This window comes from Musca vetustissima, unplaced genomic scaffold, assembly GCF_032173495.1.
Source record: "Musca vetustissima isolate MV318-11 ecotype Yass unplaced genomic scaffold, APGP_CSIRO_Mvet_v1 utg5400, whole genome shotgun sequence".
In the NCBI taxonomy this organism is placed as follows: domain Eukaryota; kingdom Metazoa; phylum Arthropoda; class Insecta; order Diptera; family Muscidae; genus Musca; species Musca vetustissima.
In genome coordinates, this window is record NW_026879863.1 from 40,839 (window position 1) to 288,258 (window position 247,420).

Here is a 247,420-nt window from a genome sequence, read left to right on the forward strand (position 1 = left end):
GTGACCAGCCTTCGGCCGGGTATTTAAGACTTTCTCCTATGGACAGATGACAACACCGGCTACGCGACAGAATCTTTTGTTAAATAGAACATTTTTATTTTTGGGTGACCGGCCTTCGGCCGGGGATTTAAGACTTTCTCTTATGGACAGATGCCAACACTGGATACACGACAGAAACTCCTTCTAAATAGAATATTTTTACCCAACCGGCCTTCCCGCCAAATTACTTTTATATGGCAGTTTAAATACCAAATTTAATACAATAACATTTTTATAGACAAATATATGTTTGATCTGGAATTTATTTAGCCAACAAATCTACTATGTTTTGAAAACCTTTTTTTTTATTTTTTACCACTGGCTACGCGACAACAATTTCAAAAAAAGGAATATTTTTTGTGTAGCCGGCCTTCGGCCGGGTATTTAAGACTGACTCCTATGTACAGATACCAACACCGGCTACGCGACAGAATTTTCTTGTTTTTGTTGGGTTCTAAAAAGGACAAATCTTTTGAATCCACAAGCAGATACAGCGAAGATGGTGGCCATTTTAAAAAGGGCAAATTGTTTTTTTTTTACGTTTTATTGTTTTCAATGATTTTGTTAAGCAAAATGGGGTGATTTTGGAGCCCCATATCTAGGGAAGTATACATTTCAAAAATTATGCTGTCGTAATGATAAAAATGTCCAAGTTTTCTGAGAGTTGGCCTTAAAGGAAATATAAGCCCATGTTTAGATGACTAAACTAGAAATTAAGCCTTCACAATATATTGTTTTCAATAATTCGAATATTAAAATGCATAAAGTGTTATTATACCAATTGGAGACTTTCGTTAAATCCCTCTATATTATATTGATGTAATTTTAAATAAAATTCGGTATTAATTTTGAACACAATAACAAAAATCTACAAATAAAACAGCACAAAGGAATTCCATGCAGGATGCTTCATAAGAAGGATGCTACAACAAAACATATGCTACGTAGCTATTTCATTCATATTTCAATTGTTGAGGTCACATCTAAAATGATGTCAAATCAAAAAAAAAAAAAAGAAATGATAACAAAACGCTTATCAATACAATAATTGCTGCTGGCATATTCAGAGGGGGATGCTTGTTTCTAATGTTTTTTGTTGTTATTGTTTTTTCCACATCATCAAAACATAAATTCTAGAAAGTTAGATGCTACATACGAATATAAAGAGCAGAGCGTATGTACGTATGTGACACACACAATATATGTTTTTCGACTTACCAGCTAATCCAAAGACCACAACGGCAGGTACATAGAAGACAATATTTGGAATGCTTTGTTGGAATGGCGAGGCGCTACCGGTTAAATCGACCATATTGGAATTTTTGGAAAAATGAAAACTAAAACACCTTTTTGCAAAAAACCGAAATTAAAAATTGGCTTCCTGAAAGCTGCTGTCGTTTTTTTCTAACTGAACGCGCACCAAGAGTGATTGGCACCTAAGCTTGAAGCTGTGAATGAAGTAGTTTTTTCTTCTGCGGGGAATGGAGAGTGAACACACATTAGTGATGGAATTTATGTTTAAACAAACCAATCGATATTTATCGATAGTTGCTACAAGACATGGAAAGGGGAATATTTAAATTGTGATTAGCGAAACGTAACGCAACGTAGAGAATGTTATTATTACTAATAGAGAAATTAAACGTATTATTAAAATTATAATATTGATTTAAAAAAATAACGATTAACGGTTCATCAAAGCCCAGAATAAACAAATGTAGCCAGAATCTTGAAATTTGAGATAAGGCTGGGTTTTTGGAAATTCGTACTAGAAATGAGCGGAAAGTATTAAATTTGGTACCATTTGTATTTTGCGAATCGGTGGATCTCTGGAACTCTAAAATTTGAATTGAGGGCCATTGATGGAGTGTAAGATAGATGTACCAAATTCGAACTATTAGTATCCGAAAAATACTAAAATGTACTAAGCATGTAGCATGTGAACCGATAGAGCTAAAAACTTGAAATTTGGAATGCGAATCAAGATTAAGAAGTAGGGTGAAAGTGTGTACAAAAAGTACTAATCGGCACTAAATTTGATAAAATTCGAATTTGTTGGAAGGAATGGAGCTGGAATTCTGATGTCAGTTTGTGTTGGGATGTGCTCGACATCCTTTTTTATTGCCTTTTGACTAGGATTAGGCTTCGGGTCAGAGGTCAGCTTCGCACATTTCCGACGCCTGGAGATTGGAGATTTTTGACCAAGCTGTCTGTTTCTGCAGGGAGCTCCTGTTCATCTGGAGCTCACGATGAAAGGCGTGCTGATAAGTTCTTCAGTCCCGGTCTGCCTTTGAAGCTTATTATTGGCAATTGCCGACATCTGTTGGAGTCAGACTTGAATTCGGTCGATCAACAGGGTCTACACTTTCTTTGTTGATGCTACAGCAATCCTCCTGTATAGACTTGGCCAGAATCGACGTAGTGCCCAGCTCATCATTAATTTAGTGGCAGTTAATGTTCCACACTTTGCTCTTGACAAAGCTGTCGAAGAAACATTTTTCGACTATCGCGGATATTCCTCCCCTCCCAGAATAAGTCCTGTAAAGAACATTTGCAAAAGCATTTTAAATGAAATTAGGTGCCAAGGATATTGTGCAAAATCTTACTGGATGCTTGTGATCTAACCAACGATTGCCGCTGGTACTGGGTTATTAACTCCCTACACCTTAACTTTATTTTTCTTATTCCTCTTCCCCATCTTATTTAATTACAATAAGGGCACTACCCCTCATTTTGTCCAAATAGAACCAGGACACAGTGCTTATATAATTAGTTTGACGTACCAAAACCCTGCAAAACATCATTTTTTGCCAATATTTTTACCAAAATTTGATTTATAGACCATATTTGAAGTTTGATTTTTTTTTTATATAATAATCAAAGGGTAAAAATCCTAAATGTGTATTTTAAAATTTCTGTTGCAGTCAGAATTGGTGTGTAGTGTTGAAATTGGAGGTAGTTTTAATTACTATAAGAGAAAATTCAAATGATTAAATTTTAATTATCATATTAGTTTTTTAATTCCCACATTCGCAGAGTGCTGTATTGGTTTTTATTAATTTCTTAAATTTTAGGAACTATTAAAAATAACAGTTGCCTGTTTGCTAATTATTTTAAAATAGAGCAATAATATATTACAACCCATCTAGGGATTTTAAAAAAATTATCAGAATAAAATATGAGCATATTTAAAAAAAAAATCTTTAACAAAATAATGCTACATTAAATGGGGGCGGGTTCTTTAGTTGTTATCATTAGAGTAATTACTTGTTCAATTATGAAAACTATTTATGTAATTTGTGATAAGATTCTGAATACGGATTGATGTTCCCACGAACAAAGCATAAACGATCGGAACAACCATATGACAAAAAAGAAAAAAAAATACCAGTTATCAATCCCAATCTTAAAATTAATAACAATAATTCACTTAATCAAATTGTATTGACATACAATTTGGTTTCCTTGGCTATCTCCATATCGATGAAAGTTCGCTGTAGATGATAAGATATACAGTTAAGGGTATAATTGTGTAAAACTGATGTTTAAAACGATTAAAAAATCAAATAATTTTTGTGAAATTTGTGATCGTACTTTCGAATTTTTATATTCGGAGACAAGGGTTATGTCTAAATCCGAACAGATTTTAAGGAAACTTAATATAGATTATTATAGACGCAATTCACTACGCCATGCTAAATTTAGTCTCAATCGGACATACCTTGGGAGTTTGGTGACCCAATTAAAGACAAAGCTGGCATTCTAAAGAAATTAAGTGCTAGATTTTCTGTACAGCTCCTACACAGCCTATGGATGGATCTTTTATTCCGTCATCCTTTCAAAAACTGTTTGATATATCATCCGATTGGGATGGAGAAGATTATATCCCTCTTTCAGAGTTGCGTATTCCTTCAAATTTCCTATTCCGAAATTGCATCAAATTTCCTATTCCGAAATTGAGGAATGGATCGTTGGACCTAATCTGGCGCCCACAGCACAAAATAAAGAACACACCGATGATGACCTAGCCGACGATGCTGATAAAGAAATCGACGACGTTTGGTACACAGTACAAAGAAAGCTACACCGGAGGCGACTATATCAGCATTTAATATTTACTTAGAATGGGCGAAGCAAAGCAATGTTTAGAGGATATTATGACGCTCCAGAGACACAGAAGCAGTGTGTTGCTGAAAAAGCAAGTTTGCAAAAAACAAACAAAAATACATATTAAATTTTTTCGGTTCCACGTAAAATGTGTACTTATTTTTTTGAATTGACATATTAAAAATAATAAACTTGAATGCTAAGCAGATATTTACGTAAAATTGTATGGAAAATAATAACTCGGTTCCTGCGACAACCTCGAAACGTTCCCCGGCCGAACCTGGTTTTCATAACGGGCAAGAATCGAGACACTATTGCATTTTTGTATTACTTTTTGCTCGCCACTGTTAAATATTTTCGTTTTGTCCATTACATTTGTTTTTTTTTTATTAATTTATTGCATTATTGAAAATACTCACCTACATACATATGCAGGGATCACTGATCCATATTAAGAACGTGCTTATTCAATTATTGTGGTATTAAAAAAAACATATTTAGTAAACTGAATTGAATTCCAAAATGAAATCCAATTCAGTCGTTTAACAATCGGTCGGTCGGGCATAAAAATTTATCTTATTAACGCAATGAGAAGAGAAAAAAAATAACAATAATTGATTTGTGATAACCTGAAAAGAATGCCACATAAAAATAAACGGCATATCGATCTTATTTAAGATAAGAAGAATAAAAAAGCATTTTTAAGAATTTTAGTTTTCAAATATTTCATTTATTAAATCATTTCACAAAGAAGTCAAATTAATTTGATTCGTATACTTAAAAAGAGATTGATTGATTGTTAATGGTTACGGAAAACAGTGAAACGAGTGATTGTATGGATATACGAAAAGAAATAAACACAAAATTATAGTTTAAAGAAAATAAATTATAAATAGAGTATATAAAGTGCACACTAATCTCGTTTTTTTTTTGTGACCATATAATATGACTGTAATATCATCCGGAAATGAGGTGAGTTAAATTGGAAATATTTGTTATTATACATATTAGATAAAAATAAAGGAAAGGTTTGGGCAGCGTTTTCGTTTATAAATAATTTAATTTGGCCTGTTTGTTTTTCGTTTTCGATTATTACAATATCTATAGAGGCATTTACAAATTAGCAAAAAAGAAAACATACTCTGTATTTACATTAAAATGTTTGGTTATTTCACAAAAGTTCATATTATAATTTATAAATACAAATACATATATAAAGCATTAAGTCTTGATTTTCTGGTTGTTGTAGGTTTTTGTTATATAGTCTCTATTACTGACACAAGTTATTATTTATTTTAAAATACCACAGATTGATCCACCAATTTATAGCCTTGCCCAGCAAAACTCTTGGGGGGATAACACACAAATAGACCCAATTGCATTAGGGATAGAATACAGCCCAAGAAATTTGGTATCTGAAATGGAAAAAAATGGGAGAAATTATTATCTTTTAATTAACCCTTTGTAGCCCAATGTTGCCCCCAGGCAACAAAATGTTTTAGAGCTAGTAAATATATATTATTTGGATTTCATATGTCAAGACCTGATTATGGACGACACATATCAAAAGAAAAATCAAACAACTTCAAAATTTTGGTAAAGTTATGAGCTTTTCAATATAGAGAAGAGGGTAAACTTGTGTACAGTACTAATTTGTGTATACAGTCCATATTATTTAAATCGCTTCGTATTCAAATTGTACGAGTTGTGCCATAATTTTTTTTTTTTTTTTGATTCTTGTAAAAATTAATATAGAGAATAATTTAAACTGACTGAAATAATATACTGTATCTCCCGAATGCAAGGAAACCGATAGTTAATTACCCAATTAAATTTATTTTACATTTAAATTCCTCAAATTCACTTACCTGTATAAATGTATCGGATATAATAACACCATATATGAGCCACTGTACCGATACTAAAAATGACATAATAATCAATGGAAAAGGCATACTTTCTGAGTTCTTAACTCGTATCACATGTAAGAGATTTGCCAGAGGTGCAGCAAAGAATGTTACCGTGACGATACAGCAAACAATGCCTTTGAAAAATTTAGAGATATTGATTATTAATTGTGAAAAGAAATTACAATTATTATTATTTTTTTTTCTTACCCATAAAATTTTGAGCATGCTGAATTTCTGGTATTGTATTTATATAGAATGCAATGCCACATAATGCTGTCAGCACAAACAGGAACATTTTTACATAGGCATTTTTATTTACAGTAAATACATAATAGATTAGTGTATAAATTAAAAATAATGTAACACCAATGCAATTAACCAATACCACTGTGTGTTCATTGCTTAGCATGCCATAGAGTACCCAATAGCTACAGCTGTAAGAAAATAGATATGGAAATAAAAATTAGATAGATTATTTCTCTGGAATTGAGTTAAATTTAGGTAGTAGTACTAGTAAATTTTATTGAATCAAATATTAAGAGGAAGTTGAGTTTTTTTTTCTCCAAAATTTTTACCACAGATAGGTTTCGTCTCCCAGATCATGAAAATATTCGACTAAGGTATATGTTCTTATCAAATAGTTGATCATCTGTGGAGAAGAAGTTGCTCTATAGAAATATACCCATTGTGGGGAAGGTACTCGAAGGAATGATTTTAATAAATTTTAGTACGAAGATATGTTATACAATGAGAATTAACATACTAAGTTACAGCCATTTTGAATGAAAAACGTTTCAAAAATTTCCAAAATACCGAATATTGGCGGATTTCGCTATATGGGGGCTACCCTGAAATTTGAGTACGGAGGTGTACTATACAATAAAAAACCAAAATACTAAATTACAGGCAATTTTGTTGAAAACCCTATTCAAAATCGCCAAATACGGAATATTGGAGGGTTCGGTTATATGGGGGGCTATCCTAAAACGTGGGTCAATATTAGTAATTTTTTGTATGGAGATGTGCTATACAATGAGAACAGAAAATAGCAAATTACATCCGGTTGAAAAAAGGTGTCCGAAATCGCCGAATTCCGAATATTGGGGGATACCGTTATATGGGGTCTAACCTGAAACGAGGGTCAAAATTAATAATTTTTTGGTACGGAGATGTTCTATACAATGAGAAACAAAAAAATTCTTTGTCAACAAATTCGGTTGAAAATGTGTCCAATGCCTAATAATGGGGGTTAAAACAAAACGTAGACCGATATATCCCATTTGCAGTACAAAACAGTATAGGAGTACTAGCAATGTCTGTGCAAAATTTCAAAGCTCTATCTTAAATATTGTGATCTCTATTGAGATTTTAACAGACGGACTTTATACTTTGTGGGGTCTACGGTGAATGTTTCGAGGTGTTCCCAACAAAACAAAATACCACCTTCAATTCCAAATAATGCAAATATTCATATTAGCTTCATATTATGAATACAATTTAAAATAAATTCATAATTAAATATACACAAATCCTTCAAGTGCCAGCTACTGGTACATTCACCATATATGTCTATATGGGGAAACCGAAATTCTTCCATTTGGAATTTTGTGTTTCATTCTTTTTTTCTTATTAACTCCTTTCCTTTCTGGCTCACGTCCACTAAAGTTAGAATGTTCAGAGCCATGTCTCCATGCGCAGCTAAGCTACAGATTTGACTTTCTCCATTGCTGGTGATTTATGTTTCTTGTTCATAGGTCGACTCGAACGTCTTTTAGGAATTTTACCACAATTTTCAAACTTTCTAAGCCTAGTGAATTTGTGAAGTCTTCAAGTGTGGAGAAATCACATAGATCCTGAAAGCATCTTCTTGTATTATTAAACTTACGACATCCAGAGATTATATATGCGTCCGTTTCGGCTTCTCCGCAGTCCTCCCATACGTTATCTGGTATCACATTAATTTTGGCTAAGGTGCTCTTGCAGAAACGGTGACGGATTCTATTGATTTGCTTTTGTGACAAAAAGGGTTCAAATTACAATTTTTAAACCAGTGTGTTCTTGTCAGTGAGTGAAAGGTTTTTAAAAAGAAGGTAGAAGGGAGTTACCATTGCTTGCTACTTGCACATAATCATAACCCCATTCAAAATGTTTCATTTTCAATACAAAGAATAATTCATTCAGCCAGTTTCAGATTGTCACAGCCGAAAATCAGCCATTCTAAAGAAAACTGCATTTGGTAATGTTGCAATTGATTTCCATGTAAACAATATTATGCGATTTTAAAATCATATTTTACCTCCAATACACTTAAATCAACACAGTCTACCTACAATGTAGTGTGGTGGCGATAGATAATATTGATCGAACGTTTGCTTACGTTGCAGACATGTCATACGATAGGTAGTCGCCGTAGTAGATGGTAATATGTAAGTTCATTGATTAATATATAAAAAACATAATTTAATCCACTTACGATAGGAAACCGCAGATAAATGGAAACCCCGAAGAATCTCCAGTACTTTTCTTGCTAATATATTTACGGCAGATGATGCTAAATTTTTCAAAAAAATAAAGACAAGACAAAACATTAATTTAAATTAAAAATAATGTAGTCGTACTTACGCTCCGGAAAGATACTGCAAAACCGTTGTTATAACGGATGTCAGCTCCAGTAGTGCAATAAAATTTTCCACACTTTTCATGACGTCTTCGTGTTTGTTTGCTCAGCCGGGCCGGATATTTTTGCCGCAATCTTTGTCGCTTGTTTATTCAAGGAATTATTGCAAATTGACTCAACTATTTCGGATTTGGTGATAGTATTTAAAATCTCATATTTTTTGTTGTTATTTAGGGGAATTTGTGGTTTGCTGTTTATCAATCTCTCCCTCTCTCAATCACAAATTAAGGTTTTAATTGTTTTATTACTACCTTTCCCTCTGAAATGATGATTATTGTAAACTTGTTTATCAGATATTGATTTCACATAATTGTTTTGTTAAACACAGCGGTTTTATCTTGCTTCTGGCACTTACCAATGGAAACAGTTTTCGTGTTGAATCAAGCAAAATTAAAAACGTTCCATTTGCTACGAATGGGGAGAGTAGAGAAAGTGGCCGATAAAAAAGGAACCCAAAGTGGAAAAGGGGAACATTTACGAATGAAGTGTGATGAACACCGTTTAAAAAGCGGTATTGTTGAGAAAGAGGACACGGTGAGACTTGCCGATTAGGGATACCGCAAGTCGGCGATAATGGCAGCACAATCGATAACAAATGTTGATTTCGATAATACTATGTTCTCACGGTCATTTGAACGAAGTTCAAATCGATTAACGTATATAAAATAACCCATTCATACGACACTATTCTTAAATTTCTTAAAATGTATTAAACTTTCGACTAATGGGTTAATCGAACCCTGCTGACAGTAGCAACACGTAATGCGAGAGAGAATTATCGGGAGAAAAGGAGAGAAAAGAAACGTTGAGGATCTGGAAGGAGTATTTTGCAAAGCTTCTGATATCAAATAGTGACGGTGAAGAAGATGCACCATAACCAATAAGAGATGGCGGTATAGAGTGTATACCACATAGCCAAGATTAGTTCCGAATAGCAATCAATCGGCTGAAGAATAATAAAGCAGCAGGTGCCCATGGGTTACCAGTCGAACTATTCAAGACTGGTTGTCAAATGCTGGTCTAAACCCAATGGTCAATGACATTATTGGATCATATCAATGCGACTTCAGACCTGAAAAATCCACCATTGACCAGATTTTCACTCTGCGCCAAATACGTAAAAGACCCATGGAAAACACATCGACACATTCCACCTATTCGTAGACTATAAAGCCGCATTCGACAGCCCTATCTGTTCAGAGGTGTTTCAAGTCATGTCTGCGTTCGGTATTCCTGTAAAATTAATATGACTATGCAAAATAACTTTAACTGGCACAAGGTCAGCAGTTAAAGTCGGAAAGGATCTCTCAGAGACTTTTAATACCGTACGGGGATTCAGACAAGGTGACAGTTTGTCGTGTGACCTTTTTAACATCCTGCTGGAAAAGGTCAGAGATGCAAATATGTACACCAAACACCACATGTTCCTCGCCTATGCCGACGATATCGACATAATGGGTCGAATATTGCGAGCGGTAACAGCCACCTTTGAACAAATTGAGAAGGAGCCTGCAAAAATGGGACTGGCAGTAAATAGCGAGAAGACCACTCTGATGGTATCAACTCGCAAGACGTCCAACTGTGGAACTTGAGAACTACAGCTTCGAGATAGTCCAAGATTTTATATAACTTGGTACCGCGAGAAGATCACTCTGATGGTATCAACTCGCAAGACGTCTAGTAGAATCGGACCAACTGTGGAACTTTAGAACTACAGCTTCGAGATAGTCCAAGGTTTTATATAACATGGTACCGCCATAAACAAAACTAATGAGGATAGTGTTGCCAACAGATGCTACTCCTGCCAGACCAAACTCACTCTCTACAAGACACTGATACTATTCGTGTTGTTATATAGGGATCTGAAGCATGGGTACTTTACGCAAGCAGACGAGGCAGCTCTTGGAGTGTTTGAGGGAAAATTTCTCCGGAAGATCTATGCGCCGATCAGCGTTGGCGATGAATATCGAATGAACCACGAGCTTTACCACCTATACACGGACATCGACATAGTTTGCCGTATCAAGTTGCAGCGACTAAGGTGGCGAATGTATGAGGATGCCTTTTCTCAAAAGGCATATTAAAGCGAGCCTACTGATGGTTCTAGAAGAAGGGGAAGGCCACGGATTCGAAGAAATGATAAATTATGGTATTTCATATTGGAAAAACTGCGCAAAAGAAAGTTGCGCCTTTTGATTGCGCATCGATTGCACATCGTAATACTTTATCCTATATATATATATATATATATATTTTATAACGTGATACCCGTTATAGCGACTGTATACAAAGTACCGAGAAACGTTTTTTTCCTTTGATATCGTTTATAACGACACATCGCTTATAGCGAGAACCTTGACCTTCGTTGTAAGCAATTTTGACTCTATATATCCGCTGAATATTTCGTACACATATTTATATACCCTAGTGTACTTATGAAGAAGAAAACGAACGTTTTCATTTGAGAATGGTAGTCCATCTAAATATTGCTGGTGCCGCATGTTATGGCTGTACTAAAAAATTAACCGACGTATTTCGTTTTTAACTCCAATATTATATATAAAATGTATTAAAAAATCGGTGATCCTTAAAAATGTTTTTTTTAATCTATGTTGCTAATAAACAACCTTTTTGCCCCCTCAACATTTTTTTTCTAAAAATATTCACGCTTGCTCTGGTTATTCTAAAATATTCATGATTGCTCCAAGAAATGTTATTCAAAACAACCTTCTGTGGATCCTTAAAAAATCTTGAAAACCTATTCTTAAAGAAATCCACGCTTCTGTGGATCCTTAAAAAATCTTGAAAACCTATTCTTAAAGAAATCCACGCTTCTGTGGATCCTTAAAAAAATCTTGAAAAACTATTCTTAAAGAAATCCACGCTTCTGTGGATCCTTAAAAAAATTTTGAAAAACTATTCTTAAAGAAATCCACGCTTCTGTGGATCCTTAAAAAATATCCTTTAAGAAATCCACGCTTCTGTGCATCCTTTAAAAATACCCTTTAAGAAAACCACGCCTCTGTGCATCCTTAAAAAATATCCTTTAAGAAAACCACGCTTCTGTGGATCCTTAAAAATATCCTTTAAGAAATCCACGCTTCTGTGGATCCTTAAAAAATATCCTTTAAGCAATCCAGGCTTCTGTGGATCCTTAAAAAATATCCTTTAAGAAATCCACACTTCTGTGCATCCTTGAAAAATATCCTTTAAGAAATCCACGCTTCTATGGGCTCTTAAAAAATAATCTGTAAAAAATCCACGTCTTAATTGCCCTTGAGAAAATATTATTTTCAAAATCAGAGCGTTGATAGTCCTTGAGAAAATATTCGTTAAAAAATCAAGGCCTTTCTCATGGACTATGAGAAAATAGTCGTTAAAATATCAAAGCCTTCATAGTCCTTGAGATAATACTCTTTAAAAAATCAGAGCCTTGATAGTTCTTGAGATAATATTCTCATAATCAGAGCCTTGAGAAAATATTCTTCAAAAAATCTGAGTCTTGATAGTCCTTTAGAAAATATTCTTTAAGAAAATCAGAGCCTTGATAGTCCTTTAGAAAATATTTAAAATATCCACGCTTTGATAGTCCTTGAGAAAATATTCTCCAAAAATTGTAGGTGCCTAAAAGTATGCTACATTTTTTGAGAACGGGTTATTTTTATTTATAAAATAGCAAATGTTTTTTTATTAAAAAATCTTACAACACATTCAAAAAATAATTATCAGTAGTGTTACAATAACAACAAATATATATTTTTAATTGATAATTTATATTTTATTTAATAATGATTGATCTAATATCATTGACCACAAATCACTGTACTTTTGGGAAGCTTTCCATAATGAAAAGTTCTACAATTGTATAGAACTTGTTTTCATATTTGCCAAACTGAGCAGCAGCCGCAGAACAGCTGTTCGCGGCGCTCATTTTGGGGGGCAGCACAAAATATAAATGAACGTCAAAGGAAAGTTTAGTCGACATTACGCTATGTAATTGCAATCATTTTCGTATTGTCTGTTCGCGAGCTTAGTGGTGGATCTCGTCGTGGCCGCCGTTGTCGTCGTCTCTCAAATCTATAAAAAGAAATATGATAAATACAATAAGGAAATCATTTTTTGCATAAACTTACCAACGCATATTTCCACCATTACCATCACATACAAATATAATAATAATGTCAAAGTGTAAATCAGAATCAGATTTGTTAAGTAAATTCTGAAAAATAAACACCTAACAAAAATATTAACTACCTACCGAGGGCAAGGCTAGCAGCCGGACTGAGTTTGTCGCTGAAAACAGCTGTTCGTTTGGTGGTCTCGTCGCGTTTCGTTTGTCTTCCTCGCAGCAAAAAAGAAATTGTAGAATACACGTGAAATTTTTCGGTCTTGTTTTTTTCTGTTCGTTTTGGTTCATTCACACCCTACATACCTACATACATCTTGCTTACGTTTTACAACAAAACAAAAACGCCGATAGACAAACAAAAATATACATACGTACAAATTATATACTACTCTACTATTTTCTGTTTATATAAATATATAGAAAATTGAAAATAAAAACAAAAACCAACAACAACAAAAATGGATCGCAATAGCATCGGCCATCACAACGAAGAGTCTCATCAATTGTATCCCAAAGGTGAAAAAATCGAAATATCTGTAAGAAATGACCATCGAAGCAACCGGGATATTCCTTCGACATCGACGAAAGTTACAAATTTGGAGGTTTGTATACGCTCCCCAAAGGAAGTTGGGTGAAAACCTGGGAACAACTCTAGTTTAGTAAAAACGATCAAATTTTTCTGAAATTTTTTCCAGAGGTAGGTATTTTTACCCTAATTATGGGGATATATTTTTTTCTTGGGGGACGCACCCGGTTACCCGGTTATTTGACCCGGAAGTTCGGGTACGGGTACCCGGTTATATCCGGTTCTACGGATCCGGTTAATATAATATGGGTATCATTTTAAAGGTTATAAAAATACCTTTCCATTGAGTGGTAATATGATGGGGTTATCTCAAACCATTTTGGGGATATAGTCAAAAAACTGGGTTTTGGGCCCCGATTTTTTTGAAAAACTCCCTAAAAGTCGAACTTGGGTCCATTATAGTCCCTCTCCAAACAGGACCCAAATGATAGCCCTTTCCAAAATGGTGCGATATGTGGCTGTATCTGTTGTGGATCAAAAGATATGGGCCTTAGAACCCTATAAAACAAGGAAAATCTTTCTACATGACAGAATCTCCTTTTAAATAGCATGGTGTTTTTTGGGTGACCGGCCTTCGGCCGGGGATTTAAGACTTTCTCCTATGGACAGATGCCAACACCGGCTAACGCGGCAGAAACTCCTTCTAAATAGAATATTTTTTTGTGTAGCCGGGTATTTAAGACTTTCTCCTATGGACAGATACCAACACCGGCTACGCGACAGAATCTCTTGTTAAATGGAATACTTTTTTGGGTGACCGGCCTTCGGCCGGGGATTTAAGACTTTCTCCTATGGACAGATGCCAACACCGGCTAACGCGGCAGAAAATCCTTCTAAATAGAATATTTTTTTGTGTAGCCGGCCTTCGGCCGGGGATTTTAGACTTTCTCCTATGGACAGCTACCAACACCGGCTACGCGACAGAATCTCTTGTTAAATGGAATATTTTTTTGGGTGACCGGCCTTCGGCCGGGGATTTAAGACTTTCTCCTATGGACAGATGCCAACACCGGCTAACGCGGCAGAAAATCCTTCTAAATAGAATATTTTTTGTGTAGCCGGCCTTCGGCCGGGGATTTAAGACTTTCTTCTATGGACAGGTACCAACACCGGCTACGCGACAGAATTTTCTTGTTTTTGTAGGGTTCTAAGGCCCATATCTTTTGATCCACAACAGATACAGCCACATATCGCACCATTTTGGAAAGGGCAAAATGTGGTCTATCATTTGAGTTTGGGTTAGAGAGGTACTATAATGGGCCCAAGTTCGACTTTTAGGGAGTTTTTCAAAAAAATCGGGGACCAAAACCCAGTTTTTGACTATATCTCCAAAATGGTTTGAGATAACCCCATCATATTACCACTCAATGAAAAGGTATTTTTATAACCTTTAAAATGATACCCATATTATATTAACCGGATCCGTAGAAACGGATATAACCGGGTACCCGTACCCGAACTTCCGGGTCAAATAACCGGGTAACCGGGTACGTCCCCCAAGAAAAAAATATATCCCCATAATTAGGGTAAAAATACCTACCTCTGAAAAAATTTTCAGAAAAATCTGATCGTTTTTACTAAACTAGAGTTAAGCCAAAACCTGTTTTGTAATTATTCTGCAGTCACGTTAGCTGTTAACATGTGTACTTATATAGTGGGCTTTTGTGGTGGGGTACTACATACTTTCTTCAGACAAGTTTTGTATTAACATACAAATTTGCAATATACGCGCACAATTGTACACGTTTTATTGTAGACATTAAGGTGGTACCCAAACAAAAAAAAAAGTGATTTAAAATATGTTTTTATATTTGACCCACATTTGTGCAGATATATTACTCTACTCCTAGGACGTTTGGTATTGGTATTCTACGCGAGTGGGTAGAAAATCTTTCTAGTAAAAATTATTGGAACAAATACACTATACAGACATCTCGCAGATCATTATTTTTTATTTTTTTTCCATAGGTAGTCCTTCTGATGTTGATTACAACTACATACATTTCTCAGTACTTCATGAGATATGGGGCTCCAAACCCCCACATTTTATTAAATATCTTTAAGAATACCACTCCGAAACGTTTGAAATTGTTACTGCATATAGTCCTTTTGGTGCTGATCACAACCACACACTTCATACTTCAGGAAATATGGGGTATACAAATTTGAATTGATACCGGGCGTTTAAGACTCTCACTTTCTGCTACGCGAGCAGAAATTTCTTTTAATTTGAAAAATTTTCAGAGTAGCCGGCCGGAATTTGAATTGATACCGGGCATTTATGACTCCACTTTTCTGCTACGCGAGGTGAATTTTCTTTTAATTTGAAATTTTTTCAGAGTAGCCGGCCGGGATTTAAAGTCTATTTCTTATGGACATGTGAAACATTGGGCTACGCGAGCAGAATTTTCTATAATATTATTATACCCTTCACCACATTGTGGTACAGGGTATTATGTCTTTGTGCATATGTTTGTAACAGGCAAAAGGAACTGAGATAGACACATGGTTTAGATATAGCTCCCATATATAGTTTCGTCCGATTTAAAGTAAATGGTGCGCCAAAGTCCTTATATATCATTCGATTTGCACGAAACTTGGCATAGAGTACTGAATTAGGTCCAGAATGACGTGTGCCAAGTTTCGAGGAAATTGGTTCAGATTTATATATAGCTGTCATATATATTTTCGTCCGATTTAAGGTAAATGGGTCTCCAAAGTCCCAATATATCTTTCGATTTGCACGAAGGTTGCCATAGGGTACTGAATTGGATCCGAAATGATGTGTTAAAATCGGTTCAGATTTAGATATAGCTCCAATATATATTTTCGTCCGATTTAATGTAAATTGTGCACTAAAGAACCAAAGATTGGCCGACCCGCACACATTTTGTACAATGTACTGAAGTTACTATAACCTTTCGTGTGTCAAGTATTCTTGAAATTGGTTCAGATTTACATATAGCCTCTATATACTTTCGTCCGATTTTAAGTAAATGGTGTACTAAAGACCCATAACTAGGCCGATTGGCAAAACGTACTGAAATTAATATAAATTAATATCGGCCAAGTTTCCTTGAAATCGGTTTAGATATAGATATAGAATAGCTTCCATATATAATATCGACCTATTTATGTTGATTGTAAACTATATAACCAATGGGTGCTTGATTGATATTACATTTTAAACAGTGAAGCATAAAAAGTGCAGTTTGCTTAAAGTCTATTTACAAAGTATGGAATAGATTGCAGAATGGCATGTGTAAGGATTGATGTTAGTCGGTTTAGTTTTATATAAAGATCGCATTTTTAAGTTCGTTCAATTTCATGTCAATGTTCCTTCAAAAAGACGCCATCTGTAAAGATACATATGTAGAATATCCCCAAAGTGGTGAAGGGTATCATATAGTCGGCCCAGTCCGACTTTACTACTTTCCTTACTGGTTTTTTTAAAGACGGCCGTATTAATTTTACAGGAATGTCGAACTCAGACATGGCTTTAAACATCTCTAAACGGATAGGGCTTTCGATTTGGCACAGAGTGAAAATCTGGTCAATGGTGGAGTTGACAGGCCTGAAGCCGCATTGGTATGGTCCAATAATGCCATGGAGTATTGGCTTCAGTCTTTCACTCAGAACGCTGGAAAGCACTCTATAGTTGGCACATATAGCCTTGTATCCATTTTTGTGCACGGAAGACAGGATGCTGAGGTTCCAATCATTGGATATTCATTCCTCTGGCCAAATTGTACTAATCAGCTGGTGCAAGATTCTAACCAGCATCTGACCGCCAGTCTTGAATAGTTCGGCTGGTAACCCATCGGCACCTTCTGATTTATTATTATTCAGCCGATTGATTGCTAATCTGGCTAGGTGGTATACACTCTATACCGTCATCTCTTATTGGTTCTGAGGTATCTTCTTCACCGCCACTATTTGATACCAAAAACTTTTCAGAATGCTCCTTCCAAACCTCTACACGCTGTCTGTATCTGCCACTAGGTTTCCTTCTTCATCTCTACAGGAGGATGTGCCTGTACCAAAGCATTCGGTTTGGTATTTTACTCGTTCTGACTCCTGTACATTTTGATTTGCTCACGGTCACGTTTTTCTTGTTTTTTCTTCTTTTTTATACCCTCAGCTTTATGGCTCATGACGGTATATACACTTTGATACGGTAAAAATTGTGCCTCATCGAAATATTGGTTTTAGACCCCATGTTTCTTTGGACCAAATCTGTTTCAGAAAATTTAGAGCCGATTTACACATGTCAGTTCGTTGTCTGTCTGGCTGGATGGTGCGCACGATAAATCTCGAAGGGAATAATCGATTTGATCCAAACTTTGCACATCATACTATTTATTTCAAACTTAGTTTAAGTTCGAAGAAGGGGAATATCGGTCCACTCCTTCTGGTACCTCCCCCATAAATGATCTAAATTTTCAATATTTATAAATCCAATATTAGGCGAATGGTGGAATGTCCAATTTGAACCAAGCTTTGCAATACCAAGTCCGAAGATGGGATCCATTGGTGCACTCCTTCTGGTACCTCCCCCACAAATGGTGAACATTTGCAATATTTATAAATCCAATATAAGGCCAATGGAAAGTCGCATTTGAACCAAATTTTCACAACCTATTATCTTTACCAAGTCCAGGTCATTTGCAATATTTATAAATCCAAAATCAGGCGATTGGAATGCCCGATTTGAACCAAACTTCACAACCTATTATCTTTACCAAGACTAGTACAAATCCGAAGATGGGATCGTTTATAAATGTAATATCAAGCGAAAGAAATGTCATATTTCAACCAAAACTTGCACAACCTATTATCTTTACCAAGTCCGAAGATGGTACCCAGTAGTCCACTCCTTCCGGTACCTCCTTCACAAATAGTCAATATTTCATAAAATTTTATGAACATTAAATGAACAATTTTATTTAAACAGAAATTTCAATAAATTTTTCCATCAGAAGTTAGAACATCCACGCGATCATTCGAAAACTGAATCGATTCTAAGTATATGTTTCAAGTCAATGGAAGCTACCAATTTTATATTGAAGCTCTCCATGTTATTCTTATTGTAACTGCTCTGACTTTAATTTAGTGTGCTGTTGGTTGCGAAATTAATTTAGATATAGATAATTCCAATTTCACATTACAATAACCTTTACATGGATATCAACTGTATTTGCCTGTTATGAATTATATTAGTTTACCACAATTTATTCTAGACATATTTTGAATATACTAGTCATATTTAATGTAACGAAAACACTACCTTCATATTTTGTAAAAAAAGTACAAGTTTCGTTTACTGCTCAGTACCCTCAAATTATTTTAAAAGTTCGGAAAAAATTAGATCGTATTACGTAGAATAAACCATTTTTAATTATATCTGATACGATTTTATATATAAGCCTAGCAAATACTATATATTCATATACCTGAAGTTCATTGACAAGGGCAAATTGTGCATGAAATAGAATGAATTGCATTATCATTATCCGGTTTCAGTGGTGCATAGCGGGCAATAAAATTCAGATTTGTTTGCTTTAACAAAATCCATATATGAGTGGACGCCAGTAGGCACAGTTTATAATAGACCTCTTATTTTTTAGACCTTTCAATGGTTGATTCACCATCATACTTTATAATATTTCGTAAAATACGATAAGTTATTTACTTTTTTTATAATACCATATGACCATATATGTATGTACACATACGTATAAAAGTTCATTATCATTACAGGTTTATTTCATTGCTGGTGCTGGCTGACTTAGATAATAATAAAAGAAATATAATTCTTTGATTACTCATTTATTGTTGACGTTTTTTGTTCATTCTTTTATATGGATATAACGATTGCTATTTATCGCTTATTATCATTTTGTAGAATGTGGGGCATTGGTATTTAAACTCAATGTTCCTAGTAGGTGTGTAATGTAAGTAGTGGAGAATTTAATCGTTTTTAATACGATCGCTCTCTCTGTTTGAGATCTACATTTATTTGAAATTTGATTGTAATCATTTTAATTGTTTTATAAATTTATTTCAATATTGCTCCATAAAGACGTGGTTTAATAATATCATTAGAAATATACCTCGGGTAGTAACAATTCGATTACACGCCAATAAAACAAGTAGCCTACCAAGATTGAGAGCTATTTGTTTCTATGTAGGAAAATTTTCAGTTAATAAAAATTTGTTCCGGAAAATAAATAGGGAAGTTCTGATAAACCTTTGGTGGACAAAAAAGCAGGTGGGCTTCTTAAAAATTTTAAAAATTATATATTTTTTTAAAGAAAAATAAAGTTGAGTGGTCTACATTGTGGCTATAAATACATTGTAGAACCACTTAGTATGCTAAATAACAATAAATTTCCTAGTTATTATCTTGAGAAAGTGCGCCAGGATAAATCTGTTGAATAAAACCGAGAAATGAATAGATTTATTCGATTTAGAAGATATATGAGGGCGTATGATTATTGTCAACACGTATACGCCCATGACATTTAATGTAGCATGGGCCGTATGAATAATGCCGTAACGTATACGCAATTCATATTTTTCAAATTAAAAAAAATTTTTTGGGTGATATTTTAATATTTAACCAAACCCTGTGTGTTGGGTAGATAGTAAAATTAATATGTGCATATCTTAGAGACAAATTGTCAGACGAGAAACCTCGGCCGATGAATAGATTAGTAGGATTTAGAAGAAGATAAAACTGTAGAGCTTCCACATAGGTTGGTGTGGTATGCATATATGGGATTGCAATCACTAGTTCTTCTCTTCTAACAGACGGAAAGGAGTCGAAGTAATGTTTGCATCCTTGAGAAAGCTTGACACCATACAGCAAATTCAATTTCACCACTTTTTTTTTAATTATAATGTGAATGTCCGTATGATTGTTATCGACAAGTATACGCCAATGAAATTTGATTTATCAGAGGTCGTATGAATATTGTCATAATGTATACGCAATTCATAAATAAGAGATTTTAAAACTTAAAAACTATTTTTTATTAGGTCGCATTTTAATGGATTTAATGTTGAAAAATAAGTTGTGAACGTAAAGACTAGAAAATCGGCAAGAATCAAACCCTCGATTTTGGATAGATAGTAAAATGTAATTTATATATCCTTCAGAAAAATTTTCAGACGAGAAACATCCGTCGGTGAATCTTTTAATGCAATTTAGAAGAAGATAAACGTGGTAAAGCTACCACATAGGTAATTGTGGTATACAAATATGGGATAAAACCCATTACCACATCGATTTCTACGTCAACAGATAATTTGCCGCATGCAAAGATCCGAACAGTCATTAGACCTTACTTTTATTCGAAAATAATAAATTGTAATATCGAAATATGATTAAATGGGTTCTTCAAAAACATGAAATTCTTGATCGGGGTAAAATTCTCAGACGATCTAGCCATGTCAGCCTGTTGTAATTACGCTATCTTCTAAAGGAAGATAGGCATAGCCCCCATATAAGGGTACCCTCATTTTTCGGTATTTTGGGGTTCTTGAGCGCATTCTTCAACCGAATTCGCTGAAATTTGGTGCATTGGGTACTAAATGTCTGCAAAAAAAATATATATAAATATAGGTCCACTTTTTCTGGTAGCCCCCATATAACTGCACCTCCTAATTGTCAATATTTCGGCGGTTTTGATCGCATTTTTCCACCGAAATGGCTGTAATTTAGTAGTTTGAGTTCTTATATAGGTCAATTTTTTTGGATAGCCCTAATATAAAGGATTTTTTCGGTATTTTGGGGTTCTTAAGTTCGACGCATTTCCAAGCAAAAAAAAAATATATATTTCAGAATCCCAATTTTTCATTTCATATTCGAAAGCATAACTAATGTTGAAATTTCCTCACGATCGGGAAAAATAAAGTGTGCTTACAAACTATTCTAGAAAGGTCGTAATGACTTTTTAATTAACATGTTTTTTGTTGGTTTCTTTAATATTCAATATTTCCATGTAGTTAATACGAAATAAATTAGATTAATAATATGATTTATATGTATATTTAAATTCAAAATGTCTGCGATCTTTTTTGATTTATTACTATTGCTAAAAATATAATTTAAGGAGACGACTGCTGCGGGGTTATTGTTCACTGATAACATTATACTCCATCATTAAAATGTCGTCAAATTCCTAAATATTGGAATTAATAAAAACAAAATACATATGTAGTTCTTTATATGTATATGTGTCGCTCAAAACGTGACTTATGCGATCTGCTGTTTAATATATAATTAATAAAAATTGTTTTTTTTTTCTTTTGCAGAAACCACGTTGGGGTAAACTCTTGACGTTGGTTGGTTATGCGGCAACATTTGGCTCAGCTGTACCCGTAGGTTATTGTATTGGTGTTATAAATAGTCCTGCAAATGTAAGTATAGCTTTGGGAATTTGTCTTGTGGTTCTTTGTTGAAATTTTTTTTTTCAAATTTTTCCAGTATGTTAAAGCCTGGTGTGCTCAAAGCCTTTTGGAACGTTACGATGCCAATATGACAACATCTGGTTTAGATCTATTATGGGCCTCAATTGTTTCGATATTTTTAGTTGGCGGTGCTGTCGGTTCGTTGGGCGGTGCATGGGCAGCCAATAAATTTGGAAGGTAAGAAAATTCTATAAGATCATCATGATTGCTTTTAGTTGGACGATAGAAGATTGAGCGAAATTTTAGAAGACTTGGTCTGGCAGCTTCAGCCAATCACAACCGAGAACATGAATAGTTGATCGCAGGTCTACGAAATAAACATAGTAGTTTGAGTTCTCAATAGGTATCAATTCTCTGCACAAAAAATTGTGAATATAGGTTCATTTTTTCGGATAACCCCTTTTATAAGGGTACCCTCCAATTTTCGGTATTTTGGGGTTCTTGAGCGCCTTTTCAATCGAATTCGCTGTAATTTGGTATTTTGTAGTTGTATTTGATAACAAATCTCCCTACCAAAAATTAATAATATTAGCCCCTTTTTTGGGGTAGTCCCCATATAACCCCTTTTTTATACCCTTCACGACACTGTGGTACAGGGTATTATGTCTTTGTACATATGTTTGTAAACAGGCAAAAGCAAACGAGATAGACACATGGTTCCTTTTGAGAATATGCATATAATCACTTTCTGAGTCGATTTATGCATGTCCGTCCGTCCGTCTGTCTGTCGATGTTAAATTGTAAACAAAGTATAGGTCGCATTTATAATCCGAATTGGATGAAAATTCGCATAGGTCACTTATTTGGCCCAAGGACGAACCCTATTGAAATTGGGAAATAGCTCCCATATATATATTTTCATCCCATTTAAGGTAATTGGTGTACCAAAGTCCCTATATATCATTTGATTTGCACGAAATTTGGCATAGCGTACTGAATTGAGTCTAGAATGTATTGAGCTAAGATTCGTGAAAATCGGTTCCGATTTAGATATAGCTCCCACATATATATTATCGTCCGATTTTAGGTAAATGGTGTACCAAAGTCCCTATATATATTTCGATTTGCACGAAATTTGGCTTGGCGTACTGAGTTGAGTCTAGAATGATGTGTGATATGTTTCGTGAAAATCGGTTCAGATTTAGATATAGCTCCCATTATATTTTCGTCCGATTTTAGGTAAATGGAGTACCAAACTCCCTATATACATTTCGATTTGCTGGAAATTTGGCATGTCGTTCTAAAATGAGTCTAGAATGATGTGGCTAAGTGTCGTGAAAATCGGTTCCGATTTGGATATAGCTCCCACATATATTTTCGACCGATTTAATGTAAATGTTGCACAAAAGTCCCTATATATCTTTTGATTTGCACGAAATTTGGCATGGCGTACTGAGTTGAGTCTAGAATGATGTGTGCTATGTTTCGTGAAAATCGGTTCAGATTTAAATATGGCTCCAATTTATATTTTAGTCCGATTTTAGGTAAATGGGGTACCAAGCTCCCTATATACATTTCGATTTGCACGAAATTTGGCATGTCGTTCTAAATTGAGTCTAGAATGATGTGTGCTAAGTTTCGTGAAAATCGGTTCCGATTTAGATATAGCTCCCACATATATATTTTCGTCCGATTTTAGGTAAATGGTGTACCAAAGTCCCTATATATATTTCGATTTGCACGAAATTTGGCATAGCGTACTGAATTGAGTCTAGAATGATGTGTGCTATGTTTCGTGAAAATCTGTTCAGATTTAGATATTGCTCCCATTTATATTTTCGTCCGATTTTAGGTAAATGGTGTACCAAAATCCCTATATATATTTCGATTTGTACGAAATTTGGCATGTCTTTTAAATTGAGTCTAGAATCATGTGTGCTAAGTTTCGTGAAAATTGATTCTGATTTGGATATAGCTCCCATATATACTTTCGTCCGATTTAATGTAAATGTTGCACAAAAGTCCCTATATATCTTTCGATTTGCACGAAATTTGGCATAGCGTACTGATCGGTTCCGATTTAGATATAGCTCCCACATATATATTTTCGTCCAATTTAATGTAAATGGTGTACCAAAGTCCCTGTACATCTTTCGATTCGCACGAAATTTGCCATAGCGTAATGAATTGACTTTAGAATGATGTGTGCTAAGTTTCGTAAAAATCGTTTTTTTTACCTTCTCACGGCAATGTTTTTAATATATGAGTCTTTAATATTTAACTTTAATTCGTCCGAGAGCATAATATTTCTCCACTAAGTCGGAGAAATTGCAAAAGGCAATTTGGCTTTCCGATTCTTTTCAGAAATTAAAGAACTTTTTTGATAGTTTCCGGGCATGTACGCCTGTTGAACTCTTAAATGGGTATTTTTTTACTACTTTGACAATTTGTTGATCAGTACGAACTGATGGTCTGTGATACATTTTTTTCACAATCAATTATCAATTATTATTTTACTTGATAATTATTTGTTTTTCAAATCTTATAATAAGATTTAAAACAAAACAAAAAACTATTTTGCTGACGTCAAAATAGAAATATTTACAAAATAATGCAAAATTCGTAATATTTTTCTTCTTGCGCTACACATAGTGCAAACAGAAACATTCCTTTATTTGCATTACGATCGCATTTAATCGCTTTGATCTAACAGCGAATAATGCCCACTAATGTGTCACCTTCTGTGGCACCCTTATCGCCTTCGTTATACTATGTAACAACAATGCAAAAATGATTACTCAAGAATTTTTTTTACGTAAAATTTGTAATTTTCCATTTCATTGGCCGTTAATTAATTTATATGTATATTTTTATAATTTGTTTTTAACTTTTTGTGTGCGTTTTTTTACAGAAAGGGATGCTTTCTTATCAGCGGCTTTCTGTTTGCCATCGGTGCCATTATGTTCTTCTTTTGTCGCATGGCAAATTCTGTGGAAATGTTGATATTGGGTCGCCTTTTGGTCGGTTTGGCATCCGGTTTAACAACAGCCACGCTACCAATGTATCTAACCGAAATTGCTCCCTTGGCTTGGGTTGGCACGCTTGGCGTTTTTTGTGCTGTGGGTGTAACCGGTGGTGTTGTTGTCGGTCAAGTTTTCAGTTTACGTGATATTTTCGGAACAGCAGAATTATGGCATTATGCATTTAGTTTTTATATTGTCCTAATATGCATATGCTATTTACCCGCATATATGTTCCCCGAAAGTCCTAAATTTTTGTATATCGTGAAGGGTGATCGTGAGGGAGCACGCCGTGAATTGACACGTTTACGTGGTAAAGATGCTGTCGATATAATTAATCATGAAATCGAAGAAATGGAATTGGAAGCCAATGCCAAGGTGCAAACAAGAAGTTTTGGCTCCGTCCTAAAGGATCCTGCCTTGTTGTTGCCCTTGATAATTGTCTGCTGTTTCCATGGTGGTCAACAGTTGTCGGGTATTAATGCGGTAGGTGTAAAGAAAATTACTATTTTAATTGGCTTTAATTAAGTATTTTTTATATGTTTATTTAGATTTTCTATTATTCTGTGTCAATATTTGAAAAAGCTGGTCTTTCGACAACCGATGCAGAATGGGCGAATTTGGGTAAGTTTTGCGTATACTTTTGATTATTTTTCTAGCAAACTATAGCTTTTTCGGATCTTCCTTTGTGAGAAATGTAGATCATATGGCTTATTTGGTCTTTAATTAGAAAAAAATGTATGCTCTTCTTAGAGAACACAGTTTTATAATCCATAAGAATAAAATATAGTCTTCTATGTTACGACTGTCCTCTTAAAATAAGACTTTTCTGTCCTTTTATAACAAGACCTTCAATAAAAATAATGTTTGCCTTTCTTTCTGGTCTTTAATTGGAATACGTTTTTTATCTTCTATGGTTTAGTTGTCCATAAGAAGATTATTTGATTATCTATTAAAACATGTCTGCTCTTCTTAACACAGTTTTATTATCTATAAGAATAAAACCTAGTATTCTATATTACGACCTACTGACCTCTTAAAAGTCGATTTCATTTTATAATGAATGATTATTAGAATATATTTCAAAGGAAGACATATGTGAATGTAATTAATACGTAGTCGATGAACGTTTAGATTTACATGAATGCCACACTGAGAACTTCCACATGGTGTATCTCTATGACACCAGTGGGACAATTTCATGAGGTGGCGGAAATCTTTCGCGTCTATCGAAACTATCATAGCCTTAGTTGTACAGGCTTGCCCCACCAAGGCATGGCGGTATACATAACACATGCCCAGCATGTGCACTAGAACCTCACGACTCACGACTGTCCAGCTAAACATTCTCTTCTCTGTCTCCAAATTCTCTGTGGTTGGGAAGTTTCCATTATGCCCTTCTATAAGAAATTTTTTTATTGTAACATAACCTTCTGAATAAGAATAATTTGGTCCTGTCTTCTTATCTTTAATTAGACGAAGTTCTCATTCAGGTCTTTCATACAAGAATGCTCTGATCTTCCATTTCCATATGAAGACCTTATGGTTATTCAAAAGGAAACCTTATCGACCACGACCCTCGGGCTTTGTATAAGAAGGTCATAAGTCATTGTATAAAATATCTTTCCGGTCTTCTATGAGGATACCTTCTTCTACCCTTCTAGGAGAATACCTTCTATTCCTTTATAAGAATACCTCCTTTTATAAAAATACGCTCTTGCCTTGGCTAAAAATCCTATCTAGCTTAATTTGGCGTACTATAAGTAGAACTTATATCTTCTAGAGACATGAAGCCCTCTTGGTCTTCTATAAGAACATCTCTTCTGATTTTCTATATGAATAATTTAGGTCATGTCTTCTTTTCTTTAATTAGGATAGTTTTTATTCTGATCTCCTATACCAGGACATTCTGGTCTTCCATATGATGACTTTCTGGTCTTTTATATGAATATTTTTAGGGACCATCTCAGGCGTGGATTTATTTAAGAATATTTTTTCAGGGACCATCTCAGGCATGGATTTATTTAAGAATGTTTTTTCAGGGACCATCTCAGGCGTGGATTTATTTAAGAATAGTTTTTCAGGGACCATCTCAGGCGTGGATTTATTTAAGAATAGTTTTTCAGGGACCATCTCAGGCGTGGATTTATTTAAGAATAGTTTTTCAGGGACCATCTCAGGCGTGGATTTATTTAAGATTAGTTTTTCAGGGACCATCTCAGGAGTGGATTTATTTAAGAATAGTTTTTCAAAGAATATTTTTTCAAAGATCATCTCAGGCGTGGATTTATTAAAGAATATTTTTTTAAAGACCATCTCAGGCGTGGATTTATGAAAGAATATTTTTTCAGGGACCATCTCAGGCGTGGATTTATTAAAGAATATTTTTTTCAAGGACCATATCAGGCGTGGATTTATGAAAGAATATTTTTTCAGGGACCATCTCAGGCGTGGATTTATGAAAGAATATTTTTTCAGGGACCATCTCAGGCGTGGATTTATGAAAGAATATTTTTTCAGGGACCATCTCAGGCGTGGATTTATGAAAGAATATTTTTTCAGGGACCATCTGAGGCGTGGATTTATTAAAGATAATTTTTTCAAGGCCATACTGAGGCGTGTATTTATTAAAGAATATTTTTTCAGGGACCATCTGAGGCGTGGATTTATTAAAGAATATTTTTCAAGGGCCAACTGAGGCGTGGATTTATGAAAGAATATTTTTTCAGGGACCATCTCAGGCGTGGATTTATTAAAGAATATTTTTTCAGGGACCATCTCAGGCGTGGATTTATTGAAGCATATTTTTCAAGGACCATCTCAGGCGTGGATTTATTAAAGAATATTTTTTCAGGGACCATCTCAGGCGTGGATTTATGAAAGAATATTTTTTCAGGGACCATCTCAGGCGTGGATTTATTAAAGAATATTTTTTTCAAGGACCATATCAGGCGTGGATTTATTAAAGAATATTTTTTCAGGGACCATCTCAGGCGTGGATTTATGAAAGAATATTTTTTCAGGGACCATCTCAGGCGTGGATTTATGAAACAATATTTTTTCCGGGACCATCTCAGGCGTGGATTTATGAAAGAATATTTTTTCAGGGACCATCTCAGGCGTGGATTTATGAAAGAATATTTTTTCAGGGACCATCTCAGGCGTGGATTTATGAAAGAATATTTTTTCAGGGACCATCTCAGGCGTGGATTTATGAAAGAATATTTTTTCAGGGACCATCTCAGGCGTGGATTTATGAAAGAATATTTTTTCAGGGACCATCTCAGGCGTGGATTTATGAAAGAATATTTTTTCAGGGACCATCTCAGGCGTGGATTTATTAAAGAATATTTTTTCAGGGACCATCTCAGGCGTGGATTTATGAAAGAATATTTTTTCAGGGACCATCTCAGGCGTCGATTTGTGAAAGAATATTTTTTTCAAGGACCATCTCAAGCGTGGATTTATGAAAGAATATTTTTTTCAGGGACCATCTCAAGCGTGGATTTATGAAAGAATATTTTTTCAGGGACCATCTCAGGCGTGGATTTATGAAAGAATATTTTTTCAGGGACCATCTCAGGCGTGGATTTTTTAAAGAATATTTCTTCAAGCACCATCTCACGCGTGGATTTATTAAAGAATATTTTTCAAGGACCATCTCAGGCGTGGATTTATTACAGAACAGTTGGTAGAAGGACCATCTCAGGCGTGGATTTATTACAGAATATTTGGTCGAAGGGCCAACTGAGGCGTGGATTTATTAAAGAATATTTTTCAAGGGCCAACTGAGGCGTAGATTTATTAAAGAATATTTTTTCAAGGACCATCTCCCTCTTTTTTTACGGAAAGATCTCATCATATGAAATGACCTCTGGAGACAAAATTTTGTTCTTCATTGTGTATTCTTCTTGTTGTTCATATTTTCAATTTCATTTTTAATAAATTATTTTTCCTTTGTTTTCAGGTGCTGGCTGCCTTAATTTAGCTACATCTTTCCTGGGTCCCCTGTTAATGGCCCGTGTTAATCGTCGTCCACTAATGATGTTCTCCAGTTCGATTTGTGCCGGTTTTCTATTCACCATAGCTTTTATTCTTTACTATATTGTGAGTCAAATTTGATATTTATTGATTTATAATGTAATTATGTTTATTATTGTTGTTTTTGTCTATCTATCTATTTATAGGAAAAGGCCAGTTGGTTCCCAATGGTTTGCATTGTCTGCATTATGGGCTATATATTCTTCTATCAATTTGGTTTGGGACCGATACCGTATTTTATTGGCACTGGTAAGTTGTTGTAATTTCAAATGTTTATAAGGCCATCGTTGGCATGGCAAATTGTAAGAAAATTAAATTATTATTCTTCACTCATTTCTTTTCTTTTCATCTTTCATGAGTGCTGATTGAAATTCTTTGATTTGAATGTTTTCTACTACTTTGATGTGAATTCTATATTTCAAGTAGTTTTATTGTTTTTTTTTTAGATTTCGATTTGATTCATAGATTTCAGTGCTCAGGTGGAAGGTCGAAGGTGGTTTCCTCTAAATACAATTTCATATTAGATTTTGTTTAAAAAAAGCGTCCTGTTCAAATGTTAGAAAAGCCCAAGTTTTCTTTACGGATTTTTAAGTTCTATTTCTTTTTAAAATAACCAAAATTGGCCAGCAAACTCCCAGTTGCCATATTGTTTTTGGATGCAGAGGATGCCCTTCAATAAGAAATAATCACAATAATTGGGTCCTTTCTTCTTTTCTTTTCTTTTATTTCTATTTTTCTGCTTTTCTATGAGAAGACTTGCTTCTATAAAAAGACAATCTGGCCTTATATGATAATACATCTAGCCTAGCCTATTTTGGCATACAATAAGTAGACCTTTTATCTTCTAGAAACAAGAAACCCTCTTGGTCTTCTATAAGCAAATCTCTTTTCACTTTCTATAAGAATAATTTAGGTCATATCTTCATATATGTGTTATTAGGGTATCAAATTGTTCGGTCCTGCTGTACTTTGATTTGTTTATTATTGTTTACATACATTCTGCAATTAATATTGACCAATTATTAATCATTCCTTATGTTACAACAATGAAATAGATTCCCCTCGCCCTTCTTTACCAGCGTGATAATTTCTTTTAATGCAATTTGTTTATTTAACCCAATCACCTTCTGGTTAATTTGTTTGCAACCAATACATATCGACAAGCTCAACTCTTTCTTTGCCATATTTCAATTTTTTTTCTTGTTGTGGAGGCAATGATGACAACATCGTTTTGTAAACAAAATATTATAGCTACGCCACCATACTCGCCGCTACGACATCATCACAATTCAATTAATACTTTTTTATATTTGTTTATACAAAAGTCATAAATTTTATTCATTCACGTGCTTCGTTTTTTGTTCATGTCTGCACTTCTTTGCTTATTCTCGTTTTAAAATCATGTGTCTGGCTGGCTGGTCGGCCGGCTGGCGCTAATGCTGACCAACCAACCCAGCAGCAGCAAGTGTTTATGTGTCAATTTCAATTGTATTCGTAATGGAATTGATTGTTCTGAGCTGGACGGACGGATGGACAGACAATTGAAATGCATTCAGAAATTTGATATGTGTGTGGGGAAAATGTATTGGAGGCGTTATGGCTCGTCGTTTGCTTTGGATTGTGAGAACGAACGCACAATTGCTAATTGCTTTGATTCACTTAAGGAAATTGTTTCAAGGTTAAGGTTACTGATTTCGAGGCAGAATTGTAATTTGTATTTTTTGCGCCTTTTATATCAATAGCTATTATTAGATCGCACAAATTGGGGTCATTGTACACGAGCATCAAATGTTTGAAGTCCAATTGAAAAGAGAACATGACGTTTTTTTATTTATTTATTAGTTCAGATTTATCAAAAGAGGAGGATCACATGTTCGTGTGAAAGCTTGATTGACCCAAAACAAGAGACGCAGTAACTCAATTAAATTAAAATGGTGTGGCATGAGGAGCCGCCTTTGGGTTTGTCAGAAAAAAGTACAGTCAAATAAATTTTCATTTGATTGCGCATTTTAGTTATTTCACGAATTGGCTAAAATGAGTCTTTTGATACTTTAAATTTCATATCTTTATAATTAATGAATTGAAATATAGGCGTGGATTTTTTAAAAGCAATAAATCTTCTTAAAGGGAAAAATGATCTTGTTCTTAGGGAAAAACATAAGGGTTTCTCAATATAACGGTCTTTTAATAAAAAACCCATGAGGTCTTCTCATAGTATGCTAAATGGTTTTCATATAGAAGACCAAGTGGTTTTCTTATAGGCGACCAAGACGTGGTCCATTACAAGGGTTCTTCTTGATCGCCTATAAAGAAGGCCCCTTGTAATGGACCACGAAGTTTTCTTATAGAAGATAAAAGGTATGCTTTTTATACCACAAAACTGGCCAAATAGAATTTTTATACAAGGTCAGAGTGTTTTTATAGAAGTAGATCTGTCATATAAAACCAGAAGGTATTTTCATAAAAGAATTTAAGGTAGTCTTCTAGAATGCTAAAAGAAGTTATGAATGTATGCCTTACAGCCTACTGCATCCACAGAGAAGCAAAGGTTTAGCTGGACAGTTGAATATATGCAACGAGTCGTGCGGCTCTAATCCACATGCTGGGCAAGTGTTTGTATAGCGTGAAGGAAAAAAATTCAAGAACTCTCAAAAGGCTTCATTTGGTCTTTTATAAAAAGACCTTTGAAGATCTATTAGAATAACTCTAGCCCATATCTGAAAATATTTCTTGGTCTTCTATGATAAGATTTGATGGTTTCTATGGAAGACCTCTTGAAAAAACTCTTGATAATCTATGAAAGGCTAGGACACAAGGTGTCTTCATTTTGTCAAAAAGTACAGCCAGCATTTTCTTTGACTGCCCATTTTTTATACCCTCCACCAAATTTCTTTAGGCATTCCTTTTGCAACACATCGAAATATTCACCGGATACCCCATAAATAATATATATTCTTCATCAGAATAAAAATCTATGTTGAGTTATGCGAGTACGACTGTCCGTATGTCTGTTGAAATCTCGATAGAGATCGCAGTAAAGCTTTGAAATTTTACACGGCATTGCTATTCCTCCTAGGATGGTTGCTATTGCAAATGGGGTATAACCGTACCCTCAAATATTCGGTATAATGGGGATTTTTGATCAGTTTTTCAACCAAATTGGCTTTAAGACATTTCCACACACGTAGCTGAAGGACTCAACCAGAACAGGCCGTGTAACAGGACAGTTATGGTGGCGCTGGACCTATCAAATTTTTTCCTTTTTTTTATTTTGTACTACCGGTCCAGTCCGACTTTACTCCTAACTGGTTTAACCGTATATAGAGTTTTGGAAGGCTAAAAGCTCCGCTTCTTTTTCGGTATTAAAAAATTGTAAACGATTTTTCTCATGGCAGTATAGATTGATCCCATAAATGTCCTCCCCACGTGGTGGAGGATATAAAAAGTCGAACTTAACGACTTTTTTACTTGTTAGGGACTATGCAAGTCTTAAGGCAGAACTTTTTAAATGTTTCCCAAGAAGTATAAAATGGTCTTCACTCGAAGACCAGAGTTCCATTGTTTTAATTCGGAAATAAGATAAATAATAATATAAAAAAGATAATATAAACGAGTAATGAAAGCCCAAAGTCGGACGGAGCGACTGTATACCCTTCACCACTTTGGATACATACAAGACATGCGAATTTATACAATACCCTGTAGATAGAACTGACGTAGGACCATTGAAATGGAATCGAGCGAAACTAAATGTGTGATCTACATAGATATTTGAACCAATTAAAAAACCCATGCGCATACCATTCTGAAATCTATGAAATATTGCATGTCAATCGGATTCTTTTGTGTACATGCATAAATCGACTCAGAAAGAGATAGTATGCATATTCTCAAAAAGAACCTGGGTCTATCTCGATTCTTTTTGTCTGAAACATATGCACAAAGACATAATGTGTGGTGAAGGGTATAAAAAGATATATGTGTGGTGAAGGATATAAAAAGGCAATAATAATGTTTTAAACAACTAGCAAGTCCATATGTTGAATTTTTATTTTTGGTTTTTTCTCTGTTGTTAGAGAATCTAAATGATTTCCTTTTTATCGCCTCTTTTATTGGCATTTTTATATTTCCCATTATTCTTAAGCAAACATCTCCATTATCATTGACACATTCTGTTGACAAATACTGCTTGCAAACGTCGTTTTCTTAATGCATTTTTAATATTTCTGTATTTTTTTAGAACTCTTCGAAGTGGCACCACGTTCCGTTGCCATGTCCATGGGTAGCTTATCCTCGTGGGCGTGTAATTTCATCATTGGTATGGCCTTTCCATCGTTGCAAAATGCCTGGGGTGCATTCGTATTTTTGCCGTTTTCCGTCACCTGTGCACTGCTATTTCTGCTAACGAAATTCTATTTACCCGAAACACGTGGCAGAGATCCGTCCGAAGTAGCACCACTCGTATCGAAAGGATTTAGATCAAAAGTTAAATAAATTTTTAAATTTTTCTGATTTTTTGATTTCAAAAGCTATATTTAAATTTTAAATGTTTAAAATTTTGTTTTATGTGGCTAGGAGACAATATGTGGTTTAAAATTTAAACTATAAAACAACACAAACATACATACACACACTTTTAGATTATATAATTGAACAAAATATTTCAAATTATCAATTATCTACACAAAAAATGTCGTGTTCATTGGCAAATTGTGCATGTAAACATCTCAAGGATTAGATTATAAAAATAAAAAAACAAAACACTTTGACAGAAATTAAAAAAAAAAATTAAAAACAAAAGAGAAACGCATAAATTGTAAAAACTTTCTAGGCTTAATTTGAATTTATTTTGAAAAAAGACATCACGTTAATTTGTAAAGCATCAATTTTAAAAATGTGTTTCACATAAAATGTTTGTTTTTTTATTGTTTTCACATTCAATCATAATTTATTTGTATTTTTTGTTTAATTTTTTTAACATAATAACTGGTGTATATTTTAAAAACTTTTTCATTTTTATATTAAACAAATTTAGTACAATTTTAATTTATTTTTTAAATTTTACAAAATGTTCTCTATTAAGAAAAACAAAAACAAGAACAAAAGGTTCTATAAATAAATTGCCTAGGTATGAAGATAATGATGTATCCTACTTGTCATACAAGAATAGAATCTTCTATATTTAACTGTTGTCTTCAATAATAAATTTACTTAATAAATACATCAAATGTATAAAAATGTATTTAATTGATGTTTTAATTCATACAATTTACCTGTATAAAAAATCATATTTGCATGGATATTTGTTGGAAACTTTTTGGTTAAGATTGAAAGTTCTTTCCTGTTGGAAAAAATTAAAAATTCTTTTAATTTTCGTTGAATTAATTTGACGATGAAATGACATCTCGAATACCTTCAAGACAGCACTCACAGTCCAGAAGCATGTGGCCTTTCATTGTCACGGATTGTCCATTCAGCGACAGCTGTTCAAACCATCTGTTTTTCCCCCAGGTGAGCAAACCATGTCAGCCGATTTGCTCAATATCCTATTAATAATGGATGGCATCGAGCAGAACCCGGGCTCCACTTCCACCGAGATCGCATTCTGTTCAGTGTGTCACACTCGGATCACGCGCAGTCTTGTCTAGATGCAATGCAACCTATGTCTTAAATGGTGTCACCTAAGACATTGCTCTGGATTGGCTAGTCACAGAGACCGGTCAAATAACTTTATGGCGAGCTGCTGTGCACCCAAAAATTCTTCGCCTGCAGCTGCTCAACTTCCATCCTCCAGCAACGCCTCTGCAACACCCAACATTTGCTCGGTCTGGAATGAAATTATCAGGTGAAATACTACATCTGTCCGGTGCTTACTTACTTAGCTGGCTATGGTTCTCAAGTTCCACAGTTGGTCCGAGTCTACTGGACGTCAGCTTGGTCTTCTCGCTGTTTACTGTCAGACCCACTTTGGCAGACTCCTTTTCAATTTGTTCAAAGGTGGCTGTTACCGCCCGCAATGTTCGACCCATTATATCGATGTCATCGGCGTAGGCGAGTAACATGTGTTGTTTGGTGTACAGAGTGCCTCGTGCCACTTAAAGTTATCCTGCATAGCCGTATTAATTTTGCGGGAATGCCGAACGCAGACATGGCTTTAAACACCTCTGAACGGATAGAGCTTCTGTTGTGTCAATGTCATCACCGCCATGGATTTGATGATCTCCACAATTTTAAGTTATTGCAGTTAAACTGTAATGGGCAAAAGCTTCTAAAGCCCATGGTTCGGATGACATCTCTATGTTCATGCTAAAGCATCTCGGCCTAATAGCCTTGGATTATCTGGCAGCAATCCTATCGTATTCGGTAAACTCACTAGTAGTCCCAGAGATCTGGTAGGCTTGTTACCTGTGCTGGCTGATGCTTCAACAAAATGAACAAGGACCAAAAAGCCAGACAAGGTGGTACCGCCAGAATTTACGAAGGAGGACGTTGCAGATGTCCTATAGTTGAGAGGCAGTTTTCCAGTTGCCCAATATCAGCATGGAATCCGTAAGATGCACAGCACAAAATCAGTATTGAACGCCATTACCACACATATTAGCAGAGGACTTAACCAGAACAGGCCGTGAAACCGACCAGTTATAGTGGCACTTGTCCTATCGAAGGCCTTCGATACCGTCAACCATGCCAAGCTGTTCGAGGACATAGAGAAGAGAAATCTCCGAACTTTGGATGATCAGCTATATGTATGGATGCCAGCCGTATATGGAATATAGAAACCGGAATCTAAACTCCGCAGAACAGGGAGTTCCCCAAGTAGGGGTCATATCTCCGGAATTGTTTAAACTCTATCTCTCTGATATTTCACAATTACTAGGCGGCATAGAGATCATAATGTATGCGGATGATTGTACGATCATGGCGTCGGGTCCCATTATTGATGACATTTGCGAGAGGTTAAACTTCTACATAACTGATCACGTAATACTTCCATTTGAGGAATATGAAAATATACGCACGAAATCAACAGCTACCCTGTTCATCACATGGGCAATGAAGCTTCCACTGAACATAATGGTGGATGGATAATTGACTACCCCAAGATGCTGGAGGTAACTTTCGAAATCCTTTTCAAGTCGTCCGCGCCTGCCATTGCTTTATGCGATAAGCTGAGAAGTAGGAACAGGGTCCTTAAGTCGCGAATGTAAGTGATGCGCAATTGAAGAATATCCAGACCTGCCAGAATGCTGCCCTTAGAACTGTAACAGGGTGTTTTCTCATGACTTCCGTGGACCCTATTCTTGAGGAGACGAAGATCTTACCCGTTCATCAATTATACAGGGTGAGATAAAAAAGCTGCAACAAAGTCAAACGCCATAATGTTTACGTTTTTTTAAATTTGTATAATTAAAAGCAAATCATGTCGGAAATAGCATCAAGTTTTAGATTAAGTTTAGATTTGTTCGAATTGGTTGCCTTTGGCATGAATAATGGCCTTCAAACGGCCAATGAAACCGTCACATGCTGCCCAAATGTTGCTCGGCGGTATTTTGGCCCATTCCCGGCGAAGCGTGATCGACACTTTGGTATTTTTTAGTGCCAACCTTGCTTTCCAAAATACTCCAGACACAATAGTCCAACAGATTGGTATCCGGAGATTTTGGTGGCCAGTGTGCGCTGGAAATGAAGCGAGAAACTTCATTTTGTAACCAATCTTGGGTGGAGCGTGTTGAGTGCGATGATGCTGAGTCCAGTTAGAATATCCAAGGTCTGCGGCCAAAATGTTTGCATGCCCAAGGCCGTTTTACACCCTCCAGAATATTTTCGCGATAATATTCGGCATTTATTCTGATGGCAAGGTCGATTAATACGAGCGGAGAGCGACCACCGGCTGTTATGGCGGCCCACACCATCACCATGGCCGGCGCTTGAGTTTTGGTTGCCAACCGAAGGTGCACATTTCCAGCTGACTTCTTCGGCAAGTAAACACGATCATTTTGTTTGTTTACAAACTGCTGGACAGCGAATGTTTTTCATCAGAGAAAACCAAGTTCGGCAGTTCAACCAAGCGAAGCAACTCTTTATCTTTTTGAGTCTATTTTCTTTCTCCTGCGATGTATGTTCTTGCACTTTTTGGAATTTCAATGGCTTTACCCCGAGCTCATTTTTCAATATTTGCGAATGGAATATTGCGATATGTTCAGCTCACGAGCTATTTTTTGGCCACTGCGACGCGGGTTTCGATCAAATCGCTTCTTTACTTTTCGAACCATTTCTGTTGATGTTCTCTTCCGTCCACTTCCTTGACGTCGGGCTACGCTACCAGTATCACGTTAACGAACGATGGTATGAGACACAAAAGATTTATTCACATTTAACAGCTGTCGGTTGAGTGGCTTAGAAATGAAAGCAGTCTGAAGATGGTTGCAGTTTTTTCATCTCATCCTGTATGTTGTCGATGCAGTACTTGCCTGACAATCACCCCCAAAGACAACCGTGGAAATCACGGAAAAGAGACAAAGGTGTCCGGAGCAACAACTGCAGCCAAGTATAACGGAGTTATGTCATCGATCACCACCCATTAAAAAGTTGAGAAATGATTGTGAAATGTCACCATTCTTTAGGGTTGGTTGAACTGCCTGAACTTAATTGGATTGCGCTGCCATGCCAATTGAACTGAGTAAACATTTGAACGATGTGAACGACCTAGTTTACTTTTAAAAAATGATCTAGTTCGTGCGATCACTGAACTGAACGAGATTGGCCAAGACTAGTAGTCTTAGCTCAACTAAGATCTGGATGGGGCAACCGCTTCAATTCCTATTGGGCAAGAATTGATGGCTCGATATCTAACACATGATATGTGTTTGTGAATGAGGAGTTAAATTTATTGCCAATTTAATTGCTACTTGACAGACCCGAACTGTATTTGATCCAGACAAGACACATAGAGTGAATATAAATATAACTCGGATATTTCAGATCTGAATCCTTGTATGTGTTTCACCTTTAATAACTGTGTATAAAAATGTCTAGTATATATCCTGATTTATTATCCTTTTTTTACCACTGTGCTGGCCTCTGTCGCTCCGCCAGTGTGCAATTCCAGCAGATTTCTAAACGCAACAAGTGTTTCTTGTTTTGTTTGTGTCTATTTCTTGCGTCTTAGTTCTCTTCTCTTCTATTTTTTTTTTTTTTGGACCAACAAAATGTAATAGAATTACCAAATATTTTGGTATGTGTCTCTCTTCAAGACAGAGGCCAGGCGGCAGACAGTGCTCCGGAACGAAAAATTATGGGCACAACAATCTCCCACTGACGTCACAGTGGAAACGTCAGCGTGATGGTGGCGATGATGGCCATTATGGTGGCTGGTGGTGTTGATGATGCCAATGAGAATTATAACGTACCAAAATATTTATCTCCTCTCACACAAATCGTACGTCTGCTGCTCGCTCGGCCGGTCTGATCTGTTTTTCTGGGTGTTTGGCTGGTTGGAAGATGAGAAAAATCAAAGTGAACATTTAGTAGCGGTTATTCCGGTGAACGGTGAAAAACTAAAAAAGATTTTCCGGCGGCAAATGAAAACGAAACGAAAATTTAAAGAAAAACGACGTGAGTGCAGTGCCACGAAAAGAAGCCACAACAACAAATAAATAAAAGCAGAAGAAGGCCAACATTCGGTGACGATGAAAACACGGCGATCGAGTTAAAAATAAATATTCTTCATTAATTGTGATGTTTGTTGTTGTTGTTGTTATTGCTGTTGTTATGTTTCATGCGGAATAAAATTGTGTGATTGTTATTGTTGGTGTAACTTATAACGTGCTGGTGTTGTGATTTTTTTTAATATTTTTAATACTTTTGAAAAAAGAAACCCATTCACTTAAGTGAGTGATCATTTTATTTCCACCGACCATCATAAAATAATTACAAAAAGAATTAAAAAAAAAAATTAAAAATTATAATAAAAAATTATTTCGAATTCCAAAATAAAAAAAAATAATAATAAAAAAGTGAATAAATAAAAATACCAATAAAAAATAAAGTGCATAGCAGTTCTCCATTCCCAGTTTGTTGTTGTTGCTGTTGTGTTTTTTTTCTCTTGGCTTGGCGGAATATCCATTAAATACTACACACGGTAATTAAAAGAAAATTGTGTTGTTATGATTTCCCCCCAACAAGAACAACAAAAACAAACAAAAAAACGAGTAAAATGTTTTTCTAAATACACGATGATGAAATGGAAAACAGAATTGTTGTTTGTGTACTTCATGGTTGTTTTTGTTGGTGGCGTTCTTTTCTGGTGTTTTTGTTAAAGGCGTATTGTGTATATTTGGATTTGCATCCATCATACTTTTGTTTGTATGTCTGAATGTACTGCGAGTTGGCCATGTCTGGATCCATATATACATGTGGCGATTCTAATGTGGGGTATTCGTTCGTTTTTGATTCGGCCTGTATGACGTCTTTACTAAGACGACGCATTCTGTCTAACATTGTGCCAATATTGCACAATGGGATAGAAAACTCAAATAGCAGCAGATTTTTAAAATAACACCAAAAAGTACAATGCTCGAAAACCACCGTTATCTCAGTGAATTTCAATAAATAATTTTATTGCTGATTTTTGTTCTATGCTCTCCTAGTTTCATGTTAAAAATTGCCATCTATTAATAAAACATTAAGTTTTTGAAATGAACTTTAAGATTTTTAACAAAAAATCTCAGGCGTTATCTTGATTAAGGGGACCCCCCCCATTCTGGGGGTCAAAAATGTTCATGATTTAATTTGAATCTACACTAATTCATTCATTCATTTGAATCTACACTACAAAATTTCAAGTGAAAATCACAAGAACTTTTGAAGATATAACCCATTTATTGAGTCAGCATCAAGTGACTGAAGGGCTTCCCTACAAAATTTCAAGTGAAAATCTCAAAAACTCTTGAAGATATAGCCGATTTATTGTGTCAGCATCAAGTGACGGCTGAAGGGCGATTTTCCAAAAATATTTTTTTAAAGGTCCGCCATTTTGTTAATTTTAGAGCGAAGTCAATAATCCTAGTTCATACGATAGCCAGACATGTACTATTTCTTACACCTTTGGAATTTTCGGATTCCGATGTTCCAGTGAGGAGTTATCATGCCCGCCATCAAAAATAAGGACTTTTCTTTAATTCCAAATAACAACAAGACAACAACAAAATTTTTTTGTAAATTATTTTTCTTTTCTTTTAAATCGTCGAATATATATGTGGAAAGTTACAAACCTTAACAATCATTGGTATTGATTTACCAGCCCATTGAAAATCTTGAAAAATTAAAATCGAGAATGGGGGGGTTTCCCTCAAAATATGCACCTATACCGGAATATGTTGTTCCCATCCTTGATATCTAGGAAGAGAAACATTTCCGTCTAGGCACATATATAGCTCTACTAGAATTAAATATATATGAGGCCTAACCTTTAGAAGTCCTATTTATGAGTTAAAGCATTTTGAAGGATCCAACATATTTTATTGTATAGTAGTTAAAATTACGTTAAGTTCGACCTGGTGGACTTTTTATTTGCTCCATACAAGTCACATAAAATCGGTCAAAAAATTGCATGTAATCTTTATATGGGGGCTATGTCAGTATGACCGCAGGCACGGTCGTAATGTTTGGTTTATTGCTTTAACTAGCAATACCAACAACAACGTTAAGTGCATTCGTCACAAAGTAACGATACATAGCAGAGGGAAATGTATTGTAGTTGTCTGACCACGAAGTCAGGCGCCAACGAAACGAAGTTCTCATTGGGATCGTATCGCTGGTAACGTAAGAACTTCGAATTGTCATAAGAGACATTTGGGTTTGAAAGGTTTTTTGTAAAGAAGCTATAAATAGCTTCTGGGGAAAATATCCCCAGACTATAGTCTTCCCTGCCTAACCCCTCGGCGGACAATGCCATACATTCCCCACTAATAAATAGGTGTTTTTTTTAAACAACAAACTGGGATTCAGCCTGACTATTTTGCAAAAACAAAATACAAATGGTATCCCATATAACCCGCCAACACTACTCATATATTAAAACATTTTTTGAGAAGAAGTTGTGTTCCAATCATGAACCTGGAGTGTCAAATTATTACACCTACTTTGGTTGGAAATGCACATAGGATCATATTAATACCGAAAATGAGTCGGGACCTTTACATGGGAGCCGTGTCAAAACATTGGTCTATCTGGGCGCTATATCAAATCATGGTCCAACAGTGCAAAGTAGTACAAAGTAAAATAACAGTACAAAAGCAGTAAGGAAAGTAGTAAAGTCGGACGGAGCCGACTATATGATACCCTTCACCACTTTTGGTATATTCGACGGATGAATCCTAACAGACGTCGCATTTTTAAAGGACCAGTAAAATGAATGTGGATTCATAAACATGTCATTCTGCAACCTTTACTAAATTATTCATTTGGTCAGATATAGAAGCTATATCTAAATCTGAACCGATTTCAACGATTTCAGAAAACTTAACACACCTCATTCTAGACCCAATTCAGTACGCTGTGCTAAATTACATTCAAATCGAAAGAAAAATAGAGACTTTGGTGCATCATTCACATTAAATCGGACAAAAATATATAAGGGAACTATATCTAAATCTGAACCGATTTTCACGAAACTTAACACACATTAGCCTTGACTTAATTTAGTACGCCGTGCAAAAAGAAAGATATATAGGGGCTTTGGTGCACAATTTATATAAAATCGGACGAAAATATATATGGGAGCTATATCTAAATCTGAACCGATTTCAATTGGATTCGTCCTTGGGTCAAATAGATGAGCTGTGCCAAATTTCATCCAATTCGGATCATAAATGCGAACTGTACTTTGTTAACAATTTAACATGGACGGACGGAAATGCATAAATCGACATAGAATGTCTATGTCGTCTATGTGTCTATCTCGTTTCCTTTTGTTTGTTACAAACATATGCACAAAGACATAATACCCAGTATCACAGTGTGGTGAATGGTATAAAAATTGCGGGTGCGTCTTTTTTGAACACATGTTTCTACATGAAGAGAGTTGCCAGATCGAAACAAAATTTAACAAGTGTTCATATCAGAGATGGAACTGTCCAAAACACTTAACTTTTTTCTGTTTATACCGCGCTTTTTGTGCTAGGCTAAGAAGTTTCCGAACTGCCCTCGTAAGTATTCGAAATTTCACGAGGAGCGAGGAGGAGCTATAGAGATAATTTCGACATCACGTACTAAGGTGGCTCAGTTCGATCCCTATCGAGAACAATTAAAGTAGTCGGTGTACAACTGGAAAAATGTAGCCTACTATAACTATACACAAAATAGTTGACGGTTAGTCATTTTTGATTATGATCTCTGTATAATATCACCGGCAGCACCACAAGTTTTTTTACGAGAGATTTTAGACAGACAGTTCCAAGATAATCAGGCCTATCAGCAAGTTAAAAACACCTCCATACCGACGTTAATGCCTTATGAATATTGTACTCGGAGATCATATCCCGTATTTGTGTTGCACATATTGGGCACCAATACTTTCCGGTTTATTAACAGTCTGCCGTCTTCTTATAGAGGACTAGAAGAAGTATATAAGGTCTTCCTTTAATCATGGAACCATGGAAAAGCCATTGGACTTCTTCATTCTACAGAATTTCATAAAGAACCTTCTTCTCTACTTCTCATAGATCAGGCCTTTCTCTTATAAATGTCTATTAGGTCTACTAGAAATAAATAAAACAAGAGATATGTAAAGTCGGACGGGGCCGACCATATGAAAACCTACACAACTTCCACCAAACTCTAATTTCTGCGGTTCTATACTCAGAGCCTAAGCTAAATTTCGAGATATTTGTACTCTTTTGGCCGATTATAGGTCAACAGCTCCACGTTCTAACCCTGGCATATTTTCCAAATCTTGTTTTCCCGAGATGAATATTTAACCCATAAAATAAAAATGTGGTCACTTTAGGTTGTAGTTGATTTGACCTTCGGAATGTTGACCGATCATCATCTAAACAGCCGTTCTAAGTAATTGTTCAGATCCCCTTCACCGTGTAAAATATGTAATGTTCTGCGTATAATAATAGTCTCTAGAGCGACAAGAAAATCTGACAAAAATAAAAATTTTGGTTTACTCAACCCTAAGCACAACATCACCGAAAATTATCATGGCATCGTCATTGATCATAACCGGAACTTTATGTAAAATTTCAAAGCGATCAGCGCTACATTTCCGCCCTCTAGTGGGGTAATAGTAGTACTAAACAATTTCATAGCACATAGACACCTTCAAATATTTACGTATAACTCCCACATCCGAGTACATAGAACCATATAATTGGTATCAATTTAAAGGTCTGCCACGCCTCTTGGATATAATATCAACTTCTCGGGAATAAATATATTCGCCATAGAATACAAAATTTGTCATTTTTCACACAAAAGTCAGGGTCCATTTGACCTGCTAAATATTGACAGATCTTTATGAAAACAGTCATATTTATTCTTTGGCCCGATCCCCTTATCCATGTAAAAAATCGCGATGTTTGGGCCATAATTGCGGTCTCAGGAGCGACCAGAAAAACCGACAAAAATTAAGTATTTGGTCAATTTTATCCCCTAAACATTAACCGATCTTTACCAAAAACAATAGGGGTCTTCATTAGCCAGAACCCATCCTACATGCAAAATTTCGTGAAGGTTGGTGCATAACTGTGGCCTGTATTGTGTTTACAAATTATAATGGACAGACGGACGGACACACATGACTAGATCGACTCAGCTAGTCGAGATATGAAGATGGGTATACTTGAAGGTGGGTCTAGGACCAATATTTCGTGGCGTTACAAACTCTTGGGGCTGCACAAAGCTGTAATACCCTGACAACATAGTTGTGTAGGGTATAAATATGTTATTGGTGTTCTTGAAATATTTTTTTGTGTTTCTAGTACAATTTTGTTTCAAAAGAAAATTTTGCAACACAGTGAATTGTAAAACAAAAAAATTAAAAACATATGGTATCGATATTAGTGTGTCAGTGTCCGATCAGTCAGCCTATCTACTGAAGATATTTATTTTCGTAAAATTTGAAATTTTTTACTTTCGCTTTAAACATTATTTTGTTTTCTTCTTTATTTTGCCGTCTGTTAATTAAACAGAATTTATTTTTTGTGTCTTGTTCAAAATTTATCTAAACAATTGAAAGAATGAAAAAAAAAACAATCACGTCATATTGTCTTGTTTTATAAATGAAAAAAAAATATTTGTTCGGTTCAAATCAGTTCAGTCGATGTGATGTATAAGATACAGAGAGGGATAATGACGATGATGGCAAAAGATCTTCGGTTGGCCAATGGACGCAAATAGTACCGGCATTGGCCGATAATGATGCTATAATATGTATATATATGTATATACATATATACTCGTATACATACATATGTATGGTCTACACAAATAAACGGATTATAAAAATGTAATGGATCATAATCGTAAAAAAACGAAACGAAAACGATTTTAGAAAAACACATTTTAAAATATTCCACACAAATAAAATATTTAAAATTTTGAAAAAAAAGAAAAACACACACACAGAAATGCCAAAAAAAAAACACAACTGAAAATCCCAAGAAAAGCAATAATCCCACAATAACAAAAAATAAAACCAATGAAATAATAAGCGAATTTTTTTAGGTAATACATCTGGTTGTTACGGATTGTTGACAGACATGGTTTACCATAAGTTTTGGTTTTGTTCTAAATTTTGATTCATTTCAGTATTGTTATGCTGCGGCAGATGGCCCACTGGCCATCATTCGGACAGACAAAACCGCATATTTATATCGCCTTCATCATTTCGTTTTTTTATGGTTATTATTATCCACATTTATTTTGACACGAGGGAAATTTATTAAAATTTGGTAGTCATCTAATGACACATATTAACCAAAAATATATATGCAGATGTATTTGTATGTATATACATACATATATAAAACAATATCATAAATTTTGCAAGCATCAACTATTTTATGTTGTGGATTTTTATTATTCTTTATATCGGAACATAATTTGTGGTCCACAATGGTATTTTGGGGCAAGTGGAGGGAGGTATGGATGTGAGAAATTGGTCAAAGGTAAAACGTTTCCTTTAGTTTAAATTTTTCTTATCAGAATCTGAGTATTTAGTTAAAAAAAATATAAATGGAGGTGCAAGACAGTAGGAGGATTCCTGGTCAAAGGTAAAATGAATCGATTAGTTGAAATTTCTATAGTCAGAATCTAAGAGTTTAGTGAAAAAAATTTATATGGAGGTCCAAGTAGTTTATACCAAATCGAGTGAATAGCTCCTGACCTGCCATAGTAAAACAATAATCGTTTATTTTATTCAACGAAAATCCCTTCAACAGCATTTAACGATTAGGTAGAATTAGTATTATCTACATTTGAATTAATTAACGTCCTCTATTTTGATATGGCCATCTTTCCCCATTTAAAATTAGCTTTCACTCATTTGCTGAAAGGTTGTCCATTTTTTGATTCATTCCAATTGTTCCATATTTTTTTTTAACAAAATGTCGGACAAATATTCTGTCACTAGGATATCAACCAGTAATCAGAACGGAATAATATATTCTATTCTGCTCCACCGCTTATAATACAACCAGCATCGCCTTTTTTCGAAAATTTTTATTTTTATTACTATTGCGGAAGTTGCCACCTCTTGGCAACTGGTTATAGCGGTCCCTCAACTATATAGTACGATCGAAACTTCATTCGACATTTCTTCTTTGTCAGTATAGGATCCAAATCGGGCCCTTTCTTTTTATACCCTCCACCATAGTATGGAGGGTATATTAATTTTGTCATTCCGTTTGTAACTCATCGAAATATTCATTTATGACCCTATAAAGTATATATATTCTTGATCAGGGCAAAATTCTAAGACGATCTAGCAATGTCCGTCCGTCTGTTGTAATCACGCTATCTTCTGAAGGAATTGAGATAGGATGCTGAAATTTTGCATAGGGTTGTCTTTGTCTGCAGGCAGGTCAAGTTAGAAGATGGGATATATCGGTCCACGTTTAGACATAGCTCCCATATAACAGTACCCCCCAATTTTCGGTATTTTGAGTTTCTTGGCCGCGTTTTTCAACCGAATACGCTGAAATTTGGTACATTGGGTTCTTATTGGGTACTTTATAGGTCCACCTTTTCTGGTAGCCCCCATATAACGGTACCTCCTAATTTTCAGTATTTTGGGGGTTTTGATCGTATTTTTCCACCGAATTTGCTGTAATTTAGTATTTTGAGTTCTTAATAGGTACCAAATCTCTCCACAAAAAATTTTAAATATAGGTGAATTTTTTCGGATATCCCCCATATAAGGGTACCCCCCCAATTTTCAGTATTTTGGGGTTCTTGAGCGCGTTTTTCAACCGAATACGCTGAAATTTGGTACATTGGGTTCTTAATAAGTTCCAAATCTCTCCACAAAAAATTATGAATATAGGTCCATTTTTTCGGATAGCCCCCATATAAGGGTACCCCCAATTTTCGGTATTTGGGGGTTCTTGAGCGCATTTTTCAACCGAATTTGCTGCAATTCGGTAATTTGTAGTCGCATATGGTAACAAATCTCTCTACCAAAAATTATTAATATTCGCCCCCTTTTTGGGGTAGTCCCCATATATTAAGATAGTTATGTGATTTGTTCCGCGTTTTGAGTTTGGTTCTAAGACTCTTTTGTAATCATTTCACATGCGGAGGATAGAGAGATAAACAATTAGAACGCAAGGTACGATAATGAACTATAGCCCCATTTAGACCTAGCCCCTGATTGGAAGTTCCAAAATTTGAACTAAGCTTGGAAGAAATAATAAGATGGGCAAAGTTCGGATGAAATCTAAATTTTCTGAAACGGATTTGGTCCAAAGAAACATGGGGTCTAGAACCAATATTTCGATGAGGCACATTTTCACCATATTAAAGTGTATACACCCTCATTAGCCATAAGGCTGAGGGTATAATTATCCTTTAAAATTTTCTAAAATTTGTATTATGGTTTACATAATCCGCTTTTAGAAATGTTGGTATAGGTCCACTTTGTGGTATGTTCCCTATATTTTCATTTCTAGTACCTGTCAATATATCTATGGTGGAGGGCATCCAAAGTTCGGCCCGGCCGAAATTTCCGCTTTTTCACTTGTTTATATTAAAATAGTTATCTGATTTGTTCCGCGTTTTGAGTTTGGTTCTAAGACTCTTTTGTAATCATTTCACCTGCGGAGGATAGATAGATAAACAATTAGAACGTAAGGTTCGATAATGAACTATAGCCACATTTAGACCTAGCCACTGATTGGAGGTTCCAGAAGGAGTGGACCAACATTCCCCATCTTCGAATTTGAACTAAGCTTGGAAGAAATAATAAGATGGGCAAAGTTCGGATGAAATCTAAATTTTCTGAAACGGATTTGGTCCAAAGAAACATGGGGTCTAGAACAAATATTTCGATGAGGCACTTTTTCACCGTGTTAAAATGTATACACCCTCATTAGCCATAGGACTGAGGGTATAATTATCCATTAACATAATTTTTTTGAATTGTCGGTATAGGTCCCCTTTTTGGTATGTTCCCTATATTTTCATTTCTAGTAGCTGTCAATATATGTATGGTGGAGGGTATCCAAAGTTCGGCCCGGCCGAACTTACCGCTTTTTCACTTGTTTAGGATAACAAATGAAACATTAGCGGTTTCGCGGTTTGTAGTTCACCCATAACACCTTCGGAGGGTATCGAAATACAAACCTAAATGTTAGGGTACGAAATTGAGCTAAATCGGTTCACACTTGGGCATAGCCTCCACTTAATGATGCCTCGTCGATAAACAAAACTATATTGCAGTATTTTGAGGATTTAGACCATGGAATCATATGTCATGCAGACATATGATTCCAATTTTTCACAATTTTACTTTTGACAACATATAACTTTCAAAATTTAAATGAGAATATTACGTACTTACTTAGCTGGCTTGTGACAGAACTTACGTTTCATAAGCCAAGCTGAAAAAAAATTTCCAGGCGCGTCGGTTTTTTGCGCGGTTTTTCCTTGAAAGACCATGTTCGGGAATTTTATTTGCCACTTGGTCTTTCCATCTTATTCGTGGCCTTCCCCTTCAGCTGGTTCGCTTTTATATGCCTTTTGGACTGGGGCATCTTCATCCATGACCTAGCCAATGTAATCGCTGCAGCTCGATACGTCTGACAATGCCGATGTTCGAGAATAGATGGTACAACTCATGGTTCATTCGACGGTGATATTCACCGTCAGCGCAGATCGGCCTATTGATCTTTCGGAGAATTTTTCTCTCAAACACTCCAAAAGCTACCTCATCTGCTTGCGTAAGTACCCATGTTTTTGATCCATACAACAGCTCGGGTAGTATCAGCGTCTTGTAGAGTGTGAGTTTGGTCTGACGGGAGGTGGCCTTGTTTCTAAACTGCTTACTTAGACTATAGGAGCATCTGTTGGTCAAAACTATCCTCCAAATTTAAAAACTGATGTCATTAGTTTTATTTATGGCGGCACCAAGGTATATAAAATGTTTGTCTTGCGCTTGATACTATCAACATGGTCTTCTCGCCGTTTTAGGTTCGATTCATTATGCCGATGTCATCTGCGTAGGCGAGTAGCATGTGTTTTTTTTTTTGTGCAGAGTGTTATTTCCTTTGCGTTTCGTATGACCTTTTCCAGCAGGATGTTAAAAAGGTCACACGACAAACTGTCACCTTGTCTGAATCCTCATTCGGTATTAAAGGGCTCGGAGAGGTCATTTCCGACTTTAACTGCTGATTTTGTGCCAGTTAATGTTATCATGCATAGCCGTATTTATTTGCCGAACGCAGACATGGCTATAAACACCTTGAACGGATAGGGCTGTCGAATGCGATTTTATAGTCGATGAATAGGTGGAATGTGTCGATGTGTTTTTCGTGGGTCTTTTCCAGGTCGTTCACACAGCATGCTGGACACGTATGCTAAGGTTCATTGGGCATGCATTCGTCTAGCCAAATTGTACTAATCAGCTGATGCATTCTACTGGCCAGTATCTGACCACCAGTCTCAAAATAGTTCGGATGGTAACCCATCGGCACCTGCTGCTTTATTATTCTTCAGCCGATTGATTGCTATTCTAACCTCATCTTGGCTGGCTACACTCTATACCGTCATCTATTATTGGTTCTGGGGTATCCTCTTCCCGCTACTATTTGATACCAGAAGTTTTTCAAAATGCTTCTTCCAGATATCTGCCACCAAGTTTCCTTCTTTATCTATACAGGAGGATGCTTTTGTTTAAATGGCACAATAAATAGGTAGTCCATTTAGGGCAGCTGATGACTCGATTAACTGTCAAAGTGCGTTATTTCTACTCATGGCACAATGAATAGGTAGTCCATTTAGCGCTGCTGATGTCTTGAATAACTGTCAAAGTGGGTAATTTGTACTTGAATTCGATGTGCAGTGTTGCCAACGATTTGAAAAATTTTGACAGATAATCGCGACAAAAACAAAGGTTTTTGTTTTGATACGTAACCTTATTATTGCATCATGTTTTTACTTGAATTTGATGTGTAGTGTTGCCAACCATGTGAAATATTATGAGGAAAAATTTGACAGGAGAACAATTCGTAGTAGAATTATGATTGAAAAATTGTGATATCACTGAAATGTATAACAGCTGGCTGTCGATTTTATATCATGTTAATACTAGTTTAAACAGCTGGGATTTTGTAATTCGATTAAAAAATCGAGTCGATTTATAATACATAGTCTAAAATAATCTTAAACTACTTCACGATTAATTCATTATAAGTTGACCCACTGTCAAAAATTACCAATCTATCCAATGCTATAGTAGTATTATAAAAAATACTTAATATAATTGTGCAAATTCATAGAAATAACAATAATTCATTATTCCCCCTAATCTATCTAATCAATCTTCGTCAAAAGAAATTGTTTTAGGATTATTTGGGGGATTAACATAAAACAATGTGAATTCTTTCATATCGTACACATACATGAGAATGCTATTTCACATAGCATTTATTATAGAAAACACACTTTTGTGTTTGTTAAAAATACATTTCTGTTTGAAAATGTTATTTAAAGAAAAAAAATCACAAAAACGAAATTTGGACACAAACCTGTCGCATTTTATTATTTTAGACAGACATTGGACGACAGTTGATATTTGGCAATAGTAGGGATCGTGAAAACGTTAAATTAATTAGTATTGAATTTTCTTTCACAATTCATTATTGTTGTTTTTATTCAATTGTCAATGTTTGGGGGAATTTTAAAATAAACGTATGAACTTTTTTCAGAAACAGCATTGGATAAGAAATATTAAATAATACATACTCAATCAATATGCAACAAAAAAACACGGACGAACAATTAATTTTCGTATTGAAACGTACAAAATTAGATGAGCTGGTCGTCGGTTCCAGAAGTTCGGGCATTTGAATATCAGCTACCAAGATCGTATAATAATGTCACCCTAGCTAGCGAAATCAGCTGTTAATTCTTAAGTCTATTGACAAAAATTTATAATTTGTTTACGTTTTCATAAATGAAGCCAATTCACAATAATTTATTATGACACCAAACATGCTATTGATATCCAGCTGATCTCCTTAGGTAGTCCATTTAGCACAGCTGATAACTCGATGCAGGTTGCAACCATGATGCAATAATAAGGTGATGTATCATTTATGTGTTATTGTTCTATTGTCTGCATCTGTATTAATGTCATTTAGACCTATCCTAAAATTGAGAGGTCTGAATGTTCTTCCACTGCGTATCACTTAGATTCGCAAACCACACCGACGCCGCATATCATAACACTGACAAGCTTAAGGAGAAACACATAAGAGGACTTCAGGCATGGCATGTTAAGATAGCATTGTTTTATGTAAAATAATAGATGAAAACCCAAAATCAAGTTCGACTCTGAGGTTCCTTGGTAAATTGACATTGCATACAATGTCAACTTAACATGTCAAGCCTTAATTCTCCTGTGTATTGCTTTATTAGAAACTAGCATATGCCCGCAACTTCGTTAGCGAATGTAGGAAATATTTAATAATGTATTAACATATTATTTTATTTTTAGATAAAACTGCATATGTCTGAAAAAACAATCCACACATTAATATCGACCATAAAATAAATTTGAGTACCATTTAGTACCAAATTTCCTGAATCGAGCTCTAAAGGTTCACCCAGATCCAAATTTTAACAAATTTTCCATTTAACACACATTATTTCCATAAGTACCCTCCTCAAAGAACGATTCCAAATTCAAATTTCTGGATTCCAACTCTATTCACCCACAATTGAAATTGTACCGAATTTAGTAGTAGAATTTCCAAAACTTCCTACTTAACCCAAACCTGCACCCCGACAGTGATTTAAAATCCAAGTTTCAGGATTCCAACTTCATAGGTTCACCCACAATTCAAATTGTACCAAATTTAGTACACAGTAGTATGAATTTCCAAAAACCTCTTACTTACCCCAAACCCACACCACCACAGTGATCCAAAATTTAAGATTCAGGATTCCAATTCTATCGGTCCACCCACAATTCAATTTATACCAAATTTTGTACACAGCAGTGCCAAAATTCACCCACCCACTATTGGTTCACCCAAATTTATCAAATTTAGTACACAGTAGTACGAATTTCCAAAATTTCCTACTTAACCCAAACCAACACCGCACAGTGATCCTATATCTAAGTTTCAGGATTTAAAGTCTACCGGTTCATCCACAATTCATATTGTACCAAATTTGGTACACATTAGTTCAAATTTCCAAAACTTTCTACATACCCCAATCATACATCCCCACAGTGATCCTAAATCCATGTTTCAGGATTCAAACTCTATCGGTTCACCCACAATACAAATTGTACCAAATTTAGTACACAGTAGTACGAATTTAAACATTTCCAACTTAACCCAAACCAACACTCCCACAGTGATCCTAAATCCATGTTTCAGGATTCAAACTCTATCATTTCATTTCATCATTTCACAATTCAAATTGTACCAAATTTAGTACACTTTAGTACAAATTTCTAAAACTTCCTACATATCTCAATCTTACACCTCAACAGTGATCCTGGCTCCAAATTTCATGATTCTAGCTCTATTGGTTCACATAAAATTCAAATTGTACCAAATTTAGTACCATTTAGTGCCCATAAGTATTATTTTCGTAAACTGAATCCTGACCCCAATCCCACACCCCTACAGTGATCCTGACTCCAAATTTCATTGTTCCCGCTCTATAGGATCACCCAAATCCAAACTGTACCGATTATAGTACGAATTAGTACTTTTCGTACACATAAGTAACAAATTTCCAAAACTACGTTCATATCCGAATCATACACTCCGACGGTAATTTTAATTTCAAATTCCAGGATTCCAGCTCGATTTGTACCTCATAATCAAATTTGTACCAAATATAGTACATTTCGTACACATGAGTACACGCTTTCCAAACTCTCCTGATATCGACCCTAATTCTCAACCTTAATTTACATTCCAAATATCAAGTTTTTAACTCAATCCATTCAAATGCTACGAAATTGTACCAAATTTAGTACATTTCAGTACTTTTCCGATACTTATAGTTCGAATTTCCTTTGCTACATCTATTCTACACTCCATCAGTGACCCTAAATCCAAATTTCAGATTTCTAGTTCTACTGGTTCGCCAAATACAAATGATACCATATTTAGTACTTTTCGTACGGTTCTAGTACGAATTTCCAAAAACCCAGCCTTATCTGTCACCTTTGGACCAAGAGTGACACTCACCCAAAATTTGAAGATTCTAGCTTCAGCCATTTCTTCTGGGCGTTGATGAATCGTTAAATCAATCAATCAGTCAGTCAATCACTTTACTCTTTTATTAGTATAGATTAAATTTGTACCAAATATAGTACCATATAGCATTTTACGTGCACATGAGTAAGCGCATTCAAAACCACTTCCATAAATGTACCCTACTTCTCAACCTTAATTCACACTAAAAATTTAAAGTTTTTAACGCTATCCGTTCACATGCTACAGAATTGACCAAATTTAGTACATTTTCGTACTTTTCGGATAGTTTTAGTTCGAATTTCCAAAAACCCTTGGTACATCTATCCTACACTCCATCAACGACCACCAAACCAAATTTCAGAGTTCTAGCTCCACCGGTTCGCCAAATAGAAATGGTATCACATTTAGTACTTTTCGTACCGTTCTAGTACGAATTTCCAAAAACCCAGCCTTATCTGTCACATTGGGACCAAGAGTGACCCTCACCCAAAATTTCAAGATTCTAGCTTCAGCCGTTTCGTCTGGGCGTTGATGAATCGTTAAATCAGTCAGTCAATCACTTTACTCTTTTATTAGTATAGATTTAAGGTACTAATCTTGTCTGAGCACTCAATTAAATTTGGAATAACAATAGAGGATATAAAACGTAAAATCGAATCGGCCACTCCATGGTTCCCATAAGATAAGAATAATATCTGTATATACTATTAAAAGATTGTAACTGGCCTAAAAAATTGTAGACACATCAACCGCCGATGATGAGAGACAATGCATTTCATACCTATGGCTGTAAGACGAAATTACGAGTATAAAACCGAACAGTAAATATTGTAATATGTTTTTACGTTTACTATAAAATTGGAATTAGAAATGTATATATATTTGAAGTGTATTAGGCTTAATTTAAATGAAATATGACTTTTTCATTTAATTTGTTGAAAGTTTTAAACACTTTCTGCGTTAAATCTTACAACAACAAAGCTTTTAAAAATTAAACTTTTTCTGCGGCATCTGGTTGCCCATCATTATCATCATGATTTTAACAAAAATAATTTAGAGTGTATCTATCTTGACTTTAAGAGCAAGTTCTCTCAGCCTGGAGTCTTCTGTGGTCGTACGAAACTCGTCACGTGCAATAGCCAATAACTTTGGCCTTACTTCGGGTATTCGTCCATACTAGGATTAACAACTCTCTGAAGCAGTGATCGATTGAAGCCCTGCAAAGCAGCTTTCCCACGATTCAGGAAAGTACGGGCTTCAAATATTATAAAATTGGGTGGTCTCTTAAGGGATATGGATGCAGTCTGAACTGAGAGATATGACAGATTTGCCCGGTTGCGTCATTTATCAGACCTTGGATGACTTTATCAGATGGTGATGTCCGGCGAGATATAACAGTCTCCCATTATCCCTGTGGAGGCGGTCTCATTTATGGTGTTTCTACACGATATGTATTTTACATATGTGCTGTCACTTTTTTACATATGGAAATCGAACTCGTCATGTGAAACATACGGAAATTTCAATGTGTCAAAACGATATGCAATTACATATGTATTTTTTTCCGAATAGGACGCGCTCTATTTTCGTATGTGAAACATAAGGAAATCAGCTGTTTGAATGAAACACATTGTTGGAAGAAAATATTTCAATTGCAATTCAAAGAAAAGGATGAAAAGGCAACAATTACAAATTATTATTTCGTTTGTAGGTGTTTAATAAAAAAAATGATGTTGATTTAAGAAAAAATAAAAGTGTTTTTTTATTTATAGGTTATGTCATATGTAAAATACATATGCCAATTTGAACACAAAAATAAATGTTTTGTGTACACTGCTAATTTTGACACACATAAGGAATTACATATGGATGAAATAAGTGACAGCACATATGTAAAATACATATCGTGTAAAAACACCATTACTGTGCATCGAACAGCGCTGTGCCCATCTGGTCATTTCATAGAACGCAACGTCATAACTCTTGATGGACATTGAAATCCCCTAGTATCAGGCGATTATTACCAAATTTAAAAAGTTCAAAAAAGACCCAATAAATAAAAGCCACTCGTTAATTGTTCACATGGTAATTTTAACAAAAAGCGACACAGAATCATAGGTGTAGTTGTTTCTAAACATAGCCGAAGAAAATATTTACGATCCCATATGCTTTTACCGTTCGTCAATAAATGTTTAAAGCAGTAAGCTTTTAAATTTAAAAATAATCCCTTAATATTTATTTTATGATCTTCAACAAAAATAAAAACTAATCTATACATCTTAAGAATTGTGTAAAGGATTATGATTCATTTCAAAAACCATTTATTTTTTCATGATTTACTTTATTTTCTAAATGGGTCAATGGCACGTTTTCCAAAATCACTTTCCTTTAGCCGGTGTATTTTTTATCTTGGCTAAATTAAAAAAAAAAAAAATAATTGGCAATTATAAAGATTTATAGTTAGATGAAATGTATCATTTGCCATATGTTAGCTGCGGTGACGTGTTTTAAAAATTTAGAAATAGTTTTATAAAAACAACATGTGAATAATTTTATTATATCATTTTTGAAACGTTTGTATGTTAAAATAAAACAGGTAAATTTATTTTAAATAGTAAATACAAATGTGAACAGATCTTAGGTTTAAAGTTATTTTCTGTACCATGATGCAATAACAAGGTGATGTAGCAAAACAAAAACATTTGTTTTTTCTGGGCCATCTGTCAAATTTGTCTTTATACTTCACATGGTTGGCAACATTGCACATTGAATTCAAGTAGAAATTACGCACTTAGACAGTTAATCAAGTAATCAGCTGCGCTAAATGGACTACCTATTTATTGTGCCATGTTCTGTACTATCATTACGCAATAAATGACGCAGCTGATGACTCGATCAACTGCCAAAGTGCGTAATTTCTATTTGAATTCAATGTGCAATGTTGCCAACCATGTGAAATATTATAAGGAGAAATTTAACAGATGAGACAAAAACAAATGTTTTTGTTTTGATACCTTACTATTGCAGCATGTGTACAATGTACCCACAACAATGGTTCAATTTGAACCAACCGACATGATTTCGCCCAACCGACCGAAAGATGATTTCGTTGTCTTTAAAAATCTTTCAAATAAATGACGTTTGGTTAAATTTGGACAATTTCTGTGAGATTTATACCATAGACAGACTACAGCCTTAATTTGCATTAAAAATTCCTTAATTTGAATATTGAATATTTACCCCTGACAGACGAGAGTTTCTGCATTTACGAAACAGTTTTTTGCTTCAAAACAATTGTTTGTCTGTGTGTAGGATGACATTTTTTTACATTTGCTCCGATATTTTTCGGGATTTCATCTTTAGGAAATTGATACATGACATAAAGGAGGAATAGCAACTATGATTTTAGCAAACCAGCTCCCAATTTACAAAATGGTTAAAATTTCCCTTCATTTCTTATTTTTATTTTCAGAAATACAAATAAATTTGACAAGAAACAATTAATTTTCGACAGCATTGCCATATTGAAATTGCCTAATTCAGTATAAATTCAGTTTGATTTTGTGCATTAACAACACCTAAAAATGAGGATAATGTACAAGTTAATTTGAATTAAGGCTGTTAATGCAAATTAAGGCTGTCGTCTGTCTAGGCTATTAGAGATATTTGGAACTGACAGTTTTTATTTCAATGTGTAAACTCATTCTAACTTAGCTAGCTTGTGACAGAACATTTGATCCATAAGCCGAGCTTAAAAAAGATTTCCAGACGCGTCGGTTTTGTGCGCAGACCTTCCAAATTGAAAGTCCATGTTCCGAGATGTTGTCTTCCATTTGATCTTTCCATCGGATTCGTGGCCTTCTCACTCTGCGAGAGCCATCAGTTGGCTCGCTTTTATATGCCTCTTATACTGGGGACATCCTCATCCATTCTCACCACATGACCTAGCCAACGTAGTCGCTGCAGCTCGATACGTCTGACTATGTGGATGTCCGAGAATAGACGGTACAACTGATGGTTCATTCGACGGCGATATTCATCGTCGGCGCAGATCGGCCAATAGATCTTTCGGAGAATTTTTCTCTCAAACACTCCAAGAGCTGAAGCATAATACCTGCGCAAGCCTCTCATCATGCTTCAGATCCATGTAACAGCACGGGTAGTATCAGCGTCTCGTAGGGTGTGATTTTGGTCTGGCGAGAGATGGCCTTGTTTTCGAATTGCTTACTCAGATCATAGTAGAATCTGTTAGCCAACATTATTGTTCTCCTGCGATACCGAGGTATATAAAATCATTCACAACCTCGAAGTTGTAGTTTTTAAGTTCCACAGTTGGTCCGAGTCTACTGGACGCTTAGCCTTCTCTGCCAGACCTACATTGGCAGACTCCTTCTCAATTTTACTCAGATCATAGTAGCATCTGTTGGCCAACATTATTGTTCTCCTGCGATACCGAGGTACATAAAATCATTCACTACCTTGAAGCTGTAGTTTTCAAGTTCCACTGTTGGTCCGAGTCTATTGGACGCTTGTCTTCTCTGCCAGACCTACATTGGCAGACTCCTCAATTTTTTCAAAGGTGGCTGTTACCGCTCTCAATGTTCGACCCATTATGTCGATATCATCGGCGTAGGCGAGTAACATGTGTTGTTTGGTGTTCAGAGTGCCTTCCGTATGACCTTTTCTAGCAGGATGTTAGAAAGATCAAACGACCAACTGTCACCTTGTCTGAATCCTCGTTCGGCATTAAAGGGATCCTAGAGGCCCATTCCGACTTTAACTACTGACATTGTGTCAGTTATTGTTATCCTGCATATCCGTATTAATTTTGCAGGAATGCCGAAAGCAGACATGGCTTTAAACACCTCTAAACAGATAGGGCTGTCGAATGCGGCTTTATAGTCGACGAATAGGTGAAAATTGTCGATATGTTTTTCGTGGCTATTTTCCAGAAATGCCGAACGCAGACATGGCTTAAAACACCTCTAAACAGACAGGGCTGTCAAATGCGGCTTTATAGTCGACGAATAGGTGGAATGTGTCGATGTGTTTCTCGTGGGTCTTTTCCAGGATTTGGCGCAGTGTGAAAATCTGGTCTATGGTGGATTTGCCAGGTCTGAAGCCGCATTGTTCCAATAATGTAATTGACCATTGGCTTCAGTCGTTCTCACAGCACGCTGGATAGTACTTTATATGCGATAGAAAGGATATTAATCTCTCTATAGTTGGCACATATGGTTTTGTCTTCTTTTTTGTGGACGAAACACAGGATATTGAGGTTCCAAACATTGGGCATACATTCCTCTAGCCAAATTGTACTAATCAGTTGATGCAAGCTCCTGACCAGCATCTGACCATCGGTCTTGAATAGTTCATCTTGTAATCCATAGGCACCTGCTGTTTTATTACTCTTCAGCCGATTAATTGCTATTCTGACCTCATCTTGGCCATTTACTGCCAGACCCACATTTTTTTCAAAGGTGGCTATTACCGCTCTCAATGTTCGACCCATTATGGCGAGCAACATGTGTTGTTTGGTGTACAGAGTGCCTTCCGTATGACCTTTTCCAGCAGGATGTTAAAAATATCAAACGACCAACTGTCACCTTGTCTGAATCCTCGTTCGGTATTAAAGGGGTCCTAGAGGCCCATTCCGACTTGGAATGTGTCGATGTGTTTTTCGTGGATCTTTTCCAGGATTTGGTGCAATGCGAAAATGTTTATGGATTTGCCAAGCCTGAAGCCGCATTGGTCATTGACCATCGGTTTCAGTCGTTCACACAGCACGGTGGGTAGCACTTTATATGCGATTCCTCTATAATTGGCACATATCGTCTTGTCTCCTTTTTTTGTGGACGGGACACAGGATACTGAGGTTCCAGCCTTGGTTTGATTGCTATTCTGATCTCATTTTGGCTAGGTGGTATTCAAGCTATAACGTCATCTCTTATTGGTTCTGGGGTATCTTCTGCACCGTTACTATTTGATACCAGAAGTTTTTCAAAATTCTCCTTCCAGATCCACAGCACACTGTCTGTATCTGTCACCAGGGTTCCTTCTTCATCTCTACAGGAGGATATGCCTGCACCAAAGTTTTGGTTTGGTGTTTTACTCGTTGGTAGAATTTCCGTACTTCATTTTGACTTCTGTACACCTCGATTTTCTCACGCTCGCGTTTTTCTTGTTCTTTCTTCTTTTTTCTGAAAAATGCTTTTCTCTTCTCTCCTTTTCTCCCGATAATTCTCCATCGCATTACGTGTTGCTACTGTCTGCTGGTAGCAACACGCAGGTTGCTACGCTGGGTTTCTCACATCGGTAGCATTACGACACTCCTGATCGTACCATGGGTTTCTTGATGATGGTCTTTGGTACCCAAGTGTTGCTTTTGTAAGTAGTGGCAATTCTTTGCCATTTTTTTGTAGGGAGTGGCAATTCTTTGCCATTGTGCGCCTGGACAAGAAGTGCTTTCGTCAAGCAGGTGGGTAAGTTGAGCGGAGTAGGCCTCGGCTACCTGTTGTGTTTTCCAGATTTTCGACGTCGAGTTTACGTGTTGTGTTAGATCGCACCTTTGCGGCTATTCTAAGACGAGTGCGAACCTTGGCTGCTAAAAGGTAGTGGTCCGAATCGATATTCGCTTCTCGGATCGATCGAACGTCTAATACACTGGATGAATGCCTTCGGTCTATAACAACATGATCAATTTGATTTCTCGTTGTTTGATCAGGGGAAATCCAGGTGGGATTGTGTATATCGAGATGCTTGAACCTGGTGCTGCTAACTACCATGTTTTTGTTTTGCTGCTGCGAAGTCAATCAACCTCATGCCGTTGTCGGATGTTTCTTCGTAGAGGCTAAATTTTCCGACGGTGGGGCCAAAAATACTTTCCCTTCCGATTTTTGCATTAAAATTTCCTAGTCATGGCCAGGGCATCGGTCATATTAGGGATAAGTAAATAGACTTTCGACTAATCGATTTTTTGTATTGAAAAGTGTAAAAGTCGAAGTCGACTTTTGATCTTTGAAGAAATCGCAAAGTCGACTTTCAAAGATCGACTTTCGATCTTTTTCATAAATACTTGGTTTATTATCTCAAATCCCAAATTGTTAAAAAATTACACATTCTAGAATTTAATTTAATCTGTTGACAGCAATTAATTAAAATAGTTAAATTTTTAGTCGATTTTGCATTAGTTGGTAAAAATCGATTTTGAACAGTTTGGGCAAAATCGAAAGATCGAAAAGTCGACTTTTTAGTCAAAGGCAAAAATCGAAAAGTCTAAAAATCGACTTTTGCTCTCGATTACGTATCCCTAGGTCATATCGTGTTTTTAAGCGCTCGTAAAATATGTCTTTGGTCTGTTCATCTTTGTCTTCGGTCGGTGCATGGGCGCAAATAAGACTGATGTAGAAGAACTTCGCTTTTATACGGATTATAGCAATTCGCTCATCTACTGGAGTGAATCCGGAGACGAGGTCCTTAATTCTCCTGTTAGCGATAAATTCGCAGCCAAATTCATGTCTCGTTTCATGTCACCTATAATATTGGGCGTAATCGTCTGATTTACTTACGCCTGTTCCTTTTCCATAGCATTTCCTGTAAGGCAATAATATCGTTTTTGTACTTCTTAAGTACATCCGCCAAAGTGAAAACTTCGTCTGTTCTGTACAACGTGCACACATTCCAAGTGCAGATTCCCAGATCGTGGTCCTTTATATGTTTTGCGGGGGTCGTCAACATTATGGTGGTTTGGTTTTCTTTTTTTTAGCTTTTTCGTAGTAGGGGGTTTTCCGAGTGTGGGCAACTAACCCGACGCCTCAACCCATTTTTTATAGTTATTGTAGGTGAACTCGCGGCACATATCCCTTAAGTCCCTTCCCTTATGTATATACGTATAATAAAAATATTAAAATAATTATCTTCAATAATTTTCTTCAAGTGTATAGCTTGTATACATGTGTATATGCATGTATGTTGTTTCGCTTTGCCTCATAATAGGATTCTTCTTTTATTAGACCACATTCCACAAAGCGCTTCGATGCTATTTAAACATGTGGTAATTTAAATTGGCATATTGTGGTTATAAGTAAATAGAATTCTATTTTTTTATTTCTTCTGCTTCTAATTTTATCTTACCTTGTATGCCACAAAGAAAAAAAAAAAATGGCGCCCAACACACGTTTCTTTTCATCAAAACATAAATAAATATGAATGAAACAAAAGTAATGTGAAAATAGAATTTTCCGCTCAAAGCCAGATGAAAAATCAAAGGAAAATATCTCATAAATTTACAAGAACGCGATATATGTACATTGAGTTGTCTGTTGGCCGTTAATTAATGGCCACATAAAAGAACAAAAAACATTTTAAATCTATGGACTTTTTTCGAAGATCTGTTAAAAGATTAACAGATGAGAAATCCGCAAAAAAAGAAACAACACTTTAAATATATAATTTTGTTCGTCATAGAGGTGCGTATGATGGGGTGCGCTCGGTTTGAATGAATGGTGTCGTGATGATTCTATTGTCTCGTCATACCTCCATCCATAAAAGTGAATCATAAGCTGTTTGGACCACAGAAGAAGAACTAACATAATTTTTTGGCGTATGAATATATCGCGAAATGGTTCTCGTCAAAATTATTTTTGTTCTTGGAGCCTACAATGTGGGCGATTTTGATTTACTTTGGTCATCATCTGATCTTGACATTTAAAAGTGACAGCCGAAGTGTTTTTGGGCCCAAAAAATATATTATGTTGGACATTTTCCATGCCGCCTAGTTGGTAGAAGTGATGTCATGTTTGTTATTTTTTCTGAAAAGATTATGTTGGATATTTTCGCAGATTATCCAGTGTCACAGTTGACTTGTGATTAATGATGAATCGTGTATTATGAGAAATGTTTAATGTTGCAAAAAGTATATTATCGTGTTCGATGATACGATTAAGGTATTTATATCCTACACAACTAATGTATACAAACAGACCTGTACCAAAGTCCCCAACCTGTCGATAGCCACCCACACCGTTCCCGAAGCTTGCACAATGGGCAGCGTGACCCCCCTACTGAAACCAGGCAAGGATGCCACCAAAGGGGATTTCATTTGTGTCACCAGTAGCAAAGACTCTTGAGGTATTATACTCTCCAGCAGTAGGGAAAGCTAGCCAGTTGCGAATTATTAACATTGGCATTGCACGCAATTTCCACACAAATACGTCAAAGACAACCAGAAGCCAAGAGCTACTAAAACTGTTCTATGGTAAGGCCGGTTCCCTACTGCTGGAGAGTATAATACCTCAAGAGTCTATCAAAAGCATTTGATACCGTCCATCATGCCACACTGTTTAAGGACATCGAAAACACTTCGATCAAGTTTGAAACTTTGTATAATCAATTATCTGTGTGGACGACAGTCGTATAAGAAGTTCAAAATTCTCGGATCACATTCGAAAGCATGTTTAAATCGTCCGCGCAAATCACAGCTTACTTACGTAACTGGCTGTTACAGAACATTTGTTCCATAAGCCGAGCTTTAAAGATATTTCCAAGCGCGTCGGTCTTGTGCGCAGCTCTTCCAATTTCAAAGAACATGTTCCGAAATGTAGTTTCCACTTGATCTTTCCATCGAATTTGTAGCCTTCCCCTTCTACGTGAACCATCAGTTGGCTCGTTTTTATATGCCCATTGAGCTAGGGTATTCTCATTCCTTCTCACCACGTTATCGCTGCATCTCGATACGTCTGACTATGTCGATGTCCGAGAATAGATGGTACAACTCATTGTACATTCGACGGCGATATTCACCGCCAACGCAGATCGGCTCATATATCTTTCGGAGAATTTCTCTCAAGCACTCCAAGAGCTGCCTCATCTGCTTGCGCATGTACCCATGCTTCAGATCCATACAACATCTCGTGTAGTATCAACGACTTCAAGAGTGTGAATCGATTCTGGCAAGATGTGACCTTGTTCTTTAATTGCTTACATAGACCATTGTAGCATCTGTTGGCCAAAACTATCCTTCTCCGAATTTCAAATATCATTAGTTTTACTATGGCGGTACCAATGTATATAAAATCTTTAATTACCTCGAAGCTGTAGTTCCTTTGGCAGACTCCGTCTCAATTTGTTAAAAAGGTGACTGTTACTGCTAACAATGTTCGACCCATTATATCGATGTCATCGGCGTGAGCAAATAATATGTGTTGTTTGGTGTATAGAGTGACAGTTCTGTTCACCTTTGGCCCTCGTATGACCTTTTCCAACAGGATGTTAAAAACAAAATATCACCTTGTGAAAAACTAGGAATCTTACGCGGATATTGTCCGCGGATTGATAGCACGTATGTTTCTTATTCGCTGTGCATTTACACACTAATTTATTAATATTAAAAGTGTTTCTTAAGAACTAAATATTACAATATGACTTAACCTATCTTAGACTAGTGTATATAAGAGAGAGAGAGAGAGAGAGTGCATCTGCCATAACACATGGAGTGGACACACACATTTCTCTATCTCACATGTGGCAAGCACGCTACACATGCTTATCAGTCTGTAGTGAAGATTATTCCCGTAATCTCACCCAACCATACCACATGTGGCAATAGAAAACTCCTATCTTATTATTGTGTACAAATATTCGACCAAAATAATCTCTTATCTCAAGTGGACTGTAGACAAAAATAGATCCCTGTTTAACTAAATGTTCTCTCTTTTACACAAGAGACCCACAGCAAGACATTCACTATCTTTATTATTTAAAAACCATATTCGCTACGTGAACACCTTGTCTGAATCCTCGTTCGGTATGGAAGGGTTCCGAGAGATCCTTTCCGACTTTAACTGCTGACCTTGTGCCAGTTAAAGTTATCCTGCATACCTGTATTAATTACACAGGAATGCCGAATGCACATATGGCTTTAAACACCTAAGAGCGGATTGGGCTGTCGAATATGTTTTGTAGTTCACACAGTGCTCTAGTTAGCACTTTATATGCGATGGGAAGGAAATAAATCCTTCTATTGTTGGCATATATTGTCTTGTGCTGAGATTCCAATCATTGGACATTTTACTAATCAGTTGGTGCATGCTCCTGACCAGCGTCTGACCACCGGTCTTGAATAGTTCGGTTGGTAAACTATTGGCACCTGCTGCTTTTTATTCTTCAGCCGATTAATTGATACTCTGACCTCATCTTTGCTAGGTGGTATACAATCTATATCGCTATCTTTTATCGGTTCTGGGGTATTACCTTTACCGTTACTATTTGATACCAGAAGCTTTGCAAAATGCTCCTTCCAGATCCTCAACACGCTGCCTGTATCTGTCACCAAGTTTTCTTCTTCATCCCTACAGGAGGATGTGCCTGCACAAAAGCCTTCAATCTGGCGTTTTACTGATTGGTAACATTTTCAGGACTTCATTCTGACTCAGTACATCTTTATTTGCTCACGCTGGCGTTTTTTTTTTGTTCTTTCTACTTTTTTTTGAAAATATGTTTCTCCTCTCTCCTTTCCGAGTATGGACAACTAACCCGACGTCTCAACCCATTTTTATAGTTCTCACTATTTCAACGGTTGTTAAAAGTAGTTACCCCAGTTGACACCGCGGGAAGGTCTGAGTCCACAATTGAGATGAAAAAGGGGCCAAGCTAAGCCTGGGCTTTGTCATGTTAAAGCCAATCACCCACTACGTCATATAGAATTTATATATAATAATATAGATATTTGTTTTTGATATATATACTATCTATTTTAATTTAATTGTGCGAGAGCAAACCCTCTCAGGCAATTTTACTGAGTAATTTTTAGTCGAAAAGCGATCGTACAGAGTTATTGCTTCTTATTCAATTTTGATTTTGCACCTTGTTGTAATTTGTTTATTCAAATAAATCAGCAAAAAAACCAAGTCCAAGTACATCCACTAAACAATAATAAATAGTTTTGAAATATGCAATAAATTAGAAAATTTTTAACATAAAAATTTCAAATAATTTTCCGGTTTTGTTTATCAACAAACAATCTGAAAGAAAAACAAAATTTTGTGGTTTTTATGCAACATTCTATCATTGACCGCTGCTGTAGCTGTGGGTATTCCTCTGTTCCGAGGAAACTATTAACTAATTCATTCATCTGGTAAATGAAAACAACAACGATTCCCTAGAGGTGTTGGTGGTGTTATATAGACGCGTGTCAGTAGACACCCGCCAACATTCTTCCTCCATGGTCAATATTAATAAAAAAAACAGTTTAGGCCAGCAGCTAGGTAATGGATGAAATGTTCGACTGATGGATATATATCACAACATGTATCAATATACATACGTATGACTTCAATTAATCGGTAGCGATACAATTAAATTTTGTCCAGCCATAGGCTCTATGGGTGATGAGATCCATCACCAAAAAATTTGTATTTCATATTTATTTAAACACCTTTCTGGTTGAAAACGAACCATGGCGATTAAAGAATCGCCCGGTATGTTTATCTGGAGAGAAAAAAAGAATTCAAATAAACATTGAACGAATCCGAAACAGAGCAGAACAATGGTAGACGAATATCACCAGCGAAGCTTTCAAAGAGTAGGTGGTTTCATATAAATTGTATTCGAAAAGTGTTATGTACACCAACTGAGTGTGGAAAAGATCTACCTGGCCAGACTTCATTGTATATAAATTGCGACGCCGCCGCTGCTGCTGCCGCCACTGATGGGGGTAATAAAATATGCGAAATGTTTCGAAATTCACTTTTAATGAACTGTGATTTCTGCTAGGAAGTGACGAAGAAACACTCAAAACATTTTTAAGTAAATATTTGTGGTTTGTTGGATTTATTGCATTTAAATTGCGGGGATTTTGACATTGATCGGTTTTATAGAGCATTTGGAAAGAAAATAAACACTTTGCCAATTGGGCCACTTTGGCGGAAACAATCAGTCCACACTATTAGATGATTCAGCAAGAACTATGTCTCTAAAAACGACACGATTTAATTAAAAGCGTATGGAGATTATATAGCCGCCCTGCATTGATTTTCAGAATACTTAACATTTTATTTGAAAGTATTCAGTGTTTTTTTTTTTATTTAAAGTTGTCCTCTGAATGATGTCGAGTTTACTCCGAAGGTTTTCTGGCCACTATATCGCCATAAACATTGAAAGTTTTTACAGGTTAAATTCTATTTTCTGCATAAACTTGATTAAATCATGAGTTTTATCAGAACCATATTTGTTAATGAAATCCACCGTGGATGCAGAATTTAGGATACTCGGATGTAAATTTCTTCATGCGTAAAATTTTGGCGGCGAAATAATACATGATCAACATTTTCCTCCAAACTACATGTTTCACATAAGGCTGATGAGACCGCTTTCATTCTCTCTAGTGTAGCTTTACTGAAAGCATGATTTGTTAGGGTTCTATTGATTTGTTTCATCTCGCTTGGCTTGGCTGTGGTTTTATGGAACCAGGATCGCTTTACAGTGCCAGGAAAGTAGTGAGTGGGAGGAACTGGGCATGGCACGGTCTTTATATTCTAAAGACCACGCTGACGAGAGTGCCTGTGAAATCTGGGCAATTGCGTCGGAAATAGTCATATTCATTTCTAATTGTGTTCCAAATTATTCGGTCTTTTTTTGCCGCTTGATCTATTATTTCATTTAAAGCTATGCCCGCATGGCCCGGTGTATAGTGTAGTTCAACTTCAGCATTCAAATCATTAGACAACTGTATTAGTTTATCAATCAAAAAATTGCCTTTTACATTATTTTTTATTGCTAGAAGTCCGCTTAGACTATCCTTTAATATTGCAATTTTCGGAATATTATTATGTATTATTAATGGCATATTCTTACGTTTTTATTATAGCTATCAACTCAGACGACATGGAGCATATCTTATCTTCTCCATTCTGACACATTTGATTTGATGTAATTCCTCTGAAAAAATTATCAACGATCTTAATGTTGCCCTTAGTTGGACCTAACGGTGATGTGCGACCAACTGCTTCAATAATACTTTTAAATCTGATAAATGTCTTATAAATTCCGGTATTGATAGGAGAGATAAATGATTAAAAGTACTCCTTATGGGAGTTTAATTTGATTAAAAGTACTCCTTATGGAAGTTTAACCAATTCATTTGCAGTTGATAAGTAAAATCTATGTTTTGATGGAAGTTCTGATGGTATACGCATTCCACTGGGGTGGATGTTATTGTACCTAACACTTTTCTAAGTCATCGGTTTGTATACGTTTTTATCCTGTTGAGGGATCCTTTATCCGCGTTTAGCTTCAAAAAGGTCTTAACAAAGCTACAGGTCAGTACTTATTTGCTATTACAAATGAAATATTGGGGTCTTCGTTTTGTTACACTTTCAGTATTTTGAGAAGGGTCTTCGAACGAATTAGTTTGGATTAGGGAAGAAAATCGATTTTCGACTTATCTATATATCGACATTTTGTGTTGAAATTGACTTTCTATTTTCTTCATAAATGTTTGGTTTGTTATCACAAAGCCCAAATTAACCGTTATTTTATTTATTGACAGCAATTTGTATAAAAAGTCAAATTCTTAGTCGATTTTTCATTCGTCGGTAAAAAAGTCCGTCTGAACAGAGCATTTAGACACACTTAGATCTATCCAAGACGAACTTTCCGAGCTGATATCCGACGTATTGCACCTTACGAGTGACTTCAATGGTAGACAAACTTTCGTTGAGTTCCGTGTCCCTTAAGCCGGTTTCATATCACCTCTTCAATATGTATCTTGTGAAACTCCCCACTCCTCCACCAAATGTTCGTACGCCGACATGATCAAAGTTGTGCACCATTATGCGACGCGTATCGCCTTTGATTAAGCGGCTCATCAGGCATATTAACTATGTGGCTTGATATGTTCATAACTTGTATTGATGTTGTAGTTGATGTGAAATTGCATCTGCGAATTAAATTCAAATTTGTCAAAGTTTGACATTCGTCTTCACTCTAAAAGCAGTCCTTTTCAAATCTGTTATTTTGTTGTAGCTCTGTTATTTTGTTGTAGCCCTTCGACTCAGAACTCTAAGTGGTCTGGCAACATTTGAGTTGCTTGGGAACCTAGGTTCGAGTCATAGCAGTGCTCATGTGGAATAATTTGTATTTATTTGAAGTTTGAATGAATTTTAAGTGTGTTTTTTCTCTTTCCTTGAGGTGGTTTTCGACACTTAAGCCAAAAAGTGAAAGTTAGAAATAAAGTTGTAAAAGTTCTGACTTGTCAATCAAGCAACAACATGTTTTATGGACTAGACTGTTCCTGCTGACATGCTATTTATCGTGTCATCCCAACCATCTCTCAACCCCGCGACATATCTGTCCAGACTTCAGGTGCTATCGCGAAGGAATCCAAGCCGACATAACATCGGACGTCAACAAATCATCGATAGTGAACTCCATGAACGGCTACGAATCCAATCCAACTTCCTCCTGCAATTTCGGAAATTAAGAGACAAACTCGTGCCATTCTTGCACAATAATGGCCCATGTATAGTATAATTTTTAATTTATATGTAGAACGCATTTTGACAGCAAATCTCTCACGACACACATCACATATTCAAGTAACCATGAGAGTCTTCGAAAATCCGGACATTGGTAACACTTTCTCAGCACTGTTAATATAATGTACGAATTATTTTTTCTGTGCTCCTCTGTGCAAAGTTTGGAATGTCCGAATGTCAATGATCTGTCCTCCGATGAACAATTTTCTTGGGAATCGATCTTCTTCTCCTCGGCTGTCTCACTTTTGTTGGTGGGCATTTCTCACTGCCTTTTGTGGCTTCCCAATTTTAGCATTGGGCAGTTAGTGCACCTTACCCTAGATTTGATGGTCAACCTACCACAAGGAGATTCCCTTGTTCATTCTCCTCTCTATGGAAGCCTTCCCATTTCTTCACCAGCAGTGTCTTGTTCTTCAAACCAATAACTTCAAGCATGCGATCTGTTATTAAATCGCTGCGCAAACTCTAACGAAGATAGTTTCCTTCCGTAGTTGAGGAATGTCCCTTTTCCTAACCAGCTTGAGTTTGATAATCTCTCTGCGAAGACAAAACTATCCACTAGCTTTCTCAGGGCTTCTGTGCTAATTGGGATCCCAAATTGTGGCATTAGCTAGTCCCCATTGAACTCGCAGCTGCTTAGACGAGGTGATGTTCTCTCAGGGGATTCCTTTTTTAGTTTACCGGACGCACTATTTCGTCAATCACTGCGTAGCAGAGCTCGTCTCTATAGTCTTCCTGACAAAATTCGCATATAACGGTGGCTCCTAAACAGTTGTTGCTTTCATCTTCCTCTTTCGTATAGTTGGAATAGTCCTTTTGGGATTCTCGGTCTTTACGGAAGACCTCGTCTTCGTGATACTGACGTCAGCTTTGCCGCCCTCAGTCGTTGGCTACTCGTGAAAGTTTCCTTTAACTTTGGGTAAGCTCAGTTTAGGGCTCTTCTGGACACCTATCCTTTTTGCCACTTCCGAGGAAATGACAGACTACCGATTCTTTCTTGTTTTGAGCTTATACTGGCTCTCTTTTTCCATCTTATCAGCCTCTTCGCTACTCCGGCATTATAAGACGGATATGTTGTATTTACTTTCGTGTTCCGACCCAGAATATGAGAATATGCCAACATAACATGCCAATCCTGAATACTCGTATGATTTTCCAAGAATTAGGAAGAATCTGTTTGAATACATCCAGCCCAACTATCAACGACCTTTTATATTATTAATAAAAAATCATATGCAGAAATGAAGCCATGTGCTTTCAAATTATTATGCCACAGAACACTTTTCCGCTACTCAACATTCCATCCATTCCGACCATTGGGTCATGTGAAACTCATCTATAAAAGATAAAAAACCATTAGTTATTATTTTCCAAAACCAAAATGAAAAAAAAAACCGATCCACAGACAATATTAATATAGTTATCATCAATATTGTGAGTGATTCTATTGTTTGTTGTTATTATTGTTGTTGTTGTTTAGATACTTGTGTTTTCTTACATCTGGCAAAAGAAAATAGAAAATGATTTATTTCGATAATGATTTGCGATCCACAGGCAATCAAAAAAAAAAATACTACCATGGTCAAATGAATTTGAAAATACCGGTATTTATTTATTCTCTTTCACTCTCCTCAATGGAAAGAGAGAGAGAGAGAGGGAGAAAAAACAAAATAATAAAATGCCTACAAGTATGCTTTGTTTTACAGTCACAATTATTTGAATATAAAAATGGAAACGTTTATAACATTAACCATTGCTTAGGACTGAAAAGGCTTAAACGCAATGGAAATTAATTATTAGGAAATCGGATTTGAAGAGGGCAGCCGGAGAAATTGTGCCACCTCTATTGGCTTTAGCCATAAGTCTATAGACGATATACTTGTAGGCTCGGACGGACAATTGAATAAATGGTGTGTGTCGTGAGGGTTTTGCTGGCAGGAGTGGCAGCTGTTTAGGGTACAATGCGCTCTCGATACGAGTTAAGAACATTGCTGTATCCGGACCTTAAAATTGAACGAGATTGCCTAGGAAGAAGCCTTTCACTCTCCGAAATTGCAGAAAGATGTTATTGTAGGACTTTATTGCATCTGTAGCCATTTATAACTTCGAAGACCGCCAGTTGATGCACGGATTTCATGGCGTTCGCTATCGACAAGCTGTTGACGGCCCATGGAATGACGTCTTGGATGCCATCACAATAGCGCTTGAAGTCCTGGCTTGTTGCTCGACTGGCAGCATCCTTGTCTCTTCATGGAGGTGATCGACGATCGTCATCTGGACACAGCCGGTTGCAATTCAGAGTGCATTATTTTGAGTTGTTTACAAGGATATCCAATATAGAAAGAAGTCCAGACTGGGGCAGCATAATTCTGGATGAAACGCCCTATGGCCTTATATGTCGTTACCAACGTTTCTTTATCCTTGCTCCAGGAGGTGCCAGCCAAAGCTTTAAGAACTTTATTTTTATGTTCCAACTTCTGGTGTATGTAATTGGATTGTGAGAAGAAATGAAGGAGGTTATCGAAGACAACCCCAAGGTGGTACGTTCCCACGACAATCGGATCTACGCACTGGAACGACCCAAGTTCAACTCGGTCAGGGATTGTCAACTCAGCGACAGCAGTACCAAATGAAGTTGTTATTGTTGTATCAGGTCTAAACGTGCAAATTTAGTCTATAAAGAGGTGTAGTCATGCCAAATCTTATCGTAACTCCCTTGTTTTCAAATTCAGAAAGACTACAGCTTGTATGTATAGGCTTAATTAGGTGCAAAATATCGTATAAACCTACTTTATATGTTGGGCATTTGTTAGGTATCCTACCAAGTTGGTATAAAGTTTGTTGCCACATTCTCTTCTTAGATGTTCTAAAATTACTCCCGCTTGCTTGGCAGCTGCTTCTCCTGCTATGATTTACTATTATAGGATTCATTGTTCTACTTAATGGATGACCGCATCCGTATATCGATATACATATATTTAGAATATCACGCTCTCTCTCTAGACCTAGACCAGGATGGATAAAGTCTATCTCTTGAGGCTATGTCTATGGTGTTTTCGACGATAACAACCAAGCAGGCAATGTATCGATAAAATTTTATTGTGTCGATTGTCTCCTCATGAAGATGGTTCACTTGTGTCATAAGGAGACGCCCTGATGCAATTCTCAGGACGGCATTCGGTCGGGTCTGAATGTTATTCTATCGCGTTTCATTTACTTTCAAAAATCGAACTAAAGCCGCATAACAACCATTGGCCAGCTTATTGTCTTATATGATATCAACCTGGAATCTTTGACCTAAGTCACCAAGTACTTTCGACCAGCACTTTAAGGGACCTTGTTCCTACTTCTTATACTATCGCAAATAGCTATCGAACGTTACAATCAAAATCATGCTTTAATGTGGGATCGGAATTTTTTATTCCTCGATCATCTTTCCCTTGGTGAATAATTTGACTGTAGACTTAGTGACAGATATTTACATATTCTTCATTAGCTATGTAGATTTTTGTCCTCTCAAATTTATTATAAATATGTATTAAGACCCACACATAAATATGTATTACGGCTATAAAGTCGCATTCCACAGCCCAATCCGCTCAGAGGTATTTAAAGCCATGTCTGCGTTTGCATTCGTGCAAAATTAATAGGCTATGCAGGATAACTTTAACCTGCACAAGGTCAGCAGTTAAAATCGGAAAGGAGGGGTCCTTCAATACCGAACGAGGTTTCAGATAAAGTGACAGTTTGTAGTGTTACCTGTTTAAAAAGGTCATACGAGATGCAAATGTGAAGTGACACTCTGTACACCAAACTGCATATGTTATTCACCTACGCAGTCGACATCGACATAATGGATCAAATATTGTCGCGGTAACAGCCACCTTTCAACAAATTGAGAAGGAGTCTGCCAAAGTGGGACTGGCCCAAAATGACAATAAGACCCAGGTGATTATATCAACGCACAGGACGTCCAGTAGATTAGGAACAACTGTGGAACTTGAGTACTACAGCTTCGAGGTAGTGAATGATTTTATATACCTCGGTACCGCCAGAAGCAAAACTGATAACATCAGCTTTAAAATCCAGAGAAGAATAGTGTTGGCCTACCGATGCTACTATGGTCTGAGTAAGCAATTCAAAAGCAAGGCCACCTCTCGTAAGACCAAATTCACACTCTACAAGACGCTGATACTACCCGTGCTGTTGTATGGAAGCATGAGTACTTGAGGCAGCTCTTTGAGTGTTTGAAAGAAACATTTTCCGAAAGATCTATGGGCCGATCTGCGTCGATGTTGAATATCGTCGTCAAATGAACCATGAGCTGCACCATCTATTCTCGGACATCTACATAGTCAGTCGGGTCGAGCTGGATGAGGATGCCACATCTTAAAAGGCATATAAAAGCGAGCCAAATGATAGTTCAAGCAGAAGAAGAATACCAAGAATTCGATGGAAAGATCAAGTCAACATCCCGGCACATGGTCGAAAGCCTGTATGTGATGTCAGGTGCTGCGTATTTACCTGTTCAGAAGCCTTCGAGTGTATCGTATTACGACGTTTTTATTGCAATATTTCTGTATCTGATTCAACAGAATCGCTTCTCTCCTAAACACGGACTGCAGAAAAACGCCCTGGAGTTTCTTTTCAAATATATTTCCGGCCCAGACCTCATATAATGATACCGCTCGATTTTTTAGTATTATAAATCATAAGGTAGCATCTAATTATTTTCGGTAATTATAATAATTTGTATTATTTTTCATCACTTTCAGGTCTTTCCCACCCCGTCTAATGCTCCATATTGGCAAAGAGAATGTTCAGCGACAAGAAGACAGTCCAACATAAAAAATATTCTCCATATATCCTGGGAGATTTACATGTGAAAAATCTCCTAAAACCATTTACAAAATATCGTAGAAGATCTAAATAACAAGGAGCCAGGACGAGCTCGAACTTCCCTTAGCCAAGGAATTTTCATTTAGAACCTGCCAACACTTTATTTGCATTACAAAAATGTCATCTCGACGCAGTTCGGTACGGCGTAGAGAAAAACCACCATTCCAAAAATTTAAAGATCATTGCCGTAAATTTACGGCATTTATGTTTAGTAATGTCGGCATTATATTACTCGTTATATTCTATACAATCGGTGGGGCGTTTGTCTTTCAAGCCATCGAAATATTCGAATACGAAAGACAAATGACGATGCACAAGGAAGTGGTAAAGCTCGACTATACGAAAGACATATTGGATCGTTTGTGGATCGAGACAGCGACAAATATTAGTTTTTATGATCGTCATAAATATAAGGAGAGGTATGTAGGATTTCTAAAAAGCAAATTGATTAAAAAAATATATAAAAAAATTTATATTTTTCAGAATCAATGAAATTTTAATCGATTTCCAAAAGGCTGTTGTAAATCAAGAAAAAGAGGCTATAGATCCACACAAGCAATGGAGTTTTTCGGGTGCATTTTTATATTCTTTAACAGTGATAACAACAATTGGTAAGTTTTTTGTCCATAAAAATTAATTTTGTTATAGAAAAAAATCAATATGTGTTCGTATTTTAAGGTTATGGCAACATCTCACCTCGCTCAGATTGGGGCAAATTGGCCACAATCCTCTATGCCATTATTGGTATGCCCTTATTTTTGCTTTATCTCTCGAATATCGGTGATGTCTTGGCGAAATCATTTAAATGGATCTACTCCAAGGTATGTTTGTGTCGCATATGTCCCGGGGTGGCCAGAAGACGTATGCTGCGTGAAAGACGTAAACTAAGAGCTGAACTAATGTCAAGAGCTGTAAGTAGAACTTCAATTGAAACAGTGGAGATTTAAATAATCGGTAATTCTTTATCTGCAGTTAGCCGAAATGGAAGAGTCGCGTCACAGCAAATACACATCGAGCAGTAGTACAAGTGATAGTGCTTCCAGTTATTATTCCGAAGAATCGGAAAGTTCGTCAAGTTCTAGTCGCAGTCCACGTTATAATGATGGTGGTGGTAGCCAGGGCATAAGTCGCAGCCGTTTGGAGGCTTTAAATATATTAGATGAAGAAGACTTTTTGGAGATAGACAAGGAGATACGTGGTAGTACCGACGAAATTACCGTTCCTATAACCGTTTGTGTTCTCATAATGATAAGGTGAGTCGAAAAGAAATGATGAAGTATTAAAACGAAGTTCGGATGAGCCTAACTTGGTATACACTCCACCTTGAAAAAGACTTTCAATATGCCTAACAAATCGGATCGTTTTTTATCCATTAAGACATCGAAATACCAAATTGTAGAAAACCCAAAGTCAAACTTCGAACAGAGGCTGCCCCGACTACAGCTATGTGCAAGATATATTTATATTCCGAAATTCCAGTTCTGAATACTTTTGGTCCGGGAAGGGAATGAAGGAAACACTGGATTTTGGTTCTGTAGGGTTTGTCAGAACCGCATCCACCATAGATCCATATCGGTGAGATGCAATGGATGTAGAGAATGTGTACATTTCCTAGGTTGGTCTGGTCATCTCGGTGAGATGCAATGGGTGTAGAGAATGGGTGAATTTGCAATATTGCTCTGGACTAAACCAGATCCAGGAGTACTGCGAAAAGAATTACATACGAAAACTGTAGCTCGAAGCTTTGCAATGGTTACAACGTTGTGCGGATGGATCGTACCAAAGGCGGAGGTTGGGGACTTGCATTCTTATTACACCATTCTGTTCAGTACAGACCTATCTCACTTGAGCTGGACTCTAGTGACACATGCATTAAATGCATGGCAGTAGCAACCAAGTATGGAACTGCCGAGGTAGAGGTGCTACGTCATTTACCGGACATCAGTCCGCTTTTAAAAGGTAGTAACAGCCTTATACTAGGGGTTTTCAATGCTCACCATGAGTTGCGGCATTCTGTCCTAGGTTATGCCCAGAGGGGTATAGCGCTGGAAGAGCAAATCGATAGCTCCACGTTCGGCATGGTAAATGAGGATACCCAAACCAGAATAAGGGGATAGTGTAACAGTTCGCCAGACATCACAATTGTGGCACCGCGTCTGATAAATTACGTAACCTGATAAACTCTTCATTTCACTTGGCTCAGACCCCCTCTCCATAATCGTATCCATCAGCAGACCGCCCTATTTCATCATCTCTCAACGCCGCACTTTCCTTAACCAAAGAAAAGCCAACTGAAAAGGATTCAAAGAGTTAATTAACCAGCGCTTCAGGCAACTTTCCCTTTCTTCTCATGACACCATTGGACCATCTTCATGAGGAGACGAAGATCCTTCCCCTACGTCAGCATAGCAATATGCTTTCGTTGCAGTACCTGCTTGTGTGCTTCAGGGACAATCATCATAACCATAATATGGTGGTCAGAAAGGAACTGCACGAGAGAGAGGATCAACGTTGCCTATCAATTAGGTCTAAACACCTTTCATACTGATGCAGTTGCCACAGCGCTTAATGAATACAGAGTGAATACCGTCCTCGGAGCTCATCTTCCACCCATCGCAACTGAAGAACGTCAGTTGTCCAGGGAAACTCGAGTCAATGAATACTAGTGCTACGCAATGGAGAAGTATTCAAACCTGTCAGAACGCCCCCCTGAGAACTACAGAAAATGTTTCCTCTCGACACCAGTGGACCATCTTCATGAAAATACGAAGATCCTTCCCGTATGTCAGCAAAGCGAGATGCATTCGTTGCAATACCTGCTTGGTTGCTTCAGGGACAATCATCCTAACCATCATATCGTGGATAAAACTCCCCCACCCAGGCGTGCCAGGAAGGATCTGCATGATCAAGAGGAAAAGAGAGATCCAACGTTATATAGGAGAGCGTCTAGATCAAGTTGTCTATCAGGCAGGTCTAAATAGTATTCATACAGTCCTGAATACAGAGTGAATGTCGTCCTCGTAGCTCTCTTGCCACCCATTGCAGCTGAAGAACGTCAGCTGCTCAGACAAACTCGAGTCTGCGAATACTAGTGCTACGCAATGGAGAATAATTCAGAATTGCCAGAACGCCGCCCTCATGACACCAGTGGACCATCTTCTAGAGGAGACAAATCTCCTTCCCTTACATCAGCACAGCTATAAGCTCATTGCAGTATCTGTTTGTGTGTTTCAGGGACAATCATCCTAAAACTCTTCAAGTCGCTTTGTCTTGTGCGCATCTCATCTAATTTGAAAGGCCATGTTCCGAGATGTTGCCTTCTACTTGATCTTTCCATCGAATTCGTCGCCTTCCCCTTTCTGCGTGAACCATCACTTGGCTCGCTCTTATATGCATTTTTAGCTGAGTCATCCTCATACATTCTCACAACATGGCCTAGCCAACGTAGTCGCTGCAGCTCGATAGTCTGACAATGGCGATGTCCGCGAAAAGATGGCACAGCCCATGCTTCATTCAACGACGATATTCCCCGTCGGCGCAGATCGGCCCATAGATTTTCGGGAGAATTTTTCTCTCAAACATTCCAATAGCTGCCTGCTTCAGATCCATACAACAGCACGGTAGTATCACCGTCTAGTAGAGTAGAGAGGTGGCCTTGCATTTGAGTCGCTTACTCAGATCCTAGTAGCATCTGTTGGCCAACATATTCTTCTGAGGATTTCAAAATTTTGTTTATGGCGGTACCGAGATATATAAAATCGTTGGTCCAAGTCTACTGGACGTCTTGCGCGTTGATACCATCAACTTGGTCTTCTCGCTATTTATTAACAATCCCACTTTGGCAGACACCTTCTCAGTTAAATTTCCGATCGCATTGTTCGAACCATTTCGAATGTAGGAACTATAAAATACCGCGGCGATATATTTTTACCCCAAAAACCTAATCAAATGTATTCCTCAAGAACCCGGTTTGTAAACAATAATAAATATTTTTGTGCGCCTGAAGTTATGCTTTAAATTTTATCACTTCTACATGTTTTATATTGTGAATGATCATAAGATTTTACAAATATTTTTGGGTAGATTATCGTGGGATTGGTCCATTTTTTTAATGTATTATAAAGTTTTTTTCAATTAAAAAAAAAATTCAAAATTATTTTCCAAAAAATTCAAACTGATATATGTAGGAGAATAGGAGTTGTCTACAACAGAGATTCTTAGAGTACATGGGTACCTAATTTGCGATTTTGTAATACACTGCGTGTCATAACTATAGACGCACCTTTAATTCAATTGGTATGTTAGTTGACAAATAAAATGGACCCATTAAGTTATGGTTCACAATAAAACGACCAAAAACACGTATTATTCAATAAAAATAATTAATTTATTCATTATGGTTTCGCCGAATTCTGCACTTTCAAAATTACTGGTGTTGCATAACTATAGACGCACTTTTACAAAATTAGATAAATTTATTTTTTTTAAACTTAAATAAAATAAAATAATTTTAATCAATAAGGGAGGCTCTACCCTTATTTAAAATATGTTCAAAAATTCTATCCATCATACTGCCTATCAATTTTTTTCGGAATTTTTCATCGATTGACCGCCATTCATTTGTTTTAACTTAAAAGAAGTAACTTTGAGGTTAGAAACAGTTTGGAATTGGCGGTTTTCCGCATACACACGACGAGTCAAGATTCCACACATGTTCTCGATCGGATTCTGATTGGAAATTTTAATATTTTTTGATTTTAACCATACTTGAGTACGGCGACTTTTATGAACTGGCGCTTTGTCCTGCTGAAAACAGAGTCCTTCATTGTTGCTGCTTTCCCAAAATGGCAATAATTTGTCTTCCAAGACTTGATCTTACTCCATTGAATTCATCTGACAACTAGGAAATGTCAAATCAAGCTCTCCGTGGCTATAAAATGCTCCCAAGACCATTAAGGAACCGCCACCGAAATATCGTTTTAAGAAATATGGTGATTCCGTCTTGGTCTTGGGAGCATTTTATAGCCACGGAGAGCTTTATTTGACATTTCCTAGTTGTCAGATGAATTCAATGGAGTACGTTCAAGTCTTGGAAGACAAAATATTGCCATTTTGGGAAAACAGCAACAATGAAGGACTCGGTTTTCAGCAGGACAACGCGCCAGTTCATAAAAGTCGCCGTATAGTTATGCAACACCAGTAATTTTGAAAGTGCAGAATTCGGCGAAACCATAAAGAATAAATTAATTATTTTTATTGAATAATACGTGTTTTTGGTCGTTTTATTGTGAACCATAACTTAATGGGTCCATTTTATTTGTCAACTAACATACCGTCTGAATTAAAGGTGCGTCTATAGTTATGACACGCAGTGTAGGTTGGCTGTTGATGAAAGTTCTTTCCTGAAAATATTGATAGAAAAAAAAAACAAAAATTGTGTCACCTCTATTGGCTTTAGCCATAAGTCTATAGGCAATTGCCTTGTAGGCTCGGACGGACAATTGAATAGATGGCGTGTGTCGTGAGGGCTTTGCTGGCAGGAGGGGCACCTGTTTAGAGTTCCGGGGACAATGCGCTCTCGATACGAGTTGAGAACATTGTTTTCCAATTTGATTTTGATATACCATTTTCTCTTTCAGTTACATTCTATGGGGAGCGATACTATTTGCCCGCTGGGAACAATGGAAAATTCTTGATGGCAGCTATTTTTGTTTTATATCGTTGAGCAGTATTGGTTTTGGAGATTTAGTGCCGGGAGAAGGCCTAGTAAGTGTCACTATGTTATATTCATAAAACTCCTTTTAACTTCTATAATTTTTTCCTTGCAGATTACCGAAGACAAAGATACTGTGGGTGTTAGTTTTATAATGTGTGCCGTTTACTTGCTGCTGGGCATGGCATTGATTGCTATGTGTTTTAATTTAATGCAGGTATGGACTACTATATGAAAATATATATTTGAAAAAAAAAAATGATTTTAATTGCTATTGTTTTTTCTTCATCTAGGAACAAGTCATACACAACTTGCGTGCCTGTAAGCGTGCCTTTAAAACATGTTTCCGTTGCCGTTAGAATCTCGTATTTATTGTATTGTGTATAATGATTGAAACCGAGTAGACAACAATCAAATGTGTTCTAATTATTAGGATTACCAATTAATTTTTAAGATATTTTCTTATTTATTATTATTTTATAAATATAATACCAATTTTATTTCGATTTTAAGGAAATTTAAAATATGAATATATCTGAACTAAATTGCACGATTCTGAAAAGAAAACGAAACAAACTAAATCAAGTGACTTATTACAAACCTTTGGTATGTTTCCGTACTACTATTTTTTTTACTGCGATAACAAATTTTCCTTTGTGATATCGAAAAAATAGTAAAAGTTAAGAGATTCTGTGCTTTAAAAATATGTGAAAAATTCCATTTCAAATAAATTTCATATGTCAATTTGTTATGTCACGCGACTTTATTCATTTAGAATTTTTCAGAAACCGACTGCAAATGTATATATTTATTATTATTATTATTTTGAAATTATTATTTAAAAAAATAAACATGTTAATTGATTTATTAATATCAGTGTAATTTTAGTTTTAAAATTTAAGTTCATAATTTAAAATATTTGTAATGGTTAATAAAAGATATCGAAAAACAAATATTAAAAAAATAACTATTTTCCAAAAATAAATAACTATTTATATAATTTTAGTTTATAACTTGTAAGCGTTAAAGGTATTTTTTAATATGTAAATAGTATTACTACGATTTTTAAATATCAATTAAAAAAAATAAATTTATTTTTTATTATAAAAATTTCAATAAACTTTTTAAATGTTATTCTTTTATGTCTTTTGCTATTCCCATACAATGTTTTTTCACAAATTACTCCAATAGTGTCAAAAAACATTGTCCTTATCATTGTCCCCAATCAATATATCTCTAATATCCAAATTGCATGTCTAAAGTGTAACAAATTATAAACAATTAATTAACTAATCAACATCATCATCATCATCATCAAAAAATGGAATATTTTGATGCACTTGACTGTGGGTAATAGCTGGATTTCTATATAAATATGTGAAAATAATTTCCAACTCTTTATTCAACGTTTATTTGTAAAAGACTTAAGACAAAGGAGTTTTTATATAACTCAAAAAATGCACCAATTATTGAAAGTGTTTTGTTTTATTGTGTCATTAATCCTGTACCTATTACCTACGAGTAATGGCCAAAATTGTGAAGAACATTCTACGGTTACCCAAGAGGTATGTCTGAAAGGGATTTCGTTATGAGCCTGCAAACATCCGAGTATATAAATATAATTCAACGAACATTACATTATCTCTAAAACTTAAAAAAAGTGGAACTACATTGAAAATTTAATGACTTTACAATAGAACTCAATAAATAATATTTAAAAGTTTTATGGGACAGAAATAACCATAAATGTTAGATGCTGTGGATCTTAACATAATGGTATTAAAAAAGTGAACAAGAAAATATAAAAAATGAAGACATGACATTATGGTTAGCCATATAGATCCTGAAAATTAAACAAGCTATATGTAAATCTCGATTTTAAGGAAAAGGGAAAACGAAACGGGAAAAGATAGCACAACGTGAAAAATACGGGGTTAATGTAAGTTTTTAATAGTTCATCTATTACCATTTTTTGATATTTGTAGGAGAATAGGTGTTTGCGACGACGTGTCGTTGTACGCTTTCCTTGTAAAGGTTAGGAGCTTTTTTGTAGAATCCGGCTCGAACGGAGCAATGTTTGCGTTGATACAAAATATGTAAATAAAGAAATAAAAAGATAATTGTTTAAGAATTTTTTACCAAACGTAGATTTGGTTTATATTTTATTGAATTGTTCGTGGAACAGTTAATATTACCTTTGCTACAGGGTTTGATGCTTTTTGGTCGTGAACCAAAGAACGAGAGTTATTAAAAGCTAAGATGTCACAAAGCGGCGCTTTGACATAGTTACTCATTAGATATTGCTACTACCTTTTGTCTTTAGTTCGAAATACTCAAAGACGTATATAAAGGTAGTGAACAAGATATAACGATGGGTGCACAATTTACTTTAATTCAAAAGGAATTATTTCAAAATAATCAACAGAGATTCTTAGAGTACATGGGTACCTAATTTGCGATTGTTGTAATAGGTTGGCTGTTGATGAAAGTTCTTTCCTGAAAATATTGATAGAAATATATTAATTAATTATTAGGAAATCGGATTTGAAGAGGGTAGCCGGAGAAATTGCGTCACCCCGATTGGCTTTAGCCATAAGTCTATAGGCAATTGACTTGTAGGCTCGGACGGACAATTGAATATATGGTGTGTGTCGTGAGGGCTTTGCTGACAGGAGGGGCACCTGTTTAGGGTTCCGGAGACAATGCACTCTCGATACGAGTTGAGAACATTGCTGTATCCGGACCATAGTTGTGCCAGTATTGAACGGGTTTGCTTAGGACGAAGCCTCTCACTCTCCGAAACTGCAGGAAGATGTTGTTGTAGGACTTTATTGCATCTGTAGCCATTTATGGATTCGGAGACCGCCAGTTGATGCTCGGATTTCATAACGTTCGCTATCGACAGTCTGTTGACGTCCGATGGAATGACGTCTTGGATGCCATTACGATAGCGTCTGGCTGATGTGTCGCGGAGGCGGATCTGCCATCACTGTGTGATGATTGGGATGACACGGTAGATAGCATGCCAGCAGGAACTGTCTAGTCAACAACACATTATGTTGCTTGACTGACAGCATCCTGGTCTCCTCATGGAGGTGATCGACGCTCGTCATCTGGACACAACCGTTTGCAATATTTTGAGTTGTTTCCAAGGGTCTCCATTGTGTGTCACTAAGGAAAGAAGTCCAGACTGGGGCAGCATAATTCAGGATGGAACACCCTATGGCCTTATATGTCGTTACCAACGTTTCTTTATCCTAGCCCCAGGAGGTGCCAGTAAAAGTTTTCAGAAATTTATTCCTAGCTTTCACTTTCTGGTTGATGACCACCCCAAGGATTTTCGGATTATGGACGGTGGGGATGCGCCTACCTTCAACGGAAATCTCAAGTTCTAGATCGACTTCTCGCGTCCAGGAATTTAAAAGTTACACAGTAGACTTTGCAGTGGATAATTTTAGATTGCGCTCCTGGAAGAAGTTTGTAATGGTGTCTAAATAGTTGGAAATTCTTGTCGTCGCTGAACCGTCGTTGTGCTATATGATTCCCAGAAATGGTGTTGGTGGGTAGTAAGAACGAAATGCTTTTTCAAATGCGACGGATGAAAGAAGAGAAATCGGGCGGTAGTATTCCCCATTAATAGCGGATTTATCAGGTTTTAGAATTGGAATAATCCAACTTTCCAAATGTCAGGAATTACCAACTGTAACATCGATAACTCGAGAACTTTGGTCAGATTTGGCCAGCCCTATTCTCAAGCTTCTTTAACATAAACATGGCTACTGTACCTAGATCTTTGGTCAGATTTGGCCCAGCCCTATTCTCAAGCTTCTTTAACATGAACATGGAAATGCCTACTGTACCAAGGACTTTGAATGGCTTAGATTTTGAGATAATTGCCTCTACGCCCCCACACCAAAATACATGTACCAATCGATCACACGTATTGGGACGTGATCACCTCATTGGATGAGGAACAGAGCCCATCTAAAACTCCGGGGTCAGGCACCTTGTTTTAATGCAACTCCATACCGAGAGAACCTCTGTTGTCATAATTTGGTGACATGGCCGTCATTCTATTTAAAGGAGTTCAGAATTATCCACCCACTCAATCGAATACCGCCAATCAACGTCAATGTTTTTTTGCAGTCCCATAAGAGGTGGTGGAATTGCCTGAAAGGGAATGACTATCAACTTACAACCTTCCCCAATTGAATCAGTGCCATTAAATTTTTTTTTTTTTTTTTTTTTTTTTTGGGAAATATACAAGTTCCTTATTTGTATAGTTAATCCCTTTCTATAAGTTGAATTAGAAAACCGCTGGTACGTCAGTGTCAACCAATGATATTCACTTGTGCAGCCATTGGGATCAGCTCGCTCAATGATTACTACTCATTTCATTTACGATCTCTGGGATCTTTGCTCCAAGACAAGGTTTAGAATACGTAAATATATATGTATAGTTCCTGCATCCAGTCTCCATTCTACTAATTTTTCACACAAAGTCTTGGTTCTATATTATTTATATATCTTTTTTCTCATTTTCAGCTTTATTTCATTAGCTACATACTAACTTATGAATCATTATTGTAATTAGTTACAGACTTTTCTATCATGCTGTACTGGGCGGCCACTCTATTTATCGGAAAAGTGTGTTGACAAGATGATGGAGACGAATAAATTTTCACCAAATGTAAGTGGAATCACATATAAACTATTTAAATGTATTTATTTATAAATCCGAAACTACTTTCAGTGCTTAATGGATTGCATGTACACTGATTATGAAATCTATGATGGTCTGGAAACGATTAACTTGGAGGCAGCTAAAAAGTTATTAGATGAACAAATTGCTAATGAAGATTTCAATGCGGTATATATGATGGCATTTGAAAGATGTGGTCAATTTGGTAAGCTAATTTTTGGAATTCATTATACGCTAACACAACTATGGCGAAGTGGAAGGCCACAAATTTATGTAACTGGGATTTTATAAATTTTTCATCGTCTAAGAATTTGTTAAACTTCATATTATTACAAAAGACCCACACTGTATTTATCATATTAGAGGATATATATACGAGAACAATTGTGACAAAATTTGGCTCAGATTAATAACTCCGCCGAACTTCAAGTTACAGTGAAAATAGTTTGTAATAACGGTCAAGGGACCGGCGAAATTGATCGCTATAAGTGATATGTCGTAACAAGCGATATCAAATAAACGACAGAACTTTTTTTCGGATATTTCGATATCGTTGTTATAACCGATATGTCATTATAAACGATTTCGACTGTACGTCTATTTAAAATTGCTAACAGTTTTTTATCTAAATTTTTTTACAGAAAAATCCAATCTGTTTGAAGTGCTCTCTTTCATCAATAACACCAACATACATGGCTGTGATAAATATCCCATGTTTGTGGATACATGTGTTTGGTACTATACTGTGGCCAATTGTCCAGCAACACATGCTCTGGACAGTGATGAGTGTAAACAAAAAACTGAATGGGTTAATGAATGCCTTTTCAAATAATAAGAGAAAAAATACAAACAATAAATTCTTAAAAAAATACATCGATATATTTCAAAAAGTATAAATTTTGGTCTTATAAAATCAATTCACTTATTATAAATTAATTACAAAATATAATACATACATATTTATGTAAAAGAATGTAACATAATATTTAAAAAGAAGAAGAAGAAAACAAAAAGAAATTAAAATAACAAAATCGACTCAATCGGTCTTTAAGACATAATGTGCAACAGGGGCCCTGGTTCTTTGGTATTGTTTAATAGGCGGTCGTGGAGGATTATTCTTGGAATTCAATGATTGTTTATTTTGCCGCAAAGTACCTTGTTTGGAGTTTGGAACCTGTTGTTGAGAATTCAAAGTGTCTGGCTTTGCAGCTATTGTCAGTTGTTTTTTGTTTTGTGGCAAATTTAATTGTTGCATAGTTTTCGGATCTGTACTAAGGGCAATATTTCTAATAACAGGCACAAGGACTCTTGTCTCCTGTTGTTTAGGATTAAAGGGTTGTGTAGTTTCAGTCTGTAGTTTTTTGTTTTGTAGCTGATTTAATTGTTGCACAGCCTTCGGATCTGAGCTAGGGGCATTATTTCTAATAACTGGAACTAGGACTTTTGTTTCTTTTAATTGTGTATTGGAATTGCCAACCGCTATTTGTTTTCCATCTTGCAATTGTTTAGAGGGCTGATGTATTTGTCGCACAGATACCTGTTCCAATTTAGGGACTACATTTCTAATAACTGGAATTAATGCTTTATCATTTGTTCCGCCTTGTTTCCCATATGTTAATTGTTCTTGTTTTATTTGTTGTCCAACAGCCTGCTCTATTTTGGGCACAACATTTCTAATACTGGGATTTAGTATTCTTACTGGTTGTAGCGGCATTTTAAAATGTTCATCTGTAGATTCTCTCTGTTGTGGCATCTGCTCAGCAGATGGTGGAGATGTAGAAAAAGTCTGTTGCATCTGTGTCAATTCCAAAACCTGTTCATCATCCTGTAGAGGTGGTATATTACATAGAAGTTTATATTTACTGTATGTAGATGAGGCCTTGTTGACACAGCCCTGGCGGAAAAGTTCCTTAAGCTTATTGGACATGCATTGTGAACGATTGGAATTCGTTAGCAAATCAAAGGCGCTCATTGGCATTTTATGTCTTTTCTGCAGCGATGTAAAGGAAACCGAATTACCACTGGCGGATTTTTGCAGTGAATTGACTTCCGACTTTTGCTCCTGTTGTTGTCGCTTAAATGCCCTCGATGATATCCTCACCCGGTTATCAACAACCAATTTTCGTTTACGCACCTCAAGTCGATGTGAGGGTTTTTTACCCTGTGTGGGATTAATCAAATATGTGGGTTTGAAATTGGTTGTCTTCATTATCTTACTAGCGGAATTCTGCCCGGCAGTATTCTTCTTTGCCAAACCACCACGTTTGGAATATGTTCGTATGGGTGTTATACATTTACGCCATTTCGAATTGGAATTTTCAACATTTTGTGGTGCTTGTTTACTCAATGGTGTGGAGCACACCACACCCGATGCGCCACTGCTTTTGGAACCATTAACCGGTGTTGAGGGTATTCTAAAGCTGCAAGACATATTCGACATATTATGGAAATCTTCTCGGGTAACTGCCTGTTGACTGGACGAATTGGTAGTGACCAAACGACCCACATTACATGGTGTTCCATCTTTATTGTTGTGATATAGCCGTCGTACCTTTACACCTGGCGGTAGATTTATAACACGATCATCACCAATTTGTATTCTCTGTGCAGGTATTGCCCTGCGAAAGGGTTCTGGTGTCGGCAAGGCACTACTTCCAAAAGTATCACCACCACCGCCAGTTGTTCCATTGTGACCCAGTGATTTTTCTCTCTTCAACGCTGTACTATTAGCCAAAGGCCACATATTCTCTTTGCAATTTCCATCCAGTGAAGGCTTCAAAGACGAAGCGTTTGTATTATTCGTCTCCTGCTTAAAATTCATTTGATTGTCCAGCTTCTCGGCCAATTTGCAGCACCGCCGATTGGGTATTATGTTAACAAATGTTATCCTTCCATTACGATCAATTTGTGGCATAAATATCTCCGATTCCTTACCATCAGCTTCGACTAATACCACATTGTTTCCGGCCATTAGCTTTATTCGATAATTCAGTTTGTTACCAGCCATGTTTGCTCGTATAAATTTACATTAATATTATTGAGAATGTTAATAATAATTCCTATAGTTTTTTAATAATTAAATAGATTTATTTCGAAGACGCGCTCAATCTAACAATACACAGCTATGACGTTTTGTTTTCAAGGCGATGGCGACCTATTCTAAAATCGTTAAAAATCGATACGAATAAGGGGAAACAGCAGAGAATGTGTGATGAAATACCATAAGAAAATGAAGCACACACATTATGTTTACGTATAAGAACGGGCGGAATGTCAAACAACTGAAAGGTTTTGTAAAAGGATTCAAAGAAATAAAAGGAACTAGTAGCATTTCGATGATGGTCTCCGTGAAATGAATCACCGAAACTACTTCCAGATCATTGGCATGTTAATTAGTGACATTTACTTATGGTGTTTTTACACGATATGTATTTTACCTATGTGCTGTCACTTTATTTACATATGCAACTCGAACTCGTCATCTAAAACATACGGAAATTTCAATGTGTCAAAACGATATGCAATTACATATGTATTTTTTCCGCGTAGGACGCGCTCTATTTTCGTATGTGACAAATAAGGAAATCAGCTGTTTGAATGAAACACATTGTTGGAAGAAAATATTTCAATTGCAAGTCAAAGAAAATGATGAAAAGGCAACAATTACAAATTATTATTTCGTTTGTAGGTGTTAAAATAATAGTTTGTTTATAAACTAGTTTTGTTTTAAACTATGGTTCATGGTACAATTATAAAAGGTAACAGCAAAACCCAGCTGTTTTGATTCTAGCGTTATACTAGTGTCAATATGAACTTGACAAATTATGTTTTTAAAAATAACCCAACAGAAAAATTGGCTAGCATAAAATTCGAAATTGTTCTTAATAAATGTACTCCGATATTCAATTTACTCAATCTGCATGCTGGGAAAGTTTGAGGAGGCAAATCTTTCTTCATGGAATAACTCGCAATTACCAGCATTTTCATATGTGTTAGACATATAAGTGGCAATGGCTCAATTAGAGGAAAGATGTAGAAGCCATAGAAATATAAATTTGATAGATTTTCATTCATGTTTTTCAATTTTATTTCGAGGATTCGAAAATATTACATTTTCAAAATAAATATAATTTGTTTGTTTGTTTACATTATTCTGTCAAATGACGTTGACACTAGTAAAACTTTGAGGGTTAGGTTTTTTTTTTTTGAAACCATGAAAAAAACCATCCGTTTGAATGAAAAAATCTCCCTAAAGAAAAAAATAGTTATGTTAGCATAACTTTCTACATTCATGCAAAAATGGCGTTCTCTTCTCCTGTTTTCTGCTAGACACATTTGGCCTGGCGCGAAAATCATTAAAAAAAACTATAGAATAAGTAGAGATCATGGTATAATTATATAAGTAGGATAGCTTTTGCCAACAAAGAAAAAATACACCTCTACCTTGAGGCTTGTTATGTCAGAATAAATAAATCCAAATGTAATGCATTAACAATTCCAAAAATGAATGAAAAGCCAGTTTTTTTTCACAAAATTGAATAGGAAATAACATTTTGATACTTATTCATTCCACAAATTTTATATTTCTTCCCTATGGGACTTGGAAAATGTATATTTTAAACGACTTATATTTAAAATAATTTTTTTGAAATATTTACATAAAAAGCCACAACAAGAAAAAAATTGAAATTGGTAAAGCTAAGGTCACACTACGCAAATATTTGACTCAAATGTCTATTTTTTTTTTTGTTTTTGCCACAAAAACTGTCAAATTTGCATATTCTTGATTTTGTGTTCACATCACACTTAAATATTTGACACATTTTGTTTGCTCAAACAGTGAGCAAATAGTGTCAAATAATGAAACGGGAAAACATGTTTGACATGAGCTTGGATGGTTGCAAAAATGTGCAATATAATTTTAAACATTTTAATGAATTTCGTCGCCCTTACAAAAACGATATTTTTCTCTTAAACGGTGCTTGTTTCATATCGACGCCTCCGAACCATAGTATGCTAAGTCGACTTAGCATGTTTTATAGTTCTTCACGTTTTTGGATACTACAGTCCTTAATTTAAATTCACTGAAATTTTGGTAATAATCGGCCAATCCAAACCAAAGTTATAAGCAAAAATGTACTTAGCCTGGCACGTACGATTAAAGAAACTTCAATACTTTGAAAGCTTCTACTGAAAATCTCACTTTTCAGACTTAGCATACTATCGTTCGGAGGCGTCGATATATATTTGTGTTTTTTTCAACAAAAAAGTGTTTCTCTTACACAGATTTTCAATTAACCGGGTTTTCTTTTAAGAGAAGTAAAGTGTTTGAAAATTCATCTGAAATATTTGTTTAAAATTTTTAGTTTCAATTAACCTATTTTTTGATAAACCGGCGTTCGCTTATCCGAATTCGACTGTATATACTTGAAGATTTAGAAAGGAAGAAAAATAATTTACAAAAAATTATTGTTGTTGTTTTTGGTGATCAAAGAAAAGTCCTTATTTTTGATAGCGGACATGATAACTCCTCACTCGAACATCGGAATCCGAAAATTCCAAAGGTGTTAGAAAGAGTGTATGTCTGGCTCTCGTATGAACTAGGATTATTGACTTCGCACAACTTTGAAAATTTTTATTTTGGAAAATCGCCTATTTTTGACCACAAACTTATGCGGTGTACACACTAGCATTTTTGAATGGCACTCTTGCCCAAATTGTGCTTGTTTGATAGTGTGGCCTCACATGTTTGTCATTCATCAGGCAACCACAAAAATATTTATGGTTGTTGGACAGTCAGTAATCGATGAAAAAGTTGACAGTCAAAAATGATAGTGTGTACACCGCTTTAGTTAAAAAAATAAGGAAGATCTTCACCGATTAACTTTAAACGGCATTTACATTAGAACTTTTTGCAGGGTTAACCTACTTTATGAGGATTTATTTAACAAATATGCAAAGGAATTGACAATTAAAACCACTGGGTTAACAAAATGCGGTACAGTGTAAACGTACTATTATCCTTGTTCCTACACTCCCAGAGAAACGTCTAAAAATTTGAAATCGATTGGGTTATTAGTTTTTGAGTTATCGTGCCCGCCATTCGCAAAAACACTGTTTGGAGAAAAACGCGTATAATGTTTGAGAAGCCCCCTTGCTGTCACCTGATGCTAACACAATAAATCGGCTATATCTTCAAAAATTCTTGAGATTTTCTCTTGAAAATGTATAGGGACAATCTTGAATTAGTGTATGTTCGAATTAAATCAAAATACAAAATTAAATTTTTTCAAACCGAGTATGGGGGGTCCCTTAATGTTTTATGGCGTCTGTTTCAGGTTTCTGTGGTCTACTTGTTTGCCACTTTTTACGCATTTTCAAGTTCGTATCATTTTCCGTTCCCTTTCTTTTTAGAAAAATATTGTATTAGTTTTAGTTTTGAAAAAGTACGGGAACGGAGCTAATATCTCAGTTCATGCATTAATTGTAAAAAAAATTAAAAATTGTCTTGGTGACGTAGTCATCCAGATAATTTGACAAATAATTCTGAAATGTTGAATCCATTTCGTCCCACTCTTTTAAATTTTAAAATATTTGTTTATTCTTTTGCCTTTATAAATTGTTCAGTAGGCCTATTCTGTAACTTTTTAACAACATTCGACATTGTTTATTTTACAACAAAAGAAATTTAAACAATATTGAATGTTGTTGAAATTTACAGAATAGGCCTACATGTTTACTTTCTAGACAATTGACAAATTGCCGTGTTGCCACAAACCCAATAAACAACTGTACAACACGTCTCGCACTAATCCACACATAACAACACATGGCTTGGTAACCCTAAACATATGACTAATCATTGTTATCGATAACGTGATTTTAAATTGGAATCGATATGTGGAAAAGCAGAAACCTATCGTAATCGAAATTATATCTGAATCTGAGAGATATGTTTTGCGGCTGCAGTAGCAATTAACGAGTAAAAGCCGAAGAAAGGTGTTGTACGCGTTAACGTTAACGGGAGTCGTCGAACGGATAGAAAAAAAGTGTCGCTTGTGTGTTTTTGTTGTTAAAAAAGGCAAAAATAAATAAAAAAATTTCAAAATAAAAAAATAATAATTTTGTATGCTTGTGATGGCATAATAAATGCAAATCCCTCCATAAAAATAATTGTCGAAAAAATAATGTTTAATGAAATTATACGAAAATAAATTAAAATAAAATATACGAATGTGCGAATTTAAATTAAATTGAGAAGAAAAAATAAGGTAATAAGCAACAAATAAAAATAAAAAAGCGAAACAACTACAACAACTGTGTTATGTTGTGGAGAGTGAAAAGAAAAACATCATCATATGAAATCACTCTATTAAAAAAATGACGATACATCATAATGACAATAACAACAAAAAATAGAAGAACAACAACTACAACTGTTTTATAACGAAAACATAACAACAAATGAAAACAAAATGATTTATAACTAGTCAAAAAGAAGTATAAACAAAGAAAGAAATTAAAAATAAACCAAAAAACATAGAAAATAGAAATTCCAAACAAAATTTCAAAAAATTATTGTGACGTAAAGCGGCATGTGAATGAAGTGTTTGAAGTGACAGACAAAATTTTGAATTTTCAAGTTATACAAAAACGAACGTTTCAATTTGAAAAATAAAAAATAAAATACCCCCCAAATCCTAGTATAAAGTGAATCATTTACCACCAAGCAGAAGAGGAAGAAAATAAAATTGTTGATTGTTGTGTGCCTCAACGGTCTTCTCATTGTGAAAATTCATTTCTTGTATTGTGGACGAGAATTATGTTTTTCTTGTTGGTATAGGTCATTGAAACCTGTTAAGGCCTGCCTGCCTACCTACACACAGCAAATACCACAGGAAAGAAAAATACCTAACCAAAATGTAGAAAACTCTGAACTAAAACCTAAGAAACAAGCGCGGGGAAAATTGTTAAGAAAAACTTGTCCATTCCTTTACTTCCCTGTAGGAAATGTCTACAGTAAATCAGTATTGACTTACTATTGACATCGTCACCAATACTGTTGACCGACTATACCCAACACAATGCATTTTACTATTGACATTTAACATGTGCTTGTCATTGGAAATGAACTAGTGACTTGGTCAGTAGTAAGTCAGTAGTTTTTAGATATAGACACAGCGTCGCATATGTGGACACGGTCAGTAGTAAGTCAATAGTTTGTATATATAGACTAAAGGTCACATATGTCACTTGTAAATTTTTTATAATTTCTTTTGCTCAAAAAATTTTTCACCAATTAATTAATTAATTTAATTATTACCATTAATAACTTTAAACTCGCGTTTTTAACAAAATATCTGTCTATTGCCGCCAACATATTTATAATTAAAGAAAAAAAGAAGAAGCATAACCATGCTCAGTTGGTTGTTAACATAACAAATGCTTCTTCTTATTACATGATATGTAGACAAGTTGTAGAAAATATGGAGACATGTCGCCACAATAGTAGACAAAGGCGATACAACACCCCACATTTCCTTCAGGGTTTGGACTTGTTGTTTGTGTATTGTGTGTGTGTGTGTTTCTTCTGTTACTTTTTGTTTACAAAAAAACCACCAGACGTACACGAGTACTTGTTTGATGTTTCTTGTCTGATCGTTATTACTCTTGGCCGTTAGTAACGAGAGAGAGTCCGTTTGTGAGTTTCTCTTTCAGATGGAATTACAATTGATTGAAAATATATTTTCTACAATTGGGAAAAATCGTCAATGCTTAATCGTGTCTTAATTTGTTGGTTGATTAGAAATGAAATTTGGCTATTTTTGTTGTTGCTGCAGTGAATGCGTTCTTACCTCTCCGTTATAGATAAAGTTGTTATTGTCGCTGACTGCAATGTGACATGTGTACCCAACCCGTCGTGCACATTCATATGAAATACCAACTTTTTTTTTTGAATTGATAAGGTCTTAACAAAATATCAATTCAGTAACTAAATGGAGAGATTTTGTACAGTGGTTACAAATGTGAAAAATTGAACGTATAAAATATTGAACACAGTGATGCAAAAGTTGGTACAATTGTACTAATTTTTGGCACTATTTGGAAGTCAAAAACACAATAGCACCCCAATGACATATTTCGGCTTAACTCTAGTTTAGTAAAAACGATCAGATTTTTCTGAAATTTTTCCGGAGGTATGTGTTTTTATCCTAATTATGGAGATATCTTTTTTTTCTTGGGGGACGTGCCCGGTTATTTGACCCGGAAGTTCGGGTACGGGTACCCGGGTATATCCGGTTCTACGGATCGGGGGTAATATAAAATGGGTATCATTTTAAAGGTTATAAAAATACCTTTCCATTGAGTGGGGTTTTCTCAAACCATTTTTGGGATATAGTCATAAAACTGGGTTTTGGACCCCGATTTAATTGAAAAACCCCCATCCTGACTCAAATGATAGACCAAATGCCCTGTCCAAAATGGTGCGATATGTGGCTGTATCTGTTGTGGATCAAAAGATATGGGCCTTAGAACCCTACAAAAACAAGAAAATTCTGTCGCTTAGCCGGTGAAAAAATATGCATAGGTAGCCTTTTGTTTCCTGATTACAAGAACATAACTTATACTTCCCCAGATGTATACTTCCCCAGGTCACTTTTACGTGTAAAGTACCCTTTTATCACACATTTTTAACGAGTAGCCAGCCTTCGGACGGGATTGAAAATTTTTCCTATGGACAGATACCAATACCGGCCACGTGACAGAATCTCCTTTAAACCAGTAAGGAAAGTTCAAAAGTCGGACGGGACTGACTATATGATACCCTTCACCACTATGGGTACATACAAGAGATATTAATATCTGGAATATCTAGATAGAACATACATAGAATCTTTGAAGGACCATTGAGATGGAATGGGGCGATATTGTATGTGCTGTCTAGATAGATATTTGGACCAATTGAAAAAACACCATACACATACCATTCGGTCGAAGACATATACAGTATTTTTCGGTTAATTGCACATAAAAATTTGCACAAATTTTAGTTCAATTAACCGAGAAACCAATTATCCGAACCCGCTTAATTGAATAGTTTGTTCAATTACAGTAGTCACGTATAATTTGAACTTCAATGTCAAATACAAATTACGCTTTCTCGCAGTTTTTCCTTAGCAATAAACATATGTTTTGAATTAATAGAGGTCCCACCAAGTCTTTTTCACAAATTATGTCAAATATGTATGCAAAAAATGGCAGATTATTTTTCAATTATTATTAAGCAATTAACCGGTGAAAAGTAAAAGGAAATTTATTTTTGATGACATGAATTTTGAACCAATTAATCGGGAAAATCAATTAACAGGGTTTAATTATCCGAGAAAATTTACATGTATTTTCCTATGAAATATTTTTTGCCCCATCATGTGGTTCAATTAAGCGTGGAATCCAATTAACCGTAGGTTCAATTAACCGAAAAATACTGTATATATATAAGACCTATATCAAAATCTGAACCGATTTCAACAAACCTTATCATACATAATTTTTTCCTCTACTGCATTCGCTATGCAAAATTTTGCTCAAACGGACAAATATTGGGAATGACGTATCATTCACAAAAAATCGAACGAAACTATATATGGGAGCTATATCTAAATCTGAACCGATTTTAACAAAACTTCGCAGACATCAGTCTGGACCTAATTAAGTACTCTGTGTAGAATTTTGTCCTAATCATTCGCATAGATTCGGACGAAACTATATATTAGAGCTATATCTAAATCTGAACCGATTTTAACAAAACTTCGCAGACACCAGTCTGGACCTAATTTTGTCCCAATTTGACAAAAATTGGGAGTTTGGGAGCTATTTCTAAATCTGAACCGATTCCAACAAAGCTTCGTATACATAAGTATAGACCTGATTCAGTGCGCTGTGCAAAATTTTGTCCCAATCGGACAAATATTGGGAGTTCGGTGCATCATTTACCTAAAATCGGACAAAACTATGTATGAGAGCTATATCTAAATCTAAAATGCGACCTGCATTTTGTTCACAAAAATACATAAACGGACAGATGGACGGACGGACGGACGGATTTTTGCCTGTTACAAACATATGCACAAAGACATAATATCCTGTACCACAGTGTGGTGAAGGGTATAAATATAATAAGTTTTTGGGTAGACGGCCTCGGGCGGGGATTTAAGACTTTCTCCTATGGACAGAAGATACTAACATCGGCTACAAATAGAATAGCTGTTGCTGTTGTTGTAGCAGCCCTATTGCTTTTACACAATGGGCTGAGGTGACAGACGTTGGCCGAGTAAGTCTGTTGGGTGATCGGCCTTCGGCCGAGGATTTTGAACTTTCTCCTATGGACAGATACCAACACCGGCTACGCCAAAGAATTTCCTTGTTTTTGTAGGGTAATAAAGCCCATATATTTTGATCCACAACAGATATAGTCACATATCGCACCATTTTCGAAAGGATAAATAAAAAATTAAGATATTTACTATATAAAATTGTATTGAGCAAAAGCCCCGATAAAATACATGTTTGTCTGTACATAGCCTGCATATTTATATGCATTAAAAATATTTGTACATCATAAAATACATAAAGGCTTTAGAAAATATTAATTAAAAAAAATGTGCCAATTTACATGCATAAAATTTTATGGAATTTATTTTTCAAACAATTTGAAATTGTAGATGGGTTACAAATTAAAAAGTGTTGCCATTATTAAGTTCTCAAATGATAATACCTTCCATAATTACACCCTGATCTACCATTATTAAAAACCAACTCTGTTGCTATTCTTTCGTGTCATTATAGTTTTGTAAAGCCCATTTTAAAGGCATGTTCTACGCAACATAGGGTTTCACAATAGTCTCTAGCATGGTGATATACGTTTAGGCATCCATGTTTCGCTATAGGGTATGAAGAACATCCCATTTATTTTCGCACCTCCATGGTTTAATGCGGTTAAAACATTTCGTCACTCGAACGCAGGCCAATGAACGAGCTCTTTTTCAAATTTTAATCTTTTGGTGGTTTGGGAGACCAAAATAATAGGAAAGATTCTATATCAGGGGAGAGAAAGAATAACATGAAAAATTCCCTTATAGTAAAGAAGTAGGAATTTTTTAATACTTCGAATCCGATCGTCTTCTGAAGATGTAACTCGAGTTAAAAGAGTACTTTGATTAAAACCGGTACTCTAAGTTATGGAATTATGTACATTTGCAGAAATTGATGTTTTGGTTTCACCCATATAGCGAACAATATCACACAAAAAATATCACAATTTGAAAGTGTTCTTTACACGGATTAAAGATGTTTATTTTAATATGGTTACGAGTCTTACAAATTCGTTTCTGTGGTTGCATTTTAATTTTTTTTTAGCTTTTCTGTCCCGACAACATTTGTTAACAAATGGTTCTTATTCGTCATGTTTCTATAAACAGGTGTCGTTTTGTGTGTTTTTTCTCCTCGATGTACTATAAATTTAAATTTTTATTGTATTTTATTTTTATTTATCTTAAACGATCCACTGTGTTATCGATTCAACCAATAACAAAAAAAATCAAACGAACAGCTTGTCATTGTTTGCATAAACATTAATCGCCGCTGTGAGTACTTAACACTCTCTCTACCACTTGAATCACACAAACAAGAATGAGTGCGGCTCTTTCTCTCTCCCTCTCGCTCTCACACACGCACTCACTACCGAACGACCGTTACAATTATGAGTAATTGAAAAATAAAGCCGAAAATAAAAATAAACCAAAACAATGCCGTTTCAAAAACTAAAAACGAGACGACGACGATCAAACAAAACAACAAGTTTGTCTGTAGTTGTTATTGTTGTAGTTTGGTTTCTTAAGAAGTCACAACAACAAAATGAAAATTTGAGAATGAAACAACAAAAAGAGTATTTGAGTCATATGATATAGGTTTTCTTTTCGGTTTACCTGTAAAATTCGACAGACAATAACAACAACAACAAGAATAGGGAGAGTAAATATTTGTGTACATGGATGGTTTGGGTGGAAGGTTTGACAAAGGAAGAAATTTGTTTTGAGGGGATAAATTGGATTTTTATTTTGAACATTAAAAAAAACGTTGAGACCTCAAAGGCCTCGGAATTTTTCTATAGAAAGAAGTCACAGATTTTTTTCCCAAAGAGAAAAAAATTGAGACCCCAAGGCCTTAGATTTTTCCCACAGAAAAATTTGGTATCCAATGATCTCAATTTTTTTTTTGTATAAAAAAATTGATAATCACGTGCCTCTGAATTTTTTTCTATAGAAAAAAATTGATACCCAGGGGTCTTTGCATTTTTATAGAAAAAAGTTGAAACCCAAGGGTCTCTATAGAAAAAAAGTTCAAACCCAAGGGTCTCAGAATTTTTTCTATAGAAAGAAGTTGAAACCCAAGAGTCTCAGATTTTTTTTCTATAGAAAAACAACATAATACCCAATGGTCTTGGAATATTTTCTATAGAAAAAACATTGAGATCCAAGGGTTTCAGAAAAAACCTTGAGACCCAAGGGTCCCTGAATTATTTCTATAGAAAAAAAATTTTCCCAAGGGTTTCCGAATTATTTCTATAGAAAGAAGTTGATACCCAGGGGTCTCAGATTTTTTTTCTATAGAAAAAAAGTTGATATTCAAGGGTCCCACATTTTTTTCTATAGTAAAAAGTTGATACCCAAAAAAGTTGATACCCAAAAAAGTTGATACCCAAAAAAGTTGATACCCAAGGGTCTCAGATTTTTTTCTATAGAAAACAGTTGATACCCATTGGACTCAGATTTTTTTCTATAGAAAAAAGTTGATATCCAAGGGTCTCAGATTTTTTTCTATAGAAAAAAGTTGATACCCAAGGGTTTCAGATTTTTTCTATAGAAAAAAGTTGATACCCAAGGGTCTCAGATTTTTTTCTATAGAAAAAAGTTGATACCCATTTGAACATTAAAAAAACGTTGAGACCTCAAAGGCCTCGGAATTTTTCTATAGAAAGAAGTCACAGATTTTTTTCCCAAAGTGAAAAAAATTCAGACCCCAAGGCCTTAGATTTTTCCCACAGAAAAATTTGGTATCCAATGATCTCAGATTTTTTTTTGTATAAAAAAAATTGATAATCACGTGCCTCTGAATTTTTTTCTATAGAAAAAAATTGATACCCAGGGGTCTTTGCATTTTTTTATAGAAAAAAGTTGAAACCCAATGGTCTCAGAAGGGTCTCTATAGAAAAAATGTTCAAACCCAAGGGTCTCAGAATTTTTTCTATAGAAAGAAGTTGAAACCCAAGAGTCTAAAATTTTTTTTGTATAGAAAAACAACATAATACCCAATGGTCTTGGAATATTTTCTATAGAAAAAACATTGAGACCCCAGGGTTTCAGAAAAAACCTTGAGACCCAAGGGTCCCTGAATTATTTCTATAGAAAAAAATTATTCCCAAGGGTTTCCGAATTATTTCTATAGAAAGAAGTTGATACCCAGGGGTCTCAGATTTTTTTTCTATAGAAAAAAAGTTGATACCCAGGGGTCTCAGATTTTTTTCTATAGAAAAAAGTTGATACCCAGGGGTCTCAGATTTTTTTCTATAGAAAAAAGTTGATACCCAGAGGTCTCAGATTTTTTTCTATAGAAAAAAGTTGATACCCAAGGGTTTCAGATTTTTTCTATAGGAAAAAGTTGATACCCAAGGGTTTCAGATTTTTTCTATAGAAAAAAGTTGATACCCAAGGGTCTCAGATTTTTTTTCTATAGAAACAAGTTGATACCCAGGGGTCTCTTAGATTTTTTTCTATAGAAAAAAGTTGATATCAGGGGGTCTCAGATTTTTTTTATAGAAAAAAGTTGATACCCCGGGGTCTCAGATTTTTTTCTAATTTATAAATCTTTTTTGTTTTAATCTTAAAAATATAAAAATAATTAAAACCTTAATTTAAATATTTAATTTTTTGTAATTATTTCCTCTTTTTATTTTTTCAGAATTTTCTTCGTCAACAAATTTGTGTTGTATTGTGTGCATAAAATTTTGAAGAAAAATTTAACAACAACCACAACAAAAGAAGTTGCAGTTTTTGTGCTATTACAAAAAAACAAAACCAAACCGGCCGAACAACAGCAACACAAGAACAAGAAACTTGTTTTCTTCTTCTCCATACCGTGTGCTCTCTATCTCTCTCTGGTCTTCATTACTAAACATAACCTGCCTATCTCTCTCTCACACTTGCTCTCTTGGTTTCTTGTTGTCATCAGTTTACCACAACAAAAACAACAACTGGCAAATAACCCGTTGCTGCTACTGCTGCTGTGTCAGTGAAATAAAAGGAGTTCAACGAAACCGGAAATACCCTTGAATTGAAAATAATAAAAAAAAACAACAACAGCTACGTTCGTCGTTCATCAATTCAAATAATAAACGAACGAAAGTTTTGTTTTTTTTTCGTTCATTGTTTGCAAGTTGGAAATCCTTTGTCTTTTAGAAAAAAAAGAAAATATTAAATTAAAGTTATTGTGAAATCGAGAATAATTTTACCAACAAATTGTGTAAATCGACCAGTCCAAACGAAAAAAGAGAGTTTTAAGTATTTTTTTAGCTGGCTAAAAAAATCATCGTGGAACCACTTTCATTTTGACATTCGTATGTTTTAAACAATTATGTCATGGGATCTTGTACAAGACGACACTTTTTACTGTCAACATGCTTTCTTCAAATGGTAAGTGCTGCACTTTTATTTTTCCACTTATTTAGCGAATTGATTTTGTTTTTAATATAAAAAATGTTGAATGATTCATAGATATTAAATCGTTATCTATGACGTATAATACTTATATTATTTGTTTATAAAATTGAATAATACAATTTCTTGGAAAGAAAGAGTCATACCATAATGAGAGGCTCATTTTTGCTCTAGAAAAAAATTCTGAGACCCTTGGGTATCGACTTTTTTCTATAGAAAAAATTGTGAGACCCCTGGGCATCAAATTTTTTCTATATAAATAAATCTGAGACATTTGGGTATCAACTTTTTTCTATAGAAAAAAATCTGAGACCCTTGGGTATCAATTTTTTTATAGAAGTAAATCTGAGACCCTTAAAAACATTTTGAAACCCTTTTATAAAAAAATTTGACACCTTTGGGTATCGACTTTTTTTTATAAAAAAAAATTTGACACCTTTGGGTATCGACTTTTTTTATAAAAAAAAAATTTTGACACCTTTGGGTATCGACTTTTTTTATAGAAAAAAATTCCGTGACCCTTGGGTATCGATTTTTTTCTATAGAAAAAATTCCGAGACCCTTGGGTATCGATTTTTTTCTATAGAAAAAATTCCGAGACCCTTGGGTATCGATTTTTTTCTATAGAAAAAATTCCGAGACCCATGGGTATCGATTTTTTTCTATAGAAAAAATTCCGAGACCCTTGGGTATCGATTTTTTTCTTTAGAAAAAATTCCGAGACCCTTGGGTATCGATTTTTTTCTTTAGAAAAAATTCCGAGACCCTTGGGTATCGATTTTTTTCTATAGAAAAAATTCCGAGACCCTTTGGTATCGATTTTTTTCTATAGAAAAAATTCCGAGACCCTTTGGTATCGATTTTTTTCTATAGAAAAAATTCCGAGACCCTTGGGTATCGATTTTTTTCTATAGAAATAATTCCGAGACCCTTGGTATCGACATTTTTTTTATAAAAAAAATTCCGAGACCCTTGGGTATCGACATTTTTTCTATAGAAAAAATTCCGAGACCCTTGGGTATCGACATTTTTTCTATAGAAAAAATTCCGAGACCCTTGGGTATCGACATTTTTTCTATAGAAAAAATTCCGAGACCCTATAAAAAATGTTGAATGATTCATAGATATTAAATCGTTATCTATGACGTATAATACTTATATTATTTGTTTATAAAATTGAATAATACAATTTCTTGGAAAGAAAGAGTCATACCATAATGAGAGGCTCATTTTTGCTCTAGAAAAAAATTCTGAGACCCTTGGGTATCGACTTTTTTCTATAGAAAAAATTCCGAGACCCTTGGGTATCGACTTTTTTCTATAGAAAAAATTCCGAGAACCTTGGGTATCGACTTTTTTCTATAGAAAAAATTCCGAGACCCTTGGGTATCGACTTTTTTCTATAACAAAATCCCGAGACCCTTGGGTATCGACTTTTTTCTATAGAAAAAATTCTGAGACCCTTGGGTATCGAGTTTTTTCAATAGAAAAAATTCCGTGACCCTTGGGTATCGAGTTTTTTTCAATAGGAAAAAATTCTAAGGGTTTTAATTTTTTCTATAGAAATGAGTGAGGAAGAATGAGTTTTGCATTCATTATCATTTCCTCCAAAAAAGTAACGATTTTCTGGATGTATGTCTGGTTTTTGGTCTTTTGTTGTATGACATAAATTAATTGATTAATTAACAAACATATTCCGTATTAAAAAAAAAAAAAAACGATGCCATCATACACCCTGAAATATAAATAATTAAAATATGTTTTTGATTGTCCTCTGTTTGAAAAAAAAAAATCCTTTTATGGATGGCTCACGTACACCTTGTGGCTATGTGACGATGAATGTGGTGTTTGGAACACAAAGGCAAGGGCTTTATCTGGAGGTTCTTCTACTGGCTGTATGTCTGTCGAATTGTTTGTCTGCCTGTATGGCTGGATGGCTACTTTGCAGCATAGAAATGAGTGTTTTGTTTGATTTTCTTTGTTAAAAGAGAAGAGAGAATACAACATACATACAAACATATATGATGCAATAATGTATTGGAATATTTATTATTTCCATGGAAAACAACAACAACAATTATTATTGGGAAAAAATATGAAATAAATGCAGTCAATTAATATGAAAAGCCAAAGTGGAGGACAAATGGGAATATATTTTTTTTTAATAAAAATGGCCTTTAAGGCCATTCAAAGGCAGATCCGATTTCTGGTGAGCCAATGGTCAATGAAAAAGGGCTGAGGAGTTCCACTTTTATAGCAAAGGCAGATATGTATCCGAATTTACTCTTAATATTAATTTTTCAATTAAATTTTAAATTTTATCGGAAAAAAATCTAAAATTTATTTCAAAAAATGTTGTTAAATTTAATCCAATTTTCTAAACTAGTTCGCCACATCACCCAAGGCTTATGCAAACGTTTTTTCGCTCGTTTGTTCGTCTGCATACTATCATCATGTACCCAGTACTTCATCTCCTTTCTCCTGCTTTTTTGCTCTTAAGTGGAACCAGTTGTTTTTTGTTCACTTTTTCGGTGCTTCTTCCTCCATATCCAATCTCGTTTAACACTCCATATGGTAGTGAAATACACCCTAAAATGGAATGCGGACAATTGAATTGAAGCACTGAAGCAGCACTGACTGTGCAAAGCCATTGAGGAATAAGGACAATAACGAAATGAAAGTTCAGCCAAAGCGGAAAAAAAAACCCCGACTGCAGTAGGTCACAGGCAAAACACAACAAAAAAGTAGAAGATATGCAGAAAAAAAAAACAAAAAAACATTGATACATGAAGACATACAAAGCAGAAGTTAAGTAATACGAGAAACAGATAAAAAGGCTTTTAATGGAGCACGAAACAAAAAAAAATGTTGGAATACAGACACATTGGCTTTCAGGATGTTGTTCATGCTTCAAATAGATAGAAAACTTCTAAGACCCTTGGGCATCAACTTTTTTCTATAGAAAAAATTCTGAGACCCTTGGTGTCTCAACTTTTTTCTATAGAAAAAAATTCTGAGACCCTTGGGGGCTTAACTTTTTTCTATAGAAAAAATTTTGAGACCCTTGGGGTATCGACTTTTTTCTATAGAAAAGATTCCGAGACCTTGGGGACTCAACTTTTTTTTCTATAGAAAAAATTCTGAGAACCTTGGGTATCAACTTTTTTCTGTAGAAAAAATTCTCAGACCATCAACTTTTTTCTATAGAAAAAATACCGAGACCCTTGGGTATCAACTTTTTTCTGTAGAAAAAATTCCGAGACCCTTGGGTATCAACTTTTTGGTATCAATTTTTTCTTTAGCAAAAATTCTGAGACCCTTGGTGTCTCAACTTTTTTCTATAGAAAAAAATCGGAGACCCTTGGGTATCAACTTTTTTTCTATAGGAAAAATTCTGAGACCCTTGGTGCTTCAACTTTTTTCTATAAAAAAATTCTGAGACCCTTTGGTGTCTCAAAAAAATTCTGAGACCCTTGGTGTCTCAACTTTTTTCTATAGAAAAAATTCTGAGACCCTTGGTGTCTCAACATTTTTCTATAGAAAAAATTCTGAGACCCTTGGTGTCTCAACTTTTTTCTATAGAAAAAATTCTGAGACCCTTGGTGTCTCAACTTTTTTCTATAGAAAAAATTCTGAGACCCTTGGTGTCTCAACTTTTTTCTATAGAAAAAATTCTGATACCCTTGGTGTCTCAACTTTTTTCTATAGAAAAAATTCTGAGACCCTTGGTGTCTCAACTTTTTTCTATAGAAAAAATTCTGAGACCCTTGGTGTCTCAACTTTTTTCTATAGAAAAAATTCTGAGACCCTTGGTGTCTCAACTTTTTTCTATAGAAAAAATTCTGAGACCCTTGTTGTCTCAACTTTTTTCTATAGAAAAAATTCTGAGACCCTTGGTGTCTCAACTTTTTTCTATAGAAAAAATTCTGAGACCCTTGGGGACTCAACTTTTTTCAAAAAAAACATTCTGGGTCCCTTTGCTATCAATTCTTTTTCTATAGAAAAAAATCTGAGACCATTGGAAAACAACTTTTTTTATAGAAAAAATTCTGAGACCCTTTGGGGACTCAACTTTTTTCTATAGAAAAAATTCTGGGACCCTTGTTGTCCCAACTTTTTTCAAAACAAAAAAAAAATCTGAGACCCTTGGTGTCTCAACTTTTTTCTATAGAAAAAATTCTGAGAACCTTGGTGTCTCAACTTTTTTCTATAGAACAAATTCTGAGACCCTTGGGTATCAACTTTTTTCTGGGTCTTTACTTTTTTCTATAACAAATTTAAGACCACTGGGTCTCAACCTTTTCTTGTAAAAAAATAGAGATCTCTGCGTGTAAACTATTTTCATAGAACAATTCTGATTTTTGTTACTTCGAAGATATAATCCGACGCTAATAGAAAAAACGTGCCAAGATCATTCAAATCGGATTTTATTAAACCCCCAACAAATGCTACGCAATTTATACCGAACACACAACAATTGTGTATGGCCAATGGCCGTAAATCAACTGTGACCGCACCTTCACCCATTTAGCACTGAGGTGTTAAAAAATTCGTCAATTCGTGTTGGTGTTAATGTGTGAAAACTCAGGCGCACAAAATACGCCTAACTAAAATTATAGCATGACAGTGTAGGTGAACATTTCAGGGGGTAACTAATTATAGATTGTCCATAGATTGTTACCTTAATCAGTTCTGGGCAAAAAGCGAAAAACTCCATGGAATAATAATCCGAATTTATTCGACATATGCCGAACATTGGACTACCAATCGATTGGTTTTTTTCGTTCCAAGTTCTGTCATTATTTCCATGGATTTTACTGGATTAGAATTGGAATTTCAAATCGAAATACAATCTTACCTATTTTCCTCGATTTTTCCATTGGAAAAAGGGGTCGAATAAACACGCCGACAGCTGATGAAACATACGTAATTCCAACTTAGCCCAAAAGCTTAGCGGCGAGAATATTGTTGCAGTTTTCCATTGCATGGCATTGGAGGATTGACACATAAGACCCGTATGATTAGCCCGAACAAAAACAAACAGGGGAAAAGTCATCAACAATATTGAATTCCAATAAATCAGTGAGTCAGTCACGTAGATTTAACACTAAATAAACTATAACAAAAACAACAACAACTGCAGTGATGCCGAAGCGAAATGGAGACACTATTTTGAAATTCTGTTTTCGTTCTTCCGTAACAAATTACACACGCACACACATATGTTTAAATAAAATAAATATGGGATTCAGAGGGAGAGAATTTTTTATACAGAACAAAAAAGTCGAGGTGCAGAGGTCTTATCATTTTTTTCTATAGAAAAAAGTTGAGACACCAAGGGTCTCCGATTTTTTTTTGAAAAAAGTTGACACAACAAGACTCTCAGATTTTTTTCTATAGAAAAAAGTTGAGACATCAAGGGTCACAGAATATAATATAAAAGTTCAGGCACCAAGGGTCTCAGAATTTTTTCTATAGAAAAAAATATAACGGTTTCAGATTTTTTTCTATAAAAAGTTGAGAACCCAAGGTTCTCAGATAGATAAAAGTGGAGCCTCTGTGGTCTTAAAATCTGGCAATCGGAATTACCAATTTCTAGCCACTTCTGCTGGAAAATATGGCTACGAACTTCAAATTACCTTCAATCCTTTGGGTCCAGTGTTTGGTGTATTCTATGGCATGTTGGGCGCCATTTCTTTTTTATGTTCGGAGCTCTGAATTTTTATGACCATTATAGATTTTCGACTAGATTGAGAAAACTTAGAGAACGAATTGTATTCGGTTAGGTATTATGCACAATAATTGTACCTAAGGAAAATTTGGTGTTCTGAAATGTTTCACGTTGGGCGCCAATTTTGTTGAAAAATTAATTTTAGTAAACTTTGGGTTGCGTGCCGATTATGGTATTTGATTTAAATCATATCATGATGTTTCTATAGCATCTGATTGTATTTTATGATATTTGTTAAATGGCGCCGCGTTGGGCGCCATTTAGCGTATTTTTTGTATTTAATTTAGATTTACATTATCATTTGAGCAATATATATTTGGAAATTTATTATAAATTCGTGTTTTATCTGCGTGCCACGTTGGTCGCCATTTTTAGCCAGAAATTAATAATGATTTCATAGTAATTACTTATATTCCATTATGTAGAGAAAAATTATTAAAAATCGGATTTCCAATGTGTCCCATTTTGGGCTCTTCTTTGGGTTCTTCTTTAAGTATCTTGATTTGCGCCCCATGTTGGGCGCCATTTATATATTTTCTTATTTATATAGAAAATTTTCATTTTTTTCATTTATTGCAAAGGAAATTGGAAGTTAGTTTGAAAGGAAGTGCTTTTTGGGCATATCACTACTTCTTTAAGTATCTAGATTTGTGCCCCACGTTGGGCGCCATTTATATATTTTTATTCATATAGTAAATTGGAACTTTTTAAAATTTATTGCAAAGGAAGTTGGAAATTGGTTTGAAAGGACGTGCTTTTAAGGCATATCAGTACTTCTTTAAGTATTTAGATTTTGTGCCCCACGCATATAGAAAAATTGTATTTTTCTTAATTTATTGCAAAGGAGGTTGGAAATTGGTTTGAAAGAAAGTGTTTTCAGGCATATCACTACTTCTTTAAGTATCTAGATTTGTGCCCCACGTCGGGCGCCATTTGTATATTTTCTTATTTATATAGAAAAATTGTATTTTTCTTCATTTATTGCAAAGGAGGTTTGAAATTGGTTTGAAAGGAAGTGCTTTTTGGGCAAAACAGTACTGCTTTAAGTATCTAGATTCGGGCCCCACGTTGGACGCCATTTATATATTTTTATTCAGAGAGAAAAATTGTATTTTTTTAAATTTTTTGGAGGTTGGAGATTGGTTTGAAAGGAAGTGCTTTTTAGGCATACCAGTACTTCTTTAAGTATCCAGATTGGGCCCCACGTTGGGCGCCATTTATATATTTTTATTCAGATAGAAAAATTTTATTTTTTTTTAATTTTTTAGTGGTTGGAGATTGGTTTGAAAGGAAGTGCTTTTAAGACACGTTTTATATGGAACCCTTGTTATTATTTCCAGCTTTCATTTCAATGACAAATATGTCTACCCTGAGATCATTACATCGAATAAATAATGAAATTTCTTTTCATTCTTACACATTTCGCCGCGCATATTTCCTTGCTTATGGTCAAGTTTAATCATCGCCATCATCATTGGCCACAGCCATATCTATTTTTTTGCTGTTCACTTCGTTTTCATTTCATTTTATTTATTGACTTGCATGACTTAGTCATTTGCGGGTTGACTACTTTTACTGGGCTATTAAAAAAAAAACCAAACCAAAACAAACGTTAAACAAGAACTGCCACAAACATTGAAGAAGAAGAAAAAAAACTAAAAACAAGAAACTGCAATAAACCCTCTAGTAATTGTCACAGACACATACTTGTCTGTCGACGACAATTGGACGCGGAACCATTAGTCCATTATGTTTTTGTATTTTATATAGTTCTGCATAGCCAATGGTTGTTCATGACTAACACTAATAACAACAATGAGACGGCTTTAATGCCTCTCCTCTCTCTCTTTGTGGCAAAAGATACTGATCTCAAGAATCAACAGCAGCACCCGATTCAAGACAATGTAAATGGGTTGGTTACTGCTGCTGCAATACCCGTTTGGGTGCTGCCTTTGTTGTCACCACCACTCCCTGACAGTTTGGTGAAAATGTCACTCCTTTTTGCTAACAACGTCCCGGTCCCGATACAAGTGTTTACCGATTCCACCGAGTTGTTGTAACAAATTTGCTAAATGCAGTCTGCCGTGGCTGATGATGGCGCACGGCATAAATGCCAGGAATTCGGCTGGCGGATGAGTGAGTGTACATCGTTACAATTCCAATATCTTGCAGATTGATCTATGGCTGTGTGTATTGCCGATTCGTTTTGCTTAAATGGTAAGGGGTTAGACTGGCGGCAGACAGTCACTCTTAAATAGATTTTCAACAAAGCTAATGGCCAATCGAAGAGGCAAGCAATGCTTGCAGCCAAATGCGGTAGACAAAGACACAGACTGCGATGCAATGATTTTTTTCCACTGCAGTGGTGCAGTGATACTCAGTGATTTAGGCCATCGTCATCAGCATCATCATCATAGCCAACAGCTTCATCAGCACTCATTAGAAGAGACTATGCCATGACAGCCATGACTCTAAGGCTAAGGCAACTACAAGAGTACAGTGAAGGGCCAGCCAGAGCAAAACTTTGTTAATGTTATTGAAAATGAATGGAAGAAAAAAATCAAAGAAATATTAGTTTCTCCATCCACAAAAACAGAAAACACCGAGGATATTCAGCACAGCCAAGGGGGCCAACCAACCAACTCTTTTCTGGTTGACAAAGTGCTGAGTTAAGTGCTATAAACTGTGAATAGCAAAACAAGTTAGTTCGAACTGGCAAAACAAAATTAATAATGAAAAGAAATTCGTCACACTTGTGTGTGTGTGCACAAGTGATCCAAGCTCACTTGGAAAGTTGAAGAAATGTCACCTTTATTTCACTTAATAATCTTTCAAGTTTTCTTTTTTTTAATAATTCAATTTTTTTTCATAATTATAAATGCAATAAACGAGAGAGATATAGAGAAATTTAAAAAAACAAAACTTATCAGTTGGGCGCCATTTGTGAAAATAAAAGAAAAGTATGAATTTCCTTAAAAGGATAAGATATATTTTCAATTTCGGACGAAATTATATATGGGAGCTATATTAAAATCTGAACCGATTTCCACAAAACTTCGATTCGGACCTAATTCAGTATGCTTTGTTTCAATCGGACAAATATTGGGTGTTTGGTCTACTATTTAGATAAAATCGGACCAAAATATGGGCACCAGTCGTAAATATTACAAACATTTCAGTTTCCTATAAAGGACTGAATTTTTTTTTTTTTTTGAATAGAGCAAAATGGAATGATGGTTTCAAATTAGGCCATGCTGATTTTTTGCTTTCCACATATTCCACAGTAAGTTAGTGTTAGATTTTTCATGGCCACACCTTGGGCGCCAATCGCTATGATCTTGATAGTCTCACGAATTCTTGAAAAGGCGCGAAGCTGCTGGCTGAATGACTGTAGACCTTACCTTTAACGCGACAAACGGTCACAGGTTGAGGTTGGGGAGGCTTTTTAGCTATTCCTAGCTTCAGATGCGACAATTTTGCTTTCCACATATTCCACACTAAGTTAGTGTTAGATTTTTCATGGCCACACGTTGGGCGCCAATCGTTTTTGTTTTCTAATAAACGAATGATTAAAGAGGAAGGTATGCCGTTAATAATGAAGAAAAGTATCAGTCGAATGGCTGTGACGAGTGCGCTTACAGGACCACATATATTTCATGACATTTTCCGCAAACAAATCGCAACGTGAATTCCTGTGAATTCTTGATTTAACGATGGTATGTATGTATACCTTATCTGTCCTGCACCAAACATTCACACATTGAAGATGTAGAGGATTTTCTACTTTTGCCACAGATTTTCCCCGATGCGACAATTTTGATTTTTGAAGTAGCCATCGAGGTGGAAATGGGTCTCATCTGTCAAAATTATATTTTCAGTTGGAATTCCGGATCATTTTCATGATTTTCGAGAATAAAATCAGCAAAGTCGCATTTTTGATGATGCTAACAAATATTTATAAGCCTTAAGACCCATGTCTTTATGTACGATTTAATGTAAACAAAATCTGTAGAAAAAAAATCATAGTCCTCTGTTACATGGAGGCAATCACCTTCCTTGGAAAACTTCACAGACCTATTGACTGATAAGGGCATGTTAATTTTTATAAAATTTCCCAAAAATTACAAAATAAATTCATCCTTTCTCAATCCTTTAATGAAAAAAAATTCTCTCCAAAAAAATTCTCTTTAAATCCCCTTTTAAAGAGATTAAAAAGACAAGCAAGTTAGTCATCATTTTCCCAAGAATTAACAACAACAACAAAGCAAACAAATTGTGCCATCAAAAAATCAGAGAACAAAGAGAGAACAGTTTCATGTTTTCTGTAAAGTCATCTAAGAATTTAATCTGTCAAATGGCTGATGGCATGAATGGATTGGTGGGTTGGTGTGTAACCATAAAACGGATTTCCATCATCCATCCACATCTGTTTGCTTTTGGTTCTTGCCAAAAATAGAAGGGCAAATTCGTTTTAAAGGGGATAACGTTGCTGGTCGTCTTTGTTGTGTGGCTGGCTCAAGAGTTCATAATCATGGCTTAGTGACATTGACTTATGACCCGATTGTTGTGGTTGTTGTTGTTGTTTCTTTACCGAGGATGAATGAATAAATAAAGAAATAAGTAATCATGTCAATTGTAATGTCATTAACAGGGCTTGGGTTATTTTGGGATTTCTGTCGACAAACGTTAGAGGAATTTAGTATTTATTTGTAATTATTATCTGCAAAAGATACAAGTTTAACTATGTAAAAGAAAAAATATACTTAATGGGTTTTTAATTATACTCTGGCGATGTAGTAAAGGGAAGGGGTAGACGAGCTGTTTTATAGTTACTATAAAGATAAATAACGATTTTTTTATTTTATTTCTCCATAAAAAGATGACCTTCAGTTTACAGGTCTTCAGTTAGCAGAAATATATATAGTGTCAATTGATGTACACAAAGAGGTCCCGTAGAACTTATAAGGACTAAGTGCAGATATGTGACCCTTCGTTACATACAAATGTGCGGAAAATGTCCACATTTTCTCCAGAAAAAAAAAAACATTTCACTGATAAGTCGGGATTTTTTTAATTACATTTTTTTCAAAATAAACCACTGTCCGGAGACAATAAATCCGAAATCTAGACCCTCAGTTCCCAGTTAATTCGAATGGAAAACTATGACTAAGTCCCTTATGACTAGGAAACTATTTGACAATAACTCTTGCCAGGCAATCTAACTTAGCAAGCACTTCGGGAAGTCTTTGTATATATAATTTGGATTATCAGGTGGTCTATTGGGCGGCGATAAATATTCCCATGTATCAAACACAAATTTTCAGAGGTCAGAAAGCCTGTTGGCAAGGTTGCAACTTATATCTAATCAAAAAAATCAACGTTTTCGGGGTCTCGATTTTTTTATAGAACAAGGTGACGTGATTTGTTTTTATGGGTAAATCATCAGATTTTTCTATCACAAAAATTTCTCAGCGAACTGAGAGCCTTGGGTCTTGAGCTATAAAAAGGAATTCGCTGCATCCTCACTAAACTTTTTTTCTTCAGAAAAAATCCCTAATTTTTTTTGGGAACCCCCAATTCTCAACCCCCAATTTTCAAGATTTTCAATGGGCTGGTAAATCAATACCAATGCTTGTTGAGGTTTGTAACTTTGCACATATATATTTGAAGATTTAAAAAGGGAGAATAATAATTTACAAAAAATGTTTGTTGTTGTTTTTTGTAATTATAGAGAAGTCCTTATTTTTGATGGCGGGCATGATAACTCCTCACTGGAACATCAGAATCCGAAAATTCCAACGGTGTTAGAAAGAGTACATGACTAGCTCTCGCTCTAAATTTAACAAAATGACGGACCTTTGAAAAAATATTTTTGAAAATCGTCGATTTTTGACCAGAAAACAAGTTAAAAAATAAGGAAGATCTTCACCGATTGGCTTTATCCTAGTTCATACGATAGCTATACACTCACAGAGAAACGTGTAAAAATTTGGAATCGATTGGGTTATTAGTTTTTGAGTTATCGTGCCCGCCATTCACAAAAGAGAAAAACGCGTTTAAAGTTTGAAAAGCCCTTTAGCCGTCACTTGATGCTGACACAATAAATCGGCTATATTTCCAAGAGTTCTTGAGATTTTCACTTGAAATTTTGTAGGGACATTCTGGAATTAGTGTAGATTCAAATTAACTCAAAAACAATTTTGACCCCGAGAATGGGGGGGGGGGGTCCCTTAAAATAAAAATTACTGCAAACTGAGGCTCTCACAGTAGAAATGCTCCCCTGATTCTGAGACTGTTCGGTATGAAGATGCAAATTTCTACGCCGCAGTTCTCCGTACTTTCTAGTATTTTGTGCTCTTTTAAGGAACATTTTTCGAACCCAAATTTCAGATCCTTAAACATGAATGTGCTAAATATACTTGTGGCTTAGGTAGCCTTTTCTGCAGCATAGTTGACTTACTTACATCGTATATGTTGCCTTTCACTTCATCTTGCTATCGCATTCGTGGCCTTCCCCTTCTGCGTGAACCATCAGCTGGCTCGCTTTTATATGCCTTTTGAGCTGGGACATCCTCAACCATTCTCACAAAATGATATAGACAACGTAGTCGCTGCAGCTCGATACGTCTGACTATGTCGATGTCTGGGAATAAATGGTACAGTTCATGGTTCATTCGATGGCGATATTCACCTTCCACGCAGATCGGCCTACAGATATTTCGGAGAATTTTTCTCTTAAACACTCCAAGAACAGATCCACTCCTTTTCAATTCGGTACTAGTACCAATCATTCTTTTGGCAGAATAGATTATTTGAACTAGTTCAATTCTAGTAAGGCTCCCTTTCGGATCACTTCACTTTTCCGAACTTATGTTCTGGCCTGGATTAGTGCAGCAAAATTATCTGCGTTTCCCCCTTTCGTGCCTTTTTATTTTTAGAACTCCCACATAAGTTATCGCTACCGACTCTGCTGTGGGACAAAAAAAAACTTGGAATATTGTGGAGAATTTTTCTCTTAAACACTCCAAGAACAGATCCACTCCTTCTCAATTCGGAACTAGTGCCGATCGTTCTTTTTGCAGAATAGATTATTTGAACTAGTTCAATTTTGGTAAGGCTCCCTTTCGGATCACTTCACTTTTCCGAACTTATGTTCTGGCCTGGATTAGTGCAGCAAAATTATCTGCGTTTCCCCCTTTCGTGCCTTTTTATTTTTAGAATTCCCATACAAGTTATCACTCCGACTCTGCTGTGGGGGGAAAAAATCCGGAAACTGAGGTTTTAAAGTCTTTGAGTATATTTTATGTAATGAAATTCGTTGAACCCCACGTTGGGCGCCAATTACATTATTTTACTTTAGTTTGGAGTGAACTCTTTTAGGGTATATTAGAAATGTTCGCCATTTAGATATTATATTTTTGGGTTTTTTTGTAGACCCACATTGGGCGCCAGTTGGCATACTTAACCATGGAAGGAAACTTGAAAGCTCTCCATGACATTTATTACGCCTATCCAGCTTAAATGATTGCATTTTTTTACTGTGAGGCAGAAATCATGTAAAAAACTTCCTTTAGTGTCCCAACTGGGGATTTCTCGGCCCTGATGTCTATCAGATAACTCTCCTCCCAAGCGTACAGCCTCTTCTAATCAAAATTTGACTCTATGGAAATTGAGTGTTTGAAGTGTGGACTAAGCGTTTTTGTGAAATCGATGATATTGTGTATATTTTATGACATGACATTCTGGGACCCCACTTTGGACGCCAATTATATTATGTTTACTTTATTACTTCATTTTTTAGTAAACACTCAATATTCATCATGTATAGAAAGAATATTTTTTCATAAAATTATCTTCGTAGATCCACATCGGGCGCCAATTAACACACTAAGCTAAATACAGACCAAGAAAGAAATCACCTGATATTTGAAATCTCTCCATGTCATGTATTACGTGTAGGGCGTTGCAATGTTAATTTCTTTGCCGTGTGGAAAAAACTTGTCAAAATCTTCTTTATTGCCCGCCCAATCTGATAACCCCCCTCTCCTCGGTCATCCTTTTCTAATCTATTTTTGTCGCTATGGAAATTGAGTTATTGAAGTGTGGCCTAAACGCACTCCAGAAATGAATATAAATATATAATTTATTTAATTAAAATCGTTGAACCCCACATTGGGCGCCATTTTGATAAGAAATATTTTTAAAAATAATTTTTTGTAGACCCACGTTGGGTACCAGTTAAATTACTAAACTAGATTACTAGACTAGATTGGGAAAAAGAAATCCAGAAATCGAAAATAAAAGTCGATAAAATTGGAGAAATTATCGAAGTTGACCGGTATGTTTGAAGTCGTAACATCGCCTAGGAGCTAATAATCGACCATAAAATGGTTTTAAACCATTCACGCAAAGCTGGATTTAAGAAGAAGCTCGATGTTTGGGTGTCTCACCAAGTAACAGAAAAAAATAGATGGATCGAATTTCCATCTGCTAAGCCTTGACCAAACGGAATGAGATAGATCCATTTCTTAAACGGATGGTGACTGGAGATGAGAAATAGATTGCTTGCGATAACCCTATGCTGCTATGCATTTGGTGGGACTGGAAGGGGATTATTTATTATGAGGTGCTTCTATATGGCCCAACGTAGGACATGTATGAGAGAGGCATTATAAAGTTACCTTAAAATGGCAACAAATCATAAAACAAAACGGTGCATATGTGGCCCAAATCGGACATTCCGAACCATGTTTAATAAAGTGCTATAGTTCATCTAAAAATAATGGATTTCTTTTTCCCGAACCTAATATGTAGTCTATTTAATAAAATTCGGTGAATCCCCCATATTGGGCGCCAACTACATTATTACACTTTAGTTGGAGGAAGCATATGTAATAGGCCATATCAGATTTATTTGCCATTTTGATATAAATCATTTTTTAAAATATTTTGTTGTTGACCCACGTTGGGCGCCAATTAACTTACTACACTTAATACATTGTTGCAATGAAATAATTTGTACATATATTTATTGTTAATATAATCTAATTGTTGATTTACAATTCAGTCTGTTTTTTTTGACTTCGAGCCTCATGTTGGGCGCCAAATTACAATTATGTTCCAAATGAGAATTAAATATTTTTTAGAGCATTTTCTTCATATATTCACGCTGGCCGCATTTTTTTTTTTGAAATTTATATAATTTTGTTTGTGTATCCATGTTGGGCGCCAGTTAACTTACTTACTCTAAATACATTATTTCAATAGAGTATATATATATATATATGTATATATTTATTTAATAGAATCTAATGGCTGTTTTCTAATTCAGTCTGTTTTTAGTGTTCGAGCTTCATGTTGGGCGCCAAATGTCCTTATTTTACTTTAACTGGTGTAAAAACTCTTAAGACATATCAATTATGTTTGCAATATCAATAAAATATTTATACCCTACACAACTATGTTGTCAGGGTATTATAGCTTTGTGAAGCTCCAAAAGTTTGTAACGCCGCGAAAGACCCACCTTTAAGTATACCGATCGTCATATCTCGACTAGCTGAGTCGATCTAGACATGCGTGTCCGTCCGTCCGTCTGTCCATTATAATTTGTAAACACGATACAGGCCACAATTATGGACCAATCTTCACGAAATTTTGCATGTAGAATGGGTTCTGGCCAATGAAAACCCCTATTGTTCTTGGAAAAGGTCGGTTAATATTTAGGGGATGAAATGGACCAAATACTAAATTTTTGTCGGTTTTTCTGGTCGCTCCAGAGGCCGCAATTATGGCCCGAACATCGTGAAATTTTACATGGAGGAGGGGATCGGGGCAAAGAATAAGCATGCCTGTTTTGAAAAAGATAGGTTAATATTTAGCGGGTCAAATGGACCCTGACTTTTGTGTGAAAAATGACAAAATTTGTATTCTTTGGCGTATATATTTGCCCCTGAAGGACCTAGACCCAAAAAGTTGATAGTATGTTAAAGAGGAGTGGTTGACCTTTAAATTGATACCAATTATGGGGTCGTATGTACTCAGATGTGGAAGCTACACTTAAATATTTACAGGTGCTTACGAATTCAGACATTATTTAGTAACCCAAAACCACACTAGAGGGCGGAAATATGGCGCTGATCGCTTTGAAAATTTCCATGAGATTCCAGTTATGGTCAAGGACAACGCCTATAACTTTCGGTGATGATCAGAAAATTATTTTGGGATGCAGTGGACCGAAAACTTAATTATTTTTGTGATATTTTCGAGTCGATCTATAGACCACAAATGAAAGCCGAACATCACAACATAACCCACGGTGAAAGGAATCTGGACCCTAGCTGTACTGAATACTCGTAATATTCGAAAAATATGTCAGTGTAAGGAAGAGGTGCTGCTTACCTCTAATCGGGCAATAGAATGCAATTATCACGAAATATTGCCCAGGCTCGGAATAAACATCCGCAGAAATTTCGGTTTCGGTGGTAGTTGTGTAGGGTATAGTATGGTCGGCCCCGTCCGACTATACTGCTCCGCTCACTGGTTTTTTGATATATTCGGCATATTTTTAAGTTGGGCGCCAATTGATTTATTTTGCTTTTTTGGAAAAATATTACAATTTTTTTGGAATTTTACAGCTAAATTTATTTCTATATATATATATATATATATATATATATTAATAGAAAACACATATTTTCTCCTTCAAAAAATTATTTCCCGAAACTTTCTTTTTGAATTTTTATTCTATTTATTTATTTATTTTTATTCTATCACCATACACTCTATTGAAATTATTTTGTCAACTACAACAAGTGTTTAATATAATCAAACAATAATACCAGCAACAACAACAAGATTTTCATCAACAACAACATCATCATAAAAAAGACACCATGAAAGCATCCCCTCATCTTTTTACCCTCTCTCTCAAGTGTGTGCTGTCAATAGACATCATTGTTTTACATTTTTCACTCTTCATTGGTAACTGAGTGCGGAAGAACCCCCTCCATCCACATAAGCGACCACTTCATCATCACCATTAAGCATCATTGTTGGGGTCTCCCCTTGTCTGTACTTCGTCATTGCACCCAGCGTCATTATTTTTGTCATCATTTTGGTGATTCGTTTTTTTTAAGATTCGGCTAGCTGCAGCTGACTGACTGGCCACCAATCAAAAAAGCAGGCAGGCAGTCAGGCACATGCTGCCGGCAGTCTGCTGATGTAGTCTCTCAGGAGGTTTATACAGGTTTTATTTTTTCATTCAGGATGGATGTCTTTTTTTCTGTTTTTTTTATGGTACAATTTAAAGAAAATTTGTTTTTTTTTTTGTTTTGTTTTCTTTCGTGTTCTTCATTTTTCACTTTTGACATAGACACACTGAGGCAGTCATTCTTTCATTCAACAATAACAACAACAACAACGACAAGAACATCATCGAAATGGCCTTATTTATTCAGGCAAGCATACAGCAGCATTGTTTATGCATCATGAGAAGATGCATCTCCTTCTTACCCATCTCCATGGCTCTTGACATGGCCAACAAAGTATTTGATATGGTATACTATGCGTGGAAGCAACCACAAGGGTCGAGCGTAACGGGTGGGGGCCATCTATCAGTTTCAGTAGGTCACCCATCACCATCATCATCAAAATAAAAAAAAACAACAACAACACTAAACATTTTATTCATCTGTTAGTCAGCTGTCAGAAACAGGACAATCGACCAACATGAAAAAGCAAACGAAAACATGCCAAATTAATTGGGTTTGGATTTTTTTGTTAATACCCAAAGAAAACAGTTTTTATGGGCCAAGTTAACAGTAAAATGTTACTCGGTGAGGAGCATGATTAAATGTTTTCGTTTCTGTTTTTTTATAAATTTTTCTCCATGAAAAAAAAAAAATGTATTACAAAATATAGGAAACCAGTAAGAAATTTCCTGGAAGTCTTTAAAATTGTTTTTTTTTTTAATGGAATGAATTTGGAAATATGGCAAAAGTTGTGGAATCCAGAAGTCTTAAATAGACTTATGTGGGATTTGGAAGATTTTCCGCTTATTTTGACCCTGCTCACACTCTTAAGTTGGCTAGATGGCCTATTGAACGTTTGCGAAAAGTGAATATGATCATTTCCACATTGGGCGCCATAAATCTTATTTTAGTCTAGTTAGATATTTAGGGGGGTTTTATCATCAGATTTCCACGTTGGGCGCCAATTAGATTATTTTACCCTAAAGGGGTAATTGTGATAGTTCATACTCCACTCCACCTTGGCGTTGAGCTTAGATTAGTTTATTTTTATATTTTTGGGTATTTATGGTATTTTGTACTTGGTCCGACATTGGGCGCCAATATGCTTATTTGACTATTGTCAGAGTATTAACGAAACTGCTAAATTTAGGAAAGCATTCAGAAATTTTCTTGGAAGCCTTTTAAATTATTTTAATGGCATTTTTCGAAATATGGTGCATGTGATGGATTCCCAAAAAATAAAAAAGAATTATGTCGGATTTGGAAAAAAAATATCTCATTTCGCCCCTTTCGAAATGCAATATTCAGTGTATGGGCAGATTAGCTACCGAGTTTTTGGGCAAAGAGTTGATATTGTGAAATAAATGGTATTTTCTCCTTGGATGCCAACATGGGCTGCCATTTATTTTAATTTTCTATAGTTGAATATAAAGGGTATTTTCTTCTGGGATTCCCACGTTGGGCGCCAATTAGATTATTCTACTCTAAAGCAGTGTTGAACAGAACAGAAATTGAGAGCAAGTGTGTTAGAGTGTAACTCAGAAATCATCATGAAAAATGTCTGACAAAAAGAGAATACGTACTATTTTGTGCATGAGAGCTCTAAAACGACAATTGGAATATATCTTTTTTGAATCCACATTGGGGTTATAATCTCAATTAAGTTAAGATGCGTATTTATGGTATTTTCTACATGGCCCGACGTTGGGCGCCAATTGGCTTATATAACTTTAGTCGCAGTTTTCGCTGGTTGCAAAGCTGCCTGAGCTCTTTTGTGGTATATTAGCAAGGATAGTATCACAAAACCGCATCTTGAACTTTACTTCAGAATAAACACGCATCAGACCCCGGCGGAATATTTTTCGACAGTTAAGCGTCACTCCTACCATTAAATGCAAATATGGCAAATACTAATATATGGAATGTCTTGCTAAAATGCGAAAATGAAAAATTAGAGGAACTGTTTTTCTCTAAAAGTACAATTGGGATATTTTCTCTTTGGATTCTCACGTTGGGCGCCAATTTGGAATATTTTAATCTTAAGAGATAATTGTGATATTTTCTCATTCAATTCTCTTTGGGGTTTAGACTCGATTACATTATTTCAGTTAAGTTGGATATTTATGGTATTTTTTCCCTGGGCCCGACGTTGGGCGCCAATAGACATATTTTACTTTTTTTCACAGTAATCGATAGTTCCAAAACACCTATCGTCATGCAAAAATGAAAAATTTGGGGGAACTGGTTTTCTCTTAAAATACAATTGGGACATTTTCCCCTTGGATTCCCACGTTGGGCGCCAATTTTGCTTATTTTAATCTGAAGGGATAATTGTGATATTTTATCATTCTATTCTCTTTGGGGTTTAGACTCGATTACATTATTTCAGTTAAGTTGGATATTTATGGTATTTTTTCCTTGGCCCGACGTTGGGCGCCACAGTAATCGATAGTTGCAAAACTTCAAAAAAACTTTGATGTGTTATATTAGCAGGGATACTAGCCACGAGAGCACTCTGAATTTGCTTCGGCAGAAATATTCATCCGACCTCGTGAGAATATTTGTAAAGTGGCTCTCTTAGCTTAAAATTCAAATATCGCCACATAATGGCTTCTAATACAAATCTATAGAATGCCATTTGACAAAACTATTTCTCGCATGGATCTATCGTCATGCAAAAATGAAAAATTTGTGGGAACTGGTTTTCTCTTAAAATACAATTGGGACATTTTTTTCCTTCGATTCCCACGTTGGGGGCCAATTTAGATTATTTTACTCTGAACGGATAACAGGCATATTTTTTCCTTGAATCCTCATTGGTGTTTAGATCCGATTACATTATTTTTTGCCATCTTGAGTAGTTATGGTATTTTATACTTGGGCCGTTGTTGGGCGCCAATAATTTTATTATAGTCAAGTTGCAAGGCTGCCAGAGCTTTTTCAGGAATTCTATTACAGATACTAGCCACAGTGCGATATGCAGGTTATTTCAGCAGAATCATACATCCGACCTGGTAGGAATATTGTCTATAAAGACTCCCTTCAGCTCATCTATAAAGACTCCCGTCAGCTCTTCTATAGACTCCCTTCCGTTCGGCTATAAAGACAAGCTTCCGCTCGTCTATTGATACTAGGTTCTGTTCGTTCGTCATCGTATTCCGTACATCTATGTTTCTTTTCTTTGGAGAAAAAAATTTTTCTTTGAAAAATTTGGAGAACTGTTTTTGTCTTAAAATACAATGTGGACATTTTTTCATTCGATTCCCACGTTGGGCGCCAATTTAGATTATTTTGCTCTAAACGGATAATAGAAATATTTTTGCCTTGAATCCTCATTGGTGTTTAGATCCGATTACATTATTTTTGTCATCTTGATTATTTATGGTATTTTGTATTTTGGCCCATGTTGGGCGCCAATTATTTTATTATAGTCAAGTTGCAAGGCTGCCAGAGCTTTTTCAGGAATTCTAATACAGATACTAGCCACAGTGCAAGATGCAGGTTATTTCAGCATAATCATACATTCGACCTGGTAGGTATATTTGTCTTTAAAGACTCTCTCTTCAGACTCCCGTCAGTTCTTTTATAGACTCCCTTCCGTTCGGCTATAAAGACTAGCTTCCGCTAGTCTATTGTTACTACTTTCTTTTCGTTCGTCATCGTATTCCGTACATCTATGTTTCCTTTCGTTCCTGCTCTCTTTGCAGATTCCCTTCTCAGTTTGAAATCTCCAACAAACAAGTCAAACTACGTCAATTCCCTAATTTATTACGAATCTGTCCTTGACAAACCGATTACATAAAAATTGAAATAAATGGAAATAATTTACAATATAATTACGAATAATAAAATAAATCTACAGGCATAAAAACGTCCTCTTTCTCTCCTTCTCATTCTCCTCCAAATAGTTTTCAGAATATTTATAGAAGCCGCCGAACACAAAAATGCGAAGCAATTACATTCGAATACGCCAAAATGCTAATGTTCTGTTGCGTGTTTTATTAAAATATTTGTTTTTTTTCAACTAAAATCATTTCTCATAAAAATTCCAAGGCTTTGCCATGACTTTTCTCATTCTCATACGTGAACGGAGCGCATTTATTTAATTATTCTGCAGGAAGATGGAATGTGTGTTCGGAACTTCCAAAAAAGCAAAAGAAGAAGCAACGCGAACCATAATTCTATGGGCCTTCTTAAGTTCACTGAGAAGTGTGTACAGCTAACTATCTGCTCTCCTTGGCTGGCAGCCCATAGCATATAGTTCATTTTCCATGTTTTGCTTTTCCTGGGATATGGGAAATCTTCGTTCAGCCGTATCAAACCGCAAAAGAAAAGAGATATGCTGCGTTTTCATTAAAAACAATTTCCATAATACAGGGAAGAAAATTAAAAAATATAGTTATGTTTGTGTGTCTGTCTCACTTAGCCTTAATTTGGGAATATACGGAAAACATAGCACTTTAACACATTACCGACAAGACAAAAACAGACCATTATCGTTAAGGCCTTCGTTGCACCGCCTTCTTCTTATTCTTCTGTTGCTTTTCTTGGCAGTACATTTTTATGCACCTGTCACAGGCAAACAACAACAACAACCAACTCGAAAGACTCAAAGACATCAAAAGGACCAGCAACAAGGAATTCTAGCTTCTTTGACTATCTACCTGTTGTGGGAAATTTAGGTGCGTGTTTTGTTGGTTTGTTGCTGGCTCTGAGCTGTACATGCAATCAGGTCGTCCCACCTTGCATGCTTTAATTTAGGGAATAATTATTATAGGGCTACCGCAAAAGAGTAAATTATCCAAGGAATTTATTTCGTTGCGGAAATAATAAAATTAAATACTAAACTATTTTTACAACATAGGTAAAATATTTATTGCAGGTTTATCTAAAAATAGATTTTGTGATTTATTAAGTAGGTTTATCCTAAATTTCCCACATTTAAGATTATCAGAAAATCATAAAGATAATTTTAAATGACGGTTTGAAGTTCAAATAATCGTAAATGAACAAAATATTGTAAGTGGCGCCCAACGTGGAACAATAAAAAAATGGAAAAATATACATATTTAAAATCAGATGATGTATTTATTACAGATGTGTCCAATTAAACTCAAAATAATCGTAAAATAATGAAAACAAAATAAATAAATAATAAAATAGTGGCGCCCAATGTGTGTAGTAAAATAACATATAGGAAACATATAGCCACAATCAAGATAATTTTGAATTATTGAATATGTTATTTACCTGGCAGTAACTAGTCCATTTCGTTCTTCATCGTTCATAAACATACACAGGATATGGATTTGAAATTCTTTCATTATGTCAAGTTAAGAAGCCTCTAAAGGATATTTCAGAAGATGCATTCGAAACCGAAATAACAATCGGCAGCAGGGAACTGACTTAATTTGATCAGGTGCAGTAAAATGGAAGGCATCTATATTGAATTGGAGGATACAAGAACCGATCTACAAGAACCGATCATGTGACATTCAACGGAAAATGCATCCAACTTGCATTTTGGTTATACAAATGATGTGGTAAGCGAATACTGGAATATACCGCAATTGGCGCTAACGTGGCGCCTATTATTATTCCTCCGGAGGGTTCAGAGGTTGTTTAAAAACTTCCGTAGACATATTGGCTCAACTTTGTAAATTGTTTCATGTTCAGAGTTTCTCCTGTATGAAAGAACCGGTATATTTCTTTGAAGACATAGACTGAAACAGGGAGTCCTTGTAGATGAGCTGGAGGGAGTTTTTATAGACGAGCTGAAGGCAATCTTTTTAGACGAGCTGGCGGAAAGAATTCTTTATAGACGTGTCTTTATAGATGAACGGAAGGATGAACGGAGCTTGTCCATAAAGCTCAAGGATTAGGCTTTTTTACAGGAGAGTTGAAGAGCCAGAGAGCATAGAGAGGCTCTATAGAGGATCTGGAGGACAGGAGTTTTTATGCCCTTGAGATCCAGGAGTCCTTACATATGGAAACTTTATTGACGAGCAAGGGGTCAGTTGGTATTTACAGTAGAAGTGAAGTCGGTACGGGTGCCCGGGAGCCCAAGACAATTTTGTAGTGATGCTAAAAAAAGGGGATCATCATATACAATTTGGAAAACATTATAGAAGATCTGGAGATCGGGAGACTGTAGGGACCAGCTGCAAACCTGCTGATCTAGGTCAAAGGGTCTTTATAGATGAATTTGAAGCCAAAGAGGCTATGTTCTTTGAATAGCCTTACTGGATTCGATGGAACTGGACGCCAGTATTTGTAGACGAACTGAAAGGTCAGGGATTCCGTATAGACTAGCTGAAGGGTCAGTGGGTCTATATAGGCTCACATAGGCTATTCACATCGTCTATGTAGACTCACTGACCCTTTATATCTTCTATGTAAACTTACTGCCACTTCAGCTCGTCTATGTATACTCACAGGCCATTCAGCTAGTCTATATAGACTCACTGGCCCTTCAGCTCGTCTATATAGACTCACTGGCCCTTCAGCTCGTCTATATAGACTCACTGGCCGTTCAGCTCGTCTATATAGACTCACTGGCCGTTCAGCTCGTCTATATAGACTCACTGGCCGTTCAGCTCGTCTATATAGACTCACTGGCCGTTCAGCTCGTCTATATAGACTCAATGGCCGTTCAGCTCGTCTATATAGACTCACTGGCCGTTCAGCTCGTCTATATAGACTCACTGGCCCTTCAGCTCGTCTATATAGACTCACTGGCCCTTCAGCTCGTCTATATAGACTCACTGGCCCTTCAGCTCGTCTATATAGACTCACTGGCCCTTCAGCTCGTCTATATAGACTCACTTGCCGTTCAGCTCGTCTAGATAGACTCACTGACCCTTCAGCTCGTCTATATAGACACACTGGCCCTTCAGCTCGTCTATATAGACACACTGGCCCTTCAGCTCGTCTATATAGACTCACTGGCAGTTCAGCTCGTCTATATATAGACTCACTCACTATATAGACTCACTGGCCATTCAGCTCGTCTATATAGACTCACTGGCCATTCAGCTCGTCTATATAGACTCACTGGCCCTTCAGCTCGTCTATATAGACTCACTGGCCCTTCAGCTCGTCTATATAGACTCACTGACCCTTCAGCTCGTCTATATAGACTCACTGGCCCTTCAGCTCGTCTATATAGACTCACTGGCCCTTCAGATCGTCTATATAGACTCACTGGCTCTTTAGCTCGTCTATATAGACTCACTGGCCCTTCAGCTCGTTTATATAGACTCACTGGCCCTTCAGCTCGTCTATATAGACTCACTGGCCCTTCAGCTCGTCTATATAGACTCACTGGCCCTTCAACTCGTCTATATAGACTCACTGGCCCTTCAGCTCGTCTATATAGACTCACTGGCCCTTCAGCTCGTCTATATAGACTCACTGGCCCTTCAGCTCGTCTATATAGACTCACTGGCCCTTCAGCTCGTCTATATAGACTCACTGGCCCTTCAGCTCGTCTATATAGACTCACTGGCCCTTCAGCTCGTCTATATAGACTCACTGGCCCTTCAGCTCGTCTATATAGACTCACTGGCCCTTCAGCTCGTCTATATAGACTCACTGGCCCTTCAGCTCGTCTATATAGACTCACTGGCCCTTCAGCTCGTCTATATAGACTCACTGGCCGTTCAGCTCGTCTATATAGACTCACTGGCCGTTCAGCTCGTCTATATAGACTCACTGGCCGTTCAGCTCGTCTATATAGACTCACTGGCCCTTCAGCTCGTCTATATAGACTCACTGGCCCTTCAGCTCGTCTATATAGACTCACTGGCCCTTCAGCTCGTCTATATAGACTCACTGGCCCTTCAGCTCGTCTATATAGACTCACTGGCCGTTCAGCTCGTCTATATAGACTCACTGGCCGTTCAGCTCGTCTATATAGACTCACTGGCCGTTCAGCTCGTCTATATAGACTCACTGGCCCTTCAGCTCGTCTATATAGACTCACTGGTCCTTCAGACAAATAATAGTGAACTTCAGCACACATAGGCCCTCAGATCCCCTAAAGGCCAAGTGGCTGATATAAATGATCTAACTAACCTTCTTGCCCTTTCAAAACGCATCACTGACCTTAGAGCTCGTCTACATTGATTCCCTTCTTCAGCTTATCCGTACATAAATTTAAATTTGTCTTATAATGATCGATGGAATGGAATTTTTGTAACTTCGATAATTTTCAGACACTGCCATCCTAACTACAAATTTCAAGAACTATTGAACTTTTTTTGTCTATTTGTATGTTCTCTTGCCAATTAGCTTCATTATCACCGCTATATGAACGTGTGTGGTGGCGCTGGTGGTTGTGGGAGCTTTTTTTGTGCAAATGACCCAAATCCATTCTTAATGACAACTAATACGATTTTGTAGTTGTGTTTTTTTTTACGTTGAACAAATGTTGACATTATCCAATGAGATAACAATAATTTAGCAAAAACAACAAACGAAAACTTTACAAGGCTTAGGTAATTCTATACACAAACTAAACGGTAGGCAAATGTGGTTTCATTTTCGAAAAAAAGACAATTCCTTTTCTAAGAATACCAGCCAAGCGGCTACACTAAACCCAGTCAACTCTGATAACCCTTGGGCCACAACAAAAAATAGTGTATGTTTTTTTGAACTCCCCAAAAAACCACAACAGCAACAATACTTGTGTTGAAAATTGTGCTTATCAGTTTAGTTGTTTTATTTTATTTATCAGCTGACAAATATAGAGATTTATGATTAACAAACAGTAGAGCTGCCTTTTCTTGTCATCTGTAATCTCGAGATTTTGGATTTTGTTGTATTAAATTTTGAAATCCATTGCCAAGATGATTTGGAAAAAGTTTAAATGAAATGCTGTTTTTATTAATATTTCCATATGTTATATTATAAGTAATTGGGGGTTTGTGGAGGGAAAGGAAAAAAAAACTCAAAAAAAAAAAAAAAAAAAAAAAACTAGCAAACCTAGTTTTCATTTTCATGATGCCTCCACCATAGTGGCACGGGCGGTGGCATCATGTTATTCTCGCTTCTTCAATTCAAATTTTTATTGGTAACCTGCCAATTTCAATATTTATAGATACTTTAGCGTAACAGCAGCAGCAACGAGAGCCAGATACTGAACAGACAGAAGAAACTAATGACGTAGGAGGGAGGAGGGGTTCAGTCAAAATATTTAGCACAGCAAGGCATATTTTTTCCATAATACCCCATTTCCTCCTCTATCCCTGCACCATGAGGAAGCTATTATACAATATTCCCCGGAAAAACAAACAAAACAAAATAATTAATGGGAACACTGAACTTCCCGCCACAGCGAATTTTCTTGTTGTAGATTTTGAAATACCAAATGAAAATTTTGTTAAAAAAATTATAAACATTTTAATTTTGAAAAAAAAAACAAAAATATTTAACAATTTTAATTTTAATACAATTAGCTTCATTTATTTAGATTAACTTTTAAAATAAATTACTACACCCACTGATATTCTGCACCGCATTTTTTGGCAAATTGTTAACCTTGCCACACCACCACTTCACATTCAAATCAGTCATCATGAAATGCTATTACTCAATATTAAACTTTATTTGGACTTTATTATTGCGAGTTTATTTATTTATTTTTTTGTTGATTTGGAAGTGATTGAATTGTGATAATGAATCATAGTTCAGGGCCATTTTATTATAAGAACATTTAGATTAATCATGATAAGTTATGAAACATCAAGAGTAATTTCAAATAATTTTAAAGAAAAAAAAAAAAAAAAAATAATTGGTCTTTGGTCACTGGGCTAAAAAATATTCAATGAAGACACCTTGGCCAGCCACTAGTGTGAAAAGAAAACCTGGCTTCATGACTTGCTGGGTTCCAGCTGGTCCAGCTGGGGGACTATATGGACCAGATGGAACCCAGCAAGTCTAGATCAACGTGTCTCTGTAGATGAGTTAGGAGCAGAGAGGTTATGGTATTTGGATAGCGTAGCCTTACCTTTCTTCAAGTTGGGCGCCACTTTATGTATTTGTCAATATGCCCGTCTTTAAAAACTACCTTCAGCTCGCCTATAAAGACTCCCTGCTTCAGTCTATATCTATATCTAAAGACTCCCTGCTCAGCCGGATCTTTCAATCAAGAACCTATGAAAGTGATAGAATTTACAAAGTTGTGAGCTGAAGGGATAGTAAGTCTATATATAAACAAACTGACGGCCAAGTTAGTCCATGGAACCAATGGAATTTTTAAAGACATCATGAAGCCAGGTTTTCTTTTCACACTAATGGTAGGCCAAGGACCAGCTATAATGTTTTCCAAATTGTTCATGACGATCTCCTGACCTCCAACCACTACTACTGCTACTTGCTTTAGCTCGCGGACAAGCTGAAATGCCAATGAGTCTATGTGAGTGAATGGTTTGTGAGTCTATATAGACGAGCTGAAAAGCCACTGAGTCTATATAAGCGATAGGAAGGGTCTGTTGGAAGAACTTAACCATAGCTATCGGTTGTGTTGGGTACCAGGACATTGTGACACCTTGGGTAATGAAAAAGCGGACGAACTAGCTATAGGAGGATCTCAATCCACCGTTCTAGAAACTGATGACTCAATCAAACCACCCATATGTCTTTTCTATAGGAATTTTGAGGCATTCTTTGACGAAATAGCCTGTGAACTTTGGCACAACGAACCTAGGTGCAACGTGTCAAGATCCATTTGGCCGACTCTGTCTACTGGTCACTGCAACATTAGGGCTTTTACTAGTAAATGGGATCTTGATGCAATTGATTACTGTAGACTCTGTGTTGACGAGGAGGAGACGGATACAATTGAGCATCTCCTGTGTCATTGCCCAGCCCTGGCTTACAGGCGACACAGACTAAAGGGTGCTCATTTTCTACCGAGTCTCAGCTTCTTCTCAACAACCGAACCTGCTCTAATCTACAGCATAATTAGAAACATAAAGTGGTTAGGAGCATACATTCTTATCACGTAACACATTTTCTGTCTGACTCATAGGGCCATCGACCTTCATTCTTCACTCCTTTAATTTACTAATCTTCTCTCCCCTATAGATCTGTCTTTGGTCTCTTCTCTTCACTGTATCTCTTCTTGTGGATGATCACAACGGACCTAACCGGTCTCAGAGTGTTGCAGTCACACATGTGATTGCACATCCCCAAACCTAACCTAAGGGTCTGTGGGTCTATATAGACGAGCTGTGGGGCCAGTGAGTCTATATAGACAAGCTGTGGGGCCTGTGAGTTTATATAGACGAGCTGTGGGGCCAGAGAGTTTATATAGACGAGTTGAATGGTATGTGAATCTATATAGATAAGTGAGTGAGTATAGACGAGCTGAAGGGTATATAGGCGATAGGAAGGGTCTGTGAGTCTAAATAGACGAGCTGTAGGGCCAGTGAGTCTATATAGACCAGCTGAAGGGCCAGAGAGTTTGTATATGCAGACAAGTTGAATGGTCTGTGAATCTATATAGATCAATGAGTGAGTATAGACGAGCTGAAGGGTGATATGAAGGGTCTGTGAGTCTATATAGACGAGCTGAGGTGCCAGTGACTCTATAAAGACGAGCAGCGGGGTCAGTGACTGAGTGACCAGCGAGTTTATATAGACGAGCTGAAGAGCCAGTGAGTCTACATAGAGGAACTGAAGAGCCAGTGGGTCTATATAGACGACCTGAAGGATCTGTGAGCCACTGATTTCATATAGGCCAGTGAGTCTATATAAACCAGCTGAAGGGCCAGAGAGTTTATATAGACGAGTTGAATGGTCTGTGAATCTATATAGATCAGTGAGTGAGTATAGACGAGCAGAAGGGAGCAGAACTGAGGGACCAGCGAGTTTATATAGACGAGCTGAAGAGCCAGTGAGTCTATATAGACGACCTGAAGGGTCTGTGAGCCACTGATTTCATATAGGCGACCTGAGGGGTCTATTACTCTACAAAGATGATCTAAAGTGCCAGTGACTATAAAGAGAAGCTAAAAGGCCAGTGAATCTAAAAAAACGAGCTGTGGGACCATTAATTTTGACATCTGATCTGATATTTTCATTGGAAAGAGCTGAAGACGCAGTGAGTCCGCATAGACGAACTGAAGGCCTCGTGAGTTTCATAAACAGGCCAATGATACCTTGATGCATTTTCACATTATTTCGAACAGAAATATATTATCCGTGTTATCCATATTATTTATATACGTTATACACGTCATCCAAATGATGTATATAAAGTATCACATTTATCCAAAATATCTGAATTCCATTATCCACATGGCCAAAATGATGTAGATGACCTATCAGCGTTTTGCAAACGCTACATATATAATGTTATCTGTATAATAATTGTGTAGATAAATTATCTATGTTATCCACATTATATAGATACATTATCCACGTTATGTAAAGTATGTAGATATTGTTTCCAATTTTTAGATACATTATCCATGTCATCCAAATGATGTAGATAAAATATCACATTTATCCAAAATATCTGAATTCCATTATCCGCGTTATCCAAACGCTACATATATATAATTTTATCTACATAATAGTTTTGTAGATAAATTATATATGTTATTTAGATAATGCAGATAAATTATCTACGTTCCTATAATGGATTTGCCGTTATTTAAACACTTCACATTTGTTATTTTAGTTATCCAAGTGATGTATATACTTTATCCATATTATCCAAATGACTTTGGATATATTATGGACTTAGGGGGACCCCCCATTCTCGGGTCAAATTTTTTTTATTTAATTCGATTCTACACTAATTCAAGAATGTCTCTACAAAATTTCAAGTGAAAATCTCAAGAACTCTTGAAGATATAGCCGATTTATTGTGTCAGCATCAGGTGACGGCTAAAGGGCTTCTCAAACTTTAAACGCGTTTTTCTCTTTTGCGAATGGCGGGCACGATAACTCAAAAACTAATAACCCAATCGATTCCAAATTTTTACACGTTTCTCTGTGAGTGTATAGCTATCGTATGAACTAGGATAAAGCCAATCGGTGAATATCTTCCTTATTTTTTGGTCAAAAATCGACGATTATCCAAAAATATTTTTTCAAAGGTCCGCCATTTTGTTAATTTTAGTTCATACGAGAGCCAGACATGTATTCTTTTTAACACCGTTGGAATTTTCGGATTGCGATGTGAGGAGTTGGGTGGGGTTCCCTTAATCCATTATTTACATTTCCCAAATGAAACAGAAAAAAATATATGAAATTATTTATTCTGCTTTCAACCTAAAATTTAATTGATTGATTGCAGGCCAAAAAATAAAGCCTTTTATCTCAATGACAAAATTCCCCCAAATTTCCATATCAAACATAAATCATAACACTGGATAAAAAAATTAAAAAAAAAAACTACAAAAGCCCCATAAGAACTTATATCACACAAGAACATATTTTCAGAAAATCCAATAAAATTATGATTTGTTGCACAATATGTCATAAGCACTCACTAGCACAAACACACACACCCAAAATACACATATGAGGCAACTCTTCTTCTTCCTCAAAAAAAAAAAAAAATAACATACATTTAATTAAAAAATATTCATTTTAAATCATTCATTCATTCCGTCATTCTGCATGGCTGAACTGAACTGCAGGAGTGTGTGTGGCCGGCCGATCCGCGGCATTTGCCGAAAGTAAAAATCAGGTCAATTTGTGAACTCTTGAATATCAACCAAGTAGCCGAAGAAGAACAACAACATCAAATGAAAAATATTTTTAGTATTACAAAACACAAAAAGTAGCATCAAAAAAGAAAACAAAAAAAAACACACACACACAATACTTAATGCAAAAGGCAGAATGAAAAATAAAAACAAAAAACATCTGCAAATAAAAATGAAATTTCGTTTTTCTTACTTTCAAAATATTGGCAATTTATGGCTGCCATTATTGCCCCCCCTCCAACAAAAAATAATGGAAATCGCTTATGGCCAGCCAGCCAACCAGCCTGCCATTGCTGGTGGTCATCATTAGCCTATCAAAAGCGTACGCTGTTCCATATTTCTGTATTTTTTTTTTGTGCATTGGAAAACTATAAATTCATGCATTTATTATTATTGGTAAATTATTTGCCTTTCCACTTCTTCGTTCGTTCGTTTTTTTTTTTAAATTGCAATTGTGCGTTTTGTTGTTGTTGTAATTATTACAACAACTTGCCTGGAAATTTGCTACAAATTTCAATTATTACAAAAAAAGCCATAACCGACCGACCATCAAAGCCATAAACGTGATGTATATTTTCGCCTTTTGACGTTTCGCAATGATGTGAGACAGCCGTCGTCATAGTTTTCATAATTTGCTATATTTTTATATTTTCCCCTCCTTTAAAAGCCTTTCACAATCAGCCACCCATAACGCCGCTGCCATCATTGCCAACCATTCCATTCCATTCATTCATCTGCATCTGCAAAGCCATTGAAAAATTTGTTCTAATTTTCTAATGATTGTTTGTGATTAGAGAGACAGAGAGAAACAGAAATAATGTCTGTATGTAATTTATGTTAAAATAGAAAAACATACACACACACGCGAAGTATTAATTGTATCCAATGTCGGGGAGATAAAGAAGAACAAGGGAAAATAATAATTATCTACATTGTGTAATGGGATTAAATAATTGTAATATATTAAGATATTTGTGTATATTACAAATTTTGTATACAAATACAAACATTTGTAGATAAATTATCTACATTCCCCTAATGATGTAGATTCATTAACCATATAAAATCGAAAAACAGATGCAAGGGATATAAATAGGTTATTTGCCATACTCAAATGATAGAATATTATCAACATTAATATGTTAGATACATTATCTAAGATAATCGAATAATATAGATACATTATCTAAGTTATTTAAATGGTGTGAGTACATTATTTATGTTATCTAGTTAATGTGGATACATTAACTGTTTGAGGATGTACTAAGATGATGTAGATACATTATCTATGGTATCCAACTGATATGGATATAATATCTACGTTATCCAAATTATTTAGATACTTTATCTATGTTATACAAATGATGGAGAAACACTACCTATGCCAATTTCGAGACATTATCTATGTTATCGAAATTATGTAGATGCATTATCTACCTTACCCAAATTATCTAAATACATTATTTATTTTTTTAAATGTTTTGTAAACATTATATATGTTATCCAGATGATGTAGATACATGATGATCTGTGTTGTACAAATGATGTGGATACATTATCTATATTATGTTAATGATGTGGACACGTTATATACATTATCAAATTATCTATGCTATCCAAATGATGTAGATACATCATCCACGTTATCCAAATAATGTAGATACATTATCCATGTTATCTAAATTATGTAGATACATTATGTATGTTATTCAAATTAGGCAGATACATTATCTACGTTACCCAAATTATGTAGATACATAATCTATGTTATCCAAATTATGTAGATACATCATCAAGGTTATCCAATTGTTGCATATACATTATATATGTTACTTAGATGATGTAGATACATTATCTACGTTTTCTAAATGTATGGGAGACATTATATACGTTATCCAAATAATGTAGATACATTATCTATGCTATCGAAATTATGCAGATACATAATCTACGTTATGCAAGTTATGTAAATATGTTATCTATGTTATCTAAATGATGTAGATACATAATATATGTGGTATTCAAGTTGTTCAGATACATTATATATGGTATTCAAATTATGTAGATACATTATCTATGTTATCCAAATGATGTATATACATTATCCATGTTATCCAAATGATGTAGATACTGTAGATAATCATATAAGTTATCAAATTATCTATATACATTATCTACGTTATTGAAATTATGTAGATATATTATCTGTGGTGTCTAAATTATGTGGATACATTATCTATGTTATCGAAATGATTTAAAGCCATTGTGTATGTTATTTATTTTATCAAATGATTTAAAGGCATTATCTATGATATCCACATTGTGTAGATACATTATCTACGTTTTCCAAATTATGTAGATACATTATCTATGTTATCCAAATTATGTGGATACATTATCTACGTTATCCAAGTTATGTAAATAAGTTATCTATGTTATCTAAATGATGTAGATACATTATATATGGTATTCAAGTTGTTCAGATACATTATATATGGTATTCAAATTATGTAGATAAATTATCTATATTATCCAAATGATGTAGATACATTATCCATGTTATCCAAATGATGTAGATACATGATATAAGTTATCAAATTTTGTAGATACATTATCTACGTTATTAAAATTATGTAGATATATTATCTATGGTATCTACATTCTGTGGATACATTATCTATGTTATCGAAATGATTTTAAGGCATTGTCTATGTTATCCTGATTGTGTAGATACATTATCTATGTTATCCAAATTATGTAGAAACATTATTTATTTTATTCAAATGATTTAAAGGCATTATCTATGTTATCCACATGGTGTAGATACATTATCTATGTTATCCAAATAATATAGATACATTATCTATGTTATCGAAATGATCCATATTATGTGAATATTATAAACATTTTATTTAAGTTATCTGACTTATCTAATTTAAATTATTTATTTATATGTGAATATTATAAACATTTTATTTAATTATCTGACTTATATAATTTAAATTATTTTTTTATCTTATATATTTTTTTCTGCATTTTTGAAATATCTCAATGACTATTTCCAAATATCCTGTGTGGTTTAAAGTCAGATAATTTATCATTAATATTTAAATAGCATAACTAATGTATTTATCTTATTTTTAGTTATGCAGATAATTTATATGCTTTATTATATTAGTGTATATAATTTATCTACACTTCCATACAGCATATGTCTACTTGAAAGTACTTAGATAATTGATGTGCTTTATTTAAATATGAAAAATCATTTATCTATGATATTCATATAATATAAATGTTATTTAAATTATGTAGATAATTTATCTACTCTATAGAAATGGCGAAAATAATCATAGATAATTTATCTACATTATTAAAATACCTTAATTAAATGATCAATTTTATTCAAACCGTAAAAATCTTATTTAAATGACATGGATAATTTATCTGAGCTATTAAAATATATAATTCATCTACATTATCTAAACAAAAACTCCATATGATTTTTCTTTATCTATGTGTAATATAAAATGTATAAATAATGATTCATCTATGTTATTTAAATGACGTATATAATTGATCTATTTAGATAAATTATTTCCTATAATTTATCTACGTTATCCAAATAAAAAAATAACTTAGTTTTGTTATCTAATGTGTAGGTCTATAATGTGTATAATATAATTTAATTTAATTGTAGATATACATATAAGTAACTGATTTATCTATGTACATAATTTATCTACGCTTTGAAAAATTATCTATTTTATCATATGACGAACAAAATGTACATTACATGTACATTAGGCAAATATAAAAAAATATATTTATCTATGATATCTAATTGACGTACATAATTTATCTACGTTACTAAAAAGACGTAGATAATCAGTTTTGCACGATCAAAAATATTTTACATACATTATCTGACTTTTTCACGGTGTACAAAATTTATCTACGTTTTGAAAAATTATCTATTTTATCTATATGACGAACAGAATTTATCTACGTTATTAAAAACAAGAGAAAATTTAATTTTGTTACCAAAATGCCACAGATAATTTATCTAAATTAGGCGAATGTGAATAAATTATTTAACTCTGTTATCAAAATCACGAAAATTTATTTATCTACGTTACTGACAAATGTGAAATTAATCATTTTTGCACCATCAAAAATATTTTACATACATTATCTGACTTTGACTACTTTATTCACATTCTACAAGCTGTTGTTGTTGTGTTTTTTTTTCAAATGTAATTTGTAATTAAATTCTCTAATTGTTGTTGTATTTGGCTGACATCAGATAAATAAACAAAACATTGTTTGGATTTTGTTTTTCTATTTGCATTAAATTTTGCCAAACCAAAAATTGATTTTACAAAAAAATATTTAAAAAAACAGGAGGAGGAGAAGAGGGAAGAGGACAACATCTCCATCATGACGATGAAATGATGCACCACACATTCTTGAGGTGTGCGGGAGGTGCAACACCGTTTTGTGTTTAGCTATGGACACACACACATGCATAAACTGCATATTTTGCATGCCTCAATGCATTTTATTGTGGCCCAGCACCACTACCAACCACTACCAACCTCTCCCTATTCCTCTTCTGCCTTCCTTCCTTTGTCCATTTGCAATGCATTTTTATGCAGTTTTTTGTCGAGTTGTATGTGTGTGAGTGTTTGTTCTTCATGCATTCATTCGCCTATTGTTTTGTTTACTTTGACTCTGTCGTAATGTTTGACAAATGCTTTGCTTTGCCTTGTTAAAGCAAACTTCTAACTAAATGTTTATATAATTTCGAACTTCACTCCTACCGCTCTCCATTAGGCCTGCTGGGTATATCTCCTATTGATTTTCCACTCCTTAGCTATAGTATAGTTCGTTCATAGCTAGCCTGTCATTGTCTAAGCAGCTACTAATTGGATTATTTGGGTTAACTTCCAACACCACCACGAACCATCAAACCCAGCAACCAACCAACAATAGCAACCACGTATTGTCTTGTCTGTTGGTTGGCTGGCTGATTGAAGTCAAATGAGAGGTGGCAAATTGAATTTGTTGTGGTGGTGGAGGTGGTCATTTCAAGGAGAAATGTGGATTATCTGTGTTTAATTAGCAATCAGAAATTCTTTTGTAGGGAAATCGGGTTCGGGTTGGAAGGGTGACAATTAGATCTAATTGAGGTATATTATTTTTCGAACGTGAGGGGGGGAGCTGCACAAAATTCCCCAATGGAAAAAAATGCAAATTTTTTTCTATACGAAAAATGTATAGAAAAAAATCTCGGAGTCTCAGTTGACCATCTGAGGCCTTTTTTTCTTGTTGAAAAAATACCCGCCAATTACCACTGAGGCATTTTTACGTATAGAAAAAATCGCAGAGCCTCAGCTCCCACTGAGGCTTTTTTCGTATAGAAAAAATTGCGAGCCTCAGCTCCCACTGAGCCATTTTTTCGTATAGAAAAAATTGCAGAGCCTCAGCTCCCACTGAGGCTTTTTTTCGTATAGAAAAAATTGCAGAGCCTCAGTTCCCACTGAGGCATTTTTTTCGTAAAGAAAAAAATCGCAGAGCATCAGTTCCCACTGAGGCATTTTTTTCATAAAGAAAAAAATCGCAGAGCCTCAAATCCCACTGAGGCATTTTTTTCGTAAAGAAAAAAATCGCAGAGCCTCAGTTCCCACTGAGGCATTTTTTTCGTATAGAAAAAAATCGCAGAGCCTCAGTTCCCACGCTGAGGCATTTTTTTCGTATAGAAAAAAATCAGAGAGCCTCAGTTCCCACACCAAGGCATTTTTTTCGTATAGAAAAAAATCGCAGAGCCTCAGTTCCCACACCAAGGCATTTTTTTCGTATAGAAAAAAATCGCAGAGCCTCAGTTACCACCGAGGCACTTTTTTCCTATAGAAAAAAATCAGAGAGCCTCAGTTCCCACACCAAGGCATTTTTTTCGTATAGAAAAAAATCGCAGAGCCTCAGTTCCCACACCAAGGCATTTTTTTCGTATAGAAAAAAATCGCAGAGCCTCAGTTACCACTGAGGCACTTTTTTCCTATAGAAAAAAATCAGAGAGCCTCAGTTCCCACGCTGAGGCATTTTTTTCGTATAGAAAAAAATCAGAGAGCCTCAGTTCCCACACCAAGGCAATTTTTTCGTATAGAAAAAAATCGCTGAGCCTCAGTTCCCACTGAGGCATTTTTTTTCGTATAGAAAAAAATCGCTGAGCCTCAGTTCCCACTGAGGCATTTTTTCGTATAGAAAAAAAAAATCAGAGAGCCTCAGTTCCCACTGAGGCATTTTTTTCGTATAGAAAAAAATCAGAGAGCCTCAGTTTCCACACTGAGGCATTTTTTTCGTATAGAAAAAAATCGCAGAGCCTCAGTTCCCACACTGAGGCATTTTTTTCGTATAGAAAAAATCGCAGAGCCTCAGTTCCCACACTGAGGCATTTTTTTCGTATAGAAAAAATCGCAGAGCCTCAGTTCCCACACTGAGGCATTTTTTTCGTATAGAAAAAAATCGCAGAGCCTCAGTTCCCACACTGAGGCATTTTTTTCGTATAAAAAAAAATCAGAGAGCCTCAGTTCCCACACTGAGGCATTTTTTTTCGTATAGATATAAACCTCAGAGCTTCACTTCACCATCTGAGCCATTTTTTCGTAAAAAAATCGGAGAGCCTCAGTTCGCACCGAGGCATTTTTTCGTATAGAAACAAATAGGAGAGCCTTAGATCCCACTTAGGCTTTTTTCGTATAAAAAAAAAAACATCCGAGAATTTTGGTTTCGTACAAAAAAATCGCGGGCCTCAGATTCTGATTGCCTCAGATGAGACATTTTTTTATAGATTTAATGAACCTCCGATGAGGCATTTTTTCTCTTATCTCACTGACGATAATTACGTCTATTTCCATATAGATTTTCAGGAAGTTGCGACTACGAGTATGTGTTGCAACAACAACCTATTGCAGCATATCCATTTTATTGCCACACCCTCTATTTGTAATTTTTATTATTGTTGTTGTTGTTTTTTTCTTTTGAAATATGCCAAAAGAAATTTACATTTATTATTCCAGTCATGCATTCTTTGGTGCTGTCACCTTGAAATGGTCACGCTTTTTTCAAATAATGGTCTCCATATTTGAACGATTGGAAGGGGGAGGGGTGACTACAACACATTATGTTGATTTTTGCTGTTATTACTATTATTACAACAATTATTAAAAGCAGTGCTCATATTTGAATGAAAAAAATGTCAACAACAAACACAAGTTCGTTCGCCTGCCCGCCCCTTAACCACTTAAGGAGATAGAGTCGGAAAGAGGAAATACCACTTGAACACTGTTTCGATACGATTCTCATTTATGGTCAAAAGGTCAAAATATCATTGAACTGAAACCCCATAAATGAATCTCGGCAGCACAAAGTGCTGCTACTGTTGTTTGGTCTTCCTAGGGAATCGCCATGTACAACAATTACATTTCCCTAGTGATTGCTGCCGCGCTGTTTGTGGTGGCATGTGGTCTGTGCTTCGAAAAATGAAACTAAATAGGGAAGTGCTAATATTTCTAATTTACCCACTAATAATGCTACTGAACTGAGCGGTTACTCTATGCTCTGTGTACTCCATTGTTATTGCTGTTGTTGTTGGCTATTAATTCCCCACTAATGCATTCTAATGCAAAGTGTTTTTCATAAATAATCGGATATATTTTGCCATAATGAAGTTTACGATAATAGCACGGACTTGTGTTGAAAGGTATCGGAATGTGGCACAAAAGTCTGGTTATCATCATAAGTGGATTATAGAAAATAAAAACGAAAAATAAGGCCTAAGAAGCTGCGCAAATGATGAGGCGTAAGATTCTTTCCTGTATGAAAAAATACATCAGTGTGGGGACTGAGACCATAGATTTTTTCTATACGAACAAAAGGATGCAGTAGAATCTGGGGTCGCAGATAAAATGACTCAGAAGCTGTGGATCGAAACTTTTCTTTATAGAAAAAATGTTTCGGAAGATTTTTTCATTTACAAAAAAATATCTTTTATAAGGCCTGAAGGTCTTATTAAAGACCTCAAGGACTTATTGAAGACCTCAAGGTCTTATTGAAGACCTCAAGATATAATAAAAGACCTCATTGTCTTATTGAAGACCTCAAGGTCTCACAGAAGACCTAATGAGTTTTAGAAGTTCTCAAAAGGACTCTAAAATTCCTTAAGATCCTAAAGAAGACCTCAAGGTCTTATTGAAGTCCTCAAGGCCTTATAGAAGTCCTTAAGGTCTTATAAAATACCTCAAATCTTATCAAAGATCCCCAAGATCAAGGTTTTGTGGAAGACCTCAAGAAAATCTGAGAGCCTTATAGAACACCTAAAGGTCTTTCAAGGTCTTATAGAAGACCTCACGGTTTTATTCAAGGTTTTACAAAAGGCCTCAAGGTCTCATAGATAGGGCTTATAGAAGACCTCCAGTTCTAATTGAAAACCTCAAGGTTTTATATAAGGCCTGAAGGTCTTATTGACGACTTGAAGGTCTTTTATAAGGCCTGAAGGTCTTATCAAATACTTCAAGATATAACAAAAGACTTCATTGTCTTATTGAAGACCTCAAGGTCTTACAGAAGACCTAATGACTTTTAGAAATTCTCAGGAGGTCTTATAGAAAACCTTAATGTCTTATCTAATACCTGAAGGTCTTATAGAAGTCCTCAAATATTATAGAAGACCTCAAGAGTTCCCAAGAAGATCTCAAGGCCTTATAGAAGATTTCAATGTTTTATAGCTGAATTTAGGATTTATAGAAGACATTATGTCTCTTTGAACTTTTATAGAAGACAATGACTTTTAGAAGTTCTCAGGAGATCTCAAAAAGACCTCAAGGTCTTATAGAATACCTCAAGACCTCTTATAGAAGTCCTCCAGGTCTTATAGTAGCCCTCAAGATCTCTTGTAGAAGATCTCAGGGTCTAGTAGAGGATCTCAATGTCTCACAGAAAAGGGCTAGACCTTCCGGAAAACCTAAACATATTAATCAGTTCTTATAAAAGTCTGCAGGTTATATGAAATACCTCAAATCATTTAGAAGTTTACGGGTCAGACAGAAAAGCTCATATTCTTATATAAGAAATCAACGTCAAGACGATGTAGGCGGACTCTGATTTCCCATGATATTATAGAAGACCTTAAGATATTACAGAAGACCTCAAGATATTATAGAAGAAATCAAGGTTTTATAAAAGACCTCAAGGTCTTATAGAAGACCTCAAAGTCTTATTGAAGACCTCAAAGTCTTACAGAAGATCTTGAGGTCTTATAGAGGACGTCAAGGTATTTTGGAAGACCTTCGAGTCTTATTGAAGTCCTCAAGGTCTTATAGAAAACCTAAAGGTATTATTCAATACCTGAAGGTCTTAAGTCCTCAAGTCTTATAGAAGACCTCTAAATTCTGATTTAGAAGTACTCTGGTCGTATTTAGAAAAACTCGGACCCTTTTAGAAAATCCCTCAGGTCTTATGGAAGAATCCTCAGATTTTTTATAAGACCACGGTCTTATTTAAAGAATCCCTCAGACCTTTTGGAAGACTCCTCAGAATTTTTATATGCCACCAGCGTAATAAATGGTTCCTTAAAGTCGTATAGCGACATCGGAGTTTCTACAGTTTCTGACATATTTTTAAGATCATTGCTTTTCTAAAAAAATTCAGGTTTTGTATATAAGATCGTGGACCACTTGCGATACCTCAGAACTTTCACAAGGTAACTGGTTTTTATTTTCATCGACCTACAAAGTTATTACCGCCATCAGAAGTAGCCTGAACCTTGTATTCCTTTAAGCTTGGTCTTTCATGCAGGACCTTTCATTTTTTACAGCGATATCGGAGCTTCAACAGAGCTTGAAATCTTTTTTAGGCCTGTGAATTTTCGAAATTCTTCAGGTTCGGTATAATAAACTATTAGCATGTTTAATATATGATGTGAAGATTCCTGAGGCCCTATATATATAAGACCTGAGGTTTTGTAGAAGACATTCACATGTTATAGCAGTATTTAAGATAACCTCAAAGTCTTACACAAGACCTAATGATCTCATAGAATCATTAACGTCTTTTAGAAGATCTCAGGATCTCATAGAAGATTGCCTGAATTTAAATTTCTTCTTCAACTGAGCCTGAAATCTAAAATTCTTTAGGTTTGGTATAAAAAACTATTAGTATTCTATAAAGATCTGAGAACCTCTTTAGTCTTCTTCGCCTGTCCCTCTAAAAAGTTCTGAGTTATTTTTTAAGTCCCCTGGCCCGAACTTCAGAACTTTCACAGCATAGCTGTGTTTTTTTCATCGACCAACAAATTAATTTTCCCTCTTAGGTGTATCCTGAATTTACATTCCTTTGTGATGAGTGAGTCTTCCCTGAAATATGTTTTGTGTGGTGTAAGCTTCGAAAATGACTCAGAGTGTGTCAAACAACTTTGCCATGTTGTCCATTATTGTTGTTGTAGTTCTTGGTCTCATTTGCCTTTGATATTGTCGCCCGGTTACCATTGATGTGGTTCTTTTTTAGTTGTTGTTGGCTATTTTTGTTTTTTTCTCTCCTGGTCATGATGGCCTATGGCGAGGCTGGAAATGATCATGAAGTTTGATGATAATGATGATGGTCAGCAGTTGTTGTTGTGGTTGTTGCCATGCCTTATGGCTTAAAATGATAATGGTTACCGATGTTGGTTGGTATCGAATCCACACACTATAATCTCAATGCCACAGACCAGGTCTGTTTTACCCTGGGCTCGGAGGGTTTCCAGTTTGTTTTTTTTTCTTTTGGTTTCGAATTTTGCAGAATCGACAGTTGTTTAACATCATCATTATCATCACCATGGCGAGTTACTGTTTTGTTTTCATTTGGCTGGTTCTGTTTCTGGTTCTGAACTGCCTCTGCTGTTGTTGTCATGTTTGTTGCTGTGGCCAGTGGTGTGGGCTTTAAAAACAAAAACGAAACGAAAAGAAAAAAAAACATTGCAAATAGTTTTGTTCGGTGGTGTAACCTGAGTGTAGTTCAAGGGAATTAATCATGGAACGAAAGAATGGACGGACGGACAGTCGGACGAACGAACCACAACAACTCCAAAGCGTAAAGTAAATAAATACCATCATACGTTTTGATGTCAGCAATTGACATATGTGCTGGTCGAATATTGGTCGAAACGCACACAGACACATTTCTACAATACACTCGAGAAAAAATGTTGGAGAGGGATAAAGGGTTTTGAAACTACATTGGACAGACTTCCCCCAATAATTTTTTTTTCCAAAAGAAATTTCCACCGGATTTTTTCTTCGAGTGACTAATAGAGGAAAATATATTTTACTCTTCGTATCGAAATAGCGTAGCTTTAGCTGCTGGGTAAATGGGCTATTGATTCGATGGGAGAGTGCACTACATCACGACATGCACCATCACCACACTGCCTGCCTAGCTGACTGACTGCCTGACGAATGATGACGATGGCTGTGCCATTAAATGTTAATGAAGTACTCCACACTTTCGTTGCACTAATGTTGTCGGAGCACGAGAAGGTGGAAGGTGGCTAGCTGGCTGCTTGGCAATACCGAACATGCTTGCCTGCTCGCCTGATTGCACAAGCTATTAAATTACGCTTTTAGTAGCAACATTCATGATTTTCAAACTAGAAATGTGCTGAGTTGTAGTGGTGTCGGTGGTGGTGCTGCTCCAAGCCATGGTCGGCAGTGGTGCTGGACAATAATTGAATTGAATTTAGTTTTGAAAATGCTCTTCTGCTGCTGCTTCTTTTTCTACGTGAAAAGGAAATAGCATTTTACAATTTAAGAATTATCACAATTTTTGGTTAAAAATTTTTTACTGACAAATGTTTTGAAATAATTTATTGCAGATTTTTCAAGAAGTTTGGAAATGTTTTTTTTTTCTTCAGGACATCCTATCCTCCTATTTCTATATGAGATTTGAGGATTTCTATGTGTGATCTGTTGACTTTTGTATGATATTAAGATCTGCTATATATCATCCTGATCCTTTTTTTTTTTGGTCTGCTACACCTCTGCTTGAGGTCATTTGCAAGGCCTTGAGGACTTTTATTAGATCTTTAGGTCTTCTAAAAGACACTGAGGTCTTATATAATACCTTGAGGTCTGTAATAATACCGTCAGGTCTCTTATAATAGCTAGATGTCTTCTATAAGACTTTTAGATCGGATAGCGGCATCGGAGCTTTTAGAGATCATATATTTTTAAGGCATCTGCTTTTTAGAGGTTTTCAATATTACCTTGAGTTTTTCAGATGTTCTATAAGAACTTGAGGTCTTCTATATGACGTTGAGGTCTTCTATGGGACCTTGAAAGCTTTCTACGAGATTTTGAGATATTTAACAATACCTTGAGGTGATCTATAATACCATGAGGTCTTCTATAATACCTTGAGGTTTTCTATAAGACCATGGGACCTTGAGGTATTTTAATATGCCTTGAGATACTCTATAAGACTATGATGTTTTCTATAAAACTATGAGAACTGCTTAAGACCATAAGGTCTTCTAGGAGACCAAGAAGTTTTCTATAAGAACTTGAGGTATTCCATGAAACCTTGAGATTATTTTTTTCTATAGAAAAAAGTACTTTCATCTGGAATATAGTCTGTACAAAAAATGCCTCAGAATCTTATCAGGATTTTTTATGAAAAAAAAACGTCTGAAACTATAGAAAAACTTCGATCCTTTAGAAAATCCCTCAGGTATTATACAAGAATCGTCAGATTTTACACATGCCACCAGCAGTTCTTTTAAAATGATTCATTATTGTCGGATAGCGACATCGAAGTTTCTACCGATCCGGGCATATTTGTTAACACCTCAGCTTTACTAAAAATCTTCTGGTCCTGTATATATGATCGCTGACCTCTGCTGTATTCTGGATGATCTTTTGGTCTTCCGTAAGAAGATTATGATAAGAATTCGACTCCTCTTGTCAAACTTTGAGGACTTCCATATAAAATTTGGGTCTTATACTTGGCCTGTTACTTTTGTATTTTTCTATACGAAAAATATACCGGATGTTTGTGGATGGCAAAAATATGCCCCCGATAAACTGAGACCCTAAAATATTAGGACGGAGTTTTTTAGGCGAAAATTTTTCCGGCTGGGAGATTTTTCCGTATGAAAAAATATGTCTCAATGCAAGCTGAGGCTTCGAGACCCAAAAATTTTAGGACGGAGTTTTTTAGGCGAAAATAAGATCAACAGTGGTAACTGCGGCTGGGAGATTTTTCCGTATGAAAAAATATGTCTCAGTGCAAGTTGAGGCTTGGTGATTTTTTTATACCCAAAGCTGAGGCCCGACATTGTTTTTATACGATAAAAATGCCTCAGGTTAAGTCCGAAGATGTATAAGAAAAATTGCGTCAGTAACAACTGATGCTGTGTGATCCTCAGTGGTATATGATTGCAGTTTTTTTTCGTGTACGAAAAAAGTTCCTCAATGTGGAAGCAGAGACATGAATTTTTTTTCTATATGAAAAAAATGCCTCAGGTGAAGCTGAGAACGGCGATTTTTTTCAGTGTAAAAAAAAACCCCAGGTGAAGCTGAAGCCGGATAATAATGATAATTTTAAGGTGATGCTGGAGATTTCTTTCTATACGAAAAATGTGCCTCCGAATCTGAGGTCGGAGATTTTTTTCTATACGAAAAAGATGGCTAAGGGGAAGCTGAGGCTGGATATTTTTTTTCTGTACCAAAACAATGCCTTTGTACGAATTGAGCCTCGGAGATTTTTGTCTATACGAACAAAAAAATGCCTCAGTGGCAACTGAGGACGTGGATTTTTTTCTACACGAAAATATTGGAATTTATTTTATAAAAAAATGCCTCAGGTGATGCTGAGGCAGGGGTTTATTTTCAATATGAAAAAAATGACCCAAAAGCTGACGCTCAATATTTTATACAAAAATAATGCTTCAGGGTCAGAATTTGTTTCTATGGTTAAAAATCGAAGGCAGCTTCTAATGTCAATTTTCAATAGGTTAGAGGTCTCATCTTCAATGAAAGGTTTTATAGAAGATCTCAGATCTTATAGAAGACCTCAGATCTTTTACAGGATCACATGTCTTATAGTAGATCTCAGTTCTCATAGACCGTTGAACTACTCGCATCTGCCATGAATAGGCATGAGGTCATTTTTGTTTCCCTTTCATGGAAATTTCCTTTTAAAAAACATAATTACAAATCTCTGGAGACCATTTTTTATCGATTTTTTTTGTTTATTTGTTGTTATTATTTATCGCCAGACCTTGTGCTACTCGCCATGTTTAGGTTTCCTATTAACTTGATTGTTGCTAAATTTTGTAATCTGTTTTTGTTTTTTTTTTGTTTTAATATTTGTTTTAGTGTTCTGTTTTTATTTTCAACAAATAGTCAAACATTTGAATTTCCCCCTGCATTTGTTGTTTTATGTTTTTTTTTCTTTTCACATTATGTTAATTATAGAAATAAATATAAAAGATTACTTTGTAAATAGCTGGCGCACAGATATTGGCGACGATGTGTCAGAGTAAGAGGGCTGAACGTTTTTCTGTAAAAAAATCAGACAACATTTTACAGAGAGAATCTCAATCGAAACTTTAGAAAATTATGACATTTTGTTAAAACATATTAAAAAAAATTTTTCAAAATTTTCTTCCCTTTTTGAGCCACTGTATTTTATTTTTTTAAATGAATGAATAATGTTCATCGTCTATTTGTTTTGTCGTCCGTTCAGTCATCAACTCTGAATGGTGATTTTATGTTTCTGAAATTAAATTTCATTATTTACTTGAAAGAATAACGCGCGTGGCATTATCTGCAGCGGCCAAAACGGTCGGCGTGTTACGCACCGTTTAGCTGCGGCTACTGCAGAGCACCAAATGTTGAATCATAACCCAGCCCAACACAAAATCAGATGAATTTATTTTAAAACTTACAAAACATTCTTGCAGCATTCGTATCGACTACTTGGGCGTTTTATTTCTTTGTTGGCCTCTTCCATTTTTTTCTGTGTTGAGGGTGTTGAAATTTCAAGGCTTTTGTTATTGTTGTTGGTGTTCCGGAGAACTAATCCATTTCAAATAGGTTTTCGAAAAAAAAAATGATTTGTTGCTCTATTTATTTGATGTGTGTGTATTTTTGTTATATTAAATGGGGAGGGGATAATTTGTTTCCGAACATATTTGTTATTATTCGGAAAAAATTATAAAAAAATTATTTCCATTTATTTTCAAAAAATAAATGAAAATACTTTTTCATCGACACAAGGCCTTCACTTGGAGGCAAATACGTTCTTAACATTTGAACGTGTTATTTGATAGTTGTTGTTGTTGTGATGTTTTCCCCTCTCTCTCCTACACATTCCTCATGTTTTTTTGTTGTATTTTCCGTCAATGCTACTACTGTCTGATTTAAATCCATTGATTAATTTGATTAGTGTCACTGACAGTGATTAATATTTTTTCCAACAAAGACAACAATAGAACTGCTACTGATGACGTTGTTTAATTGAATATTTGTGTAATTATCAATATTTTATTGAATTACAATTGTTAATTGTTTATTTTATTGTCAATGTCATATCAAGGGAGATAATTGTTCATTTTAGCTGATGAAACGTACTTTGAACGACTATCAGCATTTTTTCGATGAATTTTTTTTCCTATCAGGAATATATTCTCAGCAGCTTAGGTTGTGTTTTCTAAATGGTCTTCTATACCAGTGGTCTTCTATAAGACCATGAGGTCTTCTATAAGACCTTGAGGTCTTCTATAAGACCTTGAGGTCTTCTATAAGACCTTGAGGTCTTCTATAAGACCTTGAGGTCTTCTATAAGACCTTGAGGTCTTCTATAAGACCTTGAGGTCTTCTATAAGACCTTGAGGTCTTCTATAAGACCTTGAGGTCTTCTATAAGACCTTGAGGTCTTCTATAAGACCTTGAGGTCTTCTATAAGACCTTGAGGTCTTCTATAAGACATTGAGGTCTTCTATAAGACCTTGAAGTCTTTTATAAGACCTTGAAGTCTTCTATAAGACCTTGAGGTCTTCTATAAGACCTTGAGGTCTTCTATAAGACCTTGAGGTCTTCTATAACACCTTGAGGTCTTCTATAAGACCTGTGGTTTCCATAAAATACTTGTGGTCTTCTATAAGACCTTGAGGTCTTCTATAAGACCTTGAGGTCTTCTATAAGAGTTGAGGTCTTCTATAAGACCTGTGGTCTTCTATAAGACCTGTGGTCTTCTATAAGACCTGTGGTCTTCTATAAGACCTTGAGGTCTTCTATAAGACCTTGAGGTCTTCTATAAGACCTTGAGGTCTTCTATAAGACCTTGAGGTCTTCTATAAGACCTTGAGGTCTTCTATAAGACCTTGAGGTCTTCTATAAGACCATGAGGTCTTCTATAAGACCTTGAGGTCTTCTATAAGACCTTGAGGTCTTCTATAAGACCTATTGACTTGAGGTCTTCTATAAAGGTCTTCTATAAGACCTTTGAGGTCTTCTATAAGACCTTGAGGTCTTCTATAAGACCTTGAGGTCTTCTATAAGACCTTGAGGTCTTCTATAAGACCTTGAGGTCTTCTATAAGACCTTGAGGTCTTCTATAAGACCTTGAGGTCTTCTAAAAGTCCTGTGGTTTTCTATAAGATTTGTTGTCTTCTATAAGATCTGTGGTCTTCTATAAGACAAGAGGTCTTCTATAAGACAAGAGGTCTTCTACAAATATATATAAAAAAACGGAGAACCTCAGTTCCTTCTGAGGCATTTTTTCGTATAGAAAAAATCGGAGAGCCTCAGTTCCCTGTGAGGCATTTTTTTCGTATAGAAAAAATCTAAGAGCCTCAGTTCCCACTGAGGTATTTTTTTCGTATAGAAAAAATCTGAGAGCCTCAGTTCCCACTGAGGCATTTTTTCGTATAGAAAAAAAAACTGAGAGCCTTAGTTCCCACTGAGGCATTTTTTTCGTGTAAAAAATAAATCTGAGAGCCTCAGTTCTCACAATGAGGCATTTTTTTCGTATAGACAAAAATCGCAGAGCCTTAGTTTCACATCTGGGAGTCTCAGTTTCCACTGAGACATTTTTGTCGTGTAGGAAAAAATTGGATTCTAAGTTCATCCGAGCCTTCTTTTTTCATCAGCTGCTGAATATAGATTTTGTTACCTTTGAAAAAAAGACGTATACTTAATATTATTTATGACCCATTACGGTTTTTTTAAATATTTATTTAAATACATTTCGAATAATTCCCCTAAAATCCATTTATCAAATGAAATTCATTTGCCAATAAACTGCATAGATTTCGATTTTTGCCAAAATGCCACCATCAATAATCCAATGGATTTGTTTTTCCAACTGCAGTAGGACGTCATATTCATGACTGCCTGCCTTTCTTTGACAAGTTTTAATTTCACACCGTATTCACATTGTCAGCCAGTCAGTTTGTCAATAAAAACAACAACATAACACATTGAGTGTTAAGACAACAATTTCAATATCGTTAAAGACCCATTGTCGCGCGTCCGCCGTTAAGCTTCATTGGCTGTAACGATGATGATGGCGATGACGGCGGCAATGACAACAGAACCGGAAATAGAAGTCATAGCGGAAAAACAAGAACAAATACGGCTAACCGAAAGTGAAAAAGGGAAGGGGAGAGGAATATAATGACAATGTAAAGAAAAAAATGTTGCCACTTTTTGGGTGGAATTTTAAATTTTAAAGGGGGTTTCTTTAGAAGAAATTATACCTCCAGAGCTAAAGTAAATTATATTTTATAGAAAATATCGAAAATAGTCATTTGGCCTCATTCTCTGAGACATTATTTTCTATAAGATAATATTCTTTTTATAGAAAATCAATTGGAAGGGCTCGATTTTAATAAATTTTGTAAATAAAAAAAAAACTCTTCTGCTTTGGAATTTTCCCTTGCATTACTCATTGGAAAATCCCCCTAATTGGCAACACTGAACTACGGAAGACCTATAAAAACCTGACGAAAACGTTCTCGTGCGGCAAAAAATATTGTGAAATGTTGTGTGTCATTTGCTAGACTAAACACAGACAGACGGACAGACCTCCCGACCACTGCCTGATACGCAGTCAGGCATGGAATTCCGAACAGTGTAAACCCCAGCCGTCAAAAAAAGAAGGAGGAGAAGACATTAAAACACTTTGTTGGAAGGGCTCAATGGCCTACCCCCAGCCTTCAGAAATGTTAATGTCAGCATTAAAAGAATGTGTGAACATTTGCTTTAAAAGTTTATTTAATTTTTTTTTTTCAATTCTATTCAAAATAAAAATCCCCATCAGGGTCTATTTTTTATTGTGGTGGTCTTAATCCTTTACTTTCTTGCTAACTATATTTAGTTTTCTTTGCGAAGTGTTTTTCTTTCTTTCGTTATTTCTTTTTTTTCTTCTTCTTGTTAGTTGTTTGTTATAACTTTATTTACATCTTTGCCTTGTTTGTCCTGATTTGTTTATAAAACAAGAAATTCACAAAGTTTTAGACCTTGAACTTGTGGTAGCTTTGTGTGAATGTGTGTGTGTGCGGGATGACTGCAAAACCATAACCACCATTAAAGCAGCGGAGCCAAAAATAAAAATACAAGCAACCAAAAAAATAAAGCCTGCAAAGAATGTACCCGGGTGAATGCAAAACACACATTTTCTTTTGTTAAATATGCAACGAGGGTGGTATGGAAATGGTGGGGAAAGGGTAAGAGACTCAGAACCGAGGTATTTTATAAGACCTGAGGTCCTGTATAAGCCCATAGGGCTTTTATAAGTCTTCTATAAGACCAGAGGACTTCTATAAGACCTAAGCTCTTTTGTAAGATCTGATCTGGTTTTCTATAATATCTGATCTGGTTTTCTATAAGCTCTGAGGTCTTCTATAAGACCTGATGTCTTCTATAAGACCTGATGTCTTCTATAAGACCTGATGTCTTCTATAAGGCCTGAGGTCTTCTATAAGACCTGAGGTCTTCTATAAGACCTGGTGTCTTCTATGAAACCTGAGGTCTTCAATAAGACCTTGAGGTCTTCAGGTCTTTAGAAAAACTCTTCTAAAAAAGAGGTCTTCTATAAAATCTGGGTCTTCTATAAGACCTGAGGTCTTCTATAAAACCTGAGGTCTTCTATAAGACCTGAGGTCTTCTATAAGACCTGAGGTCTTCTATAAGACCTGAGGTCTTCTATAAGACCTGAGGTCTTCTATAAGACCTGAGGTCTTCTATAAGACCTGAGGTCTTCTATAAGACCTATAAAAACTGAGGTCTTCTATAAACACTGAGTTCTGCGATATGATATGAGGTATTCTATAAGACCTGAGGTCTTCTATATGACCTGAGGTCTTCTATAAGACCAGAGGTCTTCTATAAGACCATGGGTCTTCTATAAGACCAGAGGTCTTCTATAAGACCAGAGGTCTTCTATAAGACCAGAGGTCTTCTATAAGACCAGAAGTCTTCTGTAAGACCTGAGGTCTTCAATAAGACCTTGGGGTCTTCAGGTCTTTAGAAAAACTCTTCTAAAAAAGATGTCTTCTAAAACACATGAGGTCTTCTATAACACCTGGGTCTTTTATAATACCTGAGGTCTTCTATAAGACCTGGGGTATTCTATAAGACCTGGGTCTTCTATAAGACCTGGATCTTCTATAAGACCTGTAGTCATCTATAAGACCTGAGGTCTTCTATAAGACCTATAAAAACGGAGGTCTTCTATTAAAACTGAGTTCTGCGATATGATATGAGGAATTCTATATGACCTGAAGTCTTCTATATGACCTGAGGTCTTCTATAAGACCAGAGGTCTTCTATAAGACCTGAGGTCTTCCATTAGACCTGAGGTCTTCTATAAGACCAGAGGTCTTCTTTAAGACCTGAGGTTTTCTATAAGACCTGAGGTCTTCTTTAAGACCTGAGGTCTTCTATAAGACCTGAGATGTTTTTTAAGATCTGAGGTCTTCTATAAGACCTGAGGTCCTCTCTTTTCGCTCTTTACGCTGAGGCCTTTTTTCCTAAAAAAATGGCAGAGGCTCAGTTCCCCAACTGTGGCATTTTTTTTTTCTTACAGAAAAAATCGCAGAGCCTTTGATCCCCAACTGAGGCATTTTTTTCGTATAGAAAATAATAGCAGAGCCTCAGTTGCCACTGAGGCATTTCTTTAGTATGGAAAAATTCTCTGGCCTCAGTTCCAACTGAGGCATTTTATTCTTATAGAAAAAAAAACGCAGAGCCTCAGTTCCCCAACTGAGGATATCTCAGAGCCTCAGTTCCCCCATTGAGGCATTTTTTTCGTATCGGAAAAAAATTGCGTCCTCAGCTTCTGGGACATTTTTTTTTGCATCTCAGGCCTCAGATTCTGAGACATATTTTTGGCATGAAAAAAATCTACGGCCTCTGGTTTTGAGACATTTTTGTCATATGGACAAAATCTCAGAACTTTAGGAGTCATTTTATCGAATAGAAAAAATATCGGGCTATGCTTCTGAGACATTTCTTTTTTCGTACAGAAAAAAAAAAATTAATAGTTCTTATATAAAAAATCTACCTCCGCATAGCAGGATATTTTTTCGGTTGGAAAAAATTGGGTCCAGCTTTTGAGGGTTTTTTGGTTAGTAATTTGTTTTCCATTTTCTGTGTTATTTTTTCCCCAATTTTATGTACCCCTCCCTCCTTAACTGTGTTTTGTGGATTCATTGTCATGCTGAAGACATGAGACTCTGGCATGATGTTGTTATTTTTATGGGCATCATGTTCAGCATGCTTGTCGTGTGAAAATCATTTGTTTTTCTGGGAAAGCAACAACAACAACAACCGCATGAAATAAAGTTTTTGTTTTTCAATTGAAAAAGAAAGAAAAGTCGATGAGTTTTCTTTGTGAAGCTGGTGGTGAACCGCACGCCATCCACACAGCCTAACACAATGTTCCATGGAACATGTATGAAGTGCAACAGCCTGCCAGCCAGCTCCCCTTCACCAATTACTTTCAACATGCTTATCGTTCAAGTCAATTACCATCCGGTAAACAATTTACAATTATTATTGAATTGTTATAAAAACAAAGTTTTTTAAACTTTAAAGAAGGCGAATGGCGAACATTCAACCGGGCGAACGACCACCCCGAACCTCAGACATGCAATGCAATGAAAGAAAATATCGGTCATAACTTTTTTTACAAGGAATAAAACTTGGCCATGATGACCACCGATGAAAACTGGGACAAATTGTAGCCAAGTGGCGGAGAAATAAGCAGGGAAAGGGTGGGGTTGCAGAGGGTTGATTGTAACGTTTGATCGGCTTCCTTTATTGGGAGGTCAATTGTTAATTGTTTGGCGGTCGAATGAAGTCATTTGGGAATTTTCAGTTTTTTGTTTCTGTGTGTCAAATTCTTAACCAGGCATGTTGACTTCAGTACGAAGAGGAAGAGGTGCGGTAAAGGGGAGACGAAGGAGGGAGTGGTAAAGTAAAATAGGTTATGTTTAAATTCTCGTATATCGTTAAAGAAAAGTGAGTGGGTGGCTGGTATGTAATTCTATGCCACACCAAACTCCACACACGCACCAGAAGCAGCAACAGCAGCAGCTGTAACAAGCCAGGCACTCAACCCCAGCCCATGGAGGCGGCTTGTAGGTAGCTGAAACGACTGGCGAACTATCAGACAGTCGGAGTGAATGATTGTAGAACGCACAGCTTGTTGTTCGGGCAGATTCATTCATTCATTCCTACCGAGTATTAGATAAAAAAAACTTGCAAATGTGTGGCTGACATCATACTTGAATGTTGCTGCTGCTGATGATGATGATGGCGAATGATGTTTTGTAGTTGAGTTGTGGTTTAATATTATTTTTTATTAATTTTTTTTTATAAAAAAAATAAAAAACTTAAATACATTTGTTTTGTCATTGTTCACTGTGATGGTTTGCTGCTCACTATCCCAAACGTGACATGTTATTTATGCGTCGTAATTTCTTTCCTTCTCCTCCTCCCCGCGAGTTCTATGTTCGATGGTGTATGGGGGGAAATGTATATTTTATTAAAAGTTCAATTAAATCAACACACACTCGTAAATGGTGTTTGGAAGATGACGATGATGGGAATTTATGGAAAATTAAGTAGTGTAGAAGGGGGGGCTGGGGTAAAAGTCGTGCTGACAATTGTTTTTTATTTCCTGATACATATTTATTTTTGTTATTTTACGCCAGCAGACAACAAAATATGATAATGTCTTTTTGTTTTGTTGTGTATAATTTTATAATTTAATTTAAATTTATTAAAATATTTTACAAATTTACAAGCAATGTAAGTGTAAGAATAGGGAAGGGGAGAGAAGAGTCAAAGAACTTTGTTTCCAATACTCGAAAATTACATGCATTTTTGGCAACTAAGGGTGAAGATTTTTTTATACAAAATCGCAGAAATCGCAGTCCGAGATTCGTCCTGCAAAAAATGCCTCAGATGCTGAGACATAAAAGTTTTCCCTATACAAAAATTTTTCTGTATGAAAAAGTGCCTCAGAGGCCTAAAATTCTTTTATACGAAAAAATCTACTAGAGAAATATGAGGCCGAAGATTTTTTCTCTTTTTTTTCTACATGCCACAGAAGCTGACGTCGGAATTTTTTTTCTATATGAAAAAAATGCCTGAGGTTCTGAGATATTTTCTATAGGAAAAAATTACGCTCAGTGGTAGCCAAGGCCGCAGATTTTTTTCTATACGAAAAATGCCTCAGATGAACCGAAGTCGGAGATTTATTTCTATACGAAAACATTCTTCAGTGGGAAATGAGGTTCCGAGATTTTTTTCTATTGGGAAAAAATTGGCCTGAGTGTGGGACTGAGATCGAAGATTTTTTTCTCGTCGAAACGTCAGGATTATAATGTCTCATTAGCTGAGTTCTAAATTTTTTTATAGAAAAATGCTTAGAAGCTGAATGCCAATTTTTTTTATAATAAAAAAGGCCTCAAAAGCTGTCTCCAATTTTTTCTATAGAAAAAGGCCTTAAAAACTGAGTCCCAAAGTTTTCCTTTTAAAGCTGGGGCCTCAGATTTTTTCCTATTCAGGTTTTCTTTCGTCCAAATTGTTTCCATAGAAACTATGCCTCAGTAGCTGAATCTCAATTTTTTCCTCAGAAGCTAAGTCTCAATTTTTTTCTATAGAAAAAACTGCATCAGAAGCAGAGTCTCATTTTTTTCTATAGAAAAAAATGCCTCAGAAGCTGAGTCCCAATTTTTTCTATAGAAAAAAATGCCTCAGAAGCTGAGTCCCAATTTTTTTCTATAGAAAAAAATGCCTCAGAAGCTGAGTCCCAATTTTTTTCTATAGAAAAAAATGCCTCAGAAGCTGAGTCCCAATTTTTTTCTATAGAAAAAAATGCATCAGAAGCTGAGTCCCAATTTTTTTCTATACAAAAAAAATGCCTCAGAAGCTGAGTCCCAATTTTTTTCTATAGAAAAAAATGCCTCAGAAGCTAGGTCCGACGAAGTAAATGATTTTTTAGCTGCGGCCGGACATTTTTTTCTATACGAAGAAAATGCTTCAGAAAAAATTTCAAATTTTTTTACAAATTAAGTCCCAATATTTTTTTTTTGAAAAAAAGACTCAAGAGCTGTTCTCAATTTGTTTGCCTCACTTCCCACTGAGGCTGGAGATTTTTTTCTGTACGAAAAAAATGCTTTAGAAGCTGATTTCCAATTTGGTCTACGGAAGATATGCCTCAGAAGTTGTATCCCATGGTTTTTTTGTTTTTAGAGAAAATGATGCAGATGCTGATCCTGGAGATTTTCTTCTATACGAAAATAATATCTCTGTGGTAACTGAGGCACTGAAATTTCTTTCTATACGAAAAAAATGCCTCATTGGGAATTGAGATCGCAGATTTTTTTCTATACGTAAGAAATGATCATCTGAGTCATTTTGATTTTGGAGATTTTTGTATGTGAAGAAATTACCTCAGATAAACTGAGGCTGGAGTTTTTATTCTGTACTAAATAGTGTTGAATCTGGGTCTAAAAAAGGAAGGAAATAAAGGAGAAAAAGGAATTTTTTTTTAAATATTTCTTGATCCATTCGACCCGCTAATTATTAACCCATCATCAAAACAGCCATGTATATTCCTTGAGCATATATCTCTACTTCGTGACAACTTTGGCCGGCAGAACGAGTAGAAACCCCGAAGCCTAGAAATTGGCATTGTTGACCTCTAATAAGCATTAAGCCGGTCAGTGGTATGCTAAATTATGCCAGTGTTCCTTACGAAAATAAAGGATATACAGTGGATTTACATTCAGACCTGCCAGCCACAGAGATCTTCATAACATAGAAAGACAGAAAGATGTTCAAAGCTACAAGCGTGGACCTATTAGGCAGCTCTGAATAGTATTCATACATATGTAAAACAAAGCCGTATGTATGATATATTCAAAGACCATGTACAATTCACAGGTAGTCTTAGCGCACCTAAGACCAGGATGATACAACCACCCCAATTCCTACTGGGAACGAATTAATGGCTCCATATCTAACATCTATAGAGATCACACGATACACGACACAAAACTTTTGTACTTTAATTGTAAGTCACAATGGACGGACGATCTAGCTATCAAGTATCGGTTACTAAAAGGTGGGTCTAGTATCAATATATCGTGACGATAAAAATTTTAGGGGTCACACAATAATATAGTAATCTTACAACATAGTTGTGGGTCCTAATTGGGTACCATAGAACAGAAAAATTGCTCACAATATCTTTTCTATAAAAACGTGCCTTAGGTGAGGTGTTGACATATGCTAAAACAATATGGTACAACCACCTTAATTCCTACTGAGCACGAATTAATGGCTCCATATCTAACATCTAAAAAGATCACACGATACACGACACAAAACATTTGTGGCTATTGGTCCATAATTAAGGCCTGTATTTTAATTGTAAGTCGCACTTAAGACCAGGATGGTACAACCACCTCAATTTTTACTGGGCACGAATTAATGGCTCCATATCTAACATATAAAAAGATCACACGAAACACGAAACAAAACATTGTAAGTCACAATGAACGGACGATAAAAATTTTAGGGGCCACACAATATTATAGTAATCTTACAACATAGTTTTGGGTCCTAATTGGATAACATAGAATCGAAAAATTGCTCACAATATCTTTTCTATAAAAAAACGTGCCTTAGATGAACTGTTGACATATGCTAAAACATGATCTTTGTAGAAAAAATGTTTTAGAAGCTAAGTCCAAATTTGTTTATAAAAATATGCCTATGGAACTGGCGCCCAATATTTTTGCATAGAAAAACAACCAAAAGGTTCAGCTACTGAGTTTCATTTCTTCCTTTACAAACAAAATACTCATACTCAACTGCTGGGTACATATTTCATATTTAGTAAGGAACAAATTCAGCTGTTGTGGACATCTGAAGCTGAACCGAACAGGTGAAATGTTCGTTTAGAAGACACAACTCATGTGTGAAACCCCAAAACAGATGCAGCTACAAGCTACAGCAACATCACTAGCAACGGCAACAACAAATTAAAAAGAATTGCCACAACAATTATACATCGCCAACACCACCGTGACCTCCGTCGCTGGCAGCAACGACAGCAGCTTCAGATCTGGAAATGGCCAGTAGCAACAAATAAAACAAGCTGTGAACTTTTAGCATAGTTTCAACTTGACAACAACAACGACAGCAACAGCAAAATATTATCAACAGCAAATTGTTTCTATGTTACAAACAATTCAACAGAGGCAACAACAACAACATACTGGTAGTATATCAACAACAACAAAACAATAGTAACCTCAGGCTAAAACAATGACGATGATAAAAACAATTGCTGCAACTTTCCGCTGCTGTGTTGGCAAACACACACATACAACGCCGACCCATATGAGAGATGCTGCCGCAGAAGTCTCGGCTGCCACTGTCGCTTTTAAATTAAATGATTCTTTAATTGAGCCATGGACTGGGGATGGCACTAATAAATGAAAGATTTAATGAAATTTCCAATGATAAAAAAGAACAACAAAATGAGATGGGGTTGGACGGACATAATTTCATTTATGTTGCAAGCAATGGAAAGTGTCAAATAGTAGTATGGGGGGTTCGATGGAGTTGGATTGCTAGTTAGAAAGCTCTAAAGAGAAATACAACATAATTGAGGTTTTTTATTGATTTTTGTTTTCATTTAAAATGTGTGAACTTTTTATTGCCACTTGCGGTATATAATCAAATGCATAATTGCGAGACTATATTCACACATACCACGCAATGTTTACATCTGTATGAGGAATGTTGTTTTATTATGTTAAACAACGTTTTAAAACAAACGCAACGTGTATGATTTACTGTTGGCCACTACTAAATGAACTAAACATTCTACAGTTGGTGTCAAAAGAAAGTCTACAGATATGTTATGGGGGTTCCATAGAAGTTTGAAGAGCCTCTTAAAAAGTGGTCTGAAGAAGAATTAAATTTTTATGATTTTATATTGAATTTTTTCCTATTATAAATGTGTGAACTTTTTATTGCCCCTTGTGGTATATAATCATATGCATAATTGTGAGTATATATTCACACATACCACGCAATGTCTGCATGCATCTGTATAAGGAATTGTGTTTTATTATGTTAAACAAATCAAAACGTTTTAAAACTACTGCATCGTACATGATTTAATGCTGGCCACTACTACATGAAATCAACCTCCTACAGTTGGTGTCAAAAGAAGGTCTACAGATATGCTATAGGGTGTCGATGGAGGTTTGAAGAGCCAAGCCTCTTAGAAAGTGGTTTGAAGAATTATTTATTTTTATACCCTACACAACTATGTTGACAGGGTATTATAGCTTTGTGCAGCCCCAAAAGTTTGTAACGCCGTGAAATATTGGTCCTAGACCCACCTTTAAGTATACCGATCGCCATATCTCGACTAGCTGAGTCGATCTAGACATGTGTGTCCGTCCGTCCGTCTGTCCATTATATTTGTAAACACGATACAGGCCACAGTTATGGACCAATCTTCACGAAATTTTGCATGTATGATGGGTTCTGGCCAATGAAGACCCCTATTGTTTTTGATAAAGATCGGTTAATATTTAGGGAATGAAATGGACCAAATACTAAATTTTTGTCGGTTTTTCTGGTCGCTCCAGAGGCCGCAGTTATGGTCATATCTCGACTAGCTGAGTCGATCTAGACATGTGTGTCCGTCCGTCCGTCCGTCTGTCCATTATATTTGTAAACACGATACAGGCCACAGTTATGGACCAATCTTCACGAAATTTTGCATGTAGGATGGGCTCTGGCCAATGAAGACCCCTATTGTTTTTGATAAAGATCGGTTAATATTTAGGGAATGAAATGGACCAAATACTAAATTTTTGTCGGTTTTTCTGGTCGCTCCAGAGGCCGCAGTTATGGTCCGAACATCGTGAAATTTTACATGGAGAAGGGGATCGGGCCTAAGAATAAGCATGCCTGTTTTGATAAAGATCGGTCAATATTTAGCGGGTCAAATGGACCCTGACTTTTGTGTGAAAAATTACAATTTTTTTATTCTGGGGCGTATATACTTGCTCCTGAAGGACATATACTCGAGATGTTGATAGTATGTCCAAGATGAGTTGTTGACCTTCAAATTGATACCAATTATATGACTGTATGTACTCCGATGCGGGAGTTATACGTAATTAATTAAAGGTGATTATGTGCATATTATTACTATCACGCCATTAGAGGACGGAAATCTCGCGCTGATCGATTTGAAATTGTACATGAAGTTCCGATTATGGTCAAGGATGACGCTTATAAATTTCAGTGAAGTTGAGATTTCATTCAGGGCGTACAATGAACCGAAAACTTTAATTTTGCCAGATTTTCTAGTCGCTCTAGAGGCAATTATTATATACAGAACATCACATATGAAGGGGATCTGACCAAATACTTAGAGCGGTTGTTTAGATGATGATCGGTCAATTTTCCAAGTGTCAAATCAACCAAAACCTAAAGTGACCAATTTTGTATTGTATGGCGTAAAAATTCACTTTAAGAAAAAACTTTTTGGAAAATATGCAAAACTTAGAAAGAGGAGTTGTTGATGCAAATATCACGAAATATTGCCCAGGCTTTTCGTAGTAGTTGTGTAGGGTATCATATGGTCGGCCCCGTCCGATTATACTGCTCCGCTCACCGTTTTATGATATAAAATTGACTTTTTATACCCTCCACCCTAGTATGGAGGGTATATTAGTTTTGTTTTTCCGTTTGTAACGCATCGAAATAATCATTTCCGACCCTATAAAGTACATATATTCTTGATCAGCGTAAAAATCTATGACGATCTAAGCCTGTCCGTCTGTCTGTTGTAATAACTCTAGCGTCTAAACGAATTGAGATAGAACGCCAAAATTTTGCATAGAGTCGTCTTTTGTCTGCAGGCAGGTCAAGTTCGATGATGGGCTATATCGGTCCACGTTTAGGCATAGCTCCCATATAAGGGTACCCCCAAATTTTCAGTATTTCGGGGTTCTTGAGCACGTTTTTCAATCGAATTCGCTGAAATTTGGTATAATGGGTTCTTTTTCAATACCAAATTTCTCCACTAAAAATTATAAATATAGGTCCATTTTTTCGGGTAGCCCCCATAGAACGGTACCTCCTAATTTTCAGTTTTTGGGGGGGATTTTGATCGGATTTTTTCACCGGATTGGCTGTAATTTAGTACTTTGAGTTCTTATTGGGTATCAAATCACTCCACAAAAAAATATAAATATCGGTCTATTTTTTCGCGTAGCCCTCATATAAAGGTATCCCAAATTTTCGGTATTTTGGGGTTCTTGGGCCCGTTTTGCAAGCGAATTTGCTGAAATTTGGTACTTTGTGTTCTTATTGCGAAGCAAATCTCTCCACAAAAAATTATAAATATATGTCCATTTTTTCGGGTAGCCCTCATATAAGGGTACCCCAAATTTTCGGTATTTTGGGGTTCTTAAGTCCGTTTTGCAAACGAATTCGCTGAAATTTGGTACTTTGAGTTCTTATTGCGTAGCAAATCTCTCCACTAAAAATTATAAATATAGGTCCATTTTTTCGGGTAGCCCCCATATCATACCCTCCAATGTTCGGTATTTTGGGGTTCTTGAGCACGATTTTCAACCGAATTTGCTGTAATTTGGTTGGCCACACATACCACGCAATGTTTGTATGTTAAACTAATGAAAACGTTATTAACTACCGCAACGTGTATGATTTAGTGTTTGCCACTAAATGATTTTAACTTATACAGATGGTGCCAAAACAAGTTATACAGAATGTCTTCTGGGTATAGAAACAAACATCTAGAGAAGATCTCCTATATATATATATATATATATAGAAGACCTATGAAATGACTTCTATGTATGACAGACATTTGGTAAATGTTCCACGTATTGAATACCAACATAAGGTTTTCGAGGTGTAGAAGATCTATTGAACGTATTCATTGTATAAAAGTATATATAGAGTTTCTATAGAAGGTCTTCTGTATCAAATTTAAAAAAATGTGTGTAAGGTACTCACTGTATAAAAGAAGACCTATAGAAGGTCTTTTAAGTATAGAAGATCTAAAGAAGGTTCTTTAGGTCGTCTATACTTAGAAGAAGGTATAGATGACCTAGTAATGGCCTGTATGTGGATAGATAACCTATTGGAAGTCATTTATGTGTAGAAGTTCAATTGTAAGTCTTTCCGGTGATGTAGAAGCGCCATAAATAAGGCCTTCAAAGAGTTTAATGTTTCTAGAAAGTGTCCAGTGTACAGAAAGATCTGTAGAAGACCCATCGAAAGCCTTACTTGGCTATTGTCATTAATATAGTGAAAACAAATCGTGCAGCTTCACACTGAACCTCTCTGTATATCGACAAAACATATATGCATTCTAAGTGCTTTACAAATACATACATATGTATGTACGCACATATATTTGTATGCATAAAATGTGCAAAAAAATCTAGTACAACAATGTTTAACAAGCTACAACATGATTTGTATGTAGAATGTGTCGCATCATGAATACGAAATGGTTGCTTGGTCGGTTAGTTTAGTTGGTTACATTAAATAATATGCTGACGCCAGAAGTTTGAAGTATAAATTATAATTATATTACAACACTTATTCCAATAAATGTGGAATTTCACAATTACGGAACTTTAGTTTCACTAGAGAAATTTACAAAATATATATATATATATATATATATACATATATTTTAGATCCACTGAGGCATTTTTCTATAAGAAAAAAATGGGATTCAACCACTGAGACTGAAAAAATAAAAACTAATCAAAACAAGATCATTTTTTTTTTGTATAGAAAAAAATCTGAAAGCCTTACTTCACTTGATTCATTTTTTCCTATAAACATCTCCAGCTTGTGTTGCTGCATAGGAATGTTTTCGTATAGAAAACATCCCCAGCCTTAGCTTCCGAGGCATTGTTTCGTGTAGAAATAAATCTGAGAGCCTCTGTTCCCAAACCGAAAAATATCGGCGAGTCTCAGTTCCCACGAAAAAAGTATTTTCCGCTAAAGAAAAAATTTCCGGCCTAAGTTCCCACTGGGGCTGCTTTTTTCGTATAGAAAAAAAATCTGAGTCCCTCAGTTCCCACTGAAGCATTTTTTCGTATAGAAAAAATCTCCAGCGGAATTTTTTCCATATAGAAAACAATCGCAGAGCCGCAGTTCCCACACTAAGGCATTTTTTTCGTATAGAAAAAAATCGGAGAGCCTCAGTTCCCACACTGAGGCATTTTTTTCGTATAGAAAAAAATCGGAGAGCCTCAGTTCCCACACTGAGGCATTTTTTTCGTATAGAAAAAAATCGGAGAGCCTCAGTTCCCACTGGGGCTGCTTTTTTCGTATAGAAAAAAATCTGAGTCCCTCAGTTCCCACTGAAGCATTTTTTCGTATAGAAAAAATCTCCAGCGGAATTTTTTCCATATAGAAAACAATCGCAGAGCCGCAGTTCCCACACTGATGCATTTTTTTCGTATAGAAAAAAATCGGAGAGCCTCAGTTCCCACACTGAGGCATTTTTTTCTTATAGAAAAAAATCGGAGAGCCTCAGTTCCCACACAGAGGCATTTTTTTCGTATAGAAAAAAATCGCAGAGCCTCAGTTCCCACACAGAGGCATTTTTTTCGTATAGAAAAAAATCGCAGAGCCTCAGTTCCCACATTGAGGCATTTTTTTCGTATAGAAAAAAAACGGAGAGCCTCAGTTCCCACACTGAGGCATTTTTTTCGTATAGAAACAAATCGCAGAGCCTCAGTTCCCACACTGAGGCATTTTTTTCGTATAGAAAAAAAAAATCACAGAGCCTCAGTTCCCACACTGAGGCATTTTTTTTTCGTATAGAAAAAAATCGCCGAGCCTCAGTTACCACTGAGGCTGAGGCACTGAGGCATTTTTTTCGTATAGAAAAAAATCGCAGAGCCTCAGTTACCACACTGAGGCATTTTTTTCGTATAGAAAAAAATCGCAGAGCCTCAGTTACCACACTGAGGCATTTTTTTCGTATAGAAAAAAATCGCAGAGCCTCAGTTACCACACTGAGGCATTTTTTTCGTATAGAAAAAAATCGCAGAGCCTCAGTTACCACACTGAGGCATTTTTTTCGTATAGAAAAAAATCGGAGAGCCTCAGTTCACACACTGAGGCATTTTTTTCGTATAGAAAAAAATCGGAGAGCCTCAGTTCACACACTGAGGCATTTTTTTCGTATAGAAAAAAATCGGAGAGCCTCAGTTCACACACTGAGGCATTTTTTTCGTATAGAAAAAAATCGGAGAGCCTCAGTTCACACACTGAGGCATTTTTTTTCGTATAGAAAAAAATCGGAGAGCCTCAGTTCACACACTGAGGCATTTTTTTCGTATAGAAAAAAATCGGAGAGCCTCAGTTCACACACTGAGGCATTTTTTTCGTATAGAAAAAAATCGGAGAGCCTCAGTTCACACACTGAGGCATTTTTTTCGTATAGAAAAAAATCGGAGAGCCTCAGTTCACACACTGAGGCATTTTTTTCGTATAGAAAAAAATCGGAGAGCCTCAGTTCACACACTGAGGCATTTTTTTCGTATAGAAAAAAATCGGAGAGCCTCAGTTCACACACTGAGGCATTTTTTTCGTATAGAAAAAAATCGGAGAGCCTCAGTTCACACACTGAGGCATTTTTTTCGTATAGAAAAAAATCGGAGAGCCTCAGTTACCACTGATGCATTTTTTTCGTATAGAAAACAGAGGTATATTTTCTATAGAAAAAAAATCGAAGAGCCTCAGTTCCTAATGATGCTGCAGTATTTGGTATGGAACACAATCTCTAGGCTCAGTTCCCACTAAAGCATTATTTTCGTATAAAAAATCTCCGGCCTATGTTCGCACTGAGGCAATTTTTCCTCTAACTTCGAAGACTCTGGAAAGTCTCCTACAGCAGCCCTATACATAGAAGACGTCCTTAAGGCCTTATATCCACAAATGACCTCTTATAGGCCTTCAATAATTCGTTGCACAGAGATCTTCTACGGGTCTTAATGCGGTTTTCTACAATTAGAAGATTTAAGGGACTTTGGAAGGACTTTCATGTCCATGAATGTCTACTAATAGCCAGGGAGTAAGGGATAGAAGAAGAAATTTTCCTATGGATTGATCTCTGGTGGCCTTGGAATAAAACACATTTATGAGGACTTTTATAAATCAAATTTTTCGGATCTTCCCTATTGTTTGAAATGTATTAGGAGATATTTTTTGGAATAGAAAAAGTCTTATATAAATGGTATATGAAAAATCTTTTATTAGTTCTATGCACCTTCTCTACATCTTGAGTATAATAATCTCTTCGACTCCACCTATGTTTAAGCATTTCCATACAACATAAATAAAGCTGAATGACCTGAATTTGTTACAAGGTCACACACACAATCACACACACACGCAGAGAAACATACATAAATTTGCATATTACATTTCTAAGACGTTTACACTTTGCTGCTGATGAACTTAACAGCAGCAAAAAAAAACTTATTACACTCGAGATTTAATTGCAAATATGATGACGATGGGCCCAACAAAAAGTAATTTTCAAATAAAATTTTGTTGTTGTTCAGCTCTGAGTACACTCGAGGGGTGTCAAGGGTCATTTGTGTATAAAATGGGACTAGTTTTACAAAAACCAAAAAAGAAAAATGAAAAGTTTCCACAAAGACAAATATACCTAAAATTTCCCCAACATACGCAACACATCAAGAATAGTAACCAAAAACCCCAACAAAAGAAAAACTGTGGGGTCGGTCGTAAGCAAATATAATAAAGTTAGAGCGAAAATTTAGAAACTAAACCGGAACACCTTTTTAACAACTCAAACACACGCACACTCATTCGCAATCAAACCGAAATTTTGGCGTAGTCTTAAATTGGGTTACTATCCACTAACAGACACACAAACTTTGCACACATGTTTGACATGTGTAGAGGTATGTATGTTTGTGTGGATGGTTGGCTGACTGCTTGTTTGGCACAGTTTTCCTAGAACAAACGCTATTTGGTAACATGGCCCCCCAACTACGAACTACTACTGCCAACCCAGTATTTGTTGCTGTTGTTGTTGTTGCAGTTACCACTTCAATTTATATGAACTTGTAAGTAGTTCAGTAATTTGCCGCTCGCACAATATTGCAACGGTGGCAGCAACAAAAACAACAACACCAACACGAATATCCTTACATTACCCTCGGGGCCAATGGAAGATCCCCTCTTGTCTTATTTTGTTTGCATGCAACTTCATGGCACATTGTACTTTCGCGCGCGCTCTTTCTCTCTATCGCTCGGTATCTCTCTCTGCTGGCCCACATTGTCCTGATGATGGTGCATGGCCATAGGTGCTTTAAATGTTACGTTAGATTCGGTTATGTTTGCATTTATTTTTGTTCTTTTTTTTGAGTTCTACTTCATCATATTTTTCGTTTGCGAATATATTTTTTTGGCCATTTGCCTAAAGTGCTACTTCACAGTAGAAGAAGAAGAATAATAATAAAAATGACGAAGCGCGGGGTGAACTTTTCTAGTGTTAACAAAAATATATGACCAACGGCAGAACTACTGCAAAGTTGTTGAGAATAATTTTTGTTACACTTAGGAGAATATATTAAAGGATGATATTTTTTTGTTTCGTTATTTAACTGACAGACGGACAGACTGATAGACAAACAGACGTACATGCATAAATCGACGTTCTGACGCATATTTTCGTATGGAAAAAAATCTCAGAGCCTCAGTTCCCACATGGAGGCTTTTTTCGTGTAGGAGAAAAAATCTCCATGTTAAGGTTCCGAGGCAGTTTTTTCGTATAGAAAAAAATCTCTGGCCTTAGTTCCCACATTGATGCATTTTTTTCGTATAGAAAAAATCTCTGGCCTAAGTTCCCACAATGAGGCATATTTTTCTTATAGAAAACCATTAAGGAAAGTAGTAAAGTCGGGGGGGCCGACTACATGATAGCCTTCACCACTATGGGTATATTAAACAGGACCATTTGCATGAAATTGGATGAAATAAAATATGTGATATTTATCTAAATGTGAATCTACCTAAATCTAGACCGATTTTCTCGAAAGTTGGCAGACATCATTATAGGCTCAATTAAGTACGTTATCCCAAATTTCGTGCAAATCGCAGGATATATAGGGACTTTGGTGCACCATTTACATGAAATCGGACGAAACTATATATGGGAGCTATATCTAAATCTGGACCGATTTTCTCGAAAGTTTGCAGACATCATTCTAGGCTCAATTCAGTAGGTTATGCCAAATTTCGTGCAAGTCAAAAGATATGTAGGGACTTTGGGGCACCATTTACATGAAATCGGACGAAACTATATATGGGAGCTATATCTAAATCTAGACCGATTTTCTCGAAAAATGGCAGACATCATTCTAGGCTCAATTCAGTACGTTATGCCAAATTTAGTCCAAATCGAAAGATATATAGGGACTCTGGGGCACCATTTACATGAAATCGGACGAAACTATATGTGGGAGCTATATCTAAATCTGGACCGATTTTCTAGAAACTTGGCTGACATCATTCTAGGCTTAATTCAGTACGTTATGCCAAATTTCGTGCAAATCAAAAGATATATAGGGACTTTTGGGCACCATTTACATGAAATCAGACGAAACTATATATGGGAGCTATATCTAAATCTGGACCGATTTTTACGAAACTTGGCAGACATCATTCTAGACCTAAATGATTAGGCTGCACCAAATTTCGTGCAAATCGAAAGATATATAGGGAACGTTTACATTAAATCGGTTAAATATATATATGGGAGCTATATCTAAATCTGAACCGATTTTTTCCCAATTTCAATAGGGTTCGTCCTTGGGCCGAATAAGTGACCTATGCCAAATTTCATCCAATTCGGATCATAAATGCGACCTGTACTTTGTTTACAATTTAACATGGACAGACAGACGGACGGACATGCATAAATCGACTTAGAAAGTGAACCATGGGTCTATCTCGATTATTTTTGCCTGTTACAAACATATGCACAAAGACATAATACCCTGTACCACAGTGTGGTGAAGGGTATAAAAATCTCCGGAAAATCTCATGCATTACTTCTATCCATAGAAAACTTCTTTTATAGTTTTAAGATGCCTTTTATAGCTGAAAGATCTATCCGAGGTCTCCTATCCATCATACAGAAAGACATCTCCTGCCTCATTTCCCACTGATGATGCATTTTCTTTCGTATAGAAAAACATCTCCGGCCTTTGTTCCCACAACGATACATTTTTTCCAATAGAAAATAATCTCCTACTAAAATAAATAGAAAATAATCTCTACTACAGTACCTCTATCCATAGAAGACGTCCTTCAGGCCTTAAATCTATAAATGACCTTTTATAGGCCTTCAATATTTGTTTGCACAGATATTTTCTGCGAATCTTTATGCAGTCTTCTGTGATTCGATGATTTGGAGGTTTTTGCAAGGACTTTTTGGAGATCTCTTATATATTTTGAATATTTTTCAGTTATTTAAAATTCAAAAAATATTCAAAGAGCAGAATGCGGCCAAAAATTTTGTATCAATAGACAGCTTTCTTTGGATATTTCATCTATACTAGACCTCTTAGAGGTAATTTGCTTAAAATCCTTTAATCACACTGAGACATTTTTTTTTCGTTTAGAAAGAACTCTCTGGCCTCAGTTCCCACTGAGGATGATACATTTTCTTTTTAATAGAAAAAATCTCCGACCTCAGTTCCCACAATGAGACATTTCTCTCCTGCAGAAAAAAAATCTCAGACTCTGAAGATTCTGAAAAAAACGTATCCTATACATAGAAGACGTACTTAGACTTTATATCCATAAATAAGTTCATATAGGCCTTCAATATTTTTTGCACTGAGATCTTCTGTGGATCTTTATGCGGTCTTCTATGATTAGATGTTTTGAGGGTATTTGGAAGGGCTTTTTGGAGATCTTTCATATGTATTTTATATTTTCCGTTTTTCAAAATGGATAAATATTCAAAGAGCAGAAGATCGTCAAAGGGGTCTTATCAATTGTCGGTCTTCTATAAGTATTTCATCTGTAAATAGATGTAGATGTAAATAAATGTAGTTTATTTACAAATCTTTAACTTTTTATTCATAGAAATCTTTCTAAACACCTCCTTTCCGGTGTAGATTTAACAAAATGTCATCCTTCGACACCTTTCTAATGTCAAAAAAATACTTCCAAAATGTTTTACAAGACGATCTATAGAAGAAATTCATTCCATGGAAGTACTCCTAAAGGTATTTTAAAGAATTTTTTTCATGGAAGTCCTAAAGTTGTTTACCTTTTAAGAATGCCTCCATGAATATAAGAAGTATTTTATGGACATAAAGAATAAAAATTATTTAGGACACACAGAAAATAGAGAATACAAATTATTTGAGACAAAAAATATGTTTGCGCCTCTCTATTCAGTCTTCTATATATAGAAGATCTCCGAAAATGTCATTCTAAATTACCTCAATACTTCTATTCATAGATGATCGCATAAAGATCCGCAGAAGACCCCTGTGCAATGAAGTATAGAAGGCATAAAAAGTTCACTTATTGATATAAGGTCGACATCTATGGGCAAAGAAGTTTCAGAAGACCTTTCAAAAATATTCATTAAATGTTTTTAAAAAATCTAAGGACCTATTAATGGAAGGAAGATTTTTTACAGATCATCATCTATCTGCTGGGTGTTTGATGAATTGATGGTCTGTAAACAAAATTTTTCTTCTTCTGGAGATCGTTTATCTAGGAGATCTTCAATCTATAAATGACTTCCAATAGTCCTTGTATCTGTCCTTCCATAAATTACCTCAACAAATTTTCCCATAAAGGCATCTATCCTTAGAAGAACTCCTTAATATCTTCTATCTACAACTCTCGATATCTACAAGACCACCGAAATGTCTTCTATTCACAGCGGAGTACCATTTATTTTCTAAATATAAGAAATTTATGAACTTTTTGCTAAATGAAATAATTTTATGAACTTTTTCCTAAATGACATAAATTTATGAATTTTTCCCTAATGGACAAGAAATTGATTCCCAAATAAATAAAGGAAAATAATTAATTGGCAGATTCATTCAAATTCTCTGCAGTATAGGGTTTTTTCTTTTAGAAAAAAATTTCATACTCTGGTGCTGAGTATGCATTCATACTGTTTAGGAAAACTATACATACTTAGCTGCTGAGCATTCATTTTTTTCCGTTTAGGAAAACTGTATATACTCAGCTGCTGAGTATAATTTTTTCCGTATAGGAAAAATGTTCATACTTAGCTGCTGAGTATACATATTTTGGATCATATACTCAGCTGCTGAGCATAATGTTTTTCCCGTTTAGGAAAAAAGTTCATATTCAGCTGTTGAGCATACATTATTTCCGTTTAGAAAAAATGTTCATATTCAGCTGTTGAGCATACATTATTTCCGTTTACATTCAGCTGCTAAGTAATGATGTTGTTCCATTTAGGAAAAATTTTCTTTGTCAACTGCTGAGAACAGGTTATTTTCCTTTTAGGAAAAAATTTCATAATTCGCTTAGGAAAGAAGTTCATTTTTTTTTTTGGCTATAGAGAGAGGCATTTATTTCCTACAGAAAAAATCTCAGACTCTGAAGATTCTGGAAAAAACGTCTCCCATACATAGAAAACGTCCTTAGACCTTATATCCATAAATAACTTCAATATTTTTTGCACTGAGATTTTCTGCGGATCTTTATGCGGTCTTCTATGATTAGATGTTTTGAGGGACTTTGGAAGGGCTTTTTGGAGATCTTTCATATGTATTTTATATTTTCGGTTTTCAAAATTGAGGGGTGTTATCAATTGTCGGTCTTCTATAAGTATTTCATCTGTAAACGACCTCTTAAATGTACTTTATTTACAAAGGAATACTTCTCTTAAAGGAATTTCACATTTCAGATGTCTATTTATAGCAAGCATTGTTCAATATTTTCCGTTGATAAAAACCTCCTCGAGGTCTTCTAGACACAAATAAACTTCATAAAGGGTCTTCTATCATTTATATAAGACATCCTCAGTTTTTCTAAAGAGAATCTCCATGTAGTTGTTTATCTACAAAAAAACAAACAGCTTAAACCTTATCTTGTCCCTCCCCAGAAGGCCTTCTAAAAGCCTTTGATCCAAAGGAGGTACTTTTTTATCCATAGAATAACTTCCAAAAGCCTTCTATCCAAAGAATAGGCCTTTAAGTCACTCTTTCCATGGAAGACCGCATAAAGATTCGCAGAAGTCCTGTAAGAATGCCTCCATGAATATAAGAAGTATTTTATGGACATAAAGAATAAAAATTATTTAGGACAAACAGATGTCTGTGGCTCTCTATGCAATCTTTTATGGGTAGAAGGAAGGAAATAGAGAATACAAATTATTTATTCAGTCTTCTATGAATAGAAGATTTTTTTGACATTCTAACGTTTTTTTTCTATCAATAAAGTCTTCACTTCATGAAAGATCTCCGAAAAAGTCCTTCTAAATTCCTTCAATACTTCTATTCATAGATGATCGCATAAAGATCTGCAGAAGACCCCTGTGCAATGAAGTATAGAAGGCATATAAAAGTTCACTTATTGATATAAGGTCGATATCTATGGGCAAAGAAGTTTCAGAAGATCTTTCAAAAATATTCATTAAGTTTTTTTTTAAAATCTAAGGACGCATCAATGGAAGGAAGATTTTTTACAGATCATCATCTATCAGCTGGGTGTTTGATGAATTGATGGTCTGTAAAAAATTTTTTCTTCTTCTGGAGATCGTTTATCTAGGAGATCTTCAATCTATAAATGACTTCCAATAGTCATTGTATCTGTCCTTCCATAAATTACCTCAACAAATTTTCCCATAAAGGCATCTATCCTTAGAAGAACTCCTTAATATCTTCTATCTACTACTCTCGATATCTACAAGACCACCGAAATGTCTTCTATTCACAGCGGAGCACCATTTATTTTCTAAATATAAGAAATTAATGAACTTTTTCCTGAATGACATAAATTTATGAATTTTTCCCTAATGGAATCAATTCCAAAATAAATAAAGGAAAACAATTAATTGGCAGATTCATTTAAATTCTCTGCAGTATAGGGTTTTTTCTTTTAGAAAAAAATTTCATACTCTGGTGCTGAGTTTGCATTCATACTGTTTAGGAAAACTGTACATACTTAGCTGCTGAGCATTCATTTTTTCCGTTTAGGAAAACTGTATATACTCAGCTGCTGAGTATAATTTTTTTCCGTATAGGAAAAATGTTCATACTTAGCTGCTGAGTACACATTTTTTTCTTCATATACTCAGCTGCTGAGCATAATGTTTTTTTCCGTTTAGGAAAAAAGTTCATATACTCAGCTGCTGAACATAATGTTTTTTTTCGTTTAGAAAAAAAGTTCATACTCAGCTGTTGAGCATGCATTTTTTCTATTTATGATAATGTTCCGTTTATATTCAGCTGCTAAGTACTGATGCTGTTCCATTTAGGAAAAATATTCTTTGTCAACTGCTGAGAACAGGTTGTTTTCCTTTTAGGAAAAAAGTTCATACTTCGGTTAGAAAAACTGTTCATTTATTCAACTGCCTTTAAGAAAAAATCATACACTGTGCTTCTGAGTAAAGTTTAGGAAAAAATCAAAGTTGTTGAGCATAGTTTTTTTCTGTTTAGGAAAAAATTATATTTTTTCCGTTTATGAACAAAATTTATACTTTTATGCGTTTAGGAAAAAAGCATACACTTAAGGCAGAGTATACTAATTTTCTTTTAAGTAGACCGAATTTCTGAACAATAAAATCTATCCTCTTAGGGGCTAATTATTTTCAAATGCGGAAGTTTTTATATGTCAGCTATATACACACCTTTTTTAATAGTGCACTATTTTTAATGTGATTAAAAGTGGGGTGAAAGTTTTTATTTCCGATATTGCTATAAAAAAATACCACGACCAACATTTGTCACAAAATTACTTTTTTAGAGATATGTGATGGAAATTAAAGTGCATGTGTACTCTGAAAAATACTCTCCCCCTTTTATTTCTTTACATTCCTTTCAAAACTCGTAAATATATGGTCTTAATTTGTCAAATTGCCTCGAACAGAAGGGGCCAAATCTGCTTAAAGGGGGTATGTCTTATAACACAGTTGTCTCATCGAGTGTAAGGGTGAATAACAACAACAAAAACTAAAAACAAAATGATTACTTCACCCACTTTATATCAATTAGTCTCAATTACTAGCCGGACGGCGGACGGTCATCCATTTTTTTTGGAAAGCTGTGGCCTGCGTGTGTGCGGTATACTAAAAAGAAAGATTCTATGAAATTAACTTGAATTAAATGTTTCGGGCATTTGAAACTTGTTAGACAATTTTTTATTATTTGAGTTTTTTTCGTTTCCATTTAATTTGTTTAAAATTAGGTTTACGTTGACCCCCCCAGCGTTTAATTAAGTTTCTGCTATAACGAAATAATATAAACATTCAATATTTGATTATTTGTTTGTTTTCATATGAAAACTTTTCTTTTAATGTTGAAAGTTTTTCCACACAGTTATTAATGAGTTTTTCTTTTCTTCTCATTTCCAGATAACCATAATCGAACGCCAAGTATTCGATTTTCTCGGATACATGTGGGCGCCAATATTTGTTAATTTCTTTCATATTCTATTTATCATCTTCGGATTTTATGGAGCATATCATTTTAGAATAAAATATATAATTACGGTAAGTGCTATGTTTTGTTGAATATTGTGATTGAATTAATTGTTTGGCAACTCATACATACATATATTTAGTTAGAGATCCCCACATTGACGATTTCAATATTAATTATATAAGACGTTGTAACATAATACGATTTGCAAGTTAAGTTCTGCCGGCTCTAAAACTTGTACACGTTTTAAGATTCCCTAATGATAGAGGAACGTTTTTCCAATTGCCAGTTCTGCGAGAAAGACGAGGTAAGGGATGAGAGTAGGGATAAGTAAATCGACTTTTGATTATTCGATTTACTAATCGACTTTTTGTAAATCGAAAAGTCAAATTTTCAAGATAACCTACAATTTTCTTCAACAAAACTTCTTTGATTATCACAAAGTCCAAATTGTTCAAAAATTACACATTCCAGGTTTGAACTGGTTTGATAAATCGAAAGATCGGAAAGACTGTTTTTAGCCAAAGTCAAAAATAGAAAATTCTAAAAACCGTCTTTTTGATCAGAGGCAAATAGTCGACTTTTGCCCTCGACTACGAATCCCTAAATGAAGGTACAGTGATGTGACGTAATTTAAGGTGTTCGAGTTGTCTTCCCACCAATACGACCAAGGGATTGGACTGCGTTGCACACGTTATTGACAATGTTTACGGCTAGTGAAGAATACTGCACATTTTAATCGAAGTCTGAGTTCACGTAAAGGGCCACGGAATTTCACATTGAATTTGCAGAAGTCACTGAAAAAATCGGCTCCCTCTCGGAATCCCTGGTGAGTTCGAAAATTGAGTTGTTCCTTAAAATCAAGCAAATGGATATTCGAAAGTCATTAGACTATCTAGTTCACGTAGTGGAGCGATATTTACCGTTTCTTTTTTATAAAAGGAACTAGTTTCTTAATATAGTTCCTTTCCTCCACATAGTTCTTTTACTCCATATAGTTCCGACTCCTAGATAGTTCCTTTGAATTTCTCCCTCTCTTTCATCGTTCTTTTTTGTTTTTTTTTTCGCTCACATAGTTCCGTGTTGATTCCTTGATGGATGAAAAAGTCTATAAATTGTACAAAAATGAAAAATATATTTTAACAAATTTATTTTTAGTAGAATATTCACAAGCTACAGAATTCAACTGCAGGACGTAAGCACGAAATGTTAGGTTGGGGAAAAAGAAATCCATTATTTTTATACGAACCAAATATACAGATTTTGTTGTATGATTTGTTGCTATTTTAAAGATAACTTCATAATGCCTCTCTCATAGAAGTCCTGCTCTCTATTTGCAAGAAATTCTAGTAGTCGATTTCACAATCCTCCTAGATTAAAATTTTTTTATCATTAAAGAAGTTTTGCAATGCAAGAGACATTGTAGATGTGTGTGGCCTAGTGTTGTCCAATTCTGGCCGTTTCTAGTCAATTGTAAATGGTTTAAAACAGTTTTATGGTTGATTTTTAGTTCCTGGGTGTCAAATCGCATGATCTTGGAGGACTGTTGATATCGCCAGGACGAGAATTTACGCCGCCAGGAAATGTCTCTTGAAATAAATCCATATTCGCTTGCGATGTATGTCATGAGGTATCGTTTTGTTGACACCACATATTCTCAAAGTTGTATTCCTCAGTATCAGACTGAAAAAGTCGGTTATCATATGACCATAACGGTCCAAATTGACGATGATTTTCGTTCCATAGCCATTTCGAAGAAATAAGGTCCAATTACACCTTCGGACCAAAGAGCGCAACAAACAGTAACTTTTTTGGGATGTAATAGTCTCTCTTCATATACTTGAGGATTCTGAGATCCTAAATACGACCATTTTTTTAACATTTCCGTACTTCGACGATTATGTAAACCATAATCTCATCTAAAAGCGCGTTATGTGGCTGTGGCAGAATCACAATTCTTGTAGATTTTGATATATTGTATGCGTTGGGAGATAGTTAAGGGATCAATTTTCGGCAGACATTCAACAACAACTTAGTTAGACATATAACGACTTTGAGTTGCCACTCAAAGTCAACTTCGAAAAATTTCCCAAGTAACTACTTTCAAGAATTTCCCACATATAGATACCGGAAATTCACACTACCCCAATGTCACACTTCAAAATCCGCAGCTATCCTCACGGCAACCGTTCCAGATCTCGCCTGTTTGTTTAAACATCAAATTGTTTACCTCGCTGAAATAAATTTGTGTGACAATGTATGACCAGCGGGAAGCTTAGAAATCGGAAGGAATTGTGACGTTATGTAAGTAGAATACATAACGCCATAAATCAATCGAATGCTCTTAGCCACAGAAAATTCATAAAGTGTAATTATTAAGGTGTATTATTTTGGAATGAAGATTCAGGAGGCCTATTATTATAAAAGTTTTATTGACTCTGGCTTTCTATGGGTCTTCTAAATGGCGCCATTAAATAAATGGTTCCTAAAATTACGTCTAAGAACTCTATCTCTAATAACTAACTCGAAAAAGAGATAAAAAAATATAAATATTGTTTCGTTCTAAAAGGCATGAAACTCAAAAATTCAGCTTGAGCCCGGCTGGGATTTGAACTCTGGTTCCTATGGCATCTCTCAAATGTTGTCGGGCGCCTTAGGGTTCAAAGCCACCTCCATAACTTCCTGGGTTGTACAATATGCAGTTGTATACCATGGAAGAAAATATTGTAGGTTAAAAAAATCATCCATCACTACAAGTAAAATCACCTCTGAAAAGGGTTGTTCTGGTGTAATGACAAATGTCCGGACCTTGACACAATTGAATTTAATTCGTATATGCAATTTTTGCAAATTCGATATAAATAAAACATATCAAGTAACCACCTTTGTAAGCCACATTGCCCAATATGCCTGATGACTTTCAACGCGTAACTTTAAATTTCGATCATGTAGCTCATCTCAAAAGAGAAATTAAGAAGGAAAATTGTTTATCTTCGTAGGAAAGTTAATTCTGAAGAAGTTAACTTCCATCCGAACTGGCTGAAAGTGAACCCTAAGGAATGGTGTAGAAAGAATTGTATTGTACTGCCTACGGTCAGGAATGAGAATGAGGATTTGTAGATGACTCTAAACACATTCATTACAACCCTTTTCGATTACACTGCTTGGCCACTGTGACATTCGATTTTGCTACACTACCCAAAGAGCGTAATTAAGTATCCAATGTCCATGTCCTAATCCTTTTCGACTAGAACATCTGTAGTCGTCTTAGAGTGTTTCAGGGTAAGGCTTACAATATTCAGATACGTTGTTTTACGTGGATTGTGCAACAACCAACATTATATGGAGCTGATTAATCAGGTCGTCAATGTAGCCAACATCATCCGACCTCTTAGGGTCTCAAGCCCATTCTGTTGAGAGAAACACTCTGAGCCTGGCCTGGTCTGGCCTATATAATAACCAGATACTCACGTAATATTTTAACTATATTTTCCATACATGAACTGAATTACTTCGAGAACTCTTGGGGATATATGAGAAGCAATACTGTTTCAATAACAAGTACAGTCAACTTTTATTCAAGTCTACTAATTTCGCCGTGGTAACATTCCTTAGATGTGGTGAAGTGCCATGTTGACGCTGAAAAATAAAAAAAAAATCACAAAAACTGAATTTTAATCGACAGCCATATGAATAGACTGTGCACGATAACGGCGGGTTTTTCACTACACTGAAAGTGAAAGGAACCCTGCCTTTGATGGAAAAGAAAATGCTGCTTCACTAAGACAATTTACGGTGTCCCTTGGCAGCGAAAACATTGTGGCAAAATATACAGGAATTAAACCGAATTAATTAATTTTGAAGGGGAACATTTTATACGATTTATTATAATGTGGCGAATACCTAAAATCTACCAGGAATGCTAAAATGCTGCCACAGATTTTTGATCACATTGGGAAAATTGAGTAGGATCTTTAACATACCAAAATTGGGGTTACCCGAAAGTGAAGTTGTTTACCACCCTAGGAACATTAAAATGCTGAAAATGGGGTGGGCCTTTATTGTTAAAACATGGAAAACCCTTTGAAAAATAAGGCGGAACTATGCTAAACCCAGAACCGATGTATTCTACTTTTTATGCAATCTTATGGGGAAGGTACCTAAAGGAGAGGAAGATAACCAGCAGCTTTGGGCTATAGATACCTAAAGTGTGGGTCGATAATCGTTATATAGTAGATATCGGATATAAACACATCTCATATAAGAAAAAATCGCATATAAGAAAGATTATCAAAAACAACGAGCCTTTTTACATCTCCTCAGTGTAAAAATTGATTCATATAAGAAATACGCGAATAAGAAAAACACTGATATAAGAAATGTATGTCAATATGTAAGATTATTGGCCAATTTATTAACATTGAAAATGTTTTATTTCATCCGCGTGATAACTCCATAGAAATATTTTTAAATTCTATTTGAAATAATATTATTTATATGTATGGGAACATATGCACCTATTTTAGTCAAACTGTTTAATAAAACTGTTTTTCTTTAAAACACGTTTTTCATTTAAAAAATTTATGTTAAGAGAATTTATTCTTATGAGAAAGATTTAAGATAAGCGTATGTACGCTTATAAGAAATAACTTTCATATATCCGATAATTCCATAAAAGAAAAAAAAACGAATAAAAGAAAAAAATCTCCGGCTTTTTGAGTTTCTAATATCCGATATCTATGTATTCGAATTTCATAGGGGTGTTATAGCGCAGGTTAAAATTTCCGAAACTCCTTCCTAAGGCGTACGAGAAGTACTTAGGGCTACTAGTAGACTTGTTATTAGAGATACAACACTGATAGAGCTATATAGCTTAGTTTGGGGTACCCTCAGGGAACTTCATGCGTATGAAGGGGAATGTTCAAACATTTAATCTGATATCCATTTTTTAAGTAGGTGGACGTATATGGCTAAAGTACTCAAAATGTTTAAAAAAGTCCACACAAGAAGGTATCAGGACGAAATATATGATCTAAGGTTTTAATTACAAATTCTGAACACTTTATATTGCGGGAAACCCCATCTCGCAGCAGGAGATTTTCAGACATTGCAAAGTTTAATTTTAGAACAATAAATTAAATGTTATTTCAACTTGCAGCTGATGTTTAATTTCTCAACTAAAAACAATTTTCTCTAATAACGGAAAAATATTTTTAATTTTTTTTCAAATATTAACAAACTATGATGATTGGGAGCTGAGAATTTTCTCACATGTCTGGACAAAAGTTTTCTTCCTACTCACAATCAGAAAACGTTAACGTTATGATTTATCACAATATAAATATTTACATTATGATATCACACACTCGCTCGTCACTCACTTCATTGCAGCTGTGGGTTCGAAGCGAATCAAAGTGACGCCAATCACGTTTTGGGGTGAAAGGGTTGACCACAGGCAGATTACCACAATAGAACTAAACTATATTGTTGCATACACACACATAACTCCCAATCTCCCTATCTATATTTATATTTAGATTATTTTTCAAAACCATAACCAAGCAAAGCTGAAAAAATAGAGGATTTCTTGTTTGTGGGTGGGTTTGTAATTTTTATGACCCAATTGCTATGTAAACCAAATTGCAACGCCGCTTTCTCTAATAAAATAAAAATATGACAACGACAAAAACAAAAAATCAATTAGAAACACGCACAAAACAATTGGGGTCTCTCAACTACCAATTTTTTCTCCCTGCCGATATCTTATCTAGACGAAATGTCTAATCGATCGACAGCCAGAACCATAAATATTCTGAAAAAAAAACAATGAGGAAAATAAATTGTTATCGTTCATTGAAATAGCTGTGGCTAGAACACAACGAACGAGATGATAGCCTACAAATAAATGACTTATCTGACATAAACCTCCCAACACCCTTACCCTCCGATGTATGTTTAATAAATTATATGAATATTAATAAATTTTAATTGTGGTCTGGTCTGTTGTCACAGAATTCTTTCTGTCTTCTGTGTAAATGATTCATTGATTTACTTAAATTATTTTCTTGTTATTTTTATTATTGTAATTTCCATGTACTTATACAATTTCTGTCTATTTTTATACGATTCTTTTTTTGCAGTATTTATTATGGAATTTTCTGTGGATTGGCTGGAATGCATTTTTAATCTGTTTCTATTTAAATGTGGGGACATTGGATAGGGTAAGTATTTCTCAATAATCAAGTAATTATGAGCTATATTAAATATTTACTAGAACCATACAAGCACCTTAGACCTTAAAATATGTTCCTAGACCTTCTTATAAAAGACCTAAAATATATTCCTATGGAAGACCAAAAGACCTTCTTATGATAGCCCCGAGTCTTTCTTATAGAAGACCTGAATATCCTTCTACAGAGTACTAGAAAGTCTTTTGCGACCTCTGACCACACCAAAAACTATTGACCAGGAGTTCGCCTTATGAAAAACTAGAAGGTATTCCTATAGGAGACCAGAAGGTATTCCTATAGGAGACCAGAAGGTATTCCTATAGGAGACCAGAAGGTATACCTATAGGAGACCAGAAGGTATTCCTATAGAAGACCAGAAGGTATTCCTATAGGAGACCTGAAGGGCTTTTAATAGAATACAAAATTGTATTCCTATACGAGAGCAGAATGTCTTCTTTTAGGAGAACAGAAGGTCTTCGTTTAGAATACCGAACGACCTTTTTTGAGACCAGAATGCCAGAAAGTATTCCTATCAAGACCAGAAGTCTTCATATAGAAGACCAAAAGGTCTTTTTTATAGGAGGCCAAAAGTCTTCTTACAGGAGACCAGAAAGGTTTCTTATAGGAGACCAGAAGGTCTTCTTTTGGTAGACCAGAAGGTCCATTTATGAAGACCAGAAGGTCCATTTATGAAGACCAGAAGGTCTTCTTTTAGAAGACAAGAAGGTCTACTTATGAAGACCAGAATGTCTTCTTTTAGAAGACCAGAAGGTCTACTTATGACGACCAGAAGGTCTTCTTATAGAAGACCAGAAAGTTTTCTTACTGAATACCAGAAGGGTTTCTTATCGAAGACCGAACAATGTATTTTGAGACCATAAAGTCAGAAGATTTTCTTATTAAAGACCAGATGATAGGTCTTCCTATAGAATATCTATGTCTACTGAAGACAGCTCGTTTTAAATACTACCAATTGTTCTTTATTTAGAGCAATTTATCGGTCTTTATAGAGACCAGTTGGTGTGTATAGAGACAAAAGGTCTTTTAGAGACCAGTTGGTCTATATAGTGGCCACAGTTATTTTTAGAGATTTGTTGGTCTGTATAGAGACCACATGTCTTTACAGATACCGGTTGGCCTGTATGGAGTCTACAGGTCTTTTAGAGCTTTAGGATCTATTTAACAAAACTAAAGCTGGTGTTAAGTATTCGGTTCCTGGTTCATCCAGTTGCTTAAGCATTACCAGAGATTTTTTGGTTGGAGCTCAACTTTTTGCATAACATAGCGTTCGTCATAATATCTGCAAAAATTTCCTTCGTAAATTGTGGTGGTACCTTTTTGGCTGGGGTCTCCTATAAGACGTAACAAATTATTCATAGGCCTGTCACCGTCGAGGTGCTCTATAAACTACTGGTTAAAGTAACACGTACACCTCTTTGGTCTGTCACAGTTATGTCGTTAAATGTGATAGGGGTTCATTATAGGTTTACAGAGTTAATCGAATTCAGTAGTGGTACCAACTTTCCTAGGCTTCAGGAATTCATATTGCGAGTTGATGTCAAATACTTGGCTCCAGTTCTATCCAGTTGCTTAAGTATTACCATCGATATTCCATCCGTGCCCAATGCGTTGAAAGACTTAACGTTCTTAATGACGTCTGGAACAAACTTCTTCGTAAATTGTTGTGGTGTCTCTTCGACGGTACCACTTTGACGAAGCGTTTTCAATCTCTCTGTTGAAATAAAACGCACACCTTTTCAGGTCTCTTACTGTTTTATCGATAAATGTGGTCGTTCTGACATCATTCCTTTCAGGGTTCGTGAGCGACCTAACCATTGGCCATAAGTTTTCTTGTTCTGATCACAATGTTACATTGCTTCTGAGGGTCTAGCCACTTCTGCAGTCTAAACTTAGGATATTCGTTTCGTAATAGTGACAATTTTACGGAAATTCCTCTAAAGCGTTAATTGAAAAACTCTCTTGAATCAGCCAATCTGCTTTCCCATGATATCTTAAAGTATGGCGTTCAGATGTTTTAAAATCGAGTGATGTTCTTACGCAGGCGATTATATAATCTATGACGATGTGACAATCTCATTCACCCTAATTTTCTCATGCATAACTATACACCTCTGTTTATAACTTAAGGTGGAATTGACAGTGCACAACTATTTGTCTGCTGTAAGATGCATTAGTTTTATCTATCTCGGCAGTTCTACACATGAAAGCTGTCTAGCGGGATAGGTCATTACTGGAAACTAGGTCATTCATTTAGTTCCATAGTTCCGTTTAGTTCTATCGTTCATCGGTACACGTCAGTTAATTCAGTCAAGATTTAGATGAATGATTGGATCAAATGGAAGTAGTTGAACGGGAGTAAAAAGAAACGACTGATACGAAAGGATCTAGATGAACGAAAGAGATTACCTAGTTCCGATCGTTCCTTGTAAAGAATAGTTCCTTTGAACTAGTTCCTTTCCGAACGATTTAACTCTATATTCCCCACATTCAATGAAAAGCAAATATCCGGTGTTTCATTCTCTACCGACGAGTACACGTCAGTTAATTCGGTCAAGATTTAGATGAATGATTGGATCAAATGGAAGTAGTTGAACGGGAGTAAAAAGAAACGACTGATGCGAAAGGATCTAGATGAACGAATGAGATTACCTAGTTCCGATCGTTCCTTGTAAAGAATAGTTCCTTTGAACTAGTTCCTTTCCGAACGATTTAACTCTATATTCCCCACATTCAATGAAAAGCAAATATCCGGGGTTTCTTTCTCTCCCGGCGAGTACCAAATAATAAGATGAACGATTGTATGAAATTGAACCAGTTGAAACGGAGCAAAAAAAACGACTGGTTATAAAGAAACTAAACGTACGAAAGAACCAAACTTGTTCCGATCGTTCCTTTTGCATAATAATTCCTTTGAACTAGTTCGTTCCCGAACAATCCAACTCTATATTTCCCACAACCAATGGAGAACAAATATCCGGACGAATATCACGACGAGTACCAAAAGGGTTCCGACCAGCATCCCCATGACAAAAATAGTTCCGATCGTTCTTTTGGAAATAACGTTCATTTGAACTAGTTCCTTTCCGAACGATTTAACTCTATATTCCCCACATCCAATGAAAATCAAATATCCGGGGTTTCTTTCTCTTCCGACGAGTACCAAAAGATAAGATGAACGATTGTATGAAATTGAACCAGTTGAACGGGAGCAAAAAGAAACGACTGGTTATAAAGGAACTAAACGAACGAAAGAACCAAATTTGTTCCGAACGTTCCTTTTACATAATAATTCCTTTGAACTAGTTTGTTCCCGAACGATCCAACTCTACATTTCCCACAACCAATGGAGAACAAATATCCACACGAATATCACGACGAGTACCAAAAGGGTTTCGAAAAAGAAACGACTGGTTAAAAAGGAACTAAACGAACGAAAGAACCACATTTGTTCCAAACGTTCCTTTTGCATAATAATTCCTTTGAACTAGTTTGTTCCCGAACGATCCAACTCTACATTTCCCACATCCAATGGAGAACAAATATCCGCACGAATGTCCCGACGATTACCAAAAGGGTTTCGATCAGCATTCCCATGACAAAAATAGTTCCGATCGTTCTTTTTGAAAAAGAGTTCCTTTGAACTTCGGAACAAACCAATTCTATATTTCCCACATCCAGTGCACTCCACCGAGATAGGTGTGTAGTTGATGCGGTTCTGACAAACATTAAAAACCCAATATCCGAAGTTTCTTTATATCCCGGCAAATGCCAAAAGTGTTTACATCCCGGAAAATAATGCCGCCCACTGACAAAAATAACTTGTATTTGTTGAGGTAGCATTTTTATTAATTTTCAAAATTTGTTTCTTCTTTCTTTCTCTCCCTTTTTCAGGATAGCGATTTACTAAATTTGGGTACCGGTAGCGTATCCTGGTTTGAGGTGAATGGCTATGGCTGTAAACCAACGTACAATACCAATATTACCTCAGAGGATCCATTTCGTCCAATACGACCGGAACGAGTGGACGATTGTCTGCTGACCTATGACATTGTTGAGGTTGTCCAATCGGGAGTGCAGTGTATATTAGCGGTAATATTCTAATGAAATTAAAAAAAATGGTACCCCAAGTTAATTAATTATCCTCTATTTTTCTTACAGTTCTTTGGTATTTTGGGAGCGATTTTAATCAGTTACATATTCCTAGATGAAGATGACAGATGTAAGTGTTTGGCAATTTTTTTTTCTATTTCATAAAAATTTAAATATTTTTTATAAGAAACAAGTAAAGTTTAATTGTAGAGAGACATTTTTTCTTTTCTTTCTACACTTCCTCATTCCGCCATCATAGCTCATTTTTTTTGTTCGTTTATTTTTAAAAATTCCTCGTGTCATTATTATGGCAAATGTCAAGTTTTGATAATGATGTAAGCCATTCAAATGTGACATTCATGTTTTTTGTAGTTTTTTCTCTTCGGTTCGGTTTGATGAAATGTGTGTGTTGTTGTCAACCCTTGAGTTATTTTGTTTTACCCTGCCGTCCGTCCCTTGATTGCCCTTTCGCGCCTTGATTTCCCCGTAAAAGTTCATCTGGTGTGCATGACACCCAGCCAGTGCAAACCATAGAAAAGTCAAGGACTTATTGTGTGGCTGTCGTCGAATGACTGGCTAACGTGCCTTTTCGTTTTGTTCTGCTCATTGTACTCTTTAAAAAAAGTTTACTTGTTCATAGTTTGCGTTTTTTGTTGTTTGTTTTAGTTGCAAAATAATATGTATAAAAAAAACTTTCAACCGTCCGTCTGTCCGTACATAAGTTCCTACATATGTTATGCATGTTTGTAATATCACAGTTTGAGCCTTAACCGACCATATGCCATTCAGCTGTTCTGCTTTTAGATTCTTCCTCTTCTTCATTTGTGTGGATTTTATATAGCATTTGACTAAATATTGACATTGGCGTTAGAGGGGGGGCAACAAACTATTATTATTAAAATACAGTGGTCATATAGTGAGTGTGTGTGTGTGATGCATACTTTTAGGCGTTGACATAAAAAATGATTTCAATTGTCACTATTAGATAATTGAGAGGGAGTAGGTTTGGTTTTAGGTGCACTGGTGTGTAGGTTTAGATATTATAAGGACTTGCTATTGTTGTATCCGAACTTGTGGATTAATTGTTGTGGTTATTTAGTTTTTGTGTGTGATGCATACTTTTAGGTGATGGTGAAATATTTTTTATATGAAGTATATGTTTGAGTTTAGGTACAATAGTTTGTGGGATTGGGTATTGTGACACAGTAGCGACATGATTTCAAAGTATTGTATAAGTTGCCCTTCATTCTATATTTGATTTCGGACCACTGGAACATCCAAATCCAAAAATTCCAATGTGATTCAAAAGACTACATGCCTGGCTCTAGTATGAACTAGGATTCCTGTGCTTCAACACAACAATATGTAATATGCAATATCGGCTACAAGTAGCTATTCAAATCATCACCTTATGGATAGGCATCTACCACCCAGGCATGTCAGGAAGAATCTTTATGATCTGAAAAGAGAGAGAGGTCCGAAGGTACAAAACGGAGCCTCTAAATCAACAGGCCTATCATGTACGATTGAATTGTATTCAATCCAATTCGAGAATATAGAGTGAATCATCGGAGTTCACCCGCATACGATAGCAGCAGAAGAACAGCAGCTACCACGACAAACCAGAGTGGTATTGCCACAACTGAGATCAATGCAATTGATCGCACGGTGAACGAAATCTGCCCGTCATGTGCATGACACCCTATATCTCTTCAACTTTTCTAATAGAAGACCAACATGTATTCTTATAGCTGACCAAGAGGTTTTCCTATAGGCTATTCTTAAAGAAGACCACATGGTCTCCTTATAGAAAATCAGGAGGTCTTCTTATAGAAGATGAGGAGGTCTTCTTATAGAAGATGAAGAGGTCTTTTTTGGATGACCAGGAGGTCTTATAGAAGAGCAAGAAGTCTTATAGAAGACCAGGAAGTATTTTTAAAGATGACTTGGAGGTCTTCCTACAGAAGAGCAAGAAGTAATCTTACAGAAGACCAAGGATATTTTTACAGAAAACCAAAAGGAGATCAGAAGGTTTTCATATAGAAAAACAGAAAGAAGAGGACCTTCTTCTAGAAGAACAGAATGTCTTATTCTAGAAGATGATATTCTTGTAGAATACCAAAAGGTCTTATTTGAGAAGACCAGAAGGCCGGCTTCTAGAAGATCGGAAGGTCTTCTTCTAGAAGATCGGAAGGTCATCTTCTAGAAGATCAGAAAATCATCCTCGAGAGAGCCAAAATGTCTTCTTTGAGAAAGCCAAGGATACGTAGTCGAGGGCAAAAGTCGATTTTTAGACTTGTGATAATATTCCAAGTGTTTATTAAAAAATCGAAAGTCGATTATCTTCTTATGGAATATAAATTAAATGTTCTTCGTAAATTTGATCTGAAGTTCTTCTCACATTAAAGCCGTATAGAAGAGATCGGAGGTGTTATTCTTAAAGAGAACCCATATGATGTGTATAGCAGTCGCAAATATCTCATATATAGAGTATCAAATTGTTTTATTGTAGAATACGAAATTATCATTGCATTGAAGTCTTGAGAGTCTGCCTATAGAATTCTAGATGATCTCCCTGCAAAAGAATTGAAAAGATTAAAAAAAATAGGTTGTCCCATAGAGGAACAAAATGTCATCCAATAAGTGACCACAACATACTCCTATCGACGTTATGACGGATGTCTTTCTATAGAATATCAGGTGGTTTTGTAATAAATAAGGCCAGGATATTTTCCTATCCAAGGCCAGGTGTTCCTTTAAAAGAAGACCAGTGCATATACTCCAAGACGACCATTCGGTCTTCTCATAGAGAACTGGCAGGGGTCATGTAAAATACCTGAAGGGGTTTCAATGGAAGTGCAAACGGTATTTTTTTGATAATCAGGCTGTTTTCCCATACTAAATCCAAGAGTTCTTCGTTTGAAATATCAGAAAGCATTCCTAACAAAGACCACAATTTATACATATATAGGGGACTATAAGGCTTTTCTATTCTATTCAAGATATGACTAGAAGGACCAGAATGTCATAAAATAAACCAGTGAGCGGAGCAGTATAGTCGGACGGGGCCGACCATATTATACACTACACAACTTCCCCGAAAATCTAACTTTGCGTTTGAAACCCTACTAATATTCTAATATTACTAATATTCTGTAGACGAGGGCTGTACTTGTCCAGATTCTCTTTACCGTGGGTTATGTTGTGATGTGGGCTTTCAATTATGGCCTATATATCGACTCAAAAAAAGTTAAGTTTTAGGTCCACTTCATCCCAAAATTATTATATGATCATCGCCGAACATTATATGCGTTGTCCTTGACCATATCCGGAATCTCATGGAAATTTTCAAAGCGATCAGCGCTATATTTCCGCCCTGTAGAGTGGTCGTGGGTTACTAAATAATGTCTGAATACATAAGCACCTGTAAATATTTAAGTGTAACTCCCACATCTGAGTACATACGACCATATAATTGGTATCAATTTAAAGGTCACCCACTCCTCTTGAACATACTATCATCTTCTCGGGTCTAGGTCCTTCAGGAGCAAATATATACGCTATAGAATACAAATGTTGTCATTTTTCACACAAAAGTCAGGGTCCATTTGACCCGCTAAATATTGACCGATCTTTATCAAAACTGGCATGCTTATTCTTTGGCCCGATCCCCTTCTCCATACAACAATTTGCGGTGTTTGGACCATAATTGCGGCCTCTGGAGGGAACTGAAAATCAGAAAAAATAAAGTTTTTGGTCCATTTCATACCCTAAATATTAACCGATCTTTTCCAAAAACAATAGGGGTCTTCATTGGCCACAACCCATTCTACATGCAAATTTCGTGAAGATTGGTCCATAACTGTGGCCTGTATCGTGTTTACAAATTATAATGGACAGACGGACGGACGGACACACATGTCTAGATCGATTCAGCTAGTCGAGATATGACGATCGGTATACTTAGAGGTGAGTCTTGGACCAATATTTCGCGCTATAATACCCTGACAACATAGTTGTGTAGGGTATAAATACCAGGAGAATTTCATATATAAAACCAGAAAATCTTTTCAAGAAGACTTGCAGGTCCTCCCATAACAAACAGGAGATCCCTTTTTTAAAGACCTGAAGATTTTCAATGGAAATCCCAAAAGGTGGATTATCGGAAATATATTTTATATTTTTGTAGAAAATCCAGAAGCTCTTCTCATAAAATACGGAAGGTCAGAATTGAGTTTTTTCTAAGATGATCAGAAGTATTTTCTTATAGAAAATCGGGAGGTTTTCCTATAGCAACCCTGATGGTTTTTCCTACAGAAGATCAGAAGCTTTTCCCATAGAAGGCCAGAAGGGTTTCCTATAGAAGATCAGGAGGTATTTTTCATAGAACATCGGAAGGTCTTCTCATAAGATACGGGAAAGCCTTGCCATAGAAGGCCAGAATTTATTCCTATACATGACAATTAGGCCTTCCAATAGTTCCTTCTATAAAATACCACAATATATTTTATATTTTTGTAGAAAATCCAGAAGCTCTTCTCATAAAATGCGGAAGGTCAGAATTGAGTTTGTTCTAAGATGATTAGAAGTATTTTCTTATAGAAAATCGGCAGGTTTTCCTATAGTAACCCTGATGGTTTTTCCTACAGAAAATCAGAAGCTTTTCCTATAGAAGATCAGGAGGTCTTTCCTGGATATCCTAAAAGCCTTCTCGTGGATATTCAGGAATATTTTTCATAGAACATCGGAAGGTCTTCTCATAAGATACAGGAAAGCCTTGCCATAGAAGGCCAGAATTTATTCCTATACATGACCATTAGGCCTTCCAATAGTTCCTTCTATAAAATACCACAATATATTCCTATAGAAAATATAGGAGGTTTTCCTAAAGAAGACCAGGAGGATTTCCCTACAGAAAACAAGGAGATTTTCCTATAGAAGACCAGGAGGTCTTTCCTATAGAGGACCAGGAGATCTTTCCTTAATATTTCAAAGGTTTTCTCGTGAATATTCAGGAATATTTTTTATAGAAAATTCTAAAAGTCCTCTTATAAAATACCAGAGGGCTCGCTATAGAAGATCAGAATTTATTCCTGTAGAGGAGCATTACAGTGCCAAACGTTTTTCTAATAAAATACCACATGATATTCCTATAGAGAACCAGCACCAGGAGGGATTTCTATGGAAAGCCAGGAGGTTTTATTAAAAAAGACCCGTAGGATTTTCCTATAGAAGAACAGGAGATATTTTTTGAATATCCTAAAGGTCTTCTCGTGGATATATAGGAATATTTTAATATAAATTTCGGAATGTCTTCTTATAAAATACTGGTAGGGCTTACTATAGAAGGTCAGAATTTATTCCTGTAGAGGACCATTAGACCTAAAAATACCATAAAATATTCCTATAGAAAACCACGACGTCTTCCTATAAAAGACCAGGAGAGATTTCAATAAAAAAATCAGTAGGTTTTCTTAAATAAGACCAGGATGATTTCAATACAAAAGTCGAGCAGGACTTCCTAAAGATTACCAGGAGAATTTTCTTACAGAAGACCAGAAGGTTTCAAGGGGTTTTCCATAACCTCCTGATATCTGATCGTCTCTCGCCTTATATTTAGTCCTCAAATTCCATCCTTGCAAATTTTTCTACTACGTCCTCCTCTTGCTTTCCGTTAGGACCACTGTTTCATTCCTTTTGTGTCCCCGTTGACATTATGTAAAACAGAAAATTGCAATAATATTTTGTTGTTGTTGTTGCTGCTGCTGTTTGTTGTTATGCATTGACGATGATTGGCAGTTTGCATTTAGAAAATAGCAGGAATATCAGAAAAAAAATAAGAACTGCAACGACGACGAACATTCCAGGTGGGTGGTTAGCAATGAAAATTCCTTGATGCATAACGACAGTAGCGCAATAATAACAACAACTACCACCATTAGGAAACATTGTCTGAAAATATCCTCCTTTAATATTTTGTTGTTGTTGTTGCAATTATTGTTTGCTATCAATGTTATCATTATTGTGCATTGTTTGCTTATTGTTGTTGTTCTTGTTGTCTATTGAGCTTTTGTGCCATTTGTGTCGTCGTTCCGTCTCCGTTTTGTCGCTCCTTTCGTTCATCGGGGCTGTCATGTTTACAAAACAGCTAGTCAGCCAACGAGCCAGTCAGCCAAACGGAAATGAATTTCCTATTTCCCTCTGCCAGTTGACAATATCAAATGTTTATTCCGTTCAGGCAGGGTTTACCTTGACATGATTGTGAGTAAGTTAGTGTGTGTCTGTGTGCGGTTGTTGGTCCTGGTTTTATGGTTTCTGATGTTGTTTGTTTGTAATTTCCTCTCCCCTCTCTTGTTTTCTTCATCTATGATGATGCCAATAGAAATTCATGCCATCGTAGTCTGCTGCTGCTGTTCATTTGCTCAATTTGTGGTTTTCTAAGAAAGTTATGGTGGCACAGGAAGGAGATAGTTATTGCGGAGACCTGATTTTTTTCCGACCATAACTTGTATTTGCCATTATTTGTTTGCATTGGGTTTTTTTTTTATTTTTTCTTTTTCTTTATATCCTTGAGATAAATTATAGAATAACTAATGGCAAAAGTAAAACAAAAGATAGATAAGTGATTTTGATGGCAATGATGTTGGATGAAAAAATTGTAAAAAGTGGGTTAAGAGGTTTCCATATGAAAGACCTGAAGATTTTCTAATAGAAGACCAACATGTCTTCTCAAGATGTTTTCCTATAGGCTATTCTGAAAGAAGACCAGATGGTCTCCTTATAGAAGATCAGGAGGTCTTCTTATAGAAGATGAGGAGGTTTTCTTATGGAGCATGAGGAGATCTTTTTTAGACGACCAGGAGGTCTTATAGAAAAGCAAGAAGTCTTATAGAAGACCAGGAAGTATTTTTAAAGATGACTTGGAGGTCTTCCTATAGAAGAGCAAGAAGTCTTCATACAGAAGACCAAGGGTATTTGTATAGAAAACCAAAAAGAGATCAGAATGTCTTCATATAGAAAAACAGAAAGAAGAGGGCCTTCTTCTAGAAGAGTAGAATGTCTTATTCTAGAAGAAGAACTTCTTGTAGAATACCAAAAGGTGTTATTTGAGAAGACCAGAAGGTCTGCTTCTAGACCAGAAGGACTTATTCTAGAAGATCAGAAGGTCATCTTCTAGAAGATCAAAAGGTCATCTTCTAGAAGATCTAGAAGATCAGAAAGTCATCCTCGAGAGAGCCACAAGGTCTTCTTTGAGAAGGCCAGAAGGACTTCTCCGAGAAGACCAGAAAGTCTTCTTCTAGAAGGGTCTTTCTTCTAGAAGAACAGAATATCTTCTTGTAGAAGACCAGAAGGCCTTCTTGCAGAAGACCAGAAGGCCTTCCTATAGAAGACCAGAATTCTTCCTGTCTTCTAGAATGTCTTCTGTAGAAGACCAGAAGGTCTTATTTTAGAAGGACAGAAGGTCTTCTTATAGAAGAAGAATGTCTTCTTATATATGACCAGAAGGTATTCTTCTAGAAGACTACAAGGTCTTCTTCTGGAAGACTAGAAGGTCTTCTTCTTGTAGAAGACCAGAAGGTCTTATTGTAGAAGACCAGAAGGTCTTCTTGTAGAAGACCAAAAGGTCTTATTTTAGTAGAACAGAAGGTCTTCCCCTATAAGACCAGAAGGTCTCCTTGTAGAAGAATTTTTCTTTTATATATGGCCAGAAGGTATTCTTCTAGAAGACTACAAGGTCTTCTTGTAGAAGACCAGAAGGTCTTCTTTTAGATGAAACAGAAGGTCTTATTGTAGAAGACCAGAAGGTCTCCTTGTAGAAGACCAGTCTTCTTGTAGAAGAAGAAGAATGTCTTCCTCTAGAAGATCAAAAGGTCTTCTTTTAGACGATATTTGGCCAGAACGTCTTCTTCTCACGACTAGAGGTGTTCTTATAGAAGACCAGAAGGTCTTCTTCTAGAAGACCAGAAGGTCTTCTGGAAGACCAGAAGGTCTTCTGGAAGACCAGAAGGTCTTCTTCTAGAAGACCAGAAGGTATTCTTCTAGAAGACCAGAAGGTCTTCTTCTGGAAGACAAGAAGGTCTTCTTCTAGAAGACCAGAAGGTCTTCTTCTAGAAGGCCAGAAGGTCTTCTTCTAGAAGGCCAGAAGGTCTTCTTCTAGAAAGCCAGAAGGTCTTCTTCTTTTAGAAGGCCAGAAGGTCTTCTTCTAGAAGGCCAGAAGGTCTTCTTCTAGAAGACCAGAAAATCTTCTTCTAGAAGACTAGAAGGTCTTCTTCTATAAGACCAGTATGTCGTCTTCTAGAAGACCAGTATGTCTTCTTCAAGAAGAAGGATCAGTGGAACTTCTTATAGAAGACAAGTGGGACTTCATATAGAAAACCAGAGTGTCTTCTTATAGCAGACCAGAGAGAACAGCAGATGTAAATATTTTAGAAGACTATTAGGACTTATCATAGAAGGTCATAAAGTCTTCTTATAGAGGAGCAATAGAATTTCTTATAAGAAGATCAGAAAGTCATTTTATTGAATATCAAAAAGGATCAGAAGTCCAAAAGGCATTCTTATAAAAGACCAAAGGTCTTCTTATAGAAGGCTTCAGTGTATTCTTATACACTGCGTATCATAACTATAGACGCACCCTTAATTCAATTGGTATGTTAGTTGAGAAATAAAATGGACCCATTAAGTTATTGTTCACAATAAAACGATCAAAAACACATATTATTCAACAAAAATAATTAATTTATTCTTTATGGTTTCGCCGAATTCTGCACTTTCAAAATTGCTGGTGTTGCATAACTATAGACGCACTTTTACAAAATTAGAAAAATTTATTTTTTAAAACTTAAATAAAATAAAATTACTTTTATAAATAATGGGTAGGACCTCCCTTATTTTGAATAAGTTCAAAAATTTCATCCATCACACTGTCGATCAAAATTATTCGCAAGTCTTCATCGATTGACTGCCATTCATCGAAAATCACTTCTTGGAGGTAAAATACAGTTTGGTATTGGAGGTTTTCGGCATAGACACGTTGAGTCAAGATTCCACACATGTTCTCGATCGGATTCTGGTCGGAAATTTTAATATTTTTCGATTTTAACCATACTTGAGTATGGCGACTTTTATGAACTGGTGCGTTGTCCTGCTGAAAAACGAGTCCTTGATTGTTGCTGCTTTCCCAAAATTGCAATAATTTGTCTTCCAAGACTTGAACGTACTCCATTGAATTCATTCGACAACATGGAAATGTCAAATAAAGGCTATAAAGTGCTCCCAAGTCCATTAAGGAACCACCACCGAAATATCGTATTAAGAAATAACGATATTTAGGTAACCGCCACCTTGGGAGCATTTTATAGCCACGGAATGCTTTATTTGACATTTCCATGTTGTCGGATGAATTCAATGGAGTACGTTCAAGTCTTGGAAGACAAATTATTGCAATTTTGGGAAAGCAGCAACAATCAAGGACTCGTTTTTTAGCAGGACAACGCACCAGTTCATAAAAGTCGCCATACTCAAGTATGGTTAAAATCGAAAAATATTAAAATTTCCGACCAGAATCCGATCGAGAACATGTGTGGAATCTTGACTCATCGTGTCTATGCCGAAAACCTCCAATACCAAACTGTATTTTACCTCCAAGAAGTGATTTTCGATGAATGGCGGTCAATCGACGAAGACTTGCGAATAATTTTGGTCAACAGTGTGATGGATAAAATTTTTGAACTTATTCAAAATAAGGGAGGCCCTACCCATTATTTATAAAAGTTATTTTATTTTATTGAAGTTTAAAAAAAATAATTTTTCTAATTTTGTAAAAGTGCGTCTATAGTTATGCAACACCAGCAATTTTGAAAGTGCAGAATTCGTCGAAACCATAAAGAATAAATTAATTATTTTTGTGAAGATCGTTTTATTGTGAACAATAACTTAATGGGTCCATTTTATTTCTCAACTAACATACCAATTGAATTAAGGGTGCGTCTATAGTTATGATACGCAGTGTAGAAGGCCTTAGTGTATTCTTATTGAAAAGTAGACAGTAATTTTATAGAAGAACAGACGGACTTCTTTAGGGGAGCAGAAGAAGAAGCAGTTGCATTCTATATATCGAAAATTTTTTTTGGAATCTTAAAAAATACCGAAAATGGTCGAGAGCCTATATTTGAAAATTCTCTGAGATTTTTTCGGAATGCCAAATTACAAACATTTTGGTTGGAAAATGCAACTACACCAAGGCGTGGGTCTCCGAAGAACATCTCGAAGTGTTGCAAACGGAATCTCAAAAATTAAATAATAAAATTTATATTAAACTTTACTTGTTTCTTATTCAAAAAAATATTTTTAATATATACTTTAATTCTATCTTCTCTACAAATTTTAATTTATTTACATATATAATTTATTTATTTTTTGTTATATATAAAAAGAATCATTTAAAACTGCTTGTGGGTTTCATACATATTTATTGCCATCTTGTCATAATATTTATTGTCTTTTGATTTTTTTTCCAAATTATTCTAATCCTTCGTACTTCATGCATCTCTCGACATTTTATTTCTCCTTTCATAATTTTATAACTATATTTATTATAATTTTTATTATTTTAAATTTTGTTTTTAAAAAATATATCCCCCCTTTTTGATATACCAATATATACGCGTATGTAGTTATGATCAACATTATTTTTTTGGTGTCTTATATATTTTCCGTATGTATGTCACATGAAAAAAAAAGAAAATTTGTTGTTGTTTTGTTTTTGATAAATATATTTTTTGTTTGAAAACAATTTTTTTTTAATATATATATTTTTAATTTACTAACATTATTTTGTATTCAGGGCCTGAAAGAAAAGGCTATGTTTTATAGGTAAATTATTAAATAATATTATTAAAATAAATAAAAATAGTAAATGATAAAAAATAATTAAAATAAAAGTAATAGATTATGAATACATTTTTTTTATTATTAAGTAAATTTTTATATTCCAAAAAAGAAACATCCTAAAATATCTGAAAATAAATTAAGTTTTATGACCAAAATAATCCCACAAAAACATATCGTTCATTTGCTGCAAGGCGGGCATAAATCAAAAATCGTGATTTTGGAGTTAAGGATGCAGAATTGTTCACTTTTTTTATTTATGCCGGTCTTGCAGCAATGAAGAGTGTGTGAGAGAGAGAGAAGATTGAACCAACTCTTTACGAGCTACAGTGAACCCCGTTTTCAAAAATTTCATTTCATTTCATTTAAAAATGTATGTCTAAAATTTGCAATGTAACTATCACTTCGAACGCTCACATATGTAGGCCAATTTTGTTCCGATCGACATAAACTTCAAAATAAGCTAATGCAATTGTTTCGATTTTTCGAACATGAGGTCAAACTTTAAATCCATAGTGAATACACACTTTTCTGTGATAGTCCCTTGACCAAGAAATCTTCATGTCGATGCCAATTATATTGAACGTAACTGTACGGCGGATCATCTATCAATTAATCATTTTGGTCGGTCATATTGGTGCTGGTTGAGTCGATGTTTGAGAAATAGCATTGTCTTTATAGGTTCGTTTTTCGAGTTTTTCCGAAGACTTCTGGTAAACAATTTTTGGTGTACCACTCAGAATTGACAGTCCTGCGCGGCACAAGCGGAACATTCGCCGCATGACCAGGCTAGTCTTACCCACATGGTTGATTGCCGTTACCTGTGACAGATTTATAATATCTAGTATTTTGATGTACCGTGGTCGTATTTTTATACCCTTAGTCCTATTGTTAATGAGGGTATCTATCGAAGTATCGGTTTTAGTCACGAAGTTTTTTTGGGCCAAATCTGTTTCCGACAATTTAAAGTGATATACAAATGGCCCCTGTCTGGTGCACCTTGTAATATTTCTTCCGAACTTATTAAGGTCGAAGATAGGAAATATCTGGCCAATCCTTCGGGTAACTTCCGCACAAAACGGGTTACAACAATTTTGTTGAAAATTAATGTTGTCCTTTGAAGATTGCAGTATTGTTCGGGCTCATAGGCATAGATCCATAATTCGTTACCTGTGACAGATGTATAATATCTAGTATTTTTATGTACCGTGGTCGTATTTTTATACTCTTAGTCCTACTGTTAATGAGGGTATCTATCGAAGTAGCGGTTTTAGTCAAGAAGTTTGTTTTTTTTTGTCAAATCTGTTTCAGACAATTTAAAGTGATTTACAAATGGCCGCTGTCTGATGCACCTCGTGATATTTCTTCCGAACTTATTAAGGTCGAAAAAAGGAAATAACGGTCCAATCCTTCGGGTAACTTCCCCACAAAACTGTATATGGGAGCTATATCTAAATCTGAACCGATTTTCGCGAAACTTTGCATTCGTGACCTTATTCATTATGCTGTACCAAATTTCGTGCAAATCGAAAGATATATAGAGACTTTGGTAAACCATTTACCTTAAATCGGACGAAAATATATATGGGAGCTATATCTGAATCTGAACCGATTTTTCCCAATTTCAATAAGGCTCGTCCTTGGGCCAAACAAATGAGCTGTGCCAAATTTCATCCAAATCGGATTCTAAATTCGACCTGTACTTTGTTTACAATTTAATACCAACAGACGGACGGACGGACATGCATAAATCGACTTAGAAAGTAATTATAGATCAACAACTTCACTTTCTAACCCTAGAATATTTTCCATTTTTTCTTGAAGTGAATTTTGTAACGCCGTAAAATAAAAGAATTGTCACTTTAGGTTTTAGTTGATTTGACCCTCGGAGTATTGACCGATTATCATCTAAACAGCCGCTTTGAGTTTTTTGTCAGATCTTCTTCACCTTGTAAAATATGTTATGTTCTGCATATAATAATCGCCTCTAGAGCGACTAGAAAATCTGACAAAATTAATGTTTTCGGTTTATTGCATCCCCTGAATGAAATCATAACTTCACCGAAAACTATAGGCGTAGTCCTTGGCCATAATCGGAAGTTCATGTACAATTTCAAAGCTATCAGCGCGACATTTCCGTCCTCTAATGGAGTAATAGTAATACTATGCACATAGTCACCTTTACCTAATTGCGTATAACTCCCACATCAGAGTACATGTTTGGTATCAATTTGAAGGTCAACAACTCCTCTTGGATATACTATCAACATCTAATTTTGTAATTTTTCACACAAAAGTCAGGGTACATTTGACCGATCTTTATCAAAACAGGCATGCTTATTCTTTGGCACGATCCTGATCTCCATGTAAAGTTTCACGATGTTCGGACCATAACTGCGGCCTCTGGAGCGACCAGAAAAACCGACAAAAATTAAGTATTTGGTCCATTACTTACTTACTTAGCTGGCTTGTTACAGAACGGTTGTTCCATAAGCTGAGCTTAAAAAAGATTTCCAAGCGCGTCGGTCTTGTGCGAAAGTCCACCAATTTGGAATACCACGTTCCAAGATGTTGTTTTCTACTTGGTCTTTCCATCTAATTCGTGGCCTTCCCCTTCTATGGGAACCATCAGTAGGTTTGTTTTTATATGCCTTTTGAGCTGGGGCATTTTCATTCATCCGCACAACATGGCCTAGCCATCGTAGTCGCTGCAGCTCAATACGACTGACTATGTCGATGTCCGCGTATAAATTGTAAAGCTCGTGGTTCATTCGACGCCGATATTCACCGTCGACGCAGATCGGTCCGTAGATCTTTCGGAGAATTTTTCTCTCAAACACCCCAAGAGCTACCTCATCTGCTTGCGCAAGTACCCATGCCTCTGCCATATAATAGCACGGGTAGTATCAGCGTCTTGTAAAGTGTGAGTTCGACAAACTGTCACCTTGTCTGAATCCTCGTTCGGTATTGAAGGGCTCCGATAGGTCCTTTCCTACTTTCACTGCTGACCTTGTGCCACTTAAAGTTATCCTGCATAGCCGTATTAATTTTGCAGGAATACCGAACGCAGACATGGCTTTAAACACCTCTGAACGGAAAGGGCTGTCGAATGCGGCTTTATAGTCGACAAATAGGTGGTATGTGTCGATGTGTTTTTCGTGAGTCTTTTCCGGGATTTGGCGCAGAGTGAAAATCTGATCAATAGTGGATTTGCCAGGTCTGAAGCCACATTGGTGTGGTCCGATGATGTCATTGACCATTGGCTTCAATCGTTCACACAGCACACTGGATAGCACTTTATATGCGATGGGAAGGAGACTTATTCCTCTATAGTTGGCACATATCCTTTTTTTGTGCAGGGGACACAGGATGCTGAGGTTCCAATCATTGGGCATGCATTCATCTAGCCAAATTGTGCTAATCAACTGGTGCATGCTCCTGACCAGCATCTGGCCTTGAATAGTTCGGCTGGTAACCCATCGGCTCCTGCTGCTTTGTTGTTCTTGAGCCGATTAATTGCTTTTATGACCTCATCTTGGCTAGGTGGTATACACTCTATACCATCATCTCTTATTGGTTCTGCGGTATCTTCTTCATCGCCACTATTTGATACTAGAAGCTTTTCGAAATGCTCCTTCCAGATCCTCAACACGCTGTCTGTATCTGTCACCAGGTTTCCTTCTTCATCTCTACAGGAGGATGTGCCTGCACCAAAGCCTTCGGTTTGGTGTTTTACTCGTTGGTAAAATTTCCGGACTTCATTCTGACTCCTGTACATCTCGATTTGCTCACGCTTACGTTTTTTTTTTGTTCTTTCTTCTTTTTTCTGAAAACACGTTTCTCCTCTCTCCTTTTCTCCCGATAATTCTCCATCACGTTACGTGTTGCACCTGTCTGCAGGGTTGCACTATACGCTGCGTTTTTTACATCATTACGACACTCCTGATCGTACCATGGGTTTCTTGGTGGTGGTTTTTGGTACCCAATTGTTCTTTTTGCTGCAGTTTGTAGGGAGTGGGCAATTCTTTGCCATTGTGCTTCTATACTATTATCGGGACAAGAAGTGCTTTCTTCAAGCAGATGATTAAGTTGAGCGGAGTAGGCCTCGGCTACCTGTTGCGTTTGCAGCTTTTCGACGTCGAGTTTCCGTGTTGTATTAGATCGCACCTTTGCTGCAACATTAAGACGGGTGCGTACCTTGGCTACCTTTGGTCCATTTCATACCTTAAATATTAACCGATATTTAACCAAAAACAATAGGGGTCTTCATTGGGCCGAACCTATCCACATGCGAAATTTGGTGAAGATTGGTCCACAGCTGTTGCCTGCATCGTGTTAACAAATTATAATGGACATACGGACGGACACACATGTCTAGATCGACTTAGAGGTGGGGCTGCACAAAGCTATAATACCCTGACAACATAGTTGTGTAGGGTATAAATATAATTTACAACAATATTCCTCATTCGATTTGATTGAAGCCATTTAAAAAAATAACTTGCAAAAACCCTAAACAAAGATATAAAGCGTTTTCCTCATGAACTAGAGTGACCAACAAAAAATTCATCACGCTATAACTCCAAACCTTGACCTATGGCGAATTTATTCTCCTGGGCTCTTAATATTTTCATCAACGGGTTTCATATCCCTAGGAATTCCATGAGATGTACAGAAGAAATCCATATAACGACTTTCAAAGGACCGAAGAAATTTGTCGGTTATAAGCGATAGACGTTATAAGCGATATCAAGAAAAGGGTAGGAATATATTCGGAATCTTTGGATAATGTCGTTCTTTTTCAACCACCAAATCTATGAAATTCACCCACCACTATAATGAATTTTAAGAATTAATTTAACATTAAATACAATTTTTCTTATCACAAAAACATTTACCTATAAAACATAACCTTTACTTTACATTTTTTCTACTTTATTTAACAAATATTAAAATTTTTTTTTCTAAATTTTGCATGCCCATCAATTTTCCGTTCCTCAAACAGTTAACCTTTAGTCACATTGAAATGCATTTAATTTTTCCCTATTATAAATTCTCGTTATTTAACAAAAGTGCTTACCCCATATCTCTATTGCCATTAAGAATTAAATAAACAAATTTAATAATAGAAATAAAAAACAAAATTCTAATTGAAAATAAAAATAAAAAAAAAAAACAATTTTAACAGTCGTATAATAAAATCTGTGAAGAAAATATTTTTTTTTGAGTGTCGTTATTGTTATGGAAAATAAAAAAAAAATTGATGTTAAGTGTTAATAATTTATTTTCATGGTGCCGTTGTTATGTTATTTTTATTATTTTTTTTTCGTTGTTGTGAATTCACAAATTGTAAATAGCAAGTGAAAATCAAGCTACACACATTCAACTACTGATTCTCAACCAATGACATGTGAAATTTGATTCCATCGTTTTTATAATTTTTTTGTGAACTGTTTTTTTTTGCATTTAAATGTGAATACAAAATTGCATTTTATATTGTAATCAAATTGAATTGTGTCAATTTGTGTTTTTGTTGTTATGTTTAGCCAATATACCATCATCACCATCGTCATCAGCATTGTTGTTGTTATTATTGTTATTGTTATGATTATCGTTTAATAAAATAATAATAAATCGAATATAAATCAGAAAACTTATATTTTACTTTAATTAAATTATTTATATTATTTTTGCTTGAATCTAATACAAATGTTATATTTATATATACCATGCACCACATTTTGTAATGGAAATAAGTTTAAATTCAGGAAGGGGTAAATAAAATGCACCCTATTATTGGAATTTGAACTATAATAGAAATTAATCATTATCCAATCAATTATTTAAAATAAAACTGAACCCTCGATTTAATATTAAGACCCAAAATTCGACATGGAACAAAATATGAGGAGATTTTCTATCTATACACCGCAGTACGGATATAAACAATAAAAAAAATTATATATAAAATTTACGTATACGTAAAAAATTATACGTAGATCAATAATCGTGGTACATTTGTACCCATCCAAAGATAGCTCTGTAATTCATTAAAAAATTGGACTATCGTGAGGTTTTTTGTTTTAAATTAGTCTATACGGATCTGATCTAGGTGTAGGAACTCGAAATTATATATGGACAATATTGCCAATTTTTTAACATAGCTGAAGCGAAGGTTCATCCCTTTATAACTCGGGAATTACCTAAATTTATGAAAACCAGTGATCGGAGCAGTATAGTCGGACGGGGCCGACCATATGATACCCTACACAACTTCTAATTTTCTATGGTTCGATATTCTGAGCTTGGGCAATATTTAGCGATATTTGTACCCCCTTGACCGACTAGACATCTACAAATATTACTAATATTCAGTACAGCTCTTCACCGTGGGTTGTGTTGTGATGTCCGGCTTTCAATAGTGGGCTATAAATCGACTCATAAAAAACACAAAATTAAGTTTTCGGGTCACTTCATCCAAATATTATTATCTGATCATCACCGAAAATTATAGGCGTTGTCCATGACCATTCTCATGGAAAATTTCAAAGCGATCCGCGATATATTTCCGCCATTCACCGAGTGCACACGACAATGAAATTGGTATCAATGGAAAGGTAAACCACTCCTCTTAGATATACTATCAACTTCTCAGGTCTATGTCCTTCAGGAGTAAATATATACGCCATAGAATACACATTTTGTCATTTTACACACAAAATTCACGGTCCATTTGACCCGCTAAAAATTGACCGATATTTATCAATTTAGGCATGCTTATTCTTTGGCCCGATCCCCTACTCCATGCAAAAAATCGCGATGTTTGGGCCATAATTGCGGCCTCTAGAGCGACCAGAAAAACCGACAAAAAATAAGTATTTGGTCCATTTCATCACCTAAATATTAACCGATATTTACCAAAAACAATAGAGGTCTTCTTGGCCAGAACTCATCCTACACACAAAATTTCGTGAAGATTGGTCCATAACTGTGGCCTGTATCGTGTTTACAAATTATAATGGACAGACGGACGGACGGACACACATGTCTAGATCGACTCAGCTAGTCGAGATGTGACGATCGGTATACTTAAAGGTGGGTCTAGGACCAATATTTCGCGGCGTTACAAACTTTTGGAGCTGCACAAAGCTATAATACCCTCGATTTAATATTAAGATCTAGAATTCGACGTGGAACAAAATATGAGGAGATTTTTTATCTAGACACCGCAGTACGGATATAAACAGTAGTATGTCTGGCATAATTGTAAGGTATAACATTAGTCTGGGACATCACTGATAGGCATTAACTCTACGGTCAATAACCAAAAAATTATACGTAGATCAATAATCGTGGTACGTCTGTACCCATCCAAAGTAGCTCTGTAATTCATTAAAAAATTGGACTATCGTGAGGTTTTTTGTTTTAAATTAGTCTATACGGATCTGATCTAGATGTAGGAACTCGAAATTATATATGGGCCAATTTTTTTAACATAGCTGAAAGAAGGTTCACCCCTTTATAACTCGAGTTTTGGGTTAATTGATCTGTCGTTGCAAACTGTTCATGATATTGACCTCCAAACATTATTTTGGTGGAAGCTGTGTCTACTTTAATGTAAAACCAGTAAAAGTAGTAAAGTCGGACTGGGCCGACTATATGATACCCTTCACCACTTTGGGTACATATGTATCCGAAAAGACGTCGCCTTTTTGAAGGAATTTTGACATGAAATTGAACGAATTTAAATATGTGATTTTTATATTTTTCTGGAACCTATTGGGCAATTTTAGAGTCGTTTGCGCACAGTGGGACAGATTTGTGTAAATCGATTTAAAGCAAACTTAACACACGCCATTCGGTATGCTGCACTGTTTAAAATTTAATCTCAATAAATAAGTCGAAATTATATATGGAAGCTACGAGATATCTATATCTGAACCGATTTGAAGCAAACTTGACAGAGATTAATTTATACTAATTTCAATACGTTGTGTCAATCGGCCTAGCTGTGGATCTGTAGTGCACAATTTACTTAAAATCGGACGAAAATATATATAGGAGGTGTACACATCATTCCAGACTTAATTCAATACGCTATGCCAACATTCGTGCAAATCGAATGATTTTCAGAGACTTTGGTGCACCATTTACCTAAAATCTGACGAAACTATGTATGCAAGCTATATCTAAATCTGAACCGATTTTCACGAAACTTAACACACATCATTCTAGACTTAATTTAGTACGCCATACCAAAATTCATGCCAATCAATAGATTAGCAGGGACTTTGGTGCACCATTTACCTAAAATCGCGCGAAATTATATATGGAAGCTATATCTAAATCTGAACCGATTTTCTCGTAACTTAGCACACGCCATTCTACACGTAATTCAATACGCTACGCTAAAATTCGTGCAAATCAAATGATTTTCAGGGTCTTTGGTGCACCATTTACCTAAAATCGGGTAGCTATATCTAAATCTGAACCGATTTTCAGGAAACTTAGCACACATCATTCTAGACCTAATTCAGTAGGCTATACCAAATTTCGTGCAACTCGAAAGCTGTATAGGGACTTTGGTACCCCATTTACATTAAATCGGACGAAAATATATATGGGAGCTATATCTAAATCTGAACCGATTTTCACGAAACTTGGCACACAGCATTCTAGACCTAATTCAGTAGGCTATACCAAATTTCGTGCAACTCGAAAGCTGTATAGGGACTTTGGTACCCCATTTACATTAAATCGGACGAGCTATATCTAAATCTGAACCGATTTTCACGAAACTTGGCACACAGCATTCTAGACCTAATTCAGTAGGCTATACCAAATTTCGTGCAACTCGAAAGCTGTATAGGGACTTTGGTACCCCATTTACATTAAATCGGACGAAAATATATATGGGAGCTATATCGAAATCTGAACCGATTTTCACGAAACATGGCACACATGATTCTAGACCTGATGCAGTAGGCTGTGCCAAATTTCGTGCAAAGCGAAAGATATTTAGGAACTTTGGTACCTCATTTACTTTAAATCGGACGCAAATATATATGGGAGCTGTATCTAAATCTGGACCGATCGGTATACTTAAAGGTGGGTCTATGACCAATATTTCGCGGCGTTACAAACTCTTGGGGCTGCACAAAGCTGTAATACCCTGACAACATAGTTGTGTAGGGTATAATTAAAAAAATTGCAATATTTTTTAGAAATTTTCGCAGTACCTTCGAATTTCAGTTCGGATCAAAACTGTTACTCTCTTCGAGAATAGTTGTATACACCAGTCAGGCAGACAAATGGACAGTTCTAAATCGACTCCAAATTGTCAGAAAGCTTCAGCCCTAAATCCGATGAGACCTATTTTTGTGGCATCATTAGCCATTAAGGGCCCCATACACTATAAATCATGCCGTAAAGCACATGAACCCCTTTGTGTATATGTGAGATTGCCTAGTGTATGGCAAACTTTTCAATCACTATTCCAAAAAATCGATTTTTGTCCCAAAAATTGGAAACAAATCCCAATATCTTCTTCCTACACACAGACAAACAATAGTTTTGAATCAAAAAAATTTTTCATAAATACAGAAACTCTCGTCTGTCAGGGGTAAATATTAATTCAAATTAAGAACTTGTTAATGCAAATTAAGGCTGTCGTCTGTCTAGGGTATTAGAATATAAATTGTAAATGTTAAAGAGTAGCTGTAATTAGGGTATCAGACTTGAAAATAAAATTATATTGAATATTTCTAAACAGGAATTTATATCCCAATAATTAATATCTGTCATTAAAATACAAGTAAAGTGGTGTAGGATGTATAAATAGGTCGGTCCAACCGACTAAACTCATTTTTAACCAATATTTTTCCTTTGTTAATTTTTATATTTTTTAATAATATTTAATTTAAAAACAAAATAATACTCATTTTTCATGTAATTAAAATATTATTGTTTATTTAACTGATATTCTGTGTGTACTATTTACTTTTACCATAAAAAATATAAAAAAAAAATATCATAATAATAATCATCATAACTAAATACCCGTATGTCAAAATTGAAAAAAAACATAAACAAGCTTGAAGCAAAATTGTTTGTTAAAACGAAATTTTGAATTTGAATGAAAACCACAAATGAAATTGTAAATTAAATTTTATTTTATTTATTTTTTATTGTTAACAACAACAAAGCAATCCTCCTATTTATTTAACTATTGTTTTTTTTTTATGTAAATTTATTTTTAACCAATCAACCACAGAATGTTCCCAAACCGTAAATCCCTTTATTTAAATAAAAAATATATTCCCACATAACCACCAAACCCTCACCCAAACGAATGTGTCATCCAACCATCCACATCCAGTCATCATAGTAATCTCGTTCTGTCACATATATATTTTTTTATATTCACATATCACATCAATACAAAACCACCATACCAACCAACCAAACATCCATCCACCCAACCATCACTCTCATCCCGCACCTGATGCCCACAAACATGTTGTTATACATAGATGTTGTTTTTTTCCGTTTGTCTGTATATTTATTTATATATAGAGTATATATCATATTTGTATAATATCCTGTTTGCAAAGTTTGGCGAGGAAACGAAATAATCGATCGATAATAATGAAGCGAAATTATTTTTACCAAAATCGTATTTCCATAAATCATCAGGACATACATAGCAGGGGTTATGGTTATAACAATCATGAGTTATTTATATCCATTAAAAATAGTAATTTCTGGAATTAATTTATATTTAAAAATTCATTTATACATCTAATGAAGGTGGACTACTTTATTTTAATGTTACGGCTTTGAGTACCCAAGGTTCGTAAGTCAATTTTTATACCCTACACAACTATGTTGTCAGGGTGTTATAGCTTTGTACAGCCCCAAGAGTTCGTAACACCGCGAAATATTGGTCCTAGACCCACCGTTAAGTATACCGATCGTCATATCTCGACTAGCCATGTGTGTCCGTCCGTCCGTCTGTCCATTATAATTTGTAAACACGATACAGGCCACAGTTATGGACCAATCTTCACGAAATTTTGCATGTAGGATGGGTTCGGCCCAATGAAGACCCCTATTGTTTTTGGAAAAGATCGATTAATATTTAGGGGATGAAATGGACCAAATACTAAATTTTTGTCGGGTTTTCTGGTCGCTCCAGAGGCCGCAATTATGGCCCAAACATCGCGAATTTTTGCATGGAGAAGGGGATCGGGCCAAAGAATAAGCATGCCTGTTTTGATAAAGATCGGTCAATATTTAGCGGGTCAAATGGACCCTGACTTTTGTGTGAAAAATTACAAAATGTTTATTCTATAGCGTATATATTTACTCCTGAAGGACATAGACTCAAGAAGTTGATAGTATACCCAAGAGGAGTGGTTCACCTTTAAATTGATACCAATTGATATGGTCGTATGTACTCGGATATGGGAGTTATACGTAAATATTTTCAGGAGCTTACGTATTCATATATTATTTAGTAACATATAGCCACAATGGAGGGGGGAAATATAGCGCTCATCGTTTTGAAATTTTCTCTGAGGATCCAGGTATGGTCAAGGACAACGCCTAAAATTTCTGTGATGATCAGATTAAAATTTTGGGATGAAGTGGTGGACCCAAAACTAAATTTTTTGAATTTTTCGAGTCGATCTATAGGCTACAAAACCGAAAATCACAACACACGGTGAACTGAATCTGGACAAGAAGTAATTAGAAGGGCTGTACAGAATATTGGGATATTCGGAAAATATGTCAATGTAAGGAAGAGCTGCTATTGATCTCTAATCGGCCAAGAGGTAAAATATCACGAAATATTGATCAGGCTCGAAATAAACATAAGCAAATGTTAAAGTTCTGTGGTAGTTGTGTAGGGTATCATATGGTCGGTCCCGTCCGACTATACTGCTCCGCTCATTGGTTTTCTACTGCAGATTCTTTAATTTAATTGACACACATTTCATTTTTTGCCACCCTTCAAATTTTCGAAACCATTTTCGTAGGTCTATGCCTAGGCTTTTGACCCTCGTAGGCCATTTTCGTAGGTCTTTGACCTTAAATTCTTTACAGTCGACAAAAATTACTTTACAGCAATCATTCCTTGGAAATATGCGAACATAAAGTAGTCGCTGGGCCAGAACGGAGGAATTCGGCAAATGTGAAAACACTTTGAAAATTCGAATTCTTGTATTTTTCCCTTCGTGGTATTTTTTTCGTGTTGCTCCACTTGGGAGCATAGGACTTCCACAAAGCCTCGTCATCTTACTCGGTTAGATGATGTTTTTGTAGAAATGTGGTGTTCCGCAATAAACTAGTTCAAAGGAACTATTCCGAACCAGGAACGATCGGAACTAGGTTCGAATCTTTCGTTCACCTAATTCGTTTTGTTCTAGTCGTTCCTTCTTGTTCTCGTCCAGCTAGTTCCTTTTTTGTTCGCTCGTTTCTCTTTGCTCTCGTTCACATAGTTCATTTTGGTCCGTCGTTCCTTTTTGCTCTTTTTCTCTCAGTTATGTTTGTTCCCGTTATATATTTCCTTTCACCAACTCATATATGTGAATCAGTTATTGTAACATTTGTTGTCCCTCGCTCTTATTGATGAATGAAATATTCCATGTAATAATTAAAGCATAACCGACAATATTGACCGAACGAACGATAGTGTACCAGTGAACGAGTGAACTGAACTATGGAACTAAAGGAACGAACTAGTTCCTTTTGCAGAACGGACCGAAAAAGCTCGAACCGCTAGTTCCAGCTAGGACTTAGTTTGCCCAACTCTATTATTTAGTCTTAGTTTTTGGATTATTGTTCGTCAACTTTGATTTCGTTGTCATTGGGGATTCCATTCAAGCGTCATTCTGGCTATGCTATGAAGATTTTATCCTAAGTTGTGGTCAATCCACCATCTTCATTTTCTACATTTAATTTGCTTTTGTATGGGTTCCTGGTTCGTTAGGTTCCGAAGTTCTGTATTAAAAATTGCGTTGGGCCTGAATATGCTACATATGATCCTGAGGCATCTGTTTATGAATAACTGTAGCTTTTGCGTTCATTCATGTTAAACTGCCCTTTAGCAGAATCGACTTTAAACATGCTTCGTTTTCGAATGCGGTCGGTTTTCAGCGATTTCTTTGTGCAAATATACGTTAGGTAAAGGTTAATTGAAAAATGTACTGTCTTACAAGGAAAATTCCGTAATATTAGTGCATCGCCAGTGCTTTGAGGACAAATAGATGGGAATAAAATAAGAAGGATTTCTTATCGGTACACTTGCGAATGTTGATCAGTGGCGGATCAAAAAAACTATATCGATTAAATCGATTCGTGGTAATACAATCTCCAGTAACTCCATTCTGCACGTAGTATAAAGGGTCCATAAATCCCTTGCCAGTTCTGTGTACACAAAGGTAATCTATAACTCGAACAGCCTTCTTCAAAAAACTCAAAAAGATCTTGCCTTTTGTCCTTGTTTCCACTTTTTCGCCAGCAGTGTCTTGCTCTGTAGACAAAAGACTTCGATCATTGGGTTCTGTTGTGAACTAACTGCCCAATCTGTGACGAATTGAGATTGTCGGTTCTTACAGAAGATTCCGATGCAGCGTCGTCTTATTAATAGTAGAGCCAGTTGATGTATTCTTTTCATCTTCTCTCCTGACATTATGATGGATCTCTCTGACTTCTATTTATATTAGCATATAGAAGCTCTGTTTTTCGGGTTTTGGTTTGTCCTTCGAATACCTAATTTTTTCGTTGCTTCTGAGGAAGTGGAGGAAGGTTAAGCTTATCCTTCCGATCATCAGTTTGCTGTTCGCGCTTCTGTTTTCGGGTTTCGTCTGCTCCTTAGTATACCTAATTTTCTTCGTCGCTTCCGAGCACTTGGGGGAAGGTTAGACTTATCTTTCCGAGCGCCAGTTTGCGCTTCTTTCTCCGTGTCAACTGGCCAGTTTTGCCCTTTCTGCCCCCAGATTACTGCTTCATTGTTGATGCCAGCTCCTTGCTAACTATTTCCACAATTTTTGTCAGCCTCTTAGCTCCTCCATCATTCTAAGACGGTTGTATTAATCGTATCCTCGTCTACAGACTCGGAATTTGAATTACATTCCCCGTCGGTCTCGGAAGATTGGATCGTTATTGCTCTTCCCCTGTGGTTCTAAACCTCAGATCCATTTTTGCCTTTTGGCTGGGTGCTTGTAGCGGTAACCTCGACTACAGATGCCATGACACGGACATATGTAGGAGATTTTTTTGCTCACAATTGCAGTATGATGGCGGGGTGTGACTTATGAGCAATCCAACGACACTAGCTATAAATGAGATATTTAGGCTCTGCTCTGTAACTTTATTATTTTTCATACTACCCATGTTTGTTTTTGGTTTTAGGGGAACATGCCCTACAAAGATGGCCCGTCAGAAAAAGTGACGTAAATGACATACCATTTCCTACATACGTAAAACTATTAGGTTTCTTACAAAATGGACAAACATTGACCACCAAAGTCAGTTTTGGTCCGCCCTATCCCATCAACTCCTGATTTAACTGATTTTTTTGATCATCCATTCTCATCCTTTCAGACATCGGGGAAGGCGTCCTGTAGAAGACTGACAAACTTCCTCGAATTTGGATTTATTTGTTCGGATTTAAAAAATATTTTACCCGGCACTCATGTCAGAGAGAAATGACCATGGCAGGGCGTATATTCCGATATATTTGTAGGTATCTTCATAATGCCTTTAAAGGTAAACTCTTTATGCCTCTCTCATAGAAGTCCGCCCTATCCCATCAACTCCTGATTTAACGGATTTTTGATCATCCATTCTCATCATTTCAGACACCAGGGAAGGCCTCCTGTAGAAGACTCACAAACTTCCTCGAATTCGGATTTATTTGTTCGGATTTAAAATATATTTTACCCTGCACTCATGTCCGTCAGAGAGAAATGACCCTGGTAGGACATATATTCCGACTTATTTATTGGTAACTTCATAATGCCTTTAAAAATAATGCCTCATAGAAGTCCTGCTCTCTATTTGCAAAAAAACTCTAGTAGTCGATTTTCACAATCCTCCCTAGATATCAATTTTTTATCGTTAAAGAAATTTTGCAATGTAAGAAAAATCTGATAATCGCTTGGTGCCAAGGCCGAACTGTATGGCGGATGCATTAAAACTTCCCAACCAAGCTCTCGAAGTTCCTGGTGTCACTGTAGTCACTGGTGTCACTGTAGTCTGGTGTCTCTGTTGATGTGTGTGGCCTAGCGTTGCCTTCCCACCAAATTCATGGCATAACCCTCCTGGCCGTTAGTCCTGGCTTGGCCACCGTTTGAGGAGCTTCACCGCTCTTTGTCCACGAGAGTTTTCACACTGGCTTTCGTATGTGATCCATTTCGCATCTCAGGTCACCATCCGTTTAAGAAATGTGTCTATCTTATTCCGTTGGAAATTCCATGCTATTTTTTTCTGTTAATTGGTGTGGCACCCATACATAAAATTTCTTTTTGAATCCAGCTTTGTGTAAATGGTTGAAAACTATTTTATGGTCGATTTTTAGCTCCTGGATATGTTACGATCCATCCTATTTTTTTCTGTTAATTGGTGTGACATCCAATCATCGAGCTTCTTTTTGAATCCAGCTTTGTGTATATGGTTTAAAACCGTCTTATGGTTGATTTTTAGCTCCTGGGCGATGTTACGACTGTTAACTTGCCGGTCAACTTTGATCATTTCTCCGATTTTATCGACATTTTCGATGACCGGCCTGATGGATTTCTTTTTTCCCAACCTAATATAATGGTCCCCTCATGTTTGTATGTTTTTTTGGGTTACGCCGAGTCTTTAATTTGTAATATTGCATTTCGGGTTCTTGAAGGTGTTTGGTGCAAGCTCCATTTTCCATAGAAATTTAGCATTTCGTCTGTTGTTATTCCGTATGATGGAGGACATACAAAGTTAAATCCCTTCAAACTTAACGACGTTGCACTCGCATTCACGATCTATGAGGATGATCGTGGTCTCAAAATCTTTAAATATGTGAAAAATATTTATTTTTCTTTTAGATTTCTTATTTGTAACTGATGTAAACCTATTCCTCACTTCGAATTAAACCAATTTCCATTATTATCGCAAAATTGTTGCATGCCTCCATATTTGTTTCGTCGATGTGAAATGTCTGCTAAATCATCATTGATGTCATCATTTGTTCAATTGTATTTTTTTTATTTTTTTATTGTTGGTTTTTCATTTTTTTCTCATCATTGTTGTTGTGTTATTTTAAAACTTTGCAAACAGGATACAAAACCTAGATTTAAGTTAAAAATAAAAAAAATAAGATTTATTCTTAAAAAAAAACATTAAATGGTTACTACAACAATTTTGCTCATTTAATGTTTTCTATTAATATTTTCTCCCAACAACAACAACAACCAAACACTTATTATGGATTTTTGGAATGGATATCCTTCAATCTGGAACCACCTTCCCCAAAAAAAACAACAGTCGATTTCATGAACGGAGATGCGAAGAGCCCCCAGCACACCGTCGTCCATCCAATGTACGTGAGCTATACAAGCATACCAACCTCAGCAAGTGCAACAATGCTCTCAAACAAGCATCATCAACACTCGCTACACCATTCGCTCAATAATAGTAACCATCATCTCAGTAACAGTTCTCATGCATTGGCAACTACTACCAGTATAAATAATACCAATACCACAACGCCAACGGCTGCAAAAAAACAATTCAATCGCTCATCAATTTCCTCTCAGCAACATTTGCAACATTCTCACCATTCTCATCATCAGCAACTCTCATCACTTCATAGACAATTTAGTAATAGTAGCCAAAAAACGAATGCCGCTGCTGCTGCTGGGCCCCCGAATGCAACTAGCAACAACAATCTTTTACTACTTACTAACAATTTTAGCAACAACAACAACAAGAACAATAGTTATAACAATCGCCATAATGCCACAGCAACAGCAACAACAACAAACAGCAACACATTCTTAATACACACACACAAAAGTAATCGCAGTAATCCCAACAACAATAGTCAATACAATTTGAATAACAAGGGTTTAATGGGAGGATCGGGAGGAGGACTAGGAGGCGGTGGACCTGGTCCGGGCAGCTATAATGGTAGCCTGCTTAGTAACAGTAGTCAACAGTATAATAATGGTCCGATTATTATGGGTTCTGGTCGACGTAGTCGCCAACCCCTGGACCTATCACCCATGTCCACTAGTTACAATACCCGTAGTTATTCCACTAACAATAGTAATGCCAGTAACAGTATGCTTTATAGTCCTAAACAGGCTCGCAAGATGAGCCCCCTAACGTCGAATAGTATTTTCCCGGCCAATACGGCCACAGCCATAGATTTGAAACAAACGGCGGCTGCCGGTGGCGGAGGCGCAGGGGTTAGTAGTTATTATGATGATAGTACCGCCAAGGCGGATCATCAGTTTTATGTTAATGGTGGGGCCTCCAGACGTCATGTGTTAATGGGTGGTGCTTCGATTTCGACTCCAACCCAGGACACTACTCCCTCTTTGTCCTATGCCTCGCTGCAGAATTCCAATCAGAATTTGAATTCTAGTTTGAAACATCATGGCGGGGGTGGCGGTATGGGTTCGGGTATGAATACCTCGCTGAGTAACAGTAACTACAGCCTGACAAATAGTCTAAATAACAACCATCCACCATCACCAGCCCCCTCAGGTTTAGGGGGCGGTTCTAACAGTGGTCGCTTTGCCCGCATACATTCCAAACCCAAGCCACCCAAATCGTCCAGCTATTCCAATTTTAGTAATGCCAATCTTATGACACCCAATGGCAACACGTCGGCAGCTCAGCCTCAGACCGCGGTGGCCCGTAACCAAACCTACACATCGACAGATCGTCCATTGTCGTCGAGTAATTTTGATGAGACCTTTGAGGATGACAATTTCTCAATGCAAAATCTCAAACCGGATGAGGATGTAACCTATGTACCGTTTGGTAAACCCACACCCGGTTCATATTTTGTCAACAAAGAAAACAACAATTTACCCCCTTATGGCGGCGGCGGTGGTGACAATGCCTCACCCAGTCCCAATAACAATAATTCACCCCACTCGACCACCACCACCATGATGGAGGGTGGTGGCATTTTACTGGAAAAGGGTGCTATTTTACATCCTCATCCCGATATGAATCCAGCTCAAAGGGTCATCTATCAACAGAATGGTCTACCCTTCCATCCGGCATATTCCCCAGTGCCGTATAGGCAAAACTCGGCCTGCTCCTCCCAGCAGCAAGGTCCACCCCGGCCCACAAATATACCCTTGCCCATAGTGCCGGCCTCATATCAACATCAATGCACCGATATGATTTCCCCTTCGGAGGTGACACCACCTCCACCACCCCAACCAAGGCCACACATATTTCAGCCACGCACCGGCACTGCCCCCTATCCAGATCTCTCACCCGATGTCACGGAACGTTATGCCATGCCCACACAATATATACCACGTTCACCGGTTGCATCGCGTATTGCCCGCCGTCAAAGGCAACAGCAACAACAAAACGGCCACCATCCGCTTCATCAGCAACAACATCCAAATCATCATAATTCGTCAAGCGAACGATCTCATAATATATCGGCGAATTTTTGTGATCAAATTAGGGATACACCACCCGGTTATAGGATACACAAGGGTGTGGCCATTAAAGCGAAAAATGAGTCACCCAAACAACCGTTGTCGTCCTCCCCCATGGTTAGGGCCCGTAGTCATGATCGTTTATCCGATTCACATAATCAGAATTTAGACCAGATAACCAATGATGGTGTTACGAATGGTGGCGGCGGTGGTGATATTTCAAATGGTGGAGGTTCTTTTAAGAATCGTGACCATCAACAGAACGCGACATCTCAACAAAGGTCAGACATATCCAAAGAAATGGCACCACATGTCAATCGACGCAGTGGCCGTCGTGGTGAAATGCCCAAGGCCCGACCCAGATCCTATTGTAATTCCATGTCGGGTGGTGAGGGGGTTATTAGAGGAAATATTGCCTCAGATCGTAAAATGGGTTATGCTGCTTAAAAAAGTGGGTGTGAAATTTGGTTAGGGAGAAATACTTGGAATTTTTGGAGAAAAGAGAGAGAGAGAGACGGAAAGTCCATGAGAGAGAAAATTTGACAATTGGAAAGTAGGAGTCAATAGAATTTCAAATTGTATCCATAAATTAAATTTTCTAATTAAGTCGTAAATTTCTAATTAAGGCTTAAAATCGGATTGGAGGATGAGATAGTAAGAGAAAAAGAGAGATTAAAAATTAGTGTGCCATATTTTATAGAGATTGAAATTTGTTATCAAAAAACAAGAAATTATAGAGATATATCGATATAATCTCTGTCAAAATATTGAAAGATATTTGTGTAATTAAAAGCGAGATTAAATTATTGCTGTTAATACAGAGTTTAAGTCAGGAAAATTAAGTCTTACAGAGTCCATAAAAATAATACAATAAAAGTCACCTTGAATTCTTTGCAATCGGATTGGGAAAATGTACCAAACTTATAGATTCAGTATAAATTCTTCAAAACCAAGTCATCCCCGAAATAGCTCCATCAATATCAGATCGACTTAAAGAAAATATCTGATTAGTAAGGAAAAAATTTTATAATACAGATCAAAGAAAATTAAATAATTGTAATATTTTCTTAAATGGTAAACTTCTAAATGTTGAGTTCAAAAAACTGAAGCTTCGAGGAATCCTAGCATCCCTCGAGGATGATAATTTTAAAAATAGATTTCCTTGAAACCTTAAAAATGAAAACATTTCCAAATATTACTTCCTTAGCTTGTAGCTTTTTGAAAGCTTAGTTTAAATTTAATTAGTTTTTTTTTTGCTTTAAATGTTGCAAACATTTTTTTGTTATTTCTGTTTTTTCTTTTTATTTGTTATTTTTTACTTATTTGTTAATTGTTTCCTTCTATATTTATTTTTATAAAAAAATATATTTTTCAATTTAAAAAGTTTTGCAAATAACGTTACAAATGCAAAATATCCAAAATGAATTTTGGAAGACAGCAATCTTTAAGAATGTGCCATATTTCCAGTCAAACTTTATGTTGGGCGCCATTTTTGAAATAACGTTTAGAAATTCCATATCAATGAATCAGAAAAAATATATATTTTCTTATTCCAAATTAATTTAGTTATCTACGAAGATTAAAAAAATATGTTCAAAAGTTTCACTTTGGCCGAAGGACCAAATATAAATTTTTTTAACCTAGCAATTTATTAAATCTGCCAGAAAACATTCCGATAACCGTATGTATCTACAAGGTCAAAAATTACTTGAAATATTGTACAAATTTTTTATCCAATTTCACATTGGAATTGAAAATTTCATTACATCGAAGGACCAAATAATTTGGGTTATATCCACATCGAAGGACCAAATTATTGACACTAATATGTTTGAATATTTTGATCTAATTTGACACAAAATGGGATTGACAATATACATTTAAATACCATACTAGAGTTTTTCAATCTCGTTCCTGAAGCGGTTCGATTATGTTCGGTTCACTTTGCAAAAAAAAAACTTGATTATTCATTTAGTTCTACAATTCAAGCGTTCTTCGATACGCGTCTCTCAATTCGATCAATGAACAGGAAGATCTAAATGAAAGACTGTTTCAAAATTAACTACATGAATTAGAGCAAAAAGCAGCGAACCAAAGGAACTAGATGAACGAACGAATATGACCTGATATCTATCGTTCCTTTTGCGTTAAAACTTGTCCTGTTCTAGAATGAGCCTAGCCATAAATACAAAATATTAATACATTAAAAATTTGTCATATTTTTAAAAAGGAAAAGACTTAAAATATTTTCAAAAGTTATATGGGAAAGAAAACTTTACAAATATTGGTCGAAGGACCAAATAAAAATTTTGTTTAACCTAGCATTTTAATAAATCTGCCAGGAAAACATTCCGGTAAACGTATCTACAAGGTAAACATTATTTGAATTGATTTATTCGACTCCATATGAAATTGAAAGACCAAATAAATTGGGTTATGTCCAAGAACCAAGTTATCAATACTATTCGATGGACCAAATAAATTGGATTATGTCCAAGGACCATGTTATCGACACTAATATTTGTGAATATATTGACCTAATTTTACACAAAATTGGATTGAAATACCCTCATTAAAATACCATACTAGAGTTGGGCCATGTCGTTACTGAAGCAAAGTTCGTTATTTTTAGGTTCACTCCGCAAAAAGACATTGCATAGTTCAATAATTACTTTTAGTTTAACTGTTGAAACGATCACTGAAAAGGGGCATTTAAATGGGATATTGGTTCAAAAAGAGAGCAAAAATTAACTAATCGAACAAAAGGAAGCATAATTTAAAATATTTGAATTTGAAATAAAATGTTCAAATGTTATCTATAAAGCTCCGATAAAATAACTTCTAAAAATACTTTTTGTTAAATGTTCCTTTAGCTAATGCTGTAGCATGAATTGAACGATGGAACTCTATATAAATAATTGAATGACATTATGGAACATATTTATATTGAAAAAAGTTAGGCAATGAACTAGGTTTTCCAAATAAAAATTTAAGACATTTAGTGTTTGTTCACATCAAAGGACCAATTTAATTTAATATCTCACAATTGTATGTCCTCAGATTTTTTAATATTTTTTGACAAAAAAAACTCAATTGGCATTTTCATTGAAATACTAACATTAGAAATGAAAATGATGCAGTTCACGATTGTGTAAAATGAACAAACGGAACGATTTCCAGTTTATTTGTTTAATTGTGAATTGAACGAAGTAATTACATGCAAAACATGAAACGACATTAGGGATTAGTTTTTTTTAATCGATAAACGCCTGATCAAATTGTGATTTTTCTTTTTCAACATTCGAATATTATTTAGTTCGGTTATGACATTGGGGTTTTGGTCACATCGAAGGACCAACAGATCAATACTTTCTTTGAGTTTCTTACTCATAACATCAATTTGGAAATATTGAAAACTTCTTGTTGAGCATGTAATGCCATTTGAGTTATGGGATCATACGAAAGACCAAAAATAATAATAATCATTTCCAAAAAAGTGTGTTCCTTATTATTAAAAGCGTTCCAATAATAATAAACAAGGAACACATAAAAAATCCAACTAAAACCCTTTAAATCAAAGTGTTCAATATTTTAGATCCTTAACCACAGGATATATGCCTTCCGACATATTAGTTCCGTTCCAGAACGTTTTACTCGAAAACCGTTCCTCAGCCCACAAAACTGGTGAAACATTGAATCAAATTTAAGAGAGCACAAAACAAAATGGTGTTCTCTTTGTAAAATTTTACTCGAGAAATTTGGCCGAGTAAAAATGGTAAACAGGAATGCCTACTTCTGATTGGGTGTTAGGTCGATTTTGAAGTATTGCTAACTAATTTTGGCATATTTACTAGAAAAGTTCGGGAACTTTTTAAATTATTTTGTACTCTGAGAGCAATTTTGAAATGTTTCCTTTTTACTAGATTTACTATTAAAAAAGTACTGGAACGAACCAATTATTTATTATATTGAATGAAACGCTTTTCATAAAACCCTTTGAAAAATTAAAAGGCAAATTGTTCAATATTTTAGCAAAATTATTTTTCAACATTAAATTAATAAATTGTTAAATTTTATACTTAAAGTAAAAAACGTTCCATTCGATATGAAATTGAAGTTATAACTAAATATGCCCTGAAAATTAAAATTGAATTCTTGGGCAGCCCTTAAACGAAGTGAAATTATTTGGAGAAGAAGAACGCATCTTCCATTAACTTGTTCAAAGACAGCAGTTCAACAATTTGAACGTTGAAGAAAAACGCGTTCCAATTATTACAAAGTGGTTGAGTTAAAATGCGTTCCGACTATTATTCGTTTAATAAAAAGTTTTCAAAAATAGGTGAAGAATTAGGTAATTGAAATAATATGCAGTGTTTGAGAGCCTGAATTAAGTGTTCTGGTTGATAGGAAATTGATGTTAAGACCAAACCCTTTAAACGATAGTAGCAAAAATATTAAATCAAATACTAGTATTGTACATTTTGTATACTTGAAGTAAAAAACGTTCCCATCGATATGAAATTGAAGTTATGACTAAATCTTCCCTGAATGTAACATTTTATTCTAACAATTTATTCTATACCAAAACCTGTTTTTTAATTAAAATTGGATTATGCTTTGAGTATAGTTTAGCCGGCGTATTGAAAAGAGTTCCATACATCTTAAATGGTGAACCAATTGAATTTATTGGGAGAAGAAGAACGCAAATTCCATTAACTTGTTATAAGGATAGGAGTTCAAGATTTTGAAAGTGACGTAAAAAGCGTTCCGATTGATAGAAAGTGGATGAGTTAACTACTTCTCTTTTGAATGAAATATTTGAAATAGACTCTTTTATGCATAAAAACGATCCAAGGAGTAAAAAAAAAATATTTAAATTGACAATAAAATAATCCTTTCTGGGTTTATTTAGCAATTTGTATAGAACTTCATAATTGTATTTCATGAGAAAATGAAGAATTATTCACAACAACAAGACTGAACATTGATTACATACTTCGTGATACAAAAAATAATTTATATTTCTTTTTAAGATATCTGTCTGGATATTTCAGAAATTTAATGTTTTAACTAAAAAAGCTTTCCATTCAAAGACAAGATGGAACGCTTTTTGGAATGACTTGGTCTATGTACACATTAGAAACTATTGAGGAATAGGAGAAACCGACATTTCGTGATACAAAAAATAATTTATATTTCTTTTTAGAAATCCGTTAAGATATCTGTCTGGATATTTCAGAAATTTAATGTTTTAACTAAAAAAGCTTTCCATTCAAAGACAAGTTGGAACGCTTTTTGGAATGACTTGGTTTATTCACACATTAGAAACTGCTGTGGAATAGGAGAAACCGACATTTTCTTCTCCCAAAATTTATGGATACAATTTGAAGTTTACTCATTTCTTTAGAAATCCGTTAATGTTTTAACTAAAAAAGCTTTCCATGCAAAGACAAGTTGGAACGTTTTTTTGGGATGACTTGGTTTATTCACACATTAGAAACTATTGTGGAATAGGAGAAACCGACATTTCGTGATACCAAAAATAATTTATATTTCTTTAGAAATCCGTAAAGATAACTGCCTGGATAGTTCAGAAATTTAATGTTTTAATTAAAAAAATCGTTTCCATTCACTGACAAGTTGGAACGCTTTTTGGGATTGCTTGTTTTATTCACACATTAGAAACTATTGTGGAATAGGAGAAACCGACATTTTCTTCTCCCAAAATGTATGGATACAATTTGAAGTTTACTCAGCAAATAACTTATTGACAGATTTTTACACCGTGTTGAAGTTGATGATGATGACAATGATGATAACTAAAACATATTTTCAAAATTTTAATATCCGTAAAAATAAATAACAGGCTTTTTTTGTAAATAAAATTAAAACTATATAGAAACCAAAAGCAACTCCCCTCTTTCATCTGCCATCATAATTGTATTGTCATATATTAAAAAAAATAATAATAATCGAATCATCATTGAAGCACTTTCTCAATGTATGTTCTATGCTAATACCGAAAAACAACAAAATGTTAATTGAAAAATCTATATTTGTATTACTCCAAACAAAAAAACAAATTTTAGCCTCATAGACTGCGATTGCTGACATAAATTACAAAAACCAAAAAAAAAAAAATACAAAAATTAATATTTGAACAAAGGTTTCAAGAAGAAAATCTTAAGGAAAAAAAGGCGAAAACTCCTTGTGTATTCAATGATCTCTAGACCTAGGCGTAGACGAGAGAGAGAGAGAGATCCAACAGCCGTCCCTCAAATAAAAATACCCTCCCTAATTGCTAGTAAATCTTTGTAAAGATGTCTGTGTTTGTGGTGGAATTGGACCTTGGTGTACTATTACAACCCTGCCCTCCAAAAAAATAATAATTTTGCCTGGCTCTTACTTATGTGAGTGTGGGAGAAGTATTACCAGTACTACCACCCGAATGTGATTCCAGGCATAATTATATTTATATAGAATTTACGGGATTGTCTTGAAGCCGCCTCCATCCCAGCCTATGAAAATTATATAATTTCCTCTCTTTCCAAGAAAGCAGAGTTGAAATTACCAAACTCCCATTTCCTTATTTTTATAAATAAACCTAGGGAAACTACATCCCAATGACATTCAAACTGTGTGTAAAGCTTTGTTGTATATTTTATTTTTAATATTCATTTTCTATAAATGTTATTTATTTTATTTTGTGTTACATTAATTTTTTGTATATCCTTATTTTTTATATATTTAAAAAATATATATTTGTTAAAAAAAACAACATAAAATTACCAAAATCTATTCTATGTGTTTTGTACACTAAAAATATATTTATTATAAACAATTTTAAGAATGTGTGTTGATGTTTGTTTAGTCTGTAAAAAAAGTGTGTATATATAATTTCTATATATATAACTAGCAACAAAATAATATTAAGTAAAACAAAAACTATGTGTTCGTTGTTTAGTAGTAAAAGAACTACCTTACTTTTTGTCTAAGAGTAACTGAAACGACAATTTATATTATATATATATTTTTGTAATTTAAATAACACCCCTTTTTTATTCATTTTCTTTGAGTATTATCCTTAAATGGAAATTACTACAAAAGAAAATGTGCAAACTGTGTAATATTTTTTTTTAAGATGAAAAATATATGCTTTGAAATTATAAAAATAAAAACAAAAACGTTCCCCTGAGAGCTATGACAGCAATTGGTGGCGAAAATAGTTTTGTGGATTTGAAAAAAATACCTGGTTTTGGAATTAAAGGAACGGTTTTCAAAAATATAAAAAATATCATTGTTACTACGAAAACGGATTCTTTAAAACATATATTTGAAAGATATTGTGACAGCTAATTACAATTAAATGCGTTCCAATAACAATAAGTAAGGAACGCTTTTATAATGGAACTAAAATCTTTTCAAGTGTTTATTAAGTACTTTTAGATTTCCGAAATCCACTCGATCTCAAATGCCAATTCCATGTGTATATATCAAATTTGACATTTGACACTGGATTTGACATTTGAAATGGAATGGATTTAGTAGTTTGTTCGTACTATTAGAGCTTTTTTGGTGGCGTAGTTAAAATACGTTCCGACTAGCAGGCAAAATTTTTAATGGAACGCTTTTCAAAAATGACATCTAAATTGAAGAGTAAGAAAGTGATTGAAATATAATCCAGTGTTCGAGGCTTTGGATTTTAAGATAACCAAACTTTAAATTCATGTGTGCAATATTTTGGATTGGATGTAGTGAAAATACGTTCCGACTAATAGGGGGTTTTTTTAATGGAACGCTTTTCATAAATTACTTATAACTAAGAAAGTGATTGAAATAAAGTCTACTGTTTGAGATTTTCAATTTCGTAGTAATAAATTGTTCAGTTTGAAGCAAACGCTTTAAACAATATTAAAAAAAAAATAGTTATTAGAAATGAAATTAGAAACATCCGAAAGTAAATATATTTTAGACAAAAGGGGACTTGACGAATTATGGATATGGAATACAAAAAATAAATTAATTATAAAGGAAATAAGATTTTTTAATCACCTCGAAGGGCCATAAATTTTCCTTTGAAATATACTATTCTAATTTGTTTTTTACTAAGAATGCAATTTACTTTAGTCAAAATAGTCAAATTTTGGATATGGAGTGCAAACGTACATTGTAATAAGATTTTTTAATCATCTCGAAGGGCCATAAAGTTATTTTTTTTAAAGATCATTTTTTGGAACGTTATTCAAAAATATAAAAATGTTCTCATAGCGAAAAAGTCTTCTACAAAATTTTATTTTATGATTATGACAATTCTTTATATTCAATTGCGTTTACAACTGGAATTGGATTCATTACAGAGCAGAATATTATGTAGTTGGTCATATAAATATTCTATGAAAAAAGGGTCATTCCAATTTATATTTTGAGTGTAGGAAAACATTTTGTCAAAGAAAATATTGGTCTTATTATAATGTTTATTCGAAACAAATGGTACATCGAGAGAATTTAAAATTGTTAAAGGAAATGTGGTATTTAAATAACCTCGAAGGACCATTAAGTATTTTAAACGGCATATACATTAGAACTCTTTACCGGGTTAACCTATATTATGAGGATTTATTTGACATATATGCAAAGGAATTGACAATTGAAACCCACTGGGTTAACGAAATCCGGTTAAATGTAAACGTACTATTAGAATATGACTAATAAAAAATAAATGTATTTTTATAGTCATTTCTGTTCTAAAACATTAACTTTAAAATTACTTTATAAAAGTAATGGTCCTTCGATATGACCTGATAATATAAGTATTCAATCCTAAAAAGGGTCTTTCCAAATTAAAATTGAGGTATTGGAAATATTTTTAAAGAAAAAAATTGTCTTATAATTTTTATTCGAAACAAATGGTCCTTCGAGAGAAACTAAAATTTCACACGAAATATTTGTGAAAGTATGACATTTTACTTCTGATCTACTAAATAAATTGATTTATCAGTTGATTATAAATTATTGGGCGCCAATTTCAATTTTTAGAAGACGCGTTTAAATTCTTCTAGGCTACTAAATAAATTGATTTATCACTTGATTATAAATTATTGAGCTCCAATTTCAATTTTTAGAAGACGCGTTTAAATTAATTTTTTATGAAACAGATTAGAGTCAAAAGGTTCTCTGATAAAAAAATAAAGTTTCTAGCTAAATTTCTTTAATATATATATATATATATATATAATTTATACCGAGATTCTACTTTGGCAATCGCGGTCTGAAGTGGAGTTTGATTTTATTCGGTTCGCTGCGCAAAAGGAACATTTAGGCCTATAGTTCCGTTTAGTTCAATCGTTTATTGGTTCATTTAGATGAAATGAGATCGTTCATTTATATGAAAGGAGATCTTGCCAAAAAAATCATGGTCCTTCGAGTTGAAATTAAAGCAACAAATTAGGAAAATATTTAGCAGATCAAATTAAATAATATATTTTTGAAGGTTAATTTGAAAGTGATAGTTTTTCCATGCAACAAATGGTCCTTCGGGCTAAAATAACATAACATAAAGTGATACATTTTTTAAAAAAACAAATGGTCCTTCGGGCTAAAATAACATTGCAAATCATAAACTTTTTGTGCGAATCTTTTTATATCGAAAAGTATCTTCAAGATGACAAAAATTCAGAATTTTCCAAATATTGTACTTTGTGTTGGAAAAAAAAGTTCCATTTAGTTCAATAGTTTATTGGTTCATTTAGATGAAAGGAGATCGTTCATTTAAATGAAAGGAGATCTTGCCAAGAAAAATCATGGTCCTTCGATGTGAAATTAAAGCAACAAATTAGCAAAATATTTAGCAGATCAAATTTAATAAAATATTTTTGGAGGTTAATTTGAAAGTGATAGTTTTTCAATGATGGTCAAATGGTCCTTCGGGCTAAAATAACATTGCAAAGCATAACATTTTTGTGTGAATCTTTTTATACCGACAAGTATCTTCAAGATGACAAAAATTCAGAATTTTCCAAATATTGTGCTTTGTGTTGGAAAAAAGTTCCGTTTTGTCAAAAAAATCATGGCGTTTTGTCAAAATAATTAGCAAAATATTTAGCAGATCAAATTAAATAAAATATTTTTGGAGGTTAATTTGAATGTGATAGTTTTTCAATGATGGTCAAATGGTCCTTCGGGCTAAAATAACATTGCAAAGCATAACATTTTTGTGTGAATCTTTTTATATCGAAAAGTATCTTCAAGATGACAAAAATTCAGAATTTTCCAAATATTGTGCTTTGTGTTGGAAAATATCCTTCCTGAATCGGTTTTCTCCAGTTTTCGGTTCACTTCGCAAAAGGAACTTTTAGTTCAATCGTTTATCTAGATGAAAGGAACGTGTGGACCAAAAAATCCCAAAATAATAACTCTTCGTCGTACATTTTGTCATAAAAATAATTACCCTTCGAGGCGAATTAAAACCAATAAATTTACAAAATATTTAGCAGACAAACAATAGCACATAAGATCCAATACAAATTTGGTCCTTCAAATGGTCCTTCGAAGCTGTTCACAGTTCACTTTTATTTGAATTGTTTTAAATAAACCATTGTAGATGATTTAAATGAACCATTGTACCAATGGGAACTAGGTAAACCGGAGCATGAAAGAACGAGTTGAGGCAAAAGGAACTAAATGCACCAAAGTATTAGATCTAGTTCCGATTACTCCTCCTTTTACGGAATAGTTCCTTTGAACTAATTAGTTTTGTAACTACCCAACTCATGGTCCTTCGACCAAGGTCTTATATCAGTTTTGAAATAAAAGCAAAATAATTTTCAAATCCTCAAAACTATTTCTGTCTTCAAATAAAAAAACTAAACTCCATTTTAGGGAAAATATCAAACATAAAGCATAAATATATATTTACCTAGACCTAGTTATTTACATCTATACAAAATTATTAATTAGCTAGTTTTAATGTAAACCAGTGGTTCTAAAATTTCCCTCTTTTTTGTCTGAGTAAGGGAATAAATTAAAAAAAAAAAAAAAATAAGCAGCTTACCTTTCACGAGAAAATGAAATGAAAAAAATGAAAATCCAGTCTATAAAGATTTGAAAAATATATATCTTCAACTAACACACAAACTATCTAATAATGCTTAAGATATCGGTGTTTCAAAATGAATAAAAAAACAACAACAAAAACAAAGTGGAATTTATTAAAACTTAGTAAAAATAATTTTTAAATGAAATATGATAGCGAAACATAAAAATTAAAAAAAAAACGAGGAAAAATTATTGAAATTAATTGAAATTGACAGATGTGATTTGCACAAAATTTGAAGTGAAAAAGAAAAAAAATTAAAACGTATTTTAAATATCCACAGGAATAAAATACTATAAAATTCTGTGTGTCACATTAAAATTAATGTTTGACACTGTTTTTAAATATGAAAATATTTTTTTTCAGTTAAAGCCTGATTTTAGGGACTTCCAATGAATTTCTTGTTTCATTTCAAATTTTGTGTACATCAGAAAATTTATTACACTTCTCAAAATAACTATTTGGATAAAAAACAAAATTTAGTCATCAAAATTTACAAAACTTTTTAAATTTTTTTACAAGAAATAAAACTGATAAAACACACACAAATAAAATTTATAAATAAAAACAAACACTACAAATTTATTTTATTATTTTCAACTGTGATATTAAATGAAATGATAAAAAAAAATCAAAATATGTTTAATGAAAATAAAAGTAAACTATTAAAAATAACAACAACATATATTTAAAAATAAAAGATACCAAAATTAAAAAAAAAAACTACACACACATTTCTCCCCCTCTAATTTTTTAAGAGTAGGAATTGAATTCTTTGAAAGCTATAAAGAAGCAACACAGCATATTAGGGTAGAACGTAAAGCTTTTTTGAAATACAAAATAAAACAAAACAAAAAATGGAAATGCCTTCAAGTTTGTAAAACATATGTTCTATAATTGAAAATTAAATTATTTACAAAAATAAATCACTAAAACAAAATTAAAAAAAAATAATAATTGTTGAAAATATAACAAAGAAAGATTATATTAAAATAAAATAATAATAACAAACGCCACTATTGTTGACATTGATGCATATATACATAAATATATAATAGTTACATATATATCTACATTAATTATTACTAAACTAAATTTATATATAGTTTTAATTTTTTTTGTTAGACTAGTAAAACGTATATAAAAAATCGTATATATAAAAATATTAACAAAATAATTATATATATATTTAATTGTAATTATTTAGTTTTTATAACAACAACAACAAACAAACAAAACAAATTAATAAAGCTTTGTATTTAATTTTTAAATATTCAAAGAAAACTCAAAACTCAAGTTTTTTACAACACAAAAGTTATTCAAAACAAAACTAAATGTTTTTTTTGTATAACAACTACCTTGAAATTTGAAAAAAAAATTGTAGTGTGATTGTAAGAGGGAATTTTGAATGTTTGTAGTTTGGAATTGGTTGAATTTGAATGCGTTTTTTAGGGATATTTAAATCTATATATTTCCTTCTTAAAAAGAAATAAATTCTGTGAGTAAAAGGGTGCCACAAAATAACAGGAAAAATGTGATCATGTTGGACAGTACAAGGTGTCCCAGAAAAATAAAAAAGAATTTGTAACGAATTACCTTGTCAACGACATTGGATGATATAATCGATTGTGAGGTTATGACCGAGAGACAGGAGATGAAATACATGCCAGATTTTGATCGAGTTGGGCTGCACATTAATTTATTTACATTAAATGGTCCTTCGAGCCACATCTTTTCTTAAGGGGTAAATAACAAGTTGTCCAAGAAAAATGAAAAACAATTTGTCACGAATTACCGTGTTGTATATCAACGATATTGGATATAATCGATTGTGAGGTTATGTCAAGTTATGACATACGAGAGACAATATTTATATTTTCCTCTGATATAGTTTTAAAATTTTCTGGGATAAATTGATGCAAAACCCATATACTTAGATTCTAAAAGGGTAGGGCTCTCGTAGGGCTACATGAATATTTATATTGAAGTGACAGAGAGTGATAATATGTAGATATAGTTTTAAAATTTAGAATACTTCGCTTTATTTAGGAACTTAAATTGATGTACAAAACCCATATACTTAGATTCTAAAAGTCTGTAACGTCTGGCTCTTTGATCGAATAGGGCTACATGTTAATCTATATAATGGTCCTTCAAGTCACATCTTTTCTTAAGCGGGTAAAAAGCAAGGTGTCCCAGAAAAAACAAAAACCATTTGTCACGAATTACCGTGCAGTATATCAACGATATTGGATATAATCGATTGTAAAGTTATGACATACAAGAGACAGGGATAATATTGTAACGACAAGTTTCCTCTGGTTTCTGGGATATGCTCGCCGGGGTAGGGCTCGTCACAGAATATTTATATTGAAGTGACAGAGAGTGAAAATATGTAGATATAGTTTTAAAATTTAGAATACTTCGCTTTATTTAGAAACTTAAACTGATGTACAAAACCCATATACTTAGATTCTAAAAGTCTGTAACATCTGGCTCTGTTCTGGTACTGATCCGGTATGGCTGTTGGTATTACAAATGACTGAAGACGTGTGAAGAAGGAATTGCTGGTTGTAGCGATGCGTATTAGGATTCGGCCCCTGCTACTGCTGCTTTCGATATAAAACTTGACGGCTTTTCAAGGTTTGAACACTTTTTTCTATAAAGGCCCACGACGGATCTTTATTTCATCTCTGCTATAAATACTTTTTAAAGAGAGGCTCACGGCAGATCTTTATTTCGATTTGCTTAAAATCACTTTTCTTTGGATAAAGACCGAAGATGGTTCTTTATTTTGGTTTGCTTAAAATCGCCATGGCGGCTTTTTATTTCGGTTGGGTTAATATCACCTTTGGATAAAGGCCCACAACGGCTCTTTATTTCGGTTTGGTTAAAACTACTTTTCTTTGAATAAAGACCCACGACCGCTCTTTATTTCAGTTGGCTTAAAATCACTTTTCTTTGGATAAATGCCCAATACGTTTCTTTTTTCGGTTTGTTTAAAATCACCTTTCTTTGCGTAAAGGCCCACGACGGCTCTTTATTTCGGTTGCTTTAAAATCACTCTTTTTTTGTTAAAGGCCCACGGCGGTTAAACTGATAATTATAAACCACTTTCTTCACTATTGTACACTCACCGCTACTTCCTTCTTTCTTCACTTTTGATCTCTCCTTTCCTCGTGAACTTCGTGCTTGGTTGCCCGCTCTGCACCCACCGATTTTGAACGCGGCTTGTCTCTCCCTTTGATACACTAGGTCGCAAATTCCAGGATAATTTTCGTCCTTACAATATGCATATCGAATTTTAACCCTTTGAGCCCCGATTTTTTCCGTAATCATAGAACAATTTTCTGTTAACAAATTCAATGCAAACTATCCTCAATTGGATATGAACAAAATTTGACATCGCTACATCCATGCATTCGGGAGATACAGTACATTCTTTCTGAAAAATAAAAAGTTCAATATCAAAAAACAAAATGCAAAATCGACGGAAAAATTTGTTTAATTATTTTCTATATTCTTTCTTACAAGAATCAAAAATAATTATAATGACAGAATTCGTACAGTTAGAATATGAAGCGATTTAAATAATTTGGACTATAGACACAAATTGGTACTGTACACTTTTTTGTCCTATTCTCATAACTTTACCAAAAATTGGAATTTTTTATACTTTTCTTTTGATATATGTCGTCCATAATCAGGTCTTGACAAATGAAATCCAAAGAATATATATCTCAAATATATGCTCTAAAACATTTTGATGCCTGTTGGGAACATTGGGCCAAAAAGGGTTAAAGACACATCGAGTAGTGGTAAAGTTTATATATAAAAATGAAATGGTCCATAAAAGAGCCGATTTTGAATTAGAAAATGAAAATATATATTTTCTTAAGAGGTCATTTGCTAATTTAAAACTAATTTAATTTAAGTTTCGGCCCACTTCATCCCAAAATTATTATCTGATCATCACCGAAAATTATAGGCTTTGTCCTTGGCCATACCTGGATCCTCATGAAAAATTTCAAAGCGATCAGCGCTAAATTTCCGGCCTCTACTGTGGTAATGGGTTACTAAATAATATATGAATACGTAAGCACCTGTAAATATTTGAGTGTAACTCCCACATCCGAGTACATACGATAATATAATTGCTGTCAATCCACGCGTAAATATATACGCCATAGAATACAAATATTGTCATATTTCACACAAAAGTCAGGGTCCACTTGACCCGCTAAATACTGACCGATCTTTATCAAAATAGGCATGCTTATTCTTTGGCCCGATCCCCTTCTCCATGTAAAAAATCGAGATGTTTGGGCCATAATTGCGGCCTCTGGAGCGACCAGAAAAACCGACAAAAATTAAGTATTTGGTCCATTTCACCCCCTAAATATTAACCCATCTTTTCCAAAAACAATAGGGGTCTTCATTGGCCACAACCCATCCTACATGTATTTCGTGAAGTTTGGTCCATAACTGTGGCCTGTATCGTGTTTACAAAATATAGTAGACAGACGGTATGTATATATGTATTTTATTTTCGGTAGTGTAAACACTCACGTTTTCATTTAACATCCTGTTTCAAATCACAATAAAATACTATGTTATCATTTCCGGTCGTCTGTTGAAATCACATTATAGCCCCCAAGATGGAACTTTCAAAAATTTGTACACACCTAGCTACTACTTCTGGAATGTAAATCGGCTCGCCTTTTTAGAATTATCAATATTGGTGCAAGTTTCCGGATAGTTCCTATATAGTGGTATCCCATAATTATTCGGTATTAGGGTTCTCATAGGGTGCCAAATCATCGTATTGAAAATCATAAATATCGCTTCAATTTCAATTTTCGGTATTTTTAAGGCTTTCGACACATTTTCTCATCGATATAGCTTTAATTTTGTAGAGAGGATTTAGCAAAGGTTGACATACATATCGACGCCTCCGAAGAATAGTATGCTAAGTCTGAAAAGTGAGTTTTTCAGCAGAAGCTCTCAAAGTATGGAAGTTTCTTAAATCTTACGTGTCATGCTAAGTAAATTTTTGCTTATAACTTTGGTTTGGATTAGCCGATGATTACCAAAATTTCAGAGAATTTAAATTAAGGACCGTAGTATCTATAAACGCAAAGAACTTTAAAACATGCTAAGTCGACTTAGCATACTATGGTTCGGAGGCGTCGATATATACAGAAAATTATCTGTAAAGGTCGATGTTTTGACATAGCATTCATATGTTTATATCGAAATAATTTGGAAAATACATATGCGAATTATGTAACACCAAGAGTCTGTGAAATAAGTAAACAATGGAATGCAAAACTAGTCGGCAGTTGTTAGGAACAGAAACATTATTCAAACGGTTGTAAACATAATTTTTGAAAATGTCTAGCCCTGTGTATGCGATATGGGAACGATAAGGAAAATAAATGTCACTTCTGAAATATGTCATTCAGAAAGTACTACCACAGGTTGATTCGAATTTTGTTATATATTATGTTGGGGAAAAAGAATTCCATTACTTTTTTATATTAACTATAGGACTTTATTTAACATGCTCCGGAATGTCCGATTTGGGCCAAATATGCACAGTTTTGTTGTATGTTTTTTTTTTTGCCATTTTAAAGGTAATTTCATAATGCCTCTTTCATAGAAGTCCTGCTTTCTATTTGTAAAAATTTCTAGTAGTCGATTTACACAATCCTCCATAGATACCAATTTTTCATCATTGAAGAAATTTTGAAATGCAATAAAAAAATGATAATAGTTTGGTGTCAAGGCCGGACTGTATTGGCGGATGCATTAAAACTTCATAGCCAAGCTCCCGAAGTTTCTGGCGTGTCACTGTAGATGTGTGTGGCCTAGCGTTGTCCTGGTGGAACACACCAACTCTCCTGTTGCCCAATTCTGGCCGATTCTTTTCAATTGCAAATGGTTTAAAAAATAAATAGTTCAGGGCGTCTGCATATGATTTGATTTATTACTGAATTCACTGGCCACAATCTCACGTCTTTAATGATGATCTGAAGGGAGTCTTAACCCTTTCAGTGTCAAATAAAATTTTTGTCGGAATAAAAATCTAAAATTTTGTGCTTAAAATCATATAAAGGCATCGAGTTTAGAAAAAAAGGCAATTTTCATTTTAATCCTCGGACAGTTTCGTCTGGTTTTCAGCAAAAACAAAAACATAAATGTTAACGGTACATAGGATAACCGAAAAATCACAAAGAAAGAGAGAATTTTTAAATGTCGAATATATTCGACAAAAACACTGAAAGGGTTAATAGTCGAGGTAATGGACAGGGAGCCTTTATGGACGAAATGACGCCCAGGTAGAGAGTCTTTAAAGACGAGCTAAAGTTCAGGCGGATTTTATAAATGAATTGAAGGATAAAATATAAATTATCTACATTTTTTTAAGATCTTAATTTCTACCTAAAATTCCCAGACCTCACATAACCTCACAATACGATACGGAAAGCTTTGAAATTATTTATAGCAATTTATGGTAGCCAGGTTACTTACTAGCAACAGAGTTATTGAATGGAATTTTGAAAAATAAAAAAAAAAATTGGAATTTTAGTTAAGAGCAATAATTATTTAAAAGAGAATTGAGCTATTGATAGAAACGAATACAGAAAAAAAATTATCTAAACGAAATATCCTTCCCATAACAGGATATGACGGAATGTTATATTGCAGATATAGCGATTTAAATAAAGTCCATAATTATACAACAAATAACAATTACAAACATATTAAAAGAAAGATCAACTTTAAACAAAAATCTATGTGTATTTTTTGTAAGGCAATTATTGTTAAAATATGAACAATAATTATAAAAAATTTAAAAAAATAATAAATAAAAAAAATTAAAAAAATAATAATAACAAAATTAATAAACAAAATTAATTAATTTGTAAAAAAACAAAGAATGATAATGCGATTTAAAGAAAAAAGTAAAAAAAAACTAAATAAACGATTAAACGAGAATTATAAAAAAATGAAAGAAATTATTAAAAATAAATGTGGTATTTTTTATTCCAAATTAAAGAATCATAAATGAGGGGTTATCGAAATAAAGACGTAAGACGTACATCAACAAAATAATTTCATATATTCAAATGGGGGCATAATAAATTAAAAAAAAAACAAATTAAATACAAAATATTTTATTAGGCCTAAATGCAGAAATAAATTTACAGGGAATAATGACTTCATCGGTGGGCATTTCTTCTGGTTTCAAATTCTTGGAAATAAATAACTTAAATACTATTTATAAAAATATCAATCACAATTCTTTGCAGATAATTTTTCTTTCTTTGTTATTAATTATTTTCTTTGTTATTAACTATTTTTACTTTTATATGTTTTCGTTGTTTTATTTTTTAATCATTATTATTTTTTTTTAATTTATATATTTTTGTTATTTTGCTTTGCATTTTTTGTTTCTCTTTTTTCTATTTTTTATTTTGTAATTTGTAACTAATCTTTTTAGAAGGTAGTCTTAACAGCAACTGATAAAATTAATTATTTCACTACTTAAGACCTTCTCTATTAACCCCTCTACGTAAATAAAGGTAACAAAAATCCGGAGGTCGAAAACGGTTATAACGAAAATGACTATAGAAAAAATTTTTATTAGATTATTTTTTGGAAACGAGTTCCTTATAACCGTTTTCGCCTTTTGTATTTATGAATGGTCAATGGTATTTAGATATTATTGGTTATAAGGAACTTTGGAAATTGTACAATATTAATTGCATGCATATTTTTACAGATGGTTCCTGATAATTGTAAAATATTTAAAAGAAAAACATCAAGCAGAAAAAAAAATATATTGGCGATCTGAAGGTCGGGGAGTCTCTGTAGCAGAAGGTCAGGGAGTCTTTATAGACGAGCTGAAGGTCAGGGAGTCCTTATAGACGAACTGAAGATCATAAAGTCTTTATAGACGAACTGAAGGTCAGGGAGTCTTTATAGACGAACTGAAGACCAGGAAGATGTTATAGACGTGCAGAAGGTCAGGGAAGTCATTATAGACGAGCTGAAATTCAGGGAGTCTCTATAGACGAGCTGAAGATCAATAGAAACTGAAGACCAGGAAGATGTTATAGACGTGCAGGAGGTCAGGGAAGTCATTATAGACGAGCTGAAGGTCAGGAAGTCCTTATAGACGAACTGAAGGTCCGGGAATCTTTATACACGAGCTGAAGGCCAGGGAGTCTTTATAGACGAGTCGAAGGCCAGGGAGTCTTTATAGACGAGTTGAAGGTCAGGAAGTCCTTATAGACGAACTGAAGGTCAGGGAATCTTTATACACGAGCTGAAGGCCCGGGAGTCTTTATAGACGAACTGACGGTCAGTGAGTCTTTATAGACGAGCTGAAGGTCAGGGAGTCTTTATAGGCGGACTGTAGGCCAGGGAGTCATTATAGTCTAGCTGAAGGTCAGAGAGTCGTTATAGAAGAACTGAAGGTTAGGGAATGTTTATAGACGAACTGAAATCTTTATAGAAGGGGTGAAGTCCTGAAGGCCAAGGAGGTTTAACAGGGAAGCTTTATAGACAAGCTGAAAGCCAGGGAGTCTCTATAAACGAGCTGAATGTCAGGGAGTCTTTATATACGAGCTGAAGGTCAGGAAGTCTTTATAGACGAGCTGAAGGTCCGGGAATCTTTATACACGAGCTGAAGGACAGGGAGTCTTTATAGACGAACCGACGGCCAGTGAGTCTTTACAGACGAGCTGAAGGTCAGAAAGTCTTTATAGACGAGCTGAAGGTCAGGGAGGCTTTATAGTGTAGCTGAAGGCCAGAGAGTCGTTATAGAAGAACTGAAGGTCAGGGAATGTTTATAGGCGAACTGAAGTGTTGATAGAAGAGCTGAAGTCCTTATAGACGAGCTTAAGGTCAGGGAGGCGTTATAGACTAGCTGAAGGCCAAGGAGGTTCAACAGGGAAGCTTTATAGACAAGCTGAAAGTCAGGGAGTCTTTATAGACGAGCTTAAGGCCAGGGAATCTTTATAGATGGGCAGAAGATCAGGAAGTCTTTATAGACGAGCTGAAAGTCAGGGAGTCTTTATAGGCGGACTGAAGGCCAGGTAGTCTTCATAGACGAGCTGAAGGTCAGGGAGGCTTTAAAGTGTAGCTGAAAGCCATTAAGGTTTTACAGATGAGTTGAAGGTCAGGAAGCCAGATCATCTGATGACCAAGGAGTAGTAATACACGAGCTAAAGGTCTGGAAGTTTTTATAGACAAGGTGAAGGTCATGGAGTCTTTATAAACGAGCTGAAGGTCAGAAAATCCTTATAGACGAGCTGAAGGTCAGGGAGGCTTAATAGACTAGCTGAAGACAAAGGAGGTTTAATAGGGAAGCTTTATATACAAGCTGAAAGTCAGGGAGTCTTTATAGGCCGACTGAAGCCCAGGTAGTCTTCATAGACGAGCTGAAGGTCAGGGAGGCTTTAAAGTGTAGCTGAAAGCCATTAAGGTTTTACAGATGAGCTGAAGGTCAGGAAGCCTTTATAGACGAGCTGTAGGTCAGGGAGTCTTTATAGTCTAGCTGAAGGCTAGAGAGTCGTTATAGAAGAACTGAAGACCAGGGAATGTTTATAGGCGAACTGAAGTCTTCATAGAAGAGGTGAAGTCCTTATAGACGAGCTGAAGGTCAAGGAGGTTTAAAGGGAAGCTTTATAGAAAAGCTGAATGTCAGGGAGTCTCTATAGACGAGCTCAAGGCCAGGGAATCTTTACAGACGGGCAGAAAATCAGCTCGTCTTTATAGACGAGCTGAATGCCAGGGAGTCTTTATGGACGAGCTGAATGTCAGGGAGTCTTTATAGACGAGCTGAAGGTCTGTTATTCTTTATAGACGACCTGAAGGACAGGGAGTCTTTATAGACGAACTGACGGCCAGTGAGTCTTTATAAACGAGGTTGAAGGCCAGGGAGTATTTACAGACGAGCTGAAGGTCAGAAAGTCCTTATAGACGAGCTGAAGGTCAGGGAGGCTTTATAGATTAGCTGAAGACAAAGGAGGTTTAATAGGGAAGATTTATAGACAAGCTGAAAGTCAGGGAGTCTTTATAGACGAGCTCAAGGCCAGGGAATCTTTATAGACGGGCAGAAAACCAGGAAGTCTTTATAGACGAGCTGAATGTCAGGGAGTCTTTATAGACGAGCTGAAGGTCTGTGAGTCTTTGTAGACGAACAGAAGGCCAAGGTGTCTTCATAGACGGTAAAGGTCTGGAAGTCCTCAAAGATCGTCTAATGACCAAAGCGTAATAATACACGAGCTACAGGTTAGGGAGTTTTCATAGACGAGCGGAAGACCAGTGAGTCTTTATAGACGAGCTGAAGGTCAGAGAATATTTATACACGAGCTGTGAGGTCAGGGAGAAGAGCTGAAGGTAAGGGAGTCTTTATAGAACAGTTGAATTCTAGGGAGTCCTTATGGATGAGCTGAAAGTCTGTAGGTTAGGCAGCCTTTATAGTTAGTCTGAAGTTGAAGGAGTCTTTGTAAATGAACTGAAGGCCAGGGAATCTATGTCATCAAAAACCAGCTTATTGCCAAGGATTTTCGATAGACGAGCTGAAGATCAGGAAATATCTTCCAATAACTTTCGTTATTTCATTGGTGTTCTATTTTTTTATTTAAAAAACTTAATTTTTGAAATGGTATTGGATATAAAATATTGGTCCGATCCTAAGGAGTTCTTTTCTTCCCTCTAACAGTTTCCAAAGTTACTTAAAATCATTTAATAGCCTGACTGTACCAACTTCCTATTTTATTCTCATACATTTATTTTTACAAATAATTAAAACAAATAATATTTAATAATAACTCCCTCCCTTCATTTCCACCCCTCTCTTACAGTGAAACATGTTAATAAAAAATCCAAACATCGTCAGTCATTGTATTCCATCGAATTTGGACCCAGCTTGGATACATTGCGCAGTCGTACCGATACAATACTCGATTATGGTGATGATCAGATGCACGAACGTTGTGGTGGTGGGGCAGAGGGTGATAATGGTGAGCTAAGTCCGAAACCGATGACACCCAGACGTGTTAAACGTCGTTCGGTTATGCATCGTGGTACGAATAGTCGTACCTCCACTGCAAGTCGACGTAGTCGTCGTGGTGGCAGAGATAATGATGAGGTGGCTGATAGTCGTAGCAGTCACAGTGGCAGTCAACGAAATGTGGCCACATTGGGTCATACGGGTACACATTCACGCAGTAGTACACGTAGCTCACGACGTAAATATCAACAAAATCCGGTGACAAAACTTTTAGATCAGCAACAACAACAACAGCAGCAGCAACAACATCAGTCGTCACATGGCCATCACAAACATCCACAATTTGCTTCGTTCCATCACAAGGATAATTCACCGTTGACTTCGGCAAATTTACAAAGTTTAAATAAGGAAATCCACAACAACATCAATGTGGCCGGAGGAAGTCTGACCAAGACCAACAACAATCATTATCAATCGTTTAGGAAAAATATTCCCCCAGATCCGATTTATTACAACACCAATGCCGTGCAAATGAGTTTGTATCAACAGCAACAGCCGACGTTACATGATCCCACTTTGCCACCATGGCCAACTTCGACACCAACACCCAGTGAGGAACCACAATCACCCACCTTGACAGTTACCCCATCCCTTGGAGGTCATTATAATCCAACCTATCAGCATTCCACCACCAATCTCAATGATGGTGAACATGTCGATGAGCTCTATAACAATCGACCACCCTCTGTACGATCTTCGTATTCGAATTTCCATGGTACTCGGCCAATGTCATCGTATATGACCTCATCGGGTACAACGGAAAATGTCTTCGCCTCATTGGTCACCTCAGCCAATACAGCCACCAATGCAGTGACCACGAGTAATTTGTATCATCAACAAGCCACCGCGACAACAACAACACTACATGAACCACCTCATACCCCACCTCTGTATCAGCAACACCCTCTACACACGCAACATTCTGTAAGTCAACATAATTTACCACCGCCTCCACCACCACCAGCCGTACCCGAATTGCCATATGTTGCATCACAACCCCAACCGATACCCTTTCATAAGCGTACAGCATCACGGGAGAGTATACGCTCCATGGCTTTTCTCAATAATGGCCCACCCGCTTATAATCTGAATTATCATACACCACCGGATTCGGAGACCACAATGTAAAGTTCATGGGTTTTACTTGAGGTCTCTGCAGAATGTACAAAGTTTAGTATAAAGAGAACGAGGGAGGGAACATTTTTTTATAAACATAAGCTTAGCTTTAAAAGAGAGAGAAAAAAATATACTCACATACATAAGAAACGAAACATCATATTTGAGGTTAAGCCGTCCAATAAAAATTTGGTTATATATACGGAAACAAAAATAATACTAGGTACAAGGCAAGGGTTGGAAGTCAAAAATTGAAGGGAGCATGAATAAAGTATAGACCAGCTGAAGATCAGAGAGTCCATATAGACGAGCTGAAGATCCGAGAGTCTCAATAAAAAAGCTGAGGGCCAGCGGGGTCTATATTGACGAGCTGAAGGTCAGGGAGTCTAGACGAGCTGAAGATCTGGGATTCTATATAGAAGAGCTGAAGTTCAGGGAGTCTAAACAGACGAGCTGAGAGTCAGGTAATCTAAAGAGACGAGCTGAAGGTCAGGGAGTATAAATAGACGAGTTGACAATCAGAGAGTCTAAATAGACGAGCTGAGGGTCAGAGAGTCTAAATAGACGAGCTGAAGGACAATTGACCTTCGTCTGTATAGAGACCGCAGGTCTTTACCACTGGGGCTTTATAAATACTAATTAGAGACCGCAGGTCTTTATAAAGACCATTTGGTCTGTATAGAGACCGCAGGTCTTTATAAAGACCAATTGGTCTGTATAGAGACCGCAGGTCTTTATAAAGACCAATTGGTCTGTATAGAGACCGCAGGTCTTTATAGAGACCGCAGGTCTTTATAAAGACCAATTGGTCTGTATAGAGACCGCAGGTCTTTATAAAGACCAATTGGTCTGTATAGAGACCGCAGGTCTTTATAAAGACCAATTGGTCTGTATAGAGACCGCAGGTCTTTATAAAGACCAATTGGTCTGTATAGAGACCGCAGGTCTTTATAAAGACCAATTGGTCTGTATAGAGACCGCAGGTCTTTATAAAGACCAATTGGTCTGTATAGAGACCGCAGGTCAGGTCTTTATAAGACCGCAGGTCTTTATAAAGGTCTGTATAGAGACCGCAGGTCTTTATAAAGACCAATTGGTCTGTATAGAGACCGCAGGTCTTTATATAGACCAATTGGTCTGTATAGAGACCGCAGGTCTTTATATAGACCAATTGGTCTGTATAGAGACCGCAGGTCTTTATATAGACCAATTGGTCTGTATAGAGACCACAGGTCTTTATATAGACCAATTGGTCTGTATAGAGACCGCAGGTCTTTATATAGACCAATTGGTCTGTATAGAGACCGCAGGTCTTTATAAAGACCAATTGGTCTGTATAGAGACCGCAGGTCTTTATAAAGACCAATTGGTCTGTATAGAGACCGCAGGTCTTTATAAAGACCAATTGGTCTGTATAGAGACCGCAGGTCTTTATAAAGACCAATTGGTCTGTATAGAGACCACAGGTCTTTATAAAGACCAATTGGTCTGTATAGAGACCGCAGGTCTTTATAAAGACCAATTGGTCTGTATAGAGACCGCAGGTCTTTATAAAGACCAATTGGTCTGTATAGAGACCGCAGGTCTTTATAAAGACCAATTGGTCTGTATAGAGACCGCAGGTCTTTATAAAGACCAATTGGTCTGTATAGAGACAGCAGGTCTTTATAAAGACCAATTGGTCTGTATAGAGACCGCAGGTCTTTATAAAGACCAATTGGTCTGTATAGAGACCGCAGGTCTTTATAAAGACCAATTGGTCTGTATAGAGACCGCAGGTCTTTATAAAGACCAATTTAGTCTGTATAGAGACCGCAGGTCTTTTTAAAGACCAATTTGGTTTGTATAGAGACCGCAGGTCTTTATAAAGACCAATTTGGTCTGTATAGAGACCGCAGGTCTTTATAAAGACCAATTGGTCTGTATAGAGACCGCAGGTCTTTATAAAGACCAATTGGTCTGTATAGAGACCGCAGGTCTTTATAAAGACCAATTGGTCTGTATAGAGACCGCAGGTCTTTATAAAGACCAATTGGTCTGTATAGAGACCGCAGGTCTTTATATAGACCAATTGGTCTGTATAGAGACCGCAGGTCTTTATATAGACCAATTGGTCTGTATAGAGACCGCAGGTCTTTATATAGACCAATTGGTCTGTATAGAGACCGCAGGTCTTTATATAGACCAATTGGTCTGTAGAGAGACCGCAGGTCTTTATAAAGACCAATTGGTCTGTATAGAGACCGCAGGTCTTTATAAAGACCAATTGGTCTGTAGAGGCCGCAGTCTTTATAAAGACCAATTGGTCTGTATAGAGACCGCAGGTCTTTATAAAGACCAATTGGTCTGTATAGAGACCGCAGGTCTTTATAAAGACCAATTGGTCTGTATAGAGACCGCAGGTCTTTATAAAGACCAATTGGTCTGTATAGAGACCGCAGGTCTTTATAAAGACCAATTGGTCTGTATAGAGGCCGCAGGTCTTTATAAAGACCAATTGGTCTGTATAGAGACCGCAGATCTTTATAAAAACCAATTGGTCTGTATAGAGACCGCAGGTCTTTATATAGACCAATTGGTCTGTATAGAGACCGCAGGTTTTTATATAAACCAATTGGTCTGTATAGAGACCGCAGGTCTTTATAAAGACCAATTGGTCTGTATAGAGACCGCAGGTCTTTATAAAGACCAATTGGTCTGTATAGAGACCGCAGGTCTTTATAAAGACCAATTGGTCTGTATAGAGACCGCAGGTCTTTATAAAGACCAATTGGTCTGTATAGAGACCGCAGGTCTTTATAAAGACCAATTGGTCTGTATAGAGACCAATTGGTCTGTATAGAGACCGCAGGTCTTTATAAAGACCAATTGGTCTGTATAGAGACCGCAGGTCTTTATAAAGACCAATTGGTCTGTATAGAGACCGCAGGTCTTTATAAAGACCAATTGGTCTGTATAGAGACCGCAGGTCTTTATAAAGACCAATTGGTCTGTATAGAGACCGCAGGTCTTTATAAAGACCAATTGGTCTGTATAGAGACCGCAGGTCTTTATAAAGACCAATTGGTCTGTGGAGAGGCCACAGGGGTGTATAATGGCTAATTGGATTCTATAAGCCCAATTGGTTTTTATAGAGACCAAAGGCAAACCAAAAATTAGGCCATTATTCTTAATTAGGACATTTTCGAAGAGTAAGCCCTTGATATTTTTGACTTCCAACCCATTAAAGCCTTTGATTTACCCATAAATCACTAGATTGCCTTTTTATATTTAAGCCAACATTAATAATGAAAATTTTTAGTTTATATTGAAATTTTTTCCTAGCAGAGGAAAAAATTAAATATATTTTTTTTAGTTAACGACAATAATTTTTATAACATCACATAAAAAGAAGTGAACCAAATTTTAGTGCTAAAAAATTGCGGTGGTCACCACTTAACCGTACGCTGCAGTGCGGATCGATTCCGTACCTATTCAAAAAATATTCGAATAGTGGAGTTTATATAAAAAATTGGAATTCGAAAAATCTACACGTAAGGTCTTATGTTTTATAAGAGTCAATATTTGATCAAATGATTTATGGTCTGGTCTTGAGGTCGAAGTCCGTTGACAATTTTTATTTAAAGCGCAAAAAAAATTAAATAAAGAATTCGAAAATTTTAGTTTTCTAAATATAAGAAAATATAAATTAAATAAGAGCTTCCATAAAAAATAGCTATTCAATACGGTCCAATAAGGGAATATAATTTGCTTAATTATTATATATGTTTTAAATGTACTTACTTACATTTTATATATATGTATGTATTTAAAATAACTGACATTCTATTTTTTTATCCATTTTTATTAATGGAAAAAAGCCTTTAAAAGTAAATTGTGGCCTTATTTATTTTCTTATACATAAAATTCAAATATTATCTACTTAAGAAATAACTGTGTAGATGAACATCAAAATATATTTTTATAGAGCAAATAATATTATAAAATATAAATTTTATAAAAAAATTAAAACTGAAATAGTTACTTCATATAAAAACGATCGAATATTACTTCTAAAAAATATATGTTTACAAATTTATTATTAATTAAAAAAATAAAAAAACAACAATTCTGCCAAAGTACTACTTTTGTAAATATATGTCTTTTAACCAACACAAACATATCCACTGAAATGCTATAATGAAACTATTTTTTTATTGTTTGTAATTATGAAAATAGTTTATAGTAATTTGAAGTATAGAAAATATGTATTTTATTTCAAATAAGAAAGAATGTAAAGAAATTAAATAAAAATCATGAACAAATAATAAATAAAAATGCCAATATTTATGTTAGAAGATGTGTGATTTTATTTTTAAAATGATTGGATCATTTTTGAAAGGGTAAGTAATTTTTTTAATTTTTCGATTTCAAGAGAATACTACTTTGAAGTCTTAAACGATTAGAAAATTAACTGAAATAATTTTATTGAATTCTTATTTGTTTGTATTTTAAGAAACCCCTTCTTTTCGACGGCGGACTTGATTTCGCATCACTGGAATATCAGCAACCAAAAATTGCATCGGAAATCGAAGAGAACATCACTGTTTCTGTTATGAACTAGGATACGACAATTATGTTTAAAAAAATATTTTTTTAAGGGAACCCCCATTCTCGATTTTTTATTTTTAAGATTTTAAATGGGCTGGTAAATGAATACCAATGCATGTTAAGGTTTGTAACTTTGCACATATATATTTGAAGATTTAAAAAGGAAGAAAAATAATTTACAAAAAATGTTTGTTGTTGTTTTGTTGTTGTTTTTTGTGATCAAAGAAAAGTCCTTATTTTTGATGGCGGGCATGATAACTCCTCACTGGAACATCGGAATCCGAAAATTCCAACGGTGTTAGAAAGAGTACATGTCTGGCTCTCGTATGAACTATTATTGACTTCGCTCTAAAATTAACAAAATGGCAGACCTTTGAACAAATATTTTTGGAAAATCGCCCATTTTTTACCAAAAACCTAGGTAAAAAATATGGAAGATTTTCACCGATTGGCTTTATCCTAGTTCATAGGATAGCTATACACTCACAGAGAAACGTGTAAAAATTTGAAATCAATTGGGTTATTAGTTTTTGAGTTATCGTGCCCGCCATTCGCAAAAAAATGTTTAGAGAAAAACGTGTTTAAAGTTTGAGAAGCCCTTCAGCCGTCACTTGATGCTGACACAATAAATTGGCTATATCTTCAAGAGTTCTTGAGATTTTCACTTGAAATTTTGCAGGGACATTCTTGAATTAGTGTAGATTGGAATTAAGTCAACAAAAATTTTGACCCCGAGAATGGGGGGGGGGTCCCCTTAAGTGCTTATTGAGGCTCTGCAGACCATACCCCGTTTTTGGTTGTTATGCATAGCCTTAGAATTCTGATAAAAAACTAACTAACATGGTAACTTAAAAATAACAGAGGTACTGTAAGATGAATCTTCTGCTCATCGGGGTTAACTTTGCACAATAATTAAAAAATGGCGGACCAATGACTTTTTTTGGAAATGTTCAAAATATGGAAACGATTAGATTACTAGTTTTTAAATTATTGTGCCCGCCATTCGTAAAAACACTTTTTCGAGAAAAACGCGTTTAGAGAAGCACTCCTACCGTCGATGTACGCTGACAAACTAAAAATCGGCTATATCTCCAGTAGTTGTTGAGATTTTTAAAAATTCGAAAGCGATTATAAGGGGTTCCTTTAAATTTGCTATTCCGTTTGCACTACATCGAAAAAGGAATAAAATTATGTCAATTTAAATAAATTGTACAGAATTATTTAAACTTTTTTTCCTTCTGAAAGTGATTCATCAGACTTCATTTGTTAACACGAAGTAGTTTTTTGTATATATTTTTTAATATCAACGGCATTTAAGTTAAAAATTCCAAGATGTGGTAATTAGGTGTCCCTCTCAAATTTGACATACCGTTATATACCGTTATATACAAATTTCCCGTGATAATTTTCTGCTCTCACACTTAATCGCTCTAGCACAATACACATAAACGTTTTAAATAAATAATTATTTTAAAATATTCCAAACGAATCGAGTTTTATTCAAAACAGTTTTTCCTTAACGTGTGGGCAAATTAGGTGACCGGCACTGTATATGCTGCATGTAACAAGCCGCACAAATAATTTATCGGGTATGTTCTGGAACTTACAGTGTATTCTTTACACATCACACATACACTCAGTGTTGCCAAAACTTGATTGAGAAAAATTTTAGAAAAGTGCCCGAAAAAAGTGCTAAAATTAATATAAGTAAATTTGATTATAGTTTGTAATGAGATCTATATTTCTTAGAATTTAAATTAATAGCTACTTGTGAGCGTATCATAAGTGTTTGTGTTTCAACAATTTGTAACGAAATATTGGTCCTGGTTTCACATATTGATATACGGATTGTTATATCCCGACTAGATGAGTCGATATAGACGTATGTGTCCATTAACATTTGTAAAAGCTGTGACCGTTACAGCTGTGAAACAATTGTCACGGTATTTTGTATATTCGGTTCTGGCCAGTGAAGACACATCGTGTTTAGTAAAATCTGTCAATATTTGGCTGTTGGGGAAAATGCTAATAAATAAGCATTCTGAGGGAGTAAAATTTATCAAAATTTGCATTATATGCCGTATAAATTTATTCTAGAAGGACAGATGCCGATTGTGGGAGCTATACGTAAATATTTACAGGGTTCTATATATTCTAATAATGTTTAGTATTACCATTACCACACTAGATGCTATAGCTATATAATTTTAAATATAGTTTCGATTTTGAAGTGAAGTGCGACATCTATCGATTTAGGGGATGATTATATTTAGTGTATGATCCAAAAAAGGTTGTATTTTTTTAGATTCTCGAATACCAATAAATCTAGTCAACGAAAAAGAATGGCTGCTTTGATAATTATCTGTCAATATTTTTTTTTTTAATTAAATGAACCCAGACTTTAGCAAGATAATTAAAAACCAGTGAGCGAAGCAGTATAGTCGACTGGGCCGACCATATGATACCCTACACAACTTCCACGAAAATCTAACTTTCTGTGGTTATATATTCTGAGCATGGAAAATATTTTGCTATATTTGCAGTCTCTTGACCGACTAGAGGTCAACAAATATTACTAATATTCAGTACAGCCCTTCTAATTACTTGTCCAGATTCCCTTCATCGTGGGTTGTGTTATGATGTTCGGCTTTCAATTGGGGCCTATATATCGACTCGAAAAATCACACAAAATTAAGTTTTCGGTCCACGTCATCCCAAAATTGTTGTCTGATCATCACCGAAAATTATAGGCGTTGTCCTTTACCATAACTGGAACCTCATGGAACATTTCAAAGCGATCAGCGCTATATTTCCGCCCTCCAGTGAGGTAATGGTTTATTAAGTAATAACTGAATACGTATGCACCTGTAAATATATACGTGTAACGCCCACATCCGAGTACATACGACAATATAATTGGTATCAATTTAAAGGCCAACCACTCCTCTTGGATATACTATCAACTTCTCGGTTATATGTCCTTCAGGGGTAAATATATACGATATAGAATACAAATGTTGTCATTTTTCACACAAAAGTGAGGGTCCATTTGACCCGCTAAATATTGACCGATCTTTATGAAAATATGCATGCTTATTCTTTGACCCGATCCTCTTCTCCATGTAAAATTTCGCGATATTTGGGCCATAATTGCGGGCTCTGGAGCGACCAGAAAAGCAGACGAAAACTAAGTATTTGGTCCATTTAATGCCCTAAATATTAACCGATCTTTTCCAAAAACAAAACAATGAACACCCCATTAGCCAGAACCTATCCTACATGCAAAATTTCGTGAAGATGGGTCCATAACTGTGGCCTGTATCGTGTTTACAAATTATAATGGACAAACGGACGGACGGGCACACATGTCTAGATCGACTCAGCTAGTCGAGATATGATGATCGGTATACTTAAAGGTGGGTCTAGGACCAATATTTCGCGGCGTTACAAACTTTTGGGGCTGCACAAAGCTATAATACCCTGACAACATAGTTGTGTAGGGTATAATGATTGATTTTTGAAATGGTAAGCAATTTCAGATTTTTCGATTTCAAGAAGAATACTACTTGCTACAGCTGAAACCAATTGTTGAAGTGCTTTTCCCACTCCGCTTGAGATACTTCAAATGCTTTTAAACGTCTCTATATCCGGTCTTCACCCGCTGGCAAATGAACGTATATTTGAAGTCTTATAGGATTTGAAAATTAACTGAAATAATTTTATTGAGTTCTTATTTGTTATACCCTTCACCACACTGTGGTGCATATTTTTTCTAACAGGCAAAAGGAATCGAGATAGACCCATGGTTCCTTTTGAGAATATGCATAGAATCACTTTCTGAGTCGATTTTGCATGTCCGTCCGTCTTTTGATGTTAAATTGTATACAAAGTACAGTCGCGAACCCAATTGAAATTTGGAAAATCGATTCAGATTAAATATAGTTCCCATAAATATATTCTCCGATTTATTGGAAATAATGCAACATTACTTACATACTTAGCTGGCTTGTTACAGAACGGTTGTTTCATAAGCCGAGCTTAAAAAAGATTTCCAAGCGCGTCGGTCTTGTGCGCAAGTCCACCAATTTGGAAGACCACGTTCCAAGATGTTGTTTTCTACTTGGTCTTTCCATCTAATTCGTGGCCTTCCCCTTCTACGGGAACCATCAGTAGTTTCGTTTTTATATGCCTTTTGAGCTGGGGCATTTTCATTCATCCGCACAACATGGCCTAGCCACCGTAGTCGCTGCAGTTCAATACGACTGACTATGTCGATGTCCGCGCATAAATTGTAAAGCTCGTGCTTCATTCGACGCCGATATTCACCGTCGACGCAGGTCGACCCGTAGATCTTTCGGAGAATTTTTCTCTCAAATACCCCAAGAGCTGCCTCATCTGCTTGCGCAAGTACCCATGCTTCTGATCCATATAATAGCACGGGTAGTATCAGCGTCTTGTAAAGTGTGACTTTGGTCTGGCGGGAGGTGGCCTTGTTTCTAAACTGCTTACTTAGACCATAGTAGCATCTGTTGGCCATCACAATTCTTCTCCGAATTTGAAAACTGATGTCATTCGTTTTATTTATGGCGGTACCAAGGTATATAAAGTCTTTAACTACCTCAAAGCTGTAGTTCTCAAGTTCCGCAGTTGGTCCGAGTCTACTGGACGTCTTTCGCGTTGATACCATCAGCTTGGTCTTCTCGCCGTTTACTGCCAGACCCACTTTGACAGACTTCTTTTCAATTTGTTCAAAGGTGGCTGTTACCGTTCGCAATGTTCGACCCATTATATCGATGTCATCGGCGTAGGCGAGTAACATGTGTTGTTTGGTGTATATATTGCCATTTCGGTTCACCTTTGCGTCTCGTATGACCTTTTCCAGCAAGATGTTAAAAAGGTCACACGACAAACTGTCACCTTGTCTGAATCCTCGTTCGGTATTCAAGGGCTTCGATAGGTCCTTTCCTACTTTAACTGCTGACCTTGTGTCACTTAAAGTTATCTTGCATAGCCGTATTAATGCCGAACGCAGACATGACTTTAAACACCTCTGAACGGATAGGGCTGTCGAATGCGGCTTTATAGTCGACAAATAGGTGGTATGTGTCGATGTGTTTTTCATCTATACCATCATCTCTTATTGGTTCTGGGGTATCTTCTTCATCGCCACTATTTGATACTAGAAGCTTTTCGAAATGCTCCTTCCAGATCCTCAACACGCTGTCTGTATCTGTCACCAGGTTTCCTTCTTCATCTCTACAGAAGGATGTGCCTGCATCAGAGCCTTCCGTTTGGTGTTTTCCTCGTTGGTAAAATTTCCGGACTTCATTTCGGCTCCTGTACATCTCGATTTGCTCACGCTCTCGTTTTTCTTGTTCCTTCTTCTTTTTTCTGAAAACACGTTTCTCCTCTCTTCTTTTCTCCCGAAAATTCTCCATCACGTTACGTGTTGCTACTGTCTGCATGGTTGCCCTATACGCTGCGTTTTTCACATCAGTAGCATTACGACAATCCTGATCGTACCATGGGTTTCTTGGTGCTGGTTTTTGGTACCCAATTGTTCCTTTTGCTGCAGTTTGTAGTTGAGCGGAGTAGGCCTCGGCTACCTGTTGTGTTTGCAGCTTTTCGACGTCGAGTTTCCGTGTTTCGCACCTTTGCTGCAATATTAAGACGGGTGCGTACCTTGGACGTCTAAAACACTGGATGAATGCCTTTCGTCTATCACAACATGATAAATTTGATTTCTCGTTACTTGATCAGGAGAGATCCAGGTGGCCTTGGGTATATCGAGATGCTTGAATTTGGTGCTGCTAACTACCATGTTTTTTACTGCCGCGAAGTCAATCAACCACATGTCGTTGTCGGATGTTTCTTCATGACGGCTGAATTTTCCGACGGTGGGGCCAACGATATTTTCCCTTCCAATTTTTGCATTAAAATCTCCTAGCAGAATTTTAATGTCATGGCCAGGGCAACGTTCATATGCTGTTTCTAGGCGCTCGTAAAATATTTTTTTTTCTTTGGTCTATTCATATTTATCTTCGGTCGGAGCATGGCCGCAAATGAGACTGATGTAAAAGAACTTCGCTTTTATACGGATTATAGCAATTCGCTCATCTACTGGAGTGAATCTGGAGACAAGGTCTTTTATACTCCTGTTAACCATAAATCTGCTGTCAAATTCATGTCACGTTTCATGGCAGCTATAATACAGGGCGTAATCGTCTAAATTACTTACGCCTGTCCTTTTCCATCGCAGGACAGGCGTAAGTGAGTATATCCGCCAAAGCGAACACTGCGCCTGTTCTATACAACGTGAGCACACTCCAAGTGCAGATTCGCAGATCGTGGTCCTTTATACGTTTGCGGGGGTCGTCAACATTAGGGGGGTTTGGTTTTCTTTTTTTTAACCTTTTCATAGTAGGTTGGGTTTTCCGAGAGTGGGCAACTAACCCGACGCCTGAACCCATTTTTTTATAGTTCTTATGGGTGAACTAGCGGCACAAATTAGCTCACTATTTCATGGTGGGTGATGAGAAAAGCTCCCCTGGTGGCACAGCGGGGAGGTCAGTGTCCCCAATTGAGATGAAAGAGGGACCAAGATAAGCCTGGACTTCGCCATGTTATACCAATCAGATCCGTTGCTCGTCTAAAATAATGTGTGGTAGGTTTCATGAAAATCGGTTCAGATTTAGATGTAGCTCCCATATATATTTTCGTCCGATATAAGGTAATTCGTGCACCAATGTCCCTATATATCTTTCGATTTGCACGAATTTTGGTACTGAATTAAGTCTAGAATGATGTGTGCTAAATTTCATGAAAATCGGTTCAGATTTACAAACACCTCTCATATATATTTTTGTCCGATATTAAGTAAATGCCAAATTTCGTGTAAATCGAACGAACATAGGCTCTTCGGTGCACCATTTACATAAAATCTAACGAAAATATATATAAGACCTATATCAAAATCTTAACCGATTTTAAAAAAAAACCTTATCACGCATCATTTTTTCCTCAATAGCATTGGGAGTTTGGTGTATGATTCACAAAATATCGGACGAAACTATATATAGGAGCTATATCTAAATCTGAACTGATTTAAAAAAAAAAACTTTGCACACATAAGCATGGACCTGATTCAGTGCGCTGTGCATTCATCATTTACATAAAATCGGAGGAAACTATATATGAGAGCTATATCTAAATCGGAACCGATTTTCTCCAATTTCAATAGAGCTCGTCCTTGGGCCAAATAAGTGAACTGTGCCAAATTTCATCCAAATCGGATTATAAATGCGACATGCACATTGTTAACAAAAATACATGAACGGACAGACGGGCATGCGTAAATCGACTCAGAAAGTGATTCTATGCATATCGCAAAAGGAACCATGGGTCTATCTCGATTTCTTTTACCGGCTACAAATATATGCACAAAGACATAATACCCTGTACAACAGAGTGGTGAAGGGTATAAAAATTATGAATATTTTCACAAGTTTCAGAGTGTACTGCTATATAAAAGTACCCCCATTATTCAGTAATTTGGGCACATTTTGCAAACGAATTGGCCGTAATTTGATATTCAAATTCAATATTCGTCAAATTTGTAAAATAATCCCCATATATCGGTACTTCACAAATTTCTGTACTTTTGAAGATTTTCGGAACGATTTCTAATCAACTTAGGTTGCATTTTTTTAGGCTACATTTATTCGGTATTTGTAGGATTTTGGACAGATATTTCAACTGGATTTTGGTAAGCGCGCATATAACGGTATGATGGATTTATATACAGTCGAAATCGTTTATAAACACATATCGGTTATAAATCAAGTAACAGCCAGCCGTACTAATAATTTATGTTCATATAACAGCCGTTAAAAAATCGTTAAAATTTAAAATCGAGAATGGGTTGTCCCCTTCATCACGAATTGAGGGAAGATAGTTTCTCTTCGATTTTCAAAAATTAATTCTTCTACAAATTTTTCTCCATATGTTTTCATTGAGCGCCATCTTCGCATTGTTTCTAATATTAGAGCGGATTATGTCAATGACGTGTCTGAGCTGCAATAATTATGTGGGTTTTGTCTAC

The 247,420-nt window shown here is 35.5% G+C and overlaps 4 protein-coding genes across 6 annotated transcripts; 3 read left to right on the forward strand and 1 right to left on the reverse strand.

Moving 5' to 3' along the window:
* Window positions 1-5,433: 5,433 nt before the first annotated feature.
* On the reverse strand, window positions 5,434-8,766 carry LOC133324991 (sugar transporter SWEET1). Its single transcript, XM_061533818.1, has 5 exons — window positions 8,679-8,766; window positions 8,530-8,607; window positions 6,264-6,490; window positions 6,015-6,190; window positions 5,434-5,561 (listed from the first exon to the last, which is right to left on the reverse strand). The coding sequence occupies exons 1-5, from the start codon at window positions 8,756-8,758 to the stop codon at window positions 5,442-5,444; spliced, it is 681 nt and encodes a 226-aa protein (XP_061389802.1). The 5' UTR covers window positions 8,759-8,766; the 3' UTR covers window positions 5,434-5,441.
* Window positions 8,767-13,320: 4,554 nt separating this feature from the next.
* Window positions 13,321-33,418, forward strand: LOC133324990 (solute carrier family 2, facilitated glucose transporter member 1). Its single transcript, XM_061533817.1, has 8 exons — window positions 13,321-13,464; window positions 21,768-21,872; window positions 21,940-22,100; window positions 24,775-25,369; window positions 25,435-25,507; window positions 28,851-28,990; window positions 29,071-29,173; window positions 33,165-33,418. Exons 1-8 carry the CDS (start codon window positions 13,321-13,323, stop codon window positions 33,416-33,418), a joined length of 1,575 nt encoding a protein of 524 aa, XP_061389801.1.
* A 39,997-nt stretch (window positions 33,419-73,415) lies between these two features.
* LOC133324994 (TWiK family of potassium channels protein 18) lies at window positions 73,416-79,376 on the forward strand. The gene is made up of 8 exons (XM_061533823.1): window positions 73,416-73,723; window positions 73,788-73,915; window positions 73,983-74,215; window positions 74,277-74,397; window positions 74,464-74,557; window positions 78,944-79,070; window positions 79,133-79,234; window positions 79,311-79,376. Exons 1-8 carry the CDS (start codon window positions 73,422-73,424, stop codon window positions 79,374-79,376), a joined length of 1,173 nt encoding a protein of 390 aa, XP_061389807.1. The 5' UTR covers window positions 73,416-73,421.
* Window positions 79,377-99,372: 19,996 nt separating this feature from the next.
* LOC133324993 (sodium/potassium-transporting ATPase subunit beta-1-interacting protein) lies at window positions 99,373-234,741 on the forward strand. 3 transcript variants are annotated; one of them, XM_061533822.1, is made up of 7 exons: window positions 99,373-99,468; window positions 171,459-171,596; window positions 177,666-177,746; window positions 181,668-181,865; window positions 181,935-181,995; window positions 233,405-234,418; window positions 234,479-234,741. In XM_061533822.1, the coding sequence occupies exons 1-7, from the start codon at window positions 99,415-99,417 to the stop codon at window positions 234,739-234,741; spliced, it is 1,809 nt and encodes a 602-aa protein (XP_061389806.1). In that variant the 5' UTR covers window positions 99,373-99,414. The 3 variants fall into 3 exon arrangements, with proteins under 3 accessions (XP_061389806.1, XP_061389805.1, XP_061389804.1); XM_061533821.1 differs by lacking the exon at window positions 234,479-234,741 and adding an exon at window positions 209,286-209,340 and having other exon boundaries at window positions 99,379-99,468; window positions 233,405-233,542; XM_061533820.1 differs by lacking the exons at window positions 233,405-234,418; window positions 234,479-234,741 and adding exons at window positions 209,286-209,340; window positions 217,522-217,579 and having other exon boundaries at window positions 99,379-99,468.
* Window positions 234,742-247,420: the final 12,679 nt, after the last annotated feature.

Coding starts and splice junctions, on each gene's coding strand:
- LOC133324991 (XM_061533818.1), bottom strand. CDS start 8,758: ATGAAAAGTGTGGAAAATTTTATTGCACTACTGGAGCTGACATCCGTT. Junction 8,608..8,678: donor TTGCAGTATCTTTCCGGAGC/GTAAGTACGACT, acceptor TGAAAAATTTAG/CATCATCTGCCGTAAATATA. Junction 6,191..6,263: donor GCATGCTCAAAATTTTATGG/GTAAGAAAAAAA, acceptor AATTTTTCAAAG/GCATTGTTTGCTGTATCGTC.
- LOC133324990 (XM_061533817.1), top strand. CDS start 13,321: ATGGATCGCAATAGCATCGGCCATCACAACGAAGAGTCTCATCAATTG. Junction 13,465..21,767: donor CGAAAGTTACAAATTTGGAG/GTTTGTATACGC, acceptor TTTCTTTTGCAG/AAACCACGTTGGGGTAAACT. Junction 25,508..28,850: donor TGCAGAATGGGCGAATTTGG/GTAAGTTTTGCG, acceptor CTTTGTTTTCAG/GTGCTGGCTGCCTTAATTTA.
- LOC133324994 (XM_061533823.1), top strand. CDS start 73,422: ATGTCATCTCGACGCAGTTCGGTACGGCGTAGAGAAAAACCACCATTC. Junction 73,916..73,982: donor AACAGTGATAACAACAATTG/GTAAGTTTTTTG, acceptor TCGTATTTTAAG/GTTATGGCAACATCTCACCT. Junction 74,558..78,943: donor TGTGTTCTCATAATGATAAG/GTGAGTCGAAAA, acceptor TTTCTCTTTCAG/TTACATTCTATGGGGAGCGA.
- LOC133324993 (XM_061533822.1), top strand. CDS start 99,415: ATGGGATCTTGTACAAGACGACACTTTTTACTGTCAACATGCTTTCTT. Junction 181,996..233,404: donor CCTAGATGAAGATGACAGAT/GTAAGTGTTTGG, acceptor CCTCTCTTACAG/TGAAACATGTTAATAAAAAA. Junction 234,419..234,478: donor CTCAGCCAATACAGCCACCA/ATGCAGTGACCA, acceptor CAACAACACTAC/ATGAACCACCTCATACCCCA.